This window comes from Larimichthys crocea, chromosome IV (assembly GCF_000972845.2).
Source record: "Larimichthys crocea isolate SSNF chromosome IV, L_crocea_2.0, whole genome shotgun sequence".
NCBI classification, from domain to species: domain Eukaryota; kingdom Metazoa; phylum Chordata; class Actinopteri; family Sciaenidae; genus Larimichthys; species Larimichthys crocea.
The window spans coordinates 3,998,013-4,258,075 of NC_040014.1; the positions used below are offsets into that span (position 1 = coordinate 3,998,013).

Genomic DNA, 260,063 nt, shown 5'->3' on the forward strand with positions numbered 1-260,063 from the left:
TATGGGTGACCTGCACCACTACTCAATCTGCATGACCTCTGACCTCTGACTGGTGGATGTTGAAGGCCAAAGAGGCTACAGACTCATGATCTTCTATCTATTTACATCCAAACTTGTGCTGGTTGGGGCTGGTTAGGATGTTATGTAACTGCAGGCCTGTCTGACCAGGCTACAGGCTGAATATCAGACCATGAATCCTCTACGTCTCAGGATTGTGTCTCTTGTGCTTTCTATGTCTAGTTTACATCTTTGAAATCTGTTTTATTTTGAATCAGTGCAAAATATATGGAACTGCAAAAAAACAGAAACGTGGTGTTTCATGTCACATTTCCTGTTAACTTCCACTGGTGAATCTTTACCTGACCGACTACAGTACAAACACAGTTTATTTTTGCTTTCTACAATGTCTGGAAACAAAGTGTCTTCTTGACAAGCACCTCTAAAGATCTCTGAACTGAAGAGCTTGGAGGGCTGTCGTCGTGTTTCAGTGCGAGCCCTGCTGAAATGTCTGCCTGTCTCTTTAAGATCAGACGTGTCAGCTTCTCTCGGGATTGATGCTGCTGTGAAGCTGAGATCCAGAGAAAAAATGGGTCATGTACTCATAGGTGAAAGTCCCTGAAGGGGGGAGAACCACGAGGCAAAGGGAGAAACTGTCAGCTCGTCACTGCTGCATAATGTATAGAAGTCAGGCCTATACAAACAGTAATATCATGGAGCACGTCACAGTGCTTTTGGTGTTGGCTACGCATTTTGGTGTAGTGCTCACAGAATGTGATAAGTTTGGTTTTGTCGAAGAAAAATCCACCTTTATACCTTTTCTTTGTTATATATTATTTATTTTTAATCAGTTATTATTTTATTTAAAAGTTGTATGGTTTGACCAAAAGTTTGTGCCTTTAGTTTGTCTTGGTTTTTTCCTTGTCCTGCCATGAGGATGTGTATCCTGTTAAACTGGATGGGAAAGGCTTTACTGTTTGACTCTTCTGAGGAGTGTGTGTGTGTGTGTCTGTGTCTGCGTGCGTGTGTGTCTGCGTGCGTGTGTGTTTTGTGTGGCACTCTGCCTGTTTGGTTGACACAGCTGTTGTGCTGTGTTTTTTCAGGTCCCTTCCCTTCTGTCTGACTGGTGTGCTCCTGTATTGTTGTTGTGCCTCTATCAGAAGGGCAGAAAGGAAAAATCCACACTGCCACCTCCTCCTGACGTCGTTTCCATCTCCATTCTCATTCACACAGCACGCTGAGAGTGTGCAGCGTCCACTATACTTCTTTATCATCACAGCTCTGTGATTTATATGGCTTAGTGAAGGTCAACACCGGAGATGAACGAGAGGTGCAATGGTTTCAATATTCTATCCCATTCATCCTGAAGATATTTTCTTAACAATGCTGTCTCCAATAAAATGTGCTATATTTTATATCTAAATCTAAAAATGATCCATTCAATCTCAGCTTGTTTCTAAAAGCCAATATATATAGTGGTGAAAGATTTCACTGAATATGCCTATTTACTCCAACCAACATTAGTTTAGTAAGATTTGTGTTTGTGTCCACAATCTAATATTCACTCTCCTTCTAGCTCTGGTTTGGTCTCCACCAACTCCTGAGAAAAATATTTGACTCTTTAGCTGCTAAATGTCACCAACGTGTCTTTTTTTTCTGAAAACAGCTGCATGATTAGTGAAGTAGTGATTGTAATTATTAGGTGGAGTTTGTTGGCAGAAGAACCAAACAATTAGCCAATAGATGCTGAAATGCAGAGTAGAGCTGGCACGTTTTGATCTTTTGAGTCATTGTTTTTATAAAAATGTTGTATTAACTTTGCTTCAACAACCTGTCAGCACACAACCCTTTCTTACTTATTCCCCCTGACTAAATATGTATCAATAAACAATGATGAATTGAGCATTTTAATACAGGATTCAATACAGTTTGTAATGTGAAAGTAGCTTCTTGAAAAATGTTTGATGAAAGGTTTTATTATTAATCATCATTCACATGTAACACGTGTTCTTTGTGACATCTTAAAACTTAAAATCACTTAAAAACACTAGTTTATACTATAATATCAGTTCAGTAGCTGGAGGTGCTTTTATCAGAAAAGTGCTGCAGCACAGAACAAGAGGAAACACATCAGCTCCAGCAGAGGAAAAGGGAAAGCTTGTGGCGGATATCCTCACTGCCTCTTTGTAGCGGTGTCTCATCCTGTGGCCTGGATAAAAAACAAGTCAACTTTTTAGGAATAAAAAGGAAGCAGCATAAATTTATGAGCGATTAACATGGATTAGTCAGCAGCTCCAAAGTCAAAGTACCTCCTAATAAAACAAAAGCCCATGTATATTGTATAATATTGTATAATGTCTTTTTTTTGTTGTTGCTTCAGCTTGTAGTGTCTCTGTTGTTGTGCTGACTCAGCATCTTACAGGACAGGATACAGAAGATGCTGGAAATAGACTGAAGCCTGAGTCTGGGAATCTCTCTGACATAAAGTCAAATTAATACTGGCACTATTCCAAGATCATATGTCCCACAGGAGGTCAGATACAGTTTTTCTGAATCACAGGAGGTGCAGGCCGGAGTCTGTCAGTGTTTAACTCGGTCAAATTTTAGTCACATAGTGCATAGCCTGCTTTTAAAGGCCCATTCTGTAGTTTTTGGTAACATAAATTTGAGCTTTATTCACATACATAACTAATAGGTTTTAAATTTTGATCTTTCGTCTATCCATCCTTCCTTTCATCCTATCCATCCTTCCTTTCATCCTATTTACACTTACTTACTTCCAACTTATAAATCAGGTCTGACACTGGGACACCCCTGAGCACCCCATGTTGATGAAAACCTGAATAACGTTGATATTGATGAATTTTGTCACCCCCATGGCCCTGACTGTGAAGTAAATAGTCACACACAAGCTAAAATGAGGTTTATAATGTCTGTGTTTTTTGTGCTAACTGCGGCAATCAGGGGCACTTAAGGTTTTATAAAGGTGTGTGTCACAACTGCTGCACTTCCAAATGCTGACACTGTTGATAAGCCAAGTCAACAGCAACACTGAAGGCATGTACCTCTCTCCTCTCCACTCCTTCTATATATATATATGCTTCACTCCATCCAGTTTATCCATCCTATCAGTGGTGTTCAGCTCCTCCTTCTCGTTGTGAAAAGAACCAATCAGCAGCTGTGTCTTCATCACCTGAAATAGTTTAGGAATGGTGGTTTTGGAGGCAGAAGACAGAGGTTGACTGCCGTGAACACATCCCTGATCTTTACTCGATGTTTGTTCTGTAATCTTTTTTGTACGAGTCCTTTTTAATCTGTGGTAATCCATCAGTATCAGTGTGGCGTCAGGTTTCAGCCGGGGCCGGAGGGCTTAGCGGTTTGTATTCACAGCAATCCAGAGTGATGTTTAACAGAAATTCACCCTAAATGGATTTATCCTAATACGGCTGGCAGATGGTTTGCTCAGTGATCAGGCCAATATCAGTATTGTGGCATAAACACGAGCGTCGTGCAGTGACTGGTGGATGGGATTATTTTTCCTCTGCGGACATCTCTTTGACATCGCTGAGAAACAAAGCACAATCATCTCCCAACAGTCCTTACATTTTTATTCACTCCTCATCGGGATGATTTATTCCACTGGTGTAGATCTGTGGTCATTAACCTTGTTGGAGGCTATATTTGACTTTGGCATGCTATTGTCCTCCAGTGCAGGAATTGCATTATGGGATTTTCAGATGTGTTGAATTGGACTCAGGTAAACTGATATAAACCCAACATGCAAGAATAAGCACCTTGTTTGTGTGTAGTACATGTTGTAGCAGTACTTTATAAATGAAATGTAGTTTTAAATGTGATTAAAATTGTACAAAAAGATATTTAACTGAAAATTCTAACAAAAGTGTAGTAGAGTTGGACACACACACATAACTGGAGCACATACTGTACTGTAATGCAGAGGCATATGTGAACCATACACTCACACACACAATCATTCAGGCTACAGGGTTCAAAGAAGCCAGACCAATCAAACAGTCTTTGCTTTATACATTCTCTTGAATTTATCTGTTTATTTATGTCCACCTTTATTTATGTGATTATGAGGGAGCTGAGGCCTTCAGCTCTGACGGTGGAGTAAAAATCTTCGCTCATCAGATCACCATACACATGGCAGATCTCTGATGATGTTTCTTTTCTTTTACAGAGATTATGAATGATGTAATCAAGAAGGTGAAGAAGAAGGGAGAATGGAAGGTAAGAAACAAACTCTGGGTCTAATACGTAGAGAGGAGGGGGCACTGATGTGGAGGGCTGAGACTCAAAACAAAGACTACGTCATAATTCAATGACAGCCGCTCAGGTTCTTCCTGTTTTTCTCTTGTTTGTTTGGATAGTTGTTTCATTTAATATTCAGTATATATATGATACTGTACATTCTGGGAAAGTTTGCAAACCCATTTACTAATGGAAACTGCTTTATGTCTGTGCTGATACAGAATTTATTTCCCTGTCCAGCATTTTGAATAACTTCCAATACAGACATTATGAAGTTCTCTGCAAAGTAGACTCACTGGACCTTTGCTTAAACCTGTGTCATGTACTGTATGTTGGGATTGAAACAGTTAATTGATTTATTGTTTAGACAAAAGAATTTATTGTAAACTATTTTGATAATTGGATAATCATTCATTAAAGCAAAGTTTCTTTCTCTTCTATGATAGTAAACTACATTACTGGCCACATCATTAAATTGATTAACCCTATCCTGCAGTACTGAGTAGTAACAGTATACAGTTGGACAGAAATGAAATGTGTTGGTACTCTGTGCCAGTAAGTACTGGCCCAATTCAAGCACTTCTCATTTCTCTAAGTGAGTATGAATGGTGCAATGTGCAGCCAAATAATCTATTAGTCTAATATTTTCGAGTTCCTGGAATCAGTTTTGAATAATGATTCGAGGGCTGTGCAGCATTCTTGCGGAGCACTACAGGATATTTCAAACAATAGTTTACTAAGAAATGTCCTAAATGACTATTTCAATTAATAATTCTTAAATTAGATTTTTATATCACAATGGTGCGCATTAGACCAGACAAAACAACTGAGACCATAGTCACAGAATAGAGTTAAAACCAATATCCCTTATGACAGTTGATAGACAGTTAACATCAGTTAACTAATAAGCATGCGGAAGATATTTACAATTCACAAAAGCTAATATAAAACTCACACAGATGGATGTCTAGTTTTGTTTGAATGAGACAGTTTTATTCTTATGTAATGTGGGTAATAAACTGTGTTTGTATAGTCACTGTCTTATTTCCTGTTGCCAGGCGCTGATTGTGGACCAGCTGAGCATGAGGATGTTGTCATCTTGCTGCAAGATGACAGACATCATGACAGAAGGAATCACCAGTAAGAGACGACGATCATACAGTTTCCTCTTTGTGCTTGTACCTCTGTAACTGTATACGTTTATAAGTCTGTTTGTGCTTCTCTAGTTGTGGAGGATATCAATAAGCGACGAGAGCCTCTTCCCAGCCTGGAGGCCATTTTTCTGATTACGCCCACAGAGAAGGTATGCACGCACTCTGTCTGTCTCTTTTGATTCATAGTGTAGATATAGGTGTGTCTATGGCAGCAGGTCTGTGTCCAAACATACGGCTGTTGAATTAGCTGAGGGAAATTACACATAACACACTTCTTTGTTTCCATGGTCTCTTTCAAATTCATTTATAGCTTTAATGGTAACATTATCATTAATACAGTATTACCAAAGCAGGAAGGTCTACAGTGTACCATGAATATAATAAGTGCGGTGGCAAATGTATTCATTACACTGTTACACTTTTAACTATTTATGTTATATTTTGTTTTGGGTGTCTTCTTTTGAAAAATATGACTATGGTTTCAGCTGGTCTTACCTGATACCTGTGACTTAGTAGTGGTAGTAAATGATGTTATTGATAATAACTGGCTGTTGTTGATATGTGTTTCTATGGGGAGTTCTTCTATAACTTGCATAAGGATAAGATATTCCTCATCATGGGAGTACTCCCTTATCAGGAGAACAAATGAACTTTAGTTGAACTCATAATCATGTAGGAAGCTCCATGGTCATGCTAAGGGCAGGGCAAGAATGCTACTTTCTCTTACTGTGTGTGTGTGACGATCCCTGACCAGTACTGAAATACAAATTACTTAAAGACACAAAATAGCACAAATAATGTTTGATCTCTTTGGTCAGTTATTTACATTTGTCAATGTAGGTTAAGCATTCATTTTTCTATGTAAAGGATTTGGCAGCATCAAAGCTTCAATGAATTGAATTGCATGTACTGATGCACATATACTGTATTCTAATAAACACACTCATGTGAACTCTGCAGTCTGACCCTGATTGCTTCTGTTTCTCTGTCCTTAGTCTGTCCACAGCCTCATTGCAGACTTCAAAGACCCTCATTCAGCAAAATACAAGGCAGCCCATGTTTTCTTCACTGACTGTGAGTATATATACACGAAGACTTGTTTCATCTTCACTGTTTATTTACTGTTTATTCATTTTCAGTTCTTTTCTTCTGTTTGTGTCCTTTTTATGTTTGAAGGCACAGGTTTTTAGAGAAGCCAGTTGTGTCCTCAAATGCTCCCAGTTTCCTCTGAGCTCACTGTTAATGATTTTTAAGTTGATGTTTTTTTTGTTTAAGAAACACAGTCTGAAGCAGTTTGAAGCAGCAGTGATAAATGAGCATGATTTAATCAAAAGTATGGCGCTGCCATGAAGCCACAGTAAATGTCTGAGTCATAAATGTTTTTGTAATGTGAGATGATGCTCGTGTAACAGTCTGCTGCTACATCCTGTCAACTGATGGATTGTGTTGTTTATGAGAAAATCATAACCTGCCAAAGAAAAGTGGCAATAGGCTAATAGATCAATGTGTGAGGAACATGATCTCCTGACAAACCTCACAAGTCAATGGAATATGTCACCAACAACAAATCATACTGGTGTTTAAACGTGTTTGTTCATCGGTGTGCGGCAAACCAAATATTCCTTGAAAAAGCTGCATATTTAAAGATGCGGCTGGAGCCAATCTGAATGCCTTTACGCATACCTTGCAGAGCTATTCATTCTAATTTTGTTTTAATCAATTTCACAGCCTGCCCTGATCCTCTGTTCAACGAGCTGGTGAAGAGCCGTGCTTCCAAAACCATCAAGACTCTGACGGAGATCAACATCGCCTTCTTGCCCTATGAGTCTCAGGTAAATATCCAACCATCCATAATGGTCTCATCTAATGATGAACGATGTCCATGCTGCTTGTACGCCCAGTTTTCAAGTGTCTTTACTCCTAGTTTTATACATCTGGCCCCTGGATTGTTTTCCTTTTGTTTCCATTATTCATCTCTCTTTTCTCCTCTTAGCAGACAGTGAATGAGAGCCGCTTCTCTTAGTGACTGTGAGTCAGAGAGGGAGAGAAAGAGACAATCCAGAGAAAGAAAGCTTGAGCGAGAGCAGCGAGAGATCGATTAAGACAGGTGGGAGGGATGAGAGAGATGCTGCAAAGGACACAGACAGGAATAGTAACAGCGAGGTTGTTGGTTGTTAGAGTCAGGGATGGATAAAAAGAGAAAAACACAAATACACACTCCTGTGGTCGCTTGGGATAATGCTGCTGACTCACCAGTCACTCTGTTTAATGCCAGACTGTTTCAGAACGACTCACATTTGTCACATCGCCTTCCCACCCTCCCACCTGCTTCTCCACCCTTGCTATATTTCCAAATTCCTGCCTCCGTCATGTTTTTCCTTCCCTCCTCCCTCCCTCTTTCTGTTTTCAGTTTTTTTCTCCACCATTCCTCCATCCCTGATTTTGCACGTCGCTTGCGCTTTCTGTCTCTCCCTCAAGCGTTTTGTCTCGCTCCTTATTTATGTTTATTCTTTCCTTCCCTCAAACCATATTTTTCCTAATTTTCTGATCCCTCCCTCCATCTCCTCCTTCTCCACATCCCTCCTTCTGTCCATCCATCTCTCTCTCCCTGTTCTGAAGATGCTGCTTGGCCCCACAATGCTTTGCTCCCCTCCTGTCTACTATGATTAATTCAGAGTCAATGGTTTTCTGCTTCAGGCAAAGTGCTGCCTCATAGCCCCACCTACAGGCTGATGCTCTCACCCCATTGGACGGGCCAGGATCCACATAGCAGGCGGTAGCCAATGGTAGCCGGGCTAACATAGGGACCCTTCTGCAGAGCAGCATGTGACCGTGGACAGATGGGGTGGAAGGAGGGAGTGGTAGAGAGAGATGCAATGGAAGGAGAAAGGAGGAAAAAGGAGGAGAGGAAACATGGAAAGAAGAGCAGAGGAGACAAAACAGGATAGAGGAGAAAGACAATTGTAGGAAGATAAGAGGAAACAAGGAAATCAGATGATAGGAAAACAAATAAGGTAGCAGGAAATACATAAAGAGGAAGGAGACGAGAGGAAGAAGGAAATGAGACAGGAGATGGTAGAAAGATAATTAGAGGGAGGAGTTGAAACATGGAAATAGAAGAAGAAAGGGGATAGGAGAGAGAGGGAAGATTTAAAGAGGAGATGAGAGGAATGAGAGAAGGATGAAGGCATGAGAGAAGGAGAGGAAACAACATGACAGAGATGACGAAACAAGGAAATGAGAGAGGAAAGGAGAGGAGAGGAGAGGAGCAGGGTTGAGATGAGGAGGGTTTAAAAATAAAGCAGATGAGGGGAAAATATTTAAATGAGCTATGTTTGATATTATCACATCCATCACCTTCATCTCATCTAACATAGGAAGGCCACAAACCGTTCCGCTGAAGCAGAGTTAAAACATTGTCAACATGTTTGTGTGTTCAGGTGTACTCGCTGGACAATGCAGATGCCTTCCACAGTTTCTACAGCCCCCATAAGACCCAGCTGAAGAACCCGGTGATGGAGAGGCTGGCCGAGCAGCTCGCCACACTCTGCGCCACCCTGAAGGAGTACCCTGCTGTCAGATACCGAGGGTGAGCAACAGGGGGCGCTGCAGAGGGGCAGCCGTGGACTGTGTACAGGCTGGTCAAACTACTAGTAGTGACATATTTTAATACAGTCACAGATAACATGACATTTTATTAAAATAAGATACAAAAGTAATTTATCACATTTATTTTCATAAGTGAGCTCAGGACATTAGGTCAGGTCTTAAATTGTGATAAAGTTGTGTGAGAAGTTATGATTTAGCTTTTATCTCCTCGATGGCTTCTTATTTATTTGGTAATATTAAAAAAAAACTACAGCTGCCACTAGGCTGTGTATCCCTCTCTGTTATCCACACATGCAATCCTCCAATGTCATGTTTCCAACTTTTTATATTTAATCTCTGTTGTCGTAAAAATATCTGTGCTATTCAGCCCTCTCTATCTATTCTCATAGCTTGATGGACCTCAATCTGTCAGACATTTAACCTGTGATGGTCAAGGGAAATGATGTTGCCACTAAAAACAGAACTATTAGAGATCCCTACGTTAGAATAATAATTTGGGTCTAAATTAGACCCATTTTTTTTGCAAGTAAGAGTTCAGTTACTTCATGAAAACTATTAAAATGTCTGTATGTCTAATGTCTAATGAACTATATTCTCTTTTGCTTCTGTACAAAGTCCAAGCTTGTTCTGTATCACAAAGGGTGGCTGCATAGACTTGTGTAGGAGAGGAGAAGTTATAAAGGAGAAAAGAGGTCATATATCACTTAATGTTCTTTTTAAAGAAGTCATCCAGTATAGTTTTTACATGAGTCAGCATTTACCAAAATAAATGCTTTCCCTTAGAGATCAGTGTCCTTTGAGAAGCACGCACCTGTCTCTCACTCACATGCTCGCAAAATGTAGAAACCAAAATGTTCTTGTCCATTTTCTTTTTTTCTTTTTCTTTTGTCTCATCTGCTTGTTTGAACGTTGAATCTTCGTGTTTGTCTTTCTTCCTTCTCCTTTTCACATTTATTGACTTCCGTCTGTCTACCTCCATATGCTGCCATTTATCTGTCCATCCATCTATCTGTCTATCTGCCAGCGAGTACAAGGACAATGCCACTCTGGCCCAGCTGGTTCAGGACAAACTGGACGCCTACAAGGCTGATGACCCCACTATGGGGGAGGTGAGCTGAATTTAATTTTCTGTCCCTTTTTTTCCTGCTTAATGATTTGTTTGGTTTTCACTGTTGTTTCATATTCTGTTGCAAAATATTTATCTTAGTCATTTAAGTCACTGAATTCTACATTACTGAGAATGTACTTCAAATTGATCATATGTTTAGGTATATATATCTTATTGTTCCTAACCCTTCCCATTCATTCATGTATCTGTGTGTCTGTCCCTCTGCAGGGTCCAGATAAGGCTCGTTCACAGCTGATCATCCTGGACAGGGCGTTTGACCCCGTTTCACCTGTCCTGCATGAGCTCACCTTCCAGGCCATGGGCTACGACCTGCTGCCCATTGAAAACGACGTCTACAAGTACGACAAACACAATGACAAAACAGAACAATGATTATTTGTGAGGGCTTTGTGTCTGTTTTTATGTTTAGTTATAAGTTGCATCTGCAGCATTTTAATATAAAATATTCACATCAGCTTCAATTTGACTTTTGTCTATCTTCAGGTATGACACCAGCGGCATCGGAGACGCTCGTGAGAAAGAGGTTCTGCTGCATGAAGACGATGACCTGTGGGTTAGCCTGAGACACAAACACATAGCTGAAGTGTCCCAGTGAGTACTTTTCTTCATACTTAATATGTTTTTGGATAATGAATAAAGTGATGTCTCCCATGTGTTACTGACTCACCTCCTGTTGTATTTTGTCATCAGGGAAGTGACACGCCAGCTGAAGGACTTTTCTGCCAGCAAGAGGATGAACACTGGAGAGAAGGTAAAAAAAGAAGCTGCTCCAGGAAATGTTGATTAGCTGACATGTACAGCCGGAACATAGCTACAGCCAGGACATTGGTAGTATAGTGTTACTTCCGAGAGATCTACCGTTAAGCCAAAATTCAAGATAATTGTGGTGTGTTATGAATAATTTAGTTGTCTATTTAGTGATATCTTGCACTGATGTTGATCATCACACTTTGCTTTCATTTCAACAGACCACGATGAGGGATCTGTCCCAGATGCTGAAGAAGATGCCTCAGTACCAGAAGGAGCTCAGCAAAGTATGTTAGTCAGTGTGTTAGTTTTCCTGAGTTTTCCTGTGTGTGTGTACATTCTGTATGCTGAATTTATGTGTTTTGTGTTTTTCAGTACTCAACTCATCTGCAGCTGGCTGAGGACTGCATGAAGCATTACCAGGGAACAGTGGACAAGCTGTGCCGTGTGGAACAGGTGAGAGGGCCGGCGAGACACGAGCGTATAAGGGAGGAAAGAGGAGAGGGAACAAGAAGAGAGAATAAGAAGGGAAATGAGAAGAGGAGATGAAAGAAATCAATTAGACAGGAGACAAAGGAGGGAATCAAAATGTAACTTTTTTTTTCATTTTTCATGCAGTGTAAGTTTCTTGGACACAGATAGATAACACTGAAACCTTCAGTAATTTCAAACTCTTACAATCCCTGCAAGCATGTATTTGATATTTTTGAATGACAAACATATAATACCTGAGTTCTCTGTTCTAGGATCTGGCTATGGGCACAGACGCTGAGGGAGAGAAGATCAAAGACCCCATGAGGGCCATCGTGCCCATCCTGCTGGATGCCAACGTCAGCACATATGACAAAATCCGCATCATCCTGCTCTACATTTTCCTCAAGAACGGTAAGCAGGAGTCTAGAGCTGACACAAAGAAATCAAATCTGAACAGATATGTGTCACTGTAAAAGATTAACTTCTAGTTCCATAAATGATTATTACTTTTGTTGTTGGGTCTAAACACCGTTTTTAACATGAACTCAAACACGTGAGTATTAATATTTACTATACAGAGGCCTGTTAAGACGTACAGAAATAATACAGGGACTACTTCACTGCTGGTGCTGCTGTAGTTTATCACACATTAACATCCACTGAGTAAAGAAATAATTAACTCATATAGCCCGATTATAGCTTCAATAAGTCAGCTGTTCAGAACATGTCTGTAAAAATCATGTTTGACAGGATACAGATACATAAAATGAGCTTTCTCAACCAACCTGCAGTAACCTGACAGTTCTACATATTGAACTGAAGTAATATATAGTCCTAATAAAGTTATTTTATTTTTGCACTCAAGCAACAAAACAAGAATTCTCTTCAATCCCAGAAGAAGATGAACATATTAAATGTAAACATACTTTTTTATATACTTTATATAAGATATGACCTGTGTGTGTGTTCAGGCATTACGGAGGAGAACCTGAACAAGCTGATCCAGCATGCTCAGATCCCCCCTGAGGACAGTGAGATCATCACCAACATGGCTCACCTGGGCGTCCCCATCATCACAGACGTAAGATCCTCACTGGGAGACGCTCCTCTGTTTTGTTTTGTTTTTGTCTTCTTTTCTGTCCTTTTCTCTGTCAGTCTGTTGATCTCTGCTTCCCATCATCTCGGGCGGTCTGCTGTGACTTCTGTGTCTTCTTGATTTGCAATATATGTCCTGTATCTTCTCTTCGTTTTATACTGTGTGTATGGACCGAACACTGTGGACGACTGATAGGAGACATACAGGTGATTGTGGTCACTATTTCTTCACGCTTATCTCCTTCATTAGTCCACCCTCCGCCGAGGAAAGAAGCTGGACAGGAAGGAGCGCGTGAGTGAGCAGACCTATCAGCTGTCCCGTTGGACACCACTGGTGAAGGACATCATGGAGGTGTGTTTAGAGGGCTTAAATCACTATTTGATTCTTTATACAGTACATGTTATGATTTGTGTGTGTTTCTTGGGTTTTATTTAACCTGCTGCTCAGCACTTTTCACTTTCAAAACCATTTTCACTGCAGACTTTTTTTAATGCTGCAAACCTTAAAAAAGCAACAAAAGCAACAAACTAATTTATCTAAGTGGAATTAGTTACTTTACCCACAACAACCTCAGGCAAACATCTGTTTTTCCAGCCTGGTTGTTATCAACTATATTTAGCCCCTTATTTGTGCAAAGGCAATTCTCCAATGGACCTCCATGATGGAGCCACACATGGTTGCTAAGAGACATAATGCAACAGTGAAGACCCTACAGAAGTGTGTGTGTTTGTGTGTGTGTTTAAGGCCGACAACATTGCTGACAATGATCTGTTTTGTCTTTTTGTCCCCCTGCAGGATGCCATTGACGATAAGCTGGACACCAAGCACTACCCATACATCTCCACCCGATCCTCTGCCTCCTTCAGCACCACTGCAGTCAGGTACACACACACACACACACACACACACACACACACACACACATACATGCACATCGCTATGCATGGTAACGGACACCTTTTTAAATTACGAAGACAGAAATAATGGTATTAGATCAATAGTAATTTGGGAAGGGAGATGAGCCTAGCGGATCAATAGAGAGCAGGGCGGTGATCCTGATAACTGGCAGGTTAGTGAGCCATAAACATGCCAGTGTGATACGAGCTCAGAGTTTTGGCAACTTTTCTACAGATTTTAAAGAGGTTGAACATCAAACACTGGACAGAAGCATTTAAAACTCTAAATTTGTATATATTTACATCTTTTTAAGCTTTTGTTTGGATTTGTGAAAGTGAAAGTGTCTACAGTCATAGAAGATGACGAATCAGCACATTTTAGATAAAGAACTTTTACATGACAAGTCTGAGTAGAAACTTTTTTTTTTTTTAAAGCTGCTGAAATGTCTTCCTAAACAAAATGGATATCAGCTGGGAGCTCTGCCAAAATGTAACCAAGCTGACCTGAATACAAATCATCAATATTCCCAACTCCCTTCCCAACTGGATGTGAATGAGTGTGTGTGTGTGTGTGTGTGTGTGTGTGTGTGTGTGTGTGTGTGTGTGTGTGTGTGTGTGTGTGTGTGTGTGTATGACTATGAGGGGGAGGTGATGATGCCACTTTCAGCCCCACTAATCCCAATACTTCCACTCCGTGTGGAAGCTGCTGGTCTGTATTGATTTAGCATCCAATCCTCTTCTGCTACAAACTGATCTGCTTCATTTGCTGTCCCTCCCCCACAGGCACACACACCCAGCAGGAACATATTAGAATACATGTAGGTTAGTAAAGGAAAAGCTACACACATGCAGATAAAACCTTTAATGTTGGAGTCTGAGCTCAGGTCAGCTAATCTCTCATCTTATTTGCTTTCAGTTCCCAATGTATAATGGATAGAATCGATATTTTCATATTAACAATGCTTTAGATGACTGTGTATAATATAAAAGGTTGCTCATTGGGACAAATCCACTGAATCAGTACAGACTCTAGCGCCCCTATCCCCTATATTTGTCACATGGGTGCAGTTCGTGACATGTAATACTTCCTATAATAATTTCTGTTATGATGGATAAACACCACAAACTGTGCTGCCAGGTGACCTGCATTCAGCAAAAGAAGAAAAATCTTCATACATACTTCCTCATCATTCTTCCATAATACTGGCATTCAAACATATGAATTGCTTTCTAAAATTATTTCAGTATTGCAGTAAACATCACACATATTTACATTTATTAAGAGTGCTGTATTTTTATCTTTTATTAATGTTCAGTTGTAGCATCTTATAAGGAGTATTGTGAAACACACTTTGTCTCATCATGTATCCAAATAATTGATATTTTTCCTTGAGCAGTGTCTGCAGGCTGCAGAGCATCCTGCCAGGGTGTGTACAACCTCCAACAAGCCCCACCAAATAGATGGTCAGTCAGGAGTAGCCTATATGTAGCCTGGAGATCCTGAGAGACAAAATTTAGGGTGAACATGTTATTTATGTGGGCTACACAATGAAGTAGTATTTCACTCAAATTAGCTCAAAGTGTGGACATTTTGTCCCTGGAAACAAAAATTTTTGTTGAGAATGGGTAAAATAAATAAGGATGAAGGGATAAGGAAAAAATGAGCTATAAACCTGTAATAACGTGACCCTGTTTTCCTCTCGGCTCTGGCAGTGCTCGGTACGGCCACTGGCACAAGAATAAGACACCTGGAGAGTATCGCACCGGGCCACGTGTCATGGTCTTCATCATCGGCGGCGTGTCCTTCAGTGAGATGCGCTGCGCCTATGAGGTCACACAGGCCAATGGGAAGTGGGAGGCCATCATTGGTGAGTAGTGCAACAGGAGGCGCTACTGAGCGCAGGTCGAGAGTAAGAAGAAGGGTTCTTATGTGGAGGCTTTGGCACGTAGCTACTCAAAGATAGACCCACAACAACCTTGAAGAGTAACTTAACACCCCCTGAAAATCTTGTTTTTGCTGACCTCAGTTTAATTCCTCACCTCGCTGCAGTGATGTCCAGTAGTGTGCGGCTCAGGCTGCATGTTTCTGTCAAAACCCGATCTGAGCTCAAACTGAACCCGAGCTCCTGATCTTATTTTTACACTATAGAACTTGAAGCACTGTGTCAAGTAAGCTGACATGACCGACCCAAACCTGAACAACATTTATAATGTTTTGTCCAAACCTGTCCAGACAGATCCTGTCAGGCCCGGGTTGAGTGTCGGTCCTTCAGTGTACTTCAGCACACATTACTGTTAGGACACCGCGACATTACTGTGTGGTCAGACTTCTACTTGAGGGGTGCAGTAAAACACTGCTTTCCAGCCTGGTGTTGAGTCAGCGCCTTTAAGTGGACTGTGTTTTATAGAAAGTGTGAAAAATAATTAAAGCTGCGTCCTAATTCAGGAGCTCCATCCTTTGACACATTTACGGAGGACTGTGTGAGGTTGGAACAGCAGGTGCAGGTTCACTCCAGTCTTCTGAGGGACACATAAGGACACAGCTCCTGAACAGGGACAAAACTAAAAAATAAATAAATAAAGATAGAGGGGAAAAGAAACATGGGGGTGAATGGTCAGTCCAGCCCTGAGGTAAAAGAACAAATCCAGAGTGTAAAAAAGAAGCTCTCTACCACACATTTGATCTAATCTCAGGATCAAAGCATGAGGTCCTCCTCATCAGTGACATTAAACTATTATGATGGGCCCTAGCTACTGTATATCGTATTATGTTGTCACATGATCAAATAGAGACATGACAGTGGACAACATCAACACACATATAACATACCCAGCAATCAACATTGCATTTCTGTGCTTATCTGTATACCAAAAAAAACATAGAATTTAATTATAGATTAACTATTTTGAAATAAAAATATAATGAAAAACATGATGGGTTTCTCTTTCCAAAGGTCATATATAACAAATGGCATCACTCACAAGGGCCGTTCTCTGCCCAATACATTTCTGGATGGCCCCTGTGCGACTGTCTGTTTATGCCCCTGTCTTTTGTGAATGTAATGAGAGTTTTTAAGAATTTCTTTGCTGGAATTAAGTTGCGCTTTGTTGAAGCAAGAGGAAAGATGTGTATAAAAGAGCTATGGTTGTTGTACGAACAAACAATATATCATTCCACTGGTGAAGTAGACTTCTAGAAAAATCAATACAAGATGTGAATGTGGTTTGACATTTCAGGTTTTATTTTGGCATTTTTAAATACAAAATGACAAATCGTGAATTTAAGATCAGGTTTTGCAAGAAGAATCCTCAAATAAGAAATAACACAGCTCCCGGCATAATTTCCTTTCCATGCACCCAGATCACTGTAGTATGTGGATGTGGTCTAGCTGCAGATAGTCATAACAACCTACCTATTGTGTGCAATGTGTTATGTTAAAATAGCCCTTTATGTTACGTCCCTGTGTACTGTTTATTCGATGTGTTAAAGCTTTCGCCAGCCAGTCTGTGTTCTAAATGGGAAAGTGTCTTGTTGTGCTCTGCTTCAGCTGTTGTCTTTAAAAACAACTGTTGTCTTTGAATTGCAGCCACGCCATGTCTTTTTTCTGTGTCTGTGCGTCCAAGTTCTGTGTGTTTGTGCAACATGGCGAGCGTGTTGTGTGTGTGTGTGTGTACGAGTGTGTCTGTGTGTGTGTGTACTGTGCGACAGGTTGCTTGTTTTTAACCCTTTTGGTTTCGGAGAGAGAGTGGGGAAGGGGGCATGGCATGTGCTGAGAGACGAGTGGTGAAGCCGCCTCTGTTCCTCCACAGGTTCCACCCACATGCTCACCCCCACCAAATTCTTATCGGACCTGCAGCACCCCGACTTCCGAGAGTCAACTAGGGTGTCCTTTGAGGACGCAGACCCCTCAGCCGAGTGAGGCAGAGACAGATTGGGAGGGAGGGAGAGAGAAATCACACTGAAAAAAGTAAAGGCAGCCGCACAAAGAAGCCCTTTCTGAACCTTCACAGTACAAGGGCTTCCTCCTTGTTCCTTCCTTCTTCTTTGATCACTCAGTACTGTTTTATGTAACTCCACCCTCCTCCTCCCCGTGTCCCTCGGGGATGGGCACCCCCGACCTTTCCTCATTGCATGGACCGCTCCGTCGGGCTCCAGTCCCTGTATACTGAGAGTTAGCCAATCAGAGTGGGAGTCCTGCTTTCCAATCAGGTGTAACCTGTCTGCTGTTCCATAAGGAAGGCTGAATCCAAACCACAGTTCAAATCCACTAATTATCAGGTCTGCAAAAAAAAGGCTCTTGTGGACTTTCCGCAGACTTCTAGAGAATCTGCTGGGGATCACTCTTCAGAGTTTTCTGAAAGAATTACCCGCACATCATTGCAATAATGTAGAAACGATATTTCAACAGATAATGTAGAAATACCTCAAGTTGATGCTAAGATGCATCAAACATGTTTTGTAGCCTTGATGATAATGATGATGATGTTACAGTGGCCAAAGCCCCTTGAGTCCACGCATTTGAATACAGCCTGAGTAAAGTCTGAGCGGCCATGTCTGAGGGGGTCGTGACCCCATCCCTGCTGCCTCCTCCCATCATCTCAGCTGGGTGGATTAAATCACCCCTCCACGGCCACCCAAAGGCCCTTTGAGCCTGTTGAACACTCACTCCAGATTTAATCTACCCCCGAGATCCATCTTTATCAGTTTTTACTGTCAAATTATTTTTTCTAGTTAACCCTTCGCAAAGACAATCACCTTGATTTGTTGCTGGTTTCTTTCAGGACAGGTCCTTGAGTTGGATTTCAAAGAAGGATTCTCTCCTTTTTTTCTTGTGTTTTTATTTTTTCTGTTGACTCCCAGTCCTCTGACTCGGCACATTTCACTCTCTCTCAGCCCACCATCACATGCTCACATGACTCACGGCTCGTCGGCAGAGGGTGCTAAATATCAGCAACAGATCATTTTTATAATGATCTAACTTTCAGGGTGCTGACACACAAGGCAATTTTGAGGGGCAACGTAGAAACAGTCAACAATCATTTCAGAAGAGTTTAGTTCATTTGCCCCAAAAAGTTGCCCTTTGTATCATGCCCTGTATGATGCCTCTCTGCTGAGAGTCTGGGTATGTAGCAATGTTCCACCCGATATGCTTTAGCAACTTAATACAAAACGAAGATGCCGCACATGTCGAACAGCTGCCATTAATCCCCCCTCTCCCTAACAAAGAAGGCTCTTCATTTTTTCCAAAACTCATCCCTGACACCAGTCACTAGCAGACTTTTCAGTTGCAGGAACACAGAAACAGAATCTGTGTAGAAGTAAAAAACACCAGGAGCTCATACCTCCGCCAAGGCTGACCAGTCCTCTGAATTGTAATCTGCTTCTGGGTGCAGATCTATGTTTAGAACACACAATGATGCATAAGTTGTTCCAAATTTTGAGTGAGACTCATTCAAATGAAAACGTTTGCAGTTGTGCGGATTTAGCAGGATTGAAGTTGATGTATGCATGTCTAAATGTGTTGTGTTAGACTATGCATTTATCAAAAATAGGCCACACCTGCAAGAATTTGGCAACTATTTAAACTAATATAGTCTGTAAACATATAGATATATATTTAAAAAGAACAAAAAACTTTTGCAGTCATCCACGTGTTACTTATTTGATTTGGTTTGTTTTTTTTGGATTGGATGAAATGTGTAGTGTTGAAACGTTTTAATTCGCCTGTCAACAGATGAAGAAAAAAGTGCCAAATATTCACTTACAGATTTGTTTTAAGGTTTCTCTTTATGCCTCGTGGCACCAAAAACTGATCAGCTCTTCCTCAGATCATGCAACAAATTTAATTGAATTTATCATTGTTTTTGAGCGATACTGCTAACGAACAAGCATATGATTTCCATATTCAAAACATAACCTCCTTGGTGGAGGTAATAAAAGATACCTGTTTGCATTAATATCCATGACCACCTCATTGTTTCTGTATTTTATTAGTAAGGCTACATTTAAACGCACATTACCATTTAAAGCTGGACTTTCACCCACTATAGAAAACACTGTATCCCTGGGCATCCATCCCATTCCTAACTGATCTGCTAAAGCGATATCGTTTACAAACCAACTTTTGGTTTTATGGTTTTCTCAGTAAGCAGCTCTCACCATAAGCAGTATGGCTGCTAGCTCGCATACTGCTGCATTCAACACTTCCTGAGCAAAATGGCCATCACTTACTAAAACAAGTCTTTGTTCTTGTTATGCTGTTTTGGTCTAAATCTAGACATGTATACAATAATTCAGTGGTGTTGGAGATCAACGTCACAGTGTTGTGTTTCTGGGGCACAAAGGCTCACGAAGCTGCGTGTTTGGGGAACAGCAGAGAAGCAGGCGAAGCCGGTCCGATGTTGACCTCCGACAATCCACACTAAACCACCACCCACGACCCCCATGACACCCCCACATCACCATAACAAACCAACTCGAGATGGGCTTGCCTCTTTCTCTTCTGTTTTTACCTTTAACCACCTCCACTTCCTGTTCTGAACCCTCAATGGGATCAAGTTTAGTCTGACTGTAGGTGAATGTCTCTAAGTTAAAGCAGCTCATCAAAGCAAACAGGAAGGAGGAGGAAACATGCAGCTTTGCAACAGAAACAAATCAATGTAGGTTAAATACTGTTGCCAATGTTGAACAGGTGTGAGGAGTAAAACAAATGGTTTGTTTGCCTTTTGGATGATGAAGAATTAAGATGGCAGTAATCCATCTGTAAATCTGGTAATGAAGCGACAAACAAATCTGGCAAAAGGTTTGCTTTGCTCCGGTCCAGCACCTTTCAAGTTTTACAATGTCTGAAATGTGTCTTCAGCTGTCACTACAGTTCATCCCTGTGTCATCAGGGCTTCATTCATATTTATGGCAGATGATAGACTTACCGGTAACTCTCTGGGTTTGGATTTCATGACACGTAGAGAAGATCTGCTTTTGCTGTATTTATTTATTTATTTAGCTTTTTTCAGCAGTGTTGTTCAGCTCTCTGCATGCTTTTTAATTGAAGGCCCACGCAGTCATGTGTACATTTTTCTAACACCTGATTGGCTGTGCTGTGTAGACAGTTTTGGTGTTGCAGAATTTCTACTAGCCCACCCGCTGCTTTCAGCTAACGACAGTTGTGATCACTGATCTGTGTGCTTCCATATTGTTGAGCTGCATGTGATTTAAAGGTCCAGTGTGTAAGATTTAAGGGGCTCTATGTACAGAATATCATATGCAGAACTATGTTTTCATTAGTGTGTAATGGCCTGAAACTAAGAATCATCTGTTTTTAACTTAGAATGAGCCTTTTACATGTACAGGGTCTTTTTCCATGTTGAACCGCTATGTTTTTACAGCAGCCTAGTACGGACAAACCAAACAGCGGCTCTAAATAGGGCATTTTCACATGTTTAGCAGCTGCTGTAGTTTCTCCTTCATGCTGGGAAAGAGAGGGTGAAATTAAGGGGTTGCACTGAGATGCCATTAAATCATACACACTGGACCTTTAATACGGCTTCATTAGTTTGTATCAGGCTGTGTGTTTGTTTGAGTGTAAAATAGCATTAGTCAGGTGGAAGGAGTTTAAATGGTACTTTACACAAAGACAAGTCAAGATTCAAATATTTACATTTAAAACAATGGATAATTGGAGATATCAAATACAATGAAAACCCCCTAATTTGGGGGATTTTCCTGCTTTCAGATCAGTACATGTTCCTTTACAGGTTCGTAAAATGTTTTCTCAAGTTTTAAGGACAATTGAAAATGTCTATGTATCTCTCAGAAATACGTTTTTACCAGTGAGAAATAACTGCAGCAATAGTTGTAATCTGTCCAAAGTAACCTTCTGAGATGGAGTGCAGGATAGAAAAAGTACATACACTTGTGCTTAAGGACAGTTAACTCTTTGACACATGATCCATTTGGACTGTGGGTTTCTAAGTTTCTCTATCTTTACTTTCATCACTGTGTGAGACTGCCCATCTACAGTAGGCATTCATAGCAAGAGCTGAAAACACATTTTTCACCTGTTCCTTTCCAAACGTGCAGATCTAACACTGCGTCTGTGTGTGTGTGTTTGTGTGTGTTTTATTCGTGTGCGTGTCTCCAGGATCAACCAACATCTTCACCCCCACCACCCTGCTGGAGCAGCTCAAGGCCATGAACAAACCAGACGAGGAAGTGACAAGCTAAAATCCTCCAATCACATCTCTCTCGTCTTTACCTTAACCCTGTCCCTTTCTCCTTCTACCCATCTTACCTCTGTCTCCTGCCCCCACACAAATCCTACATGAATTGTGTATGCATCTTGCTTGAGAAGAAAAAAAAAAGACATCTTAGATGATAAAAAAATATATATGTTGTATCAAAGAATAAAATTGTTGCAAGTATTCTCATGTTTTACAATGGATGCAACTAAATAAACTTATTTAAAAAGGTTTAAATATCAGAACAGAAGGCCATTTAAAACTGAAAGTACCAAAATGTAATATTGTATGCTATGAAACCTGCTAGAGTGTGTAAAAGGTAGACATTTTCTCTTGTTTGATCCTTTGGGTTTCCTCCTTGGTGTGAGTTTTATTGGAAGCAGGTGGAGGAGGGATGTCTAGTTTGAGAGGTTGATGTTGTAAAATATATCATATCAGTCAACATGCAATATATATATAAATATGTTCATCAGAGAGGAGTCCCTAACCCCCTTCCCCTTTACCCCTGCCCATTTGAGATGTTCGTATTCAGTAGCATGCTTGGACTTGTGTGGACTGTTAATGTGTTTGTATCCAGTGTGGATGTTCTGGGAGCCGCAGAGCAGCTTAGCATTTAGCTTTTTCCTAACACGTTGAGCTTGAATACTCCACTGAAAAGTTTTGTTTTGAGTATCGAAAAAAGTATAAAAGTGTGTGCTTTTAAAAAACTTTTCAAACCCCTCCTGATGCATAAACCACTACACCAAACTGTTGCCGGTTTAATAGGGACGTCTTACCAAAACCTTGGCAATGTGACCATAAAATGGTTACTCAAAAACTCATTCATAAAATGTGGGTAAGATATTTTTATTTATGTATGTGGAATTTAAATGAATCATTGGCTTCCAGTGTTTGATACTCAAAAGATACATTTTCGGTGAAGTATTTGTTTTAAAGCGCTTGGTTTAGCAGATGTTGGAAAGAGAAAGAGCTCTGTAAAAAGCCAGAATCATCCCTCCTCCGGCTGCCGAGACTGTAAAGTATTTACTTGCCACAAACTTTTCCTTTCTCCGGAGAAACTTCACGTTTTAATGTCGAAAAGGCCGTTGCTTGCTGATATTAAATGAATAAAGGGCCAGTTGTATTTCAGTATTGTATCCTGTCAGAATAAGTCTTATCTTTGGTTAGTAATGATGTTTTATTGGGCCATGCACTGAAGTAGTGTTGTGTATCTGCCATATGTTGCTGTTTTAGCGTCTCACTGTTGACTGGTAATATTTCTGACTGTGAAGTAGTGATACTTTTCCTTTAAAAATGCCAATGTGAAGCCGCTGTGTTCTTGATGTTTAGCTGTAGCTGTTAGTCGTCAACTGGGAAAAAGAACTAATATCTATATTTTCTTTGTCTGTTTCCTCCTCTGGTGCAATGTAAAACCCTCCAATGGTGAATGGCTTTGCAAAAAAAGAAGAAAAACCCCTAAACCTCCCCCTCTTTTCACTTTTATTTCCTCCCTCCCCTCTTTCCTGGCCAAACAAGTTATATATTGCACTATAATGCGTTTTCTGTGATGCAAACGCTTGACTTTGTGTTTATTTTTTTCTATTATGATTTGCTGTTGTATAGGGTTCACTCTGTCAAATCAATTGATTTATATCAAAATTATTTATCAGAGAAGAAATAATGATACATTAGTCTGTCCTAAAACTGTTTAACTTATTGGGATTGTATGTTTGCGAGTGTTGAAGCACAAACAATACTTCATGTGTACCTAATATGTACTAAGGCTGTCTAATAAATTGGCTTCGTTAAAGACTCAACTCTTCTTTTGAATACTATCTTTACTTCTGAAAAAGAATCACTCAAAAGTGCAGTGACACAGTTACCACTTTTATTATCCTTAGGGACACCTTACAAGATCCCCTGCAAAATACTAAAATACAGTTTGAGAAATAATGGTACAAAAGTAAAAAGGATTAGAAGTTAACAAAAACAGAATTCACTTAAAACATCCACAGATTTATTTTATGTATTTAAGTACGATGCATAAATCTATCTGCAAAAATAGTCGTGTTGTTGGTCCTGTCTGTATGTAAACATGGATCTCCATGTTTGCTCTACATAAAGCTGCTCAGTCACAGTAGACTTACTCGTCTAGCTCATATAGTTACAAGCTTATGATAAAATACGTTACAAAATTCTCCACAGTTGAAAATGTGTAGTCTATACATACAAAGTGAACAACCACATAGAAGCAGACTAATCTTGAGGGTTTCCAGCATCTCCGGTCCTTCATGTCCACACAACTCTTTTCATTATAATTTAAGAGAGAAATTGTGATATTAACGAGTGCATTTGACTTACAGTGCAGCATGCGACTGTATCAACAAAAAAACAGCAACTGAAATAACACTGAAAACCTGAAGTGAGGTTTTTGACTCATACAAACTAGTAAACACATTCAGATGATAAAAAAAAAAACAATCGCAGGATCAATAAATAGCTCAAAATAACTGAGTATTAAGCTCGTTACAAGTGTCATTTCAAGACAGCTGGAACTTTTCACATCTACTGAAGAAGAAGAAACTGACTTCTTTACTTCGGTTTGAAAATCAATATGATCCACAGTTTTATCAGACTGATCTACAGTACTAAATCATTTTAGAAAATATGTCTTTTCAATGTCTGCCAGCACATCTTTTGAAAAAATATTATTAAAAACAAATTTATGTTTGGCCACCTGAGACTTTACATTATTAAAAAAGCAGAAGAAGAAGCTTCAACTGTTTATTGTCCAAACATACATAAGTTACAAAGAGAAAGAGTTTAGATTTTTTTATTCACTTTAGGCTCCTGCTGATGTCGACAGCCTCGTTCTCGTTAGCTAGACTGAGTCAGCAGCTTCTGGTAGTGCAGTCCAGTAGCCAGCGAGCGAGCCATGTGCCCAGAGGTGTGTCTCATGTGCCGAGCTGCTTTGATGGCTCTGTCCAGAGAGCTGTCCACAGAGCTGTCCACTGATCGCTGCTTGTCGACTGACAGGGAGCGCCGTGTCCTCCTCCTCGCCTTGCTGCGACCTCTGACCCCTGACGATGTGTCAGTGTTACTGCTTGAAGGCATGAGAAGGGGCGAAGAGTACAACCTGTGGAGAGGGTAAGGTTGTTTTCGAATGAGAAACATAGTGTTCTACTTGTCATGGCTGCCTGTATATAATACTACATAGAAATGGTTCCATTCACAACATTAGTATGTGCACCATCAGCAATTTTCCACTATATTTGTAGCACATACAGTATGCCCATTAATGTGCAGTACATCCTGTAGAATGCAGCATGAAAGTGGAACACTACATCACTTAGTTACTGAAGCAGTGTGAAACGTCATTTAAATGAAAAGGCCAGTGGAAGAAATCAACCTACTAGGCGCATCATCATGTGTCTGGTGTGTGTGTGTGTGTCGAAAGGCAAGTTACTTACAAGAATGGTGGTGTACAGACTGGCATGCAGTGCAGCAGTGTAGGTGGAGCTGCTGCTGCTGCTGCAGCAAAGTGTCTGCTCCCCCTTGCTCCGTCTTGGGACTCGGCTGGTTGGTGGCTTGTGCGTGTTGAGGATTCTGCGACTCTGCGACTGTCTGTGAATCACAGAGCTCCATTAACACTTCAGATCATTAAACTCATTTCATTGACTGCAGACTGAAAGATTCATGTGCTGAACACAGCGACTCTACAGAACCTTGTGCTGCTGATGTCGAACAGCAGATTAGTGGATTACATCATCATCCACACAAAGATAAATGTTCACACCTCTTTACTTTATTCAAAACTCAGTATTCCATTGCAGTGCGTCTCAGTAGCGTCACTGTTTTGATCACATGGTCTCTAACCTGGTTCAGTGCTTCTGTAGGGTTCAGTGCTTCCACAGAGAGGACAGTGACGACAGTGAGAGGAGGACTGGGTCGACTCTCTGTTGCCACCAACTGGCACCGCAGAGCAAAAACAGAAGTTAGATTTAAAGAGGTTGAAAACTCAAGCAGGAGAAAACTGCAACGCTGGTTTCAAATGAATTCAAAACTAAAGTGGATCTTCTCCTTTTGTTTGAATGCAAAGACACTCTAAGAACAAACGTCCTCTGCTCAAGATGAAAGGAGCCTCCTCACCTTCAGGTCGCCCTTGGAGACGTGATAAACACTGAGGACAAGGAGCAAGTCGACGACTTTTGCTGTCAGGTTCATCTGCTGTCACAAACATTTGTGCAGACACACCAGGATGCTGCCCTGCAACACACAACACACACACACACACACACACACACACACACACACACACACACTTAATACTTGCTTAATACACCTACGTTGTACGCAATTAGAGCTTTCCATTACAGTGAAACACAATCAGTGATAATCTTTGTCAGATAACTGCAGTCTCAGTCAATTTAGTGCTCAGTCATGTGTAATCTTGTGCCGAACTACATCAACAAAGTGCCAGGCTGTCCCTGGATGGATGGTCTTACTGAGGTGTGTCCTGCCGCGGACAGTATTTGTGTGTGAAGAGTAGTTGTCTGATGCTGCAGTGGATGTTTGAGTACATCTGGACACCCGAGGCTGAGGCTGGGCTGTACGTGGCTCTGAAGCGGTCACTGAAAACAGAAAAATCACATGCATTGAATGACATGCTGTATTGTTTAAATCATGTACTTTCTTAGGATGAATGTGTGTGTGTAAATATAATCTATAATCTTATGTGCTATTTTCTTCGGACCAAACAACAATCCATTGGACTCACGTGCCTTGTTAATTCACCTCCACAGTAGCTTGGAGTAAAAATTGGAAGTCTTTAAGATCGTAGTTTTAGTTGAGAGTAAATTCAGATCAACTTACAGATGTCAGGTTGTGGTTTTTGTCTGTGTGCAGTAAGTGGTCTCGTTCTAGTTGTTCGTCTCAGTGTAGACTCCTCGACCTCATCAGCCACCAGTCTGTCTCTTCTTCCTCTGCTGACGTCTCTCCGTCTCTCCCCAGGCCTAAACAACCGAGAAGACTAAATTAAGTACAAGCTGATGTGAAAAATCTTTCCTGTAGCTCCACTCTGCTCAGTGTTGCTGTAAGGGCTGTGCTGGAAGATAAAAACCTACCTGGCAACAGGTGTAGAGGTGTTGTGGTGGGTGTAGTTTTCCTGCACTGATGGAGTTGCTCTCACAGAGCTCGGGGGGTTATTTTTTCTCAGCCAGATTTCGAGGCTCGCCTTCAATCTGTTCACCTCAGCCTGCAGGGTCGGGATTACATCACTAAAGAAAAAACAGAACACAAATAGATGTTTAAAATCACATGCAGATGGAAGTCATGTTTGTATTTAGTACACAATCTGCTAAATGAGACCAGTGAAGGCTGAGTGTCTTTGCATGAGTCAGTCCAAACACACATACAAAACAACTCATGCTACACCACACCATGCAGGAAACAATACCTCCTAATATGCAACCACATTCAATAGCAGCCGACTCTGTAATAAAATACATAAAAGAGTGTGTTCATAGAAACATTATGAAAACATCTGAAAATATTACTGTCAGCCGAATATTTAATTTCCGTCCTGCAGTCTTTGCTGGGAGACATAAACCGGGCCTTGTTTGCACAGCTATCGCCACTGCAGCTGCTGCTACCCACACTCACTTGTGATTGGAGCTCAGTGCTCTGAGAGAATCGCCATGGTGACACCCTGCAGGGGGGGAGGAGCCTGGGCTGGAGCTGACAGATTCTGTGTACTGGTCATTCTGTCCGTCTTCAGATGTAGTGTGAGCTGCAGAGACAAGAGGAGGACAGCAGCTTTAATACACAATGACAGAATCACATTTTATAGGCTCAATAAATATATATGTTGTGTGTCAAATGACTTGTATGTATTCAAAAACAACAGTTGATGGAAAGAACTTGGGGACTCACTGCTGTCACTCTCCAGCCCGAACTCACTGGTCCCACTGTCAGCCCTGCTTGGTTCTGACCGACTGACCCAGCGCTTTGGAGAGCAGGATAAGGTGCGTCTCCTCTGGCTCTGTCTGGTTTGCCTCAGCTGGTCTGGGTTGAGCCGAGAGCCCCTGCTGGGCTCCAGAGCTGTGCGACTGTGTGACGGTGAGAAAGCAGGAGATGCTGCGGAGACTCGGCCTGTTTGAGTCTTCCCTGGTTTTCTGACCTGAGGCACTGAAACGCTGTTTAATATTCAAACATACAGAGATAGATCAGATATGGTGTGTGTGTGTGTGTGTGTGTGAGATTGTAACAGGGGTGGGGGAAGGCACATGGTGTAAAATTTATGGGGCAGTAAATTTGTGTGGAGGCACAGAAGCAGACCTCTCTGAGGCCCTCTGGTGGAGAGGACTGGGAGCTGCTGCAGGAGTCAGACGGCTGCTCTCTGAACCGATAAATCCACTGTCTGTTTCCGGAGAGATGATCCTATCCTAGAAAAGAGATTGTGCAACATTTATCTACACATTAATGCAGCACTGTGTGTTAATACAAAACAGCTTTCTTTTAGAACCAATACATCAAAAATACGATTTTATTCATCAGCAGTGATAGCTAAGCATACATCAGTGCTTTTTAGACTGTGCACATGATCAAATGTTAAGCTAACACTACAAATAGCACACTGACCTGAGAAAGCACTCTGCTGCTCCCAGTCTGGAGTTTGGAGCTCTTCCTCTCCAACGCAGTGATCTCTCCAAGACTGCTCAGGCTGCTGCTGTGGCACTTTCCCACCTCTAACCTCTTTCTGCTACTAGGAGGATCAACGGGGAGTGTAGTGGACTGGCTGGAGGCCCTGCAGGATGGATGACTGGACCTGCTGGGTCGCTGTTTGCTGGTTTGGACATAAGAAGAAGAGTCCTGATGGACTGATTTCCTTTCAATGGATAAGTTAGTTCAGTGGAGCTACTGAAAATCAGCTTCTCAAAATACATTTGTATTTTGTTTCTGTCTAACTTCTTAAGACAACAAAAAGGTGTCTGAGTATTATTCAACATAAAAAGAATTACATTTAGACAGGAAAGTATCAGAGCGGTGTGATACAAGAACAAACACTACTGTGCTGCTGTATAAACTACATCTGAAGACTAACCTCTGCGGAAGACTCTTCTGGACTTCCACGTTTGCAGTTCTTTGACTCTGTCTCTCTTTCTCCTTGTCCTCAGGCTGCATGTCAGTTCTTACGGCAGCAGAACAGTGAGCTCCTTCCTTTTGTCTGTGGTTTAAAGGTTTGGGAAGCTCCTGGAAGCTTTGGTAGCTAAACAGAAAGAAGAAATGCATTCAGGGTGAAATAATAAAAAAGTCCAGACTGCAGACTGAGTTTGGTATCACCTCACATTATTAAAACTCCATCCAGTCAGATGGTCTCACACACACATTTTCCCCCCAAAATGAACAATTTAAAACCCATACATCACTACTTACTGATCTATGAGTGTAAAGTCTTGTTCATCACGTCTCTGTTTGCCAGTCAGAGGTTTGAGGTAGAAAGAATGGGCGTCATCACTCTCTTCAGTTGCTGAGCTCATCTCCAGCACTGTCGCCTCTCCAGGATAAAACAGTAAAGGCACAGGTGGGCTCTGGAAGGAGAAGATACAACGTTATATAAAATCTGATGTGGCTGCATTGACATCCTGTCACTTCGTAGCAGGAGTGTGTTCTCAGTAAAACTACAACCCGTGGTTTGATTTAGTGTTTCATTGTTTGGTTTTTAAAATATCAGAAATAGTGAAAATTTCCAACCTGTACCTGTGCTTGAGCCAGGGTTTCTCCCCTCTCAGAGGGGGGAAGTGAAGGTGTGGGGTGGGGAGGTGGAGAGGGAGGAGCCTCAAAGGTTAGCTCCTCCTGTCGCATCTGATCCACCTGCTCCTTCAGCTCATCCATATGCACCCCACACTGAAAGATCAGCCCCTCCAGCTCCCTGAAAAATACACAAACAGACAATGACGATAAGACACCAAAAACACAAGTATAGAATATAAAATATTATATATGCTGTACTGATCCTGGACATCACTCTCACCGTTCAGGGTCAAAGTGGCTGATTTCTGCCCCTCGCTGCTGCAGGACTTTGTGTTCATCCCTTGCTAACAGGTAGCCTCTTTCTAAAGAGTCGAGCCCCTCAGCGAGCTGTGAGACACCCTGAAGAAGAGCGCCGGTTTAGTACTTTAGTTTGTAGAAGAAGTTCTTCTAAAAGATTTCAGATTTAAACCCCGAGTTGTTCTTACCTCAACCTGTTCAGAAGGTTTGAGTTTCTTGCACTTTAGGAGATCCTCAAATGTGTGCAGCTGAATGAGGAAGAAAAAAATATTTATCTCTGATTACTACATGAAATTATCCAACATATCTCTGCTGGTTGTTTTTTATAGGTCAGTTACCTGCTTGAGGAACTTGTCAGCCTGATTGTAGAGAATCTTGGCCAGCTGCTGTCCCACCTGAGGGTCCGGGCTTCTTTTGGAAGGAGAGGCAGATGAACTCCCTGTTCATTTTGACAGACAGAACAGTTATATGAAAGCTGTACAGAATGATGCAACGCTAGCAGCAGCTAAAAGACTTTTGATTTGTTTGCATGAGCACTAAGATACAAATTTGAAGTGACAATATTTCATTGTAGAGGAATAAATAAAGAGAGCAGTGTGACGTTGATTTATATCATCCACATAATAACACAAAGTAGTATAATAAAAAATATGTAATTGGAAGAATGTACTCTGATGAGTGCTGTGTCCGTTTGGATGAGGAGAAGCTGAGTTCATCTCTGCTCTCTGAGCCTGAGGAAAATTCAGCATCATGAACCCTGAGCCCTGGTTCAGTCCTGACTGCACCAAGTGTCCAGGCTTTGGAGGGTCAGAGTACAGGTTCACCTGGTGGAGACATGAAAATTAATATATTATTATCTTCCCTGAACTTTAGAATATATAGCCAACTTTTTTGTTTCCACAAGAATGATATCTTGAACTACTGTCACATTTCACTTTGGATCACTGGTAAATTCTGTTGGGTTCTATTCAATGAGGCCAGGTCAAAGTACAGCACATTTGATATGGTGATGATAATACTTCATATAGCAATTTTATTCTAGTTTATTGCTTTGAACATTTTTGTAGAAAAGAAAAAAAAACATATAGAAAGCCTACATCCCCATCTGTGTCCTAAAGTCTTTTCTGTCTGGCTCTTCAGTATTCATCAAGTAGAAAATTGTGAAGACACATCATCAAACAGGTCATTTCAGTGTAGAAAAGAGTAAGTGAAGTTAAACTGGCCTGTATGATAAAGGGGTTAAAAGCATACATTTGGCAGTCGGCCCTCCCAATCCTGTCAACACGCATATAGAATTAATGAGAATGAATGGACCACCCTCCATGATAAGCTCTCAAAGCAGTAAATCATTTTGACCTTAAACTGACCTCAACACTCCCTTTAAAAACACACACACACACACACAAACACAGAGGGTGAAACATACATAAAAGCTCATGAACTGAATCTCACCCAGTGTGCCAGTTTGGCCTATTACTATTACTTTCAGGTTTTTTTTTCACACTTCATGTATTTGAAATCAAATTGTGGTGGATATTTTTCACTCTTTCTGAAAGATGGAATGACCTAAACTAAGATCATAAATGAGACTACAACCCATTGTGTCTCCAAACCGAATTGGAGATATGTCCACTAAAAATAATTTCAGAATGGAAACAACAAAAGATTAAGAAAATCACATTTTTCTTTAAAATATCACAACCTGAGCTTGTAATAATAAATCATAGGCATTCCTTGATTCAAGTCACAGAAGATGATGCATTTCTGAAAAATAGTCTGACGGCACATTTCAGCATAAAGCCACTCCTCCCACCCCGCCCGAGTGATGTTATACGAGCAGAGGGAGGGGGAGACAGATGGCGCTTCAGTGTTTTGCTGAAGGAGATGGAGGAGAGGTGGGGAGCTCGGTAAGCTGATTTTAATTGGTGCTGATTGTGGAGCACTGCTGCTCCAACAGAAATGGGCCAATAATTCTTTAAAAGAGCTACTTCACAACACTTCAGCACTCCTTTCTCTCCTCCTCCCTCGTTTTCTTCTTATTCCACTTTTCTAAGATTCCTAATCACTTGCTCTGACGTACTGCTCTGTCTGTGCTCGGCTGACACTCACTGGAACCTGACTGTTGGGTCTCTAAAGCTCTGTCCTGTAGAAATAAAAGTGAGGAGAACACACATCTAGTCCTGACTCTGGCTCTGTAATATAACATCTCTACAAAAATACAATGACCAAAAGTAAATGAAATGATGTGCAATAGAACATTTAAAAGCCCTCAAATTAAGGAGACACACAGTTATAGTCTGTCTGTTCAGTGTTTCAGTGACAAACGTACAGCAGCAGAAATTATTACTAGATTACTAAATACTAAAATAGCATGAACCGCATGCAGAAAAACAGACACAAAGGGACAACTGTCACAACCTTTCTTTTGGTTTCTAGTATCCTGGATATTCTATCCTGGATGTGCCTGCCACTAATCTGGTCCAGATTAGTTCTAGTTAGTAGATATTACTGGGCAGACTGTAGAAGAGCTTTCACCATTTAGTCTTAAACATAAAACAGTAGTAGTATATGTCTCTCACAGAAATATCGCAGATCAAACAGCTGATCAGACTCATATTCTGAACACTTCTGCTTCACCAGACTCTCTCTATTAAGTTCTATTTTGAAAACAATAATGCTGTCCCTTTATTAAATGAACGCCACATCATTACAGAAGCGAGTCTGGTATTTCTGTTTACATTTATATTTGCCATCTGTGTTTTTGAAAATGAACTGAATAACTTAATAATGTTTGAGTAAATAAACTGTTCATCATTTTGAAGCTTTCTCATAACCTGGAGGCATCGTAGTGATTTCACATTGAGAGAAGATAAATCTGTGTGCCACCAATCTACTGTACTGTTTAATTTGAACCTGGCGCAACTGCCCACCATTAAAAAGTGATAAATTATAGCCTGATTTCTATATTAATTACTTTGGCTTCCAGGCGCAGACGATCAATGGTGTTCTCCGCTTCGGCGTACTTAGTCAGCAGTGTGCTGTAGTCCTCCTGCAGCCATAGAAAATAAGAAAGTAGGAGGAAGGGAAGATAAATGAAAGAGTGCAGGAGATGTATGTAAGGCGAGGTAAAAAGCTAATTCTCAGTCTGTCACAGATAAGCACAACAGATCAAAAATAAGCATTACACCCTGGGGCTGCTTCTAACATTGTGGTAAATACGCCTGCACTGAGTCAAAACACAAATGACTAGTATTTTGATACACAATGTTTATCTTTCTTTCTCTCTTCCTTTTTTTTGTATTCTCAGTCTCTACCTGTAGCTGTTCGAGCAGTGTGGTGGCCTGCTGGCGGCATCTGAACTCCTGAGGCACAATGGAGTCGGGGGCACAGGCTGGTGATATGTCAGAGTCTGATGGGCCAAGGCATCTGTCTGTGGTGTGTAGTAGGACTTCTTTCACAATGTCAGCAGGGGATTTGAACACTAAGGGTTGCTCAGGTGACAGGGACTCTCTCTTTGAAGAGTTTCTGCTCTTGGGGGGCTTGTAACCATCTTTGGGGATCCGGACCCTGGGCTCCACATTAGAGAAGTCTGGTTTGGGGTAACTCAAAGGTCCTTTCCTAAAAATACCATGAAATTATCATGGTTAATTTTAATGAAAAAAACTACAATGATAACATATAAAACAGATGAAAAGAAATGTAACAACAAACAAAAGTGGACATGACTGACCTGGATTCATCTACTTCAACAGCTTTACTCCTGGCTCTTGGTGTCCTTTGCTCTCTGTCAGGACTTGTGGTCTGATGTTTGCATTTCAAGGAGTCAGTCCCGACTGAGCTTAAGGAACGAGTTGAATGTGTAGCTTCAGGAGAGTGCTGCCTCGTCTTCCTTGGTGAGGGAGTGGGCATTTTTTGATGCTTATTGGACTTATCTGATTCCTTTAAAGGCCCATTACTTACTCCACTGGAATGATTTGGAACGACTTCTTCAGAAAACATGGCTGCTGGCTGAAGAGAAGCCCTGAGCTTTAGCTCGGGACAACGAGGACTCGACTTGAGGCTCATGTTGCTCCTGGGTGACTCTGGAAGACTTTCTATGAAGCTCATTTCAGGAAAAGTTTCAGCTTCAATCCCAGGACAAGTAGCTAATTCCGCAGCAGTGAAGTGGAGAAGGTGGGGGAAAGTGTTGGCTGTGACAGGTGGGGCAGGCTGGGATATTGGGCAGTGATGACTGGAGACTCCAGCAGGTTCCATGGCTAGCAGGTGAGCAATATTTATAGCATTCACATCAAGCGAGCTTGTGCTAGCATGTTCATTTTTCTTGCTTTTTCGGTCACTCCTCTTCCCTGCTTCTTCTCCATCTTTCTCCTCCTCTGTCAAGAATTTGTCCCTCTCAGGGTGGCACCCCATCCTCTGCTCTTCTTTCCACTGCCTCACCTCCTCATCCACTGCCAGTGCTTTAAAGCTGCCAATCAAGTCATCACCTGGCAAAGACACAGAGAGGTGGGGAGATAGGAAAAAAACACAGTGCAGACATGAATAAATACATAAATAACTAATGCATCAAAGCAGCTGCCTCTTTTAGCTTTTTCTATAAAAGGGTCATGTTGTCCAAGAACTTTACTTTAACTTGCAGTTTATTCAGAACATCCACGGCTCAAAAACATGTTTTACTTATCGTTACTTGACTTGGATGTTTGGGCCTCACTGTGTAGAAGTTTGACTGAGAAGGATGTTTTTAATATTCATCTGCCGAAGCAGTGACGTTTCTCTGTGCAAACCTTAAATCTCTGGCTCAGCAGCAGGATTTATGACATCACAACTGGAAGCCAATTGTGGTCCAGTGTGCAACTTAGATTAGCATGATCAGAAAAACTCAAAGCTACACTGAGAATGGACTTGTCAGTGGAGTAAGGCTGAGCAATTTTATCGATCCTGCAATATATAGAAAGTATCGATTTTTCAGCAGTGAGTATCGATACATTAAGTCCCATTCAAATCCCCCATGTTACGCCTGGCACTCTGCTCGCTGCCCGGCTTTGCAGGAAGAGCGATTAGGTCAGCCAGCCACTAGTCTCACTGTAGAGCATTTCTAGAAAGTTACCTGTCTAGATACTCTCTTTACACAGACGCCGACGTCTTCCTTTTCCTGTTTACACAGTCAGTGAGGAGATTCAAGAGAATGGCGGTGAACTTATTGAAAAATAATATTTTCATTCAAAAACTCTTCACTAGTACTGTTTAAGGTGTGATATGACAAAAATCAGATTAATTTTTTCCAGCATTTGCAAGCTGTAGACTGTCCAGTCAGAGTATCGAATCGTATCGTATCGAATCATATAATTGGCTGAATATCGCGTATCGTACGTATCATGAGATTAGTGTATCGCTACAGCCCTACAGTGGAGTAGGAAATGTCTCGCACCTAGCATTTAACTTTTGATTCATAGATTCTGGATTTTTCACTGAGAAAGGAATATATGTTATTTTAATTTCAGGTACAGGTAACAGGTAGTTGGACTTTTGTAAGGAAGAACCACAGAAGACACAACTCTTTATTCCAAGCAGAGTATTTTTATAAGGCTTAAACTGTCTGATGGGGACAAATATATAGTATATAGTAGTACAGCAGCTTTGCCATGAAGTCTACTTTTACAAAAGGTAAGAATTTTTCAGTTTCTGTTGACACCATCAGAAAGGTATTAATTCAACTATGTTTATTATTGAGGTTGTAGTTTGCAGTGGTGTTGAACTGGACTGTATTATATGGTCCTGAAAGTGCTTTAGTACAAAAAACTATGACATTTAAACTTACTACGAAATACTTGAGTCAAGATTAAAGAAATTAACTGACACATAAGCAAAGACTCACATTGTGACGGTAGATCCTCTCCTGCTGATCCGGAATAAGACAGACGTTTACTCAGGCTGTAACTTAGTTCCCCAGGTGGTGTGTCCCTCTCACACCCGCTAAGGCCTGCCTCCTCTGGGATGAGGGGTCCATATTCTGCGTCCGCATCACCGCAACTTTCTGCCAACTCCAAATCACCCAGTGCATCCGACAGTCCAATGATGCCATTCTCGTCCATCTGGCTGACAAAGTCATCGTCTTTCTCCGCCTGTTCTTCATCCTCATCCTCCCACACATCCTCAGATATTACAGAGCTGCTGCGTGAGGTGCGGACCGGGGCGGGGGTCCAGAAAGAAACCCCTGCTGTGGTGCTTTTTCTTGTCTCCATTCACCTTTTAGCTAATTGTTGCCTCGGTTAGTGTTTCAGCCGGGCACGGGAACCTTCTGCATCTTTTCTTGTTGACCTGGCTCTGCAGTGAAGTCCACTTTTAAATCCATGGCTACAGAAGTTTACAGAGTGCAGGTCATGTCAGAAAGCTGCTAACAGTCCAAAGGTATTCAAGGAAGACTATTCTCTGTCAGTCTTCAGTCTTGAGTTCCTGAAACACAAAATAGTAGCAGCTGTTAAGTATTTGTAACATTTTAACAGTGAACTGTCAGACAGAGGTCTCGAGAGGAAGATCAACTCAAGTTAATGAAAAGAAGACACTTGTAAAATGCAAATGAAACACACCATCACCATTTCTTGACGTATTATAGACCAACTTATGCATCATATAATCAAGATAATTATCTGTAGTTGCAGCCCTACAAGCAGACAAAAGAAATTTGCTGCAGAATAAATATATTAAATATATATTTTTTCACACTACTTCATTTAGGAGTCAGAAACGACAGGACATTGTGCTGCTCATCCATAAAACAGGCCTGAACAATGGAATGATTTAAAGGTCGAGGAAGTCATCAGTCTGTTTTTTTACTCACACACAGCTGTTCTCCTCTGTAAACAAACATCTACAATCCATACATCAGTTCGTAACTATGTGTCCCAATGCACACACACGGCATCTCTCATAAATACTGGGTGTATCATTTACCAACAGGAGGAACTGCTGCTGCTGTGTGAAGTCCTAAGGGGGCGATAAATAGGATTAAATGCTACCATATCATCAACCAAGACAATCATTTCAAACTAAAAGTGCCATGCACTAGCACAAAATATCAATTTAGTCATCTGGTAGTCATAAAAAAAATAAATAAATAACAGAAAATCATGTTAGTGCTTTCAATTTTCAAGACTTCTATTTGATTCAGATGTTGTAGGTTGGCACATAATTTCCTCAAATTAACATGACAGGTGTCAGACAGAGCTGCATTAGGGATCTGTTTCACACAGTTAAAAGGGATTATTACAGGTGACAGAATACTGTGGCAAAGCACAAATGTGCTACCATTTATTAAAAGCCTTGTAACTCTATCAATGTGGTGTTTTCAGCACTGTGTATGTGGTGCTTAAACCAAAAGTCATTGGTGGCTTATAAATAGTAATTCTAAAAATATTAGTGAATTAACTAAGTCAGTTGTGAAAAAAATCCAGATACTTGCTTTTACTCTGCATGCTTCATCGGTTGCTCTTCAACAATTGCGTGGACAAGACAAGCAATGTGAAGAAGTCTTGAGTTTTAGGAAAATGTGATGAGCTTTTTTTTTGTAGCATTTTTAGAATTTGTTTAAAAAGCCTCAGATTAATTAATCATGAATGCATGCATCAGTTACGGCCTCACAGATTTATTTCAGGTCATGCATAAGCATTTGTAACAAATATCATGCCAACATTTTTATGTTCTTAGTGTACGTCCATGTGGTTTATTTGCTTCATCATGTACTCAGATGTCGTGGTGATGTTGCTGTTCCATTTTGTCTGACATCTTGTGAGAGGTGCAGCACTTAAGGACTTGTTTCCAAGGTGACACAAACTCTATGTTAGTCTACACAATAGATAAGCATTTATTTTATAGCCTCCTGCTCAAATACTGTGCTATCAGGTTGCACCATTCACCATTTATATTCTTTATTATAGACACAGCACATCACGCATGTAACAGAGCCCCAGTTAGACTGCTAGCTCACAATGTTAAATCAAGTCCCCCACGTATTTGCCCAGAGCTGCAACGCTCACTATGGCAACTCCACAACATGAACAAGAGCTGCACTTTTCAGCGTCTGCTATAAAACATCTCTGACTAAGTGTTAACATACCATGTTACAGCTACACTGTCACTGCCTTAAAAACAGCCTGTAACATCAAGTCCATCTATATATACACTTCAATTAAGGAATTTGTACGTGCATCAGTATGAATATAATGAGCATCTTATAGATTCAATCACAGTATATTTCCCTGAAATGTGCACACATGTACACTTACTGATCACTGATGGTGGCTGATAACCCACCTGCTGCCAGCATCACACATGTATGAGTTATCTGTGATATGTTGTGGCTTTTTAAGCAGCATCAGCAGCTGGCAGGTAAAACATCAGCCACCACATACCGGACTGACCTTAACGAGTGTCATTATCACAGAAACATGCTAGAAAATTAGATTTGGAATGATCACAAAGTGAAGTACATTCGGTACAGTAGCACTCAGAGTCTTTCATCAAAACCCCAGATTACTGCAAGAAGATTAACCCAGTGTCTCTACGCACACAAACACAAACCTCACACACAGACACACATTAAGGAGAGTGTATTTTTTTTGTGCATCCATAAACACTTGTGTTGATTGTGCTAGAAACCAACACGAGGCTCAGTATGCAGGACTGACAGACGTGCGTCGTGCTCTCTCTACAACCCTTTCATATACAAATCAGCAGCGAGTCTCGCTGCAGGCCAACATGGAAAACTCACTATGCATTTAAAGTGGACCACGAGGAATGAGAGCGCACGGCTCTGTGGATAAACAACTCGAGAGGTACGTTTAGAAAAACAACAGATTCAGAATAGAAAGATTCAGAGCCAACGGTATAATTATGACATTATTTACTCATTTCCTGCTTCCTCTGCTAGCACAGAAGAATTTCCAGAGACGAGGAGTAAACCCCCGCAAGGAGCCAAGAATGACAATACATGCAGCTGTTTGATTAAAACTTGTAACCAGTGGTGAAAAGTAACTAGATACATTTACTAAAGTACAGTTTTAAGATACTTGCCTTCCCTTGATTAATTTCATATTCACTTTACCTGACAGCTATATTTGCTGGTTACTTTGCAAATGAAGATAATAAGCACAAAGACAAGCCAATAAAATGTGATGTATTGCTATTTAAACTGGCTGATATTTGCTTCTTCAATTAATTAATACATTTAAATCAGCTCCAGTTATATATTTTAAAGTCATTTACATGATATATCATATAACATGCCTGGGTACTTTTTTGGTGTCTATAGTTACCTAGTAAAAGTTTGGTCAGTTTTATACTCAGTTCAGATCCTGTAAAATCAACTTTTTGCCAATATTTGGCTACTTTCTCCCAGAAAACGTATTATATATAGGATAAAATATATATTATATATATAATATATATATTATATAATATATATATCGATATATCAACTATTTTGTAAAGTATCGTTTTGTTTTTTTGTACCAAAACTCTGGTATCACATCTACACTATCCAAGAATGACATATTGTTTCACAACAGACATTTTGACTAGTTCCAGCAGGAACATCACAGGGGTTACTAATAACATTTATGATGGCTCCGTTGAATTCAAATGTCACGATAAGTAATGAGAGTGGGACAGTGAGCCAGCAAGAACAATACCAGGACCCTAATGCTGTATACTTCTATCGCTGTGTACGTTACTGTACTGTGTTTCCATGGTATTACGCAGTCACTGGATTTAAAGCAAATGTAGAAGAGACGAAGACAGCGACATAATTCTGGTGAATTCTAATCAATTTCCAAATTCAAAAACTTTCTAGGTTTTCCATAATTGTTGGAATGTTTCGGACTCTCTGTTCGGTGAGAATTAAGCAAAGAAACAACTCACCTGTTGCTCCGTTCAGGCTCTCTGTTCATACCCAGAGGAACTGAGGATTTATCTCAGCTGCCAGATGGGAGGAATTAAGCTGCTCTAAACCCTTACAGGGGGCTTCACCGATTATAAACAGACAATCATCATCAGTATACATCCAGGACGAGGAGACGAGCTCACCTCCTCACAGACAAACAGACAGACAGAGAGCAGCAGGGCTATAATCACCTGACAGTCAAGTGAGCTAAGGCTCGCTAAGGATGGACAGGTAGGGTGGGTGGAGGTGTAGGAACAAGATACAAAGAGGAAGAGACAGACAGAAGGAGTGACAAAAGAGAAATGGAGAGTTTCTGCCAGGTTCGATTGTCCGTCCAAGTCACACCAAAGCTGTCACAGAACCAGTCAGCCTGGCCAACAGGGACATGGATTTTCACAGGGTGGCACCGGTTGAATTTTGAGCACAAAGAGCAGAGGCGTAGCTGGAGCTGTCCCACAGGCTGGCAGAGCCTCAGTGAGCTGTTTAGTGACGAAGATATGACAGCTAATCTGCTTAGGAGGCACAGAGAGGACTGAGGACACAGGATACACTGTGCACAGGGGTCTGACGAGAGCAGTGACTGTACGATTATTGTTATTAAAACACTTCATCATTGTCAATAATAGATCATTACTCATTTATCAAGCAAAAATGCCAAACAGTGTCTGGCTTCAGCTTGAGGATTTGCCATTTTGTCTTATGTCACTGTAAATTTAATATCTCTGGACAGAAGCTGGTTGGACAAAACAAACAAACTTTTCAGTGATCCATCAAAAATTGGTATTTTTAGTTTTTTTTTTGTAATTAGATATTTTATTATGTGTATGAAATAACACACACATACATAAATAAAGAGTTATTATTAGCCACAGGACGATGTATCTCTTTCTGAATTTCTATCCCAGTGGGCAGTGTCATCGACATCCAAAAACAGGTCTCAGAGTCAAATGACTTGAAATGAAAATGACCGTCCTTCTATTGTTACTGCAACTGCACTGTCTTGCTAAATATTTGTCCTTTGCATGCAATCGTAAACTACTGTTTAAAGTTTGAATAAAATTCTGGTTAAATCGCTTTGTATCTATTCTTTGATCAGATGTGTCCTGACTTAAATATGAAATCTGATGATTTTAGACTATGTTTATGAAACTAAAGAAGTTTATTACATATGAAAAAGGGTTTTTTTGTAAAAATAGATCCATCCAATCTATTTGATATCGGGAGAAAGAAGTAGTGCTTATTTATAACTTGGGTATAGTCAGCGGTTTTGTAAAAATGTAACTGATACACCTCTGGACAGAAATAAACTAAATATCACTGAATTAAGCGTGTTTAGGAAATACCTGGATCACTGTGCTGTGTTTGGCTGCATTTTTCCCCCCAGTTACTTTTCCTGGTGATTACATCTCCATCGCCACCAAAGGTCACATTGTATTGTACAAGTCTGTGCAGCCAGATGGAGTGGATTTACTGAACTGCTGGTTACCAAAAAAAGAAAAAAATCACTTTCCTGTACAGACCATGTGAAAACATATTCTCCTGCCTAAGAGCCATGTGAGGGAACAATGGTCTCTCACATTGTAGGCATCAGACTCTTTCTGATCCAGTTTAGAGGAGAAGACACAGCACTTTATTTTGAAAGCTATATTTACTATATTCGAACACATGGCCCATGCTTTGCAACACATAGAAGCTCCAGTGATTTAAACTCGAGAAAGACTTGCTCAACAACATACAAGCACAACAACTGACAACCATGTCCAACCAGTCGGGCTGGTGAGCTGAGGAACACAAGCCTGTAATAATAAAATTGGCGTTTCTGAGGACAATGTACACCGAAAAACGTGTTTAAATAACACTGCTGTGCAGAGAAAGTAACTTTCCAGCAAAGAAACACTCGGTTACGAAGTGTTACAGCGACACTGCATTGCAAACTTACCTCGTAGATGCTTTTATTTCATGGACTCAGCAGGCAGGGTTGCAGAGATTTCACACTTCGCAGCAACAGGGCTCGGTTGCCTTGAAAACCGCAAAACTTAACGTTAACACAGAAGACCCACCCCTGTGCTGTCACCATGGCACACACACCACAACAAACCAGCACCGATAGCAAACGGGTTACCGAGGTTTCAAACACTTTCAAGCCCACATATTAGTTAAACAACGACATTTTGTGACTTTAGTGTCTTTTATGAACTGCGGAGTCAAACGGTTGGTGACTGTTGAGCTTGCAGTCAGTGCCAGTTTCAAAAGTTGGCTGTCGTAACCATCACTCAGTTCTAATTTAGACATCAAAAGAAACGCAAACAAACCCACATCAAGGCGACTTTCAGCTAAGGAGTGTTGGTACCTTATTTCTGACGGAGTTACATGAATAAATCCCAGCCAGGGCAGCCCGGGTTTCTCACATTTATCACATTAATTATGAGTCTCGTGGAGTGTGGCACTGATTTTAGCTGGCAGAGGAGTTACTCCAGGAAAACTGTGGTGCAAAATTTAGTCCCGAGTTCAGAATTCAGGCTTTTTTTTTCTTCCAATATGTCTACTACAAGTCTTGCATTCTTTCATAAAAAAGCCCTTGACCATAACTTTAACCATTTCCAACCTTAATCTGAGCATTATAATTAAATTTTTCTTAGTTTGTTACAGTGGTGTTACCTGACAGGCAATACTCAGGACAAAGTTTAACCCACAAAATCAAATACTGAGTGGTGATTGGTTATGAATCTGCTCAGGGGCGGGACTTAGAGTAGGAGTGGGAATGTAACAATGGGTGGATGCGGTTTGAAGAAATGGCCACAGGGGGACACTGTTTCCTCACTTTTCTATACCACCCATTTAAGGAAGATATTTATCTCATTTTAAAGTCTCATTTTAATCCTTGTTAATGTCCAACTCTAGTTTGCTTCGATGTACAAACATACACAGTAAAACAGAAACAAATAATACAAAACGTAAAAAGAAACTGGAATGAAATCGTGTTTAGAAAAGTCCAAATTGATTTAATTTAATATGTCTTGTCTTAAAAAGAAATGAAAAGATAATTTGCCCTGTTGTGTGCTCATAGCCTAGTCCATACGAAATGGTCATACTCAGTTTGGTGTGGAAGAAGTTGACTGGTCTGACCTCCTCAGCAGAGTGCAGGGTAAAGTTATAGCAGCAGATTAATGCCCATGGTTTCAGAATGAGCAGTACTCACACAGTACATCATTCCCAGTATTTAAATGACAAATTAAATGTACTGCCAAACTTAAATGTTTTGGTTTACAAAGGACCAAGGTACTTTTTATTATTCTGTTTTCTGGGCATAATGGACACAAGCTGAAACCAGAAACGAGTCGTTTCTTCGTTTTTTCGTTTTTGGCAAAAAACGAAAAAACGAAAATTCGGCTCAATTTCTCGTTTTCTGTCCCAATCACCAAAAACAACATTTCCACTTCCATATTCCGTTTTAGTGGTGGGCGGGGCTCGTACGCTTCTTTGCCCGGTACTCTTCAAAATAAAAGTTCTTCCGTTTGACAAAGTTATTTCTTTATGAAAGGGTGACTAAACGTACTCTTTTGGCCGGACTTTTTTACGTCCTGTCTGGGGCTCCTGAGGATTTTTTTTTCTTTATAAATTCGTGAAAATGTCCGGTTTTCAATTGACTGGCGCTTTGCACAGGCTGTCCTGTGTGTGGACCTGCGACACGCACACTGGCTCAATTCGTGGCATCTAAAGGCATCTAGTAGTGGCATTTCCGGGAAATTAAATAGATGAAGAACCTAACTCGAGAGCGTGCGTGTGTGTGTGTGCGCGCCACGGCAGTTGCTGCTGTTATGGGCATTTGTTTTTATTTTATAAAACAGTCATTGTTGTATTGCATTCGATGGAAGTAACATTTCTTTTACGTGATTTCCGCATTAATTTGCGAGGTTTTCTTAAATAATCTCTTAACCACTGTGTGGCGCAGCTGCCACTGACCTGCCGCTGTATGTGTTTGAGGTAGGCAACTAAATAAAGTGTGAAACACATTGTTAATTTAAATAATAAATATTTGAATGGTTGCTAGATTTGTGTTTTTCCTGACTTTGGAGAATGGAATGGAATGGATCATTTCAGGCTCAGCTTACTTTGAAACTAAATTTTAGAGTCGTGTTTGGGTTCTGAGATCAGTCTTGTCACATTCCTCTCTTTCAGAATTCACAATCATCAAGTGTGGCTTCAGTTGTCAGACTTCAACATATTTCCATTGCTGCTATTGTGCAGAAACAATTATCAATAGATCACAGTTTTTAAGACACTTAGAAAAACCCCAGGAGGAGAAGCATAACGAACAAACAAAGGCCCCCACTCAGCACTTTGCAGCCCCTGTATAGAACCCACGGGCCTCCACTCAGCACCCAGCAGAAAGAAAACTCCAGTTGAGAGGTCATGTGATGAGTTATTATGTAGTCAAACTATTACTTGAAGACAAAAGCCTAACCTCTCCACTTATTTCAGGATGTGGAAGAGGTCCCACTGAAAAGGTTCAGCCATTCAGAATCTGTCTCTGAAGCATCAGGTATTGTTCAAGCAGCTTTGTTGTTTACACATCCATCAAAGTTGTAGAGGTACATCATGTCACAGAGAGTCATTTCTCCGTTTTCATTAAACCAGTATACTAAAAATCAAAGCCACTGATTTTTTTTACAGCTTGCATTGTTATTGTGCCTATAAGAACCACAATCTGTTTCCTTTCTAGTGGAGGCTGATAACGTGCCAGGACTGGGAACAGGGAGGGAGGTATGTTGCCTGCTATGGGCTTTTTTTTATTTCATTTCTCCAACCCTTACTTGTACTTAATTGTTTTCTTCATTTTTGATTAGGAGGATGCACTGCTTCGGGACACCATAGAGGCAGCAAAGTGGTGTACCAGACAAACATTAAAGGGGAAACTTTCCCTTCCCCAAGTCATCTCAATGGACCAGAAAGGTCACTTGAGGGCGGTGGAACGCCTCAGAATGTCCGAAGGCCTTGAAGGGGTCCGGGAGCCATTTATCTTCCTGTTCAGTCTGCAGGAAGACCATGAGGCATTCTGCAGTAAAATTATGGACACCACTACTGTCTATGTCTTTTGTTTCCTGTTTTGCTCCTGTTTTATTTTGAAGTTCAGTGTTAGTGTTCAGTGTTCAGTGTGTTCAACTAAGACAGGAATAAAATATATGCACTAAATGTAACACCTGAACATATCCCAGTGTATATATTTTTCTTTTTTTTTAATTATAAAAATAAATAATATTATTTAATATTTAAATAATATATATATATTAAATAATATTATATATAATATAATGGGAGGCGTGGTTCGATGTGGGCGTGGCTCAACGTTGAGGCACGTCACGATCTGCGGGCTGCAGTCAGGGGTTCTTGGGGGTGTGGCACTGGTGAGGTCATGACTTATGACATCATCTGTGACATCCGAAAAGTCTATAAATAGGAACCAGTTCGCTGATATTTGCCAGCCAGCGAATTTTTGCTGCGCGCTGCGGACGCCGCCGGGGATTGTCACAGATGTGTCATAAGTCATGACCTCACCAGTGCACCACCCCAAGAACCCCTGACTGCAGCCCGCAGATCGTGACGTGCCTCAACGTTGAGCCACGCCCACATCGAACCACGCCTCCCATTATATTATATATAATATTATTAATATATATATATTATTTAAATATTAAATAATATTATATATTTTTATAATGTTTAAAAAAAAATATATATATTACACTGGGATATGTTTCAGGTGTTACATTTAGTGTATTATTTTATTCCTGTCTTAGTTGAACACACTGAACACTGAACACTAACACTGAACTTCAAATAAAAACAGGAGCAAAACAGGAAACAAAAGACCTAGACAGTAGTGGTTGTCCATAATTTTACTGCAGAATGCCTCATGGTCTTCCTGCAGACTGAACAGGAAGATAAATGGCTCCCGGACCCCTTCAAGGCCTTCGGACATTCTGAGGCGTTCCCACGCCCTCAAGTGACCTTTCTGGTCCATTGAGATGACTTGGTGAAGGGAGTTTCCCCTTTAATGTTTGTCTGGTACACCACTTTGCTGCCTCTATGGTGTCCCGAAGCAGTGCATCCTCCTAATCAAAAATGAAGAAAACATTAAGTACAGTAAGGGTTGGAGAAATGAATTAAAAAAAGCCCATACAGGAACATACCTCCCTCCCTGTTCCCAGTTCTGGCACGTTATCAGCCTCCACTAGAAAGGAAACAGTTGTGGTTCTTATAGGCACAATAAATGCAAGCTGTAAAAAAAATCAGTTGCTTTGATTTTTAGTATACTGGTTAATGAAAACGGAAATGACTCTCTGTGACATGATGTACCTCTACAACTTTGATGGTGTGTAAACAACAAAGCTGCTTGAACAAATACCTGTGCTTCAGGCAGATTCTGAATGGCTGAACCTTTTCAGTGGGACCTCTTCCACATCCTGAAATAAGTGGAGAGGTTAGGCTTTTGTCTTCAAGTATAGTTTGACTACATAATAACTCATCACATGACCTCTCACTGGAGTTTTCTTTCTGCTGGGTGCGTGGAGGCCCGTGGGTTCTATCAGGGGCTGCAAAGTGCTGAGTGGGGGCCTTTGTTTGTTCGTTATGCTTCTCCTGGGGTTTTTCTAAGTGTCTTAAAAACTGTGTCTATTGATAATTGTTTCTGCCACAATAGAGCAATGGAAATATGTTGAAGTCTGACAACTGAAGCCACACTTGATGATTGTGAATTCTGAAAGAGAGGAATGTGACAAAACTGATCTCAGAACCCAAACACGACTCTAAAATTAGTTTCAAAGTAAGCTGAGCCTGAATGATCCATTCCATTCCATTCTCCAAGTCAGGAAAAACACAAATCTAGCAACCATTCAAATATTTATTATTTAAATTAACAATGTGTTTCACACTTTATTTAGTTGCCTACCTCACACACATACAGCGGCAGGTCAGTGGCAGCTGCGCCACACAGTGGTTAAGAGATTATTTAAGAAAACCTCGCAAATTAATGCGGAACTCACGTAAAAGAAATGTTACTTCCATCGAGTGTAATACAACAATGACTGTTTTATAAAATAAAAACAAATGCCCATAACCGCAGCAACTGCCGTGGCGCGCACCACCACACGCACGCTGTCGAGTTAGGTTTCTTATTTATTTAATAAAGATGCTGAGACGGATTTCACGTTGAGTCTTTACTTCCACATTTCACAAACTTTGACCCGTGGCTCTGTAACAAAAACATAACCTGAGGTTCCCCTGTAAGACCGCCCCCTGGTGTCCTGGCCTAATGCTACACATTGCTGCACATGCCCAGATTACGCCACACACGCACGCATACGTGCGCACACAGCAGCAGCAGTTGAGAGATTAATCAATGCCTCAGATAGTGGCATCTGCCTCTACAGGTTAGCGGCATGTGCCTCAGATAGTGGCATCTGCCTCGAACAGGTTGCGGCATGTGCCTTAGATAGTGGCATCTGCCTCTACAGGTCAGCGGCATGTGCCTCAGATAGTGGCATCTGCCTCTACAGTTAGCTGCATGTGGCCTCAGATAGTGGATCTGCCTCTACAGGTTAGCGGCATGTGCCTCAGATAGTGGCATCTGCCTCTATGGGTTAGCGGCATCTGCCTCTATGGGTTAGCGGCATGTGCCTCAGATAGTGGCATCTGCCTCTACGGGTTAGCGGCATGTGCCTCAGATGTGGCATCTAGTAGTGGCATGTCCGGGAAATGCCACTGCCGATGCTACGAATTGAGCCAGTGTGCCAGTCACAGGTCCACACACAGGACAGCCTGTGCAAAGCACCAGTCAATTGAAACCCGACATTTTCACGAACTTATAAAGAAAAAAAAAAGGATTAAAAATGTCCGGCCAAAAGAGGAACGTTTGGTCACCCTTTCATAAAGAAATAACTTTGTCAAAGGAAGAACTTTTATTTTGAAGAGTACCGGGCAAAGAAACGTACGAGCCCCGCCCACCACTAAAACGGAAGTGGAAGTGGAAATTTAGTTTTTGGTGATTGGAACAGAAACGAGAAATTGAGCCGATTTTCGTTTTTTCGTTTTGTTCAAAAACGAAAAAACGACTCGTTTCTGGTTTCAGCTAGTGTCCATTATGTTCAGAAACAGAATAATAAAAAGTACCTTCGTCGTCCTTCCTCCTCCTTCTAATTTATTCTGTTTTGGTAAAATGCATTTAAACTGTCAAATAGAAAAACTGGTTGAAGCTGAACTGAAAGAAACAACACAGACAGATGATGAACATAAAGCTGGCATCAATCATCCCTCTCTTATCTCGAACATTCCTGCAACAATCTCAAACTCTTTACCTTCACAAGAGGAAGCCAGTCGATTTCACAGAGCATGCATTAAATGGTTTCTGGTTTAAATGGCACTGACCCAAAACCTGGTCTGCATGTCCCAGAGATCACTGCCTGGGGACTGAATAGCCTGTCATAGGCAGATCGCTTGGCATAGGCCTGTATGTTCACTGCTCTCAGTTTAATGCAAAGGCAGCTGAGACCCGGCTGCACCGGGAAAATACACATCAGAACTGTATTCTGACGACAAAGAAAGTGAAACATACCAAACAAATTCAACAGAAACTAATCAAAACTATAATCATTTCTTGAGTGCAGCCATCAGAAAGAAAAGCTGATGACAATTGATTTTAATCAGAAAAATGTTTCATAACCAGCACAGTGGCCCAGTTGGACCACATGCACATTTATTTGTATGGCCATTTCAATTTCCCAGGCCCAAGTGGACATCTTCACATTGCTTGTTTTATCTGTTGAAAATAGAAATATATTAAATAAAAATTTTTTATATAACTGCTGGAGAGAGCTGGAAAAGATGTTTGCCAATCTTGCTCATAAATGAACGAATTCAAGTTTTATTTGTATATTCCACAAATATAAAAACAACTCGCCTCAAAGAGCACAAACACAAACCATTCACCATATCTTAAAAAGGGGAACATGCACATTTGTTGTCAGTTTCTTACAAACGCATAAGTCCCATTTGGAGGAAGAGAGGCTCCAATGCGACCCTGAACAAGATAAGCACGTTTCAAATGCAGCAATTCGGTAGTGTCTCCACTTAAGCTGTGCTTTTGTTGAATCTGTTGTATTCTGGGTAAGTGCAGTTTATTGTTTATTCGTCAGAAAATGTAAAGCCAACATAACATATGATTTTAATTAATCTATCAAACACCAAGAGAACGATCGACACTTCTACAATGAACATAAATAGAATATGTATGTGCAAATTGCAGGGTCATCTGTGCCATACATGAGTGGGCCACGTGATCTCTAGTGTCTACATATATGGCTAAAAGTATATGGACACTTGAGCATTACACCAGTATTAATGCTGAACTTTAATTTTTTTAAATCATATTTTTCATCACAACACACTAATATAACAGGTTGAAGTTATATTTTGGTTGTTAATCCCAGCTACCCGTGAACCCCCTAGGCAACCCACTCCAACCCTCTCCCCTCCACCAATCGACATGATACTAATACCTACACAGACAAAGTACCCTTATTAAAAGAGAAAATCCTTTAAGTTAGATATCAAATCTCCAAAGCCAGTGAATACCACAAGGAGATTTCCAGCACTGGACTACAATCTTCTTACCTGCCTCCTGCCTGCCCGCCATATATTGCATAAGGAAAAGGTGGGATTTATTATTTAAATGAGCAGCTTCATTAGTAATTTTCCTCAGTTAATTCTGCCAGGGTCTAATAACCTTCCCCCAGAAACCAAAATCCCTGGACCTCCCCTACAACATGTATAAAAGTCAGTGAATCCCATACCATCCCAATCCCATTTGATAATTTCTGTGTTAGAGAATGGCGGGGGGCAGCTGTTGCTCAGGTGGTAGGCGAGTCTATAAATTGGAGGGTTGCTGTTTCATTTCCTGGGTGTCCTTGATCAAGATACTGAACCCTAAACTGTGACATTGGTGTGTGAATGTGTGTTTTTGGGTGAGCTTAGTTTATTTGTGAGCACTTTGGTAGGAAGCACTTCATCGCACTTGATGAGCAGTTGGCACCTTGCATGGCAGCCGCTGCCATCAGCGTGTGATGTGACAAGTGAAAGCACTTTGAGTGGTCATCAGATCAGAAAGGACCATTTATCATGATTTGGACTTTAAAAAAAAAAAAAACTAACATTATCGCAATTTGCAAAACCAGTCCACTTCTTGTCCCAATTGAGATTAAATCCCTTTCCCCAGACTTTCATTCTGTTGTAGGCATTTATTTCTGGGGTTGCATTTATCACAGATATCTGACACTACCTGTCTTGGGCATTAATCTGGTGCAACAACAGCTTCTGCTCTCCTGAAAACTTTCCACAGACGTTTTAAACATGACTCCATGGATTGCTCCAGTAAAAGAGTATAGTCAGGTCCAATACTGATGTTTGGTGATAAGGATAACATTCCAACACATCCCACACACGCTGGATTTAGTTGAGGTCAGTCAGTGTCAAGTTTGCCCACACCAAACTGGGAAAGATTTCTTTATAGATCTGGCTTTGTGGTGGTTATGTTGAAACACTCCTTGTTCAGAATGAAAACTTCACAATAAAAGCAGACAGCTCGCTAGTTTTTTGTGCAGTTATCTTTATTGAAAATTAAACACACTTTCTGTATAAATAGCAGTCATTGTACAACAATCCTCGTTAAAAATGTGCAGGAAGCAGGCAAAAAGACAGATGGACTGACTGACTGACTTACTGACTGATTCACAGGAAAAACAAATGCAAAAATAGGCAGCTGTAAAAGCACTGCAGGCTGGAAAATGAACGCCAACTAAATCAATTTGTGCAGCTAATAAAGCGGAGGCACGCTCCGTGAGACAAATAAACTTTATCAGTAGCGTCAACAGGTGGTGTTATGAATCTGGCCTTTGAAGGGAAGCAGTGGTTCAAGGGTGGTGGTGGTAGTGGTGGATGGGAGCAAACAGTTGCACCTTGCTACAGAGCGTGAGCAACAAGTCTGTGTCTGGCTGTCATGTCTCGTGTCGGAGCCAAGGCCAGCACCTCTCCGTCTTGCCGTCTGATTATGGACTGTCACAGCTTCCATCGCTTCCTTCCATCATCCTCCCACCCGGATTGCCTTTAATTCAGGTCAAAGATGAGGGCCGAGCCACAATTGACATCTGTCTACAAGATGGGGTCACTTGGAGTTAACGAAAAGTTTGTGTGATGAAGAGGATGATTCGACACAGTTAATAAATGTCTAAATGAATAAATGCAGGGTTAATATGGTAATGGCTTTTCCTTTAGAGCTGTTTTTTCATCATATTCACACTGACTGTCTCTGAGACATGGTTGCATTTATCTACATTTCACCTGAGCAGGGTACAGCCAGCAGGGGGGTCTTGCTAAGGGAACTTTTGCATTAATGGACAACGTGCTTCGCAGAGTTTATACCGGTGATGCTCAGGTCACTGGAAAATGTTTACCTCGGTTGAAGTGACTTCAATAAAATGGAGAAATAAGTAAGAATGCTGTTGGAACTCCTTGTTTTTTGTGATTTTATTGCAGTTCTGTTAAAATCTTCATGTAGTGGAAATCGACAGTCAGTTTAGAAATACTTTTCTACTCCTGTCTAGATATGTCCTTGCAGGAGGAAACTGGCTGGAAATGTACTCTTCAGTTATTCTTTGATGAGTTTGGTATAAAAATCATAATTCTCTTAATGTAAGTCTTTATTTATAGACCTTTGAGATGTTTGGTATCATCTTTGTATCCAAAGCCTCATATCTTTTCCTCTGTGCCACAGAGCTCCATTGTTGTCCAAAAACGATTAAAAACACATCATTGAGCCACACTGAGCCACCCACTGCTTGGTGACATGTCCTTCATTACCATGAACACACACACCACACACTGTAGTTAATTTTTTCTCATCATGCATACACTGCCTACTGATATAATACACACTAGAGTACCAAATGTGGACTAATCCGCAGGTGAAAATAGTAGGTTAACTTCACTCCTGCTTAAGTTATTTGTTAAAACTTACTGTGCCCGGCTGTTTTAGGAAAAATCAGAGCCTGTTTTTTTAAAAATCAAACCAGTATCTTGAGGCTGAGGGCAACAACTTGATAGAGAGGTCACAAAGTATTGAGATGGTTTCAGTGTTTTCAGGGAATTTGTTAGAATGAAAGATGCCTTAAAGGCCTTTTGCAGAAAATCCCTCCTCGTAAGGTAATAAAGGACCAGTGTGTAGGATTTAGTGGCACCTAGAGGTGTATTTGCTGATTGCAACCCACTCACCTCACCATCACCTTCACAGCATGAACGAGGAACTACAGTGGCTGCCACCGTGTCTGTTCTGAGCTACTACAGAAACATGACGGTGTAACATGGCGGCTGGAAGAGGGCCTGCAGCGTTTGTAGATATAAAAGCCTCATTCTAAGGTAACAAAAACATAACCATTATTTATTTTAGGTGATTATACACCAATGAAAGCTGTCATGCATATTTACTATTTCTGCCATATTCTGTAAATAGAGCTCTCTAAATTGGCACACTGGACCTTTAAATCTTCTCTGGTATTGGTTATTATATCAGTAAGAGCCATCCTGTTTGTGGTAATGCATTCTGAGTTCATCCAAAGAGCTTTAAAAGAGTTTTATTACCCTTCAACCCATAAAGAAGATTTTATTCCTCTGTTTATTAGAAAGACCCTAAAAGCCAAATCTAAATCAAATCAGATCAATTTAAATATGTGGTTTTCACTAAGCAGACTTAACATTTTTATGTTTTCCATCAAAAGGTTGGGCAAAGGTTGTTTGACAATGCACACACTTCTTATTTCTGTCCTCATTGATGCTTAAATGCTGAACTCAGGAAACAAAAGTCATGCGTGGCTGTGATCGCTTCAAGATTAGATTGTTTAATGGAAGAGAATTTCACTGAGAGGACGCACTCCAACTCTCATCTGTCCAATGTCTCTCTATCTCGCTCTGTCTTCTTATCGGGCTCCTTCTGTCCATCTCTAACTCAGCACACGCCAAAACACAAACTGATGCATCCTAATTTGGAGTCTGTTAGTGGTTGTAGTGAGAAAATTGTTTTCCAGTATTGTTTGTATCCACATCCTGAATATGCATGCATTTCTGAAAATCAAATTAACGGATGCACTCAAAAGTAATCTTAGAGACAATATTTGTATAAGTGAGTGCTTCTCCACTTTCCCCTCACGTACAGACTGATGCTAAAGTTGAATACAGTAGCTTTTCATCAACCTGTTGACTAATCAATGGACAATATCACCTACAAAAATGCTACATAAACCCTGCAACACGACTAGAGTTACAGTGTGAAGCCTTAACTGGGGACATTTTATGTGATTTACAGGTGCAGGCAGCTTTAAAGTCCACAAAACACCAGTCACAACATGGATTTATCTTTTCCTGATTTACTCCTTCAGTTGTATCATGTCACTGCTTTTATGTTTGACTGTCTTTTAACTCCACGTTCTGTGAGGCGGAGGGGGATTTAAACATTCATGAAAATCTGTCTGGTTTAAAGGTAACACATTGTCCCTTTTGTATTGGGTCCTTTAATATTTAAATATTAACTCAAATTAGATATTTGAGATGAATGGTGATTTCTGTCCTCTGTCAGAGAAGAGATGTTTGTTCGGAATGCACTGAAACTGTAAATATCTTCCTTCCAATAATGTCACTTGTACCTCAGGACACAGGACTCACGTTTGGTTTGGTGACAAGTGCAACCAAAGCACCCTCTGACCAGCAACCACTGCTTTTCACCCGGTTACTCTTTAAAGATATAAAAAGATATTGGAAATAATGTTTCTGTAGCAATTCATACGGATCACTGGTAAAGGTGAAAACATTTTCAACTCACACGGTGCCGTTTTCTGCCATCCAGAAAAAGTTATAATCACTTCTTCTGATTGACCTTTGTATGTATAGCACTGCAATCCCCCAAAATGTGCAATTTGCTCTAATAAATCCAGTGCTACTTTTCCCTGCATCAATCTACAGATGTAGAACTAGTGTTAAAAAAATTAAATGTCTCACAACTAAAAACCCAAATTGTTCTCACAAGCTGGTGGAGACCAAACAGGAGCTAAGAGGGGGGTGAATATTGGACTGACATTTATCAGGTTTGACAAAACACAATTCAAAATGAATCAAGAATAAATAAACTTAATCAGACAAAAAAAAACTGTGTACATGTCAGCTTCAGTGTAGTGTGTCTGCTTTCTAATGGCCCAAAATCAACTTAAGGTAAAAATGGTTTAACAGGACTGCGGTAGAAAACTTCTTTGGGATACTGGGAAATGTATGTGTTGTCCATGGTTAGGAATCTTTGTGGGCCTCAGGGACCTTCACACGTCATATGTGGAGGCTTAGGCTGCCTGGTAGATAAGCTGAAGAACGTAAAAATGCTTCATCTAAACACTCTTCCCTATGGCTGGGTTTCTTCAAGGGCTTAGAAAAAGTATGAGAACAATTTCAGATTTTAGTAGGAGTGTACTCTGTTATCTGTGATATCAGGTGTTATTGAAACAAACGTACATGTCCAGAAGTAATTTTCTGCATCAAGAACAAAACATGGTACTTGCAACACTTGAATGGACAACAGGTTTTCTCCTGTTAAGAAAGTGGACGCTTTCAGAAAACAGAAAACATATTGGTATTACGGGTGCAAATATAATGAAGAGTGTGACCTTTAAAAAAAAAAAAAAAAAACCCTATCAGTGCATCCCTAACATTTGTTTCTCATTCATTAGAGCTGACATTTTGAAGATAGGCAGCAGGGATAAGATGTAAAAACAAAGCGAGAATGTGTTGTTCTCTGTCCCCTTGTCACCAGAATGAGTCAGGGGTGTTTGATAGCAATTTTCACAGAGTTGCTCTGTTGGCATTCTTCAGAAAGCAGAAGACTACGTTCTTTGTGTGGTCTCCGTTGATGACATTTACATTTTTCTTTATTTGCTGTCTCCTTGTCTTAAGCATGTCTTGCACTTTTCATCCATTAACAGCAGACAGGCATATACCGCACAATGCACTCATCCACGCAGAGAACACTTAGATTAATTACTCCAATTACCTCATATTCTCCCTGCCAGCTTGCGCAGTCTTCTGAAAGTGACACGTTGGCTGTACATCCCTGCACACTTCCTGAGAGGAGCAAATCACCCCACAACAATCACATTCATTCGTTACTTTAGTCACCCCCTCATTCTAATCTTCCTCTCTCTCTCTTTCTCTGTCTCTCCCGCTCCATCTCTCACTCTACTGATTGGCTTACTCTCCTAATTGCTTTGTCATTAAAGGATAAAATGTATGCGTGTTGTGTGTGTGAGCAGTGTTTCTAAAACCTTTGGCGTGTCGTCCTCTAAATGTCTCATTACTACGCCCTCTTGGGCGTAATTGCTCCACTAAAGCAGGCTTCACAACCCCCGGGGTGAATATAATTAAAACTATGAAATTACAAAATGAAAATCCAATTGTTATTCAGCAGGGGAGCCAGCGGGAGAAAAAGCTGAGCAGTCCTGAGGGACAATAAGAGGTGATTTTATCCTTTCTGAGAGTACCTCCACATTAAACTGGCCAAATTGGAAAACATGTGGTTTTGATCCTGTTTGACACATTAAAAATGTAGTTTCCAACCTTCAATTCTTGAGTGAATGCAGTTGGAAGCCGGCAGCCCTTGTGTTTTTATTGGTGTAGTAGGAAGTAAGGAGGTGTTATTAAGGTTCAGAACTTGAGATTTTTATGATATCAAACTTCCAGTTTACTATTTATGACTGGCAATTGGCCCATGTAAATTTAATAAAACAAACATCTTTTTACTGTACAACTGTAGTTTTACCACCTACGTTCCTGTCATTGCCTCCCTGTATGATAGTGCCATTCCTGCACTGGATTCAGATTTGCCTCTACGCACGTGGAGGATTCACAGGAAACATTTTGTTTCTCACACAAGCATTTCAATTTAGCTTGCTGAGGTGTGACATAAGCCTCGAAACCATAAATAAAGACCAGGGAAGGGAAACAGGAACATAATGTCTTTTTTTTATGCCTGATAAAACCACTATGAGCGTGTACTGATGTGCATTTTTGCAAACCTAACAGATTTAATCCATTTTCTTTTTTTTTTTTGAAATGTGCCTAACACGCAGTCAGGGCCGGTAGCCTCTCGTACAATGTGTAGGGAAATCCCGTATGCCAGGGACGGCCTGAATTATTCAAGCATTTGAAATATATTTATATATATCATATATGGTTTGATGATGCAACAGAGGTTACGGATTTTAAATTCATCTAGGAGTATCTTTAAGGGTACATATATATGCCCCCACGCGTATCATACTTTGTTCATTTTTACATATACAAATCCAAGCTTGTATAAAGTCGAGCATTGAATCAGTCTTAGATGTGCAGTTGTCTCTCAGATAGAACAAAAAAATAAATAAAACAAATCACTGACCATGGGACGCGGGACTGCTTACCGAGAAAGTTCTGTGGGTTTCAAACAGTTTGTAGTCCACTGTTAACACTGAGAGAAAAAACAAACAGTGTAGGTTTCACTTAGTTTCCATTTAGGTGCATAGGTGCTCACAGTGGGGAGGTAAACACGTTGAGGAGAATCCTGAACAAAGTCCACAGCAGAAGTAACGACTTGTTAAAATTTGCAATGTCATTACAGACTCAAGGGTGGGGTGTATGAGAAAAGGAGACAGGGCCAGAGATCAGAGGCGGTGTTTTCGTCTATCTAAAGAGGTGTGCCATTTGAAATCAAAGACGCTTGAATTCCTCCTCTCGTGTTGTCCTCAGGTGTCTTCTTCTCTCGGTGTTCCCTCCTCATCGGTCTCCCTCCTCCGCCGCTCTCAGCTAAGTGGCACATTGAACTCGGTCACCAGGAATCCACGTCAGTCCGTCTTTGGTGCTTGAAGGCCTCAGCAATGATGCGTGACTGCGTCCTGTGCTCGCGGCCCCGCCCCTCAGGGAAACCCGCATTTACCCTCCAGGATCACCTGACCCACCTTCAGTGCCGCAGTTTGAGGCTTGAACCACCCCTCTGAGAGAGGAAAGACAGAGACAATTTTGAAGAGAGCTTAACCGTTTTAAATCTGGAATACAGACACAACAGGGATTAGTATAAATTAGCTATGGTGTACAATCATTTAAGAGAAATGGATTCACCATTTTTTTCAACAATCAGCTACAGTAATGTTACGATAGTTTGTCTTCCCCCAAGTGTGCAAGAGTAGTCCTACAACTATATCTGTAGATATATATATATATATATATATATACTATATATATACTATATAATATGATATATATAATATTATATATAGATTATATATACTATATATATATACATTACACACACCAGCACACCGACCACACACCACACTTTGGTATGTTACCCACACTGGAGGCTAATCTGAGGAGTAGATTTTTTTTATTAATTATAATAATCATAAAACTGCGACAATAAGCCATCTTCATTTTCCTTCTCATCTTTGTTTTTGACATACAGCTAATCACAGTGTGTTAAGTGTTCCAGCTCTCTAACCCAGGCCCCGGAGCAGATCCTGGCAAGCGACAAGCACACATGGTACCTAAACTGGACCAAAGAAAAAGTTTGTTTTGTGTCTATGTTCTAGTCGGTTTGTGTTCTCACTGATTAATTACAAACAACATCCAGAGCTGTAAACCTGAAGTAATATGAACTGACAGCCAGCCTCAGCTATATCAGCTTAAGGAGGCCCCACAAGGAGCAAATAATTTCGTGACTGACAGCAGGTCATGTTGGTACTTAACTGTCCTTATGTAATCTTTATTTACCTTTTCTGGTGTCCACAAAGGGCTCCTGAAGAAAAACTTATTTTGAGTCCAAGACTGCAAGCCGACCTCATTAATCCATAAATAGTTAGCAGACAGAACTGGGGGGGAACCAAAAAAGAAGACACGGTTTCCCTCTTTTCACTAGCACTTTTATTGGGGAACTTCAAAGTACACAAAGCCAGGACACATAGCTCAGCTCACCTCTTTTTCACTTTTTGATGTGTTAGGACAAACCCTGGTGCTGTTTCCCTGGGTTTTCCAACTGATCTCTTATTGTTTTTTATAGACAGCAGGATATTAAATTCATAATCAGCAGTCACAATCTGGCTGTTTTCCACTCAGAGTTTGATTCAACCAATCCAAAACTGGTTAGGTGTGAATAGCACCTAAATTTGTTCTGACCATCTGCTGGTTTTTGACAGCTGGACTGAACTTTCCGCAGTGCAAAAGGTTTGTTACTCGTCTGGTGATATTTTTGTGTACGTGTCTGACCACAAATGAAGCTGCAGAAGCCTTACGTAGCAGTTTGGGGGTGTATATTAAGGACACATTCCACAATGTGCACCTACTCAAGAACCCAGTGGCGTGCATTACGTTAAAATGAGAATTAGCTAAATCTGACATGGGACACTCGTACAAGCAAGGCCGACGGAAAAAAGTGCAGGTTTAGGATAGAAAAAATATTCTTGCTGAGCCAATAAATGTTCAACAAGCTCTCTAGCATTCAAAGCCAATTAGCAAACATGTCACTCAGTATAGAGTAAGCCAATTTCCATTCTGCATGAAGAAAACGAAGTTTGTACAGTGGGAAAGCAAAGAATTCCCACGGCGGGGAGCAGCAAGTCGCTGGCTGTAACCTGCCATGTAGCGTCGGCACATAACCGGCCCTGTGCCGACGCTAACATCGCCGTATTGCGCGGTGCGGACGCCGCCGGTGGAATGCAAGAATGTCCCCGGCGGGGACGCAGTCCCTGGCTGTAACGGGCCAGTGTAGCGTCGGCACACGCGGTTCGCCGGTCGGTATGTGCAGACGCTACCAAATCGCCGGGTAGTTACTGGGGGGGTGGATGGGTGGTAGGGGGGTACACTAGGTATCGGGGTAAGTAACTAAACTTGGGTCCGGGGGTGGGGGAGTGGTATCGGGGTGGGGTTTTGGGTGGGGAGGGGGGTTACTGCTAGGTGGAGACGACGCAGGTGGGGAATTTCACAGGCGGGCTTTTGTTGTGTGAAAAGGTAAAAAATTCTAATTATAGTGATCCACCTGTATGTTTGTGTGTGCTCTGTTTACGGTTATACGTGGGTATAGAATAATTAGCATATAGATATATATTCTACACACACTACACATCACACACAATCACAACAAACACACCAACCACATATATATCTATATATATATATATATATTCATATAATATATATATATATAAGAGAGAGCGAGAGAGAGATATTATATCTATAACAAATACCCTTGGTCGTAAAGCTCTGTCCCGGTTATACTCTATAGCCTACTTCATACAATATTGTTTATTACAGCGCAAGGTTAAGAAACATTTTATGTTAACTCAAGGTCAATGACCAAGGCCAAGGTTGGTATTTTATTCTTCTGTTTTGGGCCTAAGGACACAAGCTTGAACCAGAAAGAGCACGCTGTCGAGTTAGGTTCTTTATCTATTTAATAAAGATGCTGAGACGGATTTCACGTTGAGTCTTTACTTCCACATTTCACATGAACTTTGACCCGTGGCTCTGTAACAAAAACATAACCTGAGGTTCCCCTGTAAGACCGCCCCCTGGTGTCCTGGCCTAATGCTACACATGCTGCACATGCCCAGATTACGCCACACACGCACGCACGCATACGTGCGCACACAGCAGCAGCAGTTGAGAGATTAATCAATGCCTCAGATAGTGGCATCTGCCTCTACAGGTTAGCGGCATGTGCCTCAGATAGTGGCATCTGCCTCGAACAGGTTAGCGGCATGTGCCTTAGATAGTGGCATCTGCCTCTACAGGTCAGTGGCATGTGCCTCAGATAGTGGCATCTGCCTCTATGGGTTAGCGGCATGTGCCTCAGATAGTGGCATCTGCCTCTACGGGTTAGCGGCATGTGCCTCAGATAGTGGCATCTAGTAGTGGCATGTCCGGGAAATGCCACTGCCGATGCTACGAATTGAGCCAGTGTGCCAGTCACAGGTCCACACACAGGACAGCCTGTGCAAAGCACCAGTCAATTGAAAACCGGACATTTTCACGAACTTATAAAGAAAAAAAAAGGATGTAAAAATGTCCGGCCAAAAGAGGACGTTTGGTCACCCTTTCATAAAGAAATAACTTTGTCAAACGGAAGAACTTTTATTTTGAATAGTACCGGGCAAAGAAGCGTACGAGCCCCGCCCACCACTAAAACGGAAAGTGGAAGTGGAAATTTAGTTTTTGGTGATTGGAACAGAAAACGAGAAATTGAGCCGAATTTTCGTTTTTTCGTTTTTTGTCAAAAACGAAAAAACGACTCGTTTCTGGTTTCAGCTTGTGTCCATTATGCCCAGAAAACAGAATAATAAAAAGTACCTTGGTCCTTCCTCCTCCTTCTAATTTATTCTGCTTTGGTAAAATGCATTTAAACTGTCAAATAGAAAAACTGGTTGAAGCTGAACTGAAAGAAACACACAGACAGATAGATGAACATAAAGCTGGCATCAATCATCCCTCTCTTATCTCGAGACATTCCTGCAACAATCTCAAACTCTTTACCTTCACAAGAGGAAGCCAGTCGATTTCACAGAGCACTGCATTAAATGGATTCTGGTTTAAATGGCACTGACCCAAAACCTGGTCTGCATGTCCCAGAGATCACTGCCTGGGGACTGAATGAGCCTGTCGTAGGCAGATCTGCTTGGCATAGGTCTGTATGTTCACTGCTCTCAGTTTAATGCAAAGGCTGAGCTGAAGACCTGGCTGCACCGGGAAAAATACACATCAGAACTGTATTCTGACAACAAAGAAAGTGAAACATACCAAACAAATTCAACAGAAACTAATCAAAAACCATAATCATTTCTTGAGTGCAGCCATCAGAAAGAAAAGCTGATGACAATTGATTTTAATCAGAAAATGTTTCATAACCAGCACAGTGGCCCAGTTGGACCACATGCACATTTATTTGTATGGCCATTTCAATTTCCCAGAGCCCAAGTGGACATCTTCACATTGCTTGTTTTATCTGTTGAAAATAGAAATATATTAAATAAAAAATTTTATATAACTGCTGGAGAGAGCTGGAAAAAGATGTTTGCCAATCTTGCTCAATAAATGAACGAATTCAAGTTTTATTTGTATATTCCACAAATATAAAGAACAACTCGCCTCAAAGAGCACAAACACAAACCATTCACCATATCTTAAAAAGGGGAACAATGCACATTTGTTGTCAGTTTCTTACAAACGCATAAGTCCCATTTGGAGGAAGAGAGGCTCCAATGCGACCCTGAACAAGATAAGCAGTTTACAAAATGCAGCAATTCGGTAGTGTCTCCACTTAAGCTGTGCTTTTGTTGAATCTGTTGTATTCTGGGTAAGTGCAGTTTATTGTTTATTCGTCAGAAAATGTAAAGCCAACAATAACATATGATTTTAAATTAATCTATCAAACACCCAAGAGAACGATCGACACTTCTACAATGAACATAAATAGAATATTGTATGTGCAAATTGCAGGGTCATCTGTGCCATACATGAGTGGGAACCACGTGATTCTCTAGTGTCTACAGTATATGGCTAAAAGTATATGGACACTTGAGCATTACACCAGTATTAATGCTGAACATTTAATTTTTTTAAATCATATTTTTCATCACAACACTAATATATAACAGGTTGAAGTTATATTTTGGTTGTTAATCCCAGCTACCCGTGAACCCCCTTAGGCAACCCACTCCAACCCTCTCCCCTCCACCAATCGACATGATACTAATACCTACACAGACAAAGTACCCTTATTAAAAGAGAAAATCCTTTAAGTTAGATATCAAATCTCCAAAGCCAGTGAATACCACAAGGAGGTTTCCAGCACTGGACTACAATCTTCTTACCTGCCTCCTGGCCTGCCCGCCATATATTGCATAAGGAAAAGGTGGGATTTATTATTTAAATGAGCAGGCTTCATTAGTAATTTTACCGCAGTTAATTCTGCCAGGGTCCTAATAACCTTCCCCCAGAAACCAAAATCCCCTGGACACTCCCATACAACATGTATAAAAGTCAGTGAATCCCATACCATCCCAATCCCATTTGATAATTCTCTGTGTTAGAGAATGGCGGAGGGCAGCTGTTGCTCAGGTGGTAGAGCGAGTCTATAAATTGGAGGGTTGCTGTTTCATTTCCTGGGTGTCCTTGATCAAGATACTGAACCCTAAACTGTGACATTGGTGTGTGAATGTGTGTTTTTGGGTGAGCTTAGTATTATTTGTGAGCACTTTGGATAGGAAGCACTTCATCGCACTTGATGAGCAGTTGGCACCTTGCATGGCAGCCGCTGCCATCAGCGTGTGATGTGACAAGTGAAAGCACTTTGAGTGGTCATCAGATCAGAAAGGTCCATTTATCATGATTTGGACTTTTTTTTTTAAATACTAACATTATCGCAATCTGCAAACCAGTCCACTTCTTGTACCAATTCAGATTAAATCCCTTTCCCCAGACTTTCATTTCTGTTGTAGGCATTTATTTCTGGGAGTTGCATTTATCACAGATATCTGACACTACCTGTCTTGGGCATTAATCTGGTGCAACAACAGCTTCTGCTCTCCTGAAAAGACTTTCCACAGACGTTTTAAACATGACTCCATGGATTTGCTCCAGTAAAAGAGTATTAGTCAGGTCCAATACTGATGTTTGGTGATAAGGATAACATTCCAACACATCCCACACACGCTGGATTTAGTTGAGGTCAAGTCAGTGTCAAGTTTGCCCACACCAAACTGGGAAAGATTTCTTTATAGATCTGGCTTTGTGGTGGTTATGTTGAAACACTCCTTTGTCAGAATGAAAACTTCACAATAAAAGCAGACAGCTCGCTAGTTTTTGTGCAGTTATCTTTATTGAAAAATTAAACACACTTTCTGTATAAATAGCATGTCATTGTACAACAATCCTCGTTAAAATGTGCAGGAAGCAGGCAAAAAGACAGATGGACTGACTGACTGACTTACTGACTGATTTACAGGAAAACAAATGCAAAAATAGGCAGCTGTAAAGCACTGCAGGCTGGGAAAATGAACGCCAACTAAATCAATTTGTGCAGCTAATAAAGCGGGAGGCACGCTCAGTGAGACAAATAAACTTTATCAGTAGCGTCAACAGGTGGTGTTATGAATCTGGCCTTTGCAGGGAAGCAGTGGTTCAAGGGTGGTGGTGGTAGTGGTGGATGGGAGCAAACAGTTGCACCTTGCTACAGAGCGTGAGCAACAAGTCTGTGTCTGAGCTGTCATGTCTCGTGTCGGAGCCAAGGCCAGCACCTCTCCGTCTTGCCGTCTGATTAATGAGACTGTCAGCAGCTTCCATCGCTTCCTTCCATCATCCCTCCCACCCGGATTGCCCTTTAATATCAGGTCAAAGATGAGGGCCGAGCCACAATTGACATCTGTCTGCATGATGGGGTCACTATGGAGTTAACTAACGGAAAGTTTGTGTGATGAAGAGGATGATTCGACACAGTTAATAAATGTCTAAATGAATAAATGTAGGGTTAATATGGTAATGGCTTTTCCTTTAGAGCTGTTTTATTCATCAATATTCACATCTGACTGTCTCTGAGACATGGTTGCATTTATCTACATTTCACCTGAGCAGGGTACAGCCAGCAGTAGGGAGGGTCTTGCTCAAGGGAACTTTGGCATTAATGGACACATGTAGCTGTCGCAGAGTTTATACCGGTGATGCTCAGGTCACTGGAAAATGTTTACCTCGGTTGAAGTGACTTCAATAAAATGATGAAATAAGTAAGAATGCTGTTGGAACTCCTTGTTTTTTGTGATTTTATTGCAGTTCTGTGAAAATCTTCATGTAGTGGAAATCGACAGTCAGTTTAGAAAATACTTTTCTACTCCTGTCTAGAATATGTCCTTGCAAGGAGGAAACTGGCTGGAAATGTACTATTCAGTTATTCTTTGATGAGTTTGGTAAATAAATCATAATTCTCTTAATGTAAGTCTTTATTTATAGACCTTTGAGATGTTTGGTATCATCTTTGTATCCAAAGCCTCATATCTTCTTCCTCTGTGCCACAGAGCTCCATTGTTGTCCAAAAACGATTAAAAACACATCATTGAGCCACACTGAGCCACCCACTGCTTGGTGACATGATCCTTCATTACCATGAACACACACACGCACACACTGTAGTTAATTTTGTCTCAATCATGCATACACTGCCCTACTGATATAAATACACACTAGAGTACCAAATGTGGACTAATCCGCAGGTGAAAATAGTAGGTTAACTTCACTCCTGCTTAAGTTAAGTTTGTTAAAACTTACTGTGCCCGGCTGTTTTAGGAAAATACAGAGCCTGTTTTTTTAAAAATGAAACCAGTAATCTTGAGGCTGAGGGCAACAGACTTGATAGAGAGGTCACAAAGTATTGAGATGGTTTCAGTGTTTTCAGGGAATTTGTTAGAATGATAGATGCCTTAAAGGCCTTTTGCAGAAAATCCCTCCTCGTAAGGTAATAAAGGACCAGTGTGTAGGATTTAGTGGCACCTAGAGGTGTAGTTGCTGATTGCAACCCACTCACCTCACCATCACCTTCACAGCATGAACGAGGAACTACAGTGGCTGCCACCGTGTCTGTTCTGAGCTACTACAGAAACATGACGGTTTAACATGGCAGGCTGGAAGAGGGCCTGCAGCGTTTGTAGACATAAAAGCCTCATTCTAAGGTAACAAAAACATAACCATTATTATTTTTAGGTGATTATACACTAATGAAAGCATGTCATGCATATTACTATTTCTGCCATATTCTGTAAATAGAGCTCGCTAAATTGGACACACTGGACCTTTAAATATTCTCTTGGTATTGGTTATTATATCAGTAAGAGACCATGTCCTGTTTGTGGTAATGCATTCTGAGTTCATCCAAAGAGCTTTAAAAGAGTTTTTTATTACCCTTCAACCCATAAAGAAGATTTTATTCCTCTGTTTATTAGAAAGACCCTAAAAGGCAAATCTAAATCAAATCAGATCACTTTAAATATGTGGTTTTCACTAAGCAGACTTAACATTTTTATTGTTTTCCATCAAAAGGTTGGGCAAAGGTTGTTTGACAATGCACACACTTCTTATTTCTGTCTCATGTGATGCTTAAATGCTGAACCCAGGAAACAAAAGTCATGCGTGGCTGTGATCGCTTCAAGATTAGATTGTTTAACGGAGAGTAATTTCACTGAGAGGACGCACTCCAACTCTCATCTGTCCAAATGTCTCTCTATCTCGCTCTGTCTTCTTATCGGGCTCCTTCTGTCCATCTCTAACTCAGACACACGCAAAACACAAACTGATGCATCCTGAATTTGGAGTCTGTTAGTGGTTGTAGTGAGAAAATTGTTTTCCAGATATTGTTTGTATCACATCCTGAATATGCATGCATTTCTGAAAATCAAATTAACGGATGCACTCAAAAGTAATCTTAGAGACAATATTTGTATAAGTGAGTGCTTCTCCACTTTCCCCTCACGTACAGACTGATGCTAAAGTTGAATACAGTAGCTTTTCATCAAACCTGTTGACTAATCAATGGACAATATCACCTACAAAAATGCTACATAAACCCTGCAACACGACTAGAGTTACAGTTGAAGCCTTAACTGGGGACATTTTATGATGATTTACAGGTGCAGGCAGCCTTTAAAAGTCCACAAAACACCAGTCACACATGGATTTATCTTTTCCTGATTTACTCCTTCAGTTGTATCATGTCACTGCTTTTATGTTGACTGTCTTTTAACTCCACGTTCTGTGAGGCGGAGGGGGATTTAAACATTCATGAAAATCTGTCTGGTTTTAAAGGTAGACACATTGTTCCCTTATTGTATTGTGGTCCTTTAATATTAAATAGTAACTCAAATTAGATATTTGAGCTGAATGGTAGATTTCTGTCCTCTGTCAGAGAAGAGATGTTTGTTAGGAATGCACTGAAACTGTAAAATATCTTCCTTCCAATAATGTACACTTGTACCTCAGGACACAGTGACACAGTTCACCCCGGTATTAAGTTACTCTTTAAAGATATGAAAAGATATTTGGAAATAAATGTTTCTGTAGCAGATTCATAAGATCACTGGATAAGTGGATTTTTGCTCAAGGTGAAACATTTTCAACTCACACGGGTGCAGTTTTCCGCCATCCAGGAAAAGTTATAATCACTTCTTCTGATTGACTTTGTATGTAATAGCACTGCAATCCCCCCAAAATGTGCGATTTGCTCTAATAAATCCAGTGCTACTTCTCCCTGCATCAATCAACAGATGTAGAACTAGTTGTTAAAAAAGTGAAATGTCTCACAACTAAAAACCCAAATATTGTTCTCACAAGCTGGTGGAGACCAAACAGGAGCTAAGAGGGGGGTGAATATTGGACTGACATTTATCAGGTTGACAAAACACAATTCAAAATGAATCAAAGAATAAATAAACTTAATCAGACAAAAAAAACTGTGTACATGTCAGCTTCTAGTGTATTGTGTCTGCTTTCTAATGGCCAAAATCAACTTAAGGTTAAAACATGGTTTAACAGGACTGCGGTAGAAAACTTCTTTGGGATACTGGGAAATGTATGTGTTGTCATGGTTTAGGAATCTTGTGGGCCTCAGGGACCTTCACACGTTATATGTGGAGGCTTAGGCTGCCTGGTAGATAAGCTAAAGAACGTAAAAATGCTTCATCTAGACACTCTTCCCTATGGCATGGTTTCTTCAAGGCTTAGAAAAGTATGAGAAGAATTTCAGATTTTAGTAGGAGTGTACTCTGTTATCTGTGATATCAGGTGTTATTGAAACAAACGTACATTCCAGAAGTAATTTTCTGCATCAAGAACAAAACATGGTCTTGGAACACATGAATGGACAACAGGTTTTTTTCTCCTGTTAAGAAATGATGGACGCTTTCAGAAAACATATTGGTATTACTGGTGCAAATATAATGAAGAGTGTGACCTTTAAAAAAAAAAAAACCTATCAGCGCATCCCTAACATTTGTTTCTCATTCATTAGAGCTGACATTTTGAAGATAGGCAGCAGGGATAAGATGTAAAAACAAAGCGAGAATGTGTTGTTCTCTGTCCCTGTTGTCACCAGAATGAGTCAGCGGTGTTTGATAGCAATTTCTCACAGAGTTGCTCTGTTGGCATTCTTCAGAAAGCAGAAGACTACGAGTTCTTTGTGTGTCTCCTTTGATGACATTTACATTTTTCTTTATTTGCTGTCTCCTTGTCTTAAGCATATTCTTGCACTTTTCATCCATTAACAGCAGACAGGCATATACCGCACAATGCACTCATCCACGCAGAGAACACTTAGATTAATTACTCCAATTACCTCATATTTCTACCTGCAGCCTGATGCGAGTCTCTGAAGTGACACGTTTGCTGTACATCCTCTGCACACTTCCTGAGAGGAAGCAAATCATCCCCACAACAATCACATCTCATTCGTTACTTTAGTCACCCCCTCATTCTAATTCTTCCTCTCTCTCTCTCTCTGTCTCTCCCGCTCCATCTCTCACTCTACCTGATTGCTTATCTCCTAATTGCTTTTCTATAAATGGATAAAATGTATGCGTGTGTGTGTGTGGAGCAGTGTTTCTAAAACCTTTGGCAGTGTCGTCCTCTAAATGTCTCATTACTCCCCTCTTGGGCGTAATTGCTGCACTAAGCATGGCTTCAGCAAGACCCCCGGGGTGAATATAATTAAAACTATGAAATTACAAAATAAAATCAATTGTTATTCAGCAGGGGGAGCAGCGGGAGAAAAGCTGAGCAGTCTGAGGGAAAAATAGAGAGTGATTTTATCCTTTCTGAGAGTACCTCCACATTAAACTGGCCAAATCTGAAAACATGTGTTTGATCCAATGTTTGACACATAAAAACTGTAGTTTTCAAACCTTCAATCTCTGGAGTGAATGAGTTTGAAGCCGGCAGCCTTGTGTTTTAGTGTGTAGTAGGAAGTAGGAAGGTGTTATTAAGGTTAGAAACCTTGAGATTTTTATGATATCAAACTTCAGTTTACTATTTATGACTGGCAATTGGCCCATGTATTTAAAAACACAACATCTTTTACTGTACACTGTAGTCTACCACCTACTTTCCTGTCATTGCCTCCCTGTATGATAGTGCCATTCCTGCACTGGATTCAGATTGCCTCTACGCACGTGGAGGATTCACAGGAAACATTTTGTTTTCACACAGCATTTTCAAATTTAGCTCGCTGAGTGTGGACATAGCCTCGAACCATAAATAAAGACAGGGAAGGGAAACAGGAAATAATGTCTTTTTTATGCCTGATCAAACCAATATGAGCGTGTAATGTGCATTTTTGCAAACCTAACATGATTTAATCCATTTCTTTTTTTTTTTGTGAAAGGTGCTAACACGCAGTCAGGCCGGTAGCATCTCTGTAAAATGTGTAGAATCCCGTATTGCCAGGACGGCCTGAATTATCATCATTTGAAATATATATTTATATATATAATATATGTTGATGATGCAACAGAGGTTACGGATTTTATAATTCATATAGGAGTATCTTTAAGTGTACAGTATATATGCATCTGTATCTACATTTGTTCATTTTTACATATACAAATCCAAGCTTGTAAAGTCGAGCATGAATCAGTCTTAGATGTGCAGTTGTCTCTCAGATAGAAGCAAAAAATAAATAAAATCAACTGACCATGGGACGCGGGACTGCTACGAGAAGTTCCTGTGGGTTTCAAACAGTTGTAAGTCCACTTTTTAACACTGAGAGAACAAACAAAAGGTATAGGTTTCACTATTTTCCATTTTAGTGCATAAGGTCTCACAGTGGGGAGGTAACACGTTGAGGAGAATCCTGAACAAAGTCCACAGCAGAAGTAATACCTTGTAAATTTGAGTGTCATGTGTCCAGACTCAAGGGTGGGGTGTATGAGAAAGGAGAAGGGCTCAGAGATCAGGCGGTGTTTTGTCTATCTAAAAGAGTTGTGCCATTTAAATCAAAAGACGCTTGAATTCCTTCCTCTCGTGTTGTCCTCGGAGTCTTCTTCTCTCGGTGTTGCCCTCCTCATCGTTCTCCCTCCTCCGCCGCTCAGCTATAGTGCCACATTGAACTCGGTCACCAGGAAGTCCACGTAGTCCCGCTCTTTGGTCTTGAAGGCCTCAGCAATGATGCGTGCTGCGTCCCTGTGCTCGCGGCCCCTCAGGGAAACCCCATTTACCTCCAGGATCACCTGACCCACCTTCAGCTGGCCGCAGTTATGAGCTGAACCACCCCTCTGAGAGAGAGAAAGACAGAGACAATTTTAAGAGAGCTTAACCGTTTTAATCTGGAATAAGAACCAACAGGGATTAGTATTAATTATCTATGTGTACAAGTCATTTAAGAGAAATGGATTCACCATTTTTTTCAAATTTGGAAACTTCACTTTGGTACAAATAAAAATTCACGAGTGGTTCAGCCTTTTACAGGGCTACAGTAATGTTACAGATAGTTTGTCTTCCCCCGAAGTGTGCAAAGAGTCAGTCCTACAACTATATATATATATATTAGGGCTGTCAATCGATTAAAAAAAATTAACTAATTAATCGCAAAAATTTCTGTAATAAATCGCGATTAATCTATCAATAAATGTATCAATAAATTAATTGCATTTTCCTGAGACTGAAGCTTATAATGAATATTTATTTATGTAAAATGATCAAATTAATGTAGAATTAACTCAGATAAAGTATATGAAATTCATTCATGTTATTGGCTTAAGGTGCACATATGCACAGTGCAAACAGAAAAAAGCCAGAATGAGGAAATATACTGAGGAGTGCCACACTCCTGTAGTGTAGACTGGGTGTTTTGCTTTGAGGTGATATGTTAAAGTCGTGTTACTTCTGTGGAATTTAAATTCGGCTTTGCAAACTGTGCAAACTGTGCCTTGTTTTTGTCCAACGAGCCATTGGGCAACTTTTAAAATGAAATGTTCCCCCTAAAAGTCTGTCCTTATCCATCTTTACACCACAGACTCTCCTTTAGTTAGGTAGATCATAGACATATATGCACGACTCTCCTTTAGTTAGGATAGATCATAGACATATATACACAGACTCTCCTTTAGTTAGGATAGATCATAGACATATATACACAGACGCCTCACTGAGCAGGTTGGTCCGTTGCTGCGATACGTTAACCTGTCCGCCATATTGGATGTGGCAGATCTGCCCGTAAACTAAACAAGCAGGCAGTTTTAGCTATGGGCAATGTGGGCGACCGCCCAGGGCGCAGTCTCCGTGAGGGCTTTAAGTTAATGCCTCTTATACACCCATTCACACACACACACACTATATATCTGGGAAACAAAGCTCTACTTTGCCACATCCAAAATGGGCGGCCGCCACCGGAAGTAAACACAAACCACGTTAATTGCGTAATTTTTTTTAACGCGTTAATTCTTTAAAATTAATCGACAAAATTAACGCGTTAATTTTACACACACACACACACACACACTTTGGTAATGTTACTTTGGTAATGTTACAAAACTGAGCTAATACTGAGGAGTAGATTTTTTAATTAAATTATAATAATAAATAGCTGACAAGTAAGCCATCTCATTTCCTTCTCATCTTTGTTTTGACATACAGCTAATCACAGTGTGTTAATGTGTTCCAGAATCTCTAAACACAGGACCCGGAGCAGATCTGGCAAGACAAGCAGTACCTAAACTGGACCAAAGAAAAAAGTTTTGTTTTGTGATCTAGTTCTAGTCTGGTTTGTGTTCTCACTGATTTATTACAAACAACATCCAGAGCTGTAAACCTGAAGTCATATGAACTGACAGCCAGCTCACTGATATCAGCATTACAAGGCCCACAAGGAGAAAACTAATTTCGGTGACTGACAGCAGGTCATGTTGTACTTAACTGTCCTTATGTATTTATTTACCTTTTCTGGTGTCACAAAGGGCTTCTGAAGAAATAACTTATTTTGAGTCAAGACTGCAAGTCGACCTCATATATCATAAATAGTGATAAGCAGACAGAATGGGGACAAAAAAAGACACGGTTCCCTCTTTTCACGCACTTTTACTGGGGAACTGTCAAAGTACACAAAGCAGGACACAAGCTCAGCTCACCTCGTTTTCACTTTCTGATGTGTTAGGGAAAATCCCTGGTGATGTGATTACCATGGTTTCCAAATGATCTCTTATTGTTTTTATAGAACAGAGGATATAAATTCATAATCAGCAGTCACAATCTGGCTGTTTTCCACTCCAGAGTTTGATTCAACCAATCCAAACTGGTTAGGTGTGAAAGCACTCTAAATTTGTTATGACAGCATCTGCTGGTTTTTGACAGCTGGACTTGAACTTCTGCAGTGCAAAGCTGTTTGTACTCTCTGGTGATATTTTTGTGTACGTGTCTGACCCACAAATGAAGCTGTACAGACAGCCTTACGTAGCAGTTTGGGGGTTATATTAATGATCACATCTCCCAAATGTGCACCTACTCAAGAACAGGTGGCGTTCATTAAGTTAAAATGAGAATGAGCTAAATCTGACATGGGACACTCGTACAAGCAAGGCCGACGGAAAAAAGTGCAGGTTTAGGATAAGAATACAAAATATTCTTGCCTGAGGCCAATAAATGTATCACACGGGCTATCAATTCAAAGCCAAATTAGCAAAATGTCATGCTCAGTATAGAGTTAAGCCAATTTCCAATCTCATGCATGAAGAACAGAATTTTGTACACAACATCATATGTGAAAATATGAGGAAAAAAACTATTAAAATAGATGGATTCACTTGATAGAGGTTTTAGATTTAGTGCTATGTCATAAAAATGAGCAGTGACATGTCATTTCTGGTTGCCATCTTTGTTTTGTTGAAGAAATATGGTCACAGCTTGTAGAAATGCCTGTAAATTGGCTTTACTCTGCAGCAGGTATGAGTATTTTTCATACCAGCAAGACTTGATGGGTCAGGCCTGACAAAAAGAAGTCTATTTGCTTCTAAAGCTAGGAGGCCTTACAAAGAGTTTTTTTTATGAGAGTCTGAGATCTTTACTTTTGTTTCTATACACCCAAATAAACAAGATCCTCTCAGTGCCCAAGCTAAAATTTAAACATCCTCCCATAAATGTGACAGGTACTTCATTAGCATACAGAAATAGTGTCCCCCTGTCACAGGAACACACATTCACAGCCACACACCCAGAAATACACCTCTGCAGTCTGGCCCTCAGAGCGCACAGTAAAGGCGTAGCAGTAAATATATGCAGCCTCACGCCTTCAGAAAGAAGTGTGTGATCAACTAAGTGAAAAGCTTTCTCCTGACTGGTGACCTTTTGCAGTTACATTGTCACACACTTCATGTGATTAGAAAAAATGTTGTCTGTTAGTGACACACCGCACATGACACAGGACAAACACACACAAACCACACAAGTACCTAGGTCTCTTTTCTTGAGTAACTCCCAGTTCCTTGGCAGTGAAATCAGAGGACTCTGAAAAAACTCGCAAATGCCTGCACAACAAGTCCCCCAGGTATCAGTAAAACTTTGGAATGCCATCAAATTCAGCATCCTTGCTCACAGTCTGAACTACTGAACACAGGCGGTTAGCTTCTGTTTGATGTAAGCATCTAAGGCTTCCCTCTGCTCTGGAGGAGTTGCTTCACAAAGTCGATCCTGAGAAAACTCAATGCCACTACTGCTTCTCTGAAGCAAACCTGAATAAAAAGTCATATTTATTCACCTTATCAGCGTCTCCTTGAAGGTCACATAGCCAGAGGACAGACACTCTATGAGTGGTGAAGTCATGACTGCTGTTCCTTCCCTCTCTCCAGTCTGAAGTGGAAATCATGAGTAACCTCCATATTTTTAATCAAATTCAAGACTGCTCAGAACAGTTTTTGTCTAAATTACTTTCATTATACATTCAATTTAGACGTCTCTGCCGTGGATGATTTATGTCCATTACCAGAATTGGTAATGTAAGAAGCAGTGTGTTCTTTATGCTCAGAGGCAAAATGGACCAGGCGCTGTATGCTTTTACGACACACTCTACACCGTAAACCTCAGGAATTATGTTTGTTGGAGCTTGGGCAAAGACCTCTCAAGATTTGAAACATTGCAGTTTGCGGGTGAGCTGATGAACATGGCTGCTTGTTGATGACTAACTTGGCTGAGTTACCTCTGAGCTGAACACTTTCTAAAAACAATATGTGGACAGTCTCAGCCATTTCCTAGTTGACTTTTCAGCGTGCTTCAACCTAATCTAAATCATACTACAACCGCAGACAGGTATGTTACTAGATTCAGCAGCTACAAAGCCTGATATTTAGGGGGGACTCCAAAATGAATGATAATGTTGCTTTGTATCTGCTGGATGCTAGCAACATAACCATAGCAACTTTATAAGGCAATAAAATGTCAGAGCTGTGTGTCTGTCAATGAGTAGCCACAAAAATACACTAATGCTGTGTATAAACTTCATTTAAAATCCAACAACATACATTAAGAAAACAAAGGTTCTACTTTATTCAGACAGACGAGTCATCTTTTCCTTTGTGGCAGTTCCATGTGCTCTTCCTCCCGCCTCTGACAGCTGACCTCATTACATGCAGCTTTGATGGCTAAAAACACCAGCAGTACCATGCACACCAGGACTGCAGCATCACATCTCTTATTTACAGAGCCTACAACAATTACTGTTGGAACAGTCGGTCGTCATGATGGGAAGATGGCGGTGATAAGGGGCTGTTGCTTCAGGAGGGGTGATGGGGACTGTTAACAACCGGCCGGCAGCAGCTTACTCATCTGTACTTCATCCTCCACAGGCATGATTGAAGTGACTCGAGATGAAAGCCTTTGTACCCAGAGAGATGCCAGAGGTGCGCTGTATCATGACTTCACTGTGCTTACTCTCATTACTGCAGAGAAACAATATTGTACGGGACTTTGATGTGACGCCATCATGTCCGCCCGATGGAACCGATTCCCTTTTCTTTCAAAGCAGATTTATCTTTCTGATTCTTGGTCCTGACTGACTCAGGTCATATGCCTTGCTCAAGGGCCTAATAACATGTTAGTGAGTTAGCTTTCCCCCAGTGACAGAGCAAAGTTTTCACAGCTCACTTTTCCACAGTGAAAACTGAATGTGCGGAAAGTCTCTGTCCATTTCTGTAATAAGTGGCCTTGAGGCTGCCATGTTATTAATGTCTCTAAATAACTGTGAAGTTACACGGTGTTATTGTTCAGGGATGTAGCAGTGGTGTGATGTAACCTGTGGCTTTGTCTCACTTGTGATTGCCCCTCAACAAACCAAAGCTGAAGGATAAAATCTATGAAATACCTGATTCTAATTCAATCTACTTACCTGAATAAAATACTCTTTTAAACTAAGTCCATGAAGCAAATTTTAATTTTTTTTTCCAGGGAGCTGCATTGGACCTCCTCTTTGTCACGCCACAGTAAGAGAGCATCCATGCATTATATTTTTATTGGTCCCTCAGGCAAGTGTTAGTTGAGATGAATTTGGAGGAATCAAACCATTTCAGTGGCTTCAATTCTTGCTCATGTCACAGATAATCCTCACTTATATAACAGTGTGGCAATGGAATAAATTACTTTACTTTATTTGACTTTATTATTTATGTTTATTCAAAAATGCAAGAAGCCCAAGCTAGTTATCTCTTTAACTGATGTACTGATGTGGGAAGCAAAAATAGGTGCGATTATACAAAGGCTTTTGTAATATTTTTTCAGATTCTGTTGTTCATTTTCTTCTTTCTTGATTTGCAGTACTTGGCTTTTTCTTTTTACTTGCTATGTTTAGTCTTCTGCACCAAAACACCAAGATAAATACCTTCTATATGAAATCCTTTGTGGCAATAAATCTGATTCTGATGAAAAGTTTACAATCTTTATGTTTTTATGTGATTTTTAAACTTCTGAGTGAATGGAGCTAAGAAACACCTAAGGAACATCGAATAATTCAACAATTCAGCAAGTTAGGTTAGCTATTTTCAGGAGTCAAAACTAGAAACACACATCAGATAAAGCTTAAAAGAAAAAGGTGTTGGGTATCACATGCAGCATGGGAATAAAAACACATTTGCTTATTAGGTCCCAATACAACTCTTCCAACACTGACCTTCTCACCACCTACACAGCCACCAAACACCCAAATACTGCACCCACCTACAACACCCAACCTCCACTTTCCCATCTGTATAAATCCCTTCGAACCTCCTCTCCTTATTAACACCACTCTCACTTCTTTTGCATCCTTCACTCACACTTGCCATTCTTTATTCCAGTGCACTCTTTGATTTTGAATGTGCTGATTTCCAATCCTTTTATCCCTCCCCTTGCAATCAGCAACCCTATTTTATTTCAATCACCACCTCTGTAGAGTGGGAGGCTGAGAGACAGCTTTGAATGGGGTGTGGACTGTCGTCTGTGGCTGCTCACTGCTCTGATCTTTAAATTGTAACGCTGTGGTCCTCTGTGGTTAGAAAATGATTAGTGCTACAGATAGTGCTGAGCTAATACAAGGATTTGTTGACTTGCAAATTACCATGGAAGACAGAAATATGCACACCCAGTCTCAGTAATAGTTTTCTTTAGAGGTGACTAACCTGTTATTTCTAGCTAAGCTGTCAATATTTGGTTTTCACTCTGTATGCCAGGACATCTGAATTTCCTGTATTTTTGGCTGGACTGCAGAAAAACAGGCCTGGCCTATAAGGGCTGGCCAAACTCTGCCCCTGACTCACTGAGTGAGTGATGAAGGTACACCATTGGTTGATGCTCTTTTGAAATGAGTAGGAACAATTATGTCCTCAGGATGCTCTTACAAGCCACATACTGTCCTCAATTATATCCGCTTTTACAGCGGTTCCACAGAAAAAAACAGAATATTCTCCATGTCATGTTATATGCTACATCAGTACACTTTAAGAACAAGCATCACTGGGACCACTACAGAAACCTTCTGATAAACATTTTATATTTCAATTCACATTATAGACACTGCCACTGACTATCTGGACCAGCCATATGCCTGGTGTTGACCTGTTAAATGCATACATGCTGCAACTGCTTAAGATCTAACGTGTGCAACTCTATTCAGCCTCATCATTAAAGGTCCAGTGTGTAAGATTTAGGATGATTTATTTGAAGTAATGGAATTCTATATTCATTAGTATGTTTTCATTAGTGTGTAATCATGAGAATTGTTGTGTTTTTGTTGTGTTAAAATGAGCCTCTCTCATTGAGTTGGCCATGTTGGACTGCCATTTTTGTACAGTAGCGCAGAGCAGACAAACCAAACACTGATCTATGGCCTTTTGCTTTTTATGTGAATTTCGCAGTCAGAGTTTTCCCTGCACCCTTAGAAAAACAGGGTGAGACATGGGGGGAGTATTCATTTGGTTGCAATCGGCAACTTCAGTGCTATGTGCCACTAAATCCTACACACTGCTCCTTTAAACTAAACATTTACATATGTGAGCGAGCCTAACTCCTTAGTTTTAAGAAAAGATGCTATATAATATCCCTTTAAGTGTTGCTTCTGCTTCTGCTTCTTTAATCCTTAACACCAACATGTTACCAACTGCATTACACCTAAAGGTCCAGTGTCTACATTTCAGTTGTGTAGTTGCTGATCGCAACTGTCTTGTTTCACCGTAAAGGAGAAAGTATGGTGGCTGCTCGAAAAACATGAAAGTCCTTGTCTGGAGCCAATGTTTAGTTCAGGGCTACTGTAGAAAATGTCAGCACAACAAGAAAACCTGTAGCGTCTGTAGATATAAAAGGTTCTATAGAAACGAACACAAAACAATTCTTATTTTCAAGTGATTATACACTAATGAAAACATAGTCATGAATAATACATTATAATATAAAGAATATTGCAGTAAAATGCCAGTATCCAGGCAGTAAAGCCTTTTCTTAAAGGCCATTAGTGTTGTATTCATCTCTGTGAGAGCCCTGACGAGGACAAAATTAGCAGGAATCTCAGTGTGAGTTCAGCTGCAGTGTGAATCCATATAAAGCCTGAAAGGACATCAAATCCCACCTGGAAGGTGGGTGGATGCGTGGTACGATTGCAATGAATTAAAGGAGGCACCCGAGATAAATTAAACACAGCCAACAATATGAGGAGAATATTCATCAAGATGGAGCTGACAGGTTTGAGCAGAGGTGAAGCTAGTGTGGGCATCAGTTTTCTTACTGACTCACCTGTATTGTGACAATTCGTGGCAGTGGCTGGCGAGTGTTGGCTCCACCTTCAATGGCAATACCAAGGGTGCTGGCACTCTTTGCCACTCTCACTAGTGTAGAGGTGGGCTCCAACAGCCCAGGCTGAAGTGAAGTGGAGAGAGAGAAGCGCAAGTTATAAGAAGAACATTATCTATTCATATTTATATATCTGAATATATTCAACATTGCTGTGTCTGTTTTCCCCTTTGTGCCACTATGCATACATACATATTCCTTTGTTTATCCAAGGAAGAGCTTTGTTTTTTTCTGAGCGCACATGCTCAAGCACCTTCCCTATGGATTTACACATTCATAAAGGTCACAACTCCATCTCAGCATGTACATATTAAATCCTGGTGACATACTCACAGATGAGCAATCATATTTAACAGCTTCATAAGTCAAAGGACAAAAGTAATAACCAATTTTAGAACAATTTTACTCACATTTATCAAGGCATCTATGTAATTGTCTTCCATTATTTAGTCACCTTCATGTCAGTTCTCCTTAAGCTTCTTGGGGTCTTTCATCAATATGTTAATCTGAATGTTTCCAGGGTTTTTATGTCCATATTCTAAGATAAATATCAATGGTGGCATATAGTACACATACCATATAACTGTAGTATCAGCAGTTTTCCAGTGAAAAATAAGTTCTCTTGGGAAACCTGTTTATGATTTTCAGAAAAGGCCGATAAATGAGAGAAACTCACTCAATAACATGTTATATGCTAATGGGAGGAGGGTAGCTACCTAATGAGCTAGAGAGCTAACCAACCTGTGTGTTATATAAAGAAGCCAAGCCTTCCTTAAAACTTGTTATGCGGCTTGCAGGTTTTCTTCAGCGACTCTGGACCACATTTACCATGTGTTTACAACCACCCACACTCCTGCACAACTATCGTGAAAGTTTTGATTGACACAAGGATAAATAGGCTATAACGAGGCTTAAATAAAGTTTTTTACGAGCACATCGTATTTCTCTTTCCAGCACACTCAAAAAAAATAGTAAAATGCTTCGCTCCGTCACAATAAAATTGTCCACTCAGCCTTTGCATTTTTGGCCTATAATGATTCCAGTCTTAACACAGGCATTGAATGCAACAGTCCTCTCGTCATAAACAATCAGGCTACTCCCATCCTTACTTGTTATTCGTTCCAACACTCAATAAGAACCACAGAGCAATTTGAGTGTCATTATGCTACACTGCAGTGAGTGATGAAAGAAATGACAGAATATGCGAGTGAATGAATGACATGAGTGAGAAATAAACAAATGAGTGAAACAAAACAGTTTGTGTGAGCAAACAGAGGGAGGAGAGAAGACATCACGGTTAGGATTGAGAACAGATTCTGGAGGAGAATTAGCAATACAGAACATCAATTTATCAACTCTTAGTGTGTTTTTCAGCTGACGCACACACACGTTTGTACTTGTACTTGTACTAATAAGGACAGTGACATAATAATACATTTTCTACCCTCTAACTAATCTTAACCTTGAACTAATTCTTACCCTAACCCTAAAATGCCTCACTTAAAATGTCTCTCATTTCCGATAATGTCCCCATTTTTTGAAAATATCTCTCTAAAATGTCCTTCAATTTTTTTCCCCCTCATTTTCAAAATATGTCCATACTTTCCGAAAAAGTTATAGTTTCTAAATATGTACTCATTTTCCAAAAAGGTCTTTAATTCCACAAATATTCACAACTGACTTCACAAATTGTCTGAGTCACATAAAATGTCCTCACTTTCCTGGCTTTCGAGGACAAATGTCTTCCAAATCCACCCAAAATCTCTTTCAAATTGGTCCTCAAAGACAGAAATACACCCGCATATTGGAGTATATTCCTCAGAGTTTAACAATGAATCCACTCATCCATCCATGTTTGGCTCACAGTTGTTCTGCATTAACCCTCTCACCGGTTTGGAGGGGTTGTCCCCCCTGCCCCCCTGGGTGTCTCGGGGGTGGCGTGTGCGTGAGGAATGGGGGCTGCTGTCTTTGCTGATGTGTCCTGACTCAGCTATGTCCACCCCGCTGTCTTCACTGAGGGTCTGGCCGCTGTCTGATAGCTGAGACAGGGCGCCACCTGAGAGTAAACAGGCACACATGACACGATGATGGGAATCTCAATCTGACTGGATGACAGAAATCCATTTTTATTGGTCTTACTTTTTTACTTCCGCTTTCTTAAGTTTAGTGGAATACTGAACAATGCTTAGTTCTTTGTTGTAAGATGTTATGTTATACTGCATCGCAAAAAAAACTTTTAGATTTGTTCTGAAAAAGATTTAATTTAAAGATTCAATACAAGATTAAAAGCTTATTATGTTAGTGATGTTTTGCATGCAGTGGCATTTGTACACTGTGTTCTGGGAAATTGCTCATTTAAGCACATTAAGCCTGAGTAAATGCATATGTGATATTTATACGCTTCTTCCTCTTCAGAACTGAAGCTGCCTATTTCCTCATTTCATCAGAGGCAGTGACAATTAGCAAGCCTCAGAATTATTAAATAAATCCCAACTGTGGTATCAAATCTGAATGTTACATAACCACTGCAAAGCTTTAATCCATTCATATGTGTGTGCACAAAATACAATTAAAAAATGTCTGACATTGTATGGATGAAACAACTGAAAAAATACAATTTAAAAAATTTTTTTTTACGGATTGATCAGTAATTTAAAGTAATAATTTGTTGGTGCCCTGCATGCGCATGTTATTAATTTGAGGATACAAACTACAGACATGTGACCCTGGATACATGTCACGTCTGTATGTTTTACTTCCGGAGCTCCATGTTCCTCACCTCGAGCTTGGGGCAGCGGCCGCACCTCGTTGACGTCGGGCTCTGCGTTGGGCCTGTGAACCTCCACTGTAACAAACTGCTGCTTAGTGCCAGGAGAGGAGGAGGGGGAGGCTTTGGACATGGATACTGGCTTAAATGGCAGAGAAGGGGGAGGAGGAGGAGGAGGAGCAGGGAGAGGAGGTGGAGGTGGAGGTGAAGGGGATGGGGCAGCAGGTTTGGTACCTCTGCTCGGGGACTGGACCCTAGGGAAAGGGCCAATGTTGTGCTGGGTGACCATAGACAACTGAGCAGCTGCTATTTGCTCTTTCTTGGAAGGTACAGTGGGATCTCTCTTTCTGACGGCTGCGTAGTCCCGAGAAGGGTCCCTGCGATGTTCCCGTTTGTGGTGCACTGAGGGTGAGGCGGGGGTGGGTCCTGGCTCTTTGCTGTGGTTGTGAGAGGTGGGGGCTGTGAAGTACAGGCCTGAGTGGGAGGATTCGGACGAGGGGCATTTGTTGACCTGCTCTCGTCTACTTGGGCGCCTCTGCACCCCTGGTGGGGGTGGAGGCTTGAAGGATGGGGGAGGCTCAGCTGTGGTGGACTGTACATCGTCCTGAAGTGAGAGGATATATTCATCATCGATTAGGGGTATAACAATAGATTATGGCACAATATACCGTGATATAAAATGTGGCTGTTCTGTATGCATTTTGGAGCTAGAAACTGTAATCTAATAAATCTGACCAGCTCTAACTCAAAATGTCCACATTTTATTTGGATAAATTAAATTCCAGAGTGTGCGACATTATTACATCCATTAAAACTGTTAACTGTCAGACAACTGTGTAAAAACGTTCACTAAATCATAAAGAAGTGTCCTTCCTCACAAATGTTTGCGCTGCAGGTGTTTATATTAGGATTTGTGGCAAATTGAAGTGTTCTGAAAATGTTACCCGAATTTCAGACATTTACTTTACTGTATGGACAGACATTACTTATTTTAGTTGTATGCACATACAGTAAAGATCTGCTGGGTTACTACACATCTTTTCCCATGTACTTTTAGTTGTATCTACAGTGGTTTTGCAATATTTGTGCAGGTCTTAACATATCTGTCTCTGAGTTTCTGCTGCCACCCCAATATAATGGCAGTGGATGAAGTTTAGTTTGAGTCAGAGTATTAAAAAATGACATTTCAAAAAATGAACTGTCAACGGTTTTCACTCCAACGTTAGAAATACTATGAAAACTGTTCACAGGGATGTGTGTGGTATTTCCAGAACAGGGACACATATTTTGGAAAGACTTTTTGATATTCAGTTTTTGTAAATGTCATTTTTCAGTGATGTGAGCGCCATGAAACAAAATGCTATTAGATGCAGAATGCAGATTTTACATCTAAAGGGGTATAATGAGGACTTTTACAGTTTTTTTGTTTGTCACCTTTGAATCTTGTATCGTGTATTGTATGCTGTATCGTGAAAAATGAGCCGACTGTATGGTAACACCCACAATTTGTAATATGCAGAGGAAGTACATTTGAAAGTAAAGTTTAAACCCAGTGTTCATGTTTCTTTCTTTATGATTCTCATGAAATCTCTTTCAAACGTATGTATGAGACACCTGATTAGCCACTCCACCAGTTTTAGTCACAATAACAGCCCTCTTGAAAACATTTGACACATCCACACCCGTCGCTGGTTGTCTGTTTGATTCCGCTGTTTTCCTGCGTAAAGGATGCTCAGACACAAACTGTGAAATGAACACTGATTGAGACATGATTGGCTCATCAGTGTATGGGAAGAAACATAAAATGAGCAGAAAATAAAGTTTACAAAAGAAAAACAAGGTATGATTTGAGTTGCAGGTAGCCTTAGACGACAAGAGACTAAAAGCTTTCTCCGTCTTCTCCTGTTTAGAATAAACATATGAGACCTCTTGATATCTCTTGTTGCTTTGGAAACGGCTTTTTTTTTTAACCCTGAGGTGCAACCGTAAGCTCTTCCTTCTTTCAGAGATGGAGAGGCAGGAGGAGAATTGGACATACCACGTGGCATATAGTGATCAACAAAGAAAAAAATGAAGGCTACACAGGCACTTACTTTAACAAAGCTGTACTCCTTTTTCTTTCTCTTGTTCTCATTTGGTGCAAACACTACAAAACCTGTTGGTCAACCATACATACCGCTTCACTCTTTTTCCCTTTTTTCTTTTGTTTTTTTCCCACCCATCCTTAATTTACCCCATGTTGCATCCATTTTATTAGGCCAAAGCAGAGCCTGCCTGCCTGCCGGGCTCACCAGAGAGATGTCCGCCAGCAACGTGTTTAGACTCTCCGGAGGAACATCCTCATTACTCTCCACCACGCTGTCGTTCTGAGAAACACAGGATAGAAATAGAGGTAAGAGGGACATGAGGTGGGTGATCGGGGAGGGTGATGACAGAAAAACAGAGGGGGAGGAGGAAGAAGAGAGTGATTAAAGTGAGAGAGAGAAAGCTTGTGAGCAGATGTTAAACACAGATGTGCGTTTGTCCAGAAACAAATGCCAAATTAGATTTGGTGAATGTTCCACATCTCCTAGAAAAAAAAGTAAAGACATCAATATCTGTTTGCATATCCTTGCCCATCTCAAAGTTTAAAAGGAAGGCGAGCAAATAAAGCATGCACACACACACTCACATAGAGCTATCATGTCTTCTTCCACTAGATTTGTATTTCACGCATGCTGTGAAATCAATAAAGAACCATCACTTCTGTTCAGATCAGGATTTGGCAGCTTGATCCCATCGGAGTGGTGGAGAGGAGGTAATTTGCGGCAGATCTGTGAGCGATTTCAGAGCAGTGGAGCTGAGTTCAGGGAAACGTTGCCCTTCATTTAACTCTGCCACTAAACCAAAACAAAAGCCTCATCAATTCAGCATAATTACCCGTTGTTGCCGTACGGGGAGCACTTACAGACAATTTATTTATCACAAGAGTCAATCGACTTTCTACATGCGGAGACGTTGCCTCGCACTGTAAGCACTAAGAGTACACTGTGTCTACGTTTATGTACGAACATACTAAGGAATCGTGTGAGGCGGAACATAATTTACATCCAATGTCAGTGTTCATTGAAGGAAGTAGTGGCATGGTTATGTAATGTGGTGAAAACAGTTGTTTTTGACTGCAGGGATCAGATATAACAATATCCGCTCAGTAATGCCCAGCTCTGACACATGGTGCATCGTGAAAATCTGCCCAGTATAGCCTGTTAGTGTGAAAAACAACTGATTCTGTGTCTGTGACACCTCACAATGAAAAGACAAGAAGAAATGTTGCCCCCTCTCTTACCCATTTAGACATCTACATATCATTTCGGATACCACGGCCTGTGACATTCACTATCGTGGAGGTCTGTAGGCATCTGTCCAAACAGGTCGAGATTGCACAACACTTGCACAAAGTTGCACATTGTCTAGGCTGAACTCCAGCTTCGATTCATTTTCTATGAGGTGCATCAAAAGACTTGCATGACAGGATCACAGGTGTTAAACTGCAACAACAATGGAAGAATTACAAAGACTATTGATCAGCCCACAGAAAGCTGATTATGTATGGCATTTTGTGGCATCTGGCAGCCTTGCAGCATTTGGTCTGGGCAAGGAAACATTCAGAGTCTAATTTAGGTCTAAATTGTGTTTAAAAAAATGCAGTGTGCTACTCTGGTGTTAGCATTCGGATGAGAAATCAAATATGATCCGGGAGTCCAAAATACTGCAGATGTTTGTCATACAATGACAACAGTAGTAGCGATTTTGTACTTCAGCACCACAATGGTGGGGTGAACAGCCAAATAATAACAGCGCATGATATTCCATCTGTAATGTGCATTTGTGCAAACATGTATTTGATCTGATTTGTTCTATTTGTACAAACTTATGTGATGTTGGTTGTTTTTAAAGCAGTCTAACCATAGTAGACGAGAGCAGGTCTAACCATATCTCAACCATACTGTATTTGACTTCTGCAGATATTACTAGGAGTAATCTGACAAATAAAAAATTGTTATTGAATGAAATTTTCATCCAACAACAACATTGTGTTTGGCCAGTGAGTAAGTACTCAAGCTGAAGCTGTGTCTGGGTATGTGTGTGTATGTATCTATCTCCATAATATGTGTGTGTAGTGTGTTGTATGTGTTTGTGTACAGCATGAGTGTGTGAATGTGCACTGATATGCAGCTGACTATATACCTATTTTGAGTGTGGTTCAGAAATCCAGTGTTGTTATCCTACCAAAACCCACCCAGCTCTCTAATCTGCTTAACACAGCAGTGGCAGCAGTCACCCATGGGTCCAAAACAGCACAAACAGACACACAGGCATGAGAAGAATACAGACCAACACCCACACACACACACATGTAAATGTCGCTTCTCTGAGGGCAAAGCAGAAAGGCAGTGAAAACCCATCTGAGGTATCTGAATGTGAAGGACTGTTTGGTGGAAAAATCTGCATGCAGTCAACAGCTTATCTCAGATGTCAGCTTCGACTGTGAATATGCGTGTGTATAAGTGTGTGTGTGTAAATATGTGGACATCTATGCATCATCTTCATCCACAACCCAACACTTGCATGCTGGCACATGTACTACATACTAACCTGATTGGTTTTGAATTGTCTGTCGCACCTGTGTAAACTGAAGTGAGAACCAGGTATGCTTCTCTACAGACTGTTTCTCTAAAGGGATAAAACCAAGGTAATGCTTTGCTGTGGTGAGGAAGCAATAATTTACATGGTTGGAACAATAGTTTCACTCTGAGTAATGGCTATAGTATGTTATTAAGGCTCAAAGTCTGTAAAAAAGATGTGTTGAATGATGTAATGTAATATGTCATTCCACTATTCATCTATCTGTTTTATGCACATAAAAAAACTCCATCACCTCTATCAAAACTATTGAATAACTAATATGTAACATAATTAAAATTAAAATAAATAAATGTTGAATTAGATTCTTCAAAATAGCCACCTTTTGTTTTGAGGGCAGTTTTGCACACTCTTGGCATTCTCTCAGTCAGCTTCATGAGGTAGTCACCTGGAATGGTTTTCAATTAACACAGGATTCAATTAACATATGATTAACTTAATTAACTGTAAGTTAATTAGTAGAATTTCTTTCCTTCTGCTGCAGAGGATAAGTTCATTACAGTTACCAGACTCAGAAATCACCAATTAACAGCACCTCAGATTAGAGTCCACATAAATGCTTCACGGAGTTCAAGTAGCAGGCACGTCTCAAGATTAAATGTTCAGAGGAGACTGTGTGAATCAGACCTTCATGGTTGAATGCCTGCAAAGAAATGACAGCTGAGAGAGACCAAGAAGAAGAAGAGAACTGCTCAACCGTGAACACTAGACTAGTGGAAATTTGTATTTTGGTCTGATCACTACAAATTTAAGCTATTTGGTCCCAACAGCTGTGTCTTTGTGAGACACAGAGAGGATAAACGGATGGTATCTGCATGTGTGGTTCTCACCGTGAAGCGTGGAGGAGGTATGATAGTGTGGAGGTGCTTTGTTGGTGACACTGTTGGTGATTATACATTTTAATATATTATTATTATTATTATCCAAATTCAAGGCACACTTAACATGGCTAGCCTAGCATTCTGCAGTGATATGCCATCATTTGTCTTCCCATAAAACAATTACCTAAAACACACCTCCAGGCTATGTGAGGGTTATTTTACCAAGAAGGAAAGTGATGGAGTGAGGCAACAGATGCCCTGCCTACCACAATCAACTTCAGCAATCAACAATCATTGACTTGAACCCAATTGTAATGGTTTGGGATGAGTTGGACCACACAGTGAAGAAAAAGCAGCAAACAACAGAGAAAAGACTTTTGTAAAACCATTCCAGGTGACTACCTCATGAAGGTGACTGAGAGAATGCCAAGAGTGTGCAAAGTTGTTATCAAAGCAAAAGGTGGCTATTCTGAAGAAAACACTTTTGAATATACTCACTTACTACTTTGCAAGATAAAAAAATCAAATAAACCAAAGTATATAAAATAAACTAGAAGTTGGCAAAGATGCCCTGATGTAACAGATTTACAGCTGCTCTTTAAATACCCTGTTATCTGAACGCATCCTCTTTATTTCTATAAGAGGAAGTGGATCCCTGTTTTGTTTTGCTATCCTAAATATTATGTCATAACATAACTAATCTTTATAAGTCTATTGCTCTTAACTGAAAATGCCTGATTTTAGCAATATTTAGGACTTAAGCATTTCATTAAACTTCACCTGCACTTTATGTCCCCACATAACAAAAGGTTTCCATCTAAAGGAGGATATTGAACATGGTGGTTTATAACAAAAAGCCCCTCTTGTGAAAGTTTTCAGTAATAAAACTGCAGAGTGCATGGGGGAGGAAAGAATGCAAATGAGAACCTGGTTGAATTATTTTCATTTTATGCAAAACATGTGCAATACCTGGTGTTATTTATAAGAGAGCCATGCACATTCATTTTCTGAAAATGCATTTTTCTGAAATGTATACGTAAACACATTTGCCAAATTAAACTCTTTCAGATAAAACACCCTAGCTGTTATTTTCGTGTTTTTTTCTCTTTGTAACAATGATCTCATGCTCATAAAAAAAAAAAAGCTCTACAGTCGCGCTGTAAGGATTGTTAATCATTCAGACTGTGGAGACTGAGACACATCACACTCTTTAAAAGCATCGCTTCTTCTCTAAAACAAAAGGTGGAAGAAAACACAAGACAGAAGAAAAACACTGCAAACAAAGTCCGTGCAAAACCACAAACCAAGGTAAGAGCTGGAGTGTATGCTCATGTGTCTGGTACACATCTTTATGTATGTGGGTTTATTTTGGAAAGCATTCATCACTCTCAGAAGTGATCCCTACCTCCATCATATCTATCAGCCAGAGCAGCCTTTCCTACAGTGAGGGAGGGTTTTGGGGTGAAGTGGGAGCGAGGAGGAGGTGGGGTGTTTATTGAGGTGAAAGAAAAACACAACCAATGAAATATCAGCCAGAAGACTTTTCAATATCAACATGAAGGCACTGAAACATGTCATTATTCAGGCTGACAAAGTCCACACCAGAGCAGGATCTTGACTACAGCAGAATCTGTCCCATGGAAATATATCACAGTGTCTTCTTTGGTCTGTCTGATTCTCTCTTACACACACAGCCAACAGAAAGGAAGAGTGAGTAGACAGCCAAACAGAGAGGGAGCCAATCGCAATCCAAACAGACTGACAGCGAGGCAGACCAGAAAAATAAAGCAGCAAAACGCAGGTGCATCCATCAAATTTATTTGTGCCAGAAATCTATCATCACAGAAGCAGACTGAATATTACTTTTAAGCAGAGAGAACTAAGGAGAGCTCACATTTTCACCCTAAAATATCCATATTTAGACACATTTTATGTTTCGACACACCCAATAATTCTGAAATAAAAGAAAAACTGCCTTTGCCATCTAACTCACAGGACACGCTAAATCAAGAATAGCCCGATGATCATCCAACTCATAAATCCAGCCTACCCGAGCTGAGCTGAGGGTGGTGTTGGTCATGAAGCTGGCTGAGGATGAGGTCAGGGTGTCTGGGTATGACACCATGGACAGGGAGTCTGGTTGGAGTGCGGTTGCTCCAGCTGTCCCCTGTCGTGCCTTTAGAGCCTGAATTTCACGTCTCAGCACCAACCCGTCAAAATGCTCCAGGTCCTGTGGGGTGACCAGGCCTCGCACCTCTGACAGCAGAGAGAACTGAGGGGAGGAAGGTACAGAGGGAGAGAAACAAGACGGGAGGCAAAGGTGTGATGTAACAGACTTGGGTGGGTTGCACTAATGGAAACAAACCTTATTTTAAACTGAACAGGTTTTTTAACCTTTGTATAAATACGGGTTTCAACGGTGGTGAACATTACTATACTATACTGAGTTTTCTGCTGATTGAATTTTCATTTTTTTTTATCTTCCTAAAAACAGCCCAGCTCCATCATAAGCCCGCTCTTCAAAGAAATGTGTGTGTTTATACTTTATAACACTTAATGATTTGAATGAATAATTTCAATACGAAAGCGACTGCTTGAGGAAGTAGCAGAGAAAATCTCATTTATGCGCTTTTGTCATAAATAGAGCTCATTCATCCCGGCCTAAACTGTATTTTATGGTAATTTAACCAACAATCATTAGGATGAGATTTAGTCATTCATGTGGAAAGCCAAAAGGAGTGAATTTAAACCAGGATCAAAGTGTACTCTTATTTTAGATGAATTCCTCTTGTATTTTTGTATAATTCAAGAAAACAATACAAAAAACAGCCAATCCAGTAAGGAGCACAGTACAGTAGCTCTAAATACAGTACATGACAGCTTGAAAAGCTTTCTGTGGGTGTCTGATACACAGTATACCTGAGAAAATGGAAATAAAACCCCTTTGATTTACTGTGTTTTTTTTTTCCAAGGTGAACTACTGCAGACTGTAAGAAAATCAAAAGACTTTTAAGAACCGAAGAGGACGGAAAAACAAAACAGAACTGTGAGCATAAAAGCCTGGCCATAAATCTCCAAAGGGTCTCGGAAAACTACAATTCAAAGCGATCACACATGCAGGCTGTTTGAGATTCTGCATGAAGAAAACTTTCTTTCTTTTAATCTTCTCTCCTTTATCAAACAAGCCTTCACCTTTGCATGTGTGTTGAGCAGCTCAAACAACGCCACGACTAGCTGCTCCACGCCGATGTGTCCATCCCGATACTCCTCCACGTAGTAGCCCATTGTCTGCCGCTCCGCCTCCGTCAGCAAATGGCGCGCCTGCTCCTCCAGCATGGCCCGCGACTGGTTGACCAGGCTGGACAGGGTCACCTGTGAGCCCGCAACACCTTTATAAAACCCAGGCTGGTGTGGATGGAAAAAAGCAGAAGACAAAAGGTGGAGATGGTATTTTAATTTTTTTTCCCCACTATTGTTTGAAATTTATTCATTGCATTCTTATCATAATTGATTTCATTTCTTCGGTGACAGAGTTAGAGGAAAAGAATGAGGAAGAAAATCGAAGAGGTGAAGAATAGGCCAATGAGAGGAACTGCAGCAGTTATGATATAGGATTTTATTTTTAAAAAAGACGGGGAGGATGATGGTTTAGAGAAAGATGGCAAAGGGATGGACAAGAAAAGGATAGGGGTAGAGAGGAGGACTAAAAAATTATGAAAGGATGAGGAGAACACCAAATGGGGAGGGTTAGGGGTGAGGCAGAAGAGGGATTGCAGAGTAGGAGGACAAAGGAGATTGGATTGGGAAGGTTGTGAGGAAGAATGGGGGAGAAAGAAGAAAAGATATGAGGAATGAGTGGGATTGGAGGGGCAGGGAAGCAGAAATGAGGAAGTTTAACATGGCAGGAGGTGAAAACTGTAAGTACGACGGAGGATGAAGAAGGAAGAGGAGAACACAGGAAAAGTCAGAGGAAGAAGTGATGGATAGGGAGGAAAGTGGGGAGATAACCATAAAGACCCTGAGGTGACGGAGGTGCAGGAGGAGGGTTAGAGAGGAGACAAAGGAAGGAAACTGATCAGGGCGGACAGAAAAAGAACAAGAACATAAATTACACCCACATGCTGAACTAACCATCAGTCTTCTCATCCCAAAAGTATAAATTATCATCCTACTTCTTTCTTCCTGCTGTCCTACCATCATCAATTATCATTAATGCTGTGACGCTCACACCACAGCTTGCAGCAAGGCAGAAACGGTGCCATTCGCACATGTGGGTGGCAGGATTTTGTTTTCTTTTACAGCTTTCATATTCATCCCCAGTGTGTCAGCTGGTTTCTCTGCCAATCAGGAGAACGACACTCTGGCACTTCAGAAGACTGACGAGCTGCCAATATCACAACACCACTCCATATCTGCTCCCTTTTTTTACTCTCGCTTCCCATTTCCTTTCCTTTATCAGTTATCTGCTCGCTAGCAAGCAGCTTTTCTTTAATTAACTCCTTAATCAAAGACACTACTTCAAAGTCACAACTTCAGGGTCTATGCCTGCATTCAGACAGAAAGAGGTGGAAGAAACAGACGTGGCACCGTTTTCCCCTCCTTCTCCGTCACTCTTTGCCACCACCTCATCCTCAACTCTTGCCCACACTTGTCCATCTGTATCATCGGCAGTAGTTGTCCCAGTGTCCCTGGTCTAAACACAGCCAAAACTGTTTAATGCCTAAGGTGAACTTCTGTGCTACCTTGCCTGAATCTTAATCACCTCACTGCTTACCACAAAAATTTCTCTAAAGCATCCGTGCCCCAGTTACTTAACTCAAGGGTGCCACGATTGAACCGGCGGGACAACTGGAGGCATGTGAGCAGTCAGTCTGTCTCTGGCAGTTGTATTAGAGGGCAGACTGACACTTGAGGGACCTAATGAAATCGGTCGTCACTCAACTGGAGTGGAACACCCGCAGTCTCCTGCTAATGAGTTCTGCACGAGAAGGTGATGCACGAGGACGGACGGAGTCTTTACTGTAAAAGCATGACTTTACAATTGATGGACGGCCAGTAACACTGGACCATTTGTTGGAACTGGTACACCTTTGAGGTTTAGCTGGATTTGTTAAATGCCACGATAAGCTGATTGGCACTTTTATCGCAGTAACCAAGAACAACAACTATCGTCTACATCCCAGAGACAGAGAGTGAATCAGATGAAGCCGGATCAAAAGCTGGCAGAGCTAAGACCTGGAAATGTCATGTGTCTCATCTGTGCTAAACTTAAAGAACATCAATGCATTTTTCCTATTCTCCTGTGGTTTGTTGTTGTCTCAGAATTAACACTGCGCTACTACTGTATAGTAGACTGCATTTCCACTCTACCTTATTTATCTGTAAACATAGCTCAGAACATCTCATCAAATGACTTTCATGCAAACGTTTCCTGAAAAATGAGCACGTTGGTGTGAGCTGCTGAGTTGAAGAGGCCTTCACAGTTGTCAGAAAGCACTTTGTAACAACAACCCAAAAAACAAATGGGATGACTAACACTGCTGGATTCAAGCTGGTTTCTAAAAAAAAAAAAAAAAAAAAAAAAAAAAAACTCCAGAAATGAAGCAGAGTGAAGAGTGGCTCTGCTGGATAACGAAAGATCTATCTGTGTGTGGTTTTAAAAGAAGGTCTGTTGTAATGCAGAGAAACAAACGGATGAGTTGTTTGAGCATTAGTTCATAAACTATCTTCTACCTAAACCCAAAATGATTTTCACAATTACGTTTTGCTGACAAACATAATCACTGCCTGCATCATGTTCGTAGTCACAGGTGGTCAGGTTGGTTAATTAACAGCATTGTCTCATTATGTTTATGAAGAACATAATCAGAGTGGCATTATTCTTCCTTCTAAATGTAGCTGCTGTTGCAAATCATAAGCAAATCATGTCTATAAACCTACGACCATGTCATGTCAAATAAAATCAATTTTAGTGTACGTTATAGTTAGAATATATTCACTGTTTTACTTTGTTAGCCCATTCCGACAGGGAAATGAAGCCGTTATCTACTCTCTCTTCAAAGCCACCAGACCAGACAAAAACATTTTGCCCGAAAATGTTCACTTCTCACTCTTGTGATTAGGATTTATATCGATAAACAAGGGTTGGTGATTGTTGCAACAGAGAAAAGACTAAGAAAGTATTTTTGGTGAGTCAGCTAAGCTGATCTTGGGATGTAAGAATATTTCCTATCTTGACAGTTTATGAGTTTATCTATGACACTTAACAAAGAGTTTAGGTTCTGTTGGACTACTGGCATAGACTTTGTAATGGTTGCTTCGCAGAATTTATTCAAAATAAATGCCTTAGCATAACAAACTCCAATACCAGGACAGTTTAAGGAAACCTGGAGGGCTAAGAGGGCATCTAGTGGGACCAGAGAGGCTATTTGACCAAAACAGCACAGAATATAAAGAGATGCAGAGAAGTGGCAGGCATGACAGAGAGGAAAAGTAAGTCTCCCCACAGAAAGGTACCCTATACATGTGAGAGAGATCACGATGTAACATTATCTCTGCTGGAGGGCTATTTCCTATAATATTGCTCAGCATAAAGTAGCGCTATTCTCTATTCTTCGGATTGAGGGCAATCAGTAAATCTCTCTTGAATTTTTCCGTTTTAAAGAACTCCTCAGGATTTTAAAACTCCTTGTTAACCCACTTCCGCTTTAGACTGATGTTGCCTAGCAATGCAAACAGAAATGGTGAAGCTCAGGAGATACATTGATCATGATGACGGTAACTTGAAATTGGGGGAGCTAAATCGCAAACATACCAGTTCTTATATAAAGCTGATTTAAGCCCTTTTCTCTGAAAATAAAAACAGGATGAGAAAAAGAAAGAAGAGAGATGAGGAAAAGATTGCAATGCCAACACTATAAAAATAGATTGCACATGATAGTGGCACAGATTGTGTCTGACCTGTTGGGGCAGGTCTTGGTATTAAAACCTGAGATGCACAGAGGGAACAAGTGTATCTCTGTTGTAATACCAGAGTCCTAGAAACACCCAATAAATTAGCTTCTCAGTTCCATCACCGGTTACCACCTGACAGGAACTTTAAGGTCTGTACAGCATGTAAACTTTATAAGGATCTCTGCAAAGCCAAGAAGTGATGATAGCAGACATATTTACTACATCACTGATACCGATATTCCCCGGGGTGACTGTGTTCAGATTTGATCACATTACGAGCTCTCGTGCTCCTCCGTGAGATGGAGAAATAAGAGTCCATCACTGTTAATGGAAACCATAAAAGAAGTGAGTTTGTAACAGAGTCAGATCTTGTCTGCTCCTCGATGACGAGGCTCACACCAGCCTCGATCTTATTCTGATCACATCACCAGGGTGTGAAATCTACCCTGCTCTTATCACAATTTAAGGCTGTTAATCATCTTCATCAAGGGATCAGAGATAGCGGGCACTTATCACCGCAACGGTTTCTCTCCTTTGTGGTTTAAATCTGTGAGTGTGTATGTGTGTTATTTTGCTCACAGCGGCTACAGCTTCTTTCATTTATAAGGAATAATTGTTAGAAACAGAATCAATACCAGGGACTGGATCAGAATTAAATGTGTTAGGCAATTATCAGATCTAACTCTGAGACTACTTTCTCATCTGCAGCCAGAAAATACATGACCTTATCATTATAGGACAGTATGTTGAACCACAATGCATCTCTGCTGCTAATGATCGTTGACATTTGTATGTGTTTGGCTAATAAACACAGACAGATTATTAGACACAGATTAATATTGAGTTGTTTTTTTAAAATTTACATTCAAGAGGTTTTATGCAATATATGTTTAATGATTAAAACTATTTAATTAATCGACTGTGCAAAGCTCTTTGGCAGAAGTGTAGCCGTTAACCAGATGTACGTTTGCCAAACCAACCAGGTAATCCTTTCACTTGTTGAACACACTAGAAGACATTTTCTTTAGAAAACACTTCTGATAGAGCATAAATGTAACCTTTGTGTCCCTTGTCCAAGCCATTTTTTTAGTATGGCATCTTTATTGCGTCATTGTGCTGCATTAAGCTTTAATGGGCCCATTACTGCTCCCTGAACCTGAAGCATAGCAAACACCCACTGGTACTTGATGGTTAGTCAGATCTGCAGTAGTACTGGGTGTTTTTATCAACAAAAGCCACAGGGGGCAGATTGAACAATTCAACTGTTTCACAAATAACTGATATTACGCCACTGTGGGTAAGGTTTGTTAGGTTTAGGCACAAAAACCTCTGGGTTATGGTATATTCATGAAATGTCACAAATACTCCATGAATTATCTGAAGGCAAACTATTCAAATAAAGTGTTACAGTTTTTGGTATTATGGGAGAAAAGACTTCAAGGTTGGTTTGATAAGCTGCCTCACTTCTGTTAAGGAGCAGGACACAGCTGCTCCCCTAAACTCATCTAAGCAACCATCTGGGACCGTCTCTCATACAGTGGAGGAAACAGTCCCAAACAAGACCTGCATGCAGATTTCCTCTGATACGGAAGTGATTCAAAGAAAATCCACAACTTAGTAATACAACTTGCAAATCTGTGTCTGTCAAGGACACCGCTTCTTTCATTGTAGAGACAGGAAACTTTTTACATACAAGTCATTTATGATGGATTGCACAGGTTGTAATAGCTTTGTAGCAAAGTTTGATTTTAAGAAGACTCCGATTGAATGTACACCCATGCTAACAGCTTTGTGTGTAGGTGGCACTGTATTAAAAGTCTAAGGAGCTATTACAATCTATCCTGCGGGGGACACGAATATCTGTACCAAACTGCATTACAATCTGCACAATAGTTTCATTAAAAATCATAAAAGCACTAGAGGACACCTCATCAACCTCATTAACCTCCCTCACTGGCGTATCATTAACATCCCTTTATGGATAACATGACTTGATACCATGTTCGAGACTGCCATAAACTTGAAATTAGAGTTGTAATCTCACTGAGGTGGTGTAGCACACATAAAAACAGTAAGTGGGATAGAAAAGGGTCATTTTACTGTGACAACAGTGTAGTTAGAAACATCTGAGAAGCTCAAATGTTTCCAAACTATGAAATGAAATTTAACTTCATCAGAGCTTTAGATTCAGACAACTCCCCCTGCTTGTCTTGTTATAGTAAAAATACCTGCTGCTTGGGGACCTTACCAAGACGATTCCCAAGTGAACAAACATCTCTTAAGAGAGTCTTTACTTTTACAGGCTCCGTAAATCCCCATCAGACTGTCAAAGTACTTATGAAATTTATAACTCCTGAGGTTTCTCCAATTGTTGATGTTCTTTCTGCTCTTTGGCTCAACACACGATGAGTTGTACGCAGACATATTTCAGCTGCAGGCTTTTAGATAGCTGCTGCAGCTGTCTTGGACGTACCGATGTGTGAAGAAGAGGGGTGACTCGATGACAGACAGAACGTGTTGGTTTTTAATTCTCACACTTACAAACACCACTACAATTTTTCCAGTTTAAGCCTATCAGAGTTGAAATGTGGATATCTATAATCTTAACATTATATAAAAATACATCAAACAGGCTGCTAGTTATTTTTCTTTCTCAAACCACATCAATTCCCTCACCAGTCTGTCAACATAAAGACAGCCCAAATACACAGGTAACATGTCATGGTTACTGTGTTGCAAGTTTTTTTTGCCAGTTGGAGAGACTGAGATATGCAGTTCTTAAAATAAGCAATAAACATCCTCTACACAAATAGTATACTGCTGTATACAATGATGATCACTGCTACTATTCATATTGCTCATCATTGCTCAAGCTTTAAAAATCTCGACTGACATTTTCAAGTGAGTGAACGAGTTACACATTTCATTGAGATAAGCATGGGCCTGTCAGGGACCAGCTGGAAATTCTAGGCAGCTGCATCTGTATCTCCTATAATCACATATTTTACTATAATAAAATTACAACTGTAAATATTAATATGCTTGTAAATCAGGTTGTCAGAGCGTGCTGTCATGGAGGTTATTCCCAGATGGGCTTATCTGTCTGGTTTGATTATCTTTATTTTCAAATTATCAATAAAGAAATATTAGTTGGGTGACAGGATCTCACAAGAGGAAGTTCACAGGCTCATTAGAACTGCTTCTTTCTTGTGTAAAGAGGCCGCAAAGTTATACACTTACACAGGGGCAGCTTCTATTGTATAGCGAGAAAAAAGAACCACTGTGAGGCCTTAGTGAAGTATAATCAGTTGCACCTCTGATTAAGCGGCCTTATTTTATCCCGTCTCACACATTTGGACACAGTATGTTCTTTTTCTTTTTTGTTATTCAAACCTGAATGAAACCCTTTGCAGGCTTGCTGCATAGTAAATACTGTTTATGGCTTCATTCAGACCAATGGATTTCATTCAGCCATTATTCACAAAATGTCTATTCCCTTTAACTTGGCCTTAACCTTGCTTGTCTTTTCAAGCCGTTTTGAATCAAACTCCATTTCCGTTGTTTGTTGCCTGTGCTGTTTTGCAAAACCTTGATAAATACGATGCTAGCTGTGTGTGCATAAAGCAAAACAGAGGAAGTCTCAGAACTACATTTCTCTTTAGCTTTGGGAAGCAGCTGTTTTTGAGAATAGAGGATTTATTTTGATAAAAGCATAACCTCTTGTTGTGTCCAAGTAAGTGCATTGCAAACATTTATATTATTTCTCTTTTATCGTTTAATTTAGGCACAACTATGATCAATTGACTGGCCATTGTGCAACTTCAACCTCTTAAAATCCTGCTGTGCCTTTAAATTTAAGTGATTGCCCGCTTCAAAAAGTAAATTGGATTTGACTGACAAAAGCAATATTTACCCTTGTTATTTGCTGTAATACATTTTGTTGTCTCTCAAACAACATTTATTTGCTCTAGATCAGGGCTCAAATGGGGTTAGACAAGAATTAATGATTGAGAATTGCTTTGTGACCTATCCTTAATTAATTAGCTTATCGGTCTGGTTTGGCCTTTGGGCTGCAATTACAGGATGGAGGGAGAGGGGAGGGGGATATTTGGAAGGACATAAGATGTGACCGCCAGGATGCAGTGAATGTACAGGGAGCAGCTGAGGGATAGATAATGAGAAGATGCAGAAAATTATAAGATCACAAATCTCTCAGCTTGTTTAAGGAACACAATCACCGGCAGATTGTTCTAAGAGAGATTAATATTCATGCCGAGGATTTGTTGACACAGTGTGAGGTTATCAGTGGGGGTCGACTCTAACAGAGGCTCTCTGGCTCACATGGAGGAGCAGCAGGGCTGTGAATTATCACCTCCTTTCCTGCTGCCTAGCCCTTAAGCCCTGCTGCTACATATCTTTCCCTCGTAATGCCCTCTCTCTCCCTCTGTGTGCCTAACTCTCTCACACACACACTATCATACATACACAGAGCCAACACGGAGCAGCAGCTAGTCCACCTACATACTTTAGTCTTGGCTTATTCTGAGCTTGTATACTCTGACTCCCGTAATAAAAAATGTGTTTATTATTTGTTTATGTCCTGCACCTTCAGGCCTTCAAAGACTACTTGGTGTGCCAAGCTTCTCAGGGATTTCTAAAACTGCTGTAACACAGAGTGATGGATAGGGCAGGGACAAAACAAGGCCAAAAGTATGTGGACACCCACGGGGTGTTGCCACAATGTGGAAAGCAAACAGTTGTCTAAAATATCATTGTATGCTGTAGTATTAGGATTTACCTTTATTGAAATAAAGGTAAATGAATGAAATGAAACTAGTCTAGGATAGAGACAAACCAATAAAATAATAATATAATAAATAATACATCTGTCATGTGAAACAACCAATATGGATTTTATGTTTGTCAGACAATAGTTTGTTCATGTTGGACCCCATCAGTCAGAGGAAGAAGCTGATTAGGGAAATACAGGCTATAAATAAAGAGGCACCGGTGAAGACGAGCAAAAAGGGTAATTAAAATACAATAACAGACGTACTCACTCATATATAAAAAGTATATACTGTAAGCACAGCCAGTCACATAGAAAAGGATGCGAACATACAGTATACACATATGCATTAACATGTACATAAAAACACAAACACAGTGATTCCAACCGCTTAGGATTGTTTTATCTTGGAGATCAAAAGATCCCATCAAACCACATGTAGTTCATGAAGGTCAGTCTAGAGGACAGGGTTTGAATTGGATACACAGCATGGTTCAAACAGCAGGTTTCAAGACCAACAATATAATAGTGTTGAAACCTTGTGATAACAGTCAGTATCAAAATCCCTTTAATGACCATGAGGTGTTCGAGTGCTGTAGAGGGATTGTAGAGGACATTGGAGAAGGTAAAACAGCTGTTTTATAGATATATGACACGGCCTCACATGGAGAGAGGAGGACCGGACACCACTGTGCTGATGGTGGGTGATACTAACAGACCATCTACTATACATATCAGGTTATTCTGTCATTGTGTCTGTCAACAAAAAGTGTTTTTTTGTATAACTACCTTTATGTCTTATGTAGTTAAAATATATTTTTTGTTTCAAATTATCGTCACAGCTCAGTCAGTCCTACTACTTTGGTCCGGCACTAAAATATCCTTAATAGTTTTGACTATAAACTGACTCAGCATCACCAGATTGGTTCATGGTTGACATTTCTCATCGACATTTCCATTTTTTAGTGAAACGCCTCAGCAAATATTGGATATCTATTAACTATGGTACAGGCATTCATTTTCTCCTTAGGATAATTCCCTTCAGTGGTTTATGAAGTGCCGGGAAATGGCACACATCAGGCTAATTTCTCCACTACTTTGGTTTATGACCAAACATCTGCAAAACTAATGACATCCCCATCAGCCTCAGCTTTACTGTGTGTTCAATGTAAATCAGCAAATATTAGTGGCTAACACTATAAACCTAGTTATGAACATACTAAACCCGCTGGATAGATACTGGATAGATTACTTGTGGTATACAAAGCTGTCCTTAAACAAATATTTTAAAGATCTGCAATAGTGCCATGCAGGCTAAATGCAGGTATATGGAGTATACCCACTTATTTTTCAGTTGGCATCGGGTATAGCCACTTCTAAATCCTCTCTGCTCCGCAAACTGATTTTTTAATGAATGGATGGAGTCATGAATAAGGAATACTTTACTCAAAATGCATAATTATGTACTTGTCTCACCCATTTGCACCTCCTCTGTGGCTGATTTCATAATGATCCTTAATCCCTGAAGTCTAGCAGCAGAACTTACTGTAAGTGACAATGTGCAAATACTACTGGCCTATTTTTTGGTTGAGGTGCAAGAGTAGTCTGACTGTAAATGTCACAATTTATAACATAGTGGATTAATCCTTTGCTGGATGGGTCGCCTTAAAAAACATTGGTGAGTTTTGTACAATCTTTTAAAGGAGACAATATAGTAAACCAGTATTTCTGACCCTCATCATATAATCCAGTCCACAGTCCCAGCTCGAGAGTTGCAGTGTGGTTCATCTCATAGGTCTGGCAGTTTTTCATCAGAAAGAGTTATTTTTCTGCAGCACACTGAATAAGAGACTGAAGAGGAAGGCAAGTAAATTCTTGGAGAGGATGAAAGCAACCGAGTGGTCATAAATTTTACAGGCTGACCAGCGGAGGCTGCTGAAGAGCAGAAATGCTTTTTCGCATGTCACCACCACACAGAGGATATAATGCTGCTGTGCTGGCATGAAATCCACAGATTAGATTCTTGCTCCTGTGCTGTTGTAGCTGCAGAGCTTTGACTGACACCTCTATGTGCTGTCAGAATATGAGTGTAATGTAAATGTTAACAGAGCGATTGATGCAGAAAAATGACAGCACTGGTTATTGGTTCAAATGCCTTTTAATGACCTATACTTATACGTTTCCTCTTGCAGTCGTGCAATGAATGACTACTCTTTCTCATACACAAAGATGGAAGACAGACAATGCTGTTATTCTGCCACATTTTTTTTAGATTCTGCGGTGGCATGGTAATTTACAAAATCAATGGAAGACAAGTAGTGATGCAGTTGCAGCATGAGTTGATGTGAAGTTTGTGTTAAAGCTTCACAAAGCGAAGTTGTACCAGCTACAGAGGCAAGATGAAAAATAAGGGGAAGGAGAATGAAAATAAAGTAATACTCATAGATAATAACCATAGAGACGCAGTCTTTGTTGTTCAGATATATGAGGATTTGTTGGTTTGGTGAGTAGATGGATTTAGAGAAAATAGCAACAGATATTTAACGTCCTGCCGATTCATTTTTTCATTTAAAAGAGCACAAAGGGGGCAGGTTATCACAGCCACTGCTGTGCACAATGTTTGTGTGTAAGGCAAAGGTTTGGATACAAGTCTGGAGGGAATTTATTCATCTTTCTCTCAAAATACCTCCTGCATCCAGTCTCTCTCTGCCTCTCTCTCTCTCTGTTCTCTCTTACAGTGTTGCTACCATTCATCGCCTCCCCCTGTCAGAAGAACACTGTCCATCAGAGTTTCCATAATGAAAAGTGAGCCCTCCCACTCACCTTCCTCCCTTCTCTCTCGCCCCCTTTCTTTCTCTGCCATCAGCTGCTGTCTCTTCCAACTTTCCTCTCTTTCCTCTCCTCTTATTTCTCCATTCCAACACACTCTCCCTTCCTTACAAAGTCACAGTCAAAGTCAACAGTAAAGACAGTCAAAGCACACTGTATGATGAGGGAATTAATGGCAGCATGGTAACAGATAATAACACAGTTTGGTATAGGGCTGAATGTACCTGATTTAGTTTTTAATTTTAATGTTGGAGGTTTGATCACTTAAGGTTGAAACATTAAAACATAAATATAATCTATATGTAAAACCCAAAGTGGTCTGTTTGAACTGTTTCTTGAATGCTCCTTTACAAAACTATCATCCGAAAATGACTGCAGTAGAGCTCCCTCACCAGCTGGTCAGTGCAATCACTGTCTTGAAAGTTGCCATGACGCCAGCTCGCTATAATTAATGACTTATTTTCATTATTGATAGCCACGATAGTGACCGCTACACTGTTTTCACCTTGTGAGTCTGTGTTTGTGCAATAATAGCAAAATGTGCTCCTAGAGATATCTACTGTAGGACAGACATTTTCTGTCAACGGTGTCACAACTCTGTCAAAACTGTGGCATGTAGGTGAGATAAAAATGAAGACAGTCTTCTAACGCTCTCTACTGTACTAATGTTGTAATGTGGTAATGACTACTGAGTCAATATTTGTTTTGATTAGTCACTTATTAATCACTAGATCTCAGAGTCCAAGGAGACGTGAATAAAGAATAATTCAAAACAAAGAAAAGCAGCCTATCTTTAGGTTTGCAGGGTAAACAACTTGAAGGATGGATAAAATATTAAAATTGCTATATATAAGTTAGAAAAAGGGGTCATGGTCCTACAAATAAAATGAGAAACGCTACGTGTGATTTGTCTCTTTTGTAGCAAATTGAACTCCAGGTATGAGTGCAGGGAGGTGAAGACAAAGTCTGTAACTGTAGAAAAGTGCACAAAAGAATAGTTACACTGTGTGTGAACCATAAAGTGACAGACATGAATGATTTAAGAGATGCTGGATTGTTTAACAATATGATATTATTATATATATATATTTTTTTTTTTTAAAGATATGTATATTGCAACAATTCTATTCTCCATCAATGACAACAGACAAGAGTGATTATTGACACAACTGACTCATTGCCATTCTTAAATACTACTTTCCAGTCCAGTGGTGGAGCTGACAGATGGTGGTCAGACAGCTAGATAGATAATCATGTCCCAAGAGAAAGCCTCAACACACAAACCCACAAACCACAGGACCCACAGATAGTCATGTCTTTAGTGCACACACATACACAAACACACACGCGTGCACGCACGCGCGCACACACACACACGCACGCACGCGCACATGCACACACAGTAAATTACTTCTTGTGAATCTCACCTTTCCTGCTGCAGAGGCTCCTTTGTCCATCGAGAAGCTGCAGAGAAACAAATGAATGAAGAGGACAAATTAATCACTGAGGCCCGGCTGAGTCCTCACATACTGTATATATACACACACAGACAGACAAATTCACAAATTCATTTGCATGGGTTACATTCATCCTCACCAACTCTGACTCTCTTAATAAAAAATTCAAACATATTTAGCCTTACACCCTGGTGAACATATCTCGACCATGTGACTGCATAAAAAAATCATGATGCACTGAATAATGCGACAGGTGTGAAATGTAATGATGAGGGGATGTCAGGTACTTTAGGACTGCACTTAGATGCACTCACACACACACACACACACACACACACACACACACACACACACACACACACACACACACACACACACACACAGTGTGAAAACCTACAGTGACAGGCAATATGCACACAGGGGACCCTCACAAAGAGCCTTTGATGCATTCAGGGAGCAAACTTTAACAGTCAATAGTGAGCAGCTTATATCACCCAATCTCTCACTGAAATGCCTTCTTCTCTCTCAAACACACAACACAAGCACATACATACATGTACATTTTGGAGCCAGGAATGGAAAAGAGGACTTGAAATCTTCTGACTGACATTATTTTTTTTATACATTTATTACTGGCTAATAAATGCACAGTACCACCAATTTTTAAATCTTTGTCATGGTTTTCATATTCTTTAACAATGTGGCAGAAACTGCTGCACAGAAAGGGACTTTTTTTTTTTTTTTCAGGAAACATGAGATGGGCATGTCTTCCAGTCAGCACAGACATCAAAACACATGTCACAAACACCCATCAACACTCTCCTCTGCAAACATAAAAGCAAGTGGTTTGAAACGTTTGTCATTTTGCCCCATATTCCAAAAAGTAATAGGCTTTAAATCCATGAGTAAACACGACAACTCAAAGCGTTGCCTTCTGGGCAAGAAATGAAGGAAAAATATATAAGTAGACCCAAGTCAGAGGTATAAAATACTGCAGTCCCACCTGCAATGGCACATTACACTTAGCATGGAGACCTGTTTTGGGATTCAAATTCAATTAGCCCTGTTGACTTTTGAGACCAGCTCAGGCGTTTATTCTCTCTTCATTTTGATTTTTAAATGTCTTTCCCCCCGGACTGCTCTATTTATACTGCAAGATAATTGGCAGTTTCAGGGAAGAGATACTGAGTGAAACACTGTGAGCAAAACTATAATTGCACTGATTTCAAATATGCATTGTGGTAATGACACAGGCAGGAATATATCCATACAATAATGGAAATATATTCACGGGATTCATGTATGTATGCATGCAATTTGTAAAGACTCAAATTACTTGTGAAGTTCTTTATCTGTAAAATTATGCATATTCCAATTTTTCAATTAAATGATTTAAAAATAAAAATTCAATCATGTGTAAAAATGAAAATCTCAATTATGTACCGTAAATGAATTTATTAAACAATCCACCCATCTGTCTTGCCTGTTAATCTGTGCCGTCTCTGCAAGAAACACTGTAATAATCACGACGGAACACATCCAGAGGGTATTGAACCAGAAATTCATTGTCAATACTGTAAATGTTAAATACCTTTTATAGCCTCGTTTGGATAATCAGAGAGGAATTACAAGTTCTGAGTTGTTGGGCTGAATGGTTGTGCCTTGTTTTGTTGATGAGTAAAATTAGGCTGGCATTTACGTCAGACTTTAAATTGGTTGTTGGGGGGTCACATTTATTCCAGGTCGTGAGCTGCATATGAGTCTTTCAGGTGTGGCATTTGAGAGGAGGTCTGGCATTCTTCCAACAGAACTGCATATTGCATTATTTCATTTTTGCAAAAATGAGAGAATGTGAGTTCTACCATCTGAGAGATGGACGTCTAACCACATTACACGGTTAGTGTTAGACAGTGGAATCTACTTTAGCCTTAGAAGGTAAGGATGTTTTTCCGCAGAGCTCTCTTCATACATATATTGTATCCTCAAACAGGAACTATGTGCATTAATGTATGGAGAAATGTCAGAGCAAAGAAGCCACCACATTGTCAGGCAGGGTAATAAATTCAATTTTAAAGCTAGATTTACATTTACAGGTTAAAAACCTGTCTATATGGAGTGCCTTGGTAGCTGAATTACGTTATGTGTCATAGCACATAGCTCTCTCCCCAAGATACCGGTCTGCCTCTTAATTGCCTGAAAACATTTTAAATTGAAAGTTTGACACACATTGATACAGCTTTTAGTTAGCTTATGCTGCAATCAAATCGTAGAAAAGCCTGCAGCAATCCAGTGTCACAAAAAACATCTACTTAGCCTACTTTAAAAAAATGATCTGTTCATTGGGTGAGCCGACATATTGCTGTGATGTCAGGTGTGTGTTTATGTTGGTGAATTTGCGCTAGTTGGATCTTGTTGGGTTTCTGGCTGATTTGAATGACTGTTCCCTCGCACTTATCTGTGTCAGAGGTCATTTTTTTGCCGTTTTCATCAAAACATCCCACCACCAGCAGATGTTTGTGATGTTTTTACACTAAACCAACAAGTAAGTTTATAACGTGGTAGTGTGTTTTAGAGGTGGTAGGTGGAGCTGGTTACCATTGGACAGAGTCAAGCCAGCTGTATCTCCTGCTTACAGTCTTCAGTACAGATATGAGACATGGGCTTGGACCAAATTTTTTTGGCGCAATCAAAACTCACCCTGCCATGCTGCTGTTGGCGGAGCTCTCTGCAATCTGTGAGCTGGCGATCCACTTGGTCTCACCCACCACTGTCCTGGCGTGCGGCAGGCGGCCCACGTCTTTCACAGTCATCATCAGGTGCCGTGACGACTTCAGGATCCTGACGGCTTCATCATGTGGGATGCTCAGAAAGTTGCGGCCGTTCACCTCTAGTATCTGGTCGCCGACCTGTGGAGAAGGAAGGGCACACAGAGGCATGGTGGGGGGGACTGAGCAAGGCGGCAAGGATGGACCAGGCAGAGACTGTCACATGCACAGGTACATAGGTCAAAGGTCAGAGAGAGGTAACATAACAAATGGAGGCGGTGGAGGTGTATGAAATGATCAGCAGTTATAGGTTTCTAGTCAAAACTTGTAACTTTCTCAGGTTGGTCGGTAGACAGAAATAATTACACAAAGATTATTTATTACTCTTCTCTGCTTGCTGACGAGGTTCAAGACCAGAACTGTTTAATATGTAATTGAAAAGTTATTTTATATTCCATCAAAGGGCCGAGGACGGAGGCAGCGGCAGTGGAATATAACGATGTCCATACTAAACACCACCTTGACCGCACCTGCCTTAACCTCCTGTCTCCTATAATGAGCTAAAGTATGGTAACTTTAACCTCGAGGTCAACCCTCTGTGTTCTGTCAGCCCCTCGTCTCTGATGAACGAAGCTGAAACACCATTTCAACCTCAAACTGCCCTTTTCCTACGTACGTGATCTGTACAGCTGCCTTAATTCTCTTTCTTTCTTTCTTTTATCTCACTGGCATCCATCATCTGACATATTGTGCAAATACTGTTCTGCACATCTCAGTTTTGGGGGGTAAAATGTGCCTCAAAGAGCTGATCAGCCAACATAGTTTGATTACTAACTTAACCAACCAAATAAACATGAAGTACACTGCAACAGAACTGCAATTAAGTCTTTAATTTCAACCTCTTACTGACTAACAAGGTAGACCATGTGGTAACAAATAGTCCTTTGTCCCCCAAATGTACAGAAAGGCTCCAGGGGTTTGGTCACATTACTCCCCTACAATGATTCTATTAACTTTATCTGTCACTAAAACTGCTGAATAAATTAGTCACAGCGGACAGGCTCACCACTTCCCCTTTACATGACAGCACAGAGCCACTGGTCTTGTAAATTATTTTGTCTGGCATTTAGACTTGATGTAGTGTTTAGCATTTAAAAAAAAAAAAAATCACCAAATGTAATTTTTTTTTGTCTCTTTTTTTAATTATTATTCCCATTTTACCTTGGTCAGCCAACCGAACCTCACAATGTTCTCCGAGCAGTGGCCAATGCAAGCTAGAGATTAAAGACATTTAGAATCTCATATGTTTCAGTTTCTTGGGTGTTTTCTAACAATCTGAGGTCACCCAAAACTATATCTGTCCCTGCTAACGCATAGTGGCAGCTATACAGCACACCCGTGTAAGCTGAGGAAAACATGACCCATTATCAGCCTCTAAAATGGCACAATTTGTAATAATACAGAGTAAGACCGTTTGATTACAAGGTCACATAATGAAGACTGTTTGCAAATGCAATTAATCAGTCAACGCTAACAAGTACCATTGCAGTGAGAACACACACACGGTTGCTACAGCAAACGCTTCTTATGAACACGTATTCATTCTGTCAGGCGGAGCTGAAGCCTCTGGGATGAGAGGCAGATTTTAAGACAGATTACAAGATGTTTGTTCCAGCTGTTTGCTCCACAAAAAGGCACAAAACTGAGTAAATAATCGTCTTCTTATGGAGTTTTTGCAGTGTTTGACAAGTTGACAACCCTGGAGCTCAGTTTTGTTTATCTCAGTTTCACTTAGATGTGACACTTAAGAGCAAACATGGCAAACGTATCCAAAAGAAGCAAATACACAAACATACCAACATTTTTCCTTTTTCTGTTAGTGGCTCTGTCACTTGAGGAGCACTGGCATTCTGACTTCAAAATCATGGAAAATATCATCATATCATGTCATGTTATTAATAACAGTATCAACAGCTCTGTTCTGTTGAAGCATCCCAGTCAGCCATGATGATTCCACGCTCCACACCCAGCACTGGTTGTAATGTAACTACTGCATAGAGTACACTTTTTCATACTCTTTTATAATAGGAGCAGAGAAACTCTGGACCAGAAGTGTCTTGGTTAAGCGGTGACCAAAAACCTGTAACAGAGCTTCAGAAGTCTTCTGCAGAGAAGGGAGAACTTGCCAAAATGTCTCAGATGATCAATCGGCCATTTACGGAAGAGCAGCTATAGAAGCCGCTCCTGAGTGAAAGGCACAAGAGAGTATGCCTGGAGCTTGCAACGGTGGGGAGACAAGTCAGAATGACTGCAGCTAAATACTGAGAAGTCATTTTGTGAAGTAATTTCAGAACTCACAATGGGGTAAACTTTCACTTAGCATGGCAACAACCAGAAGCATCCAGTCAGAAAAAACACTGTAGAAGCCAGGGGAGAAATGTTCCAGTTAGAGTCTGTATTTGAGGCTGCCAAAGGTACTGAATGTAAGTTCTTAGTGCTTGTATGTAAATTTCAGTTTTTGATTTATGCTCCGGCACATCAGGATATTTCACCACTTCTTCCCAACCAGCCTAACAGAAGACATATTGGCATGACACAGGGAAAAGCACAGGTGTAAATAATGAAATGTGTAATTTTGGTGTCATGGTCCTGATGTTGTTCATGCAGCTTTACTGTCACACTGTTGTCACCTAATGGGACCTGTGAATATTGCTATTCCTACTATGACAAGTCAAAATATCTGTTGTGAAAAAAGACTATGAGTTGCTATGATGACAGGTGATGCACAACAAGACGTGTGGTCTGAATTCAAATCTGGGACTTTTGCACGGAAACACAACCAACACACTCAATTTTTTAAAGTCTTTATTTTTATTCTGGTCGAGTAGAGGAATGACTTACAACTGAAGGAGGCGAAGGCATTATCCTGTATTTACGGTATGGTATTATTGACCCTTTTACATCTTTTCTGTGTTGAGGTCCAGATTATATCTTGGCCTTCGCTACTGTCATTTGTTAAAGCACTGTGGTGTGTCAGCACCAGTTAATCAAGTCAGATTATTTACACCTGTTCTAATTGGCAAACAAATGGAACTTTGATTCTGACTCTAATTAAACACTGATTGGTTTTTATGACCCTGAGAGGCTCATTCAAAACCACACTGTTAATTACAGAGGAACCAATTAGAGAAGAAATGCCTTCATTATTTTAATGGGTCAGGATGAATCAGTCAATATTTAGTCATTTCTGTTCTCTTTGATCATTTCAGGGACCAATAGAGAAAAAACTTGAGGAGACACATAACACTAACAACCCCACTGTGTGTGCATATATATATACATCATGTCTGACTCACATGCAGCTTTTTCTGGTTAAAGTTGAGTCACTGCTGTGCTGCAGCATCTCCTTCCATCATCAAGTTGCCACTGCTGTCTCTGTGTCTCTCTCTCATTATTCTGCCCCTTCATGCTCCCCTCCTCTCCCTCATTATACTTCTATTTGAGAGTAGATGGGCCCTGTCCTGAGTCACAAGCACTTCATTTTTTGTGATCAATCTCTGACACACCAGAGGCGCTGTCGCAGCTCTGCATTCTGGGCAATTAAACAGCAACCAGTGGCAATGATGTTTACGATTAAAAGCCTTAATCAATGCTGCCGTTTAATAATAACACATTCTTGACAGAAAAACAACTCAGGCTGCAGAGGGTAATTCGATTGACTGCGGTGAAATGTCACACACGCACCCAAAACAAGACTTCCAATTATAAACCCTACATGTCCAGAATGATTCTCCATGTGGTGCGAACACGAAACTGTGACTAAGAATTTGCCAGAATGAGGCAGGAGGAGGGAGAAGTATGTAAAAAAAGGTTTCTGTGGTTTAATAGTGACTCTATGGATTAATCCATGGAAGTAAGTTGAACTAAACAAGCTGTCATTACTGCGGTGGCATCTTACTTGTCACATGGAAAGGATTTTAAAAGCTTTCAGACAGCTTTTTGCTCACAAATATGAGCCTAATACATGTTGCAATATTGTCATGGAAATGCTGCTTCAAAGACATGGCTGGTGATAATCGGTATTTTTCTCATTGTTCGCAAATCACACAAGAAGGGCAAAATAATGTAATGACACGTTTTGTCTGTGTAGTCAAAGCCTGAGAGCACAGAGCTCAATTGTTGCCTAAAAACGGTGCCATGAACACACATACTGGAGTTCATTTTGACTCAACCTACACACACCGTCTTTGTGCTGTGTACCACCACAGAAAATAGTCCTTTATAAATTCAGAATTTACTCCTGCTTCAGGAATGTTTTCTAACGACAGCTGTTTAAGGAAATTAAGGAGCCTTTTTAAGGAAATGAAATGTTATAAGTGTCTCATTTAACAATGTTCTGCTTCAGTAGGAACAGATGGATGAACACATTGTTGGTTTGGGGATTTTGATGGGATTCTTTTGCAATTCAAAATATACAGAACAACACCAAATAAATAATAATAACAACCTATTTTGACAGCTAAATACCACTTCATGAAGTCCTTTTCATGTAACTCTATGAAAAAATGCTTCATCTGACTCCACCATTACAATTAAACAGCAAGAAATTATTGCAATTCACAATTTAATATGATTTGGTTGCACCGCTTTCACATGCATTCTGTCAATGTTGATCAAAGTCGGAACAAAACTTAAACAATTTCAGGCAAATGTTTTGAGATTGAGATTTATCAGCTTTAATTCATTAGAGGGGCTGATTACTTACAGTAGCAACATCAATTAGCCATCTACTTTGTAAAGTCAGTGAACCTGAATTTCTCTGGACTGCCACTGCAATAATGGCAGTATCAGTGGAGACTGCAATGTGTTAATCATAGGGTAGATTAGTCTCCGGGCTCTGCAGTGTAATCAGCAATAATCTTAATAAACTTGTAAACTCTATAAGTTACAGCGTGAATAACAAATAGAGTAAAAAGACTGAGCCAGAAGACTACAAAACCACTTACAATCATTCTCTCTCTCCACTGTGCTGCCTTACAAATAATCCCTAAAAGAAGATGATTCTCTCCATTTGCAGACAGATTTAAATGCAAATTAAAGTGCATCACTTGGCAAGTGGTAAGTGATGAGTTATATCCCTTGTCTTCTTCTGTTCACACTAATTGCTCCCCCCCCAAAAAAAAAAATCTTTGCTGGCTCCTTCCTCAGGTCTCCTTTCTTCTGCTTTTTTACCAGATGACTTTGTGATCACAGGAACATGGAGACCCTGTAGCCTGTTCAGTATAGGAAAGGTAACCTTTCATCAGGTATAAGAATTAGACTTTATAGATAAACATTTATTTCTACATCATGGTGTCAGACACCTCAAACATAATGTTCTAAATCACTGCAACTGTACAGAGCAAACCTTACAAAGCTGAGGTTTCATGGTACGTTACCCCATTGTATGACTTTTGGATATAATACATAATACAACATATATCAATCATTTCGATGCTACACTGACTTGTAATCGGATGAATAATGTTTCTGTCATTCCCACTCTGCGCCTCATATTTTTTCTGCACTATGTAACTGTGTGACCGTACCGAACAAACTGCTACACACTGTAGTTGCTGTTAGCTTGCACAGTTTGTAAGCTGGGTTGCCTGGACTGTGAGCTCCGAGCACTGGGGCAGCGTTTCAGCCCCTATGGAAATAATGTCAGAGATGTATCACAATTAGCTGGTTGCTATGTCTTTCTTTCTTTGGTTGTTAGCAAAGTTTTCAACTTGCTAGTTTTAACAAACAACAAATAGACACGTACAACGTATTATAGTAGTATTACACTCTAAAAATGGACCAAAAATCACAAATATACATACATACTCTGTAATGCAGCCTTAACTCTCATTGGCAAATCTAATCTAGTTAAGTGTTAAATACATTACAAACAAGTTACTATTGAGGAAGTCACCTTGGGGTTTTCTCTTCTAAGTAGCCCTGGTAAATGAATGGTAGATGCTGCAGTCTGGTATATCCTTAATATAAAGACTGATAGAGTCACTGGAGAAAATATCATGGCACAAGACGAAATGTCAATCTTGGACTCCATCTGCTGCACTCACTGAAATAAAGTCTTGAAAGACCATCATTATATGCTTCATATCCAAGACAGCAATTTTCTGCAACTAAATTTAAACAACAACAAACTTCCACCTGCACTGATACGTGCTGAAAATATTTTGAGTAACAGAAAGCACCTAAATCAGCTAGCAGCATATCGCTGCAAGTTCTTTGTTTATTTTTTGCGACTAATGACCAACTGGATCAACAGGTTTTTTGTTTTTTTGTGGAGATAGAAATCCATAAGTTTCATCATGTTGCTCTTTTTAGCAGCAACAGTTAACAGAACTAGTATAAAAGGCAGGACTGGCAATAACTGCAGTTGAAAACTGTGTCATGTGTCACGACTAAGCTTTTGCTGTTGACTTTTTACTCCTGAAAATTAAAACATTGTGTGAAACAAGCAGCAAAATCCAGAACATTGATTTTGTTTTCAAGAAAAAAGTGTACAAAGTCTGCTACACTTACAGTATAAGTATAAAAGCTGCCCAAAAGCTGACTGACGAGTATAGAAAGCGAGGTACTTGTTTTGAAATACAGAAACATACGAGAAGATGTGTTTATGCATCTACATCAGTATTTGATTAAACCCTTTGTGTCTGGGACAGTGCCAGGACCAAGATCCTGATATGTTTAAAACTCTGCTGCAGAGCAGTGATTGAAGACAGAAGAGACGCGCTGACAGACTATTACGCCCCCTTTGAATTGTCCCACTCGAGCCGTTTGATCAGGACAATTGTCAAAGATTCTTCGGACACTATCAGATCTCTGTGATGAACAGTCCGGGTCAGAGCTCAGGGCTCAATGGTGGCGGACACACAGAGAGGAGATAGAGGGATAAAGTGGCAGCTCCAGACAACTGATCCCGAAAGCTACACTAAGAACAGTGAAGTGGTATTATCTGGTCCTTTGGTGCTTCTTTCACTTTAATGCTTCCCTTTATGCAGCTCATTCTCAGCTGCGTGTGTGCATGTGCTCTGTTGGTCAGACTTCCATCCTGCAGGTTTTGCTTTCTGACGTTCTTTACATTTATCTGTTATACAAGTGTGTAAAGTTAGCTTTATCTTACACTACAGCATATTAAAGATTAATTATGGTCTTATTTCCTTTAAAATTATTATTTCAGTGTGCTTCTCTTGGTTTTACTCTGCAACATTTTTCAAATAACACAGTGAACCTGTGCTTTGTGGTCCAACCTCTGTAGTCTGACTACTTGTAAGATTAAAGCCAAAATCTATGTTTGTGGGACCGGTCCCAGGGATGAACTACAAGCAACTGATAACGACCAAAAAGATTGTGCCTGCTGATACAGTACAGCTAGAAAAGAGCACTGCAGTGAGTATTTGCATAAAAAGACAAAACTACATGAAAAGGCTCACATTGAGAAGAAAGGGAAAATGGTACCTGTTCAGTAAAGACTGGTGGTGATTTGCATGTCAAAAGATGTCTTTTGGGCTACATTTAGTTGAAAATTGAACGTTATTTAGACCTCTATGTTACATATAACACTGCTTTCAACAGCATTTTAATGACTATATTATAAATATAGGTCCCTTCATTCAATGCTATTTTACTCTAAAGAATAGTTACGTGCAACCTAGATGCCAAAAACAAACAAAACACAAGGCATCTAGGTGTCTCTTGAACTGCAAATCAGTGCTTGCTGGATGACCTCAAGTAGACAGTGTTTGGGAGCTTATTACAGAGGTGACTATGCTTCCTCATGACAGTCAGGGATGTTCACAGAATACTAAATATGTGGTGACCTAACCAGCTCTGAATGTGGATCTAGCGATTAAATCTCAATCACATCTGCATTTAAACCTGTTCAATTCTCAGAGGCACGTTTTTTTTCTCTCGAAAAAGTGAGAAAGACTGCGTGGGCTGCCTGTCTCTCCTCTCCACCTCTCATACTTCAGCTCTCCTGATATCTCCTCCATTGCTTCTGTCCCTTGGCAGAAGGACAGCGAAGAGATTAGATATCGACTCCGTCCAACTGCTTATTCCTTTGTCTTCTTAAATGGGTAGAACTTGTTATAGATTAGAGCGCATAGATGAAACGCGGCTTCTTCCAAAATGAAAAGGCGGTGGATTCATGGAGACGCATTTATCTTCAGTTTGAGACCTTCACTAGAAATGATTAAACTTTAATTAGACCACTTGGCTCACTTAACTACCTTAATATTGCCCATTGCAGATTTTAACAAGTCTCCCTTGATTTTTTTTTATTTATTATTTTAGCACCCTACCTTTCATTATGAATGATTCCTTTCCTCCTGTTTAATGTCTTTCCTCCAGCCTTTTTCCTCCCCTTGTACCCCTTCTGTCCTCCCCTGCTATATCTTGACACTCCTTTCCTTTCAGCAAACTCTGTTCCTTCTAATTATTCCTTCTCCTTTGCCTTCTTCTTCCCACTCCAGTCATCCGCCATCAGCTGTTTCAATAACACCTCCCCACTGATCATGCTTTATTTTGTGTTACGTCACATTTGAGTAATGCAGACCAAGTTCACAGGACACACAGGTTCAGTCCATCCTCATACAGCAGAGTCTAGTAATCCCAGCTGATATTGATTGCTTTCCTCTGAACTGATTCATGGCCACGATCTTCCAGCTATGATGCTTTATTATAAAGGTCAACGCATTTTTCAAACTGACAAACACACTCCAAAGAGCAGATTGTAACCAGTTGTAGTCCTCTGAGGTCTCTATTTTCAGTAACATCTTATTATTTTATGAATTACTTATCACTTATGATACATAGGAATAAATGAATTGAACCAGCCACACATGTCTGCTTTGACCTTTTTAAAGGTTAAGTCTCTAAACAGTAAGTAGTGTCAGGAAATGCAGCTATAATACATTTATATAAGACCTATATCCCCTTGTAATTTCAGTTCAGAGCCTATATTTTGATTGTATTTTGACCCAAAAAAAACCAAACTAGAACAATGCCCAACGAGCAATGAGCACACTTTGTATACATTTACTCTGCTTGACTGACCTTCAACAAAAAAGTGACCATGTTACATTTGCTTGCCAATCTACCAGCTTCTCCAAATGTTGTGTAGCAACAACTGCTTGTCGATAATGGCCCCAAATGATTATAGGCACCATTTGGAGTGCTTATAGGCACCATTAGGAGTTGAGAAATCCATCAATAACCAGTGCCATTACTATGTAACAAATGAAGTACTAACCTACCAACATGCACTAACCCAGTGAATTCTAATTAGCACAGTCTGGAGAACTAATCAATCTGGGATCTGCCAGTTTAGTGGCTTTTCTTAATGTGTTCAATACTTTTTTCCTGTGTCAGCTGCATTTGAAATATTTTGAAAAACGTTGATGTGTTGAATATTTAGCTCCTCCATTGTTTTAGTACCCACAGGAAAATGAAACCATTTGTTATATGTTGATAATTGCCTAAAACTTTGCACCACTGCTCCTCGTTCGAAACAGCTTGATCCGAGAAGCAGGAAAAACGTCTTAATGATGCAACTCTGACAGCAGTGAAGTGCAGTGCAGCGACACAAGCTGAGTGAAATCTGAGTGTATAAGCCTGACTGACTGATCCTGTCTGAGCATACTAATGACCCAACACACACCCAGACTGCATCAAATAATCCCTCCACCACATACTGATTTGTTAAACTGCATCATAGTGGCCCAAAGCGCAGATCAGTGGGAAGCAAGTCAGACCATGTGTGTCAGACCAGCAGGGACTCTTTCTGATGCTTGACATCAAGTTTTAACAAAGAATTCATGCTGACAGGAAGATGGCTCGTCGTGAAAACAAGTCAGAGTCTTCTTTCAGAGGTTTTTAAGCAGGACGGGTACTCGACAACAACTGCTCTTAAGTGCTGGACTGGCGACCACTGATAATCAGGCGTAGAAAGGTTTGCTGCAGCTGCAACAATTATTAATTAATGATCAAATGATTGGTTTCTGAATGGTCAGTTCCTTGTTAAGTCAATAAAGTGTTCTGTCTGAGTCCTAAAGATATTCAGTTTTCAATGATACAACACAGAAACACAGACAACGGCCACAAACCTCATTTGTAAAACTGGAAGCAGAATTTTGCTGGATAAATGACAATTAATACATTATCAAAGTGCTTGCATTACCTGTTAGGCAGGGGTGAAAGTAGTTTTAAATTATTGCCGGTACTATTACCAAAACCTTCATCTCTCTCTCACTTCATGCATTTTAAAATACGAACGTAAAGACGTTAAACGTGTGTTACGTTTAAAGGCTGGGCGCAGAGGAGACCACCGGACTCTCTCCGAGGGGAGGGGGAGAGGCAGATGCCCGGCCAAGGCTGCGTCCAGCATGGACTGACACAGCACGGACAGTTCAGAAAACTATTCGGAATGACTTAAAGGGAATTTTTAAACAGACAAGGTCGTTTTTAAGACTGCATATTGCTGGTGGGTCTATTTTCGGAGCCAGAGTGCGGCCGTGACTGCTTCTGAATGAGGGCTTTATAGCAGGCAGCCGCTTTTGTACGGCCACTGAATCTTTTAGTGGTACGCAGTACCAGACCGGACCGGCTTACTTTTACCCCTACTGTTAGGTCTGGTGAATTAACCTTAATACTGAATGATTTATTTTCCCAGATATGCCCTCAGTAACCAGTAGTCAAGGCACATTATAAGTCACTGCCACATCTCCATATTAAGGTGCTCTAGATTCTTTTCAGGGAGTGAGTCAAATATTTACTGATGTTTTCTTTGTCAGAACAGCTCCTATTCCCCAAAGCTGTGATTTCTGGTGTATGCTATTACAGTATATTCAGGTGTCACTAGTCACAGTATTCACTGTGTTTAGACACCCTGAGGAAGTGTATTTTGGGACTTGCTAACGGCATGGTTCCAGGGAAGGTCTGTCAGTCAGTTGGTTGACTACTTTCCAGACTGTATTATCTCAATAACAATTGGATGGATTGCCATGAAAATTTGTACAGACATTCATGGTTTCCAGAGAATTAATCATATTGACGTTGGTGATCCCCACTGTGCCCAAGTACTTCTTAAAGCTGCAGACTGTAGAGTCTTATTAAGAGCATTTTAGTCAGACATAAATTTTTGTACTTTCTTAACTTTGCTTCAATTTGCCTGGAAAAACTAATGTAAGCAAGACCAATGCCATTACCAATGTCATAGTTAATAAAATTGATTGAAAACTGATTTTGAATGTCTCACAGGAAGGTCAGTACAACACCCCCAAATTTCATTTGCCTTTAAAGCAACAGAAAACATTTTTCCATAAATTATGATCAAGTTTCACCAAAAATACCTGTACCCAGAGCACACAGTCACATAGAGGAAGAACAGATGTACATGGTGCAGCGTGGGAATGACAGAGGCACTATTGTAACATATACATGGTTTATAATCTGTTATTTTATGGTAGAAAAGTTACATAAAATAATGCAAACAATACTAAAGACTTATTATTCTAATAATATATAATGATATTTTCTTGAGGACACCCAACTACACACACTTCTTTTCTCTCTGCATTGCTCAGGAGACCTGTCAGACTGCTCTCCCAAAAGTTTCTTGAAATGAGCACAAAGCCTTAGAGAAATACCTTTTCTCCCCAGTTCAGAGAGGAGACAGGCCTGGAAACAGTTGTTTGACATGAAAAAAGAGCAGTGACTGAGGAGGTCTTGGTGTTCAGTTCTGACAACTCAGGCTCATCTCACAACTTGTTCAGAAAAGTTCATGGCTGTGAATAAAATCTAGATTTTAGCTAAATATGCATTTTCTAAGTATGACTGAACACCCTCAACCAACTTTAATGAGAGTTTCAGTCGTTTATATCTTACCTAATAAGATCACAGAAAAGTATGCCGATCACCTTCTCTGACTCCTTTTAAACATCTAAAGGAATTCATTTCCTTTGTTCCTTTGTTGTTTCCTTATCACTAGTTTCTGAAACTGTAAGAAAAAAAAAATTTCGACGGAGAAGAATCGAAGGAGGTCATATTTTCCTCAAAGATAATCTTATTTTGTCTGCTTAAAAAGCTACAATAGGCACTGAACAGAATCAATAACAGTGTGACAGTTTATTTAGAGATGAAAAAAATATCATATTTATGTTGGATATTCTATTTTAGAGTAAATTACATGAGTTCTGAAAGCCGCTTTCTGTCAGGGCCTAAGGCTTCCTCAAACCGAGCATCTTTAACAGTGTAAACCCAGCAGCCAACCTACATCACCTCTATCGTTACTATTAACCATTTAGTTCTGGGCTTACAGTAGTTTTAATGAAAGGCACGTCTGCAGGATGAAGGATCTGTTGAACTGTGAGTTCGGTGCTCCTGAAAGCTCAGTTCAGCCACAGTTATTGCTCTGCATGACAAAGGATTGTGCTGAGAAGATTTCATGGTTTCTCTCTGCGCAGAACAACACAGTGGGGCGACAGCGACTTCTACCTCAAATGTGGGTCAGTTATAACTATCAGTTTAATCTCATTCGGTAAGAAATATGAGCTTTCTGGAAACATCTGTTGAGGTTAATTTAGGCCCGGAAAATCAATTTTCTTAAGCAGCTCCTCACTGTGAGTGATGGAGCTCCAAATGAATGCACTCATTTCTGTCTGATTATTTGGAGATTTCTCTGTTGGGTTGTGGTTTGAAGTGGACAGAGCTCTGTAGGAAACAGGTGGTGTAAGATTACAAATCATTTAGAATTGAACAATATCACAAGTGAAATCAAACTCAGATGTTTGTTATTGTTTTTTAGTTATTGTTTTTCGTTATCAAATGCAAAGCGTTCTGTGAACACTTATGAATTTTCTTTTTTCAAACTTTAACTTTGATTGTTGCTTAATTAGTCACACATATTTAATCTTACAGAGAAACACTTCAGGTAATTATAAATAATTTAGGTGCTTTATTATATTAAACAGGTTAAAGTAAGGAAATAAAATAAGGGAAATACAGTAAAAACAACAATATCAATACTTAGATCAAGCCGATATCATTTTAATAATTTTATAGTTTAATAGTTTAAAGTACTGGATACAAGTTGATTTGCAATTAAAAGAAGTTTTATTTTTTTCACTTCTTTCACTTATTCTCAGTCTTTTTCTTATTATAATGTATTAATAGCTTTTCCTTTATGTAAATGAAAGTACAGGTGAACATAATTTCCATTTATATGTACTTGCATAACAAAGTGTAGGAGTCCTGTATTTAATGCAATAATAAAACTGACTTTCTTCTGCGAAACACTTGCTTTGATAGTAACTTCAAACTTTCTTTTATCACTATAACAGTACTGTATAACTTACTACTATGATATCACAGATTTTAAATCATTTCAGTGCTACACTGAAATGTAATGAGGTGAATGATGTCATTCCCACTCTGCGCCCTGTTCGTCTGTTTTTGCATTACTGTATGTAACTTTGTGCTTCAGATATGATGACCTGCGAGACGTACACAACCAACTATTTAACTTTGATTTTGGTGAAACTGGATCATATTTAATGGGCAAAATGTTTTCTAATTTTCAGTTTGATTCGTCATCATCCATCTTGCACATGCTCCACCTCAACTCTCTGAGATTTGAAACTGCTGTTAGCTAATAGTAGCTTTGTTTGTTCGCCGCTCTGCCTGGACTGTGAGCTCAGAGCATGAAGGGGGCGTTATTGTTTGTACCACAGGTGTTTTTGACCATCTGGAAGAAGAGGTTTTTAGCATTTTGTCAGGGGTATGGCAATCTTGCCAAAATAATTCACTTATTTTAAGAAAAATATACATACATATATTATAGATATACAAAATGGCATGTTTGTGTTCTAAATGAGAAAAGACACTTATGTGCATATTTTGATTCCTTGAAGAGACATACAACATAAAGACTTATGTGTTACTACAGTGCACTGTCCAAAAATTGACCACAGAGAAGAAAAATGGAATCGGGTAGGCAGTTATTCCATCTGTGTTATTGGATATTGCGATGTGAGATGTGTGTGTGTGTATTACTGTTCAACTGTCAAACATGACCATCAGAGAACCGTTAGCAGCAGTCACTTCCACAGAAATGGTGTAGTTTACATTTATGATATGCACCTTCTTACAATCCACAGAGCTGTTCCCATTTGCTCCTGTGCCATTTGCATGACAAGCAGTTGCTATGACTCTGTAGTCTGTGCCAGCAGATACAATGCAATTACTAGTATTTGGCTCAGTGGGGCGACCGATAATGTGGAGAGAACTCTGCAGGAGCCACATCACAGAGTAACAGATGAGCTGTATTCCTGCTCACTTCCTTAGCCTGACTCTAAATGTGATGGAACAGGCAGTGAGTGTGTGTTCATACCATTCAGGGCAGGTGTGTGTGTGAGTGTGTGGCTAGAGGGTGAGAGAATATAAAGGAACAAAGTTGTGTAGAAAACTCCCTCTATCTGCTTCTGGCAGCTAACAGTGTCATTATAGGTCGATTATAGGTGCCCCACCCTGCCTACTTATGAGTTCTCCATGAAAATAAGAAAGTTACACTTCCTAAACTGAAACAAAACTTTGCCACTGATCCTAATCTAGACAGTAATTATATTTCCTGTCTATCAGTGTAAATTAGTTGTATACATTTACATAATTTTTAGGTCATGTTTGAAGGACAGCAATTACTTTCTCGACGTGGAGAAGATAGTGGGTGAGCCTGACAGACGAAGTTTTGCAGTGAGCTAAGCAACATTTTGCACTAACAGTTTGAAGTTAGCACTGTGTTGAGCCGTTTAAACCAAGCATACGGAACCAAACTATGAAATTAGTTCAACAATACTGCCTGCCCAGTGAATTAACCATGAAAAGTGTAGTTTCATTTTCTGACAGGGCAACTGCTTATTTTTCCTTACTTCTCCTTTTTATTTATTTTTTCTTTCTTTTTCTTTATTTTTTCTTTGTTAACTTTAATAACTATAACTAATCACTATAAAGCTGCCTTGCTGTGTTGTGTTGTGTTGCTAAGTACAAACACTTTAGAACAAAGCCAAAAATTTAAATAAAAAGCTTTAAACACTAAGAAAAAGAAAGTGGGCAAACTGACATGTTTTTTCTGTGAAGAATAGCAGTTGTTATTTACTACTAAATGGTCCCTGGCGATTTGGGAAAATGAGGAAGCCCAGGTGCCTGTCAACGGGCTGGACTTTGATCAATGAGCCTCTGGGTAGCAATCACACTTTTCTGTTGTCTGTGTGGTCCACAGTGGGTGCACTCGTATTTAAATCTCATGTTTATTAAAGTGGGAAACAACGAACTGCCTTTTCTTTTCCTCCAGCACAGTGGGGTTTTTCTACTGGTGTGGGCACACAGTCACATATCTATAATAAGTAGAAATAAATGGCTTGCTTTACTTTAAAGTGCTTTCCAGCTGTGCAGCGAGAAATAGTCTAATGCAGAGCCCATTTCCACTCCACACAACAGACACATGAATGCACAGCTCTTACTGTACAATGTGTACCTGCAGCTTTGACATATTACTGGAGCAATGATATTTAACATATGCATTGTGGCAATCAGCATATTTTTATGGCGTGAAGATCAGTTTATGATTGTTTCTTTTTCAAGGGTACATACGGACACAAGGACAGTGCAAGCAATTGCCTGTTGCGTTGCTTTAAATTATTTTTAGCTAATGTCAGCTCATTGCTAATGCCTGTCCTTGGAGGAGGCCAGTGCGCAAACACTTGTGTCTGTGTCTGTTCTCTTTACCTGGGATTATATTAGCATTATTTATTGTTTGGCACAATGCCAGGTAATATTACTGCCATGTATCTATTTATCTATGTCATCTAATGTAGCATGGATGTTATTATGTGCTTTATTTTGTATTCCTGGGTGATTATTGTCCATCATTCACAACAAGTACACAATTTTGTATTTATATACAAATGATTCTCTGAATTGCATTTACATATGTTCTTTTTTATGTGCATGTCTCTTCTTTTGTTTAGCATTTGTACTTGACCCAGATGCATGATTAAAAGACCTGCATTGTGTCTGCTTGGTTACTGTATGTCAGAAGCAATGGTATATATTATTTCATTGGGATGTTTAGCAAATGAATACAAAGGACTGACCATGGATTTAACAGTGTTTATTATTTTAGCTGTACTTATTTTAAGCCTCAATTTATTGACATAAAAAGGAATTCATGGCATAAAAGCATAAAATGTTAGCATTGCACTGTGTCTCTGTCTGTACTGATGCTGCTGTTTGTTCTCCTGGATTTTAATATTTCAGTCTAGGTCTGCTAAATCCTGTTTTGATATTTCCTTCAACAGCAGTAGCACCAAGTTAAGAAAAGTTCCCCTCAAGGGACAATAAATTCCCTCCTCGACTCTGGCAACATTACATTAATCTAAGTTGTTCTTATCAGCAACTATTTGACATGTAATTTCAGACAAATCCTGTTGTAATGTTTTTTCCTCTACTCTGTAATACTGTTCACATATTTTTCTTTTCTTCATTTGCTCTACTACTCATTAACTATAAAAACAAATTATGTTTGTAATCCCTTTATCAGCTACACCAAGACAGAGAATTTCTGTTACCACTGCCTGTCGTGTGGTAACCAAACACTGTGATCAATTTTGACATTTGCAGATGTCAAAAGTGATATTAAAACACTAAAATGAAGTTGGAGTTCAACAAAATGTCACACATATTTATGTTTATGTGCTCAATGTTTCTCACAAGTGTAGTTCTGAGAAACCACGTTCCATTTTTTTTTCACTGGAAGAGATGATCCACGTTTGTTCAAAACCTGAATGTCTACACTGCAGTGCCTTGCCGCTGTTTGTACGTCAGCTTTCACCTCCTTTCGTCAAAGAATGAAGTGCACATGTACAAAACAAGGGAGCTGCTGAGGTAAATGTGATGAGATGAACAAAAACGCAGCACAGGTTGCTATTTCAGTTGTTGACTTACATTCAACCTAAATTGCATTTAGTTTTCTCTACCCTCATTCAGTAAGACTTCTACCAACTCTTAGTCATTAATTGACTGTTTAAAACTGCTGTAATTATTACATTTTACATGTTTGTGAAATAATCCTTATTTAGGGATTTGAGAAGTCACAACTTGAAAGATAAACAGTCAGTTGAAAACTAAAATCTTCAATCTTTTGTTGCTTTTGTTTAATGTCTAATTTTATTATCTATTATCTATTTTCGGTTATACCAAACCTTACTGTTTCAGCTCAGCTTTTAGTTTTTAATTGCAGTAGGATGCTGTCTTCAGTAAAAAAAAACAAAAAAACCTGCTCATCACTAAACAGATAAAGTTGGTGACTAGCTTGTAAAACATTGTAAACACAGTGGAGCATTTAGCAGCCAGATATTTCCCTTAGGAGTTGGCAGAGATCAAAAAGTAAGAGCTTACCATACCATTTATGAAGACATGCTCCTTTAAATATTATACTTTTATGGCATTTCTGTTTCATTAGATTGCTCACAGTGAAAAGACGCAGACAAGATAGGTGGGAAGAAAGGTAACAAAGCAACAAAAGAATCCAGGTGAATTTCAAACCTATAAAGAAAAAAGCCACCAGGACTGCCCCAGGAGCTGCTATTTATTTTATTCTATTTTATACCCTTTTATCTTTTTCTGTGAACTGGAAGTAAAGTGAATCAAACTGAATTCTCTCCTGACCCTTTCAGTAGCTTAACATGCTGGATGAGTTTGAAAATACTTTTTGACAGAGTAAAAAATAAAGTGAACAACTCTTTTTAACATCAAAGGCTGGTCAGCATCACATATGATCAAATGGGATTCTTTAGTCTCTGACATCTTTTCATTAGCTGAAAGAGTCTAAAGTTTTAAATCCCCAGGTAGTATTAGACCAAGTTTGCCCTGATTTTTAATTAATTAATTTCTACAACAAACCCATATAATCAAGGATTCATCAACAATGGCTTGGTTGAATTATTTGGGGGTCAATGTATGCATAATATGGCCAAAAGGGATAACTGAATCAAAAAAAGATGGGATCTAAAATCAATCCCTGAGGAGCTCCAAGCATTATTTTTTCTGATTGTGGCAAGAAAATGACATGAGATTTCAATTTCACTTCAGTATCCTGTACTGTGCCAAAAGTTCAGACAATCAGTAGAATCATTGGTCACACAAGAGCTGAACTTTTACACAGTCAGCAGTTAAAATTCATTTTGTTGCAATAATACGTCTTCCTTGTCTAGAAGACTAAAACAAAATAATTTAGGCTATGTATTATAGTTAGAGAGAAACACACACACACACCTGAACCTTGTTTCTTGCCAAGTACTGATTTGTTTTGTGCTCTTTCAGCAGGATTGCTCTATCATTGGAGAGGATGGAAAATCACCCCTGTGCAAATTGAAAATATATGGCTTTAATCCATCTACGTGTTTGGCACTCTCTTTATTCACTTAGATGTGACCTATGTGTATATACAGCTTTTGTGCATGTGTTTGTAATGAATAATAAAAAAGTGGCTGAACACATTTATTCTAACTTGCTGACTTGAGCTAAATCTCCTTATTTATGAGTTTACCATATGCTTGATGAATGTACCACAAAAGGAAACAGAAGTTGTTAAATACGTCTTAAAGAATTTAAAGAGTATCCAGTGTTACCTTCATGTGTTGACATCACAGTAGGCATGCCCTTTTTTTCTCAGCTTTAATTAGATTAAACCAAATCAGGCAGATGTCAATAGAAGGGCACTGGGCAGGGCTGACCTTTCTCCTCCTTTAGATTGCAGTGAGTGGGCTGAGATGCAATATGGGGAAGTTTGGTAATGAGACAAAATCCAAACTTACACACATACAGTATATTCAAATGCTTTTACACACACATTTGCATGTAGACCCATTTTCTCAATTTGTTTTGAAATCAAAGTTGCTTTTGGCTGCAAAGCCACATTAATGCTAAACACCTGTCAAAAATGTAACAGCAAAGGTTTTTATGACCATCAAAAGAAGAGGTGGCAGGAGAGCAAAGCCGTGTAGTAACATTTACGCAACCGAGGTTTCATTTTCTCTAAGACTGAAGGACGAGAAGGTGATACTTTGGTGGTGTGATTATTGTAGAACCCTAGAAGTGATATAAGTCATCCATCATTGTCACACAGGCCAGATGAAAACCTAGCGTATAGACACAGACAGTGAAGACAGTGTGCTGCAGGGTAAGGAGCCGAATGTAAGCAGCGGCGTCGTAGACAGTGATGAGAAAACCTCTTCTCCTGCTGAGTGCTGACAATCAGAGACGTCTTTAGTTTGTACGAGTGCCCTGAGGATGTTTGTGACACTATTTGGAATGCACAATGGATCCCTCTGACTTATCACATAACAGGCATTTAAATTCAGCTGCTCGGCTCTTTTTGTGCTTGGAAAAACTTAGGGAAAAAATGGTTTATACTAAAGCTGAATGAATCACAATTATAGATTCTTTAGTATTTATAATATCAAAGTTCTGGTTCACCAAATACTGTCTTGGGTTACTCAACGATCTCTTGTCTTTCAATATAAAAATAAAGATTTATTCCAAATATAAAAGTTTTACATTTGAGAGCTTGTTGTTAAAACCATAAGACGAACCACAAATAGTCTAAAAATATGTTCAGCTGGAGGATGGGCCATAAAGAAAACAGTAAGATAAACTCAAACATAACAGGATGAGAGGAAACATTCAAAACAAGATAACAGATTTCCGTAGTGCAGAGAGTAATATTGTTTATAAACACTGTATAGAAAAGTATGCCCGGTGAATTATGAATAATTGGAGCACCAGTTCATTTTAAGCCCTATATAAAGTTACTTTGATATTCTATCATATCTCTGACCCAGAAGATATATGTGACACAGTTAAGTAACCTGAAGTAAGCTGTCATTAGTCACAAACACACCATCTTTTTGCTGTTATTTTCACAGAACCATACAAACTCTATATTTCTTTACTCCCCTACCTTTGTTTTTTCTGAAAGATCTGAGAATCTGGTTCAAATCCAAGATAATAAATTATTCAGTTAACTACAAACAACAGACTAAATGCAAGTTTAGGTTCAGCTTTAGATGTGCATCCTTCTCTGCTTCATATTGGCAAACCTGCCAAAGCCAGTGACTGAAAAAAGATATCTGACAAGACGGGGAAAAAAGCTTCTCTGCAGTAGCTTAGTACCTTGTAGACTGTAGCACAGAGGGAATTCAAAATGGGACTCACTATGTGAGAAATATTCTACAACTTATATAACCCACTCACTGATATCAATCTAAATTAGTTGTAATAGCATTTTTTAAAACATATTTTCCATCATTTAATTTAAAAGACTAAAAGTGAAAAGTGAAGGTCAATGTCTCTTCAAGTAAGCGCCACACAGATTCTCAACTCAATAGGAACTCTATATTTTATGAATTATTTCCTGCCCTTAATAACAATATTATGTGGTCTGAATACTGTAGGTTTAAAAAAAAAAAACAGCAAAATTTAATTTATGGATTAAACATAGTTTGTGTCATGTAACATGATTTGCATGCAATTGCCCATAAGAATTACATTGCAGTGCATTTTGTGGCTGCATTTCTGTCTGTTCAATATTGAATCCATTTCAAAAATCGTCCCCATTCATCACTTAGACACAATACTATGAGAAAATAAGTTCCCAGGTTGAATTTTCATTTCAGTTTCCATTTCATTGGGCCTCTTGGTGGGTGTGGATAAAACTGGCTATTGAATACTGCCCACAGGTTTTTAGAAATTACCAAATTCCTTCATGATGCTAATACACTCAACTATTATCACTACATCAATCAAACTCCACACAAGATCACTTTAACAAATAAGAATAAAGCTAAGCTATGGGGGTGTACTGGAAATGCCAAAAACCTGGCTGCCCATCTTTTGCTGATGTTTTATAGATGTTAGATGTCTCAAAGTAAAAGGCCATGCTTTGAAATACAAATATCAACGTGTACAAGTTTAATGGCAGCTTACATTCTTATGCACATATAGATGACTGCAGAGTCAGTCCACCTACTCATCAAGCTCAGTTACAAACATTTCAGGATGTGTCATTGTATTTCTAAATAAAATGACATTTGGAAAAATGTACAGATTGCATTCCCCTTTAATTGTCAATAAAGTGTGCGATAAAATCAATGTCTTGATTTGTCAGTATCACCAGGTGACATACACTTGTCAAAACATACATACTGTATATAACATAAAAGAAGATGGGAGAAGCTGGAACCAGTGAATATAATTTGGTTGATAAGTGTCTGAATCGATTATCTGTACTGTTGGTGATTCTGAAAGTAATTACTCACAGTGCCAAAAAGTCTCATTAAAGGCCTAAAAAGGATGAGGAGGACTTTCCTTCGGAAAAGTGTATATATTCTCTTATACATCCCTCTGAGACATGACTCTGACCGGTAAGGTTGCTGGTACAACCACACTCTGGCAGAATTAGGCTAATGTGAAGGAAGTTGTTAGACAGCTTGTAGCATCATGACCACACAGGGATCCTTCTGTGCACAAGTGGTACAGGCAGTTTAAGATGATCAAACACTATGAATCACCCTGTTACACACGAGCTGATGTCCTTTTAAGAGATGATGCATTTCATCTGAGAGCAGTGCAGCTTCCCTGCCTGCTGGGAGTTGAACCCCGGTCTCTAGAGACAGCAGGAGGCTCGTCATCCAAATGTTAACAGTGGTGCCATTTCCTGGCACAGATATAGAAACACCGACAACAGGGCATGAATAAATCAATGTTAACTTTAATGTTTTACACATTTTCTAAAAATGAAGTTTTTATTTAAAACATTTACAGCTGGGTAAACAGTTGTTTTTGCTCTCTAGATTCCAACAAGGCAACCTGGCAGCTTAATTTGAGGACCAAAACGTCATTGCAATCGACTAACTGCATTTGACCACAGAAGTGGGGCTGCAGGGGGGCAGTATCTCAATCTGTAGGGACTGAGCTGGTTTAAGTCCATCATAGACCAAAGTATGGGGCATGGACTGGTAGCTGGAGAGGTGCCAGTTCACCTCCTGGGCACTGCAGATGCTCTTCATCAAGGTACTAAACCACTAAATGCTCCCAGGGCACTGCCACATGGCTGCCCATCACTCCACCATCTCTCCACATTTACATGTCTATAAGGTGTATGTAAGGCCTTTACAGGTCAGAAAAAAAAAATCTGATTACTATGTAGTTATTGTTCATGTCATGTGTCCAAAACAAATGTGCCCAAGCAACAGAGTCCCTGGTGTAAAAAGTTAGAATGCATTAATGTGGATTATGGGCTTTAAGTTAGTTTCAGACTTGGTGTGACATCGCCAGGTTTACAAAAGCAGCCATTTTCAGTGGACCTGTCATGGCTAGATAGAATTTCTTTCGGTCTTGCTTAGATTCACACACTCAATATAAATCCTAGTGGATTTATTTTCTAAATATCCTGAAGGACTTTTATTTACAGAGCAGATATTTTAATGACATTGCCTGTGGCACTAACAAGTGGTACCAGTGACTATGCTACCGATGCCAATAGGGGTGGTTATACATAATAATTATCTCCTTGGAGAAATAATATGTTCTACAGGTATGTTCGATTTTCATTTTAATGATGTGTTCCTGATGGCTAGTTCAGCTCAGTATTTTTAAATACCATGACCTGAGATTTATTTTAGAGATCTGTATGTCTCGCCTATCTCCTGCCTACCTGAGTGACTGTGTGCACACACAATGCAAACTGTGCCTCTGCCTGACTGTGGGAGGTTGCCTATGGCTGTGCACTCTCTCCTTCTCTTACTCTTTCTCGACCTCCCCCTCACTCTGCTGAGACAGAGCCTGGCATTTGGCCCTGTGGGTAAAGCCAGGTGTCTACTGTAGCATCACTTGAAATCAACACCAGTCAGGGAAATGTGTTTTGTTTCTTTCACTGAAACCTATGCTCAAACATGAATGTGCTTGCTTGCAGTGGAGGTTATACTGTCATGTATCCATGTATCTAAATGATGAAATTCAAGCTCAGTAGTAAGCTGCTGAGCAGAAAAACAGAGAGAAGGGGGGAAAATTGGGACAAAATAAAAAATCCAGCTCTGAAAACTTGACAGTTTCCAAAACACATTCTTTAAAATGCACATCACAGCACAGGAAGCAGAATTAAGTAGTTCATGTGAAAATACAGAAAAGAACTTGAGGGGGAAACCGGGAACATAAAAAAAAGCACATGTCACATCACAGGATATTAAAGCCTTTTCTACCTCCTGTCTTTTCTTTAACCTCTTTTTATTAAAAAGCCTCTCTAGCTGAGAACAACACTCCACACCGAGATGCTATGCTGAGTCTGTGTAATTGGCTGGTTGACAGGCTGATCACTAACAGGCATGAGATGAAGGGCTCAGGGGAGGAGACGTCCATCCTAACTCTCCTTCTGTTGCCATGTCACTGTGACAAACACACATCTGTAAGCAAAGCAACCAAAGCTGTGCACTCAAAGGATAGATATTTATCTACCTGAAAATGAAAAGATCAGCGTGTACACGGTTTGCATCTGGTATGATACATCTGTCCTGCATTTTCAAACAACTATGAACAAACTACATATTCAGTGCATTCACAGATGCGAAGATAGAAGTACAGGTGGCCGAGGAGGCCGCAGCACCTTATACAGAGTTTCTCTCAACACCCACAAGTTTAAATTACTTACAGTGCCCCACGTTGTATGTTTGTGACACTGAAACAGATTCTATTGTCTCCTTATCATTCATTAATTCATGTCTCCATTGCCAACTGCCTGCAGCCGCAGCACAAAATATTCGAATACCATATGTTATTTTCAAATTGTTCAAAAACCTTAAAGCAATTATTTTTGATAGCCCATATGCTGAAGAAGAAGAAGAAGCAGAAGAAGAAGAATAGGAACAGCAGGTTGACAGAGAATAGCCTAAAGCAGTCAGAAACTTCCATTTTTAAAGTAAAGAAAGTGGCATATTGGAATAACTCATCCTGTGTTGTCATGTCTCTGTGTCAGAATCATTGAAAGAAACTTTTAAAAGGTAATGTCACTGCTGGTTCATTGGTGTCTGCAATATAGACACGACGACCAGTAGATATAAAGAGCAAAGCTGATCCAACAGAGGACAGTGGCTGCCCCACAGGTTCGAGAGGTCTAATCATAGACAGGCCCAGTGCTGACACACCGTGATCCCCGATGGCTGTTCTGCACCTTTAATGTATGTCATTAAATCCTCACCGGCTGCTTTGGACCTGACCCTGTGCTCTGACATCCTTGTAAAGACAGCAGGTAAAAGAAATGTCTTTCCTCATAGGAATCAATGCTTGCTTTCTTAAAATAAAAATGAAGCATGTTAAACTTGACAATCACTTGTACCTACAAAGGTTACATGTTCTGAAGACGATTAAGCTGCACATGAAAGTCCATATCTAGTGTTAATGATTTGCAATTAATTTGTTCAAAAGAAGTTTAAAGAAGTTACTGAGTACAGCTAAAATGAAAAGTTAATCAATTAATTAGTTCAATGGTCAACACTATTTTCATAATTGTCTTGTCAGAGAGCTGTCCAGAGAGAATACATTTGGAGGTGCCAAGTGTTTAGAGCTGGTCGCCTCTGCAAGCCAGTAAAACGAGGTGTGACACACAAGCCGCAAACTTCCTCTGTCTGGAGTGAAAGCCCCTGTATACAGAATTAGCCCTCTGTTAGTGGGTTAAGAGCTGGCACACAAAATGCTGTGTTTGCTTCCAACAGCAGAGAAATGTGCCTTTAGGTCAAAAAATAAAGCTTTTTAAGCACAAATGATAAAATTATTTTAACTCTTTTGGCTTTAACTTTTTGGCTGAATAGTTGCTAAGATTGTACTAGTCAAGTACTTGAGCATTAGTGAATGGTGGCTAAGGAGGTGGTGGCTTTGATGGGGTTCAAAAGGGGTTCTATACATGACTCAGTGGTTTCCTAGGCTTTTGACTTGCTTGCTAAGTAGTTGCTAAGATGTTGCTATAGGATTTGTTTATGGAAAAAATATTTAACTCCATTATTTAGCCATTGAGTCATGCGCTAATCATTTATGTTTCCATTTATGGTCATCAACTTTAAGTTATAAACAATGAGCAGTTCTTTGTCCAGCACATACGGTGTCACAAAATTTGGATATATAAATATTGTACTGCTATCTAGTCACCAAAACTAAACTAATTAAATTCTTTCTTAAAATATATAAGTGTGTGTACAGTGTGTGTGACAGTAAGTAAAATATTGAAGTGATACCTTGAGTCCTCCACACTCTGCTGCTGAGCCCTGGTCCACTCCGGTGATGTAAATACCCAAAGCATATTCTTCTCCCCCCCGAATCATCAAACCCAGAGACCGGCCGTCATCCAAAACCAAGTTGACCTATTAAAGACAGACAGACAGACAAACAGATAAAGAAGGCAGAAGCGGGGGGTTAAATATCTAAAAATTGGGTGAACCAGACACTTCTTAAATATCAGCATTTTAAATGGCATTTTGAGATCTCCATTGTGTATCCTGACAGGCTGCCAGATTCACCCAAGCTGTTGGACTCTTCAAACCGAAATGGAGACATGAAACACAATGCACGAAAGAAATGACAGCTCTGATCGGAGCCGGAATTTGCCGGCAGAAAATAAAGAGCCTCAGGAGCTACTTAGAAGCTGTGACTCAGAGCCATTAACGAGGAGGCTGAATTTGCCTTGATTGGAGGAATGACTATTTAAATTGGTCAATCAGTTTGTTTACAAGGCTCATTCGTGTCACTCCCCCTGATAAACAGAGCAGACAATAAATTAATGTGTTTGAATTCAAATAATCCATCAACTGGAAATATTGCAGAGAGGGTAGACTACAAAATATCTCTGCTATAGCATCCAATTAAATGTTCTGCTACTATGATGATACCTACAGAAAATGTATGACTGTGCCAAAAGGATTCTAGTGAAAAATTCTGTTTACCAAGTTATTTATTCTTGTACTTTAGTCACGTCAGACTTCCTGGATATAGGACTGGATTATTATTAGTATTATCATCATCATAAATTATGTGGATATGGGTATACTCAGTTATCTTAAAGCCAAAAATTCTGCCTCATATAGGACCATGAAACTGTCTGAATTAACCAACATTTGTGTTAATACTGAAACCATCCCAGCAACTTGATAACATGAAGACTAAACTGAACTGATTTCTCAAGATGCTGAGATAAATAAAGCAACGTATATTTAACAGAAAGCTGAAGGTAGTAGAGTAAACACAGCAATATCTATCTATTTACATCCTTTTCTAGAAGACACACAACTTATGGATGAATGTTCAGATCTTGCGTTTCCAAAAGTGAAGGTGTTTTTGTAGCTTTTTAAAATATGTTATGTTTTAGTTGGTGCAGCTGAGCTATAATCAAGAAGAAGCAATTAGCCGATAATCCATCTACTAGATCTGATTGATGACAACGTCCAATCCTACTTCCCTGCATTCTGTACAAATGAGATAAGTTTTCAAAGTAAAATGGGACATATTTCACAGTGCAGCGGACCTGACACGTCTCACTGAGAGTGAGTCTGACTAGAGAAACTGCAGAGAAAGGCATAATCCCCAGCAACTAAACATTCTACTTGCTGGTATCATGTGTTAGCTGGAACAATGTTAGCCTGTCAATGTGAATTCTGACTTAAAACTCATCTTTGGTCTTTAAGGAGTCTTTAATATTGACTCAATTACATTTTAGTCACATCACACTTAGAGAACCAGCTATAGCTATAACTGAACTGTAGCTGTACAGCATATATACACAGCTACATTATCTCCCAGCTGCCGCCTTAATCTATGTAAAAATTTGTCTGATCAAACTCCCTTATTCCCACTGGCATTGATTTTGTCAGACAATCTGTTTGTCTTTGTTTTGTGCCTTTGGGTTATTTCACTATGGGGTCCTTTAAAGCTTTGATCCTTTAGTCTTTAGCTCACTTAATTCAATAAACTTCTAAAGTCAATAATCTTCTAAGGTCGACCACCTGAGCCACCTTTTTATACATTTATTTCAGAATTTTAACTCTAAGGTCCAGTGTGTAAGATTTAGGGTGGTCTATTGGCAAAATGTTACTGAAAATGAAATATCATATTCATAACTATGATTTCAATAGTGTATAAAAAATAAGAATCATTGTGTTTTGTTACCTTAGAATGAGCTTGTTATATCTACAGAGGAAGCGGCTCCTCCTCGACCTCCTTTGAGTTCCTCTAGTGTGTTATTTTGAGCCGTCATGTTTCGACAGTAGCTCAGAACAGTCAAAGCAAACACTGGCTTTCAAGAGGACCTTTCGCGTTTTTCAAGGCTAACTTGTACGTTTTAAAGGGGAGTGATGCAAGCTATTTGGTTGCAATCTGCAACCTCACAGATGCCACTAAATGCTACACACTGACCTTTAAAACATCTTAAAGTTTAGATTTGACCTTCTCTCTCTCTCTCTCTCTCTCTCTCTCTCTCTCTCTCTGCCCGGATACTCATCCTATAATGAAGCCCTGAACTTCTGCATGACATTAAAAACTCTCTGCGTCCTCTATGAACTTTTTGAAGCATTTTCAAAATATACATTTGGATCAAAGTAAAGTCTATACTGGTCCACTGGGAGAGTTTCATCGTTGGCTTAGCTGTGCCAGACTTTAAATTCTACATTTTCCTTCATCACAATGAGGCCCTTGATTCCTTGGTTTGATCCTAATGTAGCTGTCTGCCAAGATTGAAAAGGGGAATCAGTTTCACCCTGGTGACTACAAGATGACATATATGCAAATATCTCCATTGAACAGTATCAGTTTCATCCCTCTTATTTTACCGCTGGCGTAGGTTTGGCATCTGGCACAGAAATCTTACTTTCATTCAGTGCATATGGGGCTGCATCTCTCCTTGTTTTAATAACTATCTGCTTATTGGAGGTAAGCCAGCCACCTTTGTTCAGTTGGAATATAGCAGCATTCAGGTTCTGTGTGACATTTATGCAGGACATGGAGAGTAGCTTTAATCACCAGACTCATCCCTCTTTTATTGGCAGCACATATCAGTTCTTTGGGCCCAAAGTGTTCTCTGGCATCAGCTTGTTATCGTGGATTCAATATGTTCTTTCTCTCTAAAAGGAGTCCCAGCGGTCTGGTGCCTCTGTTTTGTAAGCAATGAAATCTGAGGCCGCATTCTTATATTATAATGAGTGAACTCGGCGCTGCATGTAAGAACAGCTAAACTGAGCTAAACTTACTCCACCTTGCTAATGTCAAAATAGCTAAGAGATATACTGTAACCATAGCGACAGTGGGAAACTGTGATAGCCTTGAACATGGTTTCCAAGCCTGTCAGACTGCTCACTGAATACTTACACCTGTTTTCAATGTGCCTCATCATAAAACTGAATAGTAACTCACCTACAAACTGGTTTGTATATAGTGTTTGTAGAGAAATGTCTTCATCAGTGGTCAGTTCAGTCAGTGGAGACGGTAAGTAAACAGGGGTCTAAGATATCATGCTGAAAGGTTTATTGAAGCATGATCAAGAATGGAAGATTTATCAACATGTTATGTACCTATCTGTTGTGTCTAGGGAGTGACCTTGCTCACTATTGTTATGATCAGATTGGTGCTCAGTTTCCTAAACACAAACATATAGCTATTCTGTGTCTCAAGGACAGAAGTCAATATCTCTCACAACACAAAGAGTTAACACTATCCTTATAGTGACATACATACGTCTGACCCTGTGTAACTCCATATGTGGCATGCTAGAGTCAAAAATTCCCTCACATTTAGCACACTTCCCCACAAGGGGTGAACCATTAGGTCATTGTCATAGCAGATCACCACATGCCAACCTATAGCACATATAGTTAAAGCACAAAATAATAGCAGCAGCAGTTTTGACCTTCTGCTGCTATGAATCAAAGGCACTGGCACTGTGTCCTAGTTTTATGCAGAGCAGAGCTTTTTTAATCACTCCTAAACTGCAGAGCTGGAGGCAACTCCAATGGAATGAGGATTGAAAATGTTAAGATGATGCAGATTTTCTCTCAGCGCCAATACCTGAAAATTACGGACAAGCAGCTGTGCCCGTTTTGATTCTAAATGACACATCTTTGAAAGCGGCTAACTTTCCGGATTGGATATTAATTTCCTTTTTGGAAGAGCAGGGAAGCTAAAAACAGCCAAAAAGAACTGAACTGATATTTTCTTAACGTTATCAGCACAGCAATAAGTACAGCCTGTATTAATGGAAGCGAAGCAGTCAGGATTAATGTGTAGCTTTTAGCTGCTGAAAAATTGAAAGTTGTAGTGTAATAAATCTTTTTAACAGCTCTGACAGTTCCTTCCCTGCAGGTCATGAGGCGGTGACAGGGTGGAGTTTTGTGGTACTGAAGGTCCAATTAACTTTATTGTTTTAGTTTTTGAATTTCTATTACAGTGTCCATCATATTTTGTCCATTATTGAGTATTACTATTATGATTTATTTTTACTCTCCTGGACTGTTAGAAGTCACAGTATCCACAAATGACAGAACCAGCTGATGACCTGATGTCAATCCAAATAAAAACTACTAAAATTGTGCATTGAAAATATAACTGAAGCATAATTCTGCAAAATACCTGATTTATTTGTTGTCTGAAATATATTAGGACACAGATGTTGAAACCTGGGTCTCTACAGTGACAGAACCTTATTTACACCACTTTTTTTTTTTTTTACTTTAACCTGTTATTCAGTGCCAGAAGGAGCATATTTCTAGCCAAGACACATTACAAGAATAATTTTATTTTGAGCAATAAATGTCATGGATTGAGATAATCCATGCAAATATGTTGGTAGAACATTTTCTTTGCTGGTAAATGTACAGAACGGACGTAAGGGTTATGCCATGACCACCTTTAAAAGATCTTTATTATGCACAATTTACATGGGACATGTGGTTCAAAATTTAAATATTTTACTTTTACCCTTGAAGGTACCACAGATTTGTGTAAAACAGACAGTGAAACACTCAAGTATTTTGTTTCCAATGTTAAGTCTCACCTTCTTTTCGTCTCCCTCCTGCAGTAGCTGCATGTTGCTGCGTCGCTGGCTGTCAGTTCTTCTTAAGGTGGCACTCCGATGCTCAGGCAGATCAGGAGGAGGGGACACACTCCGACCCTGAGGATCGACCCAGGTATAAACGTGGTTGGTGACATAGCCACCTGGAATCCGGCCGACTGAACGCACTGAGAGACAAAGTTTTTTACTGCCCTTCAGCACCTGAGAGAGGGGAGAGGAAGAAAAGAAGAAAGGAGGAGATGAAAAGAGGAGAAAATGTATTAAGGCCACATTATAAAACTCAGCAAGTCAAAAGCTTTCTTGAGTGCACATTTCAAAGATCAAAGACTACCCACAAATTCACATTTTAAAATTCACTTAACTTAAGTTTGTATGACCATAGCATACTTACAAATACATGCACGGGTACAAATATAGTGTGAAGTGGTAGCAGTAAATATTAAAGCGAGGCACACCACTAAATTTGGAGGTAAATGAAAGATTACAGAAAAGCAACACATTTTTGCATGGTTTCTCGACCACCCTAAAAACCCCAAATGACCAAACGCTCACCCGTATACTCAGCCAACCGCCCACACCAATCGCATTTCTAACACATTTCTACTGAAAATTGCTGCTGGCTGTGGCTCATTGCCTTCTGATAACTTGGTGTATGTGCAATCCCTCTCCAGATCAATGCACTCCCATGAGCCCGGCGGTCTGGAGAAATCAAGCCAAACGCGGTTGCCGCTCTTAATGATCAAACAATCCTTGTGTACCACAAACACAAACAGGACCTCCTCTTTCATTTCACTCTAAAAATGATCACGAACACTGCCAACTGTAAAACTGATAGTACTCCAGGACAGTATGCTCAATTGATCACTGCAATACTGTTTATGATTTTTTAACCATAAAGAAATGTCTCCACATTAAAAAGTTTGCTATCATCAATGTGTATAAGAGTCTACTGGCACACCAAATCAAATCATTCATCCATGGCAGGGTCATTGTTACAACAGTGTGAGTATGCCAGAAATCTTTCTAACACACTTCCTCCAACTCCTTTTGGAAAATCTTTAATTGGTCACAGGACAGAAATCTGTCCTAGGGACTCCTTTAGTTCCCTGATCACCTCCCAAGCTGTTTATAGACACAACCGCAACCAATACTAAGCTCTCATTTCACCAGCCATAACCAACCAAAAATAAACAAATAAATAAATAATCCTTTGTAATCTGTGTACTGCAGTGCACATTGGGCATCAGAGACAGATTAAACAAAGAACAACATCATCTGCATAAAGGTGTATATCACCCCAATATCACTAAAACCAGCACTCTCCAGACCTCAGTGTGACTTGTCATTCTGTGCATCTTTTTTTCTTGATGTTAAATACACTCATTCAAAAGACCCTCCAAAAAACTCAAAATTCCACATACAATATGTCCAGTACGCCTTTTTGGAGGCCCTGTGTAAAGACAGGCAGGCAAAAATACCTAAAGTAGCTCTGTGGTCTTTAGTAATCTAAGAAAGTACAACATCCTCCATTCTCTTCTTCAGTGAACCACAAATAACATCAATCTTCCTTGTTCGCTCTTCTTTAAACAGTATTTGCAAGGAACTACTCTGTTGAAATGCCTATTAACATATGCTCTAAACAACAACTCAAGTTATTACTTGTCAGGGTGCTGTGGTCTACAGAAGAGGCCTGTCTCTTTGAGCAAAACAATCAAGCTGAATCAATTTCACAATCCTGATGTGTGCAAGATAATAACTTCAATTCTGGGCCAACAAAACCCTTTCAGCACTGAAGATCACTGGCTGGACCAAAATGCCTGTCATCACTCCCTCCTTATTCCACCTCGTCTTTATGAGCCGCAGCAATGCAGAGGTGTAGGTGAAATGCATAACACATAAGTTCAGCAACACCTGAGCAGGCACACTGCTAAAGCCTTTGCTCACAGAGAGAGAGAAGATCGTAAAAAAAAAAACTGAGAAATACCTGCATAGAGAAAAGGACACAAAATCTCATACATCGGGAAGTCAAAAAAGAAAATTGCCTGTCTTCATGATTTTATTATTGTGTCAAAATTTTGACAGTGCTGATGACAAAATGGTATATCTCCAGTGATTTGAACAATACATGTCAGCAGTGAGACACCAGATATCAGCAGGGGGTCCTGGGAAAAGAAATGCAATCAGGATTGCACCATGCAGGCTGAACATGCTGCACATTAGAGTCGGACCCATATATCGGTTGGATGATTTTATCATATCACTGATACAACGGTATCAGTATATATAGTTTCTGTATTAATTATATTATATTTGTATTTTTAATGTATAGTTACAAAAACTATAGTGACATTAAAGTTTTTTTCTTCCTCCATTAGCAGTAGGCATGTGTGTTTGATAACCACTTTTGAGGCATAATAGAAAAAACATTTTTTATTCATCTACATCTATCATCAAGTTCACAGTTTGACCGATTTCCATAAACACTTGATTTCCTGTGAATACAAAACAGTGAAGTATAAATCTTTTGTACAATAACGAAAGTAAAGTATTTGGTACATACTGTAGAAAATGATGGAACTGGGACACAGCTAATAATTATGTTGAGATTAGTTGTTTTAGAGGAGGATAGAAGTTTCCATGGGATGATGATGATGACGACAATATCACTGCAGGAGAACTATTGGAATTCAAAAGTCTCTAAATGCAGTGCAGCATCCACAGTCTGAAGCAGGAATTCAACTAAAATTACTGGGTGGCTTTTTAGTTTGGTGATTGTTTGATCAAAGCATGTTGGCTTCTCTTTAGACGCTTTGCCAAACAGCCACAAGGTAACACACAGAGGAAATGCAGGAAAAAAAACTAAATGAGCTGTCTTTAGATGCAATGAGAAGCAGGAGTGCAGGGAGATGGGGCAACATGACACACAAGGAACAATAAAGATAGAGGGGAACACAGGTGATGGCAGCGGGTTTAACGGCCTGCTCCATCCTGTGAATAAGAAATGGCTGTAATTGACAAAGCAGACGTGGTACAGTGGTCCTAATGCGTCGTCCCTGGAGGAAAGGGCTGAGTTTGACACTGGGCTGATGCAGCTCGGCGCTGCTTGCAAGCAGAACAAACAAACAGCGGCGGGAAAATAATGGAATATATAGCGGAACATAATGGGAAATGGCAACGGCAGGTAAACTGCTTTCAGATGATACCGTGGAAAAAACAATACGCTCTCATGAGAGTCCAGGCAATCTATTTCATACACAAAAGCTGACTGCACAAAGTCCGGCTGGAGAGGCTATCCAATTTATTATTTATAAATGCATGGCCATAGACTGTAGGAGGTTTAAAGGTACTTGGTGTCAAGAAAATTACAGAGTAAGAAATTACTTGTTAGACATGAGGGATTAAACCACAAACCTTGGTTATGTAAAGAGTTTGTATTGGCCCCAGTGGTACTAGAAACTCTTTTCAAATAGAGTAGTAAACTGTTAGATGATGCCATGTGCTAATATGCATGTGTAGGTACTGTGACTACACAACTAGCTGATTTTGAACTGTGTGTTGAAAGAGGATGTTCTAACTACGAAGTTTGCGTATGAATTCAAACGGATCGATAATAATCTAAGCTGACCCACATCATCAAATCAGTCATGTGAAGAAAGCCTCTTCTCTCTGCCAGTGTGAAGGTGTACCATCACTGAGGATAATAAAAAAAAACATGTAAATAAAATACTTGCATAATTAGAGAACTGAAGCAAACACTGATTCACTGATTAACTCTGGAACTAGCTTATTCATTATATTTATTACCATCTCCAATCAAAGTAAATTAGATTAAATGACTAAATGTACAGTTACAACAAATGAGTTCTTGAATTAATGAGGCAACCAAGACAACAAGGAGAAGAACAAATAAAGCAAAGTAAGTAACAGTCAAGAATTAGTTCTCACAGTGATGATAATTGGATGCTAGTATACACATGCATATCTTTCACAACAAACAGACTGAATGTAGATTCACTGATGAGTATTTGAGACTTTGCTCAAGGGAAAGTAAACAAATATGCCACCAGAATGGTTCATAATGTTTTTTGTAATAAAAACGATTGAAGTCATTGAATCTAGGGAAACAATTGCTAAGTTGGCACAACAGTTAAACTCCCACTTTACCTGACGTTCAACACACAAGGCTTGTGCCTTCATGAGGGTTCAGATAAGGTTGTGAAAAGGTGAATTTATGAGAGTAAAATAAAACAGTCCATCAGTTGTCTGTCAAGGTTAAGGTTAAGGTTGCTGTTGTTTTCTATAGGTGAAATCATGGATCCACTGAAACCAAACACCACAATGAACTCACATTTCTTCTTCAGTGCTGGTAGATGATTTGGCTTCAGAGATGAATCCACTCAACACTAATTGTTCCTGCTAATTGCATACGCTTGATAAGTGTGTGTCATGAACACACATGATGCACAGGTGAACACAAGTTAATCAAAGCGTTCATTGTCAGTACACAGTCACAAACAAATAAATGCACCAACCTGCAAGCATGCAGATCAGATGTGTGGAAGTGATGCAGAAAGTACAAATAACCAAAAAGCAGCTACGCAAATTGCCTTTCACCCTCATTATTTGCTGCTGTTACAAAAGATCTGTCAAGCACAGAAGATGTGTTTTACACAAGCACACACACACGGGTGATATTTGTAAGAAAAATCTGTCATGAATCCACTTTCGCAATACTATGAGCGCATGCTAAATCTGAACTCAAAAATATACAGTTTGCAAACAAAGATCATCATCAGTGATAATAAATATGGAAGCCTTAAATCTTAAAATCTAATATTAAACCTAACTATCTTCACTAAAATTATGAATTCAATGTGAAGACACACTGACTTAATTTATTCCTGTATCAAGTGAATGCTCCACAAGAAACCCAAACAGAGACAAACAGTCACACAATATTTACACAAACACACACAAACACACAGATACACACCCCAAGCTGCAGCTATCATGGCTGAATGCTAAAGCCGATCACAAAAGTGCTGGAAGATGCATCTTCTCTAATGAACAGTTCACAGACTCACAACACTGGAGACACGGCAGGATGCCATTCATTGTGAATTCAACCTTGAAGACATGCTGGTGCCGCCCAGCACTTATCAAAGACTCAAGAGGTCCCCAGCAGTGCAACAAGAGAGAGGTTCCACATGAAGTACAGTAAATATTCTCTGACATGTGGGAGGGACAACTTGGAGGAAACTAATCCAGCTTGTTTTGATTTTTTTGTGTAATCAAAGCACGGCTAAGCAATGTTTAAAAGGACTAATGAAGGAAAAGCTGGTGTTCACGATCAACAGCCTCCCAATTTTCTACAATATAGTTTTAACAAGCAACTGAAATTTGGATGAGTAAACAATGAACAAAAAAACATTGACTCTAAAACATTGCTCGGGAAATGAAGTACTTCACCATGCCCTGGTATTGTGGCAATACCAGGGCATGGTATTGTGCAAAAAGCTCTTCTAAAATTTAAACTTTAAATCCATATAAGTGAATAAGGGACAATGGCCATGAAATGCAGCTGCAGAAAATCTTAGATGCAGACTGTAGTGAAGTGTCTCTAGTCATATAAGTCAGTAGCTGTCAGATTGTTTTTATCCACAAAAAGTGAATGTCTCCATAGCAAATTTAGCTTGTAATGCACGAGCTGATGTCAGTATTGAAAATTAAGGTGATGTTAAGACATATAGATGTAATGTCCTTTTGATTTACAGGTTATCACACCTAGTCGGGGGGTTGCCTTTTGCTTCCAGTTGCCTGGTGTAACCCCAAATTTATGTTTTCTGACTTGAATAACAATGGTTGTTGCAGCCTTAATAATGTTTATTTTTATTATGATTCATCTGTCGATCGTTATATCGATTAATTGAGTTGTTTGGTCCATAAAATGTTTCTTTAAGTTTATGTCATCAAATGTTTGGTTTTGTCCACAGCCTAAAGATATTTTCTCATATATAGGACTGAAGAAACCAAACATTTTTAGATCTGGGAGACTGAGATCTGAGAATTTGAACATTGTAAAAGGGTCAGGAGATTAAAAGGACTCTACAGTCTTTGTTGACACTGCTGCATTGTAGGTTTGCAATGCCCTTGTCTAATTATGGCAGCCAGCAGTGATGACAGCCTGTTGTGCTCTAGAAAAAAACTGAAATGTGTTTGTTTGACGGCTTGTTGAAAATTCGAGTGCAGCTTGGAGGTGAACGGATCTGTCAGCGATGTAAATGGATCATAGCCATCGATGCTGTGCAGCGCTGGCACAGTTGTCAAAGTCTGATCCATCTATCAGCTCTATGTGTTTGTCTTTGGGGGAAAGGTGAAGCATGTAACTGGCAGCGGACGTGCCCGTGAGATCAGGGATGAAGTGTTTCCACGCTGCTGAACGGGGCCAAAGAATAAGTGCAGGAATCACATGTTTGATCGATTTCACACCAGTGAAGTTTGCATGTGTCATTCTGACACAGGTACAGTTTCACAGCACACAGTGCAGTCAGAATACATTACAACAACATGTGTTTTTATTGTTTGAACTCCAGGATTGAAAGAGTTACTGTGAAGATTTTGGTTTAATTATTGTTTTATGTACTTAACTGACCTCAAAGAACAAAAACATTGTGATTCGATTCACAAAGTGCTGACATTTTAGCTAGGGCTGTTTGCATACAATTTAGGTGAACAGATTGTTAGTCAGAAACCTTTTATGCTCTCTCACACAATTTTTAATCACAGAAATCAAATTACAATTACCTGGAAAACCATCCCAGAGAAAATACCAAACGTCTGCTGATAATTTTGGGGGAAGAAAGAGGCCAAACTGCAAAAGGTTAAGTGACAAATATTATTATGATGAATTTATTAAGGTAACTTTTTGTCTTTGAAAATTGCACGGTTATGTATAAAGACAACACTATTCTGCTCAGCTGATGTGGCTCTGAATGCCCTTAAATTGAAGGAAGATTTTTGTATTTGTCAACCTTGTTTATTCTGTACAGTGATAACCATAATACTTGTTTGTCAATTTTGAGAGGAAAAATGAGGGGAAAAAATATGCTTATGAGTATGACTCATAGGTTACATTAGTACATAATGTTCTAAACTATCTACATTTATAAGTATATTGAAAGGGGACAACTACAAAAAAATTCAAGCTTAGTCACAAAAATAAAACTATAGCATGAAATAATACAAGAAAAATTAAGGAGTAAAAGAAAATAAGATATACTAACCCACAACCTGAGGAAATGCCTCTATACACATCTATGCCAGACTAGGGCATATTATAAATCCATGCACATACACAGTGGTACAAAGAAGAGGCTGAGCAGAGAGAGCTGGAACAAAAGTGTCACCATAAAAATGGTTGTGAGTCAACGTCCTCTTTAACCTATCTGAAGCAAGCATGTCCAAGGTGTCCAAAAAAAATTCTCTTCTGGGCAACGATGAGTTAATATCACCTCCATGTTTTACCAGCTCAGTGTCCAAGAATGTGGGCAGCTTCCAGTGCACTGCCACTGAGTTTTTAATATCATGTATTTCGATGTTTGATCTGTGCTTAGAAATTCTTGTTTGAAGTGGATTGGTAGTTTTTCTGATGTGGGCCAGGACACTTGGGCACTTGGGCACTTAGCATACAGATCGCATTATTGGTGTTGCATGTTATGACACCTTTGATGTTGAAAGGTCTTCCTGTTCGTGGGTGACTGAAAGTAGTGCTTTTGTGTGAAATTGCACTGTGGGCAGTTACCACATCTGTAATTGCCCTGAGGAATAGTCTGTTGGAAATGGGTCTGGGTCAGTGGTGGGAGGTCAGCTCTCACAAGCAGGTTTCTCTTCTCCACAGTGCAAGGATGTGTGGTTAGTTGCATTTGCTGAGTGCTGGGTCAGATTCTATAATGTTACACTGCAACATGACGTGTCTTTGTACATCATTCATGTTTGTACTGTCTTTGTAGTCTTTCCAGGTCAGCAGCCTAGGCCTTGGAATCTGCATCAGATTTGCAGATGCTGCAAATGCAACTTTTATGAACAAGGCAAAACAACATGGATCATTAGCTAGTGTTTTGCTAACTTGAGATGTGTCTATATCCAATTTAATGTATCGATGAAGACTCATTACAGTGTAATGTGTGGAGTGTCATTTTCACAGGTCTTGGATGAACATCTTAACCACCCTAAAAAAAAATACTTCAAATTTGGTTTTCAAGCTTAGCATATAGAATGTCAATGTACAGGGAAACCAAGTTTGTTCAACTGCTATTGGAGCACAAAGAGAAAAAGTGTGGGACCTAAGAAGGGTCAGTTGGACGAGCAGGTGGATCTACACTGTGCAATTTACTCTAAAAGCTGCAGGGACTATTTCTCTGTTTACTTTCAGTTAGAGTCAAAGACAAGTTTTTGATTATCTCTGTTACACTGAAGTGTTTTTTTATAAAGCTCTCAGAGGCTTGGGCTCCTCTGCCCAATCGATGGTGTTTGTGCCAGCATCTAAGTCTCCCAAAACTCTACAACGGATGTAGTGAGTGAATTACCAATACTCATACTAGATAAAACATGACCACAACATCCAGGTTGGTTTCAAATCCAACGGAAACAGAAACTACTTCCTCTCCATGGACTTCACTCCCACATGTACTCTTTGTGTACACTGTGTGACAATGTACATGCATATTGGACATAGAGAAGTAGTTTAGGTACCAAATGAAGAAAACACTTAGAAGGATTAATGAGTAATTGACAAGGCTGCCAACACAGTGACTTAATGGAGCCATGTCATCAATCAGAGGGATTAGCCAGAGGAAAACATCTACAATGCTCAAGCCATCGCCGCTAATCCTCCCTTTTCCCAACCCATCTCTCCCGTCTCTGCTTCTCTCTTTAATTTGAATAAATGTCCCAGGCCACCTGCAATACGCATACAAATTACTATTGAGACAATGTGACAGACAGGATGTGTAGTAAGATTTGAATTGTAGTGATTAACAGATCTGTATAAACACTAACTACCTCACAGTTCTTTTGTTTTTTTCTCTTCAGTATTTCCTGCACTTGTGCACATCCCTCCATCACACTTTAGAAAGTCACTCCATGATATTCATATCATAATGGCCACAAGACCCCAGTACTGCCATTCTATTGCCATTCATCATTTTAAGATCGTGGACAAAGATTTACAGTGGCTTTCTAAAAATGTCAGGGCAGATACAAAACAAACGAACAGCTGTTATCATGTTGACGCTGCTATAAGAGGCAACAGAGCTAAATCTGTTGTGAAAGACTTCAAAATAAAACTGTCAGCAAGTTTTATCACGCAAAAAACAGCTGTATTTTTTTAGTCCTGCAAATACTGAGATGTAAACACACAGATGAATGCTGCACTGAGTCAAGAGTAAGGTATTTATAGGGGACGTTTGGGATTATTGGCACTGGAATGTTATTAGGGAAAATGATGAGTCAATTAACCGACCAACAGATAATCAATCAAGAATTTTGACAGTTGATTAATCCTTTAAGTCACTTATCAAGACAGCGTGTCAAACATTTGCTGATTTAGCCTCTCATATGTAGTAATTTGCTTTTGCCTGGTTTGTAATCACTGCACATGATATATGTTAGGAGTTATGACTGTTTGTCTGACAAATGCTAGTCCTTGGGCCCTGGTAAATGCTCTGACAGGCATTTTGTCACTTTTTTCTAACATTTCATATACTAGAGAATTAAAATTTCATAAAACATAGAAAAACTACTAATGATAAGAATACTAAGTATACCAAATAGTCCAAAGATAATCCTAAGGGTCAATAAGGCTGTCTTGATCTGTCTTTATCCCTCTGGATGAATTTTTGTTGCTGTCTATTCTAATCACACACTGCCGAAGTCTCCACATTCAACATTCTGATATATTTGTGATTTCTGACATATTTAGTCAATTACTCCTCTGCCTAGATTCCTCAATCCAATCAGCCCCTGGATGCACTCTTTAAGTACCACTGACATTCTGTGGATGTGACATACAGTACAGCACAGTATATACAGATTCTGTTGATGTGCGGGCGAACTCAAACAAAAGCAACCACACTGAGATTTCTTTGCTACTAACTGCGACTCTAAATTGTAAAAATTATAATGCAGATGGTTATTAAGTCCTAATTACACAGTGATCTACATGAACACTGAAGTGCTTGAAGTTGTTCAAAAGAAAAAGAGTATCAGGATTGTTGGCATGGCCATGGATCAATCTACCCCCCACTCGTTTCTTTACACCAGCTCATTAATCAAACTCGTCTCCTATAGCTCCTCTCCTCCCTTGCATTTCTCCTGTATCGAACGGCATATCTCTCAGAGGCTGTTATTTACAACGCCTCCTCCCAGACACAGATGCCCGACATCTTTCACTGATATTTACTGAGAGAGGGCAAGAGAAAGAGAGAGGACAGATAATGAGAGCAGCGAACAGTGATTCACTGCTTAATTTCTACTTAAGTTAGTCACATTCCTGCTTCTTTGCATCTGAATATAAAGAGATATCTCTCCGTTTCATATTTTGAAACTGGGAACAGGTGCATTTATCATTTATGTTTTGTAAGGCATGTGCAATTAGTTGTGATCGGTCTGTCACATTACTGACGGAGCAGAGAATAAAATAATGTGTTAAACTTTGACAAGCAGAAGCAGACGTGATTACATTTTACCCAAGAGAAAAATGAACATAATCAACTAGTTCATGTTCATAACCCCAATGGAGCACTTTCGTACTGAATGTATGATATCTAAGCATTCATCATTTTGTACACAAAGTACATAAATAGACCATCTCTTGTTCTAAAGTATGCAAAAACTGACCCTGCGCTTGCTGCTGATGGCTTCAGTTTCTGCTGCTCACACCGAATCCACTAAGGTGCTCCACCTGGAGCCATCGGGAAAGAGTCTGAGATAGCAAACAGGATTGTTTTAAGTGATTATCACTGCTCTGGGTGAAGGAGCCTCAGTTAGGGATATGCCAGGACAAATTGAGTTACAGCACTTAAAACAGCGAATTCAGAGAGAGGTAAAGAAGTGAATTTGCTTAAAGTGAAATGTAAATTAGGCCAAGCACCTTTTTTATTAAGCATAGTGGAGCCAAACTACATGCCTAATTTTCTCATTTTAAGATTTTGGGCTAAAGAATAAGTTATATAAAATGTGATTGTTTTACAAAAACAGATATGAAAACTAACCTACTTGGCATTCATGCAGGATATCTTACAAGCAAACACTCTGAAAGATACAGTTTCTCTGTTTTTTGGTCATTTGTCTGTTTAGAGCTTAAAAATCTGGTTAATTTTTGATGAGAATAACGTCATCATAAGGCAATTTATGAAGCACTTCAAGGTGTTTTTCATAACTCCTGAACCATAGGACATAAATAGAATTTTCTAGAGAATCACTGGTACAGAACAGATACATCATAACAAGAACACTTATTTGTGCCTGAACAAATGTCCTAATATTGCACTCATATTGAACTCTGAGTGACTTTGAAAAATTTGAATAATTGATTAGTCTGACTTGCAGCTGTTTCTTGTAAGCCCTAATATTCCTAAACATGATCTGAGGTATGATGTCCCCAACCAGCATAATTGTTCGCTATATTTTAACAAACCTTTGCATTTACATACAGGCAAAACACTTATAACATTATAACTTATAATGTTCTGTTAGAACTTTAACATGTTGTGCTGCCTGAGTAGAACAGTATCAGTCAAAAGTTTGGACACATGTTCTGATGCATTTTTTTTCTTTATTTTTATTATTTGTTACATTGTAGATTAACACTGAAGACACCACAGCTATGTTATAACAGATATGGAATTATATAAACAAAGCAAAATCTGGTTTATATTTTAGTTGCAACATTTTGCTTTGATGACAGATTTTGCACACTCTTGGCATTCTCTCATTCAGGTTCATGAGTTTGTCACCTGGAATGGTTTATCAAAGAAAAAGCTTTGAAGGAGTTCCCAGAGGTCCGGTGGCTGCTTTTGCTTCACTCTGCGGTCCAACTAATCCCAAACCATCTCACTTGGGTTTTTGGTCAGTGATTGTAACGGACAGGTCATCTACTGCAGCACTCCATCACTCTCCCGTGGTCAAATAGCCCTTACATAGCATGGAGGTGTTTTGGGTCATTGTCCTGTTGCAAGACAAATGATGGTCCCACTAAGCTCAAACCAAATGGGATGGCATATTTGTTGCAGAATGCTGTGGTAGCCATGCTGCTTAAGTGTGTGATTTTTTAATAAATCACCAACAGTGTCACCAGCAAAGCACCTCCACACCATCACATCTCCTCCTCCATGCTTCACAGTGGGAACCACACATACAGAAATAATCTGCTCACCTTTTTTTGTATCTCACAAAGACACTGGTAGGAACCAAAAGCTTTATACTTCTAAGACCAAAGCACAGATTTCCACTGGTCTAACGTCCCTTCCTTGTTTCTTGACAAGCAATTCTCTTCTTCTTGTTGGTGTCCCTGGTTTGGCCTCCCAGCAATTCGACCATGGATGCCTTCAGTCTCTCGTCTGCTATTTGAACTCTGTGAAGCTTATGTGGACTCTAATCTGAGATGCAGTTAATTGGTGATTTCTAAGGCTGGTAACTACAGTGAATTTATCCTCTGCAGCAGATGTAATTCTTGGTCTTCTTCCCTGTGGCGTTCCTCATGAGAGCCAGTTTTATCATAGCTTTTTATGGTTCTTGAAATTTTACACACTGACTGACCTTCATGTCTAAAAGTAATGATCGACTGTGGTTTCTCTTTATTTAGCTGAGCAATTCCTTCCATAATATGGATTACTACAGTAGTCGAAGAGAGCTTTTTACTCATTTTTTTACTACAACACATTAAGAAAGCAAGAAATTCTACTAATTCATACTACTTCAGAAAGCTGAGAGAATGCTAAGACTGTGCAAGGCTGACATAAAAGTGAGGTAGACAATCTAAAATATAAAACATATTTGGATTTTTTTTTACTTTTTGTTGACCACATACTTTCATATGTGTTATTTAATAGTTAAGCTGTTTAGTGTCTACAATGTAGAAAGTAATAAAAAACATTGAATGGGAAGGTGTGTCCAAACTGTATGTGCTTTGTAGTCTGTATTGTATTTCTCCATAATATTCATGATATTATAAAGCAAAGACAAAAATGTATGTAAGATAAGAGTAATATAAATGATATAAATTGGTTTACTGAGAATCTAGAAGGTTTGATGTGTTCAACTTCTGTGACCAGTACAGCATACAGAAACTCCAGAAGTAGAGGGTACACTTTGATGCTGAAGGACACTTTCCGCAGACAGAACACATACATTGATGACTGAAGATGAACACACATTAGGGGTCAAACAAGTGATTGTCAGTGGGCGGCCTTTCTAACCAGCAGGACACCCACAAATATACCAACAGCTTCTACATCTGAAGGTTTTATTCCGCTGGCCTAATTTCCTATTGAGACACTTCTGCAGGCAAGAGACATGAATTATGGAAAACAGGAACTACAGCACCTAGGCAGGAGCAAGTGCTTGTCTGAATAGTGTATAAGACAGTCTCATTACACACCACCAAACTGTGAGCGTCTGTAAAATGTGAGTATTTATGTCTCTGCATGTGTGTGTGTTTACCTTTGTTTTCAGGCGAGATTGTTGTTGTGTGGGAGGATCAAAAGACTGCAGAGGCAGTAAAGTTTCTACTGTGTTACCTGGATAAGAACTTTTTTTGGCTGAAGAGCTCCTACAAGACTAATGAGTGTATATAGTCACATTATGCATCACTATACATCCATGTGTCCCACACATGAGAAACTGTGTGCCTTTTTCTGAATATCTGTCTGCATAGGAGATCATATCACATTGAATTACATTATTCTTTTCCCATACAAAATCCAATTCCAGAGCTGGCAGTCAAGGTCCCTTCATACTAATGACTAATACTGTATGATATGAGTGGAATGTCAATAGGTACCATGTATCTCATTAATGTCAAGTCAATTAGGTAACAAGCATGCTGGGTACAAGATTTGGGTTAGTCTCTGTATCTAGTCTGCCAAGCAGATCCATGATCTAGTCTAATAATTGGCTGTCTACTGTATTCATGACTGTTATGCAAATGAATTAAATCAAAGATTCAGAGTAGAGAGAAAATGTACATCAGCAAAATGAATAAAGGAGGCTTTTTACTAACATTTTACCAAAGTTGACAAAAACATGTGCCAGGCAACACTGGATTCAATTGAACTATTCAAGACATTCTCCCCCATAAATAAAGGTTATATTAATATACCATTCTTAGGTTTCAGGTTTTCACATCAAACTTGTGTAAATCACATTCTGGGCCTGAGTAGTTATGATATCGCTATATCATGTCATCATGTATGTCAATGCGTAAAGGCTTAAAATCCACCTTAAAAGATTTAAAGTGACCACAGAGATTTTCTTTCCCCTCTTCGGCAGATGAATTAAAAAACTTCTAGCATCAAATTCACACATACATTATTCTACACAGCGAAGCTGAACACCCGCATGAAGCAGCAAACAGCAAACTATTTCTGAGTGGAGGGGGACTTTAAGCATTCATGGCATGAATTTGAGAGTAAAGTCCTCTGACTGCACACAGCCTTCAAACAACTGAACACAAAGTGAGTCTGAACACATGTAATAGTTTGAAACATTTTTAATTGATGATTGATATATATAAATCCGCTCTGGGAATTACACCTGTTGTTCTCTTTTGAGATAATAACAACCCAAAAGGGAAAAATTGTACATTCAATATTCCTGGGCCCAATAAAAATCACGCTCTCTGTAAATATAACAACTATATAGCCATAAGTCTGTGAAGGTTCTCAGGCGTCCAAGTCATGATTTACTGGAAATATTTATTTTAAAATGTTCCTGATTTAGATTTAAATGGGAATTGAGCTTTTTTAATAATGTTTTAATATTTTATCTTCCTAAAACATTGACTAGGAGGACAAAAAAAGTTCAATGTGATAGATAAATCCCTCAGACTCTATTCTGCATGTGTTGCAGATTATTGATTTACGATTTTTGTCTGTGTCTTGTGTTCAAAGGATGTGTTTGTGTGTTTGTATATTTGTTGTGTTTCTATTGTAGGATTTCTCCTGGAGAATTATTTGTGGGTGGTTTTTGTTTATGTTTAGATGATGCTGATTCACGGTTAACGCTGGGGTGTAGGACTTTATATAAAAATAGACGTCCATTAGATTCAAGCCACACTTAAGTTCACACAAATCTGTCTGTGTTTCACAGTATAGGTCTACACAGTTTTTAAATCTGTCTATGGCAACTTTCCAGTATTAATGCATTTTACATCAACCAGCAATGCCACAAAGGTCACCAGTGAAGGAGACCCAGTCCATTCTGAGAGTGACGGTCATTAGCTTACCAATCGCTGGCAACAAGCCAAAAAGTCTATACACACATGGACAAAATTGTTGGTAACCTTCGTTTAATGAAAGAAAAACTCACCATGGTCACACCTGAATCTGTAAAAAGTAATAATAAATAAAAATTCTATGAAATTTAACCAATGAAAGTCCGACATTGCTTTCCAACCATGCTTCAACATAATTATTTTAAAAAATAAACTCATGAAACAGGCCTGGACAAAAATGATGGTACCCCATAAACTTAATATTTTGTTGCACAACCTTTTGACCTTTTGAGGCAATCACTGCAATCAAACGATTCCTGTAACTGTCAATGAGACTTTTGCACCTCTCAGTAGGTATTTTGGCCCACTCTTCCTGCGCAAACTGCTCCAGTTGTCTCAGGTTTGAAGGGTGCCTTTTCCCAGGCAGCATGTTTCAGCTCCTTCCAAAGATGCTCAATAGGATTAAGGTCAGGGCTCATAGAAGGCCACTTTAGAATAGTCCAGTGTTTTCCTCTTAGCCATTCTTGGGTGTTTTTAGCTGTGGGTTTTGGGTCATTGTCCTGTTGCAAGACCCATGACCTGCGACTGAGACCAAGCTTTCTGACACTGGCCAGCACATTTCTCTCTAGAATCCCTTGATAGTCTTGAGAATTCATTGTACCCTGCATTCAAGACACCCTGTGCCAGATGCAGCAAAGCAGCCCCAGAACATAACAGAGCCTCCTCCATGTTTCACAGTAGGGACAGTGTTCTTTTCTTTATATGCTTCATTTTTTCATCTGTGAACATAGAGTTAAATTGAAAAGTTGAATTTTTGTCTCATCTGTCCATAGGACGTTCTCCCAGAAGCTGTGTGGCTTGTCAACATGTAGTTTGGCAAAAATCCAGTCTGGCTTTTTTATGACTTGTTTTCAACAATGGTGTCCTCCTTGGTCGTCTCCCATCAAGTCCACTTTGGCTCAAACAACGACGGATGGTGCAATCTGACACTGATGTTCCTTGAGCTTCAAGTTGACCTTTAATCTCTTTAGAAGTTTTTCTGGGCTCTTTTGTTACCATTCGTATTATCCGTCTCTTGATTTGTCATCAATTTTCCTCCTGCGGCCACGTCCAGGGAGGTTGGCTACAGTCCCATGGATCTTAAATTTCTGAATAATATGTGCAACTGTTGTCACAGGAACACCAAGCTGCTTGGAGATGGTCTTATAGCCTTTACCTTTAAGATGTTTGTCGATAATTTTCTTTCTAATGTCCTGAGACAACTCTTTCCTTTGCTTCCTCTGGTCCATGTTGAGTGTGGTACACACCATGTCACCAAACAGCACAGTGACTACCTGTAGTCCTATATATAGGCCCACTCACTGATTACTGCTTGTAGAGACCTGTGATGCTAATTAGTGGACACACCTTGAATTAACATGTCCCTTTGGTCACATTATTTTCAGTCTTTTCTAAAAAGGTACCATCATTTTTGTCCAGGCCAGGTTTCATGAGTTTATTTTTTTTAATAATTCTGTTGAAGCATGGTTGAAAAGCAATGTCTGACTTTCATTGCTGTTGAAGCATGGTTGAAAAGCAATGTCTGACTTTCATTGGTTAACTTACTTTTTACAGATTCAAGTTATTTCTGTGACCATTGTGAGTTTTTCTTTTATTAAACGAAGGGTACCAACAATTTTGTCCACGTGTGTATGTCATAGTTCATCTGTTCTACAGAATCTGATTATTTTCTAACTCCATCCTCAACTCTGTGGACCCATCATTAAACTGCACAGCTCCAAGGCTGGCCATTCCCTGGAGACAGCGGTGCACTGGCCGAACAACTGGAGGTAACGAACTGCAGAGTTGTCAGAGAATCAGTTTGTCTATAAGATGCAAGGTTTCATTTGAGTTTATTTTCGTTGGCCACAGTTGTATTGAGTCTTAAGTCTCACAGAGTATTTTTGTTTGCTTCCTTGGATCCCAAGAAGGAGTATTTTGTTGAAATAAGGACTCATTCATTGCTACTTGATCTTGGGTTTTGTATTGAGGACTGCATCCACAGTGCAGGTTTAAATGGTGGTGGTTTAACACGCAGGAACGTTTCATTTGTTGTCTGAATAAGCCCAAAATGGCATTTTCAGGAAAGTGAAAGCATCCACTTCAGCATTCTTCTAATGGCCTTTTGTTAGCTCTTCAAGCTGAAGCTGCCTGAAAGACTTTCTCGTGAGCAAAGGAAACTTTCCTGGGATAGTTTCTACGCCCCAGATAGTTTTGCCTGCTCACCAGAATTTTTGTTTAGGCCTTGGAGTCTCCGTGATACCTGCAGTTGCCTCCAACCAACAGAGCAGAGAGGAAACACAGGGCAGCAGGCTTCTCATCAACATACCTGTCAAAAAGCAAGCGAGTCCACAGGAGGTCTCTAGGGTTTGACATCACTGGGGAAACTGCATATACCCCACACACACACACACACACACACACACACCCCCACACCAACCACACAACAACACAACACACACACACTCACACACACTCACACACACTCACACACACACACACACACACACACACTCTTCAAATACACAGGCTCACACAAACATAAAAAGGTCTGCTTCACAATGTTCTTTTATGCAGTCAGACATACACACAGGTACAGGCACATGCATATTGTATGCAGCACTTGTCCACGGTCACCTTTGATGTGCAGTGTTGCCATGTGACATTGAAAAAAATAACACAACAGAAAATTACTTGAACATAATAATGCAAGCCAGTGAGCGATGAAATAACCAATGAGTCCTTTGTATGGAGCAATAATATGTGCATAATTTTAAGCAGAATTGGTTAAGAGTGAGTGTGTTTTGTGAACTGAACCCTAAACTTTCAGTAGAGCACTTTTCTACCATGTTCGATAACGACAACATTGCATTAAATACAAACTACAGGTTAGGTGGATTAGTCATGCTGCTATAGCAGCAGGGCTGCATTCTCTCATTTCTCATTTTCTGTTACATGAAGCATGTTCGGAGATGAGCTCATCGCAAGAGGACTTCGTAGCCTGGAGACATAAAACCAGAGTCATGCGCTGCTTTGTGTATTCTCGGTTTCTTTTGCTAAAAATAAAAAGGTATAGATTTTTCCTTTATCGACACAGTCTGTATCTCTACTGTAAAGAACATATAAAAGACTGGATTTCTGTTGCACTGAGCAAATATAATTTCCTTTAGTACACAACAAAAAGCATACCACAATATAAGGTCATAAACTCTACAGCTTCAGCTGTATTTGATTTACTGTTCTGCTTTCCTGTGTTTGATTTAGGTTTTTACAGCTGAGAGGAACCAGGAGACAGACAAGATGGGAGGAAATGTAAATGAGTACAAGGTAGAAAGAGAGGACTTACAGGTCTTACATGCTTTTTGCTACAGAGGGAATGATACACATGGAACACTCACAGCCGTGAACTGTAACTCATCTGCATTATGCTGCATTAACACTATTAATATTTATTTATTCATATATTTTGGCATTATTTACCAAACGTGTGCTGTTAGAGGGAGAATTTGTGCAGCACAAAGCTTTCTTGCATGGATAAGCTGCTGCAGCGCACCAACAATATCAGTCACTCATAAATAGATTACACATTTGTGTTTCAATATTGAGTTAATCTTTTAAATAAAATCATCCATGTGTGGCGGCCATTTCCCCAGCACACATGATATTTACAGTAACATATGTGAATCCTAATCAGCCATGCTGTAAAGTAATCAATACTGATGAATGACAGAAAACGCAGGGCTTCTGCTGCTTTCAGCCACACTCAAAACGCAGCAAAACAAGCATTCAGGTAATAGACAAATTTGATCATCCTCTGCCAAGAATGCCATCAAAGTCTAAAGTTTTTATGATTTTCTTTGTGCTAAACAATCTGAACAGGGAAACCTTTGTGAAGGAGATGTGTGACATTTGAAGCTGCATCGCCAAAACAAAAAGAACCTTTGCCTGTTCTAAGAACTTCTTCATGGGCTTCCTATTTCCCACGTGTCTGGCAAGATAAAAAGCCATTTAGCTCTTTTATTTAACATGAGTTTATGTACATAGTGAAGCTTTTTATGGGGCCGGTAGTAGGCTGGGCGAGCAGTCAGAATCCTGCAGTCAGCACCAATAAATTTACCACTGCTCAGGACCAAGTAGGAGTCAATGCCACCAAGGTCCACAGAGGACACTTAAGGGTCTCAGCCAATTAAAATATACAGCTGATTGGACAGGTGGTCATGAATAAAAAGAAAAACAGCACATTTCTTCTCTTCAATACACAGGTGGAAAACCTGTGTACACATGAGATTTTTAAACTGCTTCATTAGGGTAAAATAAATAGAAATGACACTGTTAAAAATGTCTGTAGTGTTGTCACAGTATAGACATTCAACTTGTTAAGGTCTGGAAAAATGATGAAAGATGGAAAGTCAGTTAGGAAAGGGCAATTGAATGCTCACTCTTGCTTTCCTTATTACACTTTCTAAAGAGAAAGTGATACCAAGGTTCATTTAATGAGGTTAAGGGTGTCCTCGCCAGAAAAGCAACAGCATTGACAACTCGACCAATGTTTAAAAAGACTCAAGTCTCTTGCAGTAGTTTAAATAATGATGGAAGAAGTGAGACGTGACTGTACATCGCTGCCAAATTTTCTGGAGAGGGTTGGGTTGGATGGTTGGGAGTATAACAGCAGAGACTGTGGTTCACATCCCATCTCCTACGAGCTGAAGCTTAACTGATATATTGGCTGGTTGATATCAGACTATCGCAGACTTATCAGTATCGGAGTACTGTATGTGCCGATATGAAAACTTGCAGAAAAAAATACTTGTGGTAATATATTGCTGTCAGTGCAAATGTTATCCAGCAGAGTGTGCTGCGATATACATTACTGTGGCAAGAAGCACAGGGTAAAAGATGAAGCAGCTGTATGTGTTAATTAATTTAACATGTCAAAGAACATTTAACATAAATATTCTTTAATAAAAATCAATTTTTATTGCAGCTCAAAAATCCACTAGAACAGCCACTATGGTGGTAATCAAAGTGAATTTTTCCTCTTTAAAATTGGTATCTGTCTCAAAAGTGCTTTATTGGAAGGGATCTACTACCAACACTACACTGGACAGCCAGTCTGCAAAGAGACAAGAACAACAATGTAATGGCATTATTAAACTAGCAGGTACGTCATTGTGGCAGTCTGTCATTGTTGTAACCATCTTTGCAGAAACAATATATACCTATATTAGAGTTCTTCCGATTTTGTCTCTGTCTCCTTCAACTCATTTGCCAATGTGAAGTGATTAGCTCCTCTGACCTACTCTCAGGAACTGTTTAAGCCTTCAGTATTTTCAAATACTCAAATGAACTGTTCAATTTAGAGTCTAAGTCCTGTATCATTCAGCCAATCAAGCAACACTGACAGAGTGATGCTCCCTGTCAGTGACACAGGCCCTCAAATCAGAGATGTTTCATTATCATCTCATTTCCCATTTTATGAGCTGAGTTTTATCAGCTGAAGTCAAACTCGACAGAAATAAACATCTCAGTGATGTGACAGAGACAAGGACCTCTTTATAATCGTACTTCAGAATCTGCTTTTGATTATGTTCAGTGTCTTAATGTAGCTCATCCATTAGGACGGCTGCACTGCTCTTCATATGAACAGACTTTTTTTTCACATTTGCACGTCATAGCAGGTTTTATTAATAACATTAAAGGTGGCTCTGTTCATGTGATGGCTCTATTCAAGTGTCCCAGCGAGAGATGACAGCATGACAGTGAGCCAGCATACACAATAGTATAGCAGGACCCTGAAACTGTAGCAGCTAAATGAAGATCAGTCGTCATTCATTTTATTTTTTTCACATGTGCTTCTCCCCCTGCGACATGTCAAAACGTCCTCTGTAAAGGAAGCCATTGTCACATTTAAACAGAACAATGAAGAAGAGTCTTTTTTTCCCCACAGGTGTGGAAAAAAGATTTAGCCTCAAATATTTTAAGCGGGCAGAATTCCTGTCGCTTCTTAAACATACTGAACAAGCCTGTCTAAGACGAGCAGCTGAACCAAAGGGTGTGCAGGTTTCAATCACTGTAAGATAACATTTTTGTATAATGGCAGATCAGAATATTATTGACACAGTAAAACTCTCCTGTTGCTTCTCTCTACACAGTTCTGCAAACAGTACTGTCGTCACTGCGCCAAATATAAATCAGTTTTCTAATTTTAAGTCCAATCATGAGAAGCAGTTAATAATGGTCAAATGGCATGAACAGAAACATGAAAGGTGTAACTGCTCTAAAAGATAAAAAGCAAATGTTAAAAAGCACATTTACACCACGATTAGCATCAAGGCTAATCGTTTTGAAGATCACCTGTTTCTGTTAATGGAGCGAAGCCTGTGAGAGAGTCCAGGCATTTATCTAACACATGATAGATTCTACTCAGTTCATTAGACATCCGTTCACTGCAAGAAATGTCTTCTGTGTTATATATTTAATGTTATGTGTCATCAGGAGACAGTGGCACTGCTGAATTATCTCCTTTGTAATTTATGACAAATGAAACTTGAACTTTTGACTCACCAATCCTGCACCAATCTCTCTTTATTTTAAAAATCAGTACATTTAAATCCCTTGCCAAAGGTGCACCATCAAACATCACGATGTTCGTGGAGAAGGATGTTCTGAGCTCCAATGTCATGGATATTTCAGGACTGTAAAAAGAACCTGTCAAACCCTGACAGATGACCCTGTTTGACATGTCCCTCTACGCACTCCATGACATGTTCCTGGGAATTCAAAGACCTCTGAGAAGCACTGCAGTAACCCCCTCAGGGCACCCAGATTCTGCCAAACAACCCTTCCAGCACCCTGCGGTACTGCTCTGTCTTATGAGCACACCGCAATACACAGCTGTTTTTCATGCTTTCGGTGCTCAGCTATGCAGAAAATTAACTCCAGAGGCTACAGCAAATCCACACAGGCCAATCTAAACACCACCTCTATCCATTTACCTCCATCTCTGTTCCTCTCTCTCGCTCCTGGACACACAATCAAGAATTCTGGTACACCATCTTCCCGTCAAACATCAATCTACACCTCCGCATCAGCTGCAGTCAATCACCTGTACACTATTTTCAATTGCAGGCTTGCATTAGCCCATCTTTACATATCACTCACAGTGTGCACCAGCGCTAATCTGATCGATCTTCCCGAGATCTGCTCCCTAGAAGTCGTTGATCTGTATTATCGGCCGAGGTCAAACTAAAGACAGGAACCGCTAGCGCATCAAATCAGATTCAACTTGGAAAAATTCCAGTTGTGGCACAGCCCCAGTATCCACTCCACTGCTAAACATCATCTCTCAAACATTTTTGCCTCAGCAGTGAGAGCATTGCCAGGTAGAGTGGGCACACACACACACAGACACAAACACACTGGTTATTTCACTCTGTTGTCAGCTGTCACTGCAAGCTCTTTTCCTCCACCTCCACCTCCTCCTCCTCCACACACACTCATGGCAGTGGCAGGTCTAAAAAGACGTGGGAGGACAAGGGATGTAGAAACAGATGGGTGCTGGCACCATCTGAAAACCCAGAGTCTGACACTAATGTGCACGAAGAGAGACGAAGGGGGACGGCCCCATCTGGGCCTGATACCACTCAACCAGCCGGCAGCAAAACACGAATTTAGAAACAAACAATAAAATGCCCTGTCGCCAAAACACAGTAAAGGCTGCCGAAACTGTTCCACACCTTAGATCTGATTTACAGAAATGTCTTGGCCTCAGATTTTATGTCACAAGTGTGCGAGCTTATAAATCCAGAGATCGTTGAGTGAATGTTTCCACCGCTGATGCAGGAAGGCATGCACTTTTAGTTTTAGTGCCTGTGTTTTTACAGATTCAAGCCCATTTTCTTAGAAATTGCATGTACAATCCATTACAGTCGACCATTTTCTAAAGAGTGGCTTGGATATTCTGTGTTTCTGCCATTTCTTTCAGCTCAGTGGTGAAATCAGCTTCAGAGTCTGCTGTACTTATGATTTCAACCTCTTTCAAGTAACCTGTATGATATTCAAAACCTAGTCATTATTTTTCTATTCATCTAAATAAAATTTAGGCATTTTAGATTTGTCACATCATAGTACATGACAGTTTTTGTTTTTAACTATTGTCAAAGCAATGGTTTGCAAATGTTGAGTGCTGATCTTAGACTGCCTCAGTCATATGTACATAACTTGACAAAATGAACCATACTGTCAAACATTTGGAGTAGTTGAAGAATTCAGCTTTAATGTAATCTGAAGTTGGAATAACATTTTACAAAAGTGTTCTTTACACTGAGTTAATGAACCAATTAAGACTGTTCTGGACTGAAGACAGTCTTAAATATCTTGTGTTTTTGTCATTTTGTCACCATGGTGGATGGGGCCTGACTGCTTGGCACACAACAGTTTAGATTTTTAAAGTTTATTAGATTGTTGCAGTCATAGTGTTTTTTGGCTAACTGATTAATTAAAAATCTGTCCAAAAGTTTTATTGTCTCTTGGTAGATGATTGCAGGCGTGCAGAAGGACCTCTTAAAATCTACTGCTGATTACAGACAAACATATATTTGTGACTGTTACTGTGATGCCAGATGTCCCTTTCATTTCTCAGTAAGAGATTTCCACGTATTCCTCGTAAAAATAGATTAATCAACTAAAAAAACTCGGTCTACCCAGACCTCAAGGGCTGATGACTTGGACTAGTTTCCATCATAACATGCTTTCAAAGCATAAAGATGGGTTTTCCAGGAAAGCAGGAACATTACCATTGAAATCACATTCATGGCTTCCACTTTCGCTCATTCTTGTAGAAACACTTCAAAACCCACATTAGTACATTAAATTGAACCAAACATGCGTAGATGTTCCAAAGACACACAAAACCACAAAATATACCTGGTATATATTTGATTACTTGTCAACAAGTATGAGTGTATGTAACCCTGGAATTGCTTCATTAACTCAAAAGATGCAGACCAATGAGGAGACTTAATTAACTAACAGCCAATTAAAAGCACTGTTGAAGCATATTATTGCACAGATTGCATTGCCAACAGCTATTTTTCCTCTCAGGAGGGAGAAATCACATCAACTTTGATATGAAATGCATTTGAAATTTGATATACAGTAACAGAGATATCCTGATAACGTTCCTCATTAACACAAAGAAAACTGCTGCTCTCCAGGGTTTGCTGTGATTAAACGGGATAATGTGAACACTATATCAGCAGTTTGATCATAATATGTCTGATTGTGGTTCATAATTAAAACACTTTCAGATCTTTCTAATATCTATCAACCCCGACCTGCAGACCACACTGTGGAGGAGACAACACTAGTTAGTTGGCTGGCTGTATTCGTCATCTGTATCTAGGCAATCTTACACAATTTGAATCATGCGATCACAGATTTAGAAGAAATAATGAATTTCCTGTTAAATCTGTGAATCAGCAATGAAGCAGAGAACATGAAGAAAGTAATGAGAAAAAACTTTTCCCCTATGTCAGGTTATTACATCACAGTAAAGATCAAAACGAAAGTTTCAAGTATAGGGTAAGTCTTGGATAAGCTGTAGTGTAACTTTTAACATCATAAAAGGTGAAAATATGTATGCAGAAATTGTAGTTACTGTATAAGGGGTTTAGAATTCCTATTTATGCCAGTTCCGATCAGCTCAGCTCATTTGAAGACATAGTCAATTTAAATCACATCATCATACAATGATACTGCAGAACAGCTGAACAGTGGTTGAGCTCCTTGTACTGGAAGCCTTTTTCACGGTAGACGGTGTTGATGTGTCACAGTAGGAAAATCACGTAAAAGTGTAAACAATAAAATGAATGATAGCTGAATTCCATTTAGCTGCTTCAGTTTCAGGGTCCTGGTATTGTTCGTGCTGACTTACTGAGGTGTTTTAATAGAACAGAGCCTGTGTTCAAGTCATCAGTAACACCTTTGCTGCTCCTACTGTGACAACTCAAAACGTCTGCTGTGAAAGACCTCTTTCTACCATTCAATTACACAGGTTTGCCTTTAATGAGCACCTCCAATGAGCCAGGTCCTGTCAGGTTTTCTTTCATTGTTATGATTATAAAAACAGAACACTGAACTCACTTGAGTCCAAACCGAGATTTCATTGTTGTTTGGACAATAGCACACAGCTCGATTTGATACTTGTTAGTTTTCTATGTAAGGACCCTCTACTCTTATCCTCTTACCCACTTCAATATTCCAGAGGTCTAACTCTGTCTTCATATGGTCGTGTTTTATAAGGCTAAACATCAAACACCCTCCTCATGTCTATATTAGGTAAGAACAAGAGGCCCTTCTGACGCAGAAGGCTTTGTGGAGGTGAGGACACTAAAGGAGTCTGCTGAAAGAAACATGACTACCAAAGTACACTCACATTAGATTTTTAGTGTAAATATACTGAGGTAGGGACATATAGACAACATTTATATTTTGGTCATTATGACAGCATTATCTCAATATTATTATTATATTATTAAAGGAAAAACCTGAATAAAAGAGCAGAGACACATTAAATGCAGAAGCTTCCATGCAGGGCTCACTGAATGGTTTGATGAGTATTACAGTGATGTGAATAAAATGCCAGGGCCTTTACAATCACCAGATGTCACCCCAGCTGAACACCTATGGAAGGGTTTTGGACCAGTATGTTAGACAGTGCTCTGCACGTCCATCTCCATACAACCAAATGATATAAACCTTTATTTTCACGTGTTTGGTGATGTCTGTGACTATCTCTGATCCTTGTATGTCCCTTGTATGTGTGGCTATGTTTTTCTTTCTATCTGCTGTACTCAGGTGTCTCTTGTATATATAAATGTACCAACAAATATCCACAAATTGCAATTTGGTCTTAACTTCATCATTCTTTTAGATGTGAAAATGACACTGTGGCATACAAATACAAACAGTTAAATGATGTTTAGATAGCACTTAGATATATATTTACTATATTTACTGTTGGACTTGTGCCTTGTGGACTACACAAGGAGGTTGTTAAATGAAGAAAAGAATAGATGTCTTGTCACAGAGGATATGATTTTTCATATGGTATTAAATTTTATGGTTTTTATATTATACTACACAATGCCCCACTGTCAGTGAAAGGACAAATCAAAGGAAGATGTTAAATTCTGACGATGTAATGTGGAGGTGATGTCCTCAGCTATAAATCAGACAAATTAATGGACTTGTCCTATAAACAAACTATGGGAATGTTTTAATCAGAATAATGCTCTTCTCAGATTATTGGCCATAATTACACTAATACCAACTTGCAAATGTAGCCATTATGGATATTTGCTGTGATTAGTGAAGCTCTTTGGCCTCTGAGACATACTGTATTTATAATCTCTAAGAAATCTGCTCTGTGCAGATCCTGGGGATCAATAGAAAGAAAGACAGAAAGACAGAGTTTTCTGTTTGGGAGAAACAATTTAGGAAACAGCTTAGGAGAGCTCCCGGAAGGACTGTGACTTCATCATCATAGCTGTGCAGTCGTCAGTGGTGGCCTTTTGAAAATCAGTTTAGAGTCTGAGCCCAGAGACGTGACTCAACAGGACGCATGTCATCCGGTGTGACTCACTGCAGGATGATCACAACCAATCAAATAACAGACAGCTACCTCTGCTAAACCTAATCTGCTCAATATAAATCACAGCATATCCACCCAGACATGCTGTAAGGTGGCATTAACACACATATTTTTAACTTTGCAAGTCACTGCAACAAAGAAACAAGCAGATATGCAACAAGTCTGTCTACCTGACCAACAAACCAATTCCATGAATAATTTATACCTCTAGACTCTATTGTTGGTTAAATTTAGTAAAACTACTTGGATAGAATTGTGGAGAGAGCATGGCTGTGACTAAAAGATACCAACACTGACTGCTGTGTGAGTAGCTGTGAACAGTGCTAACAAACACACAACAAGATCCTACATTACAACCCAACGACCAACAAGTCACACTGTCAAACAGATGTACATAAAGCTGTATTATACATTGTGACACACCTATCACCACATATTTAACATTTTCTTCTTGATTGTTCAGTCAGGTATTTTAATTTCAATCAATCAATTTGGCAAGGCCGACTCCACGTATTGTAATCTCTCTCTCTCTAGTCATACTGCCTGGGTTGTCACATGTTTCTCTTCTTTCCCTATCTGTACCCTGACCCCATCTCTCTCCTAAAATGTGATCCAACAAAAACGATACCTTATGTATACCAATCCAATGGATAATGTCATATGTGTCTGTGATTGTTTTTTTGCCTGTAACTGCACTTTTTTTCTTTCTTAAATGGTGGCGCGAGCAAATGGCTGGCAGCCGTAACCGAATTTCCCTTTTAGGGATCAATAAAGTACTATCCTATCATATCCTATCCTGATTTGTACCTGTGATGACGTAGATGTGTGCTACAGTGGACACCATGGAAACAGTATGTTTAAAAAAAAAAAGAAAGAAAATAATTCCAAAGCAAATCATAAAATGTTATTAAGACCATCAAATAAGAAGTAAAAATAACAAATGTCTTTGAATCATTTAGTCCTTGACAGCAGAATCTCTATTAAAACACAATGGCCTATTAAAAACGAGTATAAATAAAGAACACAAAGTCATTTCAGCTGTTTTTAATGTCCTGTGGGAGTTCTGAATGTCTCTTTCAGACATTTCATTTTAATTCATGATATCTCCTGAAATGTTTATTCCAGCAGTACATCAATGGAGGGAGAAAAATGGGCATCCATCGTGCAGCACAGCACTGTGATGTTGTGGAAAATCAATGCGTGAACATGTCACTTTGATTTCCAGTCATGAGAATATTAGACCATGTAATGTGAACATTTAAAATAATTGGCCTAAAGATTTCTTGACAGTGTTTTAATAAGAGACCTGTATGGACCAAATACAAATATATGTTGAGCTTGAGCCCACCACTGAACCACTCTGCTCTGCTTTACCAGCAAGTTGCAGGTCACAATCACCTGCCTCGCCCCTGTCCACCATGAAAGTCTGGACATTACATTCAATATTGATTTGAAAAGCTCTGATTCCTTTTAAATGATCATTTTTACTATTTGTGCAAATTATTATTGCTAATTTTTTTAATATTACTAGATGGATTCTCGATTACGACTTGTTTTCCATCAGACCTCGTGCACTGCACTCAGTAATGCAGCAACAACATGAAATGACTCCAGGCTGTGGATTCAACTGCTTGACCATTTTAAATTGGACCTGATTCAAATGGTTGATTGGAAAACTCAGTGAACATTTGAGCCAGACTAAGTAAGAGCGCCTGCCAGTACTCAGTTGCCATCAGCCACACTTACATAACTTGAGAAGAAACTCTTTTTTTCTGTTTTAATGATGATTAATGTGACACCATATGGGAAATTCTCCTTTCAGTTACCGTCTACCACAGAGGGTCAGAGCACGGGAACAACCAGGACAGGTTTGAAGACATCTGTTAATTCAGTGATTTTCAACCTATAGTAAAGGCCAGAAAAATAAGATATTTCTGCAACATGAAATTATGTGTGGTGCTAGGATGAACAAACCTAAACGAGATACTCATCATCTGACACCATCAATCAGAATTAATCAAATGAAGAGACCCAACAGATACTCTGTGTGTTCTTGTTGTTCATGCGAATGGATTCTGTGGATCGTTTGTCACACCAGGAAGCTGCTGGTCGGCTACGCCAACGTCTGTCATGCTGCGTGATTAACCGTCTTAATGTTTTGCTGTTTCTGCAGATTCTGTTTGTGCGCGTGTGCATTGATAACAGCATGCATGTTGCTTAACACATCGGTCTATATTAAAGGCGGATAGTTAAAATTATATTACATTACGTAAAAGAACAGAGGTAACACACACACACACTTGAGAGGGCTGTTTGATAACCCACCGGGAATGTCAAGATCTTTCCTGCTTTTCAGCAGTTTGACGCTGAGAGGAAATAAAATGTCTCTTTTTAGATACGAGAATAAATAAGATAAGCAGCATGGTGACTAGCCGCATATCTAATGAACACCTCCTGTCTTTAGTTTCTTTTATATTCAAAATATCTGGATTTAATTTGATGTTATTCCATGTAATGAACTTGAAGTGTTCTTTTAAAAAAGGCAAAAAAGGAACAGAGAACATCAAATTATTAAAGATTCAAAACCTATAAATCTGTGATTTTACAAGCACTGATTTTAGCCTGAGTCAGTTTTTTTTATTGAAAAAAGACACAAAGAGAAACATCCTTCACCCCTAGAGACTCTTCTTTTTCATTTTTTCTCTGTTAGGCTGTTGAATCTTGCCTAGCAGCATGGCACAGGAGAAAACAGGGTATATCCTCCTCCTTCCAGGGTCAGAACAATGGTGCTATTTCGTGGTATTTACTATAAAGAAATGTTCTTAGTGTTATTTTATGTACCCGCTGCGTGTGATACGAGCATACTCTTTGGTGTTGCGTAAATTTGAAGTGTCCTCACAAGGAACTCAAAGAAATATAAGTGTCACTGCGGTAAGTCTGTGTTGCAGATCACCACGCTCTCTGTAGCTCGGTGCCAGATTTCACATCTTTCTGCAGGCAGGTGGGAGCAGGTGCAGATTAATAGAGCAACCTGTGGTTTACAATAAACCATGTGACCATTGTGTGTGTTGACAGCTAATTAGCTGTAACTTAGAATATACACAGTAGGTTCTTTTTGTTTCGTTTAAAATTCATGCAAAAACATGTCGCTGCATGTTCACAAGCCTTCACATGTCTTTTTTATTGATCAGTCCAATGGTCATTATTGCAACATGCCACTGAAACATGTGTAGTGTGTTATACTGACAAGTATTCATGATGTAAAATGGAGTGAAACACACACATTTTTGTAAATGAGATGAAATATCTGACCAAGCATCTGTTGCCAATTTTCATTTTTTATTTTTGTGATTTTGTCCACATGAATAAATCAGACATTACAACAGAACAATAAATAACTACAGAAAAATGGCAGGCTGAGTGTGAGTGAAATACAACACAAGGATAACTGTAGTTATTTTATGCACTCACTGTGAGTCATTTTTCAAAAGCTGCTGTCCAACTTTTAATACTTGACAGTTTTCAGTGAGTGCGACAAACACACTCCAGTCGTTATTCAAAAAAGTTTTGAAGTTGATGTCACCCCGCAAGGGTGATTTGATTTGTTGTTTTGGACTGTGTAACAATTTGGGACTTTGCCATGCTGCCTTTTTACCCATTAAATAAAACCTCAACAAAGCGCATAAAGAAGAGACCGATCAGCCAGATGGCCACTGTCAACACAAGCCTTGCAGGAAGATGCATAGTCCTGCTCTGTAATACAGGTGAGTCAAATAGGGAAACAGAATTTAGTCACAGGGGACACCCTCAAGTCACACTTTCAACATGCAGGACCAGCCTCAGGCTGCACATACGTTAGATGGAAGGTAGGTCATGTTGTTGTTAGTATACCATGGTCGCACAGCAGAGTACACAACATGACATGGTAATGTATTGGATTCCTCAGGTAGTAAATTATAAAGCTTTTCAAAGAGTCTGCTTGACCAACACTGCAGAGCGCATCAGCAAAAGCAACTAACATCTGAATTCATGCCAGAGAAGGCACTCATCTAGCACATCGCTAGCAGACTTAAATGGCTGTAATTACAGTGAAAGAAAAAAATGGTGCATGCTGGGTGTTATATCACTTTGCTAAGTGAACCATGTTGGAGTCCATCTATCAATTTTAGCTGCAGGTTTGACACATTGATTCTCCAGTTAAAACTGAGGCATGTTTCCTGACCTCCGAATTTGGCCCCTCTTCTGCCACACAGAGAAATGTGGAGTGGGATCAAGGGGGCCACGGCAGAACCAGACCAGCAAACTGAGAAAAAAACAAGGGTGAAACAACAACAGAAAAAAACCAAACAAACATCCAAACTGCTTTTCTACAACACACCCGAGACTGGATTGTACACTGGGATCAGTTCTGTCAGGTAATTATGAAGACAGAGAAATAAAAACACATTTGAGACAGTGAAAGCACAAAGAGAATGACTCTTCAGAGAAGCATCTACACTCGAGTCAAGTACTGAAACTCTTCCACCGGGGTACAATTATGAACTCGAAACAAACAACATCATTTAGAGGAGAGAGGGTGAAAAATTCAAGAATCAAGTCATTTTCAGCACTGGCAGCCTTGTATTGATTAACAGACAAAAAAATATGAGTCCTCAGAGATTTAGTTAAGAGGAAAATTTATAAAATAACCATAATACAAGTGTGCAATCAAGCTGAAATGACAAATTGATAACCAAACGCATTAAAAGCCCTTTTATCCAACACAAATGTCATGAAGCATACAGCTGTGGAAACATATTAGAACAAATGAATAATATTATCCTAATGTTAAAAACCATCATTGGTTGCAGCCCCACTTCAACATTACACAACCTGCATGATTATATCACAGGTCTGATCTAATTAATGTGGGTCATTAAGCTTTGCTGCCCTCCCTTTCACTGTTTGGTAACTATTTAAAGCTAATTAGGCTTTGACCACACTCCACTGACTGACGCTACTACACATCCCATAATACACCTTGTTGCTCTCCTGTACAGAATGAAAAAGCTTTTCATACAGAGTAATTTATGGACTGTGAATGTGCACCCTGCACGTGAGCTTGTGTATGTGGACGTGCCCCGTCTTTATGTTGTGTGTGCCTCTGTGTGCATGCAAACGCTTGTCTGTATTGACGACTGGCCCCTGCTGCGGTGAGGTGAGGATGATTTTATGGCCCCACACTGATGCAGCCCAATCCATTTCTCACCATGCTGGTGGATCCTAATGGCTGGACATGGCCCAGTTGGTGTGAAGGGGATGTTTTGGCCCATCACAGATATCGACTTCATCGACAAACACTGGCCTGAGAGGCTGGCCTACTTCTCGTGGACTCATTTAGAGACACAGCTCAGAGGGCAAGCCGATAAAACGCTAACAAAGCATGTGACTGACTCGACTAAACGGGCAGGCCCACAACGTTTACTTATACACATGTGTGCATCTGCACATGGATTTGCATGCGAGGACATGCGTTCATGCAAAAAATGTCTTTGTCTGTCTTTGTGTTCAGCTGATGATATAGTCTATATTATATTGAGGGTTTATTGTTTTCTTTGCTTTCTGCCAACTCTCACAGAAAATGTAAAAACATTTTTAAATGAGCTGATCGGTTTAAACTTATTTCTCCTGCTGTCGTGTGTCCATGCGCCAAGAAGTTAATTACATTTCAGCCATATCTGAGGATATTATTCCAATCACTGTAACACAGAGAATAAATTAGTTTTCAATTTTCCAGAATATGTATCTAACATATCTCATTGTACAACAAAGAGAGCAAATGAAAGTAGTAAAAAAAGAAAAGAAAAGAAACAAGCACCAGAGTGTGCTTTCTCCTGATTAAATTGTAGTGCATTTTTGATTGAGCTGCTCTAAATAGTTCCACTTCCTGTTTGCCACCTTATGTTACCTCTCCATCTATGAAAGGCTTGTATTCGCAGGATCAGAGAGACACGTCATTGTTACTGTCGGGAGAAAACAGCCACACTCTGATGGATGAAACACATTTTTTGGACAATATAATTTTCCATATGTCAAGCAGGGACAAAGTGGCACAGACCAGGACCTTGTGTGTGTGTTTGTGTGTATGTGGCCATGATGGAAGTCAATAGGGGAAATGCAGCAGTACAAAGAGGACAGACGCAAGATAATTGCAGCTACTACAGCAGTCATACTCCTGTGTTCACCTCGCTACCTTCACTACTACTCAAGACACGCTGCAGTGTCCCACAAATTAAGTTTATATGCAAGGCATTAGCACTTATGCAGAACACAGGGCTGGCCAGAAACATTCAACTTTAGCAAACCTAAGCGAAAACAGGCAAAAAAATGTCATTTTGAAATGAGATAATGATCATGCTCAGTAGGAAATGTAGCCAGCAGGTGAGTCAGGGTTTCAAACTAGTGGTCACTGTCCAGATACAGACAGAATATTAATATTGGACATTTTTTAAAGTTTAGACTTTTAACATTTCTAACTTTTTTTCTACATATCTGTGCATGGCAACCATAGCATGGTTACTGTATGGTTATATTATTATAAAGATTATATAACAATAGCTATGATCTTTCCCTAAACTTAAAGCAACATTGCCTAGACATTTCATAGTTTCATGATTTAGGGACCCCAGTTTCAAAGTGAAAATTACTTATGATTGGAAACTAGCAAGTCAACAACTTAGCTAACAGCCAAACATCAAGCACAACAACACAAGATATAGTAGCCAACAGCAAGAAGCCCAGCTCAGCATCTGTCTTTTAGACTTTTATTTCACAAACCTCTCGCCAACAACTTAAAGTCAGTCCCAGAATTACTCTGTCCGGTGGCCTCTTGCTCTCTCCATTACTCTCTGAAGTGTTACAAACTTCTAGTGGGTGATTGTATCTGGAGTGCAAAGTTACATAGTGCAAGAACAGGCGTACAGGACACTGATTGAGAATGACAGCGTGACACTACAGTATTCTCTTGATTACAAGTCAAAAACATTTCTTAACCACTTGGGGGCAGAAACAAGATGTAATAAAAAAAAACGACCGATATGTTGAACTTATTAGCAAACAGTTACCGGTTTACATATCCAGCAGACATGGAGCAAGATAAGCATTTGTTTGGAGTCATGAAGTCTAACGTTCACCCTCATTTTAGCTCTAGTTTGGTCTCTACCAACTACTGAGGGAAACATGATCAACGATGATAGACCAAAAGATTCAAATTGTGAGCCGGAAAGCCAGAACAATGAAACGAAAGTTGATATAAAACTCTTGCTGGAACAGCAATAGGTTGGATAATAAATGTCTGTTGGTTTGTTACTACAAGCGACATCTTTAACATACAAATGTGATCGACTGTTTTATTTATTATAGCTGTAATAATACTGCAAACTGTAGAAGATATTGTAGCAAGACGTAAACTAAAACATTGGAAGTGGATTATTTTTGCAGAAGCATAATGCTCTCCTTAAAATGTAAGTGCCTAAGTGAAATAGCTGTATATCCATAATTTTGTAGGTGATATGTTAAAAGCCCCATGGAGTCGAACATTTACATCTTTAATAAGATGCTCTTCCCTAAACAAAAAAATATAACCGAGAGAGAAATCATTACAAACTGCTTACGAAAAGGGCTGTTTGAATTGATAGAAGAGAGGCTGGAGGATCTCTTAACAAAATGTGATGATTTTATTGGTCTCATGTCTTATGCAGGATTACATCAGCATTAAAAAGATTCACCGTTTTCCCAAGACATTTTTCGAAGAATTCATGAGGGCTTTAATATGTCTATGAGCATATGCATGTGTTTGTAGGATGAAGGGTTTAAAACTTATCTTCCTAATCCTTTCCCCCCATATGTTTACAGAATGCAGTACATCAAAAAGACCAGCTTTATGAAAAAGAACCATAAAATATAAAGTTCAACGTCAGTCTTAGAGGAAGAAGTCACTGTATAAGGGAAATCTTTTCTATCACTCCACAACATTAAAAACAGCTCCAGACAAAGCTCCTCCCAGACAGTTTTTCAAGAGTTAAGATGATTAGCTGCCGTCTGTTTGTGTGTGTGTGGGAGCATGTGTGTGTGTGTGTGTGTGTCAGTGGGTCTAGTTGGTTAGTATTCCCTTACATACTTCTGACCAACTCTTACGATCAACATTAAAGCCTCTACCTCAAACCATATGGTACAACATTTGGTGCACATCATTACAAATTACAAATCAAATAGAGAAACAAGATGAGGAAACAAATCTAGAGGAGAAACTGTGCCCTTTAAAAGCAAGTATTTATCAGCACCCGACAGCTTGAGAATCTTCTGTAATATAAAGTTAAGAAGGAGATAGAGAAAATGAGACATGAGATCAGTGTGTGACTGACATAAAAAAGTTAGAAATAGAGAAATAAAGAGGCAGCCAGTCCTTTGGTTCGTTCCTAATCCAGTTTAATTAACTTAAAAGCTTCTAAAATTTCACCACAGCAGACAAATGTGTGGGCAGTCATTTCTAAACACTCCCTTCCTCTGCTTCACCACACACCAACATGTACATCTCTTCATTTCTACACTTATACATCCCTGTTCTGTGTGTGTGTGTGTGTGTGTGTGTGTCTCTCAGAGACAGCTGGCCAGAAGAACACTAGCTGTGTGTGTGTGTGAGAGAGAGACAGGAAGCCAGAGACAGGCACATCACCCCACAGGTCCTTCATACTGCACCACTTAACTTTGAGTGGCTCTTAAACTACAAGCACTAAAAGTGTGCACGCACTCACACACACAGTGAAATCACACGCGGTTACTCTTACTCAGCTGGACTGTATATAGAGCCCGTGGGCAACACTGTCATCATTAAATCATGCATTTTAGTCTACTTGTTCCTGTTTCAGAATTTAACTCTTTCATGCTGAAAGGCAATGAGACATATGGGAACTTTTTTTTCTTTTTTTTAATGTTTCCCTCTGCTCCAACAACAACTGCTGGAGCATAAAACATGGATCGGGACATTTGGAGTATTGTTTCTGGCCACCTGATGAATACAATCAGAAAGTCCAACATTGACAAGATGCTGGTGCAGTCCACCAGTGAAAAAAATATGTAGCCTGCTCTGTCTAATGCCATAACTGAATATGAAACCATCTTATACAGTTTGGCTTGTAATAACAGGAAAAGCACAGATGTAACTATTAACAGTGTACTGTATTACCTTCCAGGGTCTTGATATTGTGCATGCTGACTCAATGGCATGACGTCCTGGTACACATAATGGAACATGGTTGTGTCCTTGTCCTGCTAACTGACTTTAAAAAAAAGAGTCTCTTGCTACAACCAACAACCAGCGAAATCTAACAATCAATCAACCAAGCTATCAATAAAAACAAAGAGAAGGAAGATGAGTGGATTTGTCAACCACAGCAATTACACACGTATAATTACCAGGCTGGCCTCACAGCTAAGTGCCTTTCTATACTAAGGCACTTTATATGCTAGTGCATTGGCATTTATAGCCACAAGTATCACTAACTGTTCCTGATCTTAATAAAAATCCTAATAAAAAGGTTGAGGTGGTGACTGTGTTAAAATACATTGATGCTTTTGATATTTGGTCAAAGTCAAGTAAGGCATCGTTATTTGCTGATATTCAGTAAAAAAAAAAAAAAAAAAAAAAAAAATGCAATCGGCATCTATACTTATGTGTTGCCAACTTTGAAAACCAAACAATGACATACATGGTATTTGTTTACTAGTAGATCTTGACCTCTCTCTCATGTGGCAACCAAATGTAGAGTAGAAACACACAGCATACAACGCACAACAGGATCCTTTCCAGTTAAGATGGCAGTAAAGATGTTCCACTATCCACTAAAGTATCCTCTTTAGTGGATAATAAAATATTGGGCATGGAATTAATTTGTAGATGGTATTGGTGTCGCCATGAATCAGCTGATGTGAAAAACATGATAAAGTCAAGTTTCAATGTGTGTTGTCTAAAAATTTGAAGGGACACCCATCTAAACCATATAATCATCAGGGCTGATAATCTTTTTAAAGTGGTAGTGCTCACTTAAAAACATCTTTTGAGCTGTAAACTAAAGTATATGACTATTGTCATTCAAACCAAATCTATGAAAATCAGCATGTCATGGGCTGAAAACAGCTCAACAAACCTCTGTGAAATCACACTATGCAGATCGGGCGGCATCCTTCACAGGAGTTTACACTATTGTTGGGATGGAGCTAGCAGAATTTCTGGGTGCTGTTACACTTTAAATAAACTAAAGCCTACATGTTACAATAACAGACAGCTCAATACCACATATCACTACACACTTCATCAGTACTCAGTTACATTCAGTTATTAACCTCAGGTGACCTGTACAGCAGTTCTCGTGCTTTTGCCTTGAAATTCCTCACTTTCTTTTATAACAGAGAAAACACCCACAACTTCCAGTCTCATGAGTCACATGTGAAGCACTGAGCGAAAGCTAAACAACAATGCTGTACATGATAGCGGGGAAACAGACTGACACCATGAGTCAGTGGGAGTGGGTGACGATGGTGCTGAGTGCCAACAAGGAGCTTTTATGATATAATAAACCTGCCGACTGCATCACTTTGCATTCATTATATGCCTCAGGTATATACGATTTTCTCTGCTTATGATTTAACAGGAATGTCTGCGTTTAAAATGTCATAACACTCACTCTAACAGATCTTATGTTCAAACTTCTCTTTCAGGTTGTTTCTTTGGTTTAAAAACTGCCTTAAATTATTGTTTTTCTTTCCTTCCACATCCTGCGTATTTTTATTTCTAACTCTGCCTGCGTCATAGCGTGCCACTGATGTAGGCCATCTGTACTCTAGCCATTGCCATTTCCCAGTAAGCACTGATTTGTTGACTTGCAGGTCAGAAGATGTCTAGACGTGTAGGTTCTTTATGCCTAGGGTACTTGCAACTGGTGTTTCGACAACATTTCAATGACTAATTCAACATGAAGTTAAGACCTGAAATAAAGACCAAAATGCTGTTAATAATAGGTAACCTAGATTCTCAACCAAACAGCTCAAAGTAGCCCTGTTTGAATGTTAATGACAGTCTGACCTGAAAATGGGGCTGCATCATTATTTTCAAATTAATAATCATGATTATCTTGATCAATATTGAATGGTTAGATATAGTGACATGCTGCACAGTGTTGCTGTTATGGATGTCTAGGTTGATAATGGCCAAAGGCAGGAATTCAGTGAGCTAACATTTGCAAAGTTATTCATCATTCACAAGTTAGCTGTGTTGCTTTGCAGCAGCCTCGTGCCCTCTTTGCATACGATTTGTTCTTGTTTAACACCATTTGCCCTGAATAGTTCCAAACAAATGTTCTGCTGTAGACATTTGATTTCCATTTCACCCGTCTGCTCTCTGTTGCATATTACTACTCTGAACTGAAGCCTCAACATCCAGAAAGCAGAGGCTGCTGCTGCAGGGTGCGCACACAGCGGCATGACAGCTTCCTAAAAGTGAAGTCAAAACATCTCGATCTCTCCTGGTGGCTGGCTTTTTGTTTAGGAAGTGCTTAATTTGATATGCTGAGTCTTCTCTGAGCGCACAGTTTACGTATCAATATCGCAGTCTATCCTGTTCATTTAATTGTTGGAAGCCAAAAGATTCGATTAACCCTGCAGCCCTACTTGCAAATTACCAAAATTAGTCGTACCTCTCTATCATTTTCCCTGTCATCTTTTGGACTTTTCTGTCCTTTATCATCTTCTGTCAGCACCTTGATTTCCCTTTTTTAGAATCACTCTTTTACAAGAAACATTGTCTACTTATTTCCTGTTAATATTGAACTTTTCAGTCTCAGTGAGACAAGATTTAACATCCAAACACACACTCAGCATATAGATAAGGATAACCACAAGACATACGACAACAATAATATCTAAAACAAGTCAGACAACGAGCATAAAGAATTATCCAAGACAATTACAAGTGTCACATTCAGATAATAAAGTTCTTCAAACAGATATAATCTAGTCTGATTGTTTCTTGACATTCATTCCATTTGAAATTGTTCAAAGAAACACAAGATTAGTGTGTACTGTTACCCATACATAGGATATTCACGGTTGAGATATATTCAGCATATAATGAGATAGATATTCACGGTTGAGACATTTTTGGATCATATCATGTCTGCAAAATGTGAGTGAGAGAAGAGATTTGAGGTAGTTTGCAAAATGTTGGCACTCGAGCTCTGTAGATCTTCCCTCGCCTATAAGCCTCTGTAACTTTGCAATCCAGAGAGCAATGACACGTACACAACATTTTGTCACGGTTAAAAGCCGCCTACTGTTTCTTTCATTTCATTCATCCTGTCTTTTCTCCTCTTCGCTCTCTCTCTCCATCCCTCTCCTCTCTCTCTCTCTCTCCATCCCTCTCCTTTTGAAGTGCTTATCTGTCAAGCAGTTGTTCCCTTGTGTCTGCCTTATAACATGAGGTGTGTGTATGTGTGTGTAAGAGAGGGAGAGAGATTATAATCAGGGTCAGACAGCAGGTTTGAGTCACGGAAAGCCACCCAGACCTGTGACAGATAAACTGACTAAATGCCTCCTCATCCATCCTCTCTCTCTCTCTGTCTGTCTCTCTCTCTGTCTGTCTCTCTCTCTCTCTCTCTCTCGCTCCCTCCCTGAGGTGTCTTTTACAAATGCCTTGTGGCAGGCGTTTCAGGCCTCTGTGTATGTGTGTGTTTGTGTTTGCTGCCTGAATACAACATCACATGGACACGCACATACAGAAGTTCACGGCCGCCTTCCGCCTTCTGTTACCCAGCTGTCTCAGCTCTCCCTTGGGTCCACTGTGACGCAAGCCTCCAGCCAAACAATAAACCACACCCACAACAACAGCGCAGAAGGTTACACGAGCTACACAACACAAATCTCCAGAGCCTCGTCATGCTCCCCTCTCTCTCTGCATTTCCGATCTTTGTCTTTGTTTGTTGTCACTTTCAAATAAAGGCCAAATGAAAAATGAAAAAACCTCTGCAAGAACAAACTGTAAGAATGGGTACAAAGATAGTCCTATGGTTCTTATTTGATTAGAATCAACACACTGAGCTGCTGTGCAGTCATACACGTTTATGGACTCTAGTTATGATGGATGCTCAGATGCTTAGTGTGAGCTCACTTTAGCAAATGAAATGAAAATGGAGCTAAGGCTAACACACAGGCTTCACCAACACACGTCATTCATGATGTTCAGCTTCAGTCTGAATCAGTGTTGCTGTCTACACGCTTCTCACATTACTGTGATCCAAACCCCCTTTTAGGCTTCAGGGTTGTTGGTTATAGGTCTATAGGTTACTGTAGTGCTGACAGACTGCTTACACTGCAGGAAGAAAGAGCAACACAAACAGGCCGCATTGCGTCATTTGACATTCATCAACTGACGGCTGCAGCACACACGCTGGATGTACCGTATAAAAGAAGTCAAGATGCAGGCACACCAGTCTATGGAGCGTATTAAATTTATATGACTTGTTCCTTTCTGCAGACTTCACACACGCCAACACTGTGCTTTTATAAAAAACAATAGATGCCAATATTTGAACGCAGATCATTCACCAGTAGTGTGTGATGCTAACGTGCGTCACATATGCTGTGTTTTGGGTATTTTTAAACAAAGCAGCTGCAGTGCTTTCGTCTGCTCAAATAAATTGGCATGAGGTGCCCAAAATAAAGCGAATGTGCCAACTCTTAACTCGATTGGTTTACAGAGCATGAGTTTAAATACCAATGATGTTTTCCTAATCCTGGAGACTGTACCAACCACTGACAGTATAAAGAATGGACAGCGCCTACGTCATGTCACCCACAGGTTTATGAAGCGCCGTTTCGGAGCTCAAATCTATTGCTCTGGCTGCCACCACGTCAGCAGTCCTGCCTCTTCCACCTCCTGGCTAATCTATAAATCGGCAACGTGGGTCATCAGCGTACCTGAGGTGGGCTGAGCCATCTGTAATGGAACCCACCTGTCAATTGCCACGCTGTTAATTATGTATAAGTTTAAGTCTTAATATATATATATATTTTTTTAAAGATTATTTTTTTGGCCTTTCCAAGCTTTTTATTTGACAGAGACAGCTGAAGAGTGACAGGAATGCAAGGAGAGAGAGAGATGGGGAATGACATGGAGGAAAGAGCCACAGTTTGGATTCGAATCCTGGGCTCCACAGCAAGGACTCAGCCTTCGCTCTACCAAATGAGCTAAACACCGCCCTGCCTTAATATAATTTTAATGGGTGAGAAATTTTGGACATTATTTTGTTTTTCTGCATACGTCTTATTATCTCTCTTCCACCTTTATGATTATATCAATTATTCTACTTTACTGTTTTGTATCTTGCTGGTGCAGGTTTACTTAGCCTCTCCTCTGCAATGCTGGCTTTTGAAATGCTCCACAAATATTACAAAAATGTATCACTATTATTAATATATATGTATTTGTTATTTCTGATGTATTTAGAGTAGAAATATTTTTTCTTTCAGAATAGCCCTTCTTCTTCAAAGTATGGAGACTAATCAATAAGAGTATTGATAAACTGTATAATATTGATACCATCATTGATAAAATCCTAACAAGACCAATTCCATGTTTTACCCCACCATTAATCCTCCAGGTAAGTGGATGTGGATGGAGAATCAATAGGAAGAGACAAGCAGACATCTTTTGTGGTTGCACATGTGTGTGTATGACCACAGTTTATACAGGTCCGGGGCAGAAAGGGTATAATGGGCAGTGAATAGTGTAATTGCTCCACTGGGGGAGCCAATGATCGAAGGTCCACTGAGCTATTATCAGAGCCTCTGAGAGAGTAAATGCTCCCATGAAACCTCCTCTCCTGCTCGTACAGGGAACGAAAGCTGACAGAAGGCCCCGGCCTCTCACAGTGTGATGGGCTCTCCAGACAAGCAAGCACTAATGGCAGACAGCAGAGGTCAAAGCAGAATATCAAGCGTTGATGTATTAAATCCACAGGCGAAGAAGACGTCCAGCTGCTTTCATAATGCTCCGACTGAACGCGTGAGAGGCAAATGAAAAAATGTCCCACAGTGACACAAGTAGAATGACCGGTTATGGAGATTTTGGTGGCTGTCTTTCAGAAGTGTAGCATTTCACTGCACTCTGTATAGCCTATGAAGGGAGTGTATGAGTGCAGCGTCTTTTGATATGTGTACATGTATGTGTGTACCTGCCTGGCTAAGGTGTAATAACTCTGGGGGAGCGGATAGCCTTGGGCTTGAGAGTGAAGGTAATAAACCACAAAAGTACTCACCCGGTTCTGACAGAGGCACCATGGAGACTGTTACATCTCCCCAACACCTGACCTGTCCTGAACCTGAACTTGACTCTCACTCCACACAGACATACACACACACACACACACACACACACAGTACAAAATCTGCACAAACACAGCTTCAGGACTACACACACACACACACACACACACACACACACACACCTGATTATTCTGTATGAAAGGACAAAAGGCAGGCAGTTTCTCTAAAATAGAAGTGATGCGAGCCAAGGATTGTGGAAAAAAATGTTAGAGGAACAAACTGTGATATTTATACATTAGCTCAACCTGGTGGAAACAGCGAGACCTCACCTGCTGGCTTAAAGATAAATCAGAGCTGCGCATTCAAGGTTTGCCGTCTTTGTTTCTTTTATACGCTGCTGCAAAAGAATGCATGGATTTTTATATGTTTATTTTTTTTTCCACTTATTTTCACCTGATTTTTATGCCCCACAAACCCAAAAGTTGTTTCCTTCTGCTTGCTTTAGTCCACAGTAAGAGAGGTTGTACAATGTGAGAAGAGCATCTGGGAGAAGAGGCAAATAGGCTGCTGATTATCTGCCAAAGGACTGCAGGTGGAAATTATCCAGCTGGCTAACATGAGCACATTTACAAAAATGTTGATTGATTTGTGTTGTCCTTCTAAAATGTAATAACCTTATACGCAAACTGTTCAAACTATGGAGTATTTGCACTGCAAATAGTATTTTTGCATTATTGACTTGTTCAGTTTTCACCTATTTTTAATTAAACTGATAAATTCTCAGTTTACTGTAATAAACACTGACCCCTAATCATATCTACTACACACTAATCTTACTTCACAGCTCATTCTGTTTGTTGGCAGGAACAAGTGCATCAGCTGCTTTGCATTTGATAAAATGATCACTGTAGTGGAGTTTTCATAGAATAAAAAAAGAACAATAACGATTCAGGATAATTTGATAGAAGGCTACATAACTCGACTTAGCTCAAAGGGATCAAGATTTTATGTTCGCAATCATCACATTGATTGGCCGGTAATGGATTTTAAAACCAGCCGCCTGCAAAGGTAAACAGGATGTTCAAAGGGAGGGCGGAGCCACAGCAGGTGGTGAGGCGATGCTAGGTTGAATGAATATGACTTATGTAGAGAAAATAAACCCAGTTTGTTAGCATCAACTTATTTTTGGCTTTTGAAGTAGGACATACTAGAAAAAGTTTGAGAACCAGTGCACTAATGGGTCCTAGAAACTCATGCTGTGCAGTTGCCAAATATGTCGTTTGACGTTTAAGATTATGAATTCAAAAACAGCCCGTCATGATTTTGATTAATTTCTCAGTAAACATTTTACAGACTAAAGAAATTGACAGAATCCATGATCATCATAGCAAATTGTTAGATGCTGAAGCAAAAAGGAAAACTTTGGGGAATTAAAAAAACAAACAAAAATGCCACAGTTTAATTGAAGCCTTAAGTGGTGTACTGACCTCTCTGTGTCACCAGCTCAGTAACAAATACTGTTGTGTCACGCCCTTTCTCTTTTTCATTTAATTCTCTCCTCTTCAGAGATCACATGGATCACATCAGCAGAGGACACACAGAGGACTGAACAGGACACTGGTGATAATTGTGTATCGAATTCTGACAAAACACACCAGCTGTGGACGAATGAAACGATCCAACTCAATCTCTTGCTGTCTCTATTCTTACCCCACTCGTTCCCTCCCCTCCTTCTCATTGCTCTGATCTCACTTTTTCTGCTCAATACAAACACATCTCGAGCGGAAATGATCCAAAGATGAAATAATCATTTAAACATGGAGTCAATTATCCGTCCCGGGCTGGTTTTAAGTCTTTAAACATGCCACCTTGTCAGGAATCATAATCCATACCCATGCCTGCAGCAGCTTAATCTGACCCTGGGAATATCAGAGGAGAATTAATGCTTCTCATATTCCTGCCTCCACCATGAACCAATTAGAGCTTAGCTTTGATATCGCAAAGTCTGATAGAGGACATGTTAGAGATATTAGATGGGACTGATGGTGTTATAGCATAAGGGAGAATTATGTGATGCCACCCATATTGTCCTTCAGTCTTCAATCTTCCTAAGACCTGCAGTCATCCTCTTCTCTCGGGGTAATTGCAGTGCAGGCAGAGATCGGCCTCAACTACTCTGGTTTAAAAGGGAGTAAAAACATGTGGATTTTGGATGAATAGGTACCTGAAATATGAGTTTAAAAATGTTATGCAACTTTGAACTCGCTGGGATTCACATAAAATCCAATTACAGAAGGTTGGGTCACAGGAATATGTTGATGCTGTGTGGAAACTGCTAAAAATAAAACAGGGAGGGGACCAGGATTTACTGTACTGTACATTTACTGTATTTCCCCTTATTCATATGCCAAATTTTCCACATCAGGCAAGCATGGAAAATGTTCTGCAACACTTAGGCATTTTTATGAATTTCACGTATTTCCATTTTCAAGCACATAAAAACAGGTGAATATAAAATTCTCCATGGTCTACTGTACTGTGTGTTTTATGGAGCCTCATGGTGATTCTGGCAGGCTGGAATTTATTTTATAGTCACATGCTTCATATATCCTCCAGTCATCTATGCCTGCGACATCTCTCACAGTAGACAATCCATATAAACATTTGCCGAGGTCTGCATTCTCGCTGCCACACCATCCAAAAGTGTTTAAATTAGCTTCTGTCACCAGAACAGATTTTTACTGCATCATGATGTCCAGTCTAACTGTGCCAGATGGTTTGTTACACAGATCCAGGGAAGAGATTGTTGGAAACTGTCAAAAGGACACGCACTTTCAAAAAAAAATAAAAAATAACTTTAACCAATCAGATGAATGAGCCATAAAACATAGCCAAACCCAGACTGAAGCCAAAAAAGCCTGCAGTGCTGTTTTCTGTTTTTCAGTGAAGAAATACTCTCCTGTTCTAAAACAACTGAAGCCAGCAGCAGCTACACTAATCTCTTTACCAGCTGCCTTTGTTGTTTTCAATGAAATAGTCACGCACACCTAGTGTTGAAGCTTTTCATTGGATTCCGATCGGTCCATAGCTGCTGTGCTCAGACACAAGTGCATACCTTGGAGCATGGCAAGATAGATTCTATCGTGATTTCACGATCTTATGAGTCCAGCAACCTCACAAGGTTAGTCAAGTGCAGGATGGCTGCTTGAGACTAGATGGAGACACATCACACTCAGACAAGGTTACTTGCAGTTCATATGAAAGATACCTGTAAACACCGCTGGAGACAGAGAATCTGACCTCAGAGCGTTCGCACACTCATACTCGGATTTTGTTCTGCCTGCCTCTGGAACAGTTTCCCATAACTCAGCTCCAGCTGCACTGATATCCACAATACATCCAAAGTGAGAGCAAAAACATCTTTACCAGCCATCAACCCTCACACTAATGGATCTCCACCACAGCACATTATACTACATCAGCCCTTAACACATCACAACACTGCACACTCTGCAGCGTGCGTAGTACTCCACACAGCTTTTTGACATGCACACACTGCAAAGCCTTTTCTTTGCCTGAGTGTATGTTTATGCATCTTTCTTTGATGTACGTCTGTGTGCAGAACAGCAGACCATGGAGCGTCATTCAGTTTGTATTGTGCATATGCATGCGCAGGTTTATATGTTTAGATCACTGGCAGTGACTGACAGCGAGACACAAAGAGAGAGTAAGCGAGCAGAGCTGAGAGGGAAAGAGCCAGAGAGAGAAAGTGAGTGCAATTTGTCAAAATGGCCGCAGAGAATGGCTGGAAAAAAGTACAGTCAGCGTACAATAGGCCCTGCCTCCTTTCTCCATTTTCTTTTCTTTGATTTTCTCCAGTGTTAATGGATTTCTGCCCTCTCAGGGAAGCCAAGGTTTAAAGTGTGACATCATTAAAAAAAAATTTGATTTCAGGATTTGAGCCTGTGTGAAATATCTGGCATACCCGATATCCTCACTGGAAAAAACTCATTGATTTTAACATAATGATATAATCAGTGCATCATTTAACAAAATAACTGGGTTACATCACATTGATTAATTGTGAATATGTCTACTGCTATGGAAAAGAAGCCAGATATTGGCAAACATATCTGTTATGATTCAACTGGGAGAGTTTGATGTCCATCTAAGTGCTTCAACTGTAAAAATGATGAGCAGGACTTTTACTTGATAATCCCCAGTATAAATCATTCCACTATGCAACTCTATTAGATACCTTCAGGTCAAAGGTAGGTTTGAACACCTTTGTACAACTGCTGAGTGACACACAACAATTTAACTCTCTAGACTGAAAACTGCACTAATAAAATGCACATCCCTTCATTACACACGCAACAAGGTGACAGCGCTCTCTCTCCTTAAATTATTTATACCCAGGCACCCTCGTCAGGCTCTGCTGCCGATCGCGTACCTCCAGCAGATAAGGCTACATGTTGAATGTCCATTCTGGGCGTCATTTGTGCTTAGAATCAGCATCTTATCAAATAATTACATGCATCACTTAAAATGTGCAACCCGCCACGACCGAACTCGAGCTGACTCTTCATTTTCTTCACTCCTCCGCCCACATCCTTAACTCCTTTTTTTCTATTATTCCTCAGGTTTATGCATCTCTTTCAAGGTGTTGAAAGAATGGCAGACAGCAGACGGTATGAAGGACGGAGGCGTCTGTTTGTGTGTGTGTGTGTGTGTGTGTGTGTGTGTGTGTGTGTGTGTGTCAATAGATAGGTAAGGCAGCTCCACAGTATCAGATAACCGGCAGGCCTCCTCTCCAGTTGTCCCAAACATAAAAGGGACATCTGCGCTGGCTAACGGTTTGCCGGCGACCCTCTGTGTGTGTGTGTTGTGATGGACACAATGTAATCTGACAGACACACAAAAGAGGATTTAGCTTTCCATTGGTGGTCTCTATCTTAATATGCCGGTGATTAAAACTAAGCAATTATAAACATTTTCAATACACCGGTGTGATTACAACAAAGCCCGTCTCTCTCATCTGACAACTCCCAGTGTTTCTACTCTCCTCCCGCTCTGATCACTCACACTTCACTCCCTCCCAGGAAGCTCATTTCTCGCGAGGAGATTATTTAAATCAGCCCCTGTTGTGCTTACATAACTCTGTTAAATCCCTCTTCTTTCTCCTCCTCCAGTAGAGTAACCGTTGAATGGCTGCTTGCATCAGGCAGTGCTGGAGAATTTGAGTGTGTACATCTCTACTAGAGCAGCAGAACTGCAGAGGATCAATCAAGGGGAAGCAAAAAGTTTCAGAGAGCTTCTACAATAACAAACACTGTTCAGAAACTGTGCTATAAAAACGTATGGAAGAAGATGTTGGAGAAGAAGATGAAAGACAACATGTTACATTTTGATAACTATGTTTAATTTGCCAACAAATATTTTAAAAAAAAAGTATAAAAGTATGATTACATGATCAGGATCACTGCTGGTCACAAGTTGATGTGGTTTTGAATAGTGATTAGTGCTTGCACCACCTTACATCAGAAAAAAATGTAAAATATAAAATGACCCTTTAAAGGGATAATGTAGAAAATACACTGATCAGTAAGTACCTTATACAACCCCACTTTAAAATACCCACACTATCACTTTAAGAGGGAAACAGAATATCACTGCAAAGGGCTATATATAACAAGGGCTTACTCTGTCATTTAGTCACTAAACTGATGTGTCAGAATCTGTGAATCAGCTCAGGAGGTGACAATGATTGATCATCAAATGCTAAAAAAAAAGCAAGAAACAGCTAAAGTATGGAAGTAGTTTGATCACTAAAGATCAGATGTACAATAAACCATGATAATATGTAAGAAGAAAACAAGAAAACCATAACCAGAAACATCAGCTAAGTATAATGGAACCTGAAGAAGAAGTAGAAAGACGAAGGAGACAGCTATTTAGCTGACCTCACTAACATTCAGCACCAGAGTTGACAGCGCCGGACAGCAAACAGAAAAGACTGTGACTGATGAAATGAGGCTGGACTTGTGGAAGGAAAAACTGTGAACTAGAATTGTGTGCCTCAGACACTTTTTCTATAGCTGTGATAACATTTTACTGAGATCTGAGGTCATGGTCACTCAGCTTCACACTACCCGTCCACCCACTACAATGTAAGCATTCATAAGTAAGTAAGATAAGTCAAGTTTTCTTCTCCTTTCTTGTTCACATCCCAATAAGCAGTGTAGATACCAGAATTAGACTGTTCTAAAAATCTGATCACATAAAAAACAAACACCCTAACAGTTTCTGCCATTCCAGTAATGTCTCTGTATCTCTCAATCAACACCTCTCTGAGCTGGATAATAATCACCATTAAGCTTGTGTGTGTGGTACCTATACACATCTCTCCCTGGACCCAGTTCATAATTATACCTGTCAAGGAGCAACAGACAAAACCAAAGTAACAATGAACCTTCCAAATCCTCATTGATATTCAAAGCAGACCTCCTGTAGTGTCATGACTCCCATGATGGCGTAGCCTTAGACAAAAATATCCAACAAGCTCGATTTAATAAATCCATTCTGAGTTGAGGTGAGCTGTACGCCAGTGGTGATGAAAGTTATCCATTCAAAGAACACGTTGCTTTGCTGAACTGATTTCCTGATGCTTAATGATGTCAGTGTTTTGATCGCAATTCAATCGTGGATTTTTTCCATTTTACACATTTTTCTTTTTCCATTCTTCACTACAAATGTAAATTCAATAGTTTATCTCAGGTCAGGATTATTTAGTTGACTACTTCAAGTTTTTGGATGATGCCTGCTGGTGCAGCATGGGCAATGTTACAACTAAGCACTGCTCAATATAACAGATATTACAAATCAACTCCTGAGCTGATCTGACAGATCATGCCCAATCTGGGCATTTTTAGATCAATCTGTATTCGCTATATAAATTCCAGCCTATTCCTGACATGCTTATTTGCTCTGGGTCCTCTAAATGTCAAACGGCAACCAACACATATTTAAACTATTTACTAATTTAAATCAAGACCTACTGTAGGCACTTTTATGAAAATATAATAAAAAGAAGCATCAGATTTAGCAGATTCAAAGGAAGAATTAGAATATCTTGATTTAAAGAAAACCTCATGTATAAATGTGAAAATAATACAGGTTTGAAATGTGGGTCACAACAACAAAGGTTTTTTTTATTTTTTCACAGACTTGAGGTGCCAACCTCAATCAAGACTTTCACAAAGACAGGGCGGCACCCTGCATAATGCAATGAAAATCTAATGCAACAGCCCTGCAATCCAGACGTGTCAGGCTAATTGTGTCAAAAGAAAAGAGTCCAAAACATTCCATCCATTTTCTTGTCCTGTTGTTAGACTGTTTTATATAATATACAGTACGTGGTGATATTATATCTGGATTTACTCCTTTAGGTGCACCTATAGCTAAATCGAATGCAGTCTAATACGACACTTCTGCACCAATGAGAATAAAATCTAGAGCCATAAAAATGACTATAAAGTTGAATCAAGAGCTCTCTACAACAAAAACTGAACACTACAATCTTCATGAACAGGTTTTACTACAAGCGGTGTTGTCATAGACTGCATTACCTTTAGATTTAGAGTAATAATAAACTGACAACTGAGTGTATATCCGTGGGAATTTAGTTTAACTAATGCAACAACTTTTACACAACATGAAAACGCTGTCTCTCACCACAGGTCTTAAATAATAAAATATGACTATCTCTAAAACTCAAAGCACCCCAGGGACTAATAGAATAAGTCATTTCATGCCTGTAGACAGAAGTGACCAGAAAGGGAGGGATTCAGCTCATTGACCGGATATTAATGGCAGCTTCCGGTGATTTAGTGCTATGGGGACCAGGTGATGGATTGAGGACACCTTCGCTGTGAACTGAAGCATTTGGCGGCTCCATTGTAAAGCAATTAGACTGTTACAATAGAGTCGCTTTGGCTGCATATCTGTCTAAGGGACCCCAGGTGGGCCCACCAGAGGAGAATAAAAAAGCTGGCTTAAGATGGACATAACGATGGGGTATTTGACATCAAAGGAGGGTAAATAGGAAAGATATCCCTGATTTAGTGCCAGGAAAGTTTCACAAGGTTAGGACACTATGTGTGTTTGTACATGCATGTGTGGGCTTGCACTAATACAAATGGCAAGTATAAGAATAGGGGCACGGACTATCAAAAGTGAGTAAGGGGTATAAGCTATCGTTTGTCTGGACAAGTGAAGGTGAGAGTGTAGGTCTGTGTAAAAAAAAAAAAAAAGGTATTTTAGAGGCATAAAGGAGGCAGACAGAGCTGAGCTGAATAAAACATCAACAAGTGTGAAAGATTACAGCATATAAATGCTGCAAATGACATCATCTGCTGCCCCGTCTACATATAAATTACAATGAGAACTCCTCTCAGTGTGTTTCCATCATCACCCACTCAGTCTTCACATCAACCCTCCAACGCCAGTAAACACATCAATATTCATCAGTACAGCTTGCCACAACACAAAGACGGTCAGAATTGCCCCCTCCTACTTAATTAAAGCAATTTATAAATATTTCAAATGACAATTACAAAGAAGAATAGATTTAAGGTGCTGCGCTAATCTTTGAGATATTGCATCTGTGGGAATTGTAAGACAATTAGATTAAAATCAATCATTATATAAATATATTCTTTTAATACTGATGTCTAACAATATGGCCAGCAAAAATCGCACATGGCATGATCAATCAGTTATCATGTTTGGTAACTTTGTTCCACTGTTATGCATTATAGACAAAGTTTGATTATTCATTGTTCCTTCCATGCACGGTTTCTGCCTGCTTTCTCTCGTCTCCCTCTGCCAACTTCTGATGCTGCAGCCAAATTATCTAAGAGCACTCAATCTCCTCTACCCTCCCTCCTGATTAAAAGCTTGAGAGACACACATTCCTCCACTCTCAGTAGCTGCTCACTAATTACCCAAACTGAACAAAGTGCTTCACTACTATTCTTTTATGTAGCAAAAAACTGGGATAAAGGACAGAAAAAAAAATTTCACCCGCAGTTCTAGAGAGCAACACCACTGTCATAAATATGGATAGTGGTATGTGCAAAGTTACACGTTCTGTGGGGGAAAGTTACATTTAGGGATCTTCCTTCTTTTAAAACATTTGACCGACTGAGCACTGTTAGTGGTCCCACACCACAGGACTGAATCGGTGTGGTTGATGGATTTTTTTTTAAGCAGAAAGAATTCAAGCTGCCAAAAATTTAAGAAGAGAAAGCGCTGACCCTCCAAACTTCAGCCATGACTCGTTTCCTACTCATACAGTCACAACTGGAAGCTGGCCAGTAAAAGCCTGTGGCCAAGTAAATGTTGGCCAGTAGAGTAGAAAGGTGCTAAGTGTCTTGCTCAAGGGCACCACAAGGGTAGTTTTTTCAAGTAGCACCCGTTTACTTTGTTTAATCAGAGTTTCTCAGTTGGTCCAACAATTCCATCTGTCCCCATCCATTATGGCAGCTGTTGCCCAAACTGAGAAATCAGCATTTCAACACTTCCATTTCTCAATTCATTATATAATATTAAAGGATACAGTGATGGATTTTGTTGTGGCACCATTAAATCAGTGCTGTTCACAAGTAAATTTCAACAACTGTGAGAAAAACACGGGGGTTATTAATAATTAAAATAAACTGTTCTGTAGGAGTTTTCAAAACAAATGCTTCACATTACAACTGTTTACTAATGCATCGCACTAATGTAAGAATCATAACAAAGTAGTCACTAGCTTCAGTCGCATGAAGCACATTGGGGCCTCTGTGCACTGGAGACCTCTATACACCGACTGAAAGGTGTAAAATGTTATATCAGCATTTGTCCAAGGGAATTTGTTGACTGCCATTCAAAGCAAACAGCAAGGAATTTGCAGTGACAAAACTAACCATGCCTGATATCACACAGAATTGTCCACTCGTTACACTCCATTTCCATCTTCAGTCTGACATTTCCTCCACTCTAACCCATGTCCATAGGGAGAGGGGGATTGATTTTTCTAAACCAACCACTAGAGACCAGAGAGATACTAGAGACCTGAATCGAACATAATTTTAAGCCGACACTGATGCGTAGCCATGCCAACAGACTGGTTTAGCTGGGTTTTACCAGCTAAACCAGGAACAACAAACTACGATATCCAGCAATATTGAGAAAACACATCTATGAGCAGCCTCGATAGCAGCGTCTATCTTGTCTATAACAGTCACCATTGTTGTTTTTTTCTCCTTGGTGGTTCTGGCTCACAGCTTGACAACAGTTTGACAATGACATTACTCTCGTCTTGGTGCCGACTGGCTAATCATTAGTCCCCCTGCAGCGCTCATTGGATCAATACTTTTTAGCCAAGAAACCATTGTTTCATGTCATGATGCCAGAAAGGTATCAGTCAACACATAATTTATTATTAATAGTTACTGGGGAAACAGTAGTAACTATAAAGTTAGCATTTATGCCTGTTTTTCTAAGTGCAAATAACTACCAGATGAAACAATAAAAATTGCTGTCTTGAGGTACCGCTAAATGTGATTATGTATCACAATGCAATAATATTAAATTCAGTTAATTATGACAGATGAGTGAAATGTTAAAGTGCGTAAATTATGCTGCCAGATTCCCTCGACTAGTTCACAGTAAGAAAAATGAATTCCATCTTCTGCATTTTGTTGTTGCCAGAGTAATTTTTTTTAAATGACTAAGCCTTGATCCATTTACTTTTGTTGTGTTTTTTTAGCATTTGCAGCAGTGAAAAATCAATTTTCATTAATGCACCCAATGTTTAAAAAAAGTTAGATATAATAAACCCTGTGAGGCTGAAGCAACAAGTGCTGAGATTAATAAAAAAAAAGATGACTTACATAACCTCACAAATCTTTTCAACAAGAAACACTTCAGAGCTAGCCAAAGGTCCCTTCAATCCATCATGAACACAGGCTGTTCCTGTAGCTTAAACAGTACATTTCAATGGAATGTATTCGCTGTAGGACAGGTGATGCTTGTAAGAGTGACTGCGTTCTCTAAACCATTTACAGAGCACCTTTCACACAAATCAGAGCATAGCAGGTACACCATGATTTGTACATACATAAATTATTTCTATGAGTGCACACATTCACCAATAAATGAGCCTCTTGTGATATAAAAAGCCATCTGAACCCCCAGAGAAGTGGTTATGTAAGCTTTCAGAGACTGATAAATGAAACCATGGCAGAAAGAGACCAAAAAACACAAGTTATCCACTTCTTTGGTCTATTTAGTCACCTTTTTTTTTTTTTTTTAAAATCAACGAGGGTTTGTGGAGTGAGAATGTTCTCTTTTTAGCAATGCCTCCCTCATATTCTGCGACACATTACACCAGCAAAACGGGCCAGAAGTCTGCAAATCCTCCATTGTTAAGGGTTAAATGTTTTTCTCAGGGGCATGTTAGCTGGAGTAGTTCAGACTTGGAAGAGAAATAATTCACCTTTTCTGTTATTTCACCATCATGACAACTGTGCTGTTTACTGTGGCATGCTCAAACCCTTAGGGGTGCCTTTAGGCAACAATCAGCCTTGTGTTTACAGAGAGATTCACTCCGAACTTTTTCTGTGTCTTGGTGGACAAGTCTTCTACAGGGTGTTATAAGATACATGCCAACACCAATACATAAACAAAAGCCCAGAGGCCAGGCCTAAAGGCACTGTACCTAGTTTAGTCCAGGCTGCTCATCGCAGTGCTTAATCAGCTATAGCAGCCAGTGTGTGCATGTGCCGCTGGGTTGGATGCAGAAAGTGTGCCAGTTTAAGGCACAAACAACAACTTTAATGACCACACTGCCTTTTCTGACAGCTGCGTTTGACTTTTTGAAGATATGAAACAGTTTCAAACTAGTCCTACTGGGCAAGTTTCCCCAAGATACTAAAAGAGTCCTCATCCTTGAAGCCTTTTCTCTTGTAAAAGTAAAACATGAAACACTTCCATTAAATCAGAAAGTAAAACCCACATTTATTATGTAGCTTGTCTATCAGTCACACAGAGTACTCAGATTTTCCTCCTGTCGGGCTCCAGAATCATTCTCTCTGACTGTTTGCAATTTATTGCTTTTTTTCCTCATCATGATATTCTGTGAGAGCAGTACTTTTTGGCAGCTTGACAGACGACTCTGTCCCCGGACCATCTCTGCAGTAAAGACGTCGGGAGACGCTCTCGACTCATTTTCAGTGATCTGAAATTTATATCCTCCGCGGTAGCCACATTACACAAGCCATCAGAGACTCCCTTGGCTTAAACTTGGCTTAAACTAAAACTTCTTTGAATAGAACATAACCCTAACTTTCTCAAACCGAATTTCCAGAAAAGTTATTCTTATATTCAGGCCAGTATGGTAATATAGCTTTCTTTCCACACTTTCTCTGCATTTAAGCTTCTTGCTCAGGCTGCACAGTTGGTTCAGCGGACAAGCAGTGAAAATGTTAGCATTAAACAGGGTTAAAGACACACAATGTTCTTCTTGGAGCATTGAACAATGAATCTTAAGCGGTGTCCTCATTCTGGAGCTTGTCCTAAACAGAAAAACAACTTTCTCCTTACAGGCAACCTCTTGTTCTGTGAATAATAACTTTGTCAAAGGTGGAAGTCGCTAGACGTCATTATAGTGCCACAAAACCTTTTAAAGAGGCGTTTAAAATGGATTGATAGGCATGCCGACTTTGAGACTAAAGATGAATACTTTATTTAAAATAATCCACCACTGTGAGTTGCGTAACACTTTAACATCATGTTTCAAAAGGAATTACATCATATTAAGGGAATGTCATCGCTAGTTAGTTAAAATAAATCGCAGTGGTGAGGTGTAAACTTGGATCATTATGTAACAACATAGAAAATATGATGTTCATGTACAGCCAACTCAAATTAGAATGAGGATGTGCTTCATATTTTGGGGCTTAATAATTGCAGACTGTGAGCAGTCCAGTGCAGCTCTGAATGTTGACAACATCCAGCAAGACGATGCAGAATGAGCTTCAAGCTATGAATCAATTAATACCATCCTCAAGTTTAACGAGATTTCTACCTGCTTTCCGCCATCTAATCAACACACTGCCCATTAGTAGTCTGCAGTCCTGCTCCAAGCCGCTCAGCTTCCATTTCTCTGACTTGTGGCCAAGTCTTTGCATGTCAATGTGTCTGGCAGGGACCCAGTTGTCGACCCAGTGAGTTTAGACCAGCTAAGTCTTCATTTCTGCAGGGCAGTAGCAGCATCAACGGCCCCAAACACACCAAATTACAGAGTTTCTTGGAACTAGTGTTGACAGGGGTCAAAACTAATTAAGACAAAAGGAAGACAGGAAAACACGTCAACTAACAAGGGCATCTCCAGATGTCTTCTCTTGTGCCTTCTTCTCTTTCTTCTGGGTGTTTGCCTTTGGGTCAGTACACTATCATTCTGCCTTTGTTTCTCCCTCCTACACCCTCCACATCAAAATAAAAAGTCATAGAGAAAGGCACGCTGTGGCTGAAGTCGAGATAAGACTGCTTCTCTTTGTTGTTGTGGCTGTGGCTCTGCAAAACAACACAATTTATGTCCCTAATCCTATCCCATCACATCTCCTGACGGTCCAGCAAACCACAGAGAAGATGATAAAGGAAAGCCTAAATGCTGACTGGGTAGCTAACCTTGGCAGTGACTCTAGGGACTGAGGCCAAAGCAGGCTCTTAGGGAGAGGAGAGAGTCTGAGACAGAAAGAAATACAGCTGTAAGCCCTTGACGCATCCCCTGGGCCAAACAACAATCTACCGCTTTCAGAGGCCATCCCTGAACTCATCAGGCAACACATGTTTGCTAAAGTGAAGCGGATTAAGCCTAAGCAGAGGTGTGGAGCCAGGAGAAGACAGATTGAATGAGTAATGTGCTGGAAACAAAATAAGTAGCAAAGATTTATTTAAAGTCAAGCCTGTTATTTGTGAGGAATTAGAGATTTGTTATTTGCATGACTTTTCTACAATATTCCGGCTAAACAAATGACAGGAGCTACACTTTTTCAAAGTGATCAGATCAGAATCTTTTTTGGCTAATAAATCTCAAAAAATAGCTGAACCACACACAGCTCAAACCAATTATCACCATATGAAGATTTTTAGAGCTGGCTTGATTGCTTAAAAATTGCCTGTTTACACATCCAGCCGCGATAGATCAACATAATCACTCATTCTGAGTCATGTTTCTGTCCACCTGAAGAAAGTCGAATGTTCACTCTCCTTTTTTCTGCTCCATTAACTCGTAAGAAACTAAACAGAGTCAAGCTGTGAGATGTTTCATTTTCTTCCCAATCTAGTCGCTAACTTTTGGCTGTCTGTTGTTTGGTGCTGGGTAGCTACAGTAGAGAGTTTATCAGAGCGGGTATACAGAAAACAGGTGCCTGCAGCTGCTGCAAACTGGGCTGATGAGAACAGTGAGACTAAACCAATCACAGCTTGATGGCGAAGTAGAGTCGAGGGATAACTCTCTTTGGGTTCATCACTGAGACAACTTTCCTATTACACACAGTCATTTGATTGGACGTTAATGTGAAAACACTGATTAGGAGGAGTTTTGATTTCGGATAGCCTGTGAGAGCAGAGTTCAGTTTGAGGTGAGGAGTCTGGATTCATCATGAGTTTTCAGACAGCCACTTATTCAAGGGGTGACATTTCATCTGTCGTGTGCCAGAAGATACATTTCACTGAGCTGTTATGAGAATTGGCTGGCTGCAAATTTTAAGAAAGTTGTCATGTGTCATGATGATTTTAGCAAAAAACTATAATGAATAAAATTACTGAAGAAATGAAATATATTCAAAACATGCATATTTAATCATTTAACTGTTTAAAAAGTTCAGATTTATTTACAGTAATGTGTTTCGTTGTCTAAAGGTAACACTGATTCAGTTATTGTTTAAACTCAGTATTTAGGCTGTTCAAACAAGGACTGAGTGCAATCCGCAGCTCAATAGCAGCACTGTCTAAAATACCTTTAAGTTAAAAACATTGTATAACATGGTGGAAATTGAATATCTGTACTTTTTTTTTTTTTACATAAAAGTAAGCTCAACTTTTCACACTATAGGCAACTTTATTTATATTCTGCCTGACAGCTAGTAATATTATCAACGTCATCTGTCATCATCACCAGAATATTAAACAGAATTGTGTTGGTATTTCAAATGTTTGACTGCCCACCGTGAGTCTAATGATGAATTCACTAATAGGTCTGGCACAGTTCAAAAGGTTAAAATGATTAAAAGGCTGTAATAACATTTAGACTAAACCAAGAAGGTATAAAAATAACTGAACACAACTATTAATAACCTCCAGGGGGGATTTTATCTGAGGCAGGGCTTCTCTAGTGTTGGCTCTGTGCCTGCCCTGTCAGCCTAATTACAGCCAAGCAGCAGTGGTAGCACTGTAACTAGCAGTAGCAGAAGTGTAGTAGTACAGTGAGTGGCAGAACAATCATGAAATTCACTTTCTGACAAATAAACAAAATGAAGGAATACTTTATGCAGAGATGAACACTTTTCATCCATCCACTTAGGCTCAAAACCAACACAATTAGTCACAACCTACTCTCTGAAAGCAACCCCAACAGCAAAACTCTTTAACTGTTTTCATTAACAGTAACAGCAATCAATAGCCTTCACTCCACAAATGAGACATTTTCAAATGTGGAGGAAATTGATTGGAAAAACATGGTGACGGTTTAATGCTGTCATTAGTATTCTATCTGACGCAGTTTGAGATCACGTTCGATACGGAGTGCAGAGACATTCTGCTGCAGTCTTGAGAAAGAGTTTAGTCTGGAAAGCAGATTTAGAGGAAGTGCGAACACAGAATTAGGCCGGCGACCTCATTACTCTAACATGCATCGTCAGTGGGCACGTCAGCAGAAAACTATTTATTAACACATTGGGGTTATGTGTCTTCCTCAGAGACACTTTGACATTACAAATTAAGTACTTTAAAAGGTACTGTGTGTGTTTTACACCACAAAATCTAACAGAATACAATGAGAGAATCACGATAAAAATATGAAAATGCATTCATCTAAAAGATGGTATCAATTCGAGGGCTGGACTATAAAGGTCATTGTGAGGATGTGTGTTGTAGGATAGGAGATAAATCTATAACCACCTATAAATGTACAATAGGTTGTGACTGTCTAAAGCCTAAAGTGTATTTTTAAAGCACATAGTGAATAAAAGACAAAATCAGGGGTAACATGTTCTCATTTCTTAGCATTTAGTTAAAAGCCCGTAGGCGTAGTATTTTAGGCTTACTGAAGGTAAAGACTTGCCTTATAGCTGAGCCCTGCATCAAGAGAATTACAAAAAGTCCACATGAGAGGAGATAAAAGCATGAATGACTTTTTCTGGATCCGTGAAGGTTAGAAAGGACGTAAATGAGCTATAATCCATGGCTGTCGGAGGGAACAGACTAGTGACCTTTCAAACGGCAGACATACAATCACTATTCTAAAAAGCAGCTTATGAATATCAGGTGCTTTTTGTGGCTATTTCTGTCTACTCTGTATTGTTGCTTTTGTTTTTTACTTACACCTCCTCTATCCAAGTAAGTACGGGCCGGGCCGCTTGAGTACATGGTAATGAATCGTAATCGAAAGTGTATTTGCTAAGTAAAATAAAGAAAAAAACCATGCCAAGAAGACCATGCCAAGAAGAAAGATGATACAGATATAAAAATTGTTGTGCTCAAATTGTTGTGTGCTCAAATTGTGTAAATTCTACATCCACTTAAGATGCTTCAGGCAGGAGCTTCTAAAGTATCTCAAATAAAACAAACTCAGAAGCAGAAGCAGTGACCGTGAGTGTGATTTCCCAGATGCTTTAAAACTGACTCGAACCTTGTTAAAGGACTGCGAATCCCTGTGATATGAGTATACAGCATGGGCAAATAGGTGTGAATGAGTGCAATCGCAAAATCGATCAGAAGAGCATGGCATTACGCAGAGAGAGAAAAGGAGGCAAAAGCAGTTTAAAGAGAAGAAAAGACGACGCTCAGATGATTTTTCAGCACCGTGGACAGCCCACAGGGCTCATAAAAGCCAAGGACCTCACAAGGTTTTCTCCTAAATCAATCCTGGCTGTACACGAGTCAGACATGCTCTTTTATCACTTCATTTGCTAATAGGCTTTCTTTACACTCTGTGATATTAACAATAGAGCACAGGGCTGAAGTGGATCCAGTATTTATTCTCCGTTTATAACAGAGCACTCGCTCCAGCTCCTTCCACATACACTCACACACACAGACACACACTCTCCTCTATGCTTACCAGCTGCTTTGAGGGTGTCTGGTTACACACACGCTTCCTAGAAGGTAGTAGTCAGTGTTCACATTACAGTGCTGCTGCAACACGTTGTTTGCTGATAATGACAAATATACAGAGCTGCTTCTATCCAAGTAAATAATAAATTGGGGCTAATGAGCTTCAAGAGGTCAGTTTTGGACACCGGGGAGAGATCCACATCTCTCGTGTGGCAGGATTTTATTAAACACAGGAGATGTAGGTTTAGAGGACAAGGCCAGTGCAAAGTAGTTCCCATGACTGTGACATTCGTGCCACTCCACTTACTCTCTGAGGGCTACCTATTTATACCCACACAGAAAGGATGAATGTGCAGATTGTGAAAGGTTTGGCGACGTTGAACAAAAACAAAACATAAACTTACCTTCACCGCATTGCCGTGAGTGACTTTGTCGAAGACTTTGTCGTTGACTTTCATGATCTGGTCACCGATTCGGAGACCCTCTTTCTCCGCCAGGCTACCCGGCTCCACCAGGGACACGTAGATGCCGACCCCGTGCTCCGAGCCGCCGCGGATGCTGAAGCCCAGGCCCTCGTTGCTCTTGTGCCGCTTCATGGTGACCTGCCGCAGCTCGCCCGGCGGCTCGTGGACGAAGTTCCTCCCGAGCAGCGGCACCAGGGGAGCTGTCCCGTCGCTGCTGGTGCTGAAACTGTCCGGCGAGCCTCGCAGCGCCACCTGAAACTCGGGCGGGTTGTTGGGCGAGAACTGCCCCGGGGGAGTCGGGCTGGCGCTTGGCAAGTCAACCGGAGGGGGTTCAGCGTTCCCGTTGCTTGCAACTAAATCCGATTTTAAGTAAAGGCCCTCCGAGGTGTACTGCTCAAAGAGGAGCTGGTCGGAGCGGGGGATGACCAGCCGCAACATGGGCAAAAGTTGCCGCTTGCTGGGCGCGTTGAGGATGACGTTCAGGGTCTGCACCAGGTCGTACACGTTGCGTTTGGAGTGGTAGACATTGAGGCAGTGGATGAACTGCTCCCTCTCAAAGTCGTTGAGCAGGAGGTTGAGCGCGTTGTGCAGCTTCCTCACGTTGGCCGAGAGCGTCCGCGCGCTGGAGGCCACCGAGTTGGCCGAGGAGCTGAGCGACATGCGCTCCAGGTCAGTGCTGCTCATCCTGGCGGGGTGACCGGGACACGGCGCCACACTGGTGCGGGTTAGAGGGCAGGCATGACGGGCTGGTGGCACGGGATTAGACCGGCGCTTGGCATCACAACCGCTGGACGACGTGGACTCGGGTTATATCCATGCTGCCTGGCTCTGACAGATGATCCACTTATTACTTGCAATTTGCTGAATAGGGCGACGAAAGGGGACAACTTCAACGGGCAATTAAGCCCCAACTAATTCAATTTCACGGTTGACACAAATTAATCAGCACTTACCATAATTTAAATATCAGTAATTGGATTCTGCAAACTTCACGTGCGATGCAGGTGCGTCAAAAGTGGACGTGCAACAGCCTCGCGGAGAACTCGTCCCGCTCCGTCAGAGAGCTTAGTAATGAGCCGCGCAAGGATCTGCGTGGCATTAGCTGCGGTCTTATTTTCCAGGAGGTCAGGTGGCTGCCGTGCCGCCGCTTCTCTGGTGTCCGCCTCACCGCCAACAACAGCTCCACAAGGCGGAAAAAAAAACAACACCAGAACTTAAAAACGACGCGCTACTCGGTCCACTGTTGAGTGTCCAACTCGTAAAGAAAGGACGAAGAAAAAAGCAAATGAAAAGTTATTTTTTGTGCTTCTGTTCAGCGTCCCGGTGAGTTTATAACATCCTGCTCTGGTCTCGGTTTTAGTTCCAAACGACGACAAGTTCACATAAATATCTCTCCCGCTGCGTTACACGGACTGCGCGACGTGTACTCCGGCGTCTGGCCGTGCGTTAGTTGGTTTTGTTGGTTTTTTATCCGTCCGGCTGTTGTGTTGAGGTGACCTGCTGCTCGTTACTACAGCGACAGAGTGAAGACTGGCTGCTCTCTCGCCTCCGACCGTCCCCTGTCAGGAAATGACGCAGCCTCGTGCAGCCAATAGACTGCGTTGCTTATGACCAACAGCACGCGCTCGTTTCCCCGTGCTCATGGCACTTCCGCAACCAATAAGGTAGGATTTCAATGAACCGTTATGGTAATTAGTTTATTGTTATCATTTAAGTTTGTCGCATAAAGAACTCTGCATTTCAAGTGTATTAGTCATTTTCTACTACCTGTTCTCAGCGTAAAACAAATTCCTCATAACTGTTTTATTTTACGACACTTTACAAATCATATCTCTATCAGGTGTCCCTGTAATTCATGACCACAAGACCATGAAACTGAAGCATCATTAATTTTTATACTTTACACTTCTGACTTTCCTTCTGTCTCTTGTTTTCCCCCAAAAGACAACTGGCTAAGAGTTTTGAAGTTGACTTTACACTGCAGGCTATAAATAAGCAAAATACAATGCATTAAACCAGAAAAAAACATGACTAGTTGTTTACTAAATTAGTTTGACTTCTTTTTTCATTATTATTATTTATTTTAATCCATGACAGAGACATGCACAGAGACTAATGTTGGGAAATAATCAAAAAGTGACTTTTTTACTTTTTACCTTTAATTCCTACCTTTGCGATCACCGACAGCTTCTATTCTATATAGCAAGCACCTCTACCACTACACCTACTGCAGTAACTATCAAACTTTAATGGGAAAAGTTGTGTCTCCACAGGTGACACAACAGCTCAGTGGGGATATTTGACAGTTGACTGCTTCTGCTCAAAAAGTGAATATATGGTATGGAAACACTTTACAGTGCATCAAATACATCAGATCATTCTCTTAAAACAAGTTTATCTGTCTGTGTTTGAATGGGAAACACGGTGAAGTTGTTCAAAAAACATTTTAAGACCTGTCTTTTTCACAATGACGTCCAATGTTTAACATGCCAATGAGTAAAAACAATTAGCCCTTTACAATCAGTTGTAATTAGCCAGTCTCAGTGGTGACCCACTGAGACTGGCTAATTACACACAAGTGGCACCACTGAGTTATATACAGTACTCTAACATAATGTTAGAGTACTGTATATTACAAAATGACCTTACTATAATAATAGTCTACAAGGACATTAAGTGTCTCTTTAACAGGCACCAAAAATAACTTTTAATATCATTTGTATGCCTAACAGCCATTTAATTGTAGCAGTTAACCTCACCGACAAGAATGAACCCTGTTTGTTTACAGGAATTAAAAAGCTTCAGTGAGGTCACATTCATCTTTTTTTGTTCTCTGCATCCCAACCTGTAAGTTTGCAGCATTATAATACTATATCACATGAGTGTAGGAAAACTGTACATCCTGATTTTCTTTTTCTTCTTCTTCTTCTTCTTTTTTTTCTTTTTGCATTGCTTTGGTCATTTCCTTCTTTTTCTGAAAAGACATCTATCTTTGCCCGCTGGAATCTTTGATCCATGAGTCCTCAAGCTGTGGCCAGAAGGAGCAAAGTAGAGTTGAACTCAAGTTGCTCGAGCGATCAATCACAAGTGCAAAATGGTGACGATATTAAACTGCGAATGGAGCCCTATGTTTTGAGGCCACTGTGCTGATGAATGACACTGTGCATTTTTGGCAGAGTCAATGTTGAGCCTTCCTTAAAATGTGCAGCTACACAGAGCCAAATATTCCTTCTGCTTTATTAACCAGTAGCTGAAGCATTTAAAAGGCTGATCTGGGCAAACTGAAGAATGTCTGGTCACAGAAAAGGAACCATTGTGTCATTTTAATTTGAAATTGTGACCAAGTATGCGCTAGAGATGATAGAGTTGCTAACTGTAAAGTAATTAGCGAGGTTGAAAATGGGCTGATTGACTTGAAAAATGAAAATGTTCTATGAAAATGAATGAATGAGATAAAGAATGCACTGAATATCAGTGGAGCAAATGAGACTAATGCAGAGCTGACTGAAATCACAGATGAGGTCAGTGCTCAATGTGACACAGCAGAACTGTCAGCAAAGCAGCGACCAAGGAAACTGAGATAAAAGCAAGAACATCTGATAGCATATGCATTGTTTCAGAGGACAAGGTTTATCAGGTAATGATTTTCATGATTTATTTATTTTCAGTTTTCCAATTTCAGTTCCTAAGAAACAATTGTTAGAGATTAGGGTGGCAACTATAGATTATTGTCATTGTCTGGTAATTTTTTTCAGATTAATGGATAGATTATTTTGGCAAAAAACACCATCATCAAGTAAATAGACCCCAATATGTTGTCTTTAAATTGCAGTTCAACAACCAAAAATATTGAAATTAAGACAATATAAAGATACGCAGCAAATCCTCCAACTTGTGAGCCTAGGAGAAGAGAATGTTTGGCATTTTGCTTATAAAACAACCGATTTAGTTAACTGATTACCAAATACTGCATTTGCTGATTGATTTTCTGATAATCAACTAATTGTTTAATCAGCAAATCATTGTGGGACTAACAAATATACATTCTCTTTGTTACAGGCTCCAGTAGCTCCCCAAATGCCCCTAAAAGCTCTTTCCACTCACAGTTGATGTTTTAATCTCAACCATGAACTTTCAACTTTATGTCCACAGTTTTACGTCTGTCCCTTTCCAGTTTCAACATGACAATGTCGTTATGCACAAACACAGCTCCATGAAAAAATTGTTTTCTCAGTCTAGGGTGGAAGAACCTGACTTGTCTGCATAGAGCTCTTACCTCTGAATAAACCATAATTTGTGCCCCGAAGAGTTCAGAGAGCAAAGCAAAACCAATATAATGAAAAATCAAATTTGCATTCTCACAAAAAAAAAAAAAACATGAACAACTGGGAAATTAACGCAAGGTTCAACAATCTGTTTAACTGGATAAAAATGAGTTTTGAGTCTTGGTGTTAAATAAATAAACTCCATGTCTAATCCCACAAACAGAAAAAATCTTAACAAGCTCTCTGTGTATGACAGAGGTTAGCTGTGGAAGGACAGCAGGGTCTGCCCGGCTTAAATTACCTGCATGGCTGGGGAGTGTTTTTGACCAATAATACTGTCAAGTTTGAATGAGGAAGCCTGCAATCCCTAAAATGTTTTCAATTACAATTTTCAGAGAGAAACACAATGACAAGGTGAATATGTAGCTGGTGTTCACTGGGCAATTATTGTACAATGACTCTGAACAGTTGGAGAGCAGTAATTTCAGGGTTTGTGACAAATATTAAATCAGTTTGATCTGTCTTCAATTTAGTCTTATTTTGTTCTAATGGCCTTTGTAAAGACTGCTGGTGGTATCTATGGTGTAATGGGTGGTGAGATTAAAATACACTTTACACCAAATGACCATTTATTACAATAAACACAGTATTTAAATGGATGAGTTCTCCCCGAAAAATATTCTCACTTCATACAGATAGCTTTGGTTTTCTCTGCTGAGATTTTAAGATATCTGTCTCTGAGATGTCTGCCTCCATTCCGAAACAATAAATTACAATAACACAATACATAGACAATTCCTGATAAGTAATTTTAAGTAAGCTGTTTATCGGCTATATAAACAGCCATATGGAAAAGTGGAAATGCAATAAATAAATAGGATAAAAGCATTTCACAGAAGTGTTTATCAGAGATAACACTGAGCCTGAGAGGTTGTGTTCGGCACTGCTACCACTTAATGAAAAACGTTGATACAGCAAACTTTTGGACAGAAGTGTTTTTCTTATCTGTGTGGCTGAGCAGGGGAGGCACATGTGTGTGCACTTGTGTGTGCTTGTGTGACTGTGTGTGTTTGAAGTTGATCGATGGCAGTAATTAGAGGAGTTCACCAGTGGGAAACATTGAAAAGCCAAACAGTATTATAATGGACAGAAACACACGCTGCACCACAAGCAGAGCAGCAGAGAGGAGGAAGATACAGAAAGTTGACTGTGTGAGAAAGAAAGTGAAGAAATAGGAGAGGCAATAAACAGAATGACTTCTCCAAGAACACCCGCAGAGCTAATGATTTTGGCTATTATCACGGTTTTCAATTTTGACTGCAAAAGCTCTTAGTTGAACACCCAGGCACCACATTCCCAGGGACAGACAAAGACGGATCCTCTTATGGTAGCAAAACAATTGATGAGTTAATGAAGATATGACCGCTGTGAGAAGAACAAATGCTAAGAGCTGTGTGTGTGTGTGTGTGTGTGTGTGTGTATACGTGTGTCAGACAGAAATGCAGCTGTACTGGAAGCTTATGGCTACTCCCTTTAGTTGACTGCTATGCCCAGGACACATTGCCCCAGGAGATTTCCCAAAATAAAAAAGGATACCTACTCACAATTAAATTACCACATTTCATGGTTAAATGTAATCAGTCTGAAAGCTTAACACAAGGCTTAAATCCTTCACTTAATAGGCTTAACTGCAAATGACTAAAAGCTTAACAGAGTCATCGGTTTTCATCAAAAGGAAGATAAATGAGTATAAAACAGGTGGGCATTTAAATCGTGAATCAGTTGTGTTTAAAACTGTGCTAATCAATATTGCGATGTTAACAATGGGACAAATGACTGTGTAATATGTTCTTCGCAGCCCCACAGAGCATTTTTAGCATCTTTCAGCCCATTAAGTTTTACAACCTGCAACTTTGCTGTTTTACTTCTATCTCACCACTATTAATTAATTGTGTTTCAGGACTTGGTAGAGACCAAAACAAAGCTAAAAAGAGTGAACACTGGTTTAATGCATTGACAATCCAGCAATTTAATTTACTTTGATAAAATATATATCCTTATTATAAAATAATATAATTTGTATTGCTACAAATATGTTTACTTTCAGGTGCAAATTCAGAAAAGGATTGCACAGCTTTTGCTACTAACCCTGCACAAATAACGCAAAAAGAAACTGTGAAATTCATAAAGCACCTGCAAGGGTGAATTGCACTCCTAACTGTGCTGCTAAGCAAATAACATCTCAGCTAGCGCTCTGGTGCTATTTGCATGTATTTAAACGAGGTAATATACATACATTTGGCGCAAAACTGGAACCCTTCTATGCAAATGAGCCACATTGCAAAAAAGTCTAATTCACAAACACCAGCACTAACAGCCACACAGTTAGAGTGGAAATTATCTTCAGAGAGTTGGTGATAACTGAAGTGCAACCAGGATCATGGCAGCAGTGATTGTAGCAGTAAACAATGGCACATTACAGTATATCATATGTGCACAGATGGCACAGACACAATAGCATACTTTATATACACCATGAAGGAATGAAACTATAACAACGTAAAACTGACTGCTTTGAGAAACAGAGGTGATGGTCATGCACTGTAGCAGTCCAGCAGAGAGTCCTATTCTTTGTGAATAGGACCTTGAAAGAGTGCAAGTGATGCGCGATTCATGGTGTTATCAGCGGCAGCAATCCATTCTTTGTGAATTTGCCCTTCAGTCTTCTTCACTGTTTCCGTTGGCACAGTGTATGTTGGAGCATTACTGTCATCTGTAGATTGGAGAATACTGAAAAAACATTGACAGGTACCCACTCATAAAAAGCTGCTCCACAGCTCTATTAGAGGTGGGGGAAAAAACTCCACAGGAAACCTTTAAATGTGTTCACTGCACATCAAAAAACAAACCTACCCCATGCCAGTATCTGTAACTCATATATGGACCATTTCATCTAATTTGTGTTGCTAGGAAACATTTCAGGTCTAAGTTCACATCCCTGTACTTGTTGTCATGAGAAATGTCCTAGAATTTTAATTGATTCTTTTACATTTTCTTATAATCCTCCAAGCACAACAGCCGGAAAAAAACCCCATCCGGAACATGAACATTATTTCTTTTAACATGGACTCATGTTTTTGGTAGAATATACTGGCTTCAAGAAAATATATCCCTACATCACAGTCAGAACAAGACACAGTTTGTTTAATCTCTCCTGTACAGTATGTATGAGAGGATATAAGGTCAGCAGAACAGAGCAGACAAACTGCAGGGAAGTGGAACTGAGTATATGACAACAATAACACTCTCAGACTGGAGTCTCACTGTAATGAGTCATGCAACATTAATTTTTTCCCTGTGATTAACTTTAAAATTCAACTCCAGCTGTTCACCTGTCGGTGAGTCACATGGTTTAAAGCAGATTTCAATGCTGCAGTATGACATTTACCTGATGAGGACATAAGCATAACCCCTGTCACTTAAGACTTTACTCCAGTTTAAATTTGCATGGAAGGATGCATAATTTAATGTTTTGATATATATTGTATACAAAAATGTGACAATGCCTTCACTGTAATCACAGAAGCTATAACAAAAGGTCATTCAATTTAAGTGTGGAGACTGGTTCAAAGTGGAACTTTCTAACTTGAAGCTGAAGTGCTTCAGAAACAGCCCTTCAACCTTTTCCAGGCAGGCATCCTCAGTGAACCACATTTTATGAGTCATTTGAGTTTGTGTATGCTAAATCTGTGGGAGTCGGATCTAAAAGAGGAACAAGAAGAATAAAGTTAATACTGAGTATGTAAGAGACTCAGCACTCTCATAGCACTTAACTGCATTAATGAATAACATTAGTGAGCAGCTCTGTGAGACTGTGTTGGCTTTGAGCTATATGTGGACATCACATTGCTAAAATGCTCATATGCTGATATTTACATTTACATTTAGCCATTTAGCTGGGGCTTTTATCCAAAGAAACTTACAAAAAGGGAAACAGTCAAGGTACAGTTAAACAAGGACATGTTAGTGCATCAGTAAGTACTACTGCATGTTTTGTAGGTAAAATGTTGGAGTTTTCACCCTCTTAGATGTTTTTCTTAATTAATCTGTGGACCAAGGACAGGAAGGTTGAGGGGGCAGATGGTCGAAGAGCTAGGGGAGGGGTGAATAGGGCCTTACCATCAAATCTGCTGGCTTAGTCCAGGTTTTACCCCATGTGACTTGGCTACCAGTCTGCTTGTAGCCAATGATAGTCCTCATACCACACCATCCTTCACATTGTCCTGCCAGAAGTTTTGATCCAGTTGCCTTCAAATGTTGGATTAGGTTGTTATTTCTTTAACATTTAGATACAGTAGATCCAGTGTTTTATTTCCCCTAGTTGGACAGTTCACAAACTACTTAAATGTGGGCAGAGTCGCAGCCAGAGTAATGTGGTTGAAATTGCCGGATATCACACTGAAGCCATTTGGGTGCTGCGTATTGATTGCATTAGACTGTGCGAGAGGTACTTTCATTATGTCTACCCCAATTAACATTAGAGGAAAAGCTTGGCATCAATGTGACAGTCCCAAAAAAAAACCAAAACAGTTGTGCTGCCATCAGTTTTGTCTTTTAGGGTCTTCTCCCTCTTCTTTTTGTAACAGTATTAATTGTACTTTTAAGCTGATGTAAGAGGCCATAGTGTAACATAGAATAAAATATAAAATATATATATATCTCATACTACAAATCTACAGTACACAGAGAGTATATTCTATAATCAGGTGTAATCAAGGTTCGAGTGAGTAACTAGTAGTAAAGATGGTGGTATCCTTATTTTTATGTTTCAGGTTCTGGTCTGGATTTTAAAGTGATCTATAAAGGCAACCATATTCTTTAGAACTAACCCCCCTGTGCTTTTAATGAGAATCTTATCTTCTCTAAATACAAATGCATCATCACTTCTCACATTCAGTTTGCATCAGTAGGGGCTGTTGCCTGTTTTCAGTTAACTAGTATTAATCTATGTGTCAGCAGACAGACAAAAAATACTATATTCCCCTCTGGATTAGTATTAAGATGACAGTCCCAAAAATATCAGGCACTTATTGGCATGTTGCCATCAGTTTTGTCATTTAGCATCTTCTCCCCATTGTGCTTTTAGCAGTCGAAACTTGTAAAACATGTTTTTCCACATGAAAGGCCAAACTAGTTTTCCCCACATCAGGATCTACAACACCAAAAATCTGCCATTAAAGGGTTTAAATCATTTTTATTACATACCTGAGAAAGAGTATAAAAATTATTGATATTATTATTATTGATGCTGCTACAAGTAAAATTCAGGAATTTTCTGGTTTTGTTTAGACCAGTGCAGTGTATGCAACACTTTAAATTGTATGAGGTCAAGTCTCGCACAAACAGAGAATGAATCCAGACAATTGTCTATTTCTGTTGGGATTTTTTATTCTCTGTTCCTAATTCCTCAGATGCATAGCCTTTTTTCAGGCAGCACAGCTTTTTGTACTGTATGTAACTGATATGCCCACTTTAATTCAGAAGAGGATAGCATGGGGATATGGTGCATTAGTTTGTCAAAGTTTCCCACTTGTAAATGTTTCCTTTGAAGTTGCTCAAAAGACAGAAACAAATTGTCTAGAAATTGTTCCAGGAAATTACAGATTGCTTTCTTGTGCCATTCATCAAATAGGGTTGAAATATGATGGCACAAAAGAGTGATTTGCTATAATGGGGGCCAAAAAAAAAGCTGGTATGCCAGCCATAGTTTCCTTATGTGAATCAAGATTTAAAGAGAGTGAGAGACCGGATTAACATTGAGTTAAGGCTGAGAGCAGTGCTGGTAAGGAAGATGGAGCACATCCAATATGGGTATTGTTTTTGTGATCAGTACTAGATACTCTGTGAGTGATTTAACCAGTAATAAAGTTGACAGTGTGGTAAACCCATCCCTCCTGTTGATTTGGGTCTATCTGCAAGAATACCTTCCTCATCCTTTTTGTTTTTTTCTATTCTAGACAGATTCTTAATTTACTTTTACTAAGATTTACTAAGATATGATATTCATTGAAATAAAAATAGAAAGTTGTGTATTTCAGTCATTTTAATTATATTAACAGGTCCTTCAAATGTTATAGGAAGAAGAAACCATCTCTGTAAATCCATCATTGTTTGCTTGAATTTGAGAAGATTATACTATAGAGACCAGTAGAATTTTTTTTTTAAATTAACTCCCAAATATTTGAACTGGTCTGAGACTTTGAACAGGAAGTGATTATGAGATTGCTTAAATAACTAAGAACATTGTACTGTTAATAATGTTCATTTAATGTTCAGTTTATAACCTGGGATAATAAATAATAAATAATAATAGACTTGTAGGGGTTTGAAATATAATAATAAATCGTCTGCATATAACAAGACTTTGTGCTCATGTTCAACATTAACAATGCCACTGTATGATGTTGATGCTCACAAAGAGATTGCCAAGAGGGAGGCAAAAAGAAGCTGAAACCACAACATAAAAATTGCACCAAATCTAGACTGCCAAGCTTGGAAGAGGTAATCTTTCCTCTTCTCTTTATTATTTTTCTAAGTCTTTCCTTTGGCTGTACATGTATTTTGCACTTAACCCAATCTTTTAAGTGCCCCTTTGATTAGCTCAAGCACCAGTCAAGCAAGGCCAAAAAATTATTCATTTTTTCACAATACTGTTTCCCATTTCTAAAATAGGGAAGTACAATCCTGCTGTGCAATAAATAAGCCATTATAAAGGAGACTTGCCTCCTTGACAGGTATTGAAACAAAAATGCTTAAGTGTATGGAGATTGATAAAGAAAGAAAAAGTTTCTGCTGTCCTGACCTGAATATAAAAATATAAAACTGACACAAATCATGGTTCTTAAATGAGGTTTAATGTTCAATAAACTGATCCAGAAGATTAAAAAGGGAAACACTTGTTAGAATCTTCTTTCTAGTCTAAACAGTTTTTGATATGAGTCGCTCCCATGTGGAGAAGCTTTCACGGTGTTTAAAGAAAGAGTCTCGAAAGACTGTGAGGAAAGCCACAGACCGTGAACATGCTTTCAGAAATAGATTCTATTTTTCAACAAGGTGGGTCACAGAATGAAAATGATCTGAAAGACACACAGAATGGAAGTCTTTTAGATGTAGAAAATCCTACAAACAACATCCTACAATTGTTTCAGTAAGTTTTATCATTATTTATTATACACTTCAGATTCACCCACTAAGAATTCTCTCTGAATATCCCTCTGTAGATGCAATACTGGCTGAAAAGGGATCTTTCGGCCATGAGGGTAGCCAGACAGTTTTCCAACAGAATATATAAAAACATTTCAGGTCAAGTCACCCTCATGTTACTGCTGGTATTTGTAGAATCTTTTCCCTTGAAATCCTTACCTCCAACCATGCGTCAAGCAGTTATCCTGTTGCTCAAAAGGGATAAAACCCCTCAACTGCATTTTATACCACCCCATTTCACTCTTGAACACAGATGCCAAAATTCTTCTTGGAACTCCCTGAGAAGATTACCCCCTCTAATTGCACCTGATCATATATGGTTTATGAAAGATCAGAACTTCTTTTTCAACTTTTACAACTTTTATTCGATATCCTTTATGGTCCTTCTCCACCCATTCCTGTAGATACCGAGGCAATACTCACATAATACTGAAAAAGATTTGATCAGTTGGAGGGGGACTTTCCTTTCAAGAATCTAGAAGTATATAAATTCAGGCCTAAATTCATATCTTAGATAAAAATTTTATATACTCTTCCACTGGCTGTAGTATGCGAGTACCTATTTTAAACTTGAAGGAACCATGAGGCAGGGATGTTGCCACTCGCATTGCTTGTACATGAACTTATATCAAGAGTATCCACTGGGATGGTTCAGAGCATAAAGTTTCTCTTTATGCAGATAACATGTCATTGTTTACATTATATTCCTTCAAGTCTTCCTGAATTACTGTTTTTATTTGCAAAGCTTGGAAGAATATCTAGCTATAAACTAAGCTTTCAGGACAACTGAACTTAAGCATACCACTTTCACATACCACTACCATGGATGGGTCGTATTTTGGGTTGATATCCTGGTATATGGCTTAAACACAATCACTGAGACCTCTATAAACTCATCAACCAATATTATTCAATCTTAATCAAGACTTTGACCACTGAAACACCCTGCATCTCTTTGAGATGAATTAAAATAATAAATGTGAAAGTGTTCCCTGATCTTTTTTTATTTACTTCAGTGTCTTCCCATTTTCCTAAAATATTTTTTTTACCTATTTGAATAAACAGATCAGTCTATATATGGAACAATGCACAACCTAAGGTAAATAAAAACATTATGCAGAGACTTTATACAAAGGAGGGTATGGAACTTCCAAATTTCATACACTTTAAGCAGACTGCCAATATAAGATCATTGTTGTATTGGGTGATTAGTGACGGCACAAGGCCCAAACGGACGTTATCAGATCTTCTTCCCCAGTAGCTTTACTATGTTCTAAATTACCATTTAGGCAGCCATTTCAACCTTTACCCATAATCCGATGTTATCCATTCAGTTAAAACCTGGAAGCAGTTTAAATAGTCCTTTAATCTTACTGACCTTTCACATGCTGCACCAGGGACAAGAAATCATGTTTGCCCCATCAGTAGTGAATAACAATTGTGAGGCTTGGCTTAAGGAGTTAAATAAGCACTCTCAATCATAACTCAGTGAAGACATGTTCACCTCTTTTGAACTGCTATCTAAGAAATTGAATATTCAGAAGTCACATTTCTACAGGTATTTACAGCTCAGGGCTTTTATAGCATCTAATTCAGGCTGCTTCTCATTATGTCCGCCTATATCTCTCCTGGAACGCTGGACTTTAAATGTAAAGCTAACACAAAGTAATTATAAACATAATTTATACATTGCCTAGCCCTCATAATGGGACCAATTTGGGCTTTGTAAATAAATGGGAAACAGACCAAAACAAAATAATCCCAGAGGCAGCCTGGGATTATTATTACCCTATAAATATACTAAGAGTTTACTCTTACTCAATATGCCTACAGCAGGATGTGATTCTGTTTTAAAGTGTGTTTAGATTGATAGACTTTGACGCTACATGTGATTAATGCAAACAAGTTCCTATAACATTACATATGTTCAGGTCATATATCGATTTTGGCAATCCATTTTTTAAATCTTTTCTAGGAAAATTGTTTGGTGAGGCCCTAGTAGATACTCCTTATAATGGGTACAGTATGAATGGGCTGGCCTTTTGCTTTCTGCTGACCAAATGGAAGGATTTTTCTCCCTTCAATATATGGCAAATAGATTAGAATGGACATGGGTTATGTCCAAATCAGAAACTTCAATGTAACATGCCAATCATTTCTGCCCTTTTATGAAGGCATGTCAGCTACAAGCAAACTTTCATAAACCATATGTATGGGTTTCTTTTTGTATGGATGTTTGGCTATGCACAAATGTACTAATGGTGGGGATAGGGTGCCATTTTTGCAAGCTGCATTTGTATTTTGTGATATATAGGGGGCAATATCTGAGGTACAGAAGCATCATAAAGCTCTTTTCAACAGAAGAAAATATCCAGCTGTTAAAGTCTTAGAGACTTTAAAAAGATTTATCTAGTTTTTCTTGGGTAAAACTTTTGATGTGCTGCTTGCAAACAAATATTAAACAGAATCACTCTTACCCCCTCACAGGAGATTTAAGGAGCTAAAGCAACTCATTCCTGATATTAAAATTCTGTTAGAATCCTATTTACTTGTCAAACTGATCCCAATCTTTTTTCACCACACTGATCCACATCTAAAAATAGCCCCACTGTTTGTTTGTGATTGATTATTTGATCTGACATGGGATCACTGTTAGCCAAGCTGCTGAATTAATGGCGGCTGTGGATGGACGAATGACAGTTCCAGACAATTTACACAAACAGACAGAAGCACGCACACACACACACGCACACACACAGCCAGTGTACAGGCCTATCATTTAGCTTTCTGCAACTGACTAGTCAGATAATCCGCAGGGATAAGCCGGACATCAATCACAAAACATTGTGGCGTAAAATCTGCACACTCAGATCACCGCCGGTCTCTCTGCATGTTAGAGTAGATAGAGCCAATCTGCCTGATCTGGCTTTGTAAACACAAACCAGGCATCCAGAGCTGTGTAGTACCATACATGACCAGAAATACCTGCAGTCTGCATTTCAAAGGCAGTGTAGTGGGTTAATTTTTGATCAGGCCACAGAGAAAAAGATGCTTCTTAGTGGTGGGTAGAGTAATTGAAAATGAGTTCAGTACAGAGATCCAGGACATGTTTACCCGAAGGAAAACTACTAGCCTAGCTCTATCAAAGATTCCCTTTAACAATTCAAAAGCATCATTTATGCATATCATGCATACAATTATAAAATGAGATTGAAGTTTAATGAGCAGTTTGCTTACATCTGTGAGGTCCTGTCCCTGTAGTCTTGTTTCAGGAAAACACTTGTAGGATGTTTTGATGGCTAGTCTGCTAGTTAAGAACATAAAAAATGTAATTGTACAATACTGCAGTTGTTTGAAGGCATCTTTTTCCTCCTTTCACAGATTCTTACTGTCTTGTAGTATTTATGCTAAGCTAGGCTTCACACACCATTAACCAACCCCTCTACAGAACATCAAAATGAAAATGATCACACTTTTATGACAACAAGTAAGCATATTCCCCAAATTCTCAGCGCCTTGAAGGGGTTGATGTCTTATAAAGAACAGTAAAATGAGCTGTCATATAAATGCTTTGAGCTGGAATATTTTGTAATGCCAAGCTGAATGTAAAGTGTGCAGGGAAGATGTGATATATGTGATAAAAGACAGAGCAACTCCACAAAATTAGGTAAATACGTCTCAACTTTACGTAAACGTTGTAAATATTACCTAATGGTAAATATAACCTAATGGTTATATAAATATATAAATATGGTTATATTTACGTACCTTTTGGCAATTTGTTTCCCCCGCTGAAATTAGATCAACAGCCAATGCAATTTTTGGATGTTAGAAAAACAAAATTATCCAAAGCAAAAATGTCAGAGCGAAAAATGTGGAGCAAGCTCTAACTCTACTACATTAAAATTCAGTTGGGTTATTTATAAAACAATGGCTATTTAAAAAAAAAAATGATATCAGTAAGAGCTTATCATGGGGTGACACATGTTAGAAAATCACAATCAAATCAACCTTTATGCACATTACACAAGACTATACATGTCTATAGTGACAGTATCCTGGTCTTGGTCTGCTTCCAGATTTTAATGTGGCTAATTAAGACACTTTTGGCAAACAGTAACTTCAGCTGCTTTCATCACTCCTTCCTTCATTCCCGCTGCCTTTCTTTTAATTTCTCATCTGAGAGACCACAGGGCTGCTGCTGACATTTTGCTGATAGATAACAGCTCACAGCACAGCCTGGTGCCAAGGTCTCCGGCTCCTCAGATGAATTCAGCTCTCAGTGATCAGGGGAGTCTCACTCTGCGAGTCTGCACTACCAATGGATTATCCTGCACCAATGTGATGGAGAGGAGAGAACTGAAGAAACGAAAATGGAGAGGAGAGATAATATCACTGTTACCTTGTCAGGCAGCCTACAGAGAAAACAAACTAAACAAAGTGTCTCACAGTAGGTTTCTTGTCTTTTTAATTCTTAAAATTTAGGTTTTTAACTTTGGATTTATTGTGTACCATATTATCCAAATAAAGTCCAATAGCTCGCTGTTGTCTTCTTCATTGCCTTTGCAGACACATTACTGTGCTTTATTAGTGCATAACTGGCACCAGATGGTATGTTTTAGTAGTAGTGGGACCAAAGTGCAAACACACATCAAGAGCCAGGGATCAGTTTATTGTCACAAGGAGGAGGTGTTAATGGCTCAGCTGAAGGACTCTCAGAGGCAAAGTGACAGGAGATGTGTGCTGAGGTGCAGGGCTAGTGGTAGCAGTGAATTCAACAACAAAGAAGAAGACAAGCCCGTCGCTGTACGTGGCAGGCAGGACAAATAATCATTGGAGTAGATGTTAGCACAATAGAAAACATATTTCAAAGACAGAGGTTTGGCTGTAGCATCTGCACCACTAAAGAGACTGAACAACCCGGCAGAGTCTGAATGAGTGAGTCGAGCCTTCATGCTGCACAGGTTGATCAGGTACACTACTACTACTACTGTTATGGAATGTTCTATCCTTAGGTTACACAAGGTCACATGTGGGCCTTGAGGTCCTCAGCAGTATTAATTGTTAAGAACAGTAGGTGCCGGTCTCTCAACACTGTGGTGGCCGGGGTCGAAAAGACCTATTGCTGCCTTCCTAGTCATAATAGATTGCTTGTTGTTGATGTTCCAATCTGCGTAAACAGACATCTGTGTCTCCAGACTAGAATATGTTGACAATAACACCTAAAGTGGATCCACCAGGATGAGTTGGGCAGAATGTGAGACCGACTCAGGCACTTCTGATGAACTTTGAGAGTGTCTCTAATTCTCCTTGGCCAAGCGTCAATAAATAATACAGCATAAGACATCAGAGGCTCCTGAACACTTTCTTCCTTCCTGACCTCACCATTGACCTTTGACTTCAGCAATTTCAGCAAACAACTACTACTAGATAATTTACCACGTAGCCTAGTGTGAGTGCTCTGAACACAGCCTTTTCATAATTCCTTATGAATTCTATTTCACTTCCTTGACATTTTCCATCAAGGTCAATGAAAAGGACTAAGGAAGTTTTTTTTAAACGATTTGATTGTACAGACGCAACACTACCTGTCAATCAGTGGAAGAGCATGAAACCAGCAGCAGCCTCACAGGCAGGATACAGGCGAGCTTGTAGTGCTGAATAGCATTCAAAAAAGGGTAACTTTAACACCAGGCTGAAAAGTATTTCTGTGCACTCTCTGGTTGTGAGCAGCCTTTCTGGGATCATGCAAATGTAACCCCAAAAGATATTTTGGGAAATGCCATTTCAAACAACTCTGCTGTGAAGTACTGGGATAATAATCGAGGAGGCTACTCAAGGGTGAAAGACATACCTGACAAAAACTTTGTTGAAAGCCAGCGAAAAAAGCTAAAACAAGAAAATGGTACCCTATGGGAAAAGAGTGATGATTTGAGAGTATTCGGTTTTGGTCCCTGGAGCTCATTTCTCTGTTCATGACAGCTGTACAGGGGTGACTTTTTTTCAACTCACCCGTTCAAATGATATTCAAGCCTAAAGTTATGTATAATTAACAGCGCGGCCACTTTGATTGACAGGTAAGTGCTATTACAGATGGCGTATTAGAGCACCCAGGCTTCATTCTGGGTCTGCCAGGTCCACCGATGATCCATGGGGCAGTACTTCGAACATGGCGGTGTCCAGCGCCGCATATTTTCAGTTTCAAAACTGCTCTTCAGAAACCTGTGAGCAAGGTCACTCATGCTCTGCCCATTCTTTATTCTGTCATCGGTTTCTGAAGATTTTCTCTTCCCATGCAAAAACACTGTGGATTGCCTCCGTGTTTGGAATGTGTCATATAAAAAAAAAAACGGCCTTGTCTTGCATCCTTGAAGCGCAGTCTCACTTCATGTTTGTCACTCCACAACAATCAGACAAACCACTTCCAAAACAGAGCAATGTCAATGTAATGAAATTATACAACATGACAACATGATTTCAGCTTAACCCCCGGGTTAATGACAGTCCAGATTAATGACATAGTTAATGGCAATAAAAGTCACAGAATGACAATGTCAGTGTCAGATTTTATGTCTTGTAAATGTGCCTTGCACATTTTGTAGCTAAAAATGAACATATGACAGGTCCTGTGATCTACCAAGAAAGACACACGGCTTCACAGCTTCAAATCTAACCTTTGTGCAGGCACATTCTCTTCAGGCAGAATTCCCAACCAGGGGGTCCTGACCCCCACTGTGGTTCACCAAAGCTTCAAGCCGGGTGGTGAGGTCTTTACTAGAACAGAGTAGGCCTATATCTGAGTATCTTGATCCTTTCTGTGAAGAAAACTAAATTGTTATTTTAAAATTTCAATTGTTATTCAAGACATAAAGTTAAAGCATCTCAAAGGAAGAGCACGGTGAAGACCTGAACACAAACTATATTCACAGAAACTTCACTCTCTGATAAACAGCCTTGTACTGCTGAAAAGTCTGCTAAAGTTACTAACAATATCAGGAAAACTGTGTTCTCTATTTGGGTTAATTGTATCAGTCATTCTGTACTGTTACTGTTACGCACTGATAATAATGTCAAATATCCATAAAATATATCACTCAGCCAGGGGTTGTCATTTTACTTAATGGTAGAAAAGGGATCATTTGAGAGGCTGGGAACCACTGCTGTAGACAATGTACAAAATGCCAAATTGTTAATGCCACTCACACAGTTTAAATAAATTGCAGAGAATATGCAGCTTTCAAGACTTTTTCGACCCAATTTGTTGGCAAAAAGCTTGCTGACAGCTGGTGAGTTCTGGGTGAAAATCTTTCTGAATTCCCCCTTGGGCAACAATTAGTTTACGGAAAACTCATTCTTCGGGAGATAGAGATGCAGCTTCAAGCCTCAGGCTAACTCTTCAAGCCAAACTGCAGACTAGTGGAGTACACACAATATCCCTCAAGCGATACATACAACACAAACCTGGGAAACACCCAAATCTTATTATGAAAAGAAGATTTAAAGAATGTTGAATTATATTGGAGTCTAAACCATCTGGCTGTAGCAGTAAATCCCACGCTGGTAACAGCTAAAAACTCTAATGGGATCAATGCAAAGTGATTCTGTGTGGGTGTGTGTTTGCACAGAATCGGGGGTTATATTAAAGTTAGGTCTTCTGTTGGTTGGATGGCATTCATTTTTATCAAATCTACTATTGTATTTCACCACTGACAACATTTATTGAAAGCACAATCTGTAATCCTAAATCCTATAACACAGTCAGGTTTACAATGGACAGAACATAAAAAAGATCAAACTTGATGCAGTGGTGCCAGAGATAGTGTTTTTATTCCACACATTCTTCTTCCTTGTCATAACCTGTCACCTACATTACCCACAGTGCAACTCAGCTGCCAATGGTTTGGTTGGAGATTTGGGTGTGTTATGCTAATAGCAGCTGTATCCTAGATATGCTTCCATCAATCAGAGAATAAGAAGTAGAGTTCTGGTAACGTAACATCTTTCTAACTCGTAAACTTGTCGTCTTCAGGCCAAACTGAAGTTTTACCACTTGAGGCAAGTTATTACACTTCACAAAGACTACACATCATCACATAGTATTCCCCAAGACCTGTAAACAGACTTTAATTTGTAGAAATGGTTGCAGTGTTTTCAAGTACTCCAAGTGTATCCTCATTGTTACAACCAGGCCATTAGTAGGGAAAGCACGAAATATGGCTCTGAAGAAGTTTATCACACTAGGACCTACCATATTGTTCTTATCCCATAACTAGGGGCATTTGATGATGCACTCCAATGTGAATTCATATGCAAACTCCCTGACCTGCTGCAGAGAAACAAAAAGTAAAATAGTACCTGAATACAGAAACAAATATACATAAATAATCCCTACTTCAGTTTAATTTGCTAATCTGTACCTGTCAGAGCCACAAGTAGTGTGAGACCAAAATACAACTCTGCTGCCTCAGTCAACTCAAGACATCACCAACAAGGGACAGCTGTCTTGATCCCTGCTCTCTGAGGTTTTGTAATTTCTGGCAGCATCTGCTCAGTGTCACATGGTAGAGTATTCTTTGGTGACAGACCTTAATATCTTCCCCTGCTCCACCTCATCTGATGTTCATTTTAGTACAGCCCAATCACTTTTCTCACTCACTGACAGAGAGAAAGTGTGTTTAGTGTCATTACGGTGTTATTTGTAACACTTTTTGAAAATGAGTTATAACCATCCTCACCCCTGTCAGCCCCTGTTTAGCTAGCCATTGTTTGGGGGTTTAATCTGAGCATAAGATAGACACACTGCTGTCTAATCTAATATAAGTGCATAACTTCAACGGTATTAGTTCTAGTCAAAACATAGACTTGGTCCAAAATTTACTTTCTAAAAATCAGTGCCAGGAAGAAAGTGGTCATAATTGATTCTTAGGTCATCTCTTGTTAACATGGTGCTGTTCTAACCATCTCCTGTATAATCAAAGCAAAATGAAATAGAGTGGAGAAGGCAAATACTTTTCTATTACTTCTTTTAATTCTAGTAACATTATTTCTACAAGCCCCCCAAAACGCTGGGTTTCCTCTCTGTTGCATCATCTCTTCTTTTTAATACTCTTTAAGCGCCTGAGAAATGAGGAGACCAATTTCTGTAATCTTGTAGGATTTCAGCTGCTCAACAGTTGAGGTCTCCTTTGTTGTATTTTATGTTTTATAATGTGCCAAACATTTTTAATAGGTGACAAGTCTGAAGTGCAGGAAGGCCAATTTAGCTGACAGATTCTTCTACCACGGAGTCATGCTGTTGGAACACGTGCAGAACGTGGTTTGGCATTGTCTTGCTGAAAAAAGCATGCTGATTTCTTTTTTTTTTTCAATTATTTAATTTATTTTTCAGGGACAATCTTGCAAGTGATACAATGCTGTCTGAGGGCCTGAAGATCACGGTCATCCAATATTGGTTTTGGTCCCTTGTGTACAAAGCTTTTCCAGTCTTTTGTTGCTACTGTCCCAACTCCAGAAATAAGCTCATTTCTCATTTTGAACATTTGATAAGTTCTATTCTCAATTAAATATGGTGGGTTCAGTGTTTTGCATGTCATCAGAATTTGTTTTTATTTATATTTTACACAGCATGCCAACTTGAAATTTTGCATCATATTACTGCACAAAAAAAAGTACATTTAATAATACGTGATATAATATGTTATGTAAGGCCACAATTTTTATACAGCCTATGGCTGAAATGAAAACCAACCATATACCAGAAATAACATGTGTGTTATGAAGTGCCATGTCTCTGACACATTTATTGTTTATAGTGATTTAAAAATGTCACTAATGCTGCGTGTTGCTGCAGCAGCTGTCATGAGAGAGCATGTAATACATGTCAGGAGGCTGAAAATCACTAATGTTCAGTGTTCTTTTTTTTTTTTTTTTTAAGATTGTACAGCAGGATTGAGGGGGCAAGACTGTCACACACTTCACCATCGACCTGAACTGTTATGGCTTCCTGTGTTATGTGGATTTCTGTGTCACTTTTCATTTTTGTTCGAGTGCAGTGGCAGCGATTGCACCACAGCCCTGACAGTGAGTGTATCTTTTATACCTGAATCTTTTTTTTTTTAAATTCATTGCCTAAATTGATCATTAATGCGACAATAAAAAGGAGTGAAAATGAGCACCCAGCAGTCAGCAGGTTTGGACGTTTGTTCACTCCTAATGTGTGTCAGGCAAATAGAGGCACATGCTGCAGAAGAAAGAAGATTAATACATTTAAAAAATATATATTATTCTGCAGGGTATTGTATTGCAACATATGCATGAGCCTGACTCTTCCTAATGACCATCACTCGTCTTCTGTACCTGCTGCAATGTGCACACTCTGACTTTACTACGTGGAGATGAAAAACGTTTCCTGGTAGAGCACCGCTTTGTGCTTTCATAAGCAACTGTAAACCATCGCATTCATTAGGTTCATTAGTCAAGTGTTTGTGGTGTTGACAGTGATGGATGGGTTCTGCTGCCCCCTGGTGTTGGAGGATTGACCATATCTAGTGTTTAGCATTCGGAATTCAGCGGCAAGTGGAGTTGTCACAGTGTGTGACGGCTGAACGTGTGGCTCATGCTGGTTCAGGTTGAGGTCAGCTCTCTGTGCAGGCCAGTCGTGTTCTTTCATACAAAGCGTTTCTTTAAGGACCTGGCTCTGTGCACTGGAGTATTGTCATGTTGAAAGAGGAAAGGGAGAAACACAAGCGGTTGATGGAAATTTGAAAGAAAAAAATATTTTTTTTTAGTGTGAAATATCATCATATGTTGCAGTATTAAGATTTCCATTTATTGGAACTAGGAGGCCAAACCATGAGAAAGAGCCACAGACTGAGAGACAATACTTTCACATCAATTCACACCTTACTTCCTGTGACAGCAACAGATTGGAGGCCTCAGTATGCTTGAAATAAGTACGTTGGATCGACTGCCTGAAAGCCCTATCTATCAAATATAACTTTTCAAAACAGACTATAGGTCAGGTGTGCGATAATGTGAAAGCAGGCAGGTTTTTTTCCCCCCCACACAACTACTTCTTTGTACAGATCAGTGAAACACCATGAATGCCTCCAAGGAGAAACTGTCAATGTGTGAACCTTACAACCATCTGTATGATTCATTGTGTGAAGACTCCGAGACAGACTGAGAGCTCTTGGAGAGAGAGAGAACGGCAATGTGAGAAGAATTCGTGAAATGAATCCAAAAGCTTAATTGAAAAGCTTTATTTAAAAATGATGTTGGCAGGAAGAAAGTTTAGATTCGGTGAACATTGCAATAAGCCACAACTTCAGTTACAAAGTGCTCAATCAGTCATCTGTACAGTGAATGTGGATTTGATAAATGACAAAGACAAACTTTTGCAAACAAAGCATTGAAACCTGCTAACCTGAACTCATTAGTATGGATAAAGAAAGTGTAAAATGAATAATTACCAAAAATTTAAGTAAATACTCAACTCAGCAATCAAAATATGTAGATGAGTTATTGACTTGCGACTTGCTGTGTCAAGATGTGTGTTTTTTTCCCAGAGCATGGCTCAATGAATCAATCGAACGAGCAAAAACAATATTGATCCACGTCTTTGGTCCCTGACACAGGGTCACAGTCACTGAAGCAGGAACCTCTGCAGGCAAGAAACCGATGGTTTGTTGCCCACATCTAGGTATGATAGTCGAGTTGTCATTTTGCTATGGCTTGGATTCGTTAATAAATCACGTTCATTGTAAGAATCATCATCATCACATGTGGAAGATTCAGCCAATTAGCTCATACAAGAGAGCTGAATAGGTCAAAATACTTTGAACCAGAACAAATCCCACGTTTCAAAAACATCTTAAAATTCTAGACGAGATACAGTACAACCCCAAGCATGAATTTAACTACCTTTATAATTGTATATATTAAAAGAGATTGGACTGGCCTGTTTCATTAAAAAAACAAATGAATTCTTTTGTGTGGAGGGATCAGTCACGAAAGAGGAATCAGAATGTGAAACGCTGAAGCAGAGTATATCTAAATCGCTCCTGTGGGAGCTCGGCGAGGAGCTAAATGAGTCATTTCTGGTCTTTTATCTTTTCTGTTACCGTCAGTCTCTTAACATAACACACTGATCGTGAATATCTCACATGAAGGCTGATTAGATAAGAGAGGCATGTTCATGTCTACAGTAGTGTTACTGAAAGCAGTGAAGTCAGTTAATGATGTTTTGTGTCTGACAGATTCCATCCTCCGTGTGGATACAGAACATACTGCAGCTTTCAGGTCTATGATGTTTTTTTCCAACAGCAATAAAGAAAATAATGAATACAGGTCAACCTATAAATACATCTGCTCTCTGTACGTCATAAAAATTGACTTTTGAAAAGACTAAACCAGTGACTATTCTGTTATGAAACACTGCTAATGCCACAATTTTAAAGTAAGTTGCCTGATGCATCTTTTTGTATCTCTGTTGTTGTCCATCCTGCTGCTGGAAATACTCCCTAAAGCATAAAATGTGTATTAATCTGCCACTGATAATAGTCCCCAACAAATCTACTATTTCCTTGTGTTCGGTTAACATCTGTTCATAAAAACTACATTGAGCAGCTGTTAGGAAATTACTGAACATTGATGAGATTCTATATTTGGGAGAACTTTTTAAAGATTTACATCTTCAGAAGGAACCAGTGGCTTCAAACAGGCCACTGGGGAAGTTGGACTCATTGTTGGTTTGGCATCATTGTTATTTTTCAGTAAGAAAAATAGAGAATAACAGCAGCTGTATTTCTGGTTTTAGATTTAGTTACGTATCATAAAACTGAATTCGGTTTGACAAGTGTAATATTCTTAGAGTGCTTACATGGACTTGCTGGCAAAATTCCATGGCAGCATCATATTTGTACTCAAAGTTGTTTTTCTGTGGAAGTCACTCAAACCATTTACACTTAATGATGGGACCTGATGACACTTGTAGCACCATAACTCTTTTAAAAAGGACAAGTCTGCCTTGAATGTGGTCAACACTCAAGGTTAATAGAGAAACATATCAAATGCATGTCTTTTTTAACCTTTCTAAGACAGAATTGTAATAAATCTAGTTTGATCATGATTTTGTATGCATCAGGAATTAAAACTGGTTTAATAACCCTCGAAACACTGAATGAATCAATGTCAAGTCGTAGTACAGATGTTCTTCTCACATCAAGTAAGCCCTTTTTTTTCAATAGATTTTTGAAATTAAGATATTTATATTCTAAAGTGACTGCAGAAAGCTCAGAAAACAAATTAATTTCAGACATTAGTCTCTATGAATGTTGCCACTGACAGCATACAGGACTAAACTCCAGCAAAATGCTTCAGATACAGCATGTGAGCAAATACAGAAATTAAACAGGAGGCAGAACCCAGAACCTGTTAGTTTCATCCAGGTTTGCATTATGGCTCTGTCAGTCAACCACTGTGGTCCTGATTGAAATAGCTCAACAACTATTTGACTTGCCATGAAGTTTTGTCCCCAGAGGATGAATCTTAAGGCCGGCTAAAAGAACTTTTCTGACATGATGGTGCAGAACTTTAAGACCAGAAAGGGCTCCATTTTTATCATTCAACACACAGGCTGGATTCAGCAGACAGGTTCAAAACATTTTACACAAATTATTTACACCCATATTGTTTTATCACCAGCCCATTCAAAGTAAAAAAAACAAGCCATAAATTTAACTTCCACTCAAAGCACTTCACAAATAAACACCACTGATACAGCAGCAATACAAAAACAGAACCAAACCACTGATAGCACAATATACATTTCAATAGGCACAGCAGAGCATTGGCAAATGTAGTGCACAGTCAATGACGTGGGTCAGTATATGGCTCTCTGTTAGACACAAGTTCATTAACGAAAGGAGAAACTTGACCTTAAACCAGTAACCGTTCAAAATATGAATCCTTTCAGGACTGAAGCACGGAAAGTGATCGTAGAATGACAGAGTGTGGATTCAGCTTCATCTTCACCTACAGTTCACCAGGTACGTCCTTCAAATTGATTTGTCAATGTTACCGTATGGAGAAAAAAACAAGCGCTCTACATCACATTTGATGGGGAGTCAGGGATTGCTAAACAGCAATGAATCAAACTCCTTCAAGTATGAAGAAAACACTTCAACAAACTTCATTTCTTCAGCAAGTCGCCTGTGAAAAGAGGAAGAATGAACAGCTGCATGTATATTGTCCCTGACACAGGAAATGATAATGTACTGAGTTGGTTTATTTTGATCGAACTTCACAGCAACTGCACAGCAGCCTTAATTAATTCCCCTTTATATAATGTAAAACAAGTGTGAATATAATATTAAATCTGATCAGAAGCAGGGGAACTAGAGTGCAAAAAAATAAAAAATAAATCACAGAACAAATGTATACATTCATCATTAAAACTAGTCATTATGTGTATAGCTGATTTCATTCATTAGACCTTTATATATGTTTTACTTTGAACCACTTAGAAACGTGACTTTAACCCCATGACTGCTCACACTGAAGACAAGATCAGTAAACAACAACAAGCAGGTTTCCCTTTAAAAACACAGAGAGGTGTAAATGTGCAGTAAGCGACCACATTTAACTGTTTATCTTTCAGTATCAAAGAATCACTGCTACACAAGCGGTGCCCAATAAGTAATCCATTTGAGGTTACTGTGCAAGTTAAGTGCAATGCATTCTGGGGCTTCTGAGTTCTTTAACTGTCCCCTTCAGGTGACAATAACCTAAATCTGGTAAACTCGGTTTTTGCCACACAGCAGAGTCTGGGAAACATGCACACACACTGTAGAACTTTCCAGTAGCTGTTACTGTATTGTTGTGTGCAGTGTGTGTTGTGGGTTTCATGATCTCCAGGTTGTGTATGGGGAGCATGCGCAGTTACTGCAGGGCGAAGTTGCTCGGTTTATTTTTCGTTATCATTTATCGTCAGGACCAGTACGCCTTGTCGGTGAGTTATAACAAAGATACAAAAATCAGTATTATACGAACATTTGTATAATTCTATTGGTTAATTTTGGGTTTGTGTTTATGTTTACATTACAGGTTTACAACCTAGTTAAACCCTAGTTAAAACAGTTGGAAACCACCGGTAATAGTGCTAGCACACCTGTAGCAGGCAGGCTATCTAGTGGAGGATTTTACCGTGTGTGTGCAAAATAAACAAAAGGAAAAACTCGAGTTGTGTCCGCCGTACTTTCCTGGCAACCCTTCCAGAGGGGAGTTCAATAAGCTAGAAAGCTGAAGAAAATCTGGACACACACACACACACACACACACAAACACACACACCATCTGTACCAATACGATTTTAAAGAATTGGATTTGTGTAGCTCCTGGGTCAGAAACATCCTCATACTTCACTTCAAGTCTTTATTTCTTTAAAAGACATGCATGGCAGGTATCAGGAATACTCTGCTTTTGCTTCTCAGCAAGGCACTGGCCTCAGAACTGAAACGCTTCACTCAAACACTTAGGATGGGACAATACAAGGGACAGACAGGTGTCCCAAAAGAGACTCAAAATATAACTTGGCTCCTCATTTTTAGACACGAGCAAGTGCACTGGGTGTTGCCAAAGCAAAGACTAAATATAGGTGACTTAAATATAAATGTAGCTGAATGTGCTCCACAGATTTCCATTACTGGTTACTGTTCCTTCAAATATTACCAGAATGAATCTGTGGACTCCTTCACAGCCATGACAGCCGACTATGTAGGAACACCTCACATGGCAAAGACAAACTCAGGTAAGACACGGTTGTTGTTTCCACATACACACACATATACACACTGTCCCATTCACCCAGGTAATAAAGCCCTCACACCATCTCTTTTCTTGCCTCCCGTTAGCGCCAACTAGTCACAACCTGATTTTAAAAAAGTGTTTTACATTAGAGACCTGCTCCAACAAACATTTTCCTTAGGAAAAATTAAAAAAAAGGAAAAAACTAAAGAAACTCCTCCACATGGAAACGTATCAGAGTACAGGTGGACGGCACAGATCTGCTTTACTGCTCGACACAGCAGGCTGGCGTGGACAGTTGCTCAAGAGACGCACCCGACTGAGCGGCAATAACAGTCTTTGACTTGCATGGGACTCTGCAGGTCTAACCTTTACAGACCTCTTCCTGTATGGTGACATCACTTGGGTGGGGAGGGCCATATGGGGACAGGATGGGCTTCTGTGTTGAAGACGTACTTGTCTAGGCTGAGCAGCTCCATGTCGTCAGAAAAGAGCAGATACAAGTACTTCAGCGTTTCACCCAGGAAGAAGCTCTCCATCTTGTCCCGGGGCCCGGGATTAACAGGGTCACGGACATTGTTAATGGACGTGTAGCCACCACCAGGCACCTGCAGGGGGTGGAGGTGTTTGGTCAGACTCTCTGGTAATTGCAACCAATACACCCTTTAGATAGGTTAGTTTTTTTTTTGGCAGTAGATGCAGAAACAAATGAATTATTTACAACTCGTGGTCAAATCCTGCAGCCTGGCTTCATTATACACTGTGATTAAATTGCCTTGGTAATGAAAAGGAGAACTGAATGAAACAGGTCTGGGTCCAGCTGTCTGTACCTTAGTGTAGTTGTTGAAGCTCTGCAGTATGTCCCAGCCCCAGTCTCGGTACTTGTTGTCCTTGGTGAATCTGTACATGTAGAAGAGACTTTCCACCGTTTCTGGTCTTAGCAGGTTGTGTCTGTCTGCGGGCTGGAGGTAAAAGGAGAACTTGTCAATACATACAAGTTAATATAAAATATATATGTTTAACCAGGCAGCCACACAGATAATAAAAAATGTCTTTGCTCATGAATAGAGCAGCATCAGTGAGCACTGCTACAAATACAAGTTAAAAGCAGGCAGAGTCAGAAATCAATTCAAACACATTATTTGCTGTCTGCACAGCACTTTGAGGGAAATGGAAGGAAAAGGATGAAATAAAATAGTTTAGACCATTTTTTGGAGGAGAGATTAGTTATGGCTCTGAGCATGAAGAATGAAACAAAACAGATGTTTTGTACAGCACCTGGGGCTATGATGACTGAGGAACTTTTAGAGTTTGTGTTTTAAAAGTTAGCAAAGTCAATTCCAGAACTTTCTTTTATTTGCTTTTCATTTCTCTGACTTTGTTTCAGCAACATGAATAATCCAGCCTGTACGTGCCTCAATCTGTGTATTAAAACCAAACATCGCAGGATATACAACCACGGGACAAACAAACGTTCCCTGGTTTCCAACAGTGATCAGTTCACTACCTTAAAGAACCAAATAATAAATTAGTAAAGCCTTTCTAATCCCGTAGTCCCTATCTTAGTTTTTCATCCTCCAATCAGAATGAGCTCCTCAAATGTTGCGGCTGTTTCATACTCATATTTGAGGTTAATGAAGAATACATTGGATGCTTTGATAAAGCTAAAGCAATTAATGAAAAATAAAATGAGCGCTGAGGGGGGTTAGGAAGGTTATGCTCACAACTCCCAGGACTAATTCAGACTCGCTGATTAAAATTGTATTTGTAAAGCGCCCAAACAAGATACAAAAACAGAGACAGTGCGAGTCAATAAACACGGCCTCACCTTGACGTTGACGTCACGGCTGTCACTGGACTGGAGGTTGAAGTGTACGATCTCCGGGCTCAGCCCAGTCTCCATCTGTTTATACATCTGGTGACACGTCTCCGTCAGTTCCACAGCTAGATCCATGTGGTCCCCCGGGAGGCCATTGTGGGCTCCCAGCGCCAAGGTTCCTGGCAGGAAGCATACAAGGTGGTCCTGTAGAGTGACAAGAAAGAGAGACTGAGAAATGATGAGATAATGATGAGAGCTGGAATTGATTGGACTGACTGACGGAGAGACAAACTGAACAGGAGTCTGCACGGCGACTGATTCAAGAGAAGTACAAAGGCTGATTGATTTAACAAGGAGGGCTTTGTCTGTGAATGTGGGTTCATTCGCAGTTTTGGCAGTGAGTGAACTACCTCATGAATATCGGGTTCTTGTGCTGTGTGCTGCTTCGAAAAAACAGTAGGGCAGGAAATACACACACACTTTTACACAGCTAACCTGTTTCAAGCTTTTTATGTTTTTAAAGACACTGTCAGGTGTCACAATTTAGTGTATACGACATACAACACCACAGAATTTGTGTTTGAGGTTTCCTGCAGGTCAGGTTCATTATGTGATCCCCTGATATCGCCTGTTATTCACAGACGAGACTTATGGTGAGCATCTTTACCATCTTAGGGTTGAAGCGGTTATGGGACAGCTCTCCAACAAAAGTCAATCTGCTCGGCCCCGTCTGTCTCACAAGGTGTTTCTTCACTCCCTCAATGGCCTGAAGGTAGTCCTCCAACAGTCTGGACCAAACACACACAGGGAACGTTACACAGAAATATTAGTCAGTATTATATTAGACAGATTAGTCAGTCTGTAGTGACTTTGTTTAAGCTTGAGACAACTTTAATAGAATGTTTGATGAGAATACTGAATGCTTTCTGACTCTGACTTGTTGTAGCTGCAGCTTGTAAGCCACACAGCTTAAGTTCTTACACTGAATGTCACATTATCCTCTAGCTGTGTTTGTGGACTTGAAACTTTATTACTAACATGTCTCTGCATTAATGCTTTGTATTCTGTCTTTTTACAGTTGCTTGCCCCTCTATGGCTCTGTTAATCCAGTGTGTTCTCTCATAATCACATAACATTGACTCAGAAATGCAAAGTTGTTGTTTTTTTTTACTCGTCTTCCGTCTTGCCTCCCTGGATCCACTGTTTGAGCAGGTACTCATAGTAGCTGTCTGCTCTGGCACCAAGTGTGAAGACTCCTTTGTGGGTAAACTGGCCGCTGTTGGTGTTGATGAACATGGGAACCAGACCGTCTTGTTTACCCGGCAGCTTGTGGACCAGCTTCATCACCTCATTTACAACCTCCTGCAAAAGGCATAAAAAGAAAACAGCTGCCATCAATGTCTAGACATGAGATAATGAACCCAACAACCGCACTGAAGTTACAGCTGCTATGTGGGCTAATATGTTGGAAAAAGCCCATTTTGAACCATTTATCATTGGAAAATGATTAGCAATTTCACACTTTGATGAAATTGGGCTCATCAAAAGCAATGTCTCACAGGGCTGGCTCAGGTTATGACAGATATTATTCAAGTTCATATCAGACAGAGCTGAAAATCTTGAGGCATGAGCTCTGGTTTCTGGAATCATTCGATCATAAAGTGACAACATGATGGATTTAAAGCAAATCCTCGCTAGCGCTTGTCACTTCAATCACACAAGTGTTTGCGAACTGCACTTAACGTCTGACTTTAACTGAACTCAGGAAATATTTATATTAACTGCTTTCAATCTTTCACTTCATCTCAGGAGAACTGGGAGGTAATGCCAAATCACAGACACACACACACACTACAGCACGTTTCACTGTAATGGCGGCCCTCCTGGCATCCTGACCTGGTACTGTGGTTCCTGGGTGAGGCGGCTCAGCTCTCTGAATTCCAGCTGAATGCTCGTGACCTCGGCCAGCGTGCTGTCTGACGTCCATCGAGGCGGGTGGGCCGTTCCCTTCCCGATGTTCACGTCTGAAAAAGGGATCTTTGAGGGAGTTTTGAAGGCAGGCATCAACCTGGACCCGAGATCTTTCTTTAGGTGGACAGAAGAAACAGAAATATAATGAGAAATGATTTCTCTGTCTGTTCAGAGTGATTGTTGTTCTAAAATTAGACAACTGAAGAACCAGGACAGTAAGGATGCTTGGTATGGATTCCCTCACAGCTTTCTCGAGGAAGAGCTGGTCTCCTGTTAGATGGTAGGTGCTCAGCAGGCCCCCAAGGACACGGATGGTTGTCTCAAAAAGATTTACGTCCACATTCTTGTTGAAAGTGAGCTCTTTCTCGACCCAGTTCTTTGCTTCTGCAAATTCTATATGGAGCAAATATACAGAGAAATACAGAAAAAGAAAGAATCACCCCCAAGCAATGCTTTCTCCAGAGATATTCTTTTATTTTATTCTATGTATATTTCTTCCATGTCAAACTCTGGTTCCTGCTGATCCCAGGCATACTGCTTATAGTTACAATGCTGCTCCATTACTCCAGTGCTAGTAGCTAATGTAGCGTTGAGCTGCTTAGCCCCAAGCAGAGATGAGGCGCGGGCTGCAGAGAGCTGGTAAGCTTGTTTCTTTGTAACTCCACACCCCCACATATTTTCCACCCCAAATTTTCATACTTCAGCCCCAACCGACACATCAGACAGCTCCTCCCTCTGGAGCCACAAAAGGCTGAACAGAACTTTTAGTACTGCGCGAGACTGTAAACAGACTTTGATTTGTACTATCAGCAGAGATTCCTTTTTAAGAATTTGTTGATACCAAATGCAAAGCTAACTTTAAATGATTCCCAGCCCCAAGAGAGTGAATAAGTGACATATGATACCTTCTTTTAAGCCCATAATCCACATGGTGTCCAGAGAATCAATAAGCGTCAAACCCAGTCCGAACCACTCGCCGAAAGACTTGGAGATGGGCTTGAGCTCATCGTGACCCCAGGCGTAGTCCTTATAGCCTTTCCATGCATGTCTGAAGGCATCACGTACTGCCTCCAGTCGGTCCGCAGTTCCAGTTGAAACTACAAACGAAGGCCCACAAAGGAATGAATAAGAAATTAAAGCGTAATCTTTAAAGTTGGCGTGTTTCCTCGAGGAAAGTTTCTCAACAGAGCACATCTCATTTTCTGATTATTTTCAGTGGAAAGAATACTCTGTACCATGTGCAGCCGCTTTGAGCACAGCAGGATTTTATTCGGAAAGTTAGAAAATTTCAAACTATAAGTAAAAAAAAAAAAAAAAGAAGAAGCACTGGGCTTTAAACAGCATATAGCAGTAGAGCTGGACAATGGTACATTACAGAATCTGTTTGAAGGAGAAAGTTTCTGAGTGGACTTAAAAAGTGGAAGTAAAAGTGTGAACTTTTCTCTATTTCTTAAAGAACTGAAAAAATATGGGAGAAGAGGATCTCAGTGATAACAGGTTAAAAACAACAACAATATCTCATGCTTTGTGTGCTTTACATCATGAATCTTTTGGTTTTGGACTGTTGGACATGATCTTGGAATCTGAACTTGTGATAGACATGTCTTTGTTAACATTTTATCTAGTTTCTTACATTTTAACACTGAATGGAGACAGGAAAACATGCGGTGAGAGAGAGGGAATGACATGCAGCAAAGGGTCACTGGCTGGAATCGACCAGGTAAAATTAAGGTGAACTACCACGGCGCCCCAGGCTCTGACATTTTATAGACAATTTGTGATTTATGCAGAAAAATGAGCAACAAAATTGCTGGTTGCTGACCTTCATTTCTCGTGTACTGTATGCTCACTGTGTGAAGCTCTTGGTAAGAATTCCACATGATTTCACAGAAAGAGATCAGCACTGACCTTCCTGGGGAACTGTGTTAGCAGGGTTTGCAGGGAGCGCTTCAGCTTCGGCTTCTTTCTCATTGGCTGAAGGTGGAGGCTCTGTGGCCTGGTCAGCTTCAATCATTGCTCCTCTCCAACTGCATGAGAAAAAAAAAACTCTTTTATGCATGAATTATTTAGATCAAGTGCTACAGGCCTGGGCTCACTTTGTGTTACAGTAACATGTCATCTACTTTTCTCAACAAAACCAACTGTCAAACACCAAACCAAAACAGATCACCTGATCATCTTCTTTTCTTTGTCCTCCTCCTCTCCTTCTCCATCCTGAACCACCTCTTGCTTTTCCCCACCGACTGTGTCTGAAATGTTTCCATCTTTCTGCAGATTTGGTGGATCTCTCTTGTTTAGGAATGACTTTTTCTGTGGACAGGCAAAAGCTAGAGTTAAAAATATCTGGAAAAACATGAACACCTCATGGTAAAGCACTAATAAGTATCTAAATATATAGTCCACACGGGGTAGAGGTGTCATTTCTTTTACACCCCGGGGACACAGAGCGGTACAGAGTACACAAGCAAAAGCCCATAAACAATGAGTCACCAGTGATGGATGTGTCTCTTTCACTACTTCCACCTGTCAGATTCAATGAATGTTCATTATTTTAACTATGCAGATTTACAAAATCAGAATATGGAACAATTGCAGCAGTTTTAGTAGTTTAGAGGACGAGTGTGGAAGATTTAGTGGCATCTGGCTGTAGTAGTAATACGCATATTCAAGTTCCATCTAGAGCCAGTGTTTAGTTGGGATTACTGTAGAAACATGTTGGTTTAACATCGCGGACATCATAAAAGATAACCTGCAGTGTCTGTAGACATGAAGAGTATCATTCTAGTAACAAAACATAATGATTCTTGTTTTTAGGTGATTATACACTGATAAAAACATAGATATATAGACATAGTCACAGATACAACATATGAATCAATCTATTTTTCTAAATGATGTTGACATCCCTGAAATAAAGAAATAAAAATGACTCTAACCTTAATGGGAGGTTTTGCCAAAATGGGAATGTTTGGTCCTCTGGGCTCCATTACAACATCTAGACCCGCACCTGGACCCGTGTCTGGACCTACACCTTCTGGACCCACAGCTGGCCCCAAAGCTGGCTGCACATGTGGCCCTGCCACAGGAGCCGGAGCTTTACCTGCAGCTTGACCAAATAAAGACTTCACAACTGGAAGAATGGTCTTCAACTCTCTGTCATTCAGGTCCAGCCAGTCCTCCCTGTCAGACAAGCCTACACACATTGAAGAAGATTCAAACCCACAGTATGTAAACTACTTTATGTAGCTATTATCATTCCAGAGTCTGAACTTTTCTAAGCCAAGCTTAGTTTTACCAATTTCATGATTTATCCAATCTGGAGAGGCATCAGGAAATCTCAGTATTGGTGGTGTAAAAAATGCTAGTTTAATGTGGATGGTAAGCGCATATGGAGGGAAATAGAAGCAATTTGAGATATAGCCATCTTGGTGTGGACGTGGTCTGAAAATCAAATATAGTGCATGTTTAAGTAGAGTTAAATGAAGCAGGTGTGCACCAACACACGAGCGAGCAGAAAATCTCATCTACACAAAGAAACTATCACAGAGTCTCACGTGTTGTCGAGGTAATTCACTGCAGTTTATCATCACTACCAACTGAACCACACAGGCAATCAAACTCATCAGCTTCAACTCGTCATGCTGCAATACCATTAGAATTAATGGCAGACTTTGTCTCTGTCTGTGTGTGTGTGTGTGTGTGTGTGTGTGTGTGTGTGTCAATGTGTCTGTGTGTGTGTGTGTGTATTTAGGGTTGTGTGTGCACTGCACCTCTCCACTGCTCTGTGATGCCGGGATAGGAGAGCAGTCCAAATATGAGCAGCAGAGCCAGCAGGAACAGGATGAGGCTTCGCTGGAGCCGAGACAGCTGCTTCCATTTCTGCATGCAGACAAACAAACAAACAAAAACACACTGAGACATGTCTAACAGCTCTGGATACAAATCACATGCCTATGTCAGCAAATTCTCACATCACCCCCCTCTTAAAATATCACACAAATCTGTTTGTGCTTCTTTTTAAAAATAGCAGAGTGAAAGAGTGAAACAGCAGATGGCCTTCCTTGTTTGTCTTACCCTGTATAAACTCAACATCTCGCTCCACCTGATGCGCTGAGCCCAATGACCGCTCACAAATAAACAATCTAACCAGCTCAGCCCCAGCAGTGAAGAGGGAGGGACAGATTCAGGGTCTCTCAGGAGAGATGACTAACAGGCGGTATGGTACCACTCGGTTACCTGCTCTAATTAACACCTGTGCAACACCGTGAAAGTGTTGAGCCATAGTCTGTGAGCTATGACGGAACACACAATAGACTGCGTCTCGGGGGAAGCTCTCATTTTACTGTGCTATAGTTCATTCAGCATAACAGCATCAACATATTCTGTTCATAGAGGGCCTGAGATTACTAGAACACCTGTGATTCAATGTTACATTTTTTTTTTTTGTGACGTTTTCAGAGCTGCAGTAAGATGATAAAATGGTGATTCATTGCCAGATTAAAACCACAAATACCCGTTTCACAATGCGTCATAATCTTACAATCCAACTGATAACAAGACAGACTGTCACAAATATTGCTGCACTACATTTCAGCTGCATCTGAACTAATACAGACGAGGTATTTTGAAATGCTGATGCTATTCCTCAGCTGCATGACAGAAATTTTATTTATGATCACTGAACGCAGCTTTAGTTTGATGCAAACTAAAAATAAAAATTAAATGAAATATTTCTTGAGCGTGGTGGTTTAATCTCGACCCCACACAGATGAAATATTCTAAACTCACAGTTCATTTTTCAGAAGCTTTCAGCTGTATCTAAGTGTTTTTTTTTTTGTTTTTTTTCCCCAACGAGTGGAAGTTGTTCAGGTGTTGTGAGATTAGAATACTTAATTCAAGGAAACATATTTAATCAATCAGGCATTTGTGGTGCACTGCACCAACACAACTGCATTTCACTCTTCCCTCTCTAAAACAACTGGATATGTGTGAAGATGTTATATTTCACTTTAATTTGATGCTGCTCTATAAAAAAGAGACAATCATTCATTTCCTCTATCTGCACTGGACTGGGGGCAGGGGAACTCACTCTGCAGGATGGCTGTTGGAACATCCTGTACATACCAATGAGAGGTTCAGAGCTTCCACCTGACTCCGGTGTGTTTGGGAATGTTAAAGGGGGTAAAAGATATCGCAGAGTCTTTTTCGCTGTGGAAGGAGCCGACGCTGAGCCAATAGGAACATGATTTGCAGAAAATGGTTTTCTCAGGAACTATAAACCGTAATCAAATTTGACGAGCCACAGGTACAGTGGAGTGCTGAGCCGGATCGACGTCTGCTATAAAGCTGGCTGTATAGAAGAAATGTCTGCTGATATACTGCTGAAATAAACGGCTGCAGATCAGTCGATGAGAGGGCTGGTTCTTTTTATTGAACAGAATGAATTACCCTTATGAGAGCTGACCATGTCATGAAAAGTGTAATCATGTTGAAAGGATGAAATAAATATTTTTGCTTTTGATCAGGATATCTACAGACTTCATGTTCACAAATTTAAATAAAAAATATGTCTTCAATACTATTTAGTGTGTTATACCAGCTTTATGATTAAAAATGCGAAGATCAAGTGTTGAAGGATGAAGCAGATTTGTTGGGGTGGAAGAAGTAATCAGATCTTTTACTTAGAGCTTGGAAAGGTAACACGAGAGATTAGCAAGCGAAAAAATGTCAACCTCTCCCTTCAGGCACAAATGTGTGCAGGCAGAGTGATTACAGGCCTGTGACAGCCACAGAGACCAGATCGTTTTTGACTTTTCTGTGCATTTGATTTATTGAGTGTTGTCAGGGTATGAAAAAAACAAACATCTGAACTAACCTGGACAAAAAAGCTTCTGAAAAACACCTACCACAGCTTTCATTTAAAGTAACAATACTACAGCTAAGTACCAAAAGTAAAGTCCTCATGCAGAGTGACCCATTTATAATTATTGATTAATGAAGGTGTACATGGGGCTCACTTGAATTGCTGCATATACTACTAGGCAGCTTAATCTATGTACATTTTGTATTAATAATCTAAATCTGGAACAAAGCTAGTAACTGGCCACTAGATACATGTAATAAAAAGTACAATATAGGTGTAATATATAGTAGAGTCAAAATATGTAACAAGAAGTAAGTAAATAGTAAGTAACATAGAATGGAAATATTATATAGAAATACAGCATACACACTGTTATATTACACCACTGTATAAAACTAAAGGAAACAGACTGAATGACCCAAATCACCTGAATCCACCTGCTCTGTGTAAACTAACATACCTGCAGTATCTGGATGTGTATAATTGCTGGTTACAGCAGTGTCCTATTCTATCCAATGATACATTTCAGGTTTCCAGGAAAGCAGCAGATTTCTGGCATTTTCTCTCTAGAACGACACACCCTGGCTGAAAATGTAGGACGGTACATGATCAGCCTAGTGTGTGTTGCACAAAGCAAAAAACACCTCTCATTGTCTGGATAAAAACTTATCTTCTAATCCTTGCACTTATGGAGATAAAATGAGCAAACAACCAAGGTAGTCTCATTACGAGCGAAGTTGTAAGACCAGTTGTACAAGGATGAAAGTGGAACCCTGTGAACAAAGCAGGCCACCCCTGAGCAAGAAAAAGCAAACAAAAAGTATGAGATGTGAACTGATGAGTGACACGGTCCACCTGTGAGACCTGTATCAGAACCAAGAAGGAGAAAAGAGGGCTCGCAGTGAGAGGGCATACAGAGGAGTGAAAAATCTGAAAGTAAAGAAAACAAGATATAAAAAAAAAAAGTTGCAGGGAGATGGAAGACGGGCGCTGAGATGAACAGAATTTGTTTCATCTCCCTGTAGTGATCCGACACATAATGTGCTCAGAGGGTGCTTTTATCTGAAGAGTCTGAAAGTTCAGGCTGTTCCACAACAAAGTGAGCAAGCCTGAAACCGAGGAATCGATTTGTCGCAAAAAAAAAAGAAAAAGAAAGAAGATACATTTCATAAAAGACAGAGAAGACCTATCTCAGTGAAGTGATCTGAAACATAAACAAGCAGTTGGGTGCTCATAGCTGAGGCCTTTTCACACTGCCTCAGTCAGAACTGAGCAGCACAGGCTGAGCAACGAGAAAAGACATACGGTCAACAGGAAGAGATTTTTCTGCACCGCTTATAAAAGTGTGCGCTAAAATCTTCCATAGGCGCTTAGAGTTGAGTTGTATACTCCTCAAACTATAAAGTGAAGATGTATGGAAGCAGTTGTATTGGTTATGTCTTTCCACATATTTATTCAGCTTTATTGTCTGTTTTTTACCTCCCTACATGCTGTATCACCATTCGAAATCAGATGTACTGTGACAGAAGATGGTATCTTCCACCACTGTCATCAAATGTTAACTCTCTCTCTTTGTGTTTCAGCAGCTATGGCAGATCATTTGCATGAACCTCGATCTCAGTTTCTGTGTCAAAGTGGTAAAACGCAGGTGTGTCTAAATTCAAGATCCACATACAGGACTACTCACCCTCCAGCAGGACTGTCTTCGGTGTTTGCCGTTGTTGTAAGAGTGACTGTGCGGATCACTGAGCGTCAGAGAGATGAAGTCCTTTCTGGACGGCGGATACATCCTCTGATCAGGGCAGACAGACGTAGGTCATAGAAGCTGCACTCATGAAAGGAAAAAGGAAAAAAAAAAAAAATCAGTTAACCACAACTGTTTCTGAACTAAAGGCAATGTGATTTGTATTTGTTATATATAATAAAGCACATTTTTTGCAAGTATAACTCAAATGTATATAACATAAGACTTATGGAGACACACTATTTCACAGTTTAACAATAAACTAAACAAAACACAAATAGAATATAATAATAGATCTAACACCCCATGCATCTTTTTCTGCATTATGTTATGTAAAAATAAATGAATATATATAACACCTAAGAGGTTTTGGGGGCAGGTGAAGTGAAATCTTCGCATTTCATTTTAACTGGAAAAAAAGTGCCAGACAAGCATGCACCCTATGATTTGTACAGTGTGTCATCTCTGTAGCACCAAGTTTAGAAATGCTTTGTTGTGACTCGTGTGTGTGTGTGTGTGTAGCTGCCTACACCTCCAACACTTCATTTCACCTCGCTGACATCTCAGATTTCTTGATGATTTCTCTACTGTCTTTTCTTCTTTAACAGATCGCTGCAGTGTTGTTAACACACTGATACAAATTGTGAGAAATTGCCAGAAGAATTGTCACTGTTTGATTTGACTGATTTTATTTGAGCTGCAACATTTGCCAGAAGTTAAAGCCACACTGATTTAAGTTCAAACAACCTCAACCTGATCACATGTATCACACAAAACAAAGCAGGGCTGACAGCTGATTGTGATTATGATTTTCATAAGGTAACTGCAATGTTTCCATACTTCTGCTCTGTCATTTGTTTCATTTATAAGATGTAAATGCTCTGTTTTATATGACACTGAGATACATAAATATGTATTGATCATCCTCTTCAGTACCATGGACAGCTGACGACAGGAAGCCCTGCTGCTGCTAACGTAGACAGCTTGAGGTGGTCACGCAGACTTAGTGACAAACCTGCCAGCTCCAAAACAAAGACGGTGTTATGATGCTGATAGCAGAGGCTGCTCTCTAAGTCTTGTAGCGAGTTACTTTAGCAAAGTCTTCTTAATATAGACAGAAATATTTAGGGCACGAATAAAAACCTGCAGGTTGACTGCCACACATAAAAAAAGCTACATTAGTCAGTCACAGCAACGAGCTACACGAGCTGACTGAGCTAATGTGTTACCTTGTCACAGCCCTACACATCACCGACACAGTTTAAACACAGTGATGAATCAGTGATAAATCAGTGAAACACTGAAACACCTCCTCTCCTCACCTCAGCCTGGTCGGTGCCTCACAGCGACGATAAACAGCTGTCAGCTAGCTCCAAGCGGCTAGCCGTGCTTCTTCTTCCTCTTGTTCCTGGAGGGGAAGTGGAAATGTGCAGCTCTCACAGGAACCGACATGTAACACCGTCCCACCGTCACGCAAGACGAGCTGGTCGCTGCGTGAAATGTCAGACTGAACTAAACCGGGAAGGAAACGTGGCTAAAGTTAGCGAGCAGGACACCCACTGACAGATGCGGAAAAAGTAAAAGAGCGGCGCGAGAGAGCGTACGCCGCGCGTCACGTGACGCGTGCGCGTGCACGGCCGGTTTGAGGTTTAACCCTTCACGAACCGTCAGAGGCTTCTCCCAGCTGACGTCACGTCACCTGTTTTCACCTGCCTCAGTATTACATGCGACATTAATTTCATCTCAGTGTACTGAACTGTTAAACGACGTATTACTATATTATCATGCTTAATGTTGAAGCTGAACGCTTGTCTACAGACCGCAGACGTTTAAACATGATGTAGTAAACACAGGTGTTACCGCTGATCATCATTAAGGCCCCGTTCCATTCAGGTCAGACAGAGTCAGGGTGCTGTTCTGTGTGTGTGTGTTGGCTCATGGAAAAGCTCTGCTGCACTAAATGGAAAATGGCTGCTGTGAGTAATTTTGATTTTCAGCTTACTAAAAGATAATTACCTGAGACTGTGTCACTCAAACGTTGTCTGTATTTTTCTCTTTGAATCCAGACTTTTACATTTCAGGAAATTCTTGGAAACTATGGAGACAAATAAAAGCAAAAAGCAAAGAGCACAAAAGGATTTGAATGTAATATATTAATTATGATCATTTAAAAAGGAGAATAATGAATAATTTTGAATGACATTTGTTTGTTAAAATTAACAAACAAATGTAATTTTACATTTCTGAGTAGCTTCCCAAATACTGGCACTTGTTGCTATAATAACTTCATCTACATTACTACTGCCAGACTCCAACCACTGCTGCTGGTCCACAAATAATACATAATAATACATACATAATATGACCGAATAATACAGAAGCAGAACCACAACAATGAAAAGTTTCCTGAGCAGACTCCTTTGACTGAGCTCCATTTAAACTGCCATCTCTTGTGGTGAATTCATTGTGATGACTCAATGACAGAAGGAAAGTCTTTGAATTAGGTCAATGTTACACTTTTGTACCCTACACTTACTACAAGTATTTACCCCCCAACTTTCTCTTATTGAACCTGGCCTTGGAGCGACGTTTTTGTGGCACAGGTAAGGCTGATGGGACTGTTGGAGCACAGGGTGTAGTCTGGGTCTGAGAGGGAACAAGCTCAACAGGAATGGAGAGATGAGCAGTGCTGGGACATATGACAGAAAGATGGGTTATAAACATAAGAGTTGAGAGAAGAGGGATGTATCTGGAGGGTTTGGGTACAGCTGTCTCTATAGGCAGGCTGCTTCTGGCTTCTGAAACACAGCTCCTGGGGTACCATAACCCTCAGTGACGGCTCTGTTTTTGGTCTTTTGCCTGTTCTGCTGTGTTTTGTGATAGGCAATAAACATGCTGAATGTCAGCTTGTTAAAGGGCAACAGTGGGGTGGATATCAGCATGTGGAGGAGGCCCAGCAGTAGCCCCAGGCATAGGAGGCAGTTGAATCATCTGAAAGACTAATGCAAGATCCTGCGTCCTGACCCAGTTGTATCACTACATAAATGTAGGTGAGTTGAACGTAGGTCAAATGTTATATGATGGGCCATTTTAATTATTTTTATGATGATGGCTCTAGGGATGGTGATGTCAGTCATTTTGGTCCAGACTACATAATACGAAATATCTGAAGTGGACACATATTTGGTTGGAATCTGGTAGACATTTGTGGTCCCCGCAGGATGAATTCTGCTTCCTCCTCTTCCAGCGTCACCATGAAACTGATACTTTGTGGCTTTTAGTGTCTTGACCACAATTGGATAGATTGCCATAAAATCTGCTCCACACATTTATGTTTCTTATGATGAGAAAAACACACAAGAGACAATGTTTGGTTATGTATTTTTTTTTTTCATTCAACTGACAATTCTTTGAATGAGCTGATGGAGGGATCACACAAGACAGATGTCCAGCATGTCATTTCATATTTTTTAAAATGATAATTTGTACAAACAAATAAAGTAATAATGATCTGTCTCAGCCAGCTAAGGCAATCATGTGGAATGATAAATGACAAATCTAAATACAAAAAGAAAACATTGAATATTGGACACCAGGCCAGAATTGCAAACCTGTGGTTAAAATGTGAACCAATGAACCAATTTGTCTGGTTGAGATTATGGTACAGTACATGTGTTCCCTGTTATGTAGCAGTGGCATGCATCATCTCATGAACCAACTTGCAAACCCTTAGCTGAGAATTCTGATATGAAGCAAGACAATGAAGTTTTGGTGTTTGGTGTTTGGCTCTAGCTGCAGAGCTACACTTTTGGCTGAGCCTGCAGGCTCCCTTCTCACCACTAACTCCCTGAGATCTTACTCAAATGAATCCTCCCTGCAAACAGTACACCACACTGCTCATCACTCACTGCTGACTGCCTCTGGGACACAAACACCAAATCCTGATTCTGCTGAGAATCTACAAGGCTTGCTTCTTTTCCCTGGACCCAAGCACTTCTGAGATTGAATGAAGCAGAAACTCAGGTTGACGGCAATTACTCAAGGCTAAGTGGATGGTAATAGGCTCTACAGCCAAACTTGAGAATGATCTTTACAGTACAAGGAAAGAAATTACAGTATTGTCCTAGGAGAAAACAGATGAATCTGTAAGCTCATGCTGCTTATGTTCAGTCTTTGGTTTACATGAGATAACAGAAAAAGAGAGAATCTCCTCAACACACTTAAATGTAACATTTCTATTGTTAAAGCAGTAAAGCATCTCATGCAAACCTGTTGGAGAAGTACAAAATGAAATGTCATGAAAATGTAGTAACTCTGGGGAGAACTGGAGGGAAACAGTAGCTTCATAATCAATTGTCATTTTGTTTCAGTTCATTTTTTAGCCTGACATTGCATTCATGTTAACACATTTCGATTTGGAGGTCATCCTTTCCTCCTATTTTGTGTTGATTAGGTAATAATAATACCTTTATTTATATAGCACCTTTAAAAACAGTGTTTAGTTAGTTAGTTGTTTTATGTATGTATTTTGACAGATTGCTGAATATCTAATCGTCTCAGGCGTTCCTGAGATTTGACCCGGTTTGTGACTGGTTGTGGCAATTTTATAGGATGCTGCGTAATGTATTGTTATAAAACTAAATGAAGATCTATGACTGAAACTGCTTTAACATAAATTTGAGAACACAATGGAGAAGTGTTAACTGGTGTTACTATATTGTTTTCCTTATGGTTTATAAATCTCATGAAAAGAGAAAACCAACAATGCTCCAGTCTTTAATACTTTCCAATCATTATATATTGTTTCATTTAAAAAAACGTATTCATTTCCTAAATTGCTGGTCACTGTAGGTTTCAGCAAACGTTACTCAAACAAGAGTAAATAGTGAATTTGTTAGGGACAATTTTCAGCTGTGCATTAATGCTAATTTGGTGTTCTTGTGAGTATTTCTGGCAGCAGGATGGCGGTGTGGCATTGTATCAAAATAAACTACAGTGTGTATTCACTGGATTGAAGGAATATGTCACTGGAGTGTCAGTGGAGCTCCATGGTGCAGGAGAAGAAGATATGCGGATTTGGTTACACACAATAGTCTTAGGACTAATTCACTGTTGGTTTTGGTCTTTTCATGGATTTATGCATAACATTTCTAATCTTAATATGTCTTGTTTGAATGCTAAACTACAAAACCGACCAACATACTGTGACAACCGCAGCTTCAGTGCCCATGTGTATATCATTAATGTATCATACCTGAGATATAAGAACATACAGTTATATGAAACTGTAAAAACATAAACAATGTTCTGTATTTTAACAAAATGAGGAATTTTGGTCTTGCAGTTGACAGCATCAAGTATGTATAAGACAATATGACTGTCGCCCTCTGTTGTTTTTTGGATTCAAATGAAATTTGTGACACATGAGTTCACTCATTAATGTCAGTCAGAGAGTTGTACTGGCCTGGCCTGGTCACAAATGGCCAATGGGACGACAGTAGCTGTGTCCCCAATGCAGAACACATTGTTAGGAAGAAAGAAGGAAAAACAAACATTGTATATAAAGGATAAAAAACATACATTTTTAAATTATTCCATACAAGATAAACGTCTCTGTAAACAAAACTGACTTCTCCGTGAAAAAGCCTGGGGACCCTTTTGTCCTCTCAAATTCATGAATACGGAGTCAATTAAAAAGAGAGATCAAATCCCCCAAAACAAGAGGGAAGGGAGTGATTTCTTCAGAAATTGGAAGAGCCGGTCCAGTTGTCCTCTTGGCATCCATGATTTGAACAGAGGTTTGTGTCCTGGACCTATGCGTCTCCCTTTCTAGTTTTCTCTAGCTGAAACACACAGGTCCGACAGTGAAGCCAAACTGGTGTGAGAAGTTTTCTCCTCCCATCACTGCTACATCTCTCAGAGGAAGCAGCTGGAGGTCCTCAAACTCGAACACAGACTCCCGAGGTCCAGAAAGGTTCTCCTCTTCAGGCTGACACACAGGAAACAGAATACATTTAATTTATTACATTTCATTACTGTGAATCATCCACTTCTTTATGTGACAGTAATACTTGAGAACATTTTGTTGTCTGTTTTGTCTCATCTAGGGCTCCTTTGTCCTCTATTTCCATGATGCCACATCTTTATATACTTACAGACTACTACATTTCTATAAATATAATGATTTAATGATTTTTCCTCCTAAACCAGGTCCAATAACAACAAAAAAATACTGTTAAAAATGATGAGCTTAATAATCTTAAATAACTGTTAGCAAAAAGAACTAAAAAAACTACTGTGCATTTTTAAAAGTTATAAAGTTATAAAAAGATTTTTCAAACAAAACAAAAAAAAAGTTAAATGTTGCTGATTCACCCCAGGTCAAATAGGATTTTACAGAACAACGGCAGCACCATGACCTGCACTTCCTCCTTCAGCCTATCAGAAGAAAGCTTGAGCAGAAAGGTTTTGGAAAGATTTGGAAAACCTACCACACAATCTTTAAGTGTTCCGAGGTAACTTTGCTTTCTTGTGTCAGTGAGGAATTTGATGTCCCTGTCTGCCTGGCCCAGTCTGTGTCCTGGATGACAGGAGTAGGTCATCTTCTGGATGGCAGTGCTACTGTGCAACCTCAGAAAACGCATCTGGACCACGTTAGCACCTGGATAGTAAAACTGATGAGAAAGGAATAAAAATGTGATGAATTAAGAATGTCAGCTTGTTGTTTAGCTCGTTGTTTCACTTTTAAGACACATTTACTGTCTCAATAAAATAGTCTTTAATGGTTATACAGATCTGTGCTTTGAGATTATATACCAATGAAAACACAAGCTATGTTTTGGTTATTTGCTTTAGAGAAATTCACTTACCTGGAATCCCTGCTCCAGTCTGCTGAGCCACTGAAAATCTGTTTCTTCTGAAAATTCTGCCATCCAGGCCTTTGTGGCCAACTGCAGGTAGTAAAAACAAGGCACAATCTAAATCTAAATGCATGTCCTGCTTTCATACAAGTGAAGGTCAAGGATGTTCAGACAGATGCTGATGAACTCTGGATTAGCATGCAGCTCAAGCATGAACCAGACGTAAATTGGCTACCTTAGTTTGCGATGCATCTACTTCACGCTACCCGAGACCAATTCATATTATTCTTTGGTTGACTGACTCAATTCTTTATGTAGTATTGACTGTATCAGAGTGGAGAAGGTGAGAGGTGAGAGCGGTCTGTTTCTATACAGACTGCACTACAGAATAATGAGAATAATAACATCTGTGTCCTGATGGTCCTGATGTCCTCTGGATGAATGTCATGTCTCATTTAGCCACACATTAATGCCCTCCTTCCCACATTTTCATTTTGTTTAATCTCTCTCTTTTTATGAAGGATTTTCTTCTCACAGCAGTCTGATAACATTAGACAACATTAGCCACCTTGAGCTTTTGGTCATACCAAATACCCTGGTAGGGTGGAAGAATGGGTGTGTGTGTATGGCGGATAATGCAATGAAGTCAGCGAATCAATTTATTTTAGGACTGATACTGTAGGAGTGATGTCCTAACAACCAGAATAAAATTTAGGTTGGAAAAAAACACTTCTCTTTAAAGTTGCCTGTGTCACAAGTTCAACGTCAAGTCATCACTACGAAAGTGTGAGCTCACTGACAATTCATCAAACTGAGATTCTGGTTGTATATATGAAGTTAGTGGGCGTGCCATTGATCCAGAGTTGCAATTTCCTGTAGCCTTTGTATGTCTTCATACCTGAGACTCTCGAGGATGAAGGCAGGTCTGTTTTGATGTGGAAGAGAAGATGCAGTAGGCCAGCAGAGCGTCGGCTGTGCTGCCCTGGTTGGGGTCAATATAATACATTCCTGCAGAGAAAGGTTAGCAAAAGCTCAGTTCAATCTGCAGGGATCAAAGTGTTACAGACACACCAGAGAAACCACTCCAACATGGACTCTACTAAATAAATATTATACTGTTTTAATTAGTTTTTGCTGTAGGTATAATTCACTGCTATTTTAGGAATAGAAAACCAACTGCTGCTTTTTAGTTGAATATTTGAAATAACTGAAATATTGAAACAGTTGAAGATGAAGTGGCATCTGAAAAATAAATATTGAAAGTAGCTGAAATGGGAGAACTGAAAGAAGTTTCATTAAATATAAATACTTGATAATGTCGCAGCAATGATAACGTTACAATAATGTTACTGTTATTTCACTGTTTTCTGGAACTAACCGCTGCTGTATTCAGGGTGACAGAACCAGAGCTCCAGACAGGTGGTGGCAGGATGCTCCTTGCTGCCATCAGGAGGATCAACCAGCAGCCGAAACTCCTGCTGCAGAGAGTCTAACAGAGTCTGGATCAGAGGATAGTTGGGCCTATCAGACACATACATCAGGTCCTGGGTAAGGAAAGAGAATAAAAAAAATTACACACATAGTCTATTTTTTTAAGATATTTTCATATCTAAGGGGAAGTAAATTTAGTCTGAATTGCAAGCTATGTCAATAAAATACCTTAACTGGACAATGACTACATGAATCACTTGCCTTAAGCTGAGTCAGTGTCATGTTCAGTGACTTTCCTGGGGGTCCAGGAGCCCCAGGTGGACCCTAAAACACAGACACGAAACTTCAAACTTCATCTATTGCAAAAAATTATTGTAGCAAAAGAAATTTCTCTCTTGACATGACTTCTGGGTAAATATACACACTATACAATGACAATTGATATATATTTTTTTTCAAATAAATCAATGTGGTGTTCAACTAGTAATATCAGTATAGGGTCACTAAAATTAAAACAATAATAAACAAAAAAATGTAAAGCCCATTTCCCCCGAATGTTAAGCCAATGTTAGCCAAAAGACAGTAAAGTTATAAACAAAGCAAACTTCCAGACATGAGAAGTACATATCCACACTATGCTGATTTCATACTCAACTTGGGTCGCATTATCAGTGTTGCTGTAGACATCCTACATTTTGGATATACAGTGTCTAGTATATCTTTATATTAATATGATAGCTTTTTTTTTTTTTTTGACCAATCAAAATTTAATTTAGAGCTAGTTTCATCCTCTGCTGTCCAACTTTGTTGTAAACTTACCGGAAGCCCTCTCCTGCCGGGCAGACCAGGCAAACCTTGGTAGCCTTTTAAACCCTGCAGTTAAAAAGAAATGTGATAAATAAAAACATTCAATCCGGCACTGTTCTGCACAGCAATATCACACCATTAAGTGTAAAACACATTGGTATGGAAGTAAAGACTGCTGCACAATCCCATTACATTCTAACGCCAACTCGAACATGTGACGGCTTTATGATTATATGTGCCATCAACATGAGTGATTCTGACGTAAAGAATCTTCAAGGACACTGCAGATAAAGGTGAGTAGGAGCTGAAGTGAGTTTGATCTGTCAAGACAAGAGTGCTTGAGTTGATCATGTCATACCTTTAATCCAAACAAACCCTGCAGCAGGGGAGAGAACAGAAGAAGAAAAGGGCATTAGTATGATTTTCCAGTGTGAAGTGGATTTATCAACAAACAGCTTCAGAGTGCTTTTATCTGCTGCATTAAGAACCCATCAGGCATGGCTTCGCAGATTTTATAACCCAAGTCAATGGATTTTCTACCCTAAGACACAGTGGGTTGAACACAATCATTATGTGCTGCTGAACTGTGAATGGTTCAACAGACTGGCAGCTGAAGAGAAGATTAGTTGGTTGACAGATAACAAGTCTGCACTTTACAGGAATGACTGGAGTTATTCTAAAACAATAACATTTCCATCACACACTCCACTTCTGTGCTGTCTCCATTTCTCAGACACAGTCTGGATAAAAGTATCTGAGTGACAGAACTGAGTGACTTGAATTGAAGATATAAAATATTCCAGACACAAAGTTAAAAATGCATGGCCTGAATAACCTCAGTATATCCAAAGGGAATTTCAAACACAATTGCAAAGTTCTTTGCATAAAAGAAAGCAACAATATACAAGCCAAACTGAAAAACAAAATGCCAGTTATAAACATAGTTAAAGATGGATATAACAGCCAGCAACCAAAAAAGTACAAAAAAATTAAACATGTTACATCAGCTATCTGTACATGAAAACCTACAGGCAGTCCTGGCACCCCTAGTGTACCCCTCGGCCCCGGTAGACCAATATTTCCCTAAAAGAAAAACAACAGACAAACGAAAGAGAGACAGGGAGAGAAAGTTGGACATCATAAAAACATATTCAAATGTAGTCGAAATGAATCACAACACAAGGGAGGAAATAAGAAGTAATTTATTATTACCTGCTCTCCCTTCAGACCCGGTGGGCCTGGCAACCCAGCAGGACCACGGATACCCTGAAAAAATAAAATATTTCCAGGGTTAGGGTTAGGGTTAGAACTGAATAAATATCCATAAAATCAACATACATTATTACATTATGTCAAAATGACAAAAACCTGAATAAATTAGAAAGATTTGTCAAAAGAACAAACAAACAACAACAACAACAAAAAATTGCAAAAAAAAACAGTGCCTGATTGACTGTTTTAAAGCAACCCAGGCCTCACAAGCCACCTTAAACTGTACACTTCGTGGACTACTGTCACAGCCTGGAAGGCATCCTACAGAAAATAGTTAAATTGTCCCGATCGGTCTCCACTGAGGAGGTATGGTCAACATTGTCCCTGCGTTTCAGGGATCTGTAGACCAGGACTGGAGAGGATTGGAGTGGCCCCTGCCCTGACCAACCAATCGCCAGTCTTTAATCTGATGATCACTGTTATTTAAACTAGAACCGCCTTTCAGCCCAGGCAGCTTTTGTTTTGTGCTGAGCTTGCCTCTGTATTAAACCTTGACTTGCTTGTGAATGTTGAGTTAACTTGTTTTTGTAGAAGAATTATTTACTACCTGGGGACTGGGCTAGCTTTGGTTGGGCTACTGACTGCATCTATTTAGGTGTTTGTTAGAGTCAGTAGGTTTAGGGGTGCTGTTTCTCCCTGATTTTGGTCATTACTATATTGTGGTTATTATATAAGGCTTATATAGTTACCTCACCTGCTTTTGTTAGATTTATAATCAATCTGAATTCCTGAAAATAAATGTTTGTTTAACCAGAAACAACTGGTTTATGTTACTTACTTTTCCCTCAAGAGCTGGTACGTAACAGTCTCATACAATTTAAATTACTTCATGAACTTCATTATTCCAAGGTGAAAATACACAACAATATACTTGTATCCATGTATAAACTGTATTTTGCCCCTAAATTTCTTCCTTTTGGTCTGATATCTTCAAGAATATTTCAGAGCTGGTGAAGCCTCATTGTCAGTCATGTGGTTAGTGGCCTGTTCAGTTTCTCTGCTACTGGGCTGCTTAAGCTCCAGCTGAGGGGTCTCAAATGGAGCCTGGGGGGAGGCCTCGATCACCAAGTGGGTCTTGTCCAACTTTCCCCTTAATTTATTTAACACATCATAATGCGTCTCATTATCTACCCTGAGCTCAGTTGTCTGCTTCATCTGGCTGCGATATCTAGACACTCTCCGTGCCTCTGCCTGGCCCATTATGGATGTGAGATGTTATTTTTTCCATGCTCAGTGCCTGACAAGTTGGAGCCTTGATAGACTGTTGATTTTTTTATAATCGCTGAAGGTTTTAACTCAGCAGACACAGACTTGTTCTGCCTACAGAAAGTTAAAATCTCTTTATTACAGAAACTGAAGGTGATTGATAATCCTGTGCTTATTGGATCAAGTTCCTTTCCCTGTTTTTTCTTCGCCTTTATCACTTTGTGGTGGCTCTCTGTATCGTTGTGTCTGTATTTGTGATGGCTCTTAAGGTCTGAGGTAGTTATATACATTCTGAAGTAACCTCATAGGACAGAGTTACACTTCAAAGGAAAAAATAGTGATGGGAATAATATAATTGTGTCTAATAAGTCTTTTACAAAGGAGATACTATATACATCCGCCTAGCTTCACAATAATCCAAAAACGAGCAGACACATTGGTGAAACTAAATGACAACACCCATGAATTATGCATAACTTTAAGCCTTAATATAATTAAAATTGACAAGTTATAAAAATTCACCCTCATGAATGGAAAAATTAGTTATTAAGACCACAGCCTATTTTTGTACCGAGCTATAAACATGTTGCTTTGAGGTTGGGCATGTCAACATGGTTGTTTATGGAGACTGATTCGTTCTGTAGCCAGGCTCAAGGGGCCATTCGAGGACTGCCACTTGCTCGGAACAAGCTCATCTATTTGGAATTTAGTCTTTTTTTAATGTTATCAGTTACACCTGTACTTTTCCTACTGGTGAACAAAAGTCTATTGCTTTCTGTAATGTGTAATTCCATGTTATTTTTGCCCTTTCCTGGATTGCTTCACTATTTTCATACAATAAACATTGTAGCATTTACTTGCTGCATTACATTATTAAATCAATAGAATGTTAATGAATGTGTGTATCCATTTAACAATTCCAGAACTTTATAAAGTTTCTGAACTTTCACTTGAAAATTCCATTACCCAAATGTATTACCTTCTGCTAAAGCCTAATTTATTCATTTAAACCAGAGAACCATCTCCCTCAGAGTAATTGTCTTTTCAGTTTCAATTTACTATCACACCTCCAGACACAGTTGCCACCCAAACATTATTATTATTTGCAGATCATTATTTGTTTCCCAGATTATCTCCTTATTAACACATTAAACAACAGACAGCTCCTACCTTCATGGCATCAGCTCCAGGCAGTCCAGGCAGTCCCATGTCTCCTTTCTCACCCTGAGAATACAAACATTTCACTATGACTGTACCTGTATTATCTGTACCTGTAATTTAAAAACATATAAATCCTATTCCGTGAAAGGTGATGATAATTCACATCATCATGTCTATATGCTAAAGAGGAATGTTCTGAGGCCTAGAAATGAAAGCAGTACAAAGACACTTTTCATTGAATCCAATGAGATCCAGTTTGGGTTGGGCTTTCACTGAATCTCTGTCATGTTTATTAATTTGTGTTTACCTCTTTCCCCTTTTCACCTTGATCTCCCAGCTCTCCGCGCAAGCCCTGGATTCCCTTGGTGACAAACATAAAACGGAATATATCAGATACTGTCAGTTCATTGACTTATCATGTCATGTCATTTAATGTAATGCTTTATATTTTATTTTTTGTTGGTTAACTAAGCTTACTTTCCTACTTTATTACGCCCTTATTTATATAACAGAAATACACATGAATAGATATAATTATAACAATAATAATAATAATAATAATAATAATAATAATAATAATAATAAATAATAATAATTACAATAACAATAACAATAATTACAATAACAACAACAATAATAATAATAAAACATTAAAGAAAATTCTGTAGAAAGGGAAAATAGCCCACTTAACTGGAGCTAAGCTGGGGTTAGACACAACATAGAAACTTTACAGATAAAAGCTACATTAGTCTAAATATTGTAATTTATTTGCTGACTGCAGTTCACTTAATGACCAAACGTATCATTATTAACAAGCGTTTTTTTACAAATCTTTGAAGCAGACAGGCAGAGGCAAGGCAAATACAGGCAATTGTAGAGCTTTTTTATAACATAAAAACAAACAAACTGATGAATGGATGTTAAGTGAAGAAATAATTTGACTTACGATGAGCCCAGGCCATCCAGGAAGGCCAACCTGTCCTGTGTCTCCTTTTTGGCCCTGAACATCAAAAAACAATGTACTGTTGGCTCTTACAGCATAATTAAACCAGATGTACACAAGCCAGTGGCTTATATCCCATATATCCCACCTTTGGTCCTCTGTCACCTCTGGTTCCTCTGACTCCAGCCTTCCCCCGTTTCCCCTGTGGACAAGTTCGCCATGTTTTTCAATGAGGCAACAGAAAGCAAAAGAGGACACACAAGAAATAACCTAATGTGTTATGTATAATTCTGTACATGTGGTGGCTGTCAATGGCTGTGTCCATTTCCACTTTCATCCCATGCGCATACACCATAATGAAAGCGATGACTTCTTCACTAAACAAAGTCTATTTTATTAATCAGTTGTAAAAAATGGACTAGCATTAGGATTATAAACAGAATATTAACTTTTTGGATTTATCACTGTAGAATTTTGGCTACATCTTACATCCTACATTATTTAGAATTGGATTTCACTTGCAAAACTTTCAAATTACTGAAACAGAAAAATCTTACCCTCCTTCCAATGTGACCTGTCTTCCCTGGTGATCCATTCATGCCATTGTTTCCCTGTAGGAGTAAAACACAAACTGATCAGTGGCATAATTAGCTTGAATTTAAATATGCCCAACTTTAGATGTTTGGGAAAGTGTGAATGTATAAAAGGAGATGTTAGATTATACATTAGGATATAGATAAATACAACAAATTGTACTGGAACATGAGGATCTCACCTTCTCGCCTTTCATGCCCTCTTTCCCCTCAGGTCCTGGTTTTCCTTGAACTCCCTGCAGAGCAGCAATAGTTTTTCATTAGACAGACGAAACACACTCACACATATATACAATTTCTTTTTTTCTTAATAATCAATTCCTATCAAACAAATACTATAAATAAAGACCAGCTGCTAAAGGCAAAATATGATTTCATCATCCACAGTGTTTCTGTGTTGTACACATCCACACACTTACAGGAGCCCCTTGGGGACCTGGGGGTCCCTGGGGTCCATTCTCTCCAGGAGGCCCCTGAAAAAGCAAAGGAAGTGACACAAATAAGACAGTTAGAGGTGTTGAGGGTAAAAAAGGCAATCTTCAGCCATGGTAATGAACAGACAAACCTCAAACCCTGGCAGAGCTGGAGGACCTCGGATTCCTGGCAGACCATCTTCACCCTGCAATGGTAATTCACATTATTCAGAGGATATTTACATTAACATGTATTTATTAATAAGCTGTAGCATCATGCAGATATGCACTTAGGTCATATACAGCAGATTTATAAATAAAATACAGCAGATACATATAACAATGCCACTTACCTGTTCCCCTGGTGGACCTGGAGCTCCTTGCTCTCCCTTCATTCCTGGTGGCCCTGGTTCCCCTTTAGCTCCCTGGTCTCCCTGAGGTCCAACTTTTCCTACTGGACCCTGTCATGAAGACATCACAACAATGACTTCTCTCTAAATCACTTAAAAGAGTAGTGCCCACAGCATCACTGCTGTGATAGAACAAAGAGGAAATCATGTATATATATAATACTGCCAATCAAGGGCAATCTACACAGGCAAACAAAACAAATACAGTGAACAACTTTTCTGATACACAAGGATACTTACAGGTGGACCCAGTCCCCCTGTTTCTCCTCTCACACCTCGTGCACCAGCTATTCCCTATGTACAAGACAAACAGAGAGCAAATGGTTGTCTTTTGTTATATTTAGTGCCTTGTCTAAGTATTCACCCCCCTTGGGCTTTTCCACAGATTACAACCTGGAATTTAAATTGATTTTATTGGGCTTTTCACCATTCGATTAACACAACATGCATTGTTCTTTGAGGGGAACAAAATACTTCTTTAGGTGTGATACAATAATTAACATTCACGAGTATCCAACAGAAGACATGTGATGTAGATTTTCTGTTGTGGCATTTTCTTTTCCATTTTCTAATGATGAATTTAATGGTGCCCTGTCATGGCATTTAAAGCTATTTAAATCTTAACCATCCTTTGTACTACCACAACTTAATGCCAGACCTGTTCGGTTGCTCCTCGGTTTCCATGATGTGTAGCATTGTTCTCTAACAAGCTCTGAGGATGTCATGGAACAGGAAATTAAATCGCAAACAGGTGGACTCTGTTTAACTAATGATGTGTCTTCTGAAGACAGTAGGATGCATGTGATCTTAGTTTGGGGTTTCACAGCAAAAGGGGTGAATACATATGCAATAAAAACTTTTTAGAGTTTTCAAACATGTGATATGCAATGACACACTTCTTCAAGGCAGTGTAACTGTTAGACAAAATGTTAAACAGAATCAGTATTTACCTGAGGGCCTCCAGGCGCTGAAGGTCCAGTAGTTCCTACAGGCCCAGCCTCCCCCTGGAGAGATGAAAGGAAGTATTTTAATGCCATTCCTGTGACATTTATTCTAATTTGACTGACAGGACTCAAGCAGAGCACAGCAGGTGATGAACAGTATATAAAAAAAGAGGATGTATTAGTAAGAGTCTGGCTGGCAAGGCAGGGGTCCCATCAATAAGGTGATTACTGAAAGCCAGTACTGATTCTTCCTCTCTGTCAGTAGCTGTACTGTTTACAGCGAACATCTACAGCAGTTACCAAAAGTCCTCACTCATGACCTTGATTTTCCATTTTTGTTTTTTCTTATGAATGAAAATCCTGAGATTAAGATGCTTCCTTTTATACAAGAGCTAAATACGCACTAATGCAGAATAGGTTCACATGTAGCGAGTGCAATCTAACTTTTAACTGTTTGGGTTGAGTGATTACACCAGACATAAGAAAACATAAGATATATAGATTAAAAAAAGCGATATAAAGATGTGTTAACTGTAATTTGTGATGGTGCCTGACTCAATCAGGCTACCAAAAATACCATTTCAATATTAATTAAAGTCATTCTAAAATTTCAGCTACTGTATAAGTACAATTGCTTCAATTTGTTTTGATGTATGTGAGTGAAACAATTTTTAACAACATTGTGAAGTGAGACAGCAGTTTGTTACTTGAGGACAATAATATTACCTTCTGGCCCTGAGGTCCATCTAGTCCCAGGGGTCCTCGAGGGCCTGCCGTTCCCTAAAATGAGCACAAACCCACCACAGAAACAAAACACATCTGTCAGGTGGATCAATAAATGTCAATCCCATCTGTGAACAGTTCAAATAAAGGTTAATTTAAAGGCTACCAAAATCACCATTGACAGCATCGATGGCGTCAATACATCCTAATAATAAAGTCACCTGTAATCCTGGCAGACCTGCAGGTCCCACTTCACCCATCAGCCCTGGTTCACCCTGTTTATGAGGATGAACATGACATCAGGAACAGTATATCGCATCATTTTATTTTTGAAAAAATAGATTGGCACTGTAGTCAATTTGTTTGAGACTATTTTCAGTGGCGGATTAACACAATTTTGGTGCTTTAATTAGCATTTATTTTAGCAGAATGGTTTATGTGGGATTGAGTCAAAATAAACTATGACATGGTGCATATTCAAGGTGATGAAGGAACATTTTACCCAGTGCAATAATGTGGTCCTCACATCCAAACATTTTAGATGTTGGGTGTGTGTTGTTGCATTAAAATGTAACAAACATACAAAACACACACTTGTCAACCAAACCTAAGAGTAAAACTCCGCTCACCATTAATCCAATGTGGCCCTTCTCCCCATTTGGGCCCCTTTTGCCATTTTCCCCGAGTGCTCCCCAAGGGCCTTCCCGACCAGACATCCCTAAAGGTCCCACCACACCCTGCCCAGAACAAACAGAAAACTGTGAGCACCACATCAGTCAAAGCAACACAATTATTCTCCTAATCACAGATCTTGTCTGTTCACCAATTTCAACAAACTAAAGTAAGACAGTACAGTATATTATATATTAGTATATGTACCTTCTCCCCTATGGGTCCAGGATCCCCAGTTTCACCAGGATGCCCGACATCACCCTGCAGAGGGGGGATGAACATGAGTCTGGAGTTGATTAACTGTCTACTGAATGTCAGCGACAAAAAAACAAAACAATGGCTTAAGAGTTTTGGAAATACGCCTATTCACTTTCCGGTGTTCAGTGAGAAGATTGATACCATAAGATGATACTGTGAAAAATAAAGCCACATTTCATCTATATGGTTTCTGTATCTTGGTGGTAGTTTGCTTCCATTTGCTTTTATTTTGCCTGTTTTTTAAATCCAAGGTTCAACCCTGAAGACTACATTGGATGAAAAACTGCAAAACTACATCTGACTGTTCTTCAAGACATCCATTACATTCACTGACAAACAAAAAAACTGTGTTTAAAAATACCAATAAATACTTTAAAAAGCAATTACACACTCTATTAACCCTATGCAAGACTCCATAAATGACTCCCTGACACCCAATGCTTAAAGGTACATTTTCAGGTTGTGGAACACGTTTCATCAAGCTGAAAATAATAATAATCTCTGTGATACCTTCAACATGTTGAAGGTGTCACAGAAATTACAGGCCATGCCAGCTTTCTGCTCCCGCTGTTGTTCTATAATCAACATTTGAAAACCCTCACAGGGATTTGAGTTAAGCATTGCCATCATCGCATCATCAGCAAATTTTAATTTCACGGCTTATGTAACAGTGACGGTGGTTTAGTACTTTTCACGCTATTTTTATTTGCATTTCATAGAGCACACGTTGTTCATGTTGACAATTATCTACTAACAAGAAATAAAACCAATATAACAAGTACATCTGTTTACCATAACACTGTTTGTGTGATGCTATAAAGTACAGGGTGGAGGAAATGGTGATGTGATGAAGTCCTTAAGTTCTTCACTGAATTAGAAAATTACCTCCTGCGGAGCTGCTCTGTCATTTGTAAGCAGCAGTTGGACACATGTGAGAATGTCTGCAATCATTTAAAGTGAAGATCATCTATTAGGCACCTACCTCTTCACCCACTGGTCCAGGTGGTCCCTGTAAGCCTTTTGCCCCCTCAAGTCCTCTCTCTCCTAGTGGGCCTGGAGGACCAGTTTTCCCACAAGACCCTATGTCTCCCTGTCAAACATGGCAACAATAGAAGACAGGAAATCAGATACAGTTTGACCTCAGGTTTCTCAATGCTAGTACACAATTGGTTGTCAAAGAGTTTTATTGCCTCACAACAGACCGTTGCACGACATTAAACAAAATCAACTTGGCCTCATGTTGTACAAAACAGATTTAAGTGTTATGACGTGGTGTAAAGACGGAGAGGGGCACTGACCTGGTCTCCTTTCAGTCCATGTGGGCCTTCAGTTCCAGTTTGGCCATGGGGACCCTGATGTTTTTAAATTCAAAACAATCATCAGTTGACAGTAAAAGAACCTGCCACAGTGATGCCAGTGATGTTTGAGCCAACAACCATCATGTTCAAAACTTGTTGAATCCCCTTGTTACTGTGTAGAGCTCACACAGAATTTTCCTCAGCTTGTTTACTCTCTTTTCTCGGTTTCCGTTTCTATTTTAGCATCAGACTCAGCTTCTGCACAATACTTGCCTGTGAAACTGAGATGTGATGTTTAAGCACAAGTTCATGACTTTTTTTTTTTATTTATAGTTTTTAGTTTTAGAGATCATCTTTTTGTTGCTGTCTGCTAGTTTTGTGCTGTTTGTTATTCATACTCTTCTGTTTTCACTGCTGTCTTATGAGGCACTTGTGACTTTATTTTCATTGGAAATACTGTATGAAAATCTTTCTTTTCTTGCTCCACTACAAACTTAAACCTACCTGCTGTCCATCTTGTCCTGTGGGGCCAGCATCACCAGGCAAGCCGGGTAAACCCTGGAGGTTACAGTATCAGTCCAGTAACTCAATGAAGAAGGTTACGCAGACAAAACAGAATAAATCAGAATAAATACTCATATTACAGAATTCAGAAGTTTACCTTGTGCCCGCTTTCCCCTGCTGCTCCTAATAACCCATCAGCACCCTGTAGGCCCTGAGGATATCCAACAAACATGTGGTCAAATAACTTTTTATGCACTTGTTTTTTTATGATGTAACGATGGGTCAACCAGGTGTTCACTTGTATCTAAATTAAAAGATTTATGGATTTGAATCTTTACAGACTATAAGAAGCCTCGGAAATGTAAGTAAAAGCAGCAGTTGATGGTAGGTACCCACTCACTGGGATTCCTGCTGGCCCCGGTGGCCCCTGAGGTCCGGGGGGCCCTTGGCTTCCCCTGGGTCCGGGTTTTCCAGGTGTGCCACCAGAACCTGTGAGACCTGGAGGGCCCTAGAATAGAGATCAATCTCTATTCAATCTCAATATATCATTTATCTCTCTCTATTTTCTGTCAAATATAAAAATACTAATAATAATATTTTAACGTTCCAATAAGTTTCCTAGACAGTGATTTCATCTGTAATATTTTATGCTGCACATTCTATATCTCTTGTTGCTTCAGTATGTCTTTGCTACATACAGGTTTTTCAACAACATTTAATCAATGGTAATTATTTTTTATTGAAGTCAATTTTAATTTGAAGAGGCAATTGACAGATGGATACAAACAAATGGATATATGCACAGCCGGAGGCACAAGCTGGTAAATGTGTTTTTTGTCAAACAGTGGTCCACATCAACATGTAGAGTCAAAGAATGACAACTGACATTTTTCTAATTTTGTATTTTATGACTGGTTCATCAACTGTGGAAATACATGAGCAGAACACATTAGTAATAAACAATTAATAATTCATCTTTTTTCATTCAATTTTTCTTTCAATTTTTTGTTTCACTGTTTTTTTTGTTCAGAAAACAACAGCAGCTTTTCACTCCTTCCTGTGGGCAGGCAGGCAGCAGTATCCTTGTGATGTCTCACACCAAACCTGAACTTTGCTCATTATACCAAACCGAAGCAAAAAGCAAACAAACAAAAATAACTCTGTGTCCAATTAAAATGCCACTTAAATGCAAACTCACAGCCCTGTAACACACAATGTGAAATTCAGTCTCGGGATGCAAACTGCTCGAGTTCACTGTGAACTTTAACTTACTGGTAGGCCTGGTATCCCTTTGGGTCCTTCATCTCCAGGCCGACCCTGTGAGAAATCACAAAGGTTACAGTTTAGTCACTGGTTGATTACAAAACTAATTTGAAGGGTGAATCTGAAGTACAACTTTTAAGTGTGTTTTAGTAGCAGTAACAGTCCATAAAAACAGCACATGTGAGCAGCTTCCATGACCTCAAACTTTTATCTTCATCCTTGATTTTAGTGTAATGCAAGCACCACTGTTCAAGCTCTACAAAATGCTTTACATCCATAGATTTGACTTTTCTCTGTGCATTATTAAAAAAGAAAATAAGACCAGTGCTGGTTTTACAATTAAATTACATGATTAAGAACCACCAAATTAACGGTTCTTCTCACCTGAGGTCCTCTGAGTCCCTTCTCTCCAGGAGGACCCGCTAGACCCTAAAAAAAGAAAACAAACAAGTCATAACATGCTAACCACACCCACAGCTCACACATCTGTCTGAACACTGTGTGAGGAAATAAGACAGAGAAGATCCAAGTATCCAATTTTGTGTAAGCATCCTTATCTTGAATCGTGAAACTTTTAGAAGGCAGGCTATTCCTTTAGTGAAGCATTAAGTCTCCTAATCCAGTCTGTTTTCCAAAGCAATTGCTGAACATGAATATCAAACAATGTAAAAGCTTTTTCTGCATCTGTAGATAGTATTACTGTGGCTGCTTGGTGAGAGGATTAAACCGTTTGTGAGTTTCAATTAATGAATATCTTTGATGAAGTCATCTGGCTATTCCACTGAAAATATTTTTGGAACATCTTTAATGAGCTCATCTGCTGTTACCTTCCTCCTACATCTTACCTGGACCTCCAACAAAGTGAAGTTTTCTTTTTAATAAACTGTGAACTCTGAACACTAACTAAACCATTGAATCATCATTAAGGACTATGAGGACTGTATTGTAACACCTTTAACAGAAAATCACATGTTTAAAATGTTTCCCACAGACTCTGTCTGCTACCCACAGCTCTCATTACATTTTATTTTGGCTGTGAGAAAAGTATGGACAGGATATTTTATAAAACAATAAAGGTTACACCTTTGCCAACATGATTGTTATCTACAATGATGAGTGTGGTTTTCAATGCATTCTGTGATGTGGTCACAAAGGCCTTCAGTTTACCACTGTGTTTAGTGTCCAAGCCAGCAGCTGATGAATCCACCTTCTCAGCAGTGTATTACTTTACTCTATGACAGATTGATGGATTTCACCACTGCAGTGGGCAACCATGCGCGTGAGCAAAGAGTGTGTCCAATAAACACTGCAGGGAGGACTGTGGACAACGAGTGAACTTCACAGAAAAGTCTCACTTCTATTACTGAAAGTGACTATATCCATGCTAAAGGGACTTTCTTATTCCCAAATCTAACCAACCAAAAGAGAAGGATTGATTTAAAATGGTGCAGAAACTTTAAGAAGGAACATCTTACTGAAGTTTGTTTTTGTCTGTGTTTTCAGGATGTTCCCTCATGTTTTTTTTTGTTTCTTTTAGTAACAAAACATTAAACTATATAAAAGCATTTTAATGATACAGTGATTCAATGTGTAACAGTTTCTGTGAGTTGTAAAGTTGTACTGAAATACCGTTGAACCAATTTTCATATGTAAATAAGATATCTAAAAGAAATGCCATTTTTCTCTCACAATTAGTCCAATATTAACCTTGATCAAAACTTAGTGAGAACATGTAAAGATGTCGAAACTTTATTTTATAAACACCAGCAGCACTAGTTTTTCTTCACAACCTGCCAAAAACTGCCAACTGAACAGCGCTATAACATGTGGAGGAACTGCTTTGTCATTGAGGATGTCACCTGACACTTGCAGGGGACAGGCTGGGGTGCAGTGATTGGAGTAATCCATTTGTCCTCTATCAGGTAGACTTGGCATCTCACTCTGACATTAGATTTGCCACCGGTGGCCCCAACAAAATCAATCACTGCGAGCTGTTCGCCTCCATAAACAGCCAGTCCCTGTACACCAGCTGCACACTTCACTCGTTTACTTTTATTTTCCAAATCCTCCTTGGTGTGACCCCCACATAGCTGCTGTCTTAATCAAATCCTTTGAACAATACTCTGTCCTACCCTTATATAGGACCGAACAGCTCACAAGGGTTTAAAGATTGGAAATAAAAAAAGAAAAACATAAATAAACTACAGACACTTACTGCAGGTCCTGGCTTCCCAACAGGTCCAGGTAAACCTCGTGAACCTGGCTCACCCTGGTCCAGAAGAAACAATAAAGTTTATTATTGTTTCTTGTAGTTCACATGGCATTCTTACAAAGACATTTTAACAGTAGATCTAAATGGTAGTGAAATGTGTTAAAAGCAATTTCCTTTTTCTGAGTAACACATTATGTTGCCTTCTACAGATGCTTCTCACTCTCTGAACTTGACAGTTTCTTGACTCTTCTCACATAAAGCAACATGTCTGAAGCTCACCTTTACAAGCCTTTACTATTCGTGATAGGAGAGAGAAACATGACCTTACCCCTTCTCCTGTGAACCCTGGAGGCCCACGCATGCCCACGTTCCCCTGGATACCCTGATGGTAGAAAGAACAGATGGCATTGCATTAATCATCATTTAATGTCACAAAGGCACATCCAACATCACACAACATTTGTCAGAAAATTGTAGGGATCCACATCTGTGACACACCTTACAAACTACAGGTGGGGTTAAATAACAAGCTATCTACTCCTTTTCAGAAAAATGTGTTATTTGTAAAAATTGCTGAAAAAACTATACCAAAATCTGCCGTGCACTCAGGCCAGATATTGCTTTGTTGAACGCTCAATTCTATACAATAACAGAATTTTATCCAATGAACCCAACGTTTTAATTCAAAATAGCAAACCACATATTAATGTTTCAATATAATATCATATCATGATATCATGACAGCAATTTATTGATTTCTAACCAAACAAACTTATGAATTGCTCAACATAATAACTATCACTATTATGTATAAACTGATGAACCGCACAGATTAGGAATCTTAAAGTGTGTGTATTGATGCAGTATATTCTGCATACATTATGTTGATGCTGTGAAAACATAGTACAGGTGCATTCCTTGTATCTGCCCTGCTGAAGAATCACTTACATACATGCCTACTGGGCCCTGAGGTCCCTCCATGCCTTGCTTTCCTGTGAAACCCTGAGAAAACACACAAAACCAATATCTACATAGAACATATTGAAAAACTACACACATACACCAGATATCTGTGTGTGTTGATATAATAGAGGTCATGACTGTTCTGTGCTTGTAGACTCACCCTGTCTCCTGGGGGTCCTGGTGACCCTGGGGGTCCTGGTTTTCCCGGTGGCCCCTGTCAGATAAAGACACACTGTCACCAAAAGGTCCAAAGTACCAATCAATACCATCTGTTATCTGTTTATGTTCGGGGCTGCAGGGACATTACATTAGGCTGAACACCATAAACTTCAAAGCAACACTGAGTACATTTCAAGAAATCTCTCATGTCATCTCTAATTTTTGGGAAAATGCTTGTTTGCTAACTGACTGGACAGGACTGGAACAAAACCCTGTTGGCTTAAAAATTAGAAGCTCTTTCTAGAGCTACATCCTTCAATTACAATCACAGGATGATAACAAAAGCATACCGGAGAACCTGGTGGGCCATCTGCTCCTCTGTCTCCAGCAATTCCTTGAAAACCCTGGAAAAGCACCACAAGTAAGAAAAGAATCAAGAAAAATGGCACAAGAAGTGAAATGGGATGGAGCGGGATTAAGTGCAAATGTGGAACATACCATCATTAATTTCTAGCAATAGCAGATGTGTGCAAAGCTCTGAAATTATTGGTTTGAGTGAGTTGCTTTAATCTACCATTTAATTGTATTTAGGTCATTTCAAGTAATGGGAACTATGAGTTTTATATTACTAAATCAACAGCCAGCACATTATTAACCGCTTGAGATACATGTAACAAGGACAAATGTAGCTTAAAGAATCTTACATTAAACTCTTAATCACCAGTATGTCATCTATACTGACATTTGGGCAGTGGCCTCATAATTCCCACTAACAATAGAGTAATCTTAAGGTATTTTAGACAATAGTGTGCTTCCAGCTTTGTGTTTGGAAAAGATCATTCCCTGTTTAAACATGACAATGTCCTCCTGCGCAAAGCCGGGTCCATAAAAAAACAGTTTTCAGTTTGGTGAACTGGCCTGCACAGAGCCCTGACCTCAACCTCATCCAACACCTTTGGGATGAACTGGAACACTGACTATGAGCCAGGCCTTATTAACCTACATCAGTGTTGGACCTCACTAATGCTCTAATGGCAACACATCCCTGCAGCCAGGTTCCTAAATCTGGTGGAAAGCCTGAAACCACTAGAGTGGAGGTCGTTATAGCAGCAGAGTAATGCCAATGGTTCAGAATGACATGTTCAACAGATATACACATATGAATGCTAAAGTTTCTGTACTCCTAAGGTTGTCAAAGTATTGAGACCACATGTTTAAAACAATATAGTATATATTTGATAGTATCAAAAGTACAGATGCTATCAAAAACTGATCTTCAATCAGATTTTCAACCAAAGGAAAATGAAACAGAGGCTGCTCTAACCCTACCATATGGTCTACTGACAATCACACTGGTCTGCAGAGAGATATGTTCTCTGGTATTAGGTTAGGAGACACAGACACAGTGGATGTTTTATAAGCATAGACTAGGTAAAGCAACAGAAAACACACCTTGTTGGTGGTGATTTCATTTGCTACCATGTTGTTTTTCGATCATTTCTCCATTATTATTAACAATCCTGCTTCCCTCAGCTCACCTGCTGTTTAAAAACAAAATTGCGGGTGAAAAGATCCAAAACACAAGTTGTGTTTTATGGGTCCCTTTATAAGAGTCAATAGGGCAGAAACATGCAGGGAGACAGAAAGAGGCGGTGTGGGTCAAGCTGTGGTGTGCAGAGAGACATAGAGATGTAGGTGTGAGTGTGTGTGAAGCACACCTACATCTCTAAAGCAACGTGAACAGATAATTATTATTGAACACTAAAATAAGGTAGACAATTAAGTAGAATTAAAATGGTGACCTACAAGAAAAAGGTTAATGTATTGAAATTAAATATATAAATGGTTACCCCTGTACCACCTCTGTGTGCAGATTGTTATTTTAGAAAAAAAATGATCATATGTGTGCCTCAAACTTTTTTTGTTGTTGCTTTTTTAAGATTATATTGAAAGAGATATTAAGTATCAGCCTTATATACGACATACAATATGTACATACTATATGTATACATGAACTCCCCTGCGCCTCCAGTGAGCACACATGATATCTTTTACTGTTTGGTAGCAGGTTCTGTCCTGTCCTGGTAAAACTTTTTTTTCGTTGGCAGTGTTCATTGTGTTCTGCCCATGAATCAGTAAAATCTGTGACACTTCATCTTGGGTTGTCTCGTAAAACTGTAATAATATGTTTTTATTCTGCTCAACCCTGTGGTGCGTGGCCTAGACGGAGGCATGATGTCATGAGCTAAACACTGAGGTTATTCTGAGGCTAACAGTCTTACCGTTGGTCCTTTACTACCAGCGCAGCCAGCTGCACCTGAAGGACCCTGAAACACAGAGAGACACAGAATACCAACAATGCAATTTTCCCCAAGAGCAGAGGTTATTCAGAGTGCAAACAGTAACTATCATCGCATTAACAAGTTTTATTATGATTAAGATATTCGTCTTAAAGTTGTAGTTCAACATTTTGGGGAATATGCCAATTTCCTTACTTGCGTTGAGTTAGATCAGGGTTCGGCAACTAAGTTTGGACGCGGGCCAATTTTTTTCCTGACAATTCCATCGCGGTCCATGACCATGCG

The 260,063-nt window shown here is 39.7% G+C and overlaps 5 protein-coding genes and 1 long non-coding RNA gene across 18 annotated transcripts in view; 2 read left to right on the plus strand and 4 right to left on the minus strand.

Moving 5' to 3' along the window:
* The window catches only part of stxbp1a (syntaxin binding protein 1a), a 37,241-nt gene extending 13,830 nt beyond the window's left edge, over positions 1–23,411 (plus strand). Inside the window, exons 2-20 of one of the 2 annotated variants that reach the window (XM_027278610.1) lie at positions 4,202–4,251; positions 5,331–5,412; positions 5,499–5,575; positions 6,422–6,500; positions 7,155–7,258; positions 8,867–9,015; positions 10,060–10,144; positions 10,372–10,502; positions 10,648–10,755; positions 10,855–10,915; positions 11,133–11,198; positions 11,287–11,367; positions 11,658–11,796; positions 12,357–12,466; positions 12,731–12,832; positions 13,277–13,362; positions 15,091–15,245; positions 17,188–17,345; positions 21,519–23,411. In XM_027278610.1, coding sequence (XP_027134411.1) covers positions 4,202–4,251; positions 5,331–5,412; positions 5,499–5,575; positions 6,422–6,500; positions 7,155–7,258; positions 8,867–9,015; positions 10,060–10,144; positions 10,372–10,502; positions 10,648–10,755; positions 10,855–10,915; positions 11,133–11,198; positions 11,287–11,367; positions 11,658–11,796; positions 12,357–12,466; positions 12,731–12,832; positions 13,277–13,362; positions 15,091–15,245; positions 17,188–17,297 — 1,775 coding nt within the window. In that variant the 3' untranslated portion in view covers positions 17,298–17,345; positions 21,519–23,411. The remainder of the gene's footprint in view (positions 1–4,201; positions 4,252–5,330; positions 5,413–5,498; positions 5,576–6,421; positions 6,501–7,154; positions 7,259–8,866; positions 9,016–10,059; positions 10,145–10,371; positions 10,503–10,647; positions 10,756–10,854; positions 10,916–11,132; positions 11,199–11,286; positions 11,368–11,657; positions 11,797–12,356; positions 12,467–12,730; positions 12,833–13,276; positions 13,363–15,090; positions 15,246–17,187; positions 17,346–21,518) is intronic. The other variant, XM_027278611.1, reaches the window with a different exon arrangement.
* Positions 23,412–24,410: 999 nt separating this feature from the next.
* akna (AT-hook transcription factor) lies at positions 24,411–42,061 on the minus strand. Of its 5 annotated transcripts, none has more exons than XM_027278607.1 (25): positions 41,928–42,061; positions 41,517–41,596; positions 35,516–36,093; positions 33,374–34,127; positions 32,958–33,261; positions 32,618–32,692; positions 31,724–31,786; positions 30,314–30,467; positions 29,982–30,082; positions 29,832–29,891; positions 29,627–29,745; positions 29,353–29,524; positions 29,029–29,183; positions 28,697–28,861; positions 28,234–28,480; positions 27,931–28,037; positions 27,526–27,788; positions 27,256–27,382; positions 26,718–26,870; positions 26,467–26,606; positions 26,100–26,225; positions 25,744–25,860; positions 25,471–25,563; positions 25,065–25,218; positions 24,411–24,730 (listed from the first exon to the last, which is right to left on the minus strand). In XM_027278607.1, the coding sequence occupies exons 3-25, from the start codon at positions 35,880–35,882 to the stop codon at positions 24,472–24,474; spliced, it is 4,275 nt and encodes a 1,424-aa protein (XP_027134408.1). In that variant the 5' UTR covers positions 35,883–36,093; positions 41,517–41,596; positions 41,928–42,061; the 3' UTR covers positions 24,411–24,471. The 5 variants fall into 5 exon arrangements, with proteins under 5 accessions (XP_027134408.1, XP_027134409.1, XP_027134406.1 ...); XM_027278608.1 differs by having other exon boundaries at positions 28,234–28,438; positions 29,347–29,524; XM_027278605.1 differs by having other exon boundaries at positions 29,347–29,524.
* Positions 42,062–43,690: 1,629 nt separating this feature from the next.
* Positions 43,691–45,076, plus strand: LOC109137580 (uncharacterized). Of its 2 annotated transcripts, XR_003462376.1 has the most exons (4): positions 43,691–43,987; positions 44,060–44,120; positions 44,301–44,341; positions 44,425–45,076. It is a non-coding gene; the product is annotated as an uncharacterized LOC109137580 (long non-coding RNA). The 2 variants fall into 2 exon arrangements; XR_002041689.2 differs by having other exon boundaries at positions 43,691–44,120.
* A 21,577-nt stretch (positions 45,077–66,653) lies between these two features.
* On the minus strand, positions 66,654–196,315 carry whrna (whirlin a). 5 transcript variants are annotated; one of them, XM_027278670.1, is made up of 13 exons: positions 195,611–196,315; positions 194,598–195,485; positions 134,258–134,476; positions 129,459–129,584; positions 104,006–104,214; positions 101,279–101,315; positions 88,472–88,684; positions 87,330–87,551; positions 82,067–82,141; positions 79,788–80,379; positions 78,898–79,064; positions 76,952–77,074; positions 66,654–68,985 (listed from the first exon to the last, which is right to left on the minus strand). In XM_027278670.1, the coding sequence occupies exons 2-13, from the start codon at positions 195,339–195,341 to the stop codon at positions 68,803–68,805; spliced, it is 2,910 nt and encodes a 969-aa protein (XP_027134471.1). In that variant the 5' UTR covers positions 195,342–195,485; positions 195,611–196,315; the 3' UTR covers positions 66,654–68,802. The 5 variants fall into 5 exon arrangements, with proteins under 5 accessions (XP_027134471.1, XP_027134469.1, XP_027134470.1 ...); XM_027278668.1 differs by having other exon boundaries at positions 194,598–195,518; XM_027278669.1 differs by having other exon boundaries at positions 194,598–195,544.
* A 25,797-nt stretch (positions 196,316–222,112) lies between these two features.
* On the minus strand, positions 222,113–235,011 carry man1b1a (mannosidase, alpha, class 1B, member 1a). Its single transcript, XM_010745765.3, has 14 exons — positions 234,709–235,011; positions 233,330–233,467; positions 229,550–229,658; positions 228,716–228,972; positions 227,950–228,089; positions 227,688–227,806; positions 226,685–226,876; positions 226,024–226,172; positions 225,705–225,893; positions 224,980–225,170; positions 224,476–224,596; positions 223,818–224,012; positions 222,820–222,951; positions 222,113–222,597 (listed from the first exon to the last, which is right to left on the minus strand). The coding sequence occupies exons 2-14, from the start codon at positions 233,429–233,431 to the stop codon at positions 222,388–222,390; spliced, it is 2,106 nt and encodes a 701-aa protein (XP_010744067.1). The 5' UTR covers positions 233,432–233,467; positions 234,709–235,011; the 3' UTR covers positions 222,113–222,387.
* Positions 235,012–236,762: 1,751 nt separating this feature from the next.
* Positions 236,763–260,063, minus strand: part of si:ch211-196i2.1 (collagen alpha-1(I) chain) — a 97,782-nt gene continuing 74,481 nt past the window's right edge. For all 3 annotated transcript variants that reach the window (XM_027278549.1, XM_027278548.1, XM_027278547.1), the window contains exons 31-68: positions 259,761–259,805; positions 257,829–257,882; positions 257,480–257,533; positions 257,305–257,358; positions 256,685–256,738; positions 256,360–256,413; positions 254,529–254,573; positions 254,154–254,198; positions 253,282–253,389; positions 253,039–253,092; positions 252,882–252,935; positions 252,378–252,431; positions 252,062–252,169; positions 251,029–251,082; positions 250,779–250,886; positions 250,371–250,424; positions 250,153–250,206; positions 249,433–249,486; positions 248,723–248,776; positions 248,426–248,533; positions 248,225–248,278; positions 248,079–248,132; positions 247,842–247,895; positions 247,624–247,677; positions 247,215–247,268; positions 247,070–247,123; positions 246,431–246,484; positions 246,133–246,186; positions 243,697–243,750; positions 243,514–243,567; positions 242,843–242,860; positions 242,497–242,550; positions 241,939–242,001; positions 241,625–241,790; positions 241,145–241,254; positions 240,256–240,336; positions 239,878–240,060; positions 236,763–239,375 (exon numbers count right to left, since the gene is read on the minus strand). In XM_027278549.1, the coding sequence (XP_027134350.1) occupies positions 239,226–239,375; positions 239,878–240,060; positions 240,256–240,336; positions 241,145–241,254; positions 241,625–241,790; positions 241,939–242,001; positions 242,497–242,550; positions 242,843–242,860; positions 243,514–243,567; positions 243,697–243,750; positions 246,133–246,186; positions 246,431–246,484; positions 247,070–247,123; positions 247,215–247,268; positions 247,624–247,677; positions 247,842–247,895; positions 248,079–248,132; positions 248,225–248,278; positions 248,426–248,533; positions 248,723–248,776; positions 249,433–249,486; positions 250,153–250,206; positions 250,371–250,424; positions 250,779–250,886; positions 251,029–251,082; positions 252,062–252,169; positions 252,378–252,431; positions 252,882–252,935; positions 253,039–253,092; positions 253,282–253,389; positions 254,154–254,198; positions 254,529–254,573; positions 256,360–256,413; positions 256,685–256,738; positions 257,305–257,358; positions 257,480–257,533; positions 257,829–257,882; positions 259,761–259,805 (2,634 nt within the window). In that variant the 3' untranslated portion in view covers positions 236,763–239,225. The remainder of the gene's footprint in view (positions 239,376–239,877; positions 240,061–240,255; positions 240,337–241,144; positions 241,255–241,624; positions 241,791–241,938; positions 242,002–242,496; positions 242,551–242,842; positions 242,861–243,513; positions 243,568–243,696; positions 243,751–246,132; positions 246,187–246,430; positions 246,485–247,069; positions 247,124–247,214; positions 247,269–247,623; positions 247,678–247,841; positions 247,896–248,078; positions 248,133–248,224; positions 248,279–248,425; positions 248,534–248,722; positions 248,777–249,432; positions 249,487–250,152; positions 250,207–250,370; positions 250,425–250,778; positions 250,887–251,028; positions 251,083–252,061; positions 252,170–252,377; positions 252,432–252,881; positions 252,936–253,038; positions 253,093–253,281; positions 253,390–254,153; positions 254,199–254,528; positions 254,574–256,359; positions 256,414–256,684; positions 256,739–257,304; positions 257,359–257,479; positions 257,534–257,828; positions 257,883–259,760; positions 259,806–260,063) is intronic.

Excerpts from the sequence above, each read along its gene's own strand:
- akna (XM_027278605.1), bottom strand. The coding sequence starts at position 35,882 with ATGGAGACAAGAAAAAGCACCACAGCAGGGGTTTCTTTCTGGACCCCC. Across the intron at positions 34,128-35,515 it reads AGAGGATCTACCGTCACAAT|GTGATGACTTGATTGGCAGC; the intron begins GTGAGTCTTTGC and ends TGTCTTTGCCAG. Across the intron at positions 26,226-26,466 it reads AAAACCACAACCTGACATCT|TGACCGCTTCAGAGCCACGT; the intron begins GTAAGTTGATCT and ends TTCTGTTTTCAG.
- man1b1a (XM_010745765.3), bottom strand. The coding sequence starts at position 233,431 with ATGTATCCGCCGTCCAGAAAGGACTTCATCTCTCTGACGCTCAGTGAT. Across the intron at positions 227,807-227,949 it reads AAAGAAAAGAAGATGATCAG|TTGGAGAGGAGCAATGATTG; the intron begins GTGATCTGTTTT and ends TTTCTCATGCAG. Across the intron at positions 226,877-227,687 it reads TAACACAGTTCCCCAGGAAG|TTTCAACTGGAACTGCGGAC; the intron begins GTCAGTGCTGAT and ends CTTCGTTTGTAG.
- whrna (XM_027278670.1), bottom strand. The coding sequence starts at position 195,341 with ATGAGCAGCACTGACCTGGAGCGCATGTCGCTCAGCTCCTCGGCCAAC. Across the intron at positions 80,380-82,066 it reads TGCTGGCGGACATCTCTCTG|GACGATGTACAGTCCACCAC; the intron begins GTGAGCCCGGCA and ends CTCTCACTTCAG. Across the intron at positions 77,075-78,897 it reads GGGACAACCCCTCCAAACCG|CCTGGGCTGTTGGAGCCCAC; the intron begins GTGAGAGGGTTA and ends ACTTCACTTCAG.